This window comes from Brassica napus, chromosome C8 (genome assembly GCF_020379485.1).
Source record: "Brassica napus cultivar Da-Ae chromosome C8, Da-Ae, whole genome shotgun sequence".
NCBI lineage: Eukaryota > Viridiplantae > Streptophyta > Magnoliopsida > Brassicales > Brassicaceae > Brassica > Brassica napus.
This window is the reverse complement of record NC_063451.1, coordinates 42,067,422-42,310,273: the sequence shown is the minus strand read 5'-3', so window position 1 is coordinate 42,310,273 and position 242,852 is coordinate 42,067,422. Positions and strand designations below refer to the sequence as shown.

Sequence of the window (242,852 nt, the reverse complement as noted above, 5' to 3'; positions counted from 1 at the left end):
GATAAGATGAAGTCGTTTTGTGGCCGTCTGTTTTGAAGTTTTTGTATTGCTCTCTTGGTGTTGTAGTATCTTATGTTAGAGATAACTCTTGTTACTTGAATCTTTGTTAAGTTCACGAATCTTTGTTAAGTTCATGTTGTTGAACAAGGAAGACGTGGTTGTAATCATACATATTTATATCAGTTTTTTGAATAGATTATTGTTTTACGTGTTTTTTCGAATGTTTGTCTTGTTTAGAGCATTTCCAAAAGAAACTCTATAACTTCAAATATAGAGTGTTTTGCTCTTTAAAAATGAACTTCAAAACTTCAAATTTAGATTTTTAAAAAATGAAATTTTATATTTGAAGTTTCACTACTCAAAACTCTAAATTTGAAGTTTCATCTTTTTTTTTGCATCTTGGTCCTTATAATTAATTATACATTACATTTATGATTCTTAAGTATTTTCTCATTCATATTTATATTTTTTTAAAAAATTATATATTTCAAATTTATTTTTATAAATTAAGTTTTTACACATAAAAGGTTTTTTTTTTAAAAATTAAAATAAGATTTATAATATTTTAAAAGTAGAATTAGACAACAAGAATATTACAAAAGAAACTTAATAATTTTTTTAAAGAAAAAATATACATGAAGACATAATTATTACACAAATTTAAATATTACAACAACACTAATAGCCTTGTAAATTTTCTCCGGAACTTCTAAAATATTATCCAAACAAATTTTGTATAACCGAAAATGGAGCATTAATAAAATAATTTTATGTAATAATGTGGTATTTTTCTTGTAGCTTAATATTTAATTATGTATTTCTATTTATAATTTTATATTTTAGTGTAAGATTTTATTAATTAATATTATTATAATATTTTTATATATGTGCTAGTTATCTACAAAAGTTTTATGGATTTATATTAATTATGACAAATATAAGGAGCATGGTGTAATTTACAAATAATTTTGAAATTAAATTTGAAGTTTGATTTTGGAGAAAAACACATTGAAACTTCAAATATAGAGTTTGCAAAACTCTATAATAGAGAGTCTTCTTTAAGATGTTCTTAGTTATTGCTTATTATATATTCTGTTGTCAAAGTATTTTTTAACAAATTCCACAAAAAAATCAGGAAGAACACAATCATATATTCCAGTGTGCAATTTATATATCAGTTTTGATGTTGTGTATTTTTTAACTTGAGCTAACATGCATTTTAAATAAATTATCTAAAATATCAAATTTAAATAAAAAACATTGACCAAATTATTATTCGTCAACCATACTAAATTAGATGCTGCATATTTAGTTTATGATGAATCAGTTGTCACATATAATTTATCAAAAATTATCTAAAAATCTAAACTATACACAAAAATACAAAATAATTAAAAACTAAAAAATTCAAAAATAAATTTAAATCCCGAAAACTATATATACTCAAAACTTAAGATATACCTGAAAACCAGAAACAATGTAAAATACTCTAGAGAAAAAAACACTGAAATATCTTTTTTTGTGCACTGAAAAACACTAAAAATATCTTAAATACAAAATATACTGAAACCACAAAATACATCCAAAACCCCAAAAATACACTCAAAAATTAAAAATATACCAGAAAACACAAAAAAAAATGATAGTTCATGATATGTATCAAAATATCTAAAAAATAATTATTACACATAATGTGTGGATTATTCGAGTGTTTGATCGGATAAAATTGACATTTGAATTGTATTGAGCCGATTTCGATTCAGAATTTTGTCTTAGACATTTAACTCGGACCTAAAACTCATACATGAACCAATCCATAAAGACATGCTTTGACAAGATTATATTATGGTGATTTTACAGTATTAGGTCATGCACTCTCAAATTTCTGACTTCTGAGTATATTTTCGTATTTAAAGAGTTTTCATGTTTCTCAAGTTTGAGGTATATGCATAGGTTTTTAGGTATTTGTAGTCTTTCTCAGGTTTTTAATATATTTTGGATTTATGGTATTTACTCCTTCCGTTTAATTTTAATTGTCATTTTTGACTTGCGCACATAGATTAAGAAAATATTTAATTTTGTATATTTATTAAATAAAAACATCCTTACCAGTACACCTAACCATATTTCAACCAATAGAAAAATTAATTAGAATATGAAATCAATTAATTTTGCATTGAAATTATAAAATAACATTTATTTTGAAACAAAAATTTTACTCTACAACAACAACTAAACTGATACGGATAGAGTAGTGTATTTTCGAGTTTTCAGATTTATTTTGTATTTTGAATATTTTAGAATTTTAGTATTATTGGTCGCCCAACATCATTTTGGTCAATGCTGGTTTCAACATTAATTTGATAGTTCAGATAACTTATTTAAAATACATATTAGTTTATGGTAAAAATTAACAGGATATCAAAGTTAAAATATGTAAAATTCCTTCTTCCATGATTAACTGTTGGCACCCGGTACGTAGGCCAAAAAATATAACACAAACAAAAAAGATGAATCGCTTCCGGAAAAAAATTATTAATTATTTCCCAACTGGTTGGACCATAGGTGCGATGCTTTTAGGCTTTTAGTTTCTTAGTTCTAGAAACAATTTTTAAGTTCAAGACACAATGCAAATTGTTGAAGTTGGAATTGACACTTTCTCCATCTTGGTATTATCAATGTGTTGATAAAATACTTCTTTCCCCATATATGCGTGTGAAAAAATACTGTTGGTTTCTCTAATATTATATTTATCAATTTTATTTCATGCTATAATTCAGTCTAAGATAATATTTATACATTGAGATGAAGATATCATCTAATTTAATACAAACATAATCACTATATATGATTAACATATGTTTAGCATTCAGGTTATTTTTCTAAACATAGAAATATTTATTTTGTCTTTTTGACAACAATTTACTTCAATGTTTTTCTTTATTTTATATATATGTGACTAAAACAAAATACCATTAATTAAAGAAAAACAAAATATTTTATAATATTATATTTAAATTACAAATAAATTACAACATGACTTAAAATTTATAAATAAGTAAAAACAAAATATTATATTTTATTTATTTGTAAATATTCATATATACGAGCTTTCAAAATATTAGTGAATACAACTCTAGTCTATCAACAATTTTTCCCATTCCCTCAAAACAACATATCAATAATTTTATAAATGATTTTATAAAATATTTACAAATCTAAGATGAAGAATCAAACTAAACTTAATTAGAAAAGTTAATTAATATTTTAACTTAACTAGAACCAAAATAAATTGTGGTTCAATTTTAAAAATAGATGAAACTCTACATATCTAAAAATTAAATAGGTTTGTTGCTAAAATGACCCAAAATTGTTGGTCAAACACAAGACCAATCATTTTCATCCTATAGTATTCCTAATATATCAAGTTATTTACAAGAATATCACTATTTGAAAAAAATCAAAGAAATGTTACATGAAATGGTCGTCCGTCTTTTGCTTTTGATGATGTTGGTTTTCTCGCGTCCAACGGTCTCTTATCCAGTTATTTTTTAAAGGGTTTTGCATCCTAACAGCTCTTTATCCACTTATTTTATAAAGGAAACTAAGATTGGACACTTTATCTGATACACGAAGTGGCATCTGAATCCGATCCGACAAACCCGAACTGAAATCCGAACCGAAGTAGGAAATTACCCGAACGGGTATTGAATTAGGAAAGTTTGGATATCCGAACCTGAACAGGTAATATCCAAAACCAAATGGATATCTAAAGATAACCAAACATATAGTTACTCATATATTTTTAGTTTATTTCTCTTATTTTATTTAAAATATATATTATGATGCTCTATACATATTTTGAAATCATATAATATACATATAATTACAGAAAAATGATTTGTTACTCACTTAAAATACATGTCGAATTTTTATTTCATACATTAGTAAAAACTACATCCAAAATTTTTAAAACCAAATTAGTGTTTTTTATTTTTAAAATATTATCTCTAAATCTATTAATCATTCAATATATTAAAAAAAAAAACAAGTAACTGAGATTATATTTTTAAATATAAAAAACTTAAGAAATAAAGAATTTAATATTTTTTTAAAAAAATCTAAATATCTGATACCCGACCCGAAATAACCGAACCCGAACTAAAAATATCCAAACCCGACCCGAAGTAGAGAAATACCCGAACGGGTTCTACACTCTTATACTGAAATACCCGAAAATCCAAAATACCCGATCTGAATCCGAACGGATATCCGAACGCCCACCCCTAAGATGAACAATACAGCCTCAAATATAAGAGGACACTATTCAACCCCTTAAAACACTATTCATTTTTTCACTTTATTCCTTCTATTTCTATAAGTCTTATAATTTGTACTTAACACTTTATGTTGTCTTTTTGTACTATAGTTATATTAGTCACATAACTATTATAATTTTTGGTTTTATAAAATTAATTTCTGAACACTAATAATATGTTTATAATTATTCTACACAAATAATTATAATAAATATATAATGTAAACATATTATTTTACACAACAATAACATTAATTTAGAAAATTTTACACAAATTAAGACCCATAATACAAACATAATATTTTACATCAAAAGACATGTTACATAATAAACTGAAAACATTACACAAATTAATATATATTACAATACTAATATTCATGTAAATTTGATCCCGAACCTCCAAAATCACCAAAATATTGTCCATACAAATTTGGAGTAACCTCCAAGATAAAAGATAAAGAATCTCACTTGTCACTGATAAATGCGTTGATTGATCACTTGTTACGAAAATAATCCTATTGATTAGTTTTGTATTTTTATATGTACTTTTGTTATTTGGATTGTATGTGTTATTATTATCTATATTTTATGTTTTTATTTTTATTATAAGTAATTTGGTGTTATTGTTTATTTATGAGAGTATGTTTATTGAGTATCTATTTAAAATATATGTTTATTGCTTCTTTATAAAATTTTAGTGATTATAGTTAATTATTAAAAATATTGAAGGTTAAAGTGTAATAAGTAAAATTTGTTGAGAAAATATTTAAGGATCACCATTGGAGAACCACCCTCTTATCTTTTATTTTGAGAGTCCCTCTTTTAAAATAAAGAGGATTGTTGAAGATGCTCTTACCCTCCTGAAAACCAGCTGACATCACTTCTTGTATGTAACCATCATCCAAATTTCAACCAGCTGACATCACTTTTTGTATGTAACCATCATCCAAATTTCAACCAGCTGACATCACTTTTTGTATGTAACCATCATCCAAATTTCATTGATCACACTGTCATCGTTTCCAGCCTATTCGTTCCCATCAAAATGACGAGGACAATCTTTAATTTTCACGTGTTAACATATCATAAGTATGAAAAGTTTCTTAACCTTTCATATCAAAAATTAAAAATCACATTCTTATATTTTCCGAATTGAAAGTTTCTCGAAGCACAATGAGCAGTAAAAGTTTTAAATCTATAAAATTAAATTAATAAATAAAACTGTGAAATCCCCAAGAATCACCTATGGAGCAACACAATCTTATATCAAAAATGTATTCAATGAAAAACTCTTAAAATTGAATACATTATTATTATTATTATTTTTAAAACCAAGAATCACCTATGGAGCGGTACAATTTTTTGTTTCTGTTTCTGTTTCATATTTAATCTCTTAAGCAGTAAAAGTATAATTAATAAGTGGAAATGAAAAGAAATTTGTAAGACCTTTATAAACATAGATAGAAATAATCTTCTAGGGTGGTCCTGCTTGAACCAGTGGTGAAGGAGTCCTTCCAATTTGTACGTATCTCTGATTCATTAGAGATACATTAAAAATCAAATAATTTAATAAACAATATAAAAGTTAAATCTATAAAATTTAATTAATAAATAAAACTGTGAAATTAAATATTTTTATTTTAAATAAAAATATATTTGAAAGAAAATTTCAAAATAAAAACTATATTAATTAGTTATTATTATTGATTAAACTTTATAGTTTTATTCAGTATTTAAAAATGCGGTCTATGGACCCGTGTAGGTGGTGTGTATGCGATGTACAATAGTTAACCATACCGTTTTCATATTACAAAGTATTTTATACGAAGTTATATAGTTTAAGCGCATAATAACGTTTAGGTGAACATGTTTAAGCATTAATATTTTTTACAAAAACTAAATATTACCATTATTATATAGTTTACTAATGTTATTATTTTATTTATTTATGTATTTATAGCTATTAGTTTAATAGTTTGAAAAATAATGTCATATTTATAAATGTATCTTATCATCATTATATATATTTAAACACGTTTTGCAAAAAAAATTGTTTATGTTAAACTATATTTTACACATAAAAATTATATTTGAAATATATTTTATGTTCAGTTTTAGAAAACTAATGTATATGTATTATTATTTTTATTTATATATATCCATCTAAATTCCATTTACACGTCCGTATTGCGTATACGGCTATTAGCTAGAGGTTTTGTTGCGATGAACAAAATTCTGAAGGAGATAGAGACGTAAAGTCTTTCAAATAATAGTCATGGCAAACATACTAATTATAATACTAAATCGGTCAAAATTCCGAATGCTAAAATCGTGCTGAAAATTCGTAGCAGTTCAGTCTGCTTGTGGTCCTTTAAAAAGGGTACGAGACTGGCAATAAAAAATCATGTTCCCACAACTACAAGAAGCATCTAAAATCAAAACGAGAGAAGATGGCGAACAACGGCAACGCAAACGGCAATGTTTGGCAGTTTAAAGGAAACACTGCAACTAGTGATGCGGCTGCGGTAGCGTTGAGAAAGCTTGTTTTTAAGATGTTCAGAAACTACAACTTGAACAGCGGGAAACCCATCTTGGCCCCAAGTCCTGGCGATCCCTCCGCCTCTCCCAGCTTTCGGACTTGCCCCGTAGCAGAGGAAGCCGTGGCTGCAGCGGCACGCTCGGGCATGGCTAACTCTTATGCACCGAGCCCTGGAATTTTAAAAGCTAGAAGGTTTGAGTTCAATTTAAAAATTTATTTATTGTCACAACAAAATCTTTCAAAATAACTTTATCAACAGTTGGTTAATTAACTTTAACTAACTTGGTTCTCTCAGGGCGGTAGCGGATTATCTTAACGGAGAGCTTCCAGCGAAGCTGAAGGAGGAGGATGTGTATATCACAGGTGGTTGCAACCAGGCAATAGAGATTGTAATAGATTCACTAGCCGGAAATTCACTCGCCAACATTCTGCTTCCAAGGCCGGGTTACCCTCACTACGATGCTCGTGCTCTCTATAGTTGCCTTGAGATTCGCAAATACGATCTCCTTCCCCAAAAAGATTGGGAGATAGACCTAGATGGCCTCGAGGCTGCTGCTGATGAGAATACCGTTGCAATGGTACTTATCAATCCGAACAATCCTTGTGGAAATGTCTACAGCTACGATCATCTCAATAAGGTATGTAATTTTCACATTATTAATAAGCATAGACTTTGTAAAGACGTTATAATCTAATAACCATATTTGCATGGACCAACCTTCAGGTTGCCGAGATGGCTAGGAAACTTGGTATAGTGGTGATATCTGATGAAGTATACAAACATGTTGTATATGGAGATAGGCCTTTTATTCCCATGGGGATCTTTGCATCGATAGCTCCAGTGATCACGCTCGGATCCATATCCAAGGGATGGGTCGTCCCGGGTTGGAGAATTGGTTGGATCGCCATGAATGATCCTAATAGCATTTTGAAATCAACAGGGGTTAGTTAAAAACTTTTTTACCTCAATACTTTTTAATATATTAGAGTTGATCAGACAAAAGTATCTGCTTGAATAGTCTTCTAATATCCCTAATTAGGAAGAAGTTTTTTTAAATCTAAATCCTATTTAATTATATTAGTCATGCACATTAAATAATTAATACGAGAGTCAAATTAAAGTTTTTGGCAATTTGTTCACAACAGGTTATTCAAGCAATAGAGGATTGTTTAGAATTAACTCCACAACCTTCACTTATTCTCCAGGTTTGTGCTCTCACGTTGGCTATCCTATATAAATAAATCCCTTATGTATTAAAAGTGAATCAACGAGAAAAATGACTTTGATATCTTATTTACACTTTATGGCATGCTGACCTACCAGCCCTACAGGTTTCCTTTCTCAACCCATATTTAAAATCATTTTTACTAGACATATTACAAAATTGCCATTGGTATCACTAATATATATTACAATGTTATATAATGTATAGTTTTAAATATTGAAAACATTAACTAACAAATGGAAAGAACTATTAAATTGTGGACCCTCTCGTTGTGTTCCCTCATGTTTCTAATATTAGTATTGTAAACATGTTCTTACAAACGAAAACATTTACTAATACCAGTTGTTCACTTTTACGTAATATAAAGCCACTATACTATTCATATATGTACTATGGTTTTATATATTATTTTCTGTAAGACCATGACTAAGAAAATATATTTTTATCTATACTATTATTTAAAAAATTTACTATTATTTAAGAAGTTATTTTGCTGATGACATCGGGTTTGGTAATTGTTAAACTAAATGTTTCTATTAGTTCAATTTTCAAACTAATAGATATGGGGTAATTGTATAATGTAAAAGTATAGCATTTAGAGATTCTTACTATATATTTATGTTAATCTTTCTAAATAATTGAGTTTGTCTTTGTGAAATTTGATAGGAGGCACTTCCTGATATATTAGAGAAAACACCTAAAGAGTTCTTCGACAAGAAGATTAAAGCAATGAGACACTCGGTAGAGTTTTCGTGTGAGAGGCTCAAGGACATCCCTTGTCTCTTTTGTCCCAAGAAACCTGAATCTTGTTCTTACTTATGGGTAAGATTTTACTTTTATGCTCAGGATTTTACTTATGGGTATTTTTCTTACTTATGGGTATTTTTCATTTCTTAGATTTTACTTTTATGTTCAGGATCAAAATAAAACTGACTGATTTGAACGATTTATTCCACAGGTAAAACTAGATACGTCAATGTTGGTTAATATCAAAAATGACTTTGAGTTTTGCATGAAGCTAGTTAGTGAGGAGAGCGTCCTCTTGATTCCAGGTGCTTATCGATTTAATTAAGTTTTATGTAAATCCCTAGCCTCCAAATATATGATGATAAATTTCGTGTTGTTTATTTATAATTTTTTTTAAAAAATTGTTTTGTAGGAGTGGCTCTAGGGGCTGATAATTGGGTGAGAATATCGATTGGAACCGACGCGTCAGTGCTAGATGAGATATTTGACAGAATAAAAACCTTCTACGATCGCCATGCAATAAGGAAGCTACCCAATTCAATGGGTCTATTGCAAATTTACAATGATCAGGAAATGGAAATTTGTTTTTCTTAATCCCTAAAGTCTCCAGGATTTTCGTTTTGTAACAAAGGACGAATAAATCTAAGTATTTGAACTTCTGTAATATTTCAAGTCATCAATAAAAAGTTGAACTATTGACAAAATGTTAGAACAACTCAAAGATTAAAGAATTGTTAACACATGGATGCACTTTTCTTAAACATGTTACGTAATATACACTTTCAACTTTTGAAGCATTTTTAAATGTGTCAAATTTTCCTGATGGTTCATGCCGGGGAAGAGAAAGATGAATGATTACCTCTGTAGCAATATTGGTCCTCCTTGTATAGAATGGACACTGATCATGGACTGATGTCTTGCTGATCTTATGCTTGATCAGGTTATAAGAGGAAACAGGGTTGGTGAGATATTATTCACAGAGCAAGCTTACTCTGACATGGCAGAATCCTTCAATGCAAAGTTCAGATTGCAGGCTGACATGTTCATTCTGTTGAATCGGTACATTAATACTGATGAAGAGAAAAATTGATAAAATCAACAATATCCTCAGTCTTGATGGCGTTGTTTAAGATAGAGAGAGAAGCAAACAATTGCTGAAGAAGATGAATATTGGTAAGCATGTATTAAGGTAAGGAGGATACCCAAATGACGCTTTTGGGCTTGCGTCTTACAATGTGTGCTTCTACGAGATTATTGCCTTATTTTGTGGGAACATCCAAAGATGAAACCATGTATAAAGGTAAAATACCAATAGCAATGAATGTTTTGCAAGCTTTGCCAGACATTTAGGCCAGTGTATCTCTACCTAAACGAAACGACCAAAATGAATACCAAATTTTAAAGCACAACGGGATAGTTCATGTAATGTTAAATTGTAAAATGATATAGTGATATTAGGCACACAATCCAAAGCACAGTTTACATAATCTGCAGAAGCCGTGCAACTCTGAACATAACCATGAACATCCTCAATTGTTATGAACAATAGCTGAGAAAAGCAACTTATTAATGTCTTCTTTATCTGGCTCCTCTGTTTCTCCCACTATCAGAAACAAGAAGCATCATTTAGGAAAATAATGCTTAAAACAACTGCAAAACGTAACTCAATGTTGCCACGACATCTAATGGCTTTGTTCTGGTTACCTGTTCTTGATCTAACTTGCATTGTCCACTCCTCAATTATCTGTTGAAAATGAAAAGCAAAAAGGATTTATGGTGGAAAAAAAGATGTGCATTTTGGTATCGAATTGGCATATCAAGAAGAAAACGAACACCACCAACCTGGTTAAAATCAGCCAACGCATCGCCATTTGCTGATTCTCCCAAGGCCGCATTTATTTTCTGAATAAGGTTGTAGTTACCAACAAGTGTTGTCTGCGCCTTGTCAATCAAATCCTGTACATAACAAAATAAATAATGATAATAAAAAAAATCAAATACTGCAGAGAAGCCTTCTAGAATCAAAACCTCGGTTTAGCAGTTTCAAAGATATAAAGAGACAACGAAGGAAGAACCTGTTTAGCAGACAAAAGCTCAAGGCATTGGTCTTTGAGGAAAGTCACATCTTCCTGCAGCTTCTTGATTCTCTGAATCAGCTTCATCGGATTCGCCTACATATTAAATTCATAAACTGAATGATAAGATAGATTGAGGTTGAATCCAAAGTATTCGAGATTGCTTACGTTTTCTGGGTAAGTCTGCTGGAACTCCTTGTCGAGCTTGAAATGGACAGCATCGAGATCACGAGAGGCTCTCGCGAATACATTGATAAGATTATCGACGGCTTGGTGGTGGTGATGATGACTCATCTCCTTCCCTCTTTCGCGTTCTCTCTCTTAGGGTTTTTATCTAATTTTCCCGCTTCTTTCACTGAAATAAGTAGTCGACATATATAAACGGCACGGAGTTCTTGTGTAAGCTTTGAGCACAGCATGTCGTGTGTATGAGTGAAAACCGAACCGAACAGAATTTATCAAGCAAAAACCAAATCGATTTTTCTAACAACAAAGCCAAACTATTTATGAACTAAACCACATCGAATCCGAACAAAATATTTATTGGACAATAAAAACTGAATAAACCAAAATATGATTATTATTATTAATTAAACTAGGGGCTGGTTATTGCTTGTAAAATAAAATAAACTATTATTTAGATTCAAAATAAAATAAAATAAAATGCTGGTAAAAAATAAAAATAAAATAAAATAGATATTTTTTTTATTATTGCTTGTAAAAAATCTAAAAACCAGCGGATTGAAATCTTCCTCCCAAATTATCCATAAAGTTTCTAAAGCTTCTTTTTATCAATCAAACTTTTTTTTTAAAAAAATTAATCATTCTAAAATCTTTTTTTTTTGTCACGAAATCATTCTAAAATCTATAAAATCATTATAAGTTTATCTCTTCTCTTTTGTGTTGTTTTTTTTTAATCTAACAATACGTAATTTTTGCAACTTCTTTTTTTATTTTTTTTTTATTTTCTCTAAAAACATTTTCTTTTTTTTAATCATTTATTTAAGTTTGTAACAATTTTATTAAAATTTAAGATTGACAAATTAATCATTGATTTTTGTTTCTTGTTTGTTTGAGATCCATACTATTTTTACAAGCATATACATTTAATTTTTTTAATAGTATTATAATTTTACTTTTAAATAGAATATTTTAAATATTATTCAAAACTTCTACGATTTTAACTACCAATTTGATTTTAATAAAATTTAAATTAACGGCCAAGATTTGAACAGCAAAATTTTTACAGCTATTGTTGTAAAACCAAAGCCTAAAACGAAAATCTTAAGGTGACATACGTCTCTAACTCTATTTATGAACGATCGGATCTTCGGGCGCCGGTGAACAAATTTAGAAGAATTCATCGGTTGAATCTTGACCCACCAGATATCTGGGGTCATAAAAAAATTATCAGACACCATAACAAAACCAAACCGGTCGAACATAACCCAGTTACACTCAAAAAACAAAAAGAACGAAACAAAATGCCTACTACGCCGGTTTATTGCTGGCTAATAAGTAGAAAAGCGGGTTAGGACTAGAGATACCACCATCTTCAGTCTGATCTCGCCGGTATTTCGCTTTAAAAAAACGATGGAGCTAGTCGCAGAGCCGCCACCGACAATTTCTCCAAAGATTGTGGAGGAGATAGACGACGATGATGATGAAGAAAATCTATCTATTTCGTCAGATTCCGACATCGGCGAAGCTCTTGGCTGGCTCGACGGCAAAACGACATCGGTGGATTCTCTCTCCACTCTCGTAGCCTAAGAGCACCCTCAACGCAGTGCTTAGCGTAGGCCCTACAAAAAATCCAAAAAAGCAGTTGCCTAGAGCACCAGAGTTCTAAAAATTTGTATAAGTATACGTTGTATATGTGTACGTAGGTGGGGAGTCCATTATTTTTTGTGGAGAACTCCACTCTTAAGGTTCTTAAAACAAAGTTTTTAGAATCTTAAGGTGGAGTTCTTCACAAAATAATGGATCCTACACATACATACACATATGCAACATATACTCATACACATATGAATTTTTAGAACTCCAATGGATAGAACCTCCATGGAGGTGCTCTTATAGCGCCCAAATAAGCACCAATTTAAGTGGTTTGTTTACACTGTTCGCGGCCCCACTGACACGTGGTGGTCCGCGATTGGTTCGTTTTTTAATTTTTTTTTCTAATCAGACAAAAAAATAAAAAAAAAAAAATAAGCACTCTCAAATGGGTTTCATGCGTTAAAGATGCTCTAATGCTCACGGCGGACAGGGAGCTCGGCCCAGTTCAGGTTCTCTACAGTCTTTTTCAAACAAGGCCCAGAAGCTCTCTAGTCATGTATGTGCTTCTCCCTTAGAGGGGTGGGAAGGTAGAGTTGAAGTCGGGATGTCAAACTCCGTGACTACGGCGATACGCGGAAGTCTCAGAGAAACTGAGATCGGTAGAAGCAGAAACACTGATAAAGCTGATCGGGTAACAGTTGAACAGGCTCTTGATCCAAGGCTCTTGATTCAGGCAGCAGGGATTAGGTGTCCAGTTCCTATCCTCCTATACTACTTCATGTTCTAGTCATGGGCCCTGTTCATTTGCTCACCCAGATGATCTATCTTGGTGAATATGCAAATCGATGTTCGTTTTGTACATTATAATGTTACATCCAGATGGATCACCCAACTGAATTTTTAAAAACTCATCTCAAATTCTCACCCAAATGAAGGTGAATCTTGATGGTGCATCGTGATGTAGATGCATCTAGTTCGGTCCAAAATGATAACTGACAAAAATGACCTTTTAAAATCAAAATATTATTTTCAAACCCTAAATTCTATTTTTTTGCATATACATTTTTATGCTATAACCAAAAAATGCATAGTCTCGCAGAAACTGAAAAACACACTTTCCCGCCAAAACCGCACGATGCGTTTTTCCGCAAAAAACGTAAAACACACATTTCCATAAAAACACATTTTTCGGCCAAACCAGTAAAACCACACTTTTCTACCAAAACCGAAAAAACACATTTTCCGCCAAAACAAAAAAAAAAACATTTTCCCGCCAAACTCCAAAAAATATTTTCCGGCCAAAACCGCAAAAAGCATTTTCTCGCCAAAACCCAAAAAAACAATTTTCTCGCCAAAACTGGAAAAACGCATTTTCCCGCCAAAACCGGAAAAACGCATTTTCCCGCCAAAACTGGAAAAACGCAATTTTCCCGCCAAAACCGGAAAATTGCATTTTCTCGCCAAAACCGGAAAACATAATTTTCCCGGCAAAATCGGAAAACATAATTTTCCCGCCAAAATCGGAAAACACATTTTCCCGCCAAAACTGGAAAACACAATTTTCCCGCCAAAACCAGAAAACAAAATTTTTCCGCCAAAACCGGAAAAACGCATTTTCCCGTCAAAACTGGAAAACACAATTTTTCCGCAAAACCGGAAAACGGAATTTTCCCGCCAAAACCGGAAAAACGTATTTTCCCGCCAAAACTGGAAAACACATTTTCTCGCCAAAATCGGAAAAACGCATTTTCCCGCCAAAATCGAAAAAACGCATTTTCCCGCCAAAACTGGAAAACACAATTTTCCCGCCAAAACCGGAAAAACGCATTTTCCCGTCAAAACTGGAAAACACAATTTTTCCGCAAAATCGGAAAACAGAATTTTCCCGCCAAAACCGGAAAAAACGTATTTTCCCGCCAAAACTGGAAAACACATTTTCTCGCCAAAATCGGAAAAACGCATTTTCCCGCCAAAATCGGAAAAATGTATTTTCCCGTCGACACCGCAAAAATGCTTTTCCCGCCAAAATCGCGAAAAAAACTTTTCTTGCCAACATCGTGAAAAAAAACTTTTCCCGTCAAAAACACTTTTCCCGCCAAAACCACAGAACACGCTTTTTCCGTCCAAACCGCAAAAACGTATTTTTCTGCCAAACCCATAAAAACGTATTTTTTCCGCCAAAACCACAAAAATACACCTTTTCGCCAAAAACACATTTTTCCTCAAAAACCGCAAAAATATTTTTCCTCAAAAACCGCAAAAATATTTTCCGCCAAAACCGTAAAAATGCTATTTTTCTGCCGAAACGTAAAAAATTATATTTTAATAATTTTATTAACAAGTCCACCTGGATATAGATGGAAGTTGAACAATGAAAAGCAAACAAACATAGTTGCATTGAGATAATTTATCTGGATGCATAGACGAAATGAAGAACGAACAACACCTAGATTGAGCATCTGGATAAGACATCTAGATGGACCATCTGGACGCATCTTCCAGATGTACAAACGAACAGGGCCATGGAGTTTATACGTAACCCTCTTAATGCATTATCTGTTGTTTTGGTTCATGGAGATCTCAGTGTTTTCGTTTTATGAGTTATTTTTAGGGCAAATCTCCAAAATAGCACCTTTCTAAGTTTATATCACAAAAATAACACTCAAAAACTAAAATGACCAAAATAGCACCTTTCTAAGTTTATCCTTTGAAAATTTTAATTTTTTTTATTTTTCAAAATTTAAAATCTTATCCCCAAAACCTCATTTCTCAACTCTAAACCCTAAACCCTAAACTCTAAACCCTAAACCCTAAACCATAAACCCTAAACTCTAAACCCTAAACCCTAAACTCTAAACCCTAAACTCTAAACCCTAAACCTTAAACCCTAAAATCTAAACCCTAAACCCTAAACTCTAAACCCTAAACACTAAATCTTAAACCTCACCCTTTAACTCTAAACCCTAAGTTTGTGACTTTTGATAAAACATTAAGTGCTATTTTTGTGACTTTTGACCTTGAGTGCTAGTTTGGGAACAAAAACTTGATTTAGTGCTATTTTTGTCTTTTTCTCTTATTTTTATGTTTTTAAAGTAAACAAAAGTAAGCTGGAAACAATATGGATAAGCCAAATATATATATTGATATTATTATCGTCTTGGCTTATTTTTCAGGGGCACCTTTATATAATCGATGTTTCTCAATCCGTGGATCTGGACCATCCTCTTGCCCTCAATTTTCTACGTGAAGATTGTGACCACGTTTCGGTAAGTGCTGGACTTGTTTAACAATGCCTTTTGGTTTGACTGGAAAATGGTTTCTCATGTGTTAGATTATTTCAACGCAGGACTTTTTCAATAAGAGAGCTATTTGACTTCATAGTTGATCCGACAATTTCAGACCAAGATGTTGATAGAGATATTTGGAAGAGGTAATATACAGGCAGCTTGAAACGTTTTTTTTTTTTTTGTAGTATAAACAAAGCTAAGTTAATGAAGTGTGTCGTATGGGGCAGGTCCATCGCAAAGTTCTAGAGCGAGGAGATATATCCGTAGAGGATGAAATCGCGGATTCAGTATTTATGAAGGTTAGTGAAGTGTATCCAGTCTTTTAGAGTTAATCTTATTGAGTTTGTTATGTTGATCAGTCATACATACAGAAATCTCTGGATGCTGTGAAGAACCCGGAAGCTGATGTGGAGAAGATAACGAGCGGACAGGATTCAGGGGAGATGTTGTATTAAACTATCACGGGGCTTAAGGTTGCTCTTCCTAAATTTGATGAGCAGCAAATCAAGGTGGATGTTAATGACAAAATAAAGGAGGAAGAAGACGAAAGTGAAAGTGGAAGTGATGAAGAATTGGGTCGTGAAGACAAGAAAGCAGCAAGGAAAGAACACAAGAAGAAAAGAGAGAGTCTACGAAGAACAAGACACCCAAATCTGTCAAGAAGAGAGAAGAAAATTTCTAAACCCCATAAGACCCGTTAGTTCTGTTTTTTTCTAGACTGTTTTACTTTTGTTATTTATAAACCCCATAAGAGCATCTCAAAAAAAAAAATTCTATTTTGATGTTTCTAAAACTCTATATTTGAAGTTTAAAGGTGTTCTTCTCCAAAAACAAAACTTCAAATTTAACTTCAAAACTATTTGTATTTTATAATATGGTCCTTATATTTGTCATAACTAATTTGAATTCATAAAACTTTTATAAATAACTAGCACATATGTAAACATATTACAACAATATTAATTAGTAAAATTTAAAATTTAAATATAAAATTTAAATAAAAATAACTTAATTAATATTAAACTTCAAACAAAATACCTATTAGTGCATTTTGAAGTAAAAATGGCTCTCCTCATTTTTACTTTGTAGATTACGAGCTAAAATTTGTTGAAATCAGATAATATTAATACTTGTAAATACATTAGATCAGAACAAGAAAGTAAAAGAGAAACATAAAATATTGCTAAAAGACTAATTTCATTTCGATGATATTAATACTCGTGAATATATTTGATATGAGCAAGAAATAATTGTACGAAAAAAACATCAAAACAACAACAACCATCTTCAGTTACAGAAAAAAAATTGAACAATATTTGAAAATTTTGAAGGTTCTGGATCAAACTTATCTGACTATTAGTGTTGTTGTAATATTTAAATTTGTGTGATATTTATGTCTTTATGTAATTTTTAAAAATCTTTTTTTGTTAAGTTTATTTTGTATATTATTGTTGTCTAAATCTAGTTTAAAATATTTTAATCTTATTTTAAAAATTTATTTAATTTTATGTGTAAAACTTAAATTTTGTTTACAAAATTTAAAATATTTATGAGATATATTTTTTTAAGGATTAAAACAATAAACAAAAAAATATTTATGAATCATAAAGGTGATGTGTGATTGTAAGGACCAAAATGCAAATAAAATTATGAAACTTCAAATTTGAAGTTTTGAGTAGTGAAACTTCAAATATAGAGTTTCACTCCTCAAAACTTCAAAGTTTTGAAATTACTTTTTGGAAAGCAAAAAACTATTGTCTTTTGGAGATGCTCTAAGTCGCACTTTCGAGATGCAAAGTTTTCGGTGAATATAGGCAAGCTACCCGAGGAACATCCACAACAATCTTGTTTCAAATGTTCAAATTCGCGAACGATTCACAGGTAGACAAGCTCCTCGGCAATAATAACCCATGAGATTTGTAAAGTAAACCAACGACAGTCGATATTAGCTCAGAAATCCAAAATAACCAAGTTTTTTTTGGCATATTTTATGCATATACATGGTCTTACTAGTATCATAATTAACAATAACTATATATATGTTTATATAAAAATAACAGAAGAGTATTATTTGTTTTTCTAAATTAACAATTACTATATATATGTTTATATCAACTCGCAAAAACAAGTATCAAATAACAATGTACCAGTGAAGAAATCATGTATCAAACAATATATCCGTTAACAAACTGAGTATCCAACTATGTATTAGTTAATAAACCATGAATCTGCAAACATTAACTATTTTATTTGAAAATGGCTAATAATGAAAATTGACATAACTATATTTGTACTCTCTATCTATGTTACATACACATACTTGTGTTACATAATTTTTTTTTTTTGGTAAAACATTAACAATTTTCTTACCCGCTAACATTAGACATATCTTCTAAAATATTCGTTAATAAACTAATTATGTTTTGCCTCCATGTAAACTCTCAGTCATTTTTGTTACCAAAAAATATTAGGGGTGGACGTTCGGGTATCTATTCGGGTTCAGTTCGGTTCTCGGGTTTTGGATTTTCGAGTTCAAAGATTTCAGCCTCATTCGGGTATTTCTAAATTTTGGTTCAGGTTCAGTTCAGATATTTTCGGGTTCGGATAACCCGTTTAAATTATTTTCTAATTTTTAAAATTTATTATATGCTTAAAATTTCTCAAAATTTATAAACAAAATAATATATTACATATAAATTTGAATAATATATGTCAAAATACCTAAAATTAACATATAGTTAGGTATCGTTTGAATATTTGGATAAGGAATCAACATATATTGTATTTTTGGTGTTTTGAATATATTTTAGTTATTTTAGACATTTACTGTTGACTATTTGTATATATCTTCAAGTATTTTGGAAAGCTTAAAAGTATCTTATATATCTTGGATGTTTTTAATATACATTAAATCTAAAAAAGTAGTATATTTAGGTATATAAATCTATTTCAGATACATTCGGGTATCCGAAATACTTCGGTTCGGATCGGATTTGGTTTCGGTTCTATACATACAAATTTTTGAACCCGTTAGAATATTTAATCAATTTCAGTTCGAGTTTGGTATTACTTTTTCAGATCAAATTTGGTTCGGTATTTCGGATTCGGATTTTTTGCCTAGCCCTAAAAAATACCCATGTTAAGTCTGTTACACAATAAATAAATTGACATTATTAATTTATTTGACTATTCATATAAAATAGTTAATATATTATCTCAATATTAAGAAGATCTTATGGTTAATAACTTTAGTATTGAAAATGAAGTTCAAGAAGACAATACTAGATTTTGCCCAAAAAAAGAATACGTCTGGAAGTGGTAAACATATTGAAAAGTATTTTTGAAAAGTAGTTCTGAAAAGTAGTATTGGAAAACGCGTTGGAGCGAAAAAAACAAAATTCAATTATCCTTAGTTTTGAAAAGTAGTATTTGGTTAAGGTGATAAATTCGTGGTTGACTGGCAGGAAACTTCTACCAAATGATATGCTCACTTTTGGGAGTAATCGGCAAAATATCCTTAGTTTTGGCTCTGAGAAATCTGCGACTAGATTAGGTGTTAATCTACAAAAATATAACTTGTAAAACTTTAGAGATTATATTGAATAGGGCCAAATGAAAACAGAAAGAAAACGAATCTTCTAGCTTCCTTACCAATCACCGGTTTATCAAAGCTGGAACCTCTTCGATAGGTCAACGGTTTTGATGATAGATTCCTTATGGTTGAAAAGGGCATAATTTGTTTTGTTTAATGATAGACTTTTGATTGGTTAGGGCATAATTTTTTATCAATAAATAGAAGTGAATTTACTTAGTTGTCATATTTTCCATGATTTTTTATCTCCTATATATTAAAAGAGAAGCATTACAACATATTTTTGTAACCACTTGTCATCACCACAATCATTTTTAGAATCTTTAGAAAAATATGTTGGTCCATATAAATATATAATAAGTTTTTTATTAAACTAACCATAAATTAATCATAAATATTCTTCATTGTTTCCTTAAATAAAAATCACGGAATTACCTAATGTGACTAAAGTATATATGACAATTAATGATTTTGAATAATAAAGATTTGATAAAAATTAGTCTATTCTCTATCATTTTTTATTATTTTAACTTATTAAAATAAATTAAATAACCACATTAACAATATAATAAAAATTTAGATTTTTCCGTATATGTTATATTTTGAATTTTTAAAAACGAATATAAATGACTAAAGTTGTTAAAAATCTCACATTGAAATTTTTGTGATCCATAGTTTAAAATTTATGTTATAACAAGATACAAATGATTACGAAATTACATAAGCAGGAAGTCTCATTTAATAAATATTATATATATGTATATTAATATTTTTAAAAAAATAAATTACATACCATATAAAATACATAAGTATTTTAATTTCGAATTTGCCTTGAATTTTTTTGATAAACATTTTGAACAATTATTGACAACTTAATATTTAGATTTTAAACTTTGCATTGAATGCTTTTAAAATTATAAATTACTAAAACTATTAAACATCCCACAAAATTTTTATTGTTATCATTGATTTAAAAAATTTGTTATAAAGAAATACAAACGATCAAAAATAATACGAGTATAAAATATTTTTTAACAAGTGTCAATATTAAAAATGTATTATATATCTATGTTAATATCATTTAAACTTAATTTTATACCATATAAAATATAAAAAAGTGTTTGTCTAGATTAATAAAATTTATTTAAGTATTTGTACCAATTTAATTATATACGTAATAGTTACTAAATTTTTAATTATTCAATATATATTTACTAATTCATAATATATAAAAAATATATAATACTTAAAAATAATTTATATATAATATTCATCCCGCGCAAGACGTGGATCTTAACCTAGTTTTATATTATTTGAGAAGTGAATTTGCTTAGTTGTCATATTCTCCATAATTTTAGGATAAATCATTAGTTTAATTAATATTATTATTTTAAATTTTATTTTAATATATGTATTTATCATGGTATTTAAAATAATTAATAATCATTTGTTTAATTAATATTGTTATTTTAAATTTTCTTTTAATATATGTATTTATCATGATATTTAAGATAATTAATAAACATTAACATATTCTACTGATATACATATAATATTATTTTTTAAAATATATATTTAATATATATAATTATCATGATATTTAAACATTTAATTAATAAATAGATATTAACAATTGATCTTAACAATATCTACTGATATTATCATAATTATGAAGGAATTTCATGTTTACCACTTTCATTATTTATCTTTACCACCACAAAATGGACATTTTTAAAAATATCTTCTTCATTAAATGGCAAAAGACTCTTATACTCTTGTTCTTTATATATAATAAATAATTATATAAATGAATAAAAATTAAAAAAATCAAAAAAATATTTTTTTATGTTTTCGAATTATACTTTTTCAAATTAGAATTTTTTTATAAATTAACTTTTTAAATTTATTTTTGAATTTGTTTTTTCAAAATTTATTTTTGAAATCGAAAATTATGTTTGAACCTATTTTTTAATTTTTAAAATATTTTTAAATATTTATTTATATATTTATTAGAATCCTAAATTTCAAAAAAACCTCTAAACCCTAAGTCTAGATTAGTTAACAATAGATGTATAAATGTATTTTACCTTTCATTAAAAGTGAGGGTAAAAATCTATATATATAATTTTATTAAAAGTGTGGATAAAAGTGGTTAGTATAAATGTATTTTACCTTTCCTCATAATTATATTTATCTTATATTAATTTATGATTTTAATGACTAATATTCTTATTGAAAATATTGATCCAAATATAGGTTATGACAATACTAAAGTTAAGATTAAAGGTAAAGTATCATTGAAAATATGTCATAAATATAAATTATATAATTATGTTAAATAAACATTGAAAATATATATATAGAAGCATAAAAACTAAGATTAAAACATTAAATAACACTAAAAATTTAACAAAAAATAAGTATAATATAAGAAAATAGAGAAATAATGTTTTATAATTTATAATTTTGTGTTTTGTCCAACTGTTTTAAAAATCTAGATTATAGAGAATATATAACGTTGATATTTTATGGGTTGTGATTATTTATAATCCTTTATGTGCTACTGAATTTTTTTTCAGTCTACAAATACAATAAGTTTTTAATTTCAAATCTAAATTTCCTATTTATTACTATAGAAAAGATTTTGATCCAAAATATACATTTCATATATAAAACTACGAAACAAAAGAACATAATTTAATATTTTGATTACCAATATGTATATTGAATTTTTATAATTTATAGTATTTAATTTAAGATTGTATCTAATTAAATAATTTTTTATATACAAATAAATATTAGGATTAAAAATTGTTAGGAATATAGTCCGCACAAGGTGCGAACCATCAACTAGTTATATGTAATTATACAATTTTGTTTAATGATAGACTTTTGATTGGTTAGTAAATGACGATAATTATGCTGTCTAGTGATAATAAAAAATTGAGAAATTTCCTAAGATAGCATTTTTTAAGTTTTTACCAAAATAAATTTTATTAAAGGATAAAAATACATTTTTATCCTATAGTTAATTAATCTAAATTTATGGTTTAGAGTTAATGAGTGGGGTTTTGGGGATTGACTTTCAAATTTTTAAAAAATTAAAATTAAAATTAAAATTTCAAAATAAAAAGGAATTATTTTGGTCATTTTCTTTTTTTGAGAGCTATTTTTGTGACAAAAACTTAAAAAGTGTTATTTGAGAAAATTGCCCTAATAAAATTGTATAATTACGTATAATATTGATAAAATTGCCCTAATCCAAAATTGTATAATGAAGTAGCACAACGAAGAGAACCCCCATCCTTTTCTTGATTCCCAGTAATTTCATTTAGATCCCCAATAATAAACCAAGGTTCTGAACGTGCCAAACCAAATCGGGTTAGTCTCTCCCATACTTGTTCTCTTAGCTTTGGCACCGGATCCCCATAAACAAAAGTAAGAAAGACTTGTTTTCCTTTAACCACCGCCTCAATATCTATCATTCTATTGCTAGAATAAAGAATATTCACCTGATACTCATTATAATAAAAAAGAGCTAAACCACCGCTCATCCCATTAGGATCCACAGTAGTCACACTATCATATCCAAAGTGTGATTGAAACCCTTGTACAAACTCGAAATCCTGTTTCGTTTCAGATAAAAATAAAAAATCCGGTTTGTGTTTATGTCATGTCTCCCGAAGATAACTTATGGTCCAATGACTCCCAAGTCTTCTACAATTCCAGCTTAATATTTTCATATATATAGTTAGGGCAATTTTATTAGGGCAATTTATAGCTCTTTGAGCCTTTTTATTAATTTCCACATTTTACACATTAATTTAGTAATTATCTCTATAAAAAAAAATAGAAGCACTTCATCAAAATTATGAAAAGATAAATCGACGTATTTTCAATAAATGAATTGTTATCCTATATAAACTAACGCCAAGCGGCGTTGATCATGATCACCTAATATATAAGTTGGCAATTTCTGAAACAGTTAAAACTTATGAGAAGCACCATCTTCAGCATGCCCTCTCTTTCGCCGCCGTTAACCTCCACAGACGCTTCCATTATTGCCACTAAACCTTATCAGAACAACTCTTATCCTCAGAATCAGCTTAGCAACCCCCGTCCGTGGGCTCTGCAGCGTTTCTCTCCGTCTTCACGCTGGAGACTTTCGCTTCTCCATTCAGTTTCTGATCAAACATTCATGGCGGAAAAGCTCAGTGATGATAGCATACTCTCTGTCAATCCTAAACCCTCCAAGTGTTTTTCCTCTAAGCTTATCGATCTTCTTGAGTTACTCGTTGTCAAGCTCATGCACGATGCTTCTCTCCCTCTGCGCTACCTCTCCGGCAACTTCGCTCCCCTCCGAGACGAAACTCCTCCGGTCAAGGACCTCCCCGTCCATGGCTTTCTTCCCGTGAGAGAGCTCCACCACTCTGATCATTTCTTTCCATGAGTTCACTGTCTGATAGTGTTTTGTTAGTCCCTCCGTTTCATAATATAAGTAGTTTTGGGTAAAAGCACGAAAATTAAGAAAATTATTATGTTTTTAAAAAGTATTTTATAATAAATAGTTTAGATATAATTTAACCAATAAAAAATAAATCTATTTAATTTGATTGGTCACACTGTATTCAATAAATATAAAAGTTATCTAGAAATACGAAAACTACTTACATTTTGAAACAAAAACATTTCCCTAAAACTATTTACAATATGAAACCGAGGGAGTAATTATCAGGAATGCTTGAATGGTATATTTCGTAGAGTTGGTCCAAATCCCAAGTTTGATCCACTCGCTGGATATCACTGGCACGTTCTCTTCTTCCCATGTTTTTTTTTTTCTACATTAAAAGATCACCATGGTATTGTGGCTGTCAACATATAATATATACTTCCCTCTGTTCTTTTCAGGTTTGATGGAGATGGGTAGGTTATGTTTGACCCCCTCATCGCTTATGTTTAGCATTCATTTTTCACCTATCTCTACTTTCACACACCGGAACGGCTTAGAGGGAGGGCTTGGGAGCCAGTTCCGTGTCTCATGTCAGAGGGATCCAATCTCCTTTTTTTTTAAGGGATTCTGAATATAAGTTTGTTTTCAAAGATAAAAATGATAGTTTTTAGGCAAAGTGTTTTTTTAGATATATTGTTTGTGAATAAACCATTTTTCAATAAATGCAAAAACTGAATTAGAACTATAACTTTTGGGATTAAAGAATCCAACTTCTCTCTCTTTGTTTTTGTGATGGTTATGTTTAGCATTCAGTAAGGGTTTTTTTCTGGATATTCGAGTAAAATTTTGGATAATTCTAATGATCTGGAGAAAGTATGGGATCATTTGAATTGTTTTAGATATTTTGGATAAAAATATTCTGATAAATTCAGATATTTTGGAAAGTTTGAAAAATATGAGTAATTCTGTTTTTCTAGTATTTTTAGTAAATTTATAAATTGTATTTATAGATATTTGGTTATTTTGTATTTAAATATATTTAATATTTTGGTAGAAACTTTTGATATAATCTCTATTTAGTTGAGGCCAGCCTGAGATATTTTGGATATAAAATATAAAAAGTCATACAAAGATTTACAAGTTCTTGTCAGGTTTCAATTGTTACAAAAAAAAGTCAAGTTTCAGTTTATTTTATTTTATTAGTTTTAATTTGATTCTTCGGATTTATAATAAAATACTCAGATTTAGAGACAGTAGCGGTGGGAAAATTGTTTTTTACAAGGGTCAAACTAGGTCCGGAGCGTCCGGGTACCCGTTGGCATTCGGATCGAGTTTTTCGGATTTTGATTCTTTTTGATAACAACTCCTAGGTCTCATTCTAGTAAATTGCAAGTACGGGTCATGTTCAGATATAACATCGGGTTCGGGTCGGTTTTGTATCACATCATAGAACCCATAAAGTAACCTTATATCATTCGGATTCGGGTTATATCGGATCGGTTCGGATATACCCGAAATAAAATCTAAAATTTAAAAGCAAAACATAAGAAATATATACTTATTTATATATAATTAAGTATTTAAAGTAGTTATTTAAATTTTAAATACTTATTGTTAGATACCATATAAAAATAAATATGAAATTGAATATTTGAAATATATATTCATGTTTCATATAATTACATTGTATATTAGTTTGGACATTCTGACCGGTTTCTTCGGATATCTTTTCGGATTTTTTGGTTTTTTCGGGTTTTCGGGTTACCCGTTCGGATTCGGTTTTCGGATATGTTTTGTACCACCTTACGAGATCCATTCGGATATTTTTTACATTTCAGACCGGGTACAGATCGGATTTTTTGGTTCGGATTCGGTTTGGATTTCAGATTATGGATTTTATGCACAGGCGTAGGTCAAACTGATGATACAAGTATTTACAAGCGTCAATAAACAAAATTCATCATATGTTTCTATAGGAAATATATGCAAAAAAGATTATTTTCAAAAACTCACATGGATCATCTGACCCCACATAATAATATCCTAGCTCGGCCACTGTATACTGATGGTCCCAAAGTATCTGACGCCCTTGCTCTCACATGCATGAATCTTCTGTTATTTTTTCTGTCAATTCCTTCATTTTTGTATAACTTTGCAGAATGATACATGGGGTACGCATCAAAGATGGGAAAGCAACTTACGTTTCTCGATTCGTTAAGACATCACGTCTCCAGCAGGAAGAGTTTTTCGGAGATGCCAAATTGATGAAGGTCATTACTTTTAGAAATGTGAAAATAAAATATACTTAATAATATATACAATTCGTGTGAAACATATGGTTTAGCATATATAAATGATTTCATATAATACCACATATGTTTAAAATATAAAAGACTATACACATATAATTTTAGAACTATTTCGCAAATAAATCAAATATATAGATTTTTTTAAAACTCAAATATATAGATTTTGATACATAAATACTTAGATAATTAATTTAAATAATATAAGTGCCTTGCATAATATCCACCTTAAACATCTTTAAGCGTCTGAATAATTAACATAAAATTGAAAACGTTCTACCACCGTCTAGTGCTTGCGCGTTGTTTACTGCAACTGCATGGGAACTTGTGACGAAAATCATTTGTGCTCTTTTTTCGCTGTAAATTTTTCAGATTGGGGACCTTAAGGGTTTTTTCGGATTGGTTATGGTCATTATGCAACAACTGAGAATTAAATTGAAAGTATTGGACGACTCTTACGGAAATGGAACTGGTTGGTTATTTCATCCCTGCTACTCTATCCCCAGCTAAGTATATTAAAATTTCACACTACTTTTTCACGTACCAGCTAATACATCGCTCATATAACACCATGGAAAGCTTCTAGCATTGCAGGAGACGGATAAGCCGTGTAAGCCCTCTTCTTAGTTCTGGGAGTTCGGGTTGGTTTTCTCGGTTTTCATGTATCTTTATGAAAATTGGTTCTGTTTTATTTTTGTTATTTTAGTTTTGGGTTTGGTTTGGATAACAAGATTAAAAATTAGCTAATATCCAAGAAAAAAATGAGTCCAACTTGGTTGCAATTCGGTTTTTGGATAATTATGGATAAGTTTCAATAATTTTCCCAATGAATAGGACATCTATCATGTGCTCGCCGGCTAGTCCACCCAAAAGAGACATCTCCAGCTAACACGGAAACTCCCTTGACAAAACACAAAATAGTCTTCCTTAATAATTGGCATTAGAAAATCGAGACATAATCTAGTTAGGACTGACCATATGAAGATGTTAAGAGGACTGACCATATGTTTGGTTTTTTAAAAGTTGAAGCCATTATATTCTCTTTCCATTTTGTAGACGTTATCAAGGTTTTGGAAGATGGAGACCTTCAAACTCTTGGCATGACAGAGTATGACAAGAGATTGACCCACTCCTTCACTGCCCACCCAAAAGTTGACCCTGTTACGGGCAAGTCTTCAATTTTTCCTGAGAAGCATGATATAGTATTTCTGTTGACCCATGATGTGCCCTATCTCTTTACAGGTGAAATGTTTACATTTGGGTGTTCGCCTATGCCACCTTACCTCACAGACAGAGTGATCTCGAAAGATGGCATTATGCATGACCCAGTCCCAATTACTATCTCAAAGCCAATAATGATGCATGATTTTGCTATTACCGAGAATTACGCAATCTTCATGGATCTTCCTATGCACTTCAGGCCAAAGGTACTCATCAATTTTAAAGGTTACACCAACAAGAGAATTTTGCTTCTCATATATATAGTTTGTTGAATTTTGCTTCGCTTATTTATTATACTTCCTATGAGAAAGTCATAAAAGTGTCTGCCTCCCTTATACATTCATTCTCGTGTCTTTGTAAATGATTTCAAGGAAATGGTTAAAGAGAAGAAAATGATATATTCTTTTGATCCCACAAAAAAGGCTCGTTTTGGTGTTCTTCCACGCTATGCCAAGGATGACCTCATGATTAGATGGTTTGAGCTTCCGAACTGCTTTATATTCCACAACGGTGTGTGCTTTGATATATCTGTTTAAATTATAGGAGATATATGTCATTAGGGTCATAATTGTAATTAGTCAATACCTAATCACTTATGTACTCTGTATAAATACCAGTGTTTTTAAAACCGGACCGGCTAGCGAACCGAAATGTTTTTGGGTCATGGGTCATTGTGGTTCGACCGGGTCTGAACCGGGTTTGATCGGGTTTACTTAGATTAAACTAAATTTAATGATATTTTATAAATAATATACATACTTTTTCAAAAAATAAATCATATCAAATAAAATGTTTAAATAGCCATATTGTGTAGAAAAACTTAAAAATAACAATTAAAATCTAAAATCAATATGAAAAGTACATTTAAACTTTATTCGCAGATCTTATCACTCTACATCTTCATCACCTTTTAAAAAAAGTATATACACATTAGGTAAAAGTTATATTTTGACATACAAATTTCCGAAACGAAAATGTTTCAATGATTTAAAGTATTCAAAACAAGTGATCATGAAATATTTTTTTTTAAAGTGAGAAGTAGACAAAAACAATATCTTGACGTGAATATTAAACTTTGTGAATCTTATAATTTATGATTTGTAGAGAAGACAAAAAAAAAGATGACAGACGAAAAATGAAGAAAAATGAATTGTTTCATTAACAAAATTTTAGCTTATATACAAACCGGGGTTTGGCCGGTTCATTGGGTCGCCGGTTCCCGGGTTTTTGACGGTTCGATAGGGATTTTTAACTGGTTCGATTTTAGTTGGGTTTTAGCCTTAACCCAACCCAGATTATTTTCGGTTCATGGTTCAACCCGGTCCGACCGCCGGTTCGATCCGGGTTTAAAAACACTGATAAATACTGTACTTGTACATATTAATAAAGTATTCAGCCTCCATTCATACATGGTATCAGAGACCACGATACCTTGATTTTTTTTTTCCGCCGTTCTTCACACCCTCTTCATCTTCTTCTCTTCATCCTCTGTTTCTCTTAACTCTCTGTTTCACATCATCTCTTTCTCATCAATCATGTCCAACGAATCTCCTGCCTCATCCACTGAGACGATCATTGTCTCCAACACTCGTACGTTTCTCAACGTTAATATGGCTAACGTCACAAAGTTGACATCTACGAACTTCATTATGTGGAAGCGTCAAGTAAATTCTCTCCTTGACGGCTATGGTCTAGCGGGTCATGTCGAAGGATCCATTGAGATCCCACCACCGACTCTTACGGTTGATGGTCAAGTCACTATCAACAATGAGTACTCGCTGTGGAAGCGCCAAGATAACCTTATCTACAGCTCCTTACTTGGAGCCATCACAACACCGGTGCAAGCGCTCCTCTCCACCACCACCACTGCTGCAGATATCTGGAATACTCTCTCTGCAATACCTTTCTTTCACCAGACCAGACATTGCCTTCCCGGTAAATCGTCTAGCTCAATTTCTGCAGCGACCTACAGACCTTCACTGGCAAGCAGTCAAGCAAATTCTTCGCTATCTGGCTGGTACGTCTGCTCACGGGATTCTCATTCGTCCTGATACACCATTGAAGCTCCACGCATACTCTGACGCCGACTGGGCAGGCGATGCTGACGATTATTGCTCCACAAACGCCTATATCGTGTACCTTGGGAGCAATCCAATTTCTTGGAGCTCAAAGAAGCAAACGGGAGTGGCTCGCTCGTCTACGGAAGCCGAATACAGGGCTGTCGCCAATGCCACAGCGGAACTACTCTGGGTATGTTCGCTTTTCACTGAGCTGCGTATACTCTTACCAGAGATGCCAGTGATATACTGTGATAACGTTGGTGCCACCCACCTTGCTGCCAATCTTGTATTTCACTCGAAGATGAAGCATATAGCCCTTGATTTTCACTTTATCCGGCACCATGTGCAATCTGGAGCGCTACGAGTCTCCCATCTCTCGACTAAGGACCAGTTGGCTGATGCTCTCACTAAACCACTTCCTCGACCTTGCTTCCAAGAACTTATGTGCAAGATTGGAATCACTCATGTTACTCCATCTTGAGGGGTGTATAGGAGATATATGTCATTAGAGTCATAACTGTAATTAGTCAATACCTAATCACTTATGTACTCTGTATAAATACTGTACTTGTACATATTAATAAAGTATTCAGCCTCCATTCATACATAAATCATAATTTTATATTCTATGTACCAAATAAACTTCTGTGATACGCTCCCTATATCTCCAGCCAATGCTTGGGAAGAAGAGGATGAAGTCGTTCTCATCACTTGTCGACTTGAGAATCCAAATCTTGACATGGTCAGCGGGAACGTGGAAGAAATACTTGAAAGTTTTAGCAACGAACTGTAAGAATCACTGACCTGTTACATCTCTTCTGCTCCTCCGTAAACTTTATACCCTACTCATCTATTGCTTGTGCAGGTATGAAATGAGATTCAACATGAAAACAGGCTCAGCTTCTCAGAAGAAACTATCCGCATCTTCAAATTATTTTCCCAGGATCAACGAGTGGTACACTGGAAAGTATGATCCCACCCTTGTACTCAAATGTAGAATAATATGCAAGGAAACCTCATCATTCCTCTCTTTTTTTTTTCTTTTTGGGTGCATTTAGGGAAAATAGATATGTATATGGTTATGGAACAGTTCTGGACGGCATCCCAAGGGTTAAAGGAATTATCAAGTTTGATCTGCATGCGGAAGCTGAGACAGGGAAAACAAAGCTGAGAGTAGGAGGCAATATCAAAGGGATATATGAGATGGGACAAGGTACATATGGTTCCGACGCTATATATGTCCCGGGCGCGACAGCCGAAGAAGACGATGGCTACTTGATATTCTATGCTCATGACGAAAACACAGGGTATTACTTATTTCTCTCCATGCTATATCATCTGTTTTATTTTGCATCATTACTATATAATAATATGATGATGGCTGAAAATGGGCAGAAAATCATGTGTGAATGTGATAGACGCAAAAACAATGTCGTCTGAGCCAGTCGCAGTGGTGGAGCTGCCACACCGGGTCCCATATGGTTTTCACGCCTTGTTTGTTACAGAGGTACTTCTAAGATAAATCGGTACATTCTCAGTTTTACAAGCGGTACATATATAACGGTACCAGTGGGTCTTGCTTTCACAGGAACAACTACAGGAACAAACTCTTATTTAAGCCAAAGTGGTGCACACATATAGACTATTCCTGAGATGCCAAAGTCAGGAAAAATCCTGGAAAATATAAAGTTCATCTACCATTTGTTTTAACAGCGGTTGTCGTTTTATTGATCAAGTTATTCCAAGTTATGCAATAAGGCAAATTTTTGTTAACTAAATATAGAACTTATTTAACCAAACAATCGTTTTTACATAAAGTGTAACGTTTTGGGTAGTGCTTTGAAAATTTACATATCCAGTGCTTTGACAATTTTGGATAGTACTTAAAAAATACAAAAGAAAATGGGCTCAGCTTCTCAGAAGAAACTAGGTCTGGGCATAATATCCGTAACCCGAAATCTGAACCGAATCCGAACCGAAAAACCCGATCCATATCCGGTCAGAAATATAAAAAATATCCGAATTGATCTTGTAAGGTGGTACAGAACATATCCGAACCCGAAATGTTATTAACCAAACCCGAACGGATAATCCGAAAATCCGAAAAAACCAAAAAATCCAAAAAAATATCCGAAGAAATCGATCCGAATGTCCAAAATAATATACAATATAATTATATGAAACATGAATATATAATTCAAATATTCAATTTCATATTTATTTTGATATGTTATCTAACAATAAGTATTTAAAATTTAAATAACTACCTTGAATACTTAATTATATATAAATAAATATATATTTCTTATGTTTTACTTTTAAATTTTAGATTTTATTTCGGGTATATCCGAACCGATCTGATATAACCCGAATCCGAATGATATATGATTACTTTATGGGTTCTATGATATGATACAAAACCGACCCGAACCCGATGTGTTATATCTGAACCCGACCCGTACTTGCAAATTTACTATAGGACCTAGGAAGTGTTATAAAAGAGAACCAAAATTCGAAAAACCCGACCCGAACGCCAACGGGTACCCGAACGCCCAGGCCTAGAAGAAACTATCCGAATCTTCAAATTTTGTAGCTACCGGTAACAGATTTCTTTAGCCCGTGATGTCAACTCTCTCTAACGGTAATCTTCTTCAGTCATATCTTCTTCTTCTTCTTCTTCTTCAGCTAGTCAAGAAAGTCACCGACTGATGAAACTACGACGTGTAACTTGTTTTCTTATTTCCTTAAACCGAAGTCAATAACCAGACTTCCCTCACTGGTTTACTCCAATCAACATCATAGCTAGAACCTATTGACTTGAAACCACCAGTTTATGTTGCTCAATACTCAGACAAACTCCACCTTGATCAACATAATCCAGTTCTGCTCTTAGTGAAAGGAAAAAAAAACGATTCCTCTCTGCATCAGTGTACAGAAGCACTTAGTAAGCTAAAAAATGTCTGAGCTTATTAACTAGTAAAACTTTGGTCAAGATATCAGCAGAATTCTTATTCATATGCACCTTTGAAACTTCACCTTCTTCAACTCTTTCTATTACAAAGCTCAATTTCACTGCCATATGCTTCGTTCTCTTATTATGACCATTGTTCTTTGCAAGTGGTAAAGCACTTTGAGAATCACAGAATATCTCAATGCTTTCTTGATCATAATCAGGACTGATCATAACTAAACTCCTTACTCAGACCTCTCAGCTACACTGCCTCTTTTGATGCTTCTGTTAATGATATATACTCAGATTCTGTAATTGAGAGTGCCACAGTTGTCTGTAGACTAGACTTCTAACTCACTACGTATCATCCTGGTAGAAATGTATATCCAGTGATAAAGACTTTCTTCTATCCAAATCAGCACCATAATCAGAATCATAGAAACCATGGATCTTGAATTCATTTCCCTTTTCAAACTTCAAGCTCATCCCTCTACTTCCATTCATATATCTTGTTATCCATTTCACTGCGCCCCAGTGAACCTTGACTGGATCACTCATAAACCTACTGACAAAACTCACTGGATAAGCAAGATCAGGAATGGTTCCTATCATTCCATACATTAAGATTCCCACAACATTACAATAAGGAAACTGACCTCATGTATTCTTCATCAATCCTCAGTTGGTTGTTGTCAGCAGATGAATTAGCTTAAACTGAGTTTCATTGGAATGTTAACAGCCTTGCTTTTATCCATATTATCGGTTTCAACACCGTTTTCATGTAGCTCTCTTGAGAAAAAAATCAGTGTTCCTTGACTTCTATCTATGATAATCCACTACAAAACATTATTTTACATCATTAGATATAATATATACATGGTATTATAATTGATGTTTAAGATATAAAATAATAAAATATAGATAAACATATGTAAATGTGTTTAAAAAAAACATAAACATATGTAAATAGTTTTTATAGTATTTTTTATCTGCAAATAAAATTTCTATGCAAACTACTTATGTTTTTATCTAAAAATTTTATCTACTTTTACGAAAAAATATTTTTAAAATATATACTCTAGCTTTAAAATAATTATATCATTCATTTTAAATAATATCATATATACTATTTACCAATTATTATTTTTAAGTCTAAAATCACTCTAAGAAGAAAATGATGACATAAATTATTAAAAATGTGATATATCTATTGATCAATAAAGTACAAAAATCAAAATTTAAAGAAATTATTATTTCAGAAAATTTTTTTTTTTATTTATTTAAACTAAATGTCAGTGTAATTTAAAAATTCAGAAATTAAATAGAATATCAATTACAAATGATTACTTTATATTTTTTAAATTGAATAAAATTAATTAAATAAAAGTAATATAATAAAATATTTTTAAAAAAGTTATTATTTCTGTGTATGGCACATGAAAACACCTAATTTGCATTAGTTAAAAGTGATATAAAATCTTTTTACATCATTTGGAAGTGGTAATACAAATAATTTACATCGTTTTATAAACTGCTGGTGTAAAAATATTAATATTTGCATTGGTTATCTTAATTGATGTTAAAATATATCAATTTTGATAAGTGATATTAGTATTGGTGTCGATTATAATAATTGATTTCAAATGCTTATATCACTAGTTAATGATGGAGAATTTGCCAAATGTAATTCAAATATTAATTTGAAATGCAAAAGTAGGACATATATTCTATCAAATAAAAAAACTAACCTAAATGGTTAGCAAATTTACCATTTATCCCCTATGACCAAACAAAAACTCATAAAGTTATTTTACGGTTCTATCTTTGTGAAGTCTACTTTTAGAGACGTCTAGATAAGTCTACTTCATAGTTTGATCTATAATTTTTATTTGAAAAAATTGATCATAGTGATATTATTGTAAATAAGAATAAATGTTTAGGGCTAAAAAGTAATTAAAACATGGCTTAAACTAAAAACAAAAAGGACAATCCAGAATATCCTTTGATGATTGTTGTCGTTGTAGCTGTTTATGTGTCAAATTTGGTGTTTATGTGATGCATGTTTGACCCAAAAACGGTGTGTTTGTTAGATTCATATAATAAGGAATCTAAGAATTAGATCCATGAAGCTTAGGAGAAATCTAAATGGAATCAGATGGGAAAAAGAACATCAAAGAGATTTTATTGATTAAAGATTCGTTACAAAGATGATTTGAAATGTAAAGTGAACCTTAGAATCTATAGATCTCTATAAGAAAGTGTTCTAGATCTAAGAATAGAAAAAAGAGGATCATTTGCTAAGGAGAAATGCCTCCTTATTTATACAAGGATGATGCTTAGGGTTCACTAATGAAATGGACCTAATTCATTGTTTCATGGGCTAGTTGAAGGGCAAAGTCCACCCCCAACACCGCCTAAGGAAATCCACCAGGCATAATGGAATGGTGGCCTTAAACAACTGCCACATTCCCTGAACCATCGACAATCTTCTCGTTTGATCTGGCCATGTTCCATTCAGATCAGGTGACCAAGTGGCCACGTGCCCTTAAGGCTACATGCAATGAAAGCCCGCACCAAAAACGGATTTCATTATCCATTGTAACAGAAATCTGGGATCATGAGTCCCTCGGATCATATGATCTTATATGGTTCTGAGCCTAAATAATCTAAGGGACAACAATTTCCTTCGTTTCCTTGCAGTAAGGCATTTACTTTCGGGTTTCTAAGGTATCATCTTATATGGTTCTGAGCCTAAATAATCTAAGGGACAACAATTTCCTTCGTCTCCTTGCAGTAAGGCATTTACTTTCGGGTTTCTAAGCAGTCCATGCCAAAACAACCCAGAAAGATTCTTAAGAAGTGATGTCTTACTCCTCCTATTCAAAACTTGCTAAGAAGGTATGACTTCAGTAGACCAAAGTGCAAATGTTATCTCTCGAGTTCATTCATGAAATCAAAAGATAAAAGGTAAATTATTGAGGATAACTAATCCAGGAAGTCATCATCTGGCTTAAGAGCGGGATTCTGGCTTTCTTCTCTTGTCCATATGATTTCTGACTCCTGGGCCGGTTTTTCTACTACCTCCACGTAAAATGGAAAATTCTATTAAAAAGAGATCATTCCAGATTTTATGATAAGGAAATATCTAGTATAATTCTTGACTAAGAACAACATATTAAATGGAGTTCTAACCCCTAGAATAAGAGATCAATTTGTAACGTCCCGACCGCCCACAGCTAATGGGTTTCCCACGCCTGCTTACTCGTCCCATGAGCTCCATTCTGTGGGATGGATGGTGCGTTAATTTTTCGGAGGCTCGAAAGTCATGTTTATTGACCCAGCAATCATCGAATGATATTTCTCCATGGTTTGGCCTCACTCGCACGATATCGCAAATCACTTTCTGATAGGTCAGTAATCCTTCTACTACACCAGCTCAAGCACACTTAACTCTAGAGTTCTAAACCGATGCGTACCCGAGAAGGTAAGCGTATTTTGGTGACATAGGTAGTCCAATTAATTCTCTTAAGTCTTTCCACGTATACTAAAAATTGGAATGTTACATGACTATTCAAGACCTCAACTACAGAGTTAGGCGGCTAGAACTTGAATTTCTTATCCAAAACGTTGTAATTCTGATTCCCTTGATCAATATTACAGTACTTTTAATCCTTGATCATGCTCTTTGTTGCTTACTACTTGTTTCTGTAAAATCACGAATAACTCTGCACAAAAATACCCTAACAAGATTTATTACCACCATTTTTTACCAGAGATTTCAATGCTTTGACTGGATTGAGATTGGTTCTATTGTGCTTTTACGCCCGAAAACGAGGAGTAGATTTGATTTAAAAAAACGCGGAGTAGATTATGCTCGAGTGTTGTTCAAAAAAAAAATTTATGCTCGAGTTTGCGATATTAACCATTTATATCTTTTTTGGTTCTTTAGTTTTGGATTTAAAAAAATTGTAAAACTCCTTTGTGTTTTTGTTGATAGATAAACTTAACATTTAGAAAGAAAAAAATTCTACATTATGGGCGACAAATAGCAGCATTTATGAACATTTTGGTGAATAAATAGTTTTTAAGGGTGATTAAGTATTCTTTTTTTTTTGTAAAAAGTGATTAAATATTATTTATCTCAATTTCGGACGTATCAATACAACTGGCAGCAGAAAAAACAAGAAGATAACACTTGAAAGCAACTGGCAACAACCGGTCACTATTAGGGGTTTTTCCTTCTCGATTCTGGACGTATCAATACAACTTAGTCAGCACTAGTAGCAACTTGTAGAACAATATCTTTAAATTGCGGGTCACCAACTAGTGGATCTGTATTTTACTGGAAATATATAAATGTAGACACAATAATGTGGTTTGAATAGTTTCAAAGCAATGTTTTTAAACCCGACCCGGACACTGAATCGGACGACTTACTAGGTTGCTGGATCACTGGATCAACCGCGGATAAATCGCAGGTTAATAAATTAATTAATTTTATTATATAATAATATATCAGCTATGTAAATAAAAATATTGAAACTAAAGTTTAATATTTTGTAAATGTTTTTTAAGAAAGTAAAATAATAGTTTGGATATGTATATATTTTTATGTTTAAAAACATTTAGAAAATACTTAACTTTAGTTTCTATATTTTTATTTACATAGCTGATATATTATTATATAATAAAAATAATTTAAACTATTTAAAATTTTCTTTAACAAGGTAAGATGTATGACATCTAAAAAAATCAAGACATAAAATTTATAAATATTCAAATATGTAATGTGAATAATAAATTAAACTTCAAATACAAAATAAACCAAAAGTAAAAGATCATTGTAATAAATTGTTAATAACGGAAATAAACTAACACCAAATCACATCAACTAATTTTGGTTCTCTCTACCATCGTTCATTTCATTTTTTTCAGGTGGCATAGTAAAATCTTCATCAAAATCTAAAAATTACAAATATAAAATTGAAAATAGAAAACCTAACCTTTTTTTTAATCATCACCTAATTTCTTAATTGGAAATTTATAATATAAAACATAATCTAAAAACATAATTAAAAACTAAAAAAAGAAGTTAAAGTTATTTATTGGTTCAACCGGTGGTTCAACCGGTATCGGGTTCCGGGTTTTACTGGGTTTTTATGGGTTTTTGCGGGTTTCTAAATATTGGGTTTTTCACAAAACCCAAATCGGATTTTTTCTGGGTCACCGGATTTACCGGTTCAACCGCGGATCCGGGTCGGGTTTCAAAACACTGGTTTCAAGAGAAATTACCGCAAATACCACATTCATAATACCATTTTTCATGTTTATACTAATCACTTTTACACTCATTTTAATAAAGAATAAAAAATACTTATATCCATAGGATTAACTAATATAGACTTAGGGTTTAGAGTTGAGGGGTGGGGTCGAGTTTTTGGAAAGTGAAATGTATGATTCTAATAAATATATAAATAAATACTTAAAAAAATATATATATATAAATTAAAAAAATAGTTTCAAACATAATTTTCGATTTTCAAAAAAAATATTTTGAAAAAAAAATAAAAAAAAATAAAAAAAAAAATTCGAAAAAAATCAAAAGAAAAAATTATAAAAAAGTTCGAATTTGAAAAGGTATAGTTCGAAATCATAAATTTTCTTAAAAATTTAAATAATAAATTATTATATATATAAATAACAAGGGTATAAGAGAGACCATTTAATGAAGAATGTATTTTTGAAAATATACCTTTATGAGTGATAAAGATGAAAAATGATACGATGAAAGTGGTAAACATAAAATTTCTCCTGGTTTCAGTGTGGTTGTCAATTTTTAGCTTAATAAAATATCATGGCAATTTAAATTTAGTGTTATAGACCTATAGTTATGTTACCATCTAGATTCAAACCCACGTATTTTTATTTTTTTGTAACTTTCCAACCCACATATTTGATGTTGTATAGAACTTTTCACATAGATACGAGTAGTCTCATATTTATTTCTTTATCTTTATAAGTATGAAGTAGTTTTATAAATTTTTCTCAATTTTTACTTATCTAAGTTTATGGTTCAGTGAACATATGATAATGTGCTGTGTTTTTTATAACGAAGAATTGAGTAATATATATATATATATATATATAAAATAAAAATAAGAGATTCGTCAAAAGCAACTTAACGATTATGGTTTTAGCAAAAAAAAAACATAACGATTATGGTGACTTGCAATGATTTATGTTCGACAATTTCTACTTATCCAAGTTTATGGTTTAGTAAACATCTAGCAAATTTTAAAGGGAAAATTTTACGTTTACTAATTTCATGGTACCATTTTTCATCTTTACTACCATTAAAGGGATATTTTCAAAAATACATTTTTTACTAAGTGATAAAAGACTCTTATACACTTGTTATCTATATATATAATAAATTATTATTTAAATAAAAAAAAAATAAATTTTTTTTTAAGTTTTTGTATTATACTTTTTCAAATTCAAACTTTTTATAAAAAAATTTTGATTTTTTTTTTATTTTTTTTATTGTTTTTCAAAATTTCTTTTTGAAAATCGAAAATTATGTTAGAAATTATTTTTTTTAAAAAGTTATAATTTTTAAGTATTTATTTATATATTTATCAGAATCCCTAAATTTTACATTCCGAAAACTCTATCCCACCTCTCAAATCTAAACACTAAATCTAGATTAGTTAATCATAGAGGTATAAGTGTTTTTACCTTTCATCAAAAGTGAGAGTAAAAGTGGTGAGTATAAACATGAAAATAGTATTATGAAAGTGGTATTTATGGCAATTTCTCAATTTTAAAAAGTCTTTTGTCAAAAAAAATAATATCTAATTTCAATCTCAACACAGTATTCTTATCTCTTGTAGGACAATATGTGTCTCTAGTAAGGTCCAAAAAGACACATCAATTTAACAACACAGTATTCGTAATGTATATGCCAAAATCTAATAATTCCTACTTATTTTATATATTACCTTCACATTTCACACATGATGTTTTATATGATTACACAAAATAAACCAATAATTGGATGGAAACTAAACAAAAATAAAAATAAAAATAGTTGATTATCGCAAACTAAGCCGAAAATACGAGAACAAACTTGTACTTTGTAAATCGTGATGTAGCCTAGCTGCCGGCGAGCTTTGGGTTGCTAAGAGCACCATTAACCATGGTTCTTAGCCATGGGTTTTAGCAAAATAATAATTAAAAAATCAGTGGATCTCATTCACTTTTTATGAACTGTATTTTCCTCCTCTTTTGTAAGGACCGAATCTTAGGTGGTTTTTGGACTGTTTGCGGGCTCCACCGACACGTGGCGATCCGCGATTGGTTCCTTTTAATTAATTTTTTTATCAGAAAAAAAAATATATCAAAAACCTAACTTATCTCGGGCAATGAATATGATTGTCTCCATCGTAATCGCTTTTCTCACAGAGAAAGATGAAGATCATGATTTTTTTCTTTAGCTTTCCTTTTCTATTTTTCCTTTCATAACTTGTCGGTGAAAAAAAAACAAAATATTTGGGTTACTTGGGCTATTTGAGAAGGTATTTTAAACAAATTTTAATGGTTGTCAATAGAAATATGACCCAACTTAAACTACCTTATTAAAGTTGAGTTTTTCATATTTTTTTTAGTTAAGCTCACATATATTTATGAATTAACTCAATTTTGTTGTCACACTGTGATCAAATGCACGTTTGCTTTTTAATGACTACTAGGGGAATTATGCTACATCAATGTTTATATTATGTGATGTATTTTTGTCATTATTTTTATTATGATTTTTATACATTATATTATAGTGTAAAAAATATTTAATTACATTACGTAAACAGAAAAAAAAACACCCGCCCGGTCCACGTATAGTGTTTTATTAAAATGATGAGAAGAATAAATTGAAAAAAAAATCAGTTAAAACGAGTGATAAAAAGTCATTCTTAAGAAACAGCATTTTATATTTATTTTTCCTTTATATATATCTCAAAAATCGTCACAGTATTAGTTGTCTAGATACTCAATAACCATCTTCTTCAACATGTTATCTCTTTCACCTCCGTCTAACCCTAGAGGCGCTTCAGTTAGACACACCTCTAGATTACACTACAGACATCTCTTGCTTCCAAAGCGGCCCCATTACTCGTTTACTGCCACCAAACATTATCAGAACAATCCTTACCCTCACAATGATATTAGCAACCACCGTCCGTGGTCTCTGCATCGTTTTTCTCCCTCTTCACGCTGGAGACGCTTACTTCTCAATTCGGTTTCTAATCAAACATTCATAGCGGAGAAGCTCAGCGATGATAGCATACTCCCTGTCAACCCTAAACCCTCCAAGGGTTTCTCCTCTAAGCTTATCGATCTTCTTGAAGCACTCGTAGTCAAGTTCATGCACGATACGTCTCTCCCTCTCAATTACCTCTCCGGAAATTTTGCTCCCCTCCGAGATGAAACTCCTCCCGTCAAAGATCTCCCTGTCCATGGCTTTCTTCCCGTGAGGGAGCTCCACCTCTATCATTTCTTTCCTAGTGTTCAGGGGTTCTTTTTTTTTTGTTGGTAAAATGTTAAATCTGATTGTGTTTTACCAGGAATGCTTGAATGGTGAATTTCTGAGGGTTGGTCCAAATCCCAAGTTTGATCCTGTCGCTGGATACCTCTGGCATGTTCTCTTCTTCCACTTTTTTCTAATTAAACGATTATCATTGTATTGGTGGCCTCTTATAATATACACTTCCCTCTGCTCTTTCCAGGTTTGATGGAGATGGGTACGTTAACCATTTCTTGTTAAATGTTCTAGTCCCCTTATGTGTCTCGTTCACTTTTCATCAATCTCCACTCTCTGTGCTCAAGGCCGGGGGCTAGTTCATTTTTCATGATAAAGTGGCAGCAATTTGTTTTTTGAAGTTTTTGAATAAAATTTGTAAAAGATACAAAATGAAAGTTTTCAGCCGCAATTCTTTTTGGAATAAATAGTACTGTTTATTTATTGTCAAACACATAAATTTTATTTCCATTATAATATGTTGAATAAATCGTGAATAAAAGAATTTTAAATATTTTATTTTAAGAGATTCAAAAACTAAACTATTTTTAATATAACTTTTTAATTTTTAAAAAATTACAAGCTGGTATATTTGTAAAGAAATAACGTTACATATTAAAAAAAAACGACAAAAATCAAAATCATAAAGATATTTTGAAAAACGAAAGGAAAGTTAAAAAACAATTTCGATGAAGTGTGCTTAACCAAACCCACTTCGCTGACCATGATTTCTACGACTCTTGTCTTCCTCTGCTTCTTCTTTCAGAACCCATTACTATTGCATTGTTTGACAATTGTGACAATCTGTCCCAATACTTTAAAAAAAAATTGATTATGAGATCGTCATCTGAATTCTCAGAATCGTTAGAATCATCTTAAAGAACCTAATTTTTATTTTCTAATAAAGAACCAAATTAATTCTCTTTTGCCACGGCCCTGAAAATATTTTCCGCCGACCCAATCTGCTCTTTTATTAATTTTCCTACCATATGTCTAATACTTTTTTTTGTGAAATACCATATGTCTAATATAACATTGCAGAATGATACATGGAGTACGCATTAAAGATGGGAAAGCAACTTATGTTTCACGGTACGTTAAGACATCACGTCTCAAGCAGGAAGAGTTTTTTGGAGCTGCCAAATTGATGAAGGTGAGCTAGTCAATATATACAAAAGTGTTTATCTTCTACAACAGCATGTTGAAATTGGTTCAAGACCCATTCAACATTTTCGAGCCTATAAAATTAAAAAATATTTCAAAATGTTTATTAATTTTTCTTTTAAATTTAAATAATAATTTGTAATCATCGTATTGAAATAAACATATATACATATGGATATGCTTTAGATATAGTGTATCAATGTATTATATATATATTTTACAATTTTCAATATAAATATATAAGTATATGTATATAATCAAAGCTCTTGATTATTAAGATACCGAAGAACACTAAATTGGATCTTCACGTGGCCACATCTCTTGTCCCCTAATGAGTTGCAGTGCATTGGCCAATCATTGTTTTTCTGTTCAAACCACATTTTGTTTTTTGTTTTCTTTTGTCAACAACCAATCATTTTGTTTTCTCTGTAAATTATGCAGATCGGGGACCTTAAGGGAATTTTCGGATTGCTTATGGCCAATATGCAACAGCTGAGAACTAAACTGAAAGTATTGGATGACTCTTACGGAAACGGAACTGGTTGATTACTTCATCCATACTACTTTACCCTTAACTATGTATCTTAAAATCTCACTTTCTTTTTTCCATGTAACAGCTAATACAGCGCTCGTATATCACCATGGACAACTTCTAGCATTACAGGAGACGGATAAACCTTGTATGCCCTCTACTAACTACCTTTTTGTATTCTTTTTTGAGTTTTTCGGGATGGTCCAAAGCGATCGCAAATAATGGAACCAGCAGGTATATGCTTGAAATTTTGACTTAAAAGAAAAGCAAGGTTGAGACTATTAATTAGGGGTTTTTCTATAAATTAATACTCGATAAATTAATAATCTCTATAAATTAATAAATTTCGTCGGTCCCAACTTGGACCGGTTCAAAATTTGATAAAATAATAAGATAATATTTTTTAAAAAAAATTTATGTAAATATATGGTTCCATTAAAATTATAAATTAATAATTTATATGTATACATATTTATATAAGTAAGAACCTATTATTATATGGTTTGTTTTATATTCACAATTAATTGTCTTTATATTTTCTTAACATTTAATATATTTTTGATGAGATTTGTAATATTCTATCTTAAACCACATTTAAGTTCTATGCAATATATATTATATACACCAAATAATATAATAAAATTAATATAAATGTCAATTTTTTTTAAAAAATAATTAATGTCTATACACTAAAATGAAATATTTTTCTCATCTTAGAATATATATATCTTAAAATAAGAAATCTAAATAAGGAAATTTTTGTAAATTAATATCTCTATAAATTAATAAAATGTCAAAGTCCCAAAATTATTAATTTATAGAGGTTCTACTGTATATAAATAATAAGAAGCATGTTTTAATTTGTTCAAAAAAAGAAACACGTTTCAATAAAATTGATATTTGAATAGCGTTTGCTATAGCCTTTTCTAAAGAGTCTGAAACCATCCATACTAGTATTATTTGCAAAGTGATTTTTTGCATTCGAGTTCTCACGTTAAAAGTTAGAATGATTGATATCGTTTATACCAATTTTAAATTAATACCCACGGCTTATGAAAAGCTAAGGCATAAGGTTCTTATTATAATAGAATAGATAAACTATAAATTAATACTTTGATCTCAACTAATATTTCTCTTGAAAGGTTAAAGTTCGTTTTATAATGTTAATAAATTTTAAACTTGTACTTTGATCTCAACTAATATTTCTCTTTTGATATTTACATAGTGATATTTTGTTTGTCAATTGGCGAAGAAAGTAGATTAAGTAATGATCATTATGATTTTGTTTGATATGTTTCGTCTGATATTTCTTTATTTATTTATTTTTCGCTTGCTTTGTTCTTATTTTGGTTTTGTTTTTAGAAGTTTTTGTGGTAATTTTATGCATGTTGCTGGTTTAAAGAGTTAAAAAGTTAAAAGAGACATAAGTTTAATTTCTTACTTGTATTGCATGGAATATTTCATATGTAATTATGTTTTCATAGTTCTATAGATTATATTGGTGTTTAAAAAAATTAAAAAAAAAAGAAGAAGAAGATAAAAGTTGAATAAAATGATCAATATATAAAATCATTTATCATACTGGTCTTTAAATTTATAATGTATATACTAATAAATATTTATAAGATAATTATGCATGTGCGGACTAAATATCTAGTTTGTTAGTTATATATGTTGTTAAATTGTGGTTTTTAATTTACCCCTGAAACAAAGACAAAATTTAACTTTTTGGTAGATTCAAAACTTCTTACCTATTAGGGTGCACTTGAGTTCTTAATTACAGAATCATGAAAACTTTTCTTTTCATTACATATTTGTAAATATGCTTAATACCTCCGATATTTGGTATCGGAGCACTACAAGAAAACACCGGTATTCCGACGACAAATATCGTCGGTATGTCCTCGGAATAACGGTATTCCGAGGACATACCAACGGTCGTCAGAAATTTCTCGTCGGAAAGTAAAATTTCCTGGGAATTTCCTCGGAATATTCCAAGAGAATATCGAGAATCAAAGATTCCGAAGACAATACGAAGAAACATTTCCTAGGACTGTTTGTCGGTATCTCCTCGGATATTTCCAATGGAACGGTCCTCGGAAACATTCCGAGAGAAAAGAGGTATCGGAATATTCCGACAAACTTTGGCCGTCGGAATATTCCGAGAAACCTTTGCCGTCGGAATATTCCGAAGAAGTGTATCCGTCGGGATATTCCAAAGAGATATGCCTTCGGAATATTCCGAGGAACTACGACCGTCGGAATATTCCGAGAAACCATTGCCGTCGGAATATTCCGAGGAAGTATATCCGTCGGAATATCCCGAGGGATACACTTCCTCGGAATATTCCCAAAAATAATTTTTTTTTTAAATTAATTTTTTTTTTAATTGAAATTCGAAAATATAAAATTAAAATTGAAATAGAAAACATATTAGATAATATTCAAAGTTGTACGTACCAAAATAAAACATTCAGAGTTTTTGAAAAAAAAAGAAAGAAACTACGGGAACTGCTCGTTCGGGTACATCCTCTTCATCATCTCCATCATTTGCTCGTTATGCCAGTTATGTAGCTCTCCAACCGCACTGACTCGAATGTTTTCATGTCCACCTACATCTGGCGTCCTTTCTTCATCAAAATACCTAAACTGCTTCAACGAATCTTTCCCACTAACTTCCTCAAGTGGACCATCAAACACCTGCTTGTTCTTCGTAAACGAAGTCTTACTCCTGCGGTATGGATGATCAGGTGGTAGAAATCGTCTGTGACCGTCAAACCAACACGTTTTCCTTCCGTTCTTTAGTTGGAAAGCATCTGTGTCATCTTGACAATATGGACATGATAGCCTTCCATGCGTTATCCATCCAGATAACATACCATATGCTGGAAAATCACTTATTGTCCACATAAGTACTGCCCGCATTTGAAAGTTTTCTTTACATGAAACATCGTATGTTTCAGCACCTTGAGCCCATAGTTGTTGCAACTCATATATTAGTGGCTGAAGAAACACATCAAGTGATCTCTTAGGATGCTCTGGTCCGGGAACAAGAATGGAGAGAAACAAAAACTCTCGTCGCAAGCACAAGTTTGGCGGTAAGTTGTATGGTGTAAGAATGACTGGCCATAGAGAATATTGTCTTCCACTCTTGTCAAACGGGCTGAAACCATCAATACATAATCCAAGGTAGACATTTCTTCCCTCATACGCAAAGTCGGGATATTTTGATTGGAAATGCTTCCAGGCTTTTGCATATGAAGGATGTCTAATCTCACCATTTGTTGAATGCTCTGCATGCCATCTCATTGGTTGCGCTGTGCGTTCAGACTGATACAACCTCTGCAACCTTTCCGTCAAAGGCAAATACCACATCCTTTTAAATGGCACTGGAACTCTTCCACTCGTATCTTTATAACGAGCCTTTCCACAAAATTTGCATGTAACCCGCTCTTCATCCGCCCTCCAATAAATCATGCAGTTATCGCTGTATACATCTATTACCTGATACGATAAACCAAGACCAGCTACCAGTTTCTGAACCTCGTAGTATGAACCAAGGGCTACATTATCCTCAGGTAGAATACCTTTTACAAAATCAGCAATCGCATCCACACAATCTTCAACCAAATTATAATTTGTTTTAATGTCCATCAGTCTTGTTGCAGATGATAAAGCTGAATGACCATCTCTGCAACCTTCGTACAAGGGTTGCTTTCCAGCATCCAACATATCATGAAATCTCATAGCTTCTGCATTGGGTAAATCTTCCCATCTAAAATGATCATTTACCATCTGCTCATTACCTATACCATAATCTACATCCATTCTAATTGGTTCTTCTAACTTAACCGCAGGCTGAGGTTCGCTAGTACTACCATATTCATAATCAGTTTCTCCATGATGATACCAAATTTTGTAACTTCGTGTAAACCCATTCAAATATAGATGAGTCTAAACATCCCACTCTTTAATAATCTTTCTATTTTTACGATTAGAGCAAGGACATCTTAACATACTCGTTTCTGCTTCCGGTTGTCGTTGAACTAACCCCATGAATTCGGTTATACCTCGTTGGTATTCTTCCGTAAGCAATCTCGTGTTTGGATCCAAATGAGGTCGATCGATCCAAGAACGATAATAATTTGAAGAAGACATGCTTTTTTCAATCAAATTCATGTGTAAATATAGTATGTGAGAGGATGAAGAAATGGAGTGAATGAAGAGGTTGGGGTGCGGGTATTTATAGATGAAATGATGCCGACAGTACCGAGGAAATTCCGACGAAATACCGACGGCAGCGACTCTTTCCTCGGAATTTCCTCGGAATTTTTAAAATCCCCAACGGCTCTCTAACGGCTATAATATATCCTCGAATATTCGTCGGTGTTTTCCGAGGAATATGCCTTCCTCGGTATTTCATCGGTATAATTTGGGTTTCCTCGGAATTTCCTCGGAAATTCGTCGGAATATTCCGAGGATCTCATTTTCCGTCAGAATGTCCGTCAGAATTACGATGTTTTCTTGTAGTGGAGATGGGTGATTTACTGATTTTCCTTACAAAGTTTGATATGTGTTTTTCTATAAGAACAGTTGCTCATTCTTTTGTATATAAAAGTATATTTTGTAGATTTGGATAGAACATCTAAAATGTCATTATTATTATTTGTTTGTACAGATGTCATCAAAGTTTTGAAAGATGGGGACCTGCAAACTCTTGGCATGATAGATTACGACAAGAAATTGACCCACTCCTTCACTGCCCATCCAAAAGTTGACCCTGTTACAGGTAAGTCTTCAATTTTTTTGTGAGAGACGAGAGCTACTCTTTCTGTTGACCCATGATGGCCTGTCTCGGTGCAGGTGAAATGTTTACATTTGGCTATTCGCATATGCCACCATATCTCATATACCGAGTGATCTCAAAAGATGGTATTATGCAAGACCCTGTCCCAATTACTATATCTGAGCCAATTATGATGCATGATTTTGCAATTACCGAGAATTACTCTATCTTCATGGATCTTCCTATGCACTTCAGGCCAAAGGTATTCATTCAATTTAAAGATTACACCAACAAGAAATTTTTGCTTCCCTTATAGTTTAGTTGAAATGGTGCGCAAGAGAAGATGATCATTATAAGCAAACAAGGGACACTTGTTTTTTATACTTCCTTTGAGAATCATAAAAATTGGTTATACATTCATTCTTTTCGTTTTTGAAATTTATTCTAAGGAAATGGTGAAAGAGAAGAAAATGCTATACTCATTTGATCCCACAAAAAAGGCTCGTTTTGGTGTTCTTCCACGGTATGCCAAGGATGACCTCATGATTAAGTGGTTTGAGCTTCCCAACTGCTTTATATTCCACAACGGTGTGTGCTTTTCTATGTCTGTTTAAGGGTTCATATGATCATTCTTATATTCTACGTACCAATTAAATTTCTATGAATGATTCCCTATATCTCCAGCCAATGGTTGGGAAGAAGACGAAGAAGTCGTCCTTATCACTTGTCGCCTTGAGAACCCAAATCTTGACATGGTCAGTGGGAATGATGAAGAAGTACTTAGAAGTTTTAGCAACGAACTGTAAGGACACGTGACATGATACATCTCGTAATTCTCTCTCGTAAATCAGCCACACCCTCCTCAACTATTGCTTGCGCAGGTATGAAATGAGATTCAACATGAAAACGGGCTCAGCTTCTCAGAAGAAACTATCTGCATCTTCAGTTGATTTCCCAAGAATCAATGAGTCCTACACTGGAGAGTATGATGTCACCTTTGTGCATGAGTATTAAACATGCAAGAAAACCTCATCTTTCTTTATTTTATTCTTTTGGTGTATTAAGGAAACAGAGATATGTATATGGTATTGGAACATTTCTGGACGGCATTTCAAAGGTTACAGGAATTATCAAGTTTGATCTGCATGCGGAAGCTGAGACAAGCAAAACAATGCTGCAAATAGGAGGCAATATCAAAGGAATATATAAGATGGGACACGGAATATATGGCTCAGACCCAGTATATGTCCCGCGCGAGACAGCAGAAGAAGACGACGGTTACTTGATATTCTTTGTTCATGATGAAAACACAGGGTATAGTAGTTATTTACTTACATGCATGCTTCCTTACCAGTTTTGCATTTGTTTCTTTTTGTGTCTGTGCTGAACGATAATATAATGATGACTGAAAATGGGCAGAAAATCATGTGTGAATGTGATAGACGCAAAAACAATGTCGTCTGAGCCAGTCGCAGTGGTGGAGCTGCCACATAGGGTCCCATATGGCTTCCACGCCTTGTTTGTTACAGAGGTACTACTATACGAAATATATATATTACCCTCTTAACATGCTATGTATATCTAACCTGACCTGATTGTCTTGTCTTCGCAGGAACAACTACAAGAACAAACTCTTATATAAGCCAAATTGGTGCATCTATATATGTAGAATAGAGTTATTATGGAAAGGATACAACGCTAAATATTAAAACCCTAATCACGTGTATGTATGATATATTGCATTGTAATCAAGTCATCTAATGGGATTATTCAGCCTCTATTCCTATATAAAATCAGACCATAAGATCGTGGCTGTAACGGCCCGGTTCCTGGCCCAAAAATTTTCATAAAAGAATGGGCTTCTCTACGGTCCATTTGACAAGAACCTAGGGTTCCCTTCACCCTTTCCGATAAAAAGAGATGCAGCCCCTTCTTTTCTCTCATTCTGAAACTTGAGCGAAGCTCTGTAGAGATTTTAGAGAGACTAGAAAACTTAGCCGTCAAGCTTCTCTTTTCCTTTTCTCTCTTCTTCTCTCACGTCTCTCACGTCTCTCTCTCTCTCTCTCTCTCTCTCTCTCTCTCTCTCTCTCTCTCTCTCTCTCTCTCTCTCTCTCTCTCTCTCTCTCTCTCTCTCTCTCTCTCTCTCTCTCTCTCTCTCTCTCTCTCTCTCTCTCTCTCTCTCTCTCTTTCTCTCCCTATACTTTCTCTCCCCATGGATCTCTTCCTCTCGCCTCGCCGCGAGTCCCCCGAGAGCAATCCGAGCCGCCGGTGGTGGTGGTGGTCGTCGTCCAAGTGGTGGTGGGGTGATCGTTCGAGTGTGGCGATGGTGGTGGCTGTGTAGTATTGTGGAGGTGACCAGATCTCGTCTCTCTCTCTCTCTTGTTTACTTGTTCCAGATCTGTTCAGATCTCATCCCCTTTGTCTCTTGTTCCAGATCCAGATCCAAATCCACATCTAGGCTAAGGTGGAGTGTCTTGAACCCATCTTGTTCTTATGTACTGTATACTCCTTTATGTTGGAGTTAGGTTTGATTAGACCATGTTTGAGAGTTAGGATGATAGAACATGGTTATTACTAGGTTGATAGATGAATGGATCATGATGCATAAGAACCCTCATACTGTTAAATGGGACTTAATGAACTGTCTTGTGTTGTTGTGGTGATGATTGATTGGTAATCGATACTTGTATGTTTGGATGTGTAGTTCCATGAGTGGTTTGTGATTAAAGCTAGGATGCTAGAAAGAAGTGAATGCTAAGATGATAGATGACTACTGGTTGTTATTGATACTGTAAGTGAAACATGAGTGTGATGTGTATTGTGTGTGACACCGATAACGGGTGGCGTCTAGTGAATGAGTTCAAGTACGAGTCTAAGTGTAAAGGAAAGTGAATGAGAATGAGAATGGATAAGTGAAAGTGAATAAGGATGTGAAAGGATAAGTAAATGTATAAGTGAATAACGTTAAGGTTAAGCATGGGTTGGGAAATCATATAGAGTCTAGAGGGAGTACGTGGGGTAGTAGTTCTACGCTAGGCATCCATAGGAGCTGTGGTGGAATCCATAAGAATATGGAGGCACCCATAGGAGCTGTGGTGGAATCCACAAGAATATGGGGTAGAAGTCTAGCGAGAGCTACCCACGGAGAAAAGAGAAAAGATGAGCCAGCCGCGAGAGGCGGGATATAAAAACGTGCATTATAGAGTCCTTAGTTCATGGTCGGGTATCTGGGTGTTAAAGGTGTCATAAGATTGAGTCGGTCTTATATGTCGAGTCGGTTAAGTCTATGGTTTGACGTGTGTGACAATGAGTGAGATCATTGTACTGATTGATCGCTAGGTTGTTAGAAATGTATAGAATTGAATGTGTGGAAATAAATGATGATGATATGAAATGTTAAGATGCATCAACTGATTGTAGTGGCTAGTCAGCCCTAGTTCCCGCATAGAGTAGTATAGAGTGTCATGCGGGCAGACTGGTCTAGAGTCACTTCACTGAGTAACTTGTTGCTCATCCCTCCATTTCCATTTTCCTGTGCGAAGGACTGTAACTAGAAGTATATGGATGTGGGTGTGACGGTATTTCAAAGAAGGTTATGCGTCCGTCGACTCTTGGGACCAGTAACGGAACACGTATGGTTGTTTAAATGAGTAGACATGTGTCTATAACGCCTTTTCGATAACCCCGGTCGGACGCCGGGGGATCGGGCCGTTACAGTGGCCTCCATTTTTTTTCTTTCTAAAAATTTTCTTCTTCTTAACTGTATTAGCTAGTATGACAAGTTCACCTGCCACATCTCACGAAACTAACTGTAGCAAAGAATAACCAAACGTAGCAATGCGTGGCAAATGTTGCTACGATTTGCGATGATACTGCCGTGGGAAAGAGATTTTTTTTTTTAATAATGATATAAGATTGCCACGGTTTATAATCGTGGTAAATTAATAGGTAATCCAAAAAAAAACGTCCCACCAATCTACTTGTTTACAGATAACAGATGGCAGTATAAAAACAAAAAAAAGCCACAAAACATTTTCGTGGCAAATATTGTGGCTAGTCCACCGAAAGATACGTCCCACCAATCAATTCCTGCACAAATGGCAACGAAAAAACACGTAACGATTGTTTTTCGTGGCAATATTCGTGGCTTTTTTTCGAAATTGATTTCCCATCGGTCAGAGACAATACAATAAAAAGGATAACATATTCCTTGCGGAAGTACAAGTTAATATGGAAGGAGACATTGAGTCAACCCATATTTTGGAGAATTTGATGGAAGCACCAATAAAGAGCAGTATGAAGATAGAATGTTTCAATCGTTCGAATCCACAAATCAACTACTATATCATAGATGTGTTGAAGATATTTCTCAATCTCAACTATATTTGGGATCACATGCATGAATAAAATATCACAGTTTATATTTTTGATTGATTAAGACAAATAGTATCAAATAAGACATGTTAAGTTACTACAGATTGGTCTAATCAAAATAGAATAGATTACAAATAATCAAATAAAAATCTTAATATTTTGATTTTATTGAAGGACTCCTACTAGTTCCTACTAGTAAATGATGGTGGATTTTGTGCTCTAAAAAGCAATACATCAATAAATAAATAAACTAAACTCAACAAAAAAAACTAACATAAATACAAATTAGATTGATTCCATCATTCAAAACATTTGATTCGATCATTCGAAACATCCAAATAGTCGTCAGCTAACGCAAATAAACCAAACCAAGTACCGTAATATATATTATACTACCAAGTATCGTAATATATATAATTTATACGAAAGAGACAATTAAGAGTGATTTAAGAAATGTTTAAAGTTGCAGCTTATGTCGCGCCTAGATGTACACATTTAAAAAAATATGGTAATATTTTTTTTTAAATCGCTTAGAAGTTATAATATAATAGTAATAAGATAATATAAATATTAGGAATTATAATATTAAGATAAAATAAATAATAGAATACAATAAGGGCAATTTTCTCAAGTAGTTCATTTTAAGGTTTTGTCACAAAAAATCTTTAAAAAAAGAAAATTACCAAAAGAAATTTCATCAAAGAGGAAAAATATGATTCTACTCATTGCTTTATAGATTTATAAATAATAATAATAAAAAATATGTATAATTTCGAATTATATGTTTTCAATTTGAACTTCTTATAATCTATTTCGTTTTTTCAAATTTCTTTTTCGAATTCAAAAATTATTTTTAAAATTATTTTTCAAAAAGTTATTCTCAAATTTTTAATATTTATTTTCTATTTTTAAAATTTTTAAACCTCACGCCAAAACTCTACCCCTTAACTATAAACTCAAAGTCTAGAAAAGTATATTTATCATTCAATAAAAAATTTTTTGATCATTTTTTTCTTTGAATTTCTTTTTCTGTGAAAATAAATTAAAAATGCTATCGTAGAGAACTCCTCATACAATAATATATATTTAGTTTAATTCATAATTTTGTATATACCAAATTATATACTTAGTATAATGTTTTATTTATAAAATACTTAAATCACTTGAATAATAATTTAGATTTTGATCAAATATTTTATGTGTTAGACATTGAGTCACACCATCTAGTAAGCATCTAATTATTTTTTACACTGCCAAAAATAAAAAAATACTTACAAACTAACACTCCAAATCATAAATTATAAGATCTCATGTTGGGTCGGTTCAAATTAACTATCAAGGACACAAACATATTAGATCTTTGGTTCTCTATAAATTAATATTCGAGAAATTAATAAACACGATAAATTAATTTGTTGGTTTTGAATTAGATCGATTCAAAACCTGACACATCTTAGACACATCCCATGTAAATATAATAAATAATGAGAAAGTTTGGATAAATACATACTTATAGTGTTTATTATCTTAGACACTGAGTCACACCATCTAGTAAGGATAACTATTTCTTTGACACTGCCAAAAAAGTACTTACAATTAAATCTCCAAATGATAAGAAACTAATGATGTAAAAGAATGAAAAAGCCTAGATAACTGAGATTAAAAAGAAGACAGAGCATTTCTTATTTAAGACCATTTCCAATCTATTTTTTTTTTCAAAATATAGGAATTTTAAAATGAATGTTTTGTTTTTTTTGTTTTTGTAACATAAAATAAATATTTGTTGCTCCAATATGTTAATGTATAATAGAAAATGTTATTTTTATTATTATCGAATGCTATTTCTTGCTTCTATATTTAAACTGAAAAAGTATAATTTTTATAATAAAAAATATAACATTTATTTATTATACAAAAATATATTGAAGTAAAAAACCCATTTTTATTTACAAATTTTTCAGTTATCAAGAAAATAGAAGTAAATTAGATATGCTCCAGTAAGATAGTTTTGCCTTCAACATCTCTTGGGTGACGAGATGGAGTTATTATGCTAACTTTTTTTTTTTTTTTTGAAAATAATTATTATGCTAACTTTTAGCGTAAGAAACCGAGTTGAGTGTTAAGTTCACAAAAAAAGAAGGGTTTTCTGTAAAAAAACTCTCGAAGATAGTTTTTTTTGCTTATTAAACCGCAAATTTGAAAATCCACAGGTCAAAGCACGAAGTAACGGTAAATCCGCAATATAATCATCAATCGTGTATATTTTTAACTGAAATAAAAACGAAGTAGTTTTGAGCAATTTATTTTTTACAGAAAAATGCATAATACGAGGATGAAACCCGGGTCACTGGTAAAACTAGATAGGTAAAACCATGATCAACCGAACCAATTATGCTCTCATGTTTCTTTTGTTAACCGTTGAACACAAACTGTCTTATACTACATGTATTCTTCTTCTTCCTCCTTCCTCTGCACATGATTCTTGACACATCCACTAAATCTATCTCAAACATAATTACAGAACAGTGAACATTTTAAGAAACATGAACTAAAATAATTAATCAAACAATACCGCGTTTCACACATTCCCAAAAAGTATCTTCTAAAACTCTTTAGTTAGCATCATTAAACATGAACTAAAATTCGCATGAGCACGTATTACAGAACACTGCCTCTCTCCCAAACACAGATACAGAACAACAATATTGAGAATTCGCAACAGTGCACTCAGATCTTAAGTTTTTCAATATTCAATTTCAAAAACTTATGTAGTGAGAGAGACCATGATGGGCGAGATCTAGAGAGGAGCAAGGAGAGCGAGATCTAGAGAGGAGCAAGGAGAGCGAGGTGGAGCGAAAGAGCGGCACAGAATCAGAAATAACCACAACTCCTCCTTCGTCCTTAGGGCTCATTTGACAGACGAGGACTCCGTTGACCGCGCCATCTTGTGTCGAAGAGAGTACAGAGGAAGGAGGAAGAAGAAGAAGAATACATATAGTATAATAGAGTTTGTGTTCAGCGGTTAACAAAAGAAACATGACAGCATAAATGGTTTGGTTGATCATTGTTTTACCTATCTAGTTTTAGTGACCCAGGTTCGCTTCTCATATTATGCATTTTTTACAGAAAAGTAAATTGTTGCTCAAAACTACGTCGTTTTTATTTCGGTTAAAAATATACACACTCTTATACACCTATACAAAACTGAGGACTATATTGCAAGTTGACCGTCACTTCATGGTTTGACATGTGGGTTTTTAAGTTCGCGGTTTAATACGCAAAAAAAATTGATCTTTGAAGGTTTTTTTACAGAAAACCCAAAAAAAAGACCAAGTTGAGTGTATTAATCCAAACTATACTTTTTTTAATGAATATAACATTATCGTTAACATTATTGGTAAAGTCTTTTTTAAGTCTTTTTTATTACAGGTAGAAGTGTTGGCTGACTCGCAGATACAGAAAACAGATTAATTAACCAATTCTTATTCCTGGCTCAAGAAAATTATGGGTTTCGATTCAGAACTATTTGAATTAAAATAATAATAATTTAGTATCGTTAACCTAAAGAATATTATCTATCTAAAATACTTCTTTATACTCTATTTAGTTATATAATTAATAATTTGTGAAACTATTATGTTATAACCTGAAAAATATAAACTACATTATATTAACAAAAAAATAATTTTTATTGAGTAAAATAAAAAAAAAGTAAAAGAAACTTTCACAGAGTTATTTTTGAATTCACCCCATAGGGTGAGGATCAAATTCGATATTTTTTAAAAAAGAAAACAAAATATTATCAAATTATATTATGTTTTTAAAATAAAAAAAAAGTAAAAAAAAAAATAGTAGTTACAGAAAAAAAAATTAAAAAAAATCTTTTTAACGTCACCAGCAAAACACTAAACCCTAAATCCTAATCCCTAAACCTTAAATCTTAAACTTTAAACCTTTGGGTGAATCCTAAACCTTTGGGTAAACCCTAAATCCTTTGATAAACTCTAAACCCTTGGATAAACCCTAAACCATTGGATAAATCATAAACTCTAAATAAAAACACTAAACCCTATAACTCTATACCCTAAACCCTTGAGTTTTTTAGTGTTTAGTGATTTTGATTTAGAGTTTAAGATTTATCCTAGAGTTTAGGGTTTACCCAAGAGTTTAAGATTTAGGATTTAGAGTTTAGAGATTAGGATTTAGGGTTTAATGTTTTGCTGACGACGTTAAAAATATTTTTTTTGTAATTACTACTATTTTTTATTTATTTCTTTTTACCTTTTAATTTTAAAAAGATAGTATAATACAATATTTTGTTTTCTTTTTTAAAAAATATTGAATATGAAATAACACAATTCTATTGTTTGGTGAATCTAGAGGTTGTGATCATCGCGTAAATAATCATCTAATTTAAAAAAAAAATCACATAATTTTTGCAGAGTTGCAAAAAGGAACAGAGTGATAAGAGGGAGCAGATTGAAAAACAGAGCAATTTAAAAATAGCATAAACATCATCTTTGGAAAAAAACTGAAACATTTTCGTGTATCTTTTTCCTTCATATATGATATAAATATTTACACATATTCTTGTCTTTGTATTCAAACTGCATCTTGCTCAGCAACTGCAAACCTTCTCCTGGTAACAGAGTACTTAAATTTTACTTTCTTTTATCCAACTCATCAGTTTACTCTTTTTTTTTTAGCACCCGTTGACTTTCTTTAAGTCCTCTTATTCTTCAGCCCTTCTGTTGATTGCTTGCATTAAAAGTACACCCTCTACAGCTAGTCAGAATGGTCCATGGAGTAACGTCACATGTGATTAAATCTTAATTGCGGACATAATTCCCGTCATAATCACGATAGTAGAGCTGTCACGTTCACTTTGTTGTGATTATTTATATGGTCGATCGTACAAAGTAATCCCTTTCAAGTAACCCATCGAAACGTTTCTCCTCCCAAAGCCAAACTCCAGATTTTCCGGTCACAAGGAAGATGTCAGGTAACGCCCATCTCTTCTGCTTCTTCTGTTTTATCGATTTTTGTTAACATAATATAATATAAAGTTCTTTACAGGACCAAGTGATGTTTCTCGGAGCTTGTGGCTGGCACAAAATCCGAGCAAGAGATGGGGAGAGCTCTTCTTCCTCTTCTACACTCCTTTCTGGCTCACTCTCTCCTTGGGAGTCATTGTTCCTTACAAGCTTTACGAGGTACGTTTCTGTAAGATTATCAATATATTTTCATATGAAGTCTTGTTTAGCTCCATGCAACTAGCTATTCACAGTTGGAAACAATTAAAATTTTATTTGCCAACAAGCAGACATTCACGGAGTTGGAGTATCTGCTTGCGGCCTTGGTTTCAGCTGTTCCTGCTTTCTTGATACCAATGTTAGTTATTGGAAAGGTTACAACTTCTTCTTCTTTCATTAATCCATTTTCTTTTTATTTTGTCGCCTTACCTTGGACTAGAAGTTACTCTTAATGGAAAAATTTGAAAACATCTAAAGAGGGTATTGTGCATCTACTAAATGCATGTAACCTGTTTTTAACGAAGATCTTTATGTTATTTGGTTGTATAGAAGCTATGATGACTGTGTTACGGTTTGAGAACTCTGTTTCAGTGTGACCAAACATGTTGACTTGTTGTTCTATAGCCATGATCATCTACTTGTGTCTCTAACTGATAGTTAACCGCTATTGTCTTCCTTTCTTCAGGCCGACAGAGGCTTATGCTGGAAGGACCGTTATTGGGTTAAGGCAAACTTTCTTCCTTCTCTCTTTTAATTTTAAGCTATTTGGTTTACCAAATCACATGTAGAGAAACTCTCGCTGCATATTTCTTAGTTATTTTCCTAAACATGATTAATATAATACCAGAAAATCTTACACATAAATATTACATCGAAAACTCTCTTAATATTTACTCATCTATTCAACACTTTCTTTATTATGTTTTTGACATTAATAAAGTTTAGTTTAATATGGTGCCATCTAATCTATTAAAAGGAGAGTACAAAATTGGATTACGATCTCCTAGTTTTACCAATTATTTACAATGACATACCATTGAGATATTTATTGAACTTATATTTAATTATGTTTGTTTTTTCCTAATTTAAATTATAGATTTCTTTAATCGAATCTTAACCGGAATATATTTCCATAAACGTTTGAAAATATGGTTAATGTTAAGAATATTTAGTGTTAATGATGTACAATTTTTTTTACGTATATATAAAAAAAAAAAGCAAACATCTGCGCGGTTTCGCGGGTTAAGGTATAGTTAATTTCTTAATAATTACAGTGGCGAGAGTTTGATATCTCATCCGTTATTGTATCAATTAAGGACTTTATTTCTACCACAGGCAAATCTCTGGATAATTATTTTCAGCTATGTGGGAAACTACTTTTTGACTCACTATTTCTTCCAAGTTCTTGGAGCGTCATATACTTTTCCGGCCTGGAAAATGAATAATGTAAGCAAACACACATCTAACCTCGGCTTTTCTCCATCGTGTGTGTGTGTCTGTGTTTTATTGTTTCCATGAGCTCATGATGGCAGGTTTTTGTGCTGAACAGGTGCCTCACAGCACATTCTTCATGGCACATGTTTGTTTCCTCTTTTACCACGTTGCATCCAACATTACTCTTCGAAGGCTACGACATTCGATTTCTGATTTACCAGATTCTCTGAGATGGTGTTTTGAGGCTGCATGGATACTGGTCTTTTCTTATTTCATTGCATACCTGGAGACTGTTTCTATTGTCAATGTATGTTGTGGTGTTCATTTGTTTGGTACTTTTTCTCAGGGCATATTAGTTCTTTAGTTTTTTGTTTCTAGCTAATCCCGGAAACCATAGAAAGCAACTTACTTCGTGCTTTATGAAGTAGTAGCTTATTGATAAATTATTCTTGTATATATTAGGCTTAAAGGCTATATATGTTTAGCTAGTAAAACCATTCTAGAGTCTTCTTTGGATATTACTTGAGAACAGGTTTCATATGTTTTTGTTTTGTTTCCAAACATATGCAGTTTCCTTACTATGAGTTTGTGGACCGAAATGCCATGTACAGAGTTGGATGTTTGTTCTATGCCTTATACTTCATTGTGAGCTTTCCAATGTTCTTCAGGTAAAGAGACGCCTTAAACAAGACTGATGCCTATTGAAACTGGTCTATAGTGTTACTCTGTCCTAGATTTTTTCATCTCCTTCTCATATGCGTTTTTTCATTGGTAATGGTGGTATTGCAGGATGGATGAGAAATCAAGTGATAAATGGAATTTGTCACGTGTGGCTATTGATGCTTTAGGTGCTTCTATGTTGGTAACGATCATTCTTGATCTATGGCGTCTTTTCTTGGGACCTATAGTTCCCCTACCGGAGGGAAAAAGTTGCCTTCAGTCTGGATTAGTATGGTTTTCCCATTGAAGGTTGAAATATGGCTGTTTCGACCAATTTGGGGACTGAAAGATAAGCCTGCACGAGAGATTCCATTTGCACTTTACGGAATTGGGAAGTAGATGATACGATTATGGGCATGTTTATAACGTTTTTCTTCTTCCAGATGACACCTGCTTTGATACATTTCTTCTGCTTTCTCTCATATGGTTTACTTTGTAAGAATATTTTTATGAACCCTAAGATCTCTAAACATCTAGATTAATTACATAATTGAATTATATGAAACTTCATAGACTTGCTTGCGTTCATTGTGTCTGAAAAATCTTCTTTAATCGAGTGTATCCTAATTGGAAGACGAACACCTAAATCTTTTAATATAATTTTTTTAATTTCTCTAGCTTTGCCTATAGGTTATGTGTTGATTTCAGAATGTCTTTTACATAAATCCAAAGACATATATTTGAAGTTGGAGGAGAACATAATTATTTTCCAAGGTTTACTTAAAATACCAACTGTCCATCAAAATATTGATAAATTAGAATTATTTATTTATTTCTGACTTAATTGATCATCAAATAAAATAAAGAATAATAATCATAATAGTAATAAATAAAAACGTTATAATTTAATTCGTCGTAAAATATGATAAAAAATTATGTGTACTGATGACGAAAATATGACTCAATTCCAGTTAGGACAAAATTCTATATATTTGTTGATATAGTTAATGCAAAATTACCTTACCTAAATCGTTCTTTGTTACAACATTTTCAATTTCAGTTCGTGTTAATATATATCACATGGTTATCTTAATCAAAACTTTTACTAGGTTATTTTACGTTCGAATCCCCTATATATTATTTGTGAAACATTACAGCTTATTTTTGTAGCCACGTGTCATCATTAAGATAATTCTTAAAATTATTAGAAAAATATGTTGGTCCATCTAATTATATAATAAGCTTTTTATTAAACTAATCATAAATTCATTATTAATGTCATTTATTATTTCTTTAAATAAAGATTACGGAATTGCCTAATGTGGCTAAAGTATATATGACAATTAATGATTTTGAATAATAAAAATCTGATAAAAAAATAATGTATCATCTATCAAATTTGTTTAATTTTAAACTATTAAAATAATTTAAAAAAATCACAATAACCATATTATAAAAATTTAGATTTTTCTTTATATGTTATATTTTGAATTTTAAAAAACTACTATAAATTACTAAAACTGTTAAAAGTCTCACATTCAAATTTTGCGATCCATGGTTTAAAATTTTTGTTATGACAAAATACAAATGATTACAAAATCATATAAATAAAAGTTTAATTTAATTAATCATTAAGATTTAAAATATATATGTATATATATCATTCTAAATTAAGCTATAAACCATATTGAATAAATAAATATTTTAATTTCAAAATTTACTTTGAATAATTTTTTTTGATAAAAGTTTTGAACTAACATTGATAAATTTTTTAAAATTATAAATTACTAAAATTATAAATTACTAAAATTATTAATCGCACAATGAAAATTTTGTTATCAGTAATTTAAAGTTTTTGCTATTAAAGATACACATGATCAAAAAAACATATGAATAGAAAGCATCATTTAATAGACATTTATTTTAAAAATATACTATGTATGTTAATATCATTTAAATTTAATTACATATCCTATCAAATTTTTTAAAATATTGTTTGGATTAATAAAATTGATTTATACGTTCGCACCAATTTAATTATATATGTAATAGTTACTGACTTTTAATTATTCAATATATATTTATTATTTTATAATATGTAAAAACATATAATACATAAAATAATTTATATATATAATGTTTTTGCTCATCATATTATGGATATATTATTATGATTTTTTACTCTTATTCCCAATCATATCAGTTTATCACATCAAAAAAAAAGAGGAAAATGACAAGAGTTTCCACGTTTCAATTATTATATTTTTCTTTGGTGCAACCCGTTTCAATTATTATCTTTTTTTTTACTGATTCAATTATTATATTATCTTTGTTTCTCTAAATTTGAACATTGACTGAACGACACATACTATAACCTCCATCCACCGCCAAATTTTGACCACTGACATAAACCGACTCATCAGAAGCCAAAAACAGAGCCACTTGCGCCACGTGGCGAGCGTTAAGCACCACACCCTTGAGAACCCCCTTGGCCGCAAATTCCTCCTCCACCTGCCTCGCCGTTTCCTCGTCATGGCTAGTCAACGGCGTCGCGAGCGCGTACGGTGCGACACCGTTGACTCTAATCCCATACTTCCCCAGCTCTCCACACGCCGTTCTGATCACCCCGAGCAGTCCATGTTTAGACGCCGTGTACCCGTGACGTCTCCCGCCACCAATCTCCGACGAGACACTCGTCGTACACACGATAGACCCACGCGTACCTTTCTCCACCATCACACGCGCCGCGTGTTTGATAAACGCAGCCGCGCCGCGAACGTTAACCGCCATGATGCGGTCGAACCGGTCAAGATCCAAGTCGAGGATGCTTCCCCGCGGGTCCAATATGCCGGCGTTGCTGAAAAGAACGTCGACCTTTCCGTGCTTCTCGACGGTGAACTTGACGGCGTTCTCCACTTGTGTCTCCTCTGTTATGTCGCAACGGTAGAAACTGGCTTTCTCTTTCCCGATCGAAACGGCGACGTTTCGGCCTAGCTCCTCTTGTATATCGACTATGACCACTTTAGCTCCCTGGTCGGTGAATAGCCTAGCCGCTTCGGCTCCGATACCGCTGGCTCCGCCTGTTATAATTACGATCTTGCCATCCAGTCTTCATTTCGTATATAGACAGACTAAGTACATAAATCAATCATGCAAATATGCAAAATTAAATAGTGAGAGATGACGCACTTGCCTTAGTTCCGACATTGCTGAGGGATGGATTCCAAGGGATGTATAATGTGGAGAGGGTATGTATTCGCCAATACGTTGCAGAGTTGAATTTCTTAATTTACTTTTAAAAATGCGAGATTTGCTAAAAATAACTCAGAAAGAAAATTTGAATGCACATACTGTATATACTTTAAATTCTGTCAAATATAAAAATAACATAAAATCATAAGAAAATTACAACTATTTTCTTATAATCAAACAAACAACTTATAAACACTTTTATGTTTATAGTCTTCAAAAGTATTCAAAACAATGAAGTCTTATACTATAACTCATCTTGAGAATTTTTTTTTTTTTTTGAAAAGTATATATTCATATATTTAATACTAAAATTAATTTATAAAATTGAAAAAAAATATTTTGACATTATAAATTGAAATCATGTAAATATAAATAATTCTATTGCGGCTTCTATGTTTTCTCATGGATTTCATAAGACAGGAAATGGTGTTAGAAAGGCTGAAAAATCGATTTTAAACCTTTGCTCATAAATCTTCCATATCATTTGGAGAAAAGCTAGGAAGAAGCAACATTTTATAAAAATACAAAGAGAAAAAATTAGAGATAATGCCATGTAGGAAAAGCCTAAATATTTCATTGGATGTAAGATTGCAAGTGTTGATAAGACGCGCACACACACAAAACACAACTCAATATTTACACATCCCTTTCTTCCTCCCAAAATTTATACACAAAAAAAAGTTATATAACATTTTCTGCATTAAACCAGGGAAGAACTCAACAGCTACAAGTCTATCTAATACTATTTCCATCATATCACAGAGCTGAATCTTCATGTCTTCTTCAGTAGATAACGGCCAGATCCCATCTGCTTTTGTAATCTATCACCTAAGCTAAAAGACTGATTCCAACGCCACTGTCTTGTCTGATGATGAACTAAATTGAAAGTTCTCTAACTAGGAGCCGGAACATGTAGTTTCTGGTTCCCAGGACTGCCAAAGGCAACTCAAGGAGGTCGAGCGAGTAGAGAACATGAACCTTTTTGTGTTTGACGTCTGTGTATCAGTTCTCACTGCACGCACCTTTCTTGAGTTTATCGTTCTCTGTTTCCTTCTGTACTCTTCTCTTTTCAAACTCGACTTGCTTGCAGTTTTCCTCGTGCGACCGTACAAATATTCTAACAAAGTTTTGCAGGGTGGATACAACTGCAGATTACAAGGAATTAGTTTCTCATAGGTCAAGCCAGAGACACAACTCGAAAACCCAAAAGGAGAATATGCATAGAAAACAAGAGATAAGAGGAAAAGAAACTGAATAGGTTGTTGAGTAATTTTACCTTGTTCGAACGGGACACGAGCTGGATCCTCTCCGAAATATAACGCCAAAGCATCGGCACTTCCACCCTAAGAAAATACAACGGATTAATAGCGCCTAAGCTTCTTGAAATGTTGAAAGTAAATGTGGTGCAGAAAAAGCAATAAAAAGAAGGGAGTTCTAACCACAGTTGAATAAAGAGAAGCCAAGGACCTAACTTCTCCTTCGGCTAAACTAAGAAACTCTTTCAAGTTCTGCAGCATAAAACAAGTCACAAGAAGGCTACGCAGATGATAAAAACAATAGCAATCACTAGTTAAAACAAGTATCCTGTTTTATCGTACCATACGAAAGTGTTTTGATACTGGACCATCAGTTTCAGATGTTGTGAATTCTTGTACAACTTTCTCCAACCCTTTCCTAATTGCTTGCATCTCCTCTGCTAGATATTTTAGTTGAATCTGCCATCAAAGAATATTGTCAGAGAGATTACCACTGAAGGCTTGAACGAGTGTTTCTTTCCTTACAAATAAAAGCAAAAACCTACCTTTGTTGCAGCCTCCAAGCTCACCAGGTCTTTTGGAAAATCAAGTAGCTCAGGAAGTTTTTCGGCGAGCACCTGTAAAGAGGAATGCATGTTAAGTGCAAAGAGACTTTTACATTAAAACAAGGGAAACGATTGAAAAAGCTCCTACCTTACAGAGATAGTGCATCAGAGTCATCTTACTGTTGCGGGATCTAGTGTCAGTGAGTTTCAGAAGACTATCCAAGCGAAATCCTATAGCTGAGCCTGTCAAAAAGAGAAGAAGTAGTATATATACAAAAGATACCAATAACTCTGTTAAAATAAGGCAGAGAAAAGGCAATAGATTATATTCTCACCCCTTGCGGTCCCGTGGTTCAAGGCATTGCCCAAGGAAAGTATAGTTTGCATGATTCTTTTTAGTTTAGCGGATCCTCTAACCTGGAAAGTGTAACATGCAACAGAGTCAAGAGTGGAACATGAATCCTGGTGTGGGTCACGAACAAAAATAAATCAACTTGCCTCGTTGGCTGCTTGATGTATTGTATTCAAACCTCTTCTAAGATCAGTAACCTGAAGGAAAAATGCAAAATTTTAGAAACCTGAAAGCATTACACAGATACAAAACTCCAGTTGATGCTCGTACCTGGGAATGGAACTGGATCTTGTACGAGAAAACCCTTAGCTTGGTCTCCACTCGAGGAACTTTCAGCAATTCCAAAAAGAACTATCACAAGAAAAGTCAGAATAGCTGTCAGTACGGAACTGAGAGAAGAACTTGAATTCATCTATAAATATGGATTCAGCAGACCAACCTGCTCACACCGTCCCAAATTTTCCTTATTTCCAGTGTAGCCCTAGGGAAAGCAAGACAGGAGATGTAGTAGCATCAGTGTATTACAAAAGAAGCTGTCGCTGGATGATAATAACTTAATATCAAGAAGCAGAAATAAAGAATAAAAAAATACCTTGAGCAGTTCTGCTTCTTCTTTTGTTGGACAAAACTTGATTAAATTGTCAACTTGATCAACATCTATCACCGACTCATCCAATGCAAGAACAGAACTCTGTGACCCAACATCATTCAGGTAAAAGATAATACGATTTAAAACAGCTTTTGCTCAACAACATGAGAAAATTTGTACTTACCATTAAATCAGGCAAAGGTATTTTAACTTTAGAGAGCATGATCTCACAGTTGTATGCTCGTCTGAGCTCAATCTGCAAAGCTAATAGACCAAGTTAGTTGGAAAAAAATAGAGCGACTGTAAGCTATATTCTAACAGATCTTGGAAAACTAGTAGTGTGAGAAGAGCAGAATGCTCATTGCAACAATTACCAGCTGGACTTTCTGAACTTTAGGCCGGCCACGTCGACCTGACTTCCCACCTTTGGTTTCATTGTCAGAAGTAGGAATCGCTGCTGAGAAGAGTTTCTCAAGCTCAGAGATGTCGAACTCTGGAGCACTAGAATTGGAAAGACACAGTTAGAAGATGCCGAAGCTAATATAATCAAATACTTGTAAACTAAACATTCATACGTAGCAGCTTCATCAGGTGTCTGCTGCGCCTCAGCCCATAAACTTCCTTGCAACGCCCTAGTAAGCTTCAACCAATGATACGGCTTCAAATTGGCCTTTCTCGTTTGACCCTGACCTTTAAGATTCGTCTGTAACATTCCCCGCCCCTTTAAACCCAGTGGTGGTCCAGGGACTGGAGGAACGTTTCCATTGCAGCCACCGTTTTGAGAGCGAGACAGAGCTGAAGGGGCTGGTGGAGGAGGAACGGGAGGGGCTGCAGCTGCTCCGGAAAGAGGTTTAGAACGCAAAGGTGGTGGCGGAGGAGGTGGAGCGTTAGATGTGGTTGCCACTTTCTTTGGAGGTGGCGGCGGTGGTGGCGAAGGAAAAGACGGCTGTGCAGAACGTTGAGGTGGAGGCGGAGGCGGTGGAGGTGGCCCTTGTGTTGCTGTGGAACGCAGAGAGGAGGATGCAGGACGTCGTGGTGGGGGTGGTGGAGGAGGAGGAGGAGACAAAATCTTAAGTGGCTTCAGCAGTGGCAACGTTGGTGGCTTCACAACTGTTTCTCCTGGGGGAGAGCCATTTGAAGGAGAAGCTTTAAGTATCAGCGGATGCAAAGCTGGTTGAAACGTGATGGAAGGTGATGAAGAAGAAGTAGCCTCTTCACCTTTACCTGGACCATGATCGTGTAATATTGAAGTGATCCCAAGACTAGAAGGGGAGCTGTGAAACCTTGAGACTGAAGCAGGAGACGATGCTTGTGTGGGGCAACGATTTAAAACTGGTGATGTCAATCTCGGTGAGATTATCTTCGAGTGAGCTTGTCTTTGCACAGAAACTCGAAGTCCATGCGGTTCATCGACCTTCTTAATGAGTGAGTTCGGATCTGCATAAGATCTATGACAAGAATCTGTGTCTCTCTCTTTCCACACCGGAGAGAATGCATCAGGACTCACAGCAACGTTCTCCGATATCATCAACTTGGTTTTCTCCCTAACCTTCTCAAGCGCCGATTCAATTAGGCTACGCGAGTCAGGGCTTCGAGGGGAACCTGAATCCAAGCTCTCTTGAAGGATGTTTGCTGCTGTTATTTGGTTAAAAACAGTCACAGCAACATCAGAGTTTGGATCCAACCATTCTCCATCACTAAAAATCTCCTGAACCTTAGCAAACGCTTCCATAGGTAAACCATCATTCTCCTCCATATCCGGCAAATCAACAGAGACGTGATTGTTACCAGCTCCTATCTCCGAAAATATAACCTGAACAAACACACAGAATGTTACCACTTGTATAGATACAAACAAAAAAAAAAAAGATAAAATAATCACCTCGGCTCTGAAACCTTTGGGAAACCGATCCGTTGTGTTCCACAGCACATCAACGTCATCACGGTTAAGTAGAAGAGCGTTCGATCTAAGAAACGCAGTATTGAACACAACACGAAACATCATCTCTTCCCTCTCATGATCACTATCTAAAGTAATGCACTCAAGCACCACATCACCGAGAATATGACAATTAATGTCAATCTTCACCACCTCACAATCTGCCTGCAACGGTAGACAAGAAGTTTAAGTTACTATAATGATACCCGGGAGAGAGAGAGAGACTGAATGAACATACAAACAAACAAACCACCTGCTTATAATGCTTAACATCTTTGCTTCTTTTAGGCATGGAGAAAAGGACTTTCGAAGTCCGGTCGGAAGCCATAAACGGATCCTGACCATATATTCTAAATATCGGCCGGCACCCACCCTCACCATCAAAGTCAGGAACCAGCTTAAGATTGATACAGTCCAACGTAACCGCCCGGTCCAGCGGCGGCCACTGCGAGCCAACGCTCCTACTCGAAACATACCGAAGAAACCTCAGCTGCGAAGGGAGCGGATTCAGCGGAGACATCAGCTGCAACAGCTCGCGAGGAGCATACTTATACATCATCTCAAGCGTTTTCTCTTCTCCGCTGAACTGCTTGCGGTAAAGCAAGAGGGAAGCGAGCATAAAGGCCAAAACAGGCCAGCCGCCGCGCTCGCAGTGCGCCAGCAAGATGTTCTGTTGGCTCAACAACAACCAATTCTCGCTTGATTTAAGAAAGTGATGAACTGTCTCCATTGTAAGCAAAGGGCAGCCTTCGTAGTGACGAGGGTAGTCCATGATGGTCGTCATGTCGTGCTCGGAGAGCACACTCTCCATCAGGCTTGTGCTCTCTCCGTCACGGAAATTAAAGACCATGAAGGATGCACCAGGGAACTGTTCTCTCAGCTGGCTCATTATGCGTCCCACGTAGACTCTGTACTCTTCTTCTTCCAGCATATCCGTTGTTAAGCAGCAATCAAAGACTGGGAGGAAAATATAAATACAAACAAGGATCAGCTAACCTTATAGAGACACTAACAGTTTGAACTAATTAAGAGCTAAAAAGGCACAAACTTTCTAAAAACCCAACACTTAAAATGCAGAGAGCGTACCGTAAACCCTCTCGGAGATCTCCACTAACCCTTCAGGAGGCTTTTTGTAGAAGAACTTTCTAAACAAGGCCATTGAGAGAGCTCTTCTTTTAAAGGCTTACCAGAATACAATCCCTAGAAATAATGAGCGGCTTCACCAAATGCGAGCCCACATTGCAGTAAAGGGCGAAACAATAACCCCCAAATCACCAGAAAACAAAGCGAAAAAATGTCAGGAAGAAGAAGAGGAGGAGAGATTATCTGGTTGCTGGGTCTTTAAGGAACAACACGGTGTGTGTGTTTCTTTGTAGTTTGGTGGCTTGTCTTGACATACACACTTTCAATCTCTTCTGTTTTTTTTCGGAATTGGAAACTTAGCTTTCAATCAAAACAGATGTTGATAGCTTTGCACATGCGAAGAAGAGAAAAGAGAGAGAGAGAGAGAGAGAGAGAGCTAGGTTATCATTTGGAGAGAGAGAGAAAGAGAAAACTAGGGTTTTGTTTTCCTGTAATTCGAGAGAGCAAGAAGATGATACAGCTATGTCGAATTTGAGACAGAGATTGAGGATGTCCGATTTAACAAGAAAAAGAAAGATAAGAGAGGAGGACGGACCCAAAGGATCTTTTTAGCTTTTCGAAGGACTATGATACATGTCTTCAATATTCTTTTTTTTGCTTTATTTACTTTCCTAAACATGGAAATATAATTAATTTTTCTTCGTGTTTTGGCAAATCAACTTATTTAAAAATACAGATAATCTTTGAATAAGTACACATTAGATACCATTGTTTTTTTTAAGTAATAAAGAATAATATAACATCCTTTATTGTATACACTCAAGTTAAGATCTAAGAAAAGGCCGTGCTTACACTAACTAACCTATTAACATCCGGAGTGTATATATATATGCCTTAATTGTTCGAGAGCGTTTTATGGATGTTTAGGTGGAAAGGTCTTTAGACTCGGTTAATCCGGAGAACTGGTTGAACATTGAAGAGAGACGAGAACGTACGAAACAAGTAAACACGAGGTTCATGATAACGGAAGGAGCTTTACTGAAACTATGTAAACTCTAATTCTTGTGCCGACTTTTGAGATTATCAAATATATATCATCTTCGAGCTAGTTTTTTCCTATTTATGTCAACTTCTTTCCTTTTTCATCCAAGTTGATTTATCGATCTCTTCTCTATCATGTGAACCAAGTTCAGTTTACTTGACATACCTTGTTGAGGGATGTAATTAATTTCCAAAAATAATCCCCTCCCCCGGTGTATTGTGAGAAACAAAGTAGATCTCAATGAATTGTCAAGAATGGGTGCTAAGAATAAAAATCTTGGATATCTTTCAAACATTGACAGGTTGCCATCTCGGCTTTTCCAAAGGTCCTTATTGGTTTACTGCAAACTATTTATCAGAATTTTTGGTTATTGTTGGTTTGCTCTGAGAAGTGGAATCATCGTCCATAGAAACTTGAGACTCTTCGTCTGCTTGTCTTCCGTGCCATTTCCTTGTAAATAGTAAACCCTTTACAACTCAACAAAATTTGGAGGACACCACATTGCCGAGTTTGTTTACTTTTTGGACTCGTTTTTGGTAATTCATCAAGATTGACAATTTCTCTACCAATGAACTGAGTGGTTTATTGTTGGTGATGGACTATGTCCCTCGACGACGCTCAACGATATGTAACCAAACTCTGCCTAGTTAAGAGAAAAGATGGATGAGGAAAGCCAAATCGGATTAGGAAAAAAAAAAGTTGGTAACTTCAACTATAAATAGAGAGGAACTAGATTTACCATATCATCTAAGCCAGATAGAGACAGAGAAGAGAGAGAAAGTAGATCTGGTCTTGGTTCCGCTGAGCGGCCGGCGTGTCTGCACGCATGCCGTCGTCGGAACCGGGGTCCATCCGTTTAAAAGTTATCCTAGTGCCTATCCTTCGTATCCTCCCCCCCCCCCCAACTTTCGCCTTGTCCGAGCTGTGGCTCCAGCCTAATCCATGCTGCATGGCGGTTTGTTGTTTGGAGTGAAGACGCGGTCGTGGGGAAGGTTTTCTGCAGTGGAGAGGCGGCTCGTTTAGATCAAGGTTTGACTCCGGGAGGGGGAGGCTTTTACAGCTCCGTCGTCGTCGGTATTCTCCGGGAGGTGGAGGCTCCTTTTGCTCCGCCGGTTCAGTTTTCGGGAGGGGGAGGCTTACCTAGCTCCGTCGTCGCCGTCTTGTCTCCGGAGGGTGGAGGCTACCATAGCTCTACGCTGCCGGCTTGGAACCCGTAGGAAGCTTGGGTGTTAGCGGTGAAAGTTCGGTTTGGTTGTTGTTCTTGTTGGCTCGGGTGGACATTAGATAGATCAGATGAGATCTTAGAAGAAGATGAAGCTCTCCGTGGATGATACCGCCGACAAGAGAAGATAGTTGAGGTTGTGGTGACGGGACTTAATCCCAAGAGAAGAGTGGGTGGTCCTGATGAGAGCGTGGTATGTCCGATGACGCTTTCGGTGGAGGACCACCGGAGAGAAAGGCAGTTGATGCGGATTATGAGATCCGGCGAAACGAAGGTACGGTGAGGTGGCTCCGGCGGCGTCTTCGAAGTGGAGACGGTCAGGTCGAGGCGGTTTGCGACGCGTGTCGATCTGAGGGTGTAGATTCTTCCACGTGTTCAGCAGCCAGCCTCCTTGACGCGTGCTTTCCAGCCGACGTCGTTTGGGTTTGTATGGTTTGGGCCGCGGGCCCGTTTAAGCGTTTAGATTGTAGCCGGTAGGCTTTTGGGTTTCTAATCCTTTTGATTATGTATTTGGGCATTGGGCCATGTATTCTGGGTTTGACCCGGTTTTATTATTTAAAAAAAAAAACACTTGGCGGAAAAAAAAATAGAGAGGAACTCACACAAAGAACGATATATTCACAATAACACATAATTTGGCACAAGAATTAGGATTTACCTTATTCTTGCTGAATTCATAGTTTTCTTATAGCTTCATCATATTTTCCTTTGTAGTTAACCTTTGATCTCTCAGTAAACGTGTTTCAAATAATCCACCGTTACATTCGTGTTTTCATCGAACACGCCGAATTGAGATTCAACACCCCACGCCCCCTACAGCCTTCTAATCATAAGAGATGTAAATGGGTTTTGGGATCATGCCACTAACAAATATGAACTTCTTCTTGATTAAAGTCCATCAAATAGTTATGTCTTATGAATCATTGATAGACCCGAAGCAAAGAAAATCATGCAATTCAAATATATCACTAGAAGAAAATTCATAAAAATATGAATTGTTTGTTTCAACAAAAACAAAAAGTTTTATTTGTCATAATTATGATAATTGTGGGATTAATCAAGATTTTAAATATTCAAGATCAAGATCTTAAAGGTCGAAACCCCAATTTTTAATGATTTATTATAAAAAATGTGTGAAGAAAATGTGGAAACAGATTAAACACACAAAAAGGTAAATGACAAAGAGATTTAATGTGATTCACCAAATTGGTTTTATCTACGACAAAAAAAAATACTAATCAGAAATTGAAAATATAATTTATATTACATTATGACTATACACATACAAAATATATAAGAGTATCTAGATTCGAAAACCATAACGCTAAAGCTATATCTAACAACATCTCCAACTAACTAATGCTACCATGTCTTCTTACCAAGTTCAAGACATCTCAACAATTTTTTACTATTATATTACTAAGCAGACCTCATGTAATCTTTGCTGTTTTATATACAAAAATATGTGTCAAGTGTCCCTAAAAGACAACCAACCAAGGGGACATAATGCATTTGTTGATTTTTAACTAGAATGTGCAATCTTTTCATAGAAATTTTTGTTTTGTCGGTTATTATATTTCGGTTTACTTTCTCAAACTATTTTTGTTTGAGTAATAAAATAGTTTTTTGTTGTTAAAAAAACACACACACAAAGCTAACCAACAAATAAAAAGAATCAATAAATGTTTATCTTCTATATCAGAAGAGATGTCAGTGTATTTTAGGATCATGCCAGAAGTATGGATAGGCATCATCCACACCAATAAATCATTCGTCTTATTACTATAAGTGATTCTTTGTATATTTTATTTTTTGTATACTTTGTAACTACGTTTATTTCTCGGGAAAATGGTTCATTCCACTAAGAACTAGTTGTTCCCAGATTTTTCACACACGAACTTTTAAGTCATGTCAAAAACCACATGAACAACAGAAAAATAATTTATTCCCCTATGAACTGGTTGTTCCTGACTATTTCACACACAAACTTTTAAATAATGCCAAAAGCCACATGAACAATTCTTTTTTTTTTGAATTACATACACAAAATATCGATTTTAAACTAATTTCTCCAAAACCGTAAATGGTATTGTTTAAACCTTAACTTGGTTTATGACAGGTGGAGGGTCGATTTCATTTAGGTTGATAAAAACAGAATACTATGTCGTTTTGTTCTTCTTCTTTTTGTCAATTGCTCTTTTTCTTCATAAATCTTTTTACTCTTCATCATCAATTGAGGATAAAAAAATTTATTCTGCATTTTTGAGTTATATGACAGAGTAACTGGTTGGGGTAGATATTTTCGAGTTATATGACATAAAGCGTACATAAAGAGATCATGTGACATTAATTTCTGGATTGAGGAGAATATATAAATCCCTGCAGGACCGGAACCTGAGAGTAACATCCGCTTACAGAACCAATCAAGAGTCCTAGACTGCGCCAATTTTATAGTTCATTGTGACAATACATAGAGATTGGTAAGTTAGTATTTGCTGCTCTTCTTTTTTTATGCATATGCAAAATGTTTTATTCTTCTGCATGATAATAAATTTTATCCACAATTGATGAAGAGTAAAACGATTTTCGAAGAAGAAGAGAAATTGACAACAAAAAAAAGAAAAAAAAAACGATGTAGTATTATGTTTTTATCAACTCAAATTAAAGAGTCTCTCCACCTATCATAATCCATGTTAACTTTTAAATAACACTGTTTACGGTTTTAGGGGAATTACTTTAAAATCGATAGTTTGTGTATGTAATTCAAAAAATAGAGTTGTTCATGTGGTTTTTGGCATGACGTAAAAGTTCGTGTGTAAAATAGCCGGGAACAATTAGTTCATAGGTAAATAAGTCATTTTTCTATTGTTCATGTAGTTTTTGGTATGACTTAAAAGTTCATGTGTGAAAAAGCCACAAATAACTAGTTCGAATAAGCAATTTTCCCTTTATTTCTCCTGAAAATTACTTTTTATTTTGTCAAAAATAAAAAAGCAGAAAACGAGAAACCTTCATAACTTGGCTGACACAAATATGTCGGTAAAATTATTTGCATTTTAAAAATACTTCTCTAACGTTACACCACGGAAGCTTCCCAACGGCTACAGTAACATTTTTACACTTTTCCCTTTAATTAAAGAAAAAAAATAACGGCTAGTTTTCGAATTTCACCACTATAAATCATCACACGAGCCTCTTTCAGAATCAACAAACATCTCCACAACATTCATAACATTAAAATCGACGACTAGTTTTCTATTATTTTTCTCTTTTCCACTAGTAACTATCTTCAAACACTCTGTTCGATTCTGCATAAATGGCTTCTTTTTCATCCCTTGTGGCTATCATCCTCTCATTCATCTTCTTATGCTCTCTCGCCGCTGCAAATGAAGTCACCGTCGGTGGAAAATCCGGCGACTGGAGAATCCCTCCTTCCTCTTCTTACTCATTCACGGAATGGGCTCAAAAAGCTCGCTTCAAAGTCGGCGACTTTATCGGTACCCACCATTTTAATACTTATATATACTCTGTTTTCTACTACCTGCTCTGTTTCTAACTCGATTATTTAAATAAATCTTTTTCTTTCAGTTTTCCGGTATGAAGCTGGTAAAGACTCTGTTTTGCAAGTAACGCAAGAAGCATACAAGAGCTGCAACACCACGAACCCTTTAGCTAACTACACCGACGGAGAGACCAAGGTGAAATTGGACAGGTCCGGTCCATTTTACTTCATTAGTGGAGTCGATGGTCACTGTGAGAAAGGTCAGAAGCTGAGCCTCGTCGTGGTTAGTCCGCGTCACAAAGCTTTTTCTCCGGCTCCTTCTCCTGTTGAGTTCGAAGATGGTCCATCCGTGGCTCCAGCTCCTACTAGTGGCTCAGCTAGGCTTGGTGGTGGGTTTGCTGCCGTGTTAGGTCTTGTTCTTGGTCTATGGGTTTGGTTCTAATTTGGGACCATGTGGGTTAGGTTTGTGCTTTATGGATGAGCTTTTTGTTTCAGAAAAGCTCTTTTAGTTTCTCTTTTTATGATTACATCTTGTTAGCTTTAGAGATCTTTGTTGGTCTTGGTTCCTCACTACTATATTTTATAATTAAATTAAATTTATTGTTTATCAAGACTGATTACTGTTTCAAAACAAAAAAAAAGTTTATCAAGGTTGATAGAAAATGATTTTAAAAATATGAATTGCTACTCTAAACATTGTGTCAAATGCAAGAAGCCACCCAAAACTTCTCTTGCAAAACCAACTCTTACAAAAAGTTAATAGTAACCTTATACAACAGCATTCGTTTTAATATTTCTATCCTTTCACTAACAAAATAGAGTATATTTTTGACTAGATAGTTTTATTAAAACTAAAAGTTACTATAAATATGAAAATATCTTGAATAAAAAAAAATATCTTGTTGGTGATAAAAAATCTCACATTGGAAAGATAAATGAGACATGAGAATATATAACGTATTTAAGCCACTTCACTTAAGGTTAATTGGTTTTAAGTTGAATGTCCAAAAAACTTATTATGGCATCAAAGCAGACCGACACCTTGATCCATTAGTCCGGTTCGAAAAGTAGTATGATCATCCCACAAATCAATAGCCCAAAGAAGACTCAATTTTTTCAAATAGCTAGAAAAAAAATATTACCTCAAAGTGGTATGATGGATTATGAAGAAAGGTGTTGGAGATTACATTGGAAAGATATAGATTGGGTCACTACATTCATTGCCAATTGATTTTAAATTGTATGGCCAAAAAACTTAAAAGGAACGAGTATAACCATGTCACAGCTACATCCTGCAAATCTCATTAATGGTTTGTGCACATCAGAATATGAAAATCTAATAACATTTTCTCATAAACCACAAGAAAACTATACAGAGTCGTTTTTATTACAGGAACCGCTGGAACCAGGTCTGAGTAAAGAGAAGCTCTGAAAACTGAGGAAATAAAATCTGAAATTTCAATAAACACCAGCATCTGCTTTCTATAAGCCACTCAAAACCAAAGTTAATGATATAACCGTTTCAAATCTCCCCCTGGCTCTTTTTAAGGACCATCTAGCTTGATGAGCTCGGCTCGTCCTGGCTCGGTTGTGGTTTGGTTTCTTCTTCTGGTTCAGGCTCTGATGGGTTATTATTAGACTTCTTGAACTGAACCAAGATGATGGTCATATTATCACAGCCTTCACCACTCGCAGTGTCTGGAGCCAAACATCTATCAACAACTTTTTCACATACGGTTGAAAGTTTTGTTTCCTGAAAAGTTACTGCCAATGTCACCGACCCTTATAGTAAAAAACAATAAAAAATAAGAAGGAAACAGGTAAGGCTTACAGATTTTAACTGTTCATGGATAAAATCCACCAGTTGCTGGCTTGACATACAGTCCCTAAAGAAGATGGGATCAAAATCAAAAATTCATAAAGAAACTAACTCATTTATGTACAAAACGAAACATTTGGTTTTTTTTTGTTACCAGATTCCATCACATGCAACAACAAGAAAATCATCATCATCACATAGGTCAAGCTGATGAGATAAAACAAATAACAAATCAAGCTTAAAACACCAAAATCAAGCGCAAAATCCAAAAAAAAAGTCACTTAAGATTCTTACAGTGTTTATATCTGGATCAGCAGTAACCATTTGCTTCTCAGATGGTAAGAATTTATTCTGCTTGAACTCCATGTCACCTGTAAAGGAAGCACAGAAACAATGCTTCAAATCAAGAATACAAGAAGCTCTAATGGAAGTGTTGGGATAAGAAGAAAAGCAAAAGCTTTACCAATGGCTCTAGTCAGATTCAAGCTTCCATTAATACGCCCAGCATGAATAAACCCACCAGCTTTCAGTATCCTCTCTTTTTCAACTTCAAGATCAGGTTTGTGATCTTTAGAAAGATTGCAAGCCTGGCCTTTCCTTGAGATCACACAACGTGAGTCACCAGCATTTGCCACAAACAGCTTCTTATCTTTAATAAGAGCTACGCATGCTGTACACCCGGAAGTAGGTCCGGCGAAATCAGAATGAGGACCCTGTATAAGAAAACAAAAGGAGCACCGTTCTTTAAGGTCCCAATTCAAACAAGGAAACATTAAAAGCTATATTATTACATCCTCAAGAGGCCAATTATCAGGCTGGTTATTGGCGTCACCGCTTCTTGGTGACCATATGAATCCTTCAATCATGCCGCTAAACTTATTCATCTTGTCACCGAGTACAGCTAGCTCTCGCCATCCTCTTTGTCCTTGCATCATGTCATCCATTCTAAAAAAAATATTCACAATGAAACTTTTTTAAGTAGAAACCCTTTTCTTGTTCTGTAAAAAGTGTTTTTAATATTACAAGAACAAACAATACCTAAAGAATGCTCCCTGAAGAGATGTTTCAAAGTCTCCAGCTCCATATGCTTCATTACTGAGAACCTGTTGGTGTAGATACTTGGCACAGAACTTTGCCACAACTTTACCTACACCACTTAGTAAAATTACTAATGAGTTCCATATCAATAAAAAAAAATGTACCAAAAGTATATACACAGACAAGAGCTCTAGTTCATTACCTCCATGGCCATCATACACACCGAAGAAGGATGTTTTATCATCTAGATCAAGAATTGCAGCATGCTAGCAAAATAAAATGAGTTAACAATCAAGAGAGAGGGGATCAGTGAGGGAAACAAAAACCAAAACTCTTAGAAGTTGCATATGATCAAGTTTGACTCACCGCATCTTCCATGGTGGCACGCCAACCTTGCATAGAGGATAAACCATATCTGAGTTTATCATTCTCACCTTCTTCTGATAACTTATCAGTTTTGGGAGAGCTTAGGTATGTCCCCATCTCTTTCTGCCAAGAAGTAAAAGATTGAACCAATCAGAACACTACACAATCCATTTTCCAGAAAGAAGCTAGCTCTGAACCTATGAGAATTCTACACAATCCAGTTTCTGCCTCTTATAGATTCACAGTTGACCAAATCAACTAAGGGCAACTCAGGACAGAGACCAAGACAAAAAAAAGGTTCTGAATTGATTCTTGAACAACTAAGAACTACTCATGATAAAGACATCGTTCCGACCAAAAGAAAAAGACCCAGATGCAGATATTTGACTATTAGATTCAGAGAAGAAAGGTCGCAACTTACATCTCAAGGTAGAAGGAAAAAAGGAAAGCCCTTTTGAGATCCTTGAGGACGGAACTCTGGAGTTAGGAGAAGAAACTAGATGGGTAGCGAGAGAAAGAGGAAAGGGACCAACCCCTTGAGATCAGATGTACAATGAGAAGGGTTTTTTTTTTTTTCAACTTTTTCACCCTTTTTCTTGTTCGTTAACTAAAACTCGAGATGTGTAAATCTTTACAGCTGTTAAAGCTTATCTTCTTCTTCATCATCACAGCTTCCAGAATGTATAATATAGGAAACATCAAAAACAGAGACGATTTATTTAACTAATTGTGGATTTGCTTGATGTGGTATTTGTCAGTCAATCTTACCTTTCATATGAACGGGATAAAAATAAATTGACATACAAAACTGATAAAATTCATGAAGTGCCTTTATACAGAATATTATGACATAATTCTTTATTAAATTTACATTCCCAAGCAAAAATATATTTTTAAATTGTTAATATTATAACTTATTAAATACTAAAAAATAATATTTAGAATTTAAAATAACAAATATATATAAGAAAAACATTTTACCAAATAATATATCATACTACCGAGAGTAAATTCTTTTTAAAACAATAAATTGTTAAATATTGTATCTTAATAAAAATCATTTATTTTTACAGTAAAGGTTAGTTGAACCTCGAATCCGAAATTTAAAAATGTTAATCTCATATGACAAATTTTTAAATCAACATAAAAATATATTTTAATTTTAATCTTAAAATTAATGAGAAATAAGAAATATTATAAACAATAAAATATACATTAAAAGTATTAAAAGTACTGATAATTAAAAATTACAAAAAATTGAATTAAATAATAAATTACCAGCAAAATATCAAATTGTAAAATTATTTTTGTAATGTTCATATACAATGACGGAGTCAGCCATAATATTAATAGGAGTCAATATTTTTATAATTAAATATAAATTTAAAATATATTATATTTAATCTAATTATTGAATAAATTAAATAAATATTATTTTACATATTATAGGCATAAGAAGAAAAGTGTATAGTAAAATATTGGAAGTATTGAATTAGTGAAAAAAAAAAAATCATATGGAAATGTTTTATAATTAAATGATTGTGAAAATGGTACAATAGGCCGAGACGAAAAAAAAAAATTCTTTGAAAATCGTGGGTTCAACTGTAAAAAAAAAACACAAATCATCGGTTCCAATCAGTTTTCAGAAAAAAAAAAATAATGGAGTCATTAAGCTGAATTTACAATATTTCACCAAAATTTTTATTGAAAAATACAAATAACATTTTGTTTTTCAAAAATTCATAGGGATCGGTTCAAAAATTCATAGGTATCCTTGTCTAATCTCAGCCTCCGCCACTGTTCATATATATGATAAATTAATAAATTTAAAATGATATATTAATTTATCGGTTAATTATTTATTAGGTATGGCTGTATGAACAAAATTAGTATTCACATATGAAAAATTAATGAAATATAAAGTATAAAAGTAAAAATATAACAAAAATAGAGATCCACAAAAAAATTTGCGCATTGCTGATATTAAAATAACATTTTTGAGTGAAACACAATTAAAAAAATTCACTACAAATTTTTTTTTGCATCTCCCCTAATTATAAATATGAGAGATATTAATCATGAAAATAAATAAATGTTTTATGGAACAAAAACAATTTTGTAAAGATATTCAACCAACTATGAATATCAGATAAAGTTTATCATTTTTAGGTGTAGAATATCGAGTTTTGATTTAGGTGATGTAGTGCATGAAAACCTTAAATATTATAGAAATATTATCCGCAACAAATTGTTCCAATTGGTGAAGTTAATGTCTACACTATAAAATAATTGACATTCATTACTCATATGAACAAAATTAAGCGAAGTGAAAAAAAATATTCCCTAATTTTTCAATAAAGCATATCCCAGAGATAAATAGCTAATAGACTTGCATATGGTTCTCAAAATCAGTCTTTAAATATGGTTCATTTATGTCGATTCAGTTCCACCAAACTGATTTTCGGGTTCAAAAATCTCTTAGAATAATTCAACCATTGTTATCAAAAATATATAAAACTAAAATAATAAGTATGAAAATAAACATAATTAGTTAATACGAAATAACTATAGAAAAATAAATGATTAAAATTATATTATTTCAATAAACTACATCATTTATATTAAAACAAATATTTATGAATAAAATAAAATAAATTTATTGTTGAATACTTTATGATTATTTTGTAAATATTTTATGAATCCATTTCTAATGTTTAGTAAACATTTTTACAAACAATAGTGACACTTTCCTAAATATTATAAATGTACTTAAATATTTTGAAACAATTGTAAAAGTTATAAGTTTCTTTCTAAACATTTAAACTAGTTTTGAAATCTAAAAACTATAAATACTTAGTACAAACAGACTAAGCATTTATGAATACTAACCCACAATTAGTAAAATATTCATTAAAATGATGCTAAATAATAGTAAAACTAGCTTGTTAATCATAATATAATTTTTAGGTGAAATATAATATATATATATTTATTTATTATTTATAAGTTCTTATTTGTGTTGTTTTTACATTACAGGGCTGTTGATTATAAAAAAATATTGTTTGCATCTGCATGAATATTTTGTATTCCTAAAACAATAATTTAGACAGTTTCTAATAAATATAATTGACAGAAAATGAATATATAAAAATTCTTAAATTTATATACAATTGTTTATATGGTTGCTTGCTTGCTTTCAGTTGAAACTTTCTGTGTATTCACCACTATAATCCACACTCTTTTATCAGGTTCTTGCATGATTTCCGATTTCGACTTGTCCAAGTTTTTGGATTATGGTTTTTTTTTAACGTTTGAGTAATTATGCTATTACAACGATGAGAAATATTACCATAGAAGATTTTACAGCTGACAATTCTACCACCTTATGTGAATACACTTTTTACTGTGCCACTCTGAGCCGTCCTATGAAATTCATGTTCGATAGTACGTCTTACTGAAGATCTCTTGTAACCTGTTTTTCTCCATAATCTGCATAATTTGAATTTTCTTAGGTTTGAACCCGAGACCTATAATCATTAATGAACTCTTAATTAAACCGTTGGACTAAAGTAACTTCCACCAATATATTATGTTTTGGTTCATGTAAATTTAGGTATTTGCACTACGTAACTTTAGAAAGAAATTTAATTAGGTATATGGAAAAGCACTGTGCTTTTTTCCTAAAACCCTAACTTAGCCCTTCAGATAAACCTGGGTCTACACAAGCCATGTATTTTTTTTTTTTCTATTTCTCTTTCATTGGTCTTTCTTCTTCCTCGTTTGATCGTGGAATTATGTGCCTCTTCCCTCGATAAATAATTACTCCATCCATTTTTTAATATAAGTCATTTTAGAATTATGCAAATAAATTAATATATCATTATTTTTTTATATTTTCTAAACAAAAACATCATTAATTATTTACCTAACTACAAATCAACCAATGATAAAATAGAAAATATATTATCATTGGTCATATAACATTAAGTATTAATAAATTTTACATAGAAAACCGAAAACTTCATATAATTTAGAACATAAAAATTTCTTTAAAACGATTTATATAAAAAACGGAAAGAGTATTTCTTTTTTTCCTTTGTCTCGTTTTTCCTCGTTAGTCGTGCACGTTCATAGGATAAATAATTATTTTTTTCAAAGATCTCATTTAATTCACCCTAACTTTTTCAATTGGCATTCAAAGTACTGACATAAAAATTGATACTCCTCCTGTTTCATTTTACTTGTCGTTCTAGACTTCGACATATAGATTAATAAAATATTTAAATTTATCTATTTACTATATAAATACATCATTACCAATACACCTAGCCAGATTTCAACCAATAGAAAAATAGATTAGAATAAAATGTCAATAAATTTTGTATTGGAATCATAAAACGATACTCCCTCCGTTTTTTATTGGAAGTAGTTTTGCTTAAAAGCACAAATATTTAGGAAGTTGTAATTTGAAAAATATATATCATTTAATCAATTAATTCAACCAATTATAAAAAACCTAACATTATTTCATTGGTCACACAATATCCAATAAATGAAAAGATGTATTGAAATATGTAAACTATTTATATTGTGAAACAAGCTATTTTTGCTAGAACTACTTGCATTTGGAAACAGAGGGAGTACTAATTTTGAAACGAAATTTTTGCTCTAAAACGACATCTAATTCAAAACGGAGAAAGTATATATCTGGATATTATTATCACAAGCTAGATTAGCTATGTATCGAGACCCAACTTGTGACCGTTTTTTTTTGTTTATTTTACTTTTCTGCCGATAAAGAGTATTTTTCTAAATTGTTTTCATTTTCCAACTCTGAAAATCGGGAAAATTTGAACAATAAACAAAGTTGCAGTTCGTATACATCATCTTCCTCATCGTATCTTCACCTGCTTTGCTTTTGATTATTCCCTCTATTCCCTCTATGTTGTTGTGGAGTTTTATGTAATTTCACATACCTTTCTTGCATGATTCTGCAAATACTTTTGAAAAACAACCATCTACCTAATTACTACTCTATAAATTTTTTGTATAAATTTAAAATACTTTTATGTATATACATCCAAATGACTTTATAAATTTTTCTTTTTTACGTTTTTTCCTATCCAGCTTCGTCATACATGAAATGAAATTTTTATAAACAAAATTTAAACAAAAGTAGGAATGTCAAACAGGTTGATATGTCCCGTTCCGTCTCGTACCGCAGCGGACACGTCTTCGAGCGGGTCACGGCGGGTCAGGTCCGCGCGAGCTGCGGTCCTCAAAATGGCTGACCAAATCCGTACCGCAAAACATGTAGGCTTTTGCTGATCGACCCGCGGGACATATAATTACAAACAGACATATGGCTCCTCAACGCTTCAAGACATGATTCAAAACGTTTTATCAGTTTCATGATGCATCAGTAAGTGAGTTTAGTCGAGGATTGAATTGGATAAGGCAATACCCTTGTTAGTTGAAGATTTTAGTTGGATCAAAACACTTGTTTATTTACTTTTGTTAGACTCCAAACATTTTTAAAATAAACAATACTTTAGTTGTTAAATCCAAATATTATAACATAAGTTCATAACAAATGCTTTAGTTTTTTGAATCCAAAATTTAATAAAACCAACACCAAATCAAATATGTGAATCCCAAAAATAGATTAAAAAAAACACTAATCACAATTCTTGTTCTTCATCTTTATCACCAACAAGAGACAAAAGATGGAAATCTCTTTTCTTCACCATCAACTTCATCTTCTGCAAATAAGAATAATAGAAGTCAGTTAAAGATATATTGAAACCTAAAACTCCAAAATATATGATAATGTGAACAAATACATATAGGCAAAACTATGAAGAACTCATGGCGGAAACTAGATCTTCTTCTTCGGTGGAAAGTGAGTTTTCAAACTTCTTATGATGATTTGAAGAAGCTCCATCGGTGCAGATTGAAGGCGCTTGGAAGACCGGAGCTACATAACGTCGAATCACTCTCTCTCTCTCTCTCTCTCTCTCTCTCTCTCTCTCTCTCTCTCTCTCTCTCTCTCTCTCTCTCTCTCAGTGTTTTAGGTGAAAGCAGAAATAGGGACTTAGGGTTTCGGGTCTTCAAAATCCCGCAGGTTAAGCCCATCCCGCTTTCGACCCGTCCCATTTTCGATCTGTCCCACTTTGAACCCGTTCCGCACGGCCCGCCATTTTGCGGGCTTACCAAATGGAGGTCTAATTCCGCCTCGCAGCAAGCCTTTACGGGCCAGACCCGCGGTCCAGATCCTTAATTGCCATCCCTAAACAAAAGTCAAGACAAAATATAAAATAAGAAAATTTATTTATTTATAAAACTTTGTTTATTACAATGGGTTGATTTTTGAAATATCGGTTTCGGTTTTAACTTTTTTTTTATCAAAAAGTTTTGCGATTTTGTAAGATAGTAAAAAAGATTTTATGTTTATTAATTTGCAACAAAAATTATAATTTATAAATAAATATTTTTAATAAATATTTTAAACGGTGCGCATCGGTAAATTTGCACGCAGTGCTGACTATCTAATTCAAAAATCGTAACTTGCAACAAAAAAGATTTTATGTTTATTAACTTGCAACAAAAATTATAATTTATAAATAAATATTTTAAATAGTGCGCCAGCGGTAAATTTGCACGCTGTGCTGACTATCTAATTCAAAAATCATTTAGTACCTATTTAGGTATCCAATTCGCTTTTAACGTTTTTACTAGTAATTTAGTATCAAGTCAAAATAAAAGGAAAAATATATTATAAAAGATTTGTCAGCTTATGATGTCACTATTCACATCCGATGGCAGCAGATTTTGTAAGAGACGTAGAGACGTAGAGAAGCCAGATTTTAATATATTACTACTAAAAAGAGTACAAGAAAATTGGCTGTCACATCATATGCTATTTGTAATCCAGCATATTTAATGGATAAGGAATTGCCACCTGTTTAGAACTATTCATTTGAGTTCAACACATATCGAGATCCAGACAATTAGGATAATGATTTTTTTTTTGAACACATACAATTAGGATAAGGATCTGCAAGGGAATTGAGGATAAACAGAGACTCCGTGATAAATATATTAAATATGTGCCTAAATGTCCTCAGAAATGAACGGGGACCGATCTTGATTGCGTACCAATCAACTTTAGTTTCATTCTTATATTTTGGATTACCATTTAAAAAAAAATGAATCTTATTCTTGATTCTTCAAATTTAAAAAAGAAAATGCGAAAAAAATATCGAGGATATCCATTTTTTGTCGGCAAGATGTCAATTTATGAAAGCTGCATCTATTCTTAAATTTTGTTATGTGGCTAGAAAAAAAAATTATATGATAACAAATATAATGATGAACTGATTAGAGACAAGATGTACTTGTATTCTGGAACGATTTTTCATTCTAGTATAATTTTGAAATAATATAACTTGGATTACTTTCAATAATGTATATCACAATAGTTCAACAGCACATATCGAGATCCAGACATTTTAATAGATTAAAATTATTTCACCAATTTAAATTTCAAATTTTTTTGAAACCAAAACGAAAAAAGTAGGAATATATTTTTAACTTTTTATTGTGTTGGGAACTTGGGATTAGTATACTATAAACTGCTCTCGACAATCACCAGCTCTCAGTTTCGCCACACTAACGCTGGTCGAAAGCGGAAGAGGATAAACTCTTCTCCTGTAACCAAAAAAATGGCTTCTTCGTCTTCTTATTACACACCATTCTCTGCACTCTTCGCCGTTTCCAAACCCAATCCATCTCTAAACCCCGCGGCTTTCCTCGTCCCTTCCTTGAAATTCTCCACCGCCATATCGAATTTCGCGAATCTGAGTAATGGGTTCTCTCTAAAATCTCCGGTTAATCATGGGTTTCTCTTCAAGTCCCGAACTTTCAATGTTCAAGCTCGAGCTGCTGCTGAGAAGACCGTTCACGAATTCACCGTAAAGGTTTGGTCTTTATCCTTCTAACCAAATTAAGAACAGAAAAGATACGGTTTTAATTCATTTAGGGAATCTTCTAATTATGATGAAGCTTTAAGTAAACGAAATTGGTTTAGTGAGAGGTATCCTATGTTAAGTTTGTAATTTGAAACATAATGAGATTCTTCATGTTTGTGGAGACAGGACATTGATGGTAATGATGTTTCTTTGAACAAGTATAAGGGGAAAGTTATGTTGATCGTCAATGTCGCTTCAAGATGGTAAGCACCTTCTTCTTTTTTAATGTGATGTGTGATCTAGGAGTCACTTATACTAATGTTGAGGTATGGTTACTGGAACACACAGTGGTTTGACATCATCAAATTACTCAGAGCTTTCACATCTGTATGAGAAATACAAGAGCCAAGGTGAGCTTTACTTGATCATTTAAAAAAAGAGATTATATTGTTGCATTTCGTCCTCAATGCATTATTTTGTAGATCTACATACCAATCTTTCTTGGATCGATGATAATTTTAACTCATCCGTTCTTTAAGCATTTGAGGGGTAATAGTAAGACATCAAAAAACCTTTATTGTTGTTCTGATTACAGGATTTGAGATTCTAGCTTTCCCCTGCAATCAGTTCGGTGGCCAAGAGCCCGGTTCAAACCCTGAGATCAAACAGTTTGCTTGCACCCGGTTTAAAGCAGAGTTCCCTATATTTGATAAGGTATTATTCCGAAGCCTTTATTATTCTTTTCGGTTGTGCGTATTGCCGAGTAGAATAAGTTTGAACTCCACAGGTCGATGTGAATGGACCGAGCACAGCACCAATCTACCAGTTCTTGAAATCAAACGCAGGAGGATTCTTGGGTGATCTCATTAAATGGAACTTTGAGAAGTTCTTGATTGATAAAAAGGGAAAGGTCGTTGAAAGGTACCCTCCCACCACATCCCCTTTCCAAATCGAGGTACGGTTAACCCAACTGCTTCCGGTTCAGTTCATCTCGGTCTGATTCCCGGTTCACAGCCAAACTTTTTTTTTTTTTTTCTGCTGTTTTGCAGAAGGACATCAAGAAGTTGCTTGCTGCTTAATAACCTCTGCTCATGAGAGACCACACAGACTGATTGTAAAATATTCAGTACTTGAAACTCGGTTTTGCTGGTTATGGTTTGTATACATTGTAACGAGATATATTTTATTACAATACTAAGTATGACAATAAGTTTTCAAAGTTGATATATTTATAGGACAGTAAGCATAATACACATAACAAAAACTGTAGGAAGATAACTACATATGATGTGACTAAATGCTGAATTATTCCTTATATACTATTTGTGAAACGTTACAATTTTTAAATGATACTATGTGGCATTATCAAAATGATTCGTAAATGATGTGTCCATCTAAATGTATACTATATTTTTCATTAAACTTATCACAAAATTAATTATTAATATATAAAAGCTATTTTTTTTTTCATAAATAAAAGCTACAAATTTATAGAATCTGATTAAATCATACTCCCTCCGTTCGTTTATAATTTGACAAAACGTCTCTGCATGTTAATTAAGAAATCTGATGCAATACCTATTTTAACTTCTTTTCATTTGTTTAATGCAAAATATGGCTTCATGACTTCAGTCAAAAGATGCTGATCTCAACTTTTGTAGTTCGTGATTATTTAATAAAATAACAATTTCACATGCAAAAGATATATAAATGCTCAATTAACTATTTTAGTCATTTTTTGTGATGTTTTAGTTGAACAAGAAGTATCACACGAACAAATACGGCTTTTATGAACGGACAAAGAAGTTCTCAATGTTATTCTTCTAAAAAATTAAAGATGGAGCCAAAACTTAAAAAAAAATTAAATTATGGAGCCAAACATAAAACTGATTGTGCTTATATACTGACAGAAAACAAACGATTTAATCACATTCACTGATGAATTCTAATTTTGATTTGAATCTTCCATTTATACCCAATGAAAAAGTTTTTTTGTTTGATCTTAATCAAACCCCGACAAATGAGGAAATAGTTGTACTCAATGATGAAGATGGTGATCTTGCACTCGTTCTTCATTTTGTCTTAAGTTATAAAGATTGAAAGAAGAAAAACCTGATTTTTGAATGCATAATGTGTTGTCCGATTATTCAATGTTTGGGAAACAAATACATATATATACATAGTGGGATCGGCCCGGCTGAAAGTTAATAATAAAAACTGTTTCATATAAATTTATATTAATTTTATAAAGCATTTAAAAATTATGGTAGATTGAAAACTATATTTAAAAAAAAAACAATAATAAATAGAATTCTGAGATCACATTGTTAGGGCATCATTAGTGGTAAAATAGCAAGTAGACTACCTCACTAATATTTTTTTTATTATTTTTGTACATAATTTAGTTATTAATAATTTTAAAAATTAAAATACAAAAACATGTAAAATGATACCGCATGTATTTACCGATTCTTTAGAAATGTATGAAAACTCTTCCCACAGATACCACTCTTGCTTCTTTTTTTTATCCTTTCTCTTTCTTCTTTTTCAGCTTTTAATATTTTTAAATTTGTTAGAGACAGGTGAATTTCAACCCGTGCGAATGCCCTTATTTTTAATAAATATTTTTGGTTTGGAATTAAAAAAACAATATCTTTCATTATTCTATTTTTTCAGAGAATACAAAATTAGCAAAAAACAATTCAGAATAATATGATAATATATATATATATATATATATATATCTTCTTATTATTCTTAGTTCAATTTGACATAATAAAAGAAAATATTAACTTTAAATAGATAATAGGTGAAATTTCATGTTTACCACATTCATGGTACCATTATTGATCTTTACCATTACTAAATGAGCATTTAAAAAAATATATTTTCAATAAGTGACAAAAGACTCTTATATCCTTGTTCTTGATATATATATAACAAATAATTATTTAAATAAAAACATATTTTTTTTATGTTTTCGAATTATAATTTTTTTAAATTCAAACTTTTTTATAATTATTTTTTTTGGAATTGTTTTGGTTTATTTTATTTTATTTTTTAATTCTACAGATATAAGATATATTTGGTTATTTATAAAATTTGATTCAATTCTCGTTCAGATATTTTGTTTTTTTTGGTTCAGTTTGGACAACAAAGTGGGGAACCAGCTAATATCAAAAACAAAATCGGGTCTCTTTCGGTTACGGGCGTTTCAGATTATTTTGGTTAATTTGAGTAAATTTTATTGATAAATTGTTTTTTGCCCGGAAAAAAAAAGTGATTTAAGTTTTTTGGATAAATTATCAGGTAATTTATATAATTTTAAATAATTTAGAGAAATAGTATTCATATAATTCATTTTGGATAGTTTAGTTTATAAATAATAAGTTTATGATATTTGTTACTGTAAAACTAAGTTTATTTAATATTTTAGATTTGTAAATTATATTTCAAATTGAGATACTTATTGATTTTGGTTCGGTTCTCGTTTGTTTTTGATATTTTAGTTTTAGAAAATATAGAATACATGATATATAGAAATATACCTGATTTATGAAATTTGATTTAGTTTCGATTTTGTTTTTTATTTGGTAAGGTTCGATTCTTCAGTTACGGGTAAACACATGGCTAATTTCATGTGTGCAGAGCTTTGTAGTACTGGTTAACGATACATCGATTTTAATTTTTGATCTCAAACCTCTCGTCATTCTATTTATTTATAAATTAAAATTGGGATACAATTATTGACCATATATTAACTTAGAAAAATAAATTGGCGGATGAATCAAATATTTGCTAGTTGACTATAGTAAGAATATTATTATTGTATAGACCCAAATCAAAGTTTAGAGTCATAAATAATAGAGCCTAAAGAGACCGACAAATAATTTAAGTGGTAAAGTAGTTTACGATGACGTGGATTTTTTTTGTTATCTATCTATATATAATTGATTACGGCGGCTGGTTCAGAAATGAACTTTGTGGGTTACCGGACTTGAAAAATTAGAGCTGTATAAGGCCCAAAATTTATAAGTTTGAAGTTCAAATAATGTTGTGACAGACACGTGTCACCTCTGCACCAAACGACTTTCCACGTGACAAAACAGGAGAGATACCAACATATTTATATATATATATATAGATATATCTCGTAACATACCACAAAAGTCATTCGAGTATCACTTTGAAATCTTAATCAATACTATTAAATTAGGATCACCACCCATTGATATACGTTGTGTCCAACTATTTTTACCGCTGAACTTACTTTTAAAAATATTTATTTAGTTATATAACAATAACTATTTTGTAGTTTGTACGTTTGGTTCATATTCGAGTAACTTCCATTACAAACTCCTAAATAATCGGGACTCACTTTTTTGTAAGCTAAAACTGCTGAGTGACTTTAATTCCCTAAGTTACTGATTCTATATATGTAATAGTTTTCTAGAGTCTACGCTCTTTTATGATACAACTAATTCTATATCATTTCACAAAAAAAAACCTACCAAATAAAAAAACATTTCAATTGCAATAACAAAATGACTTCAGAACAACATCGTCCCATCTTAAACCTAATACGATGTTATCTAAAGAAGAAAAAATATTTTTATTTTTATTTTTAGCCTTTTATTACAAATAAAATTAACTGTAATAAATTATACAAATAAAAAAATATCCTTAGAATTTTATTGAGCTTAAATCAGATATTAAATTTTTTTTGTGATTACAAATTTTTGCAGATTATTTCAAGGAACATGCAAAAATATTCATCAACTAATAAATTATTTAAACAAACATATTAACTCATCTATTATATTAAATTAGGAATATGACCTATTAATATATATGTTTAGTCCTGCTATTTTGAAACAATTATTAAAACCTTTTAGTAATCATTTAAGAAAAATATTTTACAGAAATATATTATAAAAATACAAATATGATTAAAACAAAAATAGAAAAACACTACAAGAAAACGTATTTTTTACGAGGGCGGTATTCGTTGTAAATTCGTCGTAATAGGGGCTTTACGACGAATTAACATCGATACACGTTTCGTTGTTAAACGCTCGTCGTAACGGAGGTTTCGTCGTAAAGTCCTAGTTACGTTTACGAGGAAGTCATTTCCTCGTAAAGCGGAAGGAAACTATTCGTCGTAATGCCCTCGCAAATGACGATGTAAATACCTCGTAATAGTTCGTTGTAAAAGCCACGTAAGGCTTCCACGTAAAGTCGATGTAAACTTTACGAGGACTTTACAACGACTCCATGTAAATTCTTCGTAAACGTTACGAGGACTTAACGTGAAATTTTACAACGAATTTACATCTCCATATTTAAAATATAAATTAATTATAATAATTATATAAATTTTATAAAACAATAATTTTAAAATTTAAAATATTTGAAATAAAATTAAATATGAAACCAAATAATATTTTTAAAAAAACTATAAATTCATTAATTAAATAGAATTTAAATTTTTTATACAAAACAAAAGAAATTAAAAAGGGAAACTAAAGGCTAACATCATCGTCATCGAAGTAGTTGGCTGAGGGGTTCGGGTCTGTAGACGTTCCTGCTTCGGGATCCGGCTGGCTCATCCCGAGAGCTGCTCGTCTCTCCGCCAAAGCTCTCTGCAAAGTTGGATTTCCCACCGCCATCACATCCAGCAAACCCTCGAGAGAGTCCAAACGCTGCTGCTGGGTATCCATGCGAGCCTGCATCCGGTCGTTGTCCTGGTCCCGTCTCGAATAGTATGACGAAGTCGCCCTTGCAACTTCGTTAACGGAACCTATTCCGACCGTCCTTCCCTTCTTTCTAGGAGCCACCTATATGTATATATATAAAAACATATTTAGAGTTAATAATAAAATAAAGAAAAAAAATTAAAATTATTAAATTTTACCTCCTCGAAGATCCGGTCGACCTCTTCGGTTGACAACTTGACGGGTAATCCATCTGCAGACTGTTGGGTAAGTTGCGTCTCTTGCTCTTCAACCCGAGACGCCACAGTGTTGAAGAGTTTCTCGGATGCAGGATCCACTAAAACCCCATCTGGTGAGGCGTGAGTCATCTTGAATAAGTCCGAGAGAGATGGCAAAACTCTCGTCTTCTCCAACTAATAAACAACAATAATAAATAAATTAAATATAAATAATAAATACAAGTTTAAAATAATGAAAATTATAAATTTAAATAAAACTTACAGCTTCGAGACGAATTCCGGCATGGGGTTTTTGGCCGGTTCTATGAACCATGGGCAAATGGCCATCTTTATCCCTCGTTCTTCGGGAAGCGGAGCAGGAGTTGGCTTTGCGGATGGAGCTGGGTTCGTTCCAATAGGTGATGAGGCCATCTCATGCTTCCTTTGTGACCCCGCTCGGCTTCCCCTCATAGCCGTAAATCTCCCACTTGTCCTTCCAATCGGAGACGGTGTTGCAAAGACGAGTTTTCGCCTTTGCAATAAATTCGCTCTTCACCCTCTCGGTGATTCCTACGGACCAGTTCCACCTTTGCTGAAAAAACAAACATTTTAAAAGATTAGAAAAAAAATAATAATTATTTAATTAACAATATAAATATTAATAATATGTAAATATAATTACAGCAAAACATTTAAACCACGTCGTCTTGACGTGATCGGGAGTCATGGTCCAGTTGGGATAAGGGCCGTCATAATATCCCTTCATCGTCTCTGAAACGCTCCGGCTAACACGGTTGTTAGCCCCAAACCTGCAAATATAACAAATTTGTTAAAAAAATTGATCAAAGATTTTAAATTTAAAATTAATAATTTTATGTACTTACCAATAAGTACCCGTGGGTCTATCGGGGTCCAGAACGTGTAAACCCTCTCATCCGGGCTGGGCAAGCAAATCCTAGACGGTGTATCTTGCGAATGGTGCATGAGCTGGCACCCGCAAATCGGGATGAACTGCAGCCGGTGGGGCAGGCTGATCCGGGGCGACAGGTGGAGCTGGTGGGGGAGGCATCTGAGATGGAAGAGGAGGAGGGGTCGAAGAAACTCTCCGAGATGTGTGAGAGTCCGGAACTGTCCCGGAAGAAAACGATGGACCGCTAGAGGAAGATCCATCGCCAAACAAATCCGCATACGTAGGTGCAGGAGCTGCTGGTCTCGGTCTAGGAGACATCTAGAAAATTTAAAAAAATTAAATTAATATATATCCTAAACGAATTGTTTAAAATAATTTTCTAAACTAATCATCTAAACTAATTCCGTTAACTAATCACCTAAACTAATTCCCTAAACTAATCACCTAAACTAACCACCTAAACTATAAAAAAAAAAAAAAAAAGATAGAGAGAGAAAGTTACCTTAGAGGGGGAGAGGAGTTAGGGAGGAAGATACGAGCAGTGCTCGTCTGAAAGACTTCTCCCATATATATAAAAACGGTTTCCTCGTAACTTCGTCGTAATGTTACGAGGAAGTTACCAGACCCGTGTTTTCGTTTACGACGAAGTTACCAGGCCCGTGTTTTGGTTTACGACGAAGTTACCAGGCCCGTGTTTTTTCATTTACGACAAAGTTACCAGGTCCGTGTTTTTTCATTTACGACGAAGTTACTAGGAAATAGTATTTTATGTTACGACGAATTTACATGGAAATAATATTTTATGTTACGACGAAGTTACCAGGCCCGTGTTTTTATTTACAACAAATTTACGAGGAAAGTATGAAACCTCGAAAATCAAATCCCTAAACCCCAAAGTTATCATCTTTACCATTATCACTCATTCATACTTTCATCCTCTTTATCCAACTAAAACCCTTAACTTCAACAAAATAAATTTTTTTACCTTAAGAAATAGATATTATACAAGACAACTTATAGTACATACATTAAGTATCTCACTTAAGTAATAAAAAACAACATTGGGTACAATATTTTGTAAAGATAAAAACAACATTTGTTACATATATTACATCATTCTGAATCGTTTGAGTTCTCATCAACATCTGAACAGTCATCGTCGTCACTACAATCGAACTCGTCTTCACGTGCTTCATCTGTCGCATCTTCGGGAAGATCTTCATATTGATGGTTATTTGGGTCGATCAGAAGATTTTCATCAAGGTGTTGATCAGGAACCTCAACTTCATTAATAGCATCTTCTTCTTGCAATGGTAGTTCTTCTCGAGCAACAATTCGTCCACGAGGTGTAATTTTGATAGTAGCCAACCAATTAATCCCAGAACTTCGAAGGCGAGGGTATGGAAGAAAGCTAACTTGTTCAGCCTGGGAAGCTAGGATGAAAGGCTTGAATTTGTTGTATCTTCTCCCAGAGTTGACATCCACAACACCAAATTTGTTAAATCGAACATCTTGATTCTCAACGGGATCGAGCCATTCACATTTGAAGAGGACACATTTTAGCTTCAATAACCCTGGAAATTCCACTTCAATAATCTCCTGCAAGATCCCGTAAAATTATGTTTCGCTTTTCACACATATTCCGTAGTTACTTGTTGCCTGATGTCTTCCATACTCGTATGTGTGAAAGGTATCCCACATACGAGTATTCTCTGAAGAATGCTTCAATTGTTGTATGTTGCGAATATAACCCAATTAATAACATCTTATAAACATATGTAATATATTATAAATTAATATTTACCTGCAAGTGCTTCATGTACATTTGTTGGAAGGAGCTCAGCAAAAGCGAATGGAAGTAGTCGTTGCATAAACACATGACAATCATGACTCTTCATTCCGGAAAACTTTTGACCACGTTCAACACATCTTGACAGATTTGAAACATAACCATCAGGGAACTTAACTTCTGATGAGACCCAATCAAACAAAGTTGTTTTCGCTGCTGATGACAACCGGAAGATGAGAACAGGAACACTGCCATTGCTCTTGATATGTAACTCACTTCTCCAGCAGATAGAAGGTAAGTCCATCCTTGACTTTTTGTTATCTTCTGTCTTTCCTGGGACGTTCAATATTGTATTCATGATGTTGTCAAAAAAGTTTTTCTCTATGTGCATCACATCCAAGTTGTGGCGTAAAAGAAGATCCTTCCTGTAAGGCAGCTCCCAAAATATACTCTTCTTATGCCAATTGTGAGAGACTCCATACCCATCAGGCATGTTTCCCTGAATATGCCAGTTTCCTCCACGCGGCACCATTTCCAGAGCTCCATAATAATCAATTTCTGCTAGGATCTGTTGTCCGGTGAGATATGGTGGAGGACTATCTCTGACAACTTTTTTGTATCTAAACAATGTCTTATTTCTTCGGTACGGATGGGAGATGGGAAGAAATCGACGATGACAATCAAACCAACAACTCTTTCTACCATTCTTCAGTTGAAAAGCATCTGTCGATCCACGACAAATTGGACAAGATAATCTTCCATAAGTTGTCCACCCAGACAATATCCCATAAGCAGGAAAGTCACTAATCGTCCAACTCCGTATCTCGTAGATATTGCATCCATCAGCCATTTTTTATAGTTGTGTTTTTCAGTTTTTCTTTTTTCTTAGATTTGTTGGTGTGTTTTTAGCATTGAGAAATGACATATATATAGAAGATTTTCGAGTTTGGTAGGTAAAGGTTTAACAAGTATTTTACAACGCAATGTATTACTACGGATTTACAACTTTTTTACAAGGATTTTACATCCACTTTACAAGGAATTTAGTTAGGTATAAAGCACACTTAATACACGTTTCGGCCAAGTATAACGGTAACCCGATTCGTTGTAAAATATTTGTTAAATTACAACGCCATTACGAGGAAATATAAGGAAATAGGATTCCTCGTAAAGTCCTTGTAACATTACAACGTCTTTACGAGGAAAGATAAGGAAACAAGATTCGTCGTAAAGTCCTTGTCACATTACAAAGCGTTTACGTGGAATTTAATTTTCCACGTAAAAGCGTTGTAACTTTACAACGACTTTACGACGAAACAATTTCGTTGTAATATTACATCCGCTTTACGACGAAACTGCTTTTCGTCGTAACGTCGACGTAATCTACTTGTAAATTTACGAGGAATTATGTTCGTCGTAAAACTTCGTTGTAAAGCCAGTGTTTTCTTGTAGTGAAATTAGTTTCTAAAAAAAATGTAAAACAGAAAATATATCCGCTCTTTGAAGAGCGGGTCAGAATCTAGTTATTGATTAAAAATCATGTTATAATTATAAGGGTAGGAAATGTCATCTTTTGTCATAAGTTGCATTGATTTCTGTAAACGTCAATTATATTGACACAAGATGTATCTTCTATCATTTTTGTTTAAATTTATACTATTAAAATACATTAAATAATCACACAAACCATATAAAAGAAATATAAATTTTTGTATATGTTATTTTTGAATTTTTAAAACGACTATACATTAACAAAACTGTTAAAAATCCTATATTGAAAGTTTTGTGATCAACAGTTAAAATTTTATATAACAAGATATAATGGAATGTAAACCATATGAGTAGAAAGTCTCATTTAATAGATATTTAGACTAACATATATATGAATTTTTAATATCATTTAAACTAAACTATATACCATATAGAATAAAAAAATATTTTAATTTTAAAATTTACATTGAAATATATTGAGAATTTAATATTTTAATTTCAAAATTTGCAATAAATTTTTAAAAATGATTATAAATTGCAAAAACAATGAAAGTTTCGTAATGGAAATTTTGTCATCAATGATTTTAAATTTTTGTTGTAAAATATAAAACGATTTGAGTACGAAGCTTCATTCATTAAATATCCGTATTAAAAGTATATTATATATATATATATTAATATCATTTATCATATAAAATAGATAGAAGTGATTATTTGGATTTACTTACCATAAAATGATTGAAAATAAATAACAATAACTATTTTGATTTCTATGTTAGCACCAATTTAATTATATAATTAATAGTTACAGACTTATAATTATTCAATATATATTAATTATTTTACTATATCATAATACATAAAAAAACACAAATAAATCATAATACGTAAAAATATTTGTAAGGCGTGAGTTTTAACCTTGTTATTCACTATAGCATGTGTTTTTTTTTTGAAACACATGGTGTTAATACCACTTATCCCTCATTACAACTATCTTTATTTATCCTTTTTTCTTCTTCTTTGTCCCATGGCCATTTTCTTTATTTCCATATTTTCCTTCTTCTATCTCCTATACAAAATTTTAAACTTGTTTTTTTCAAATTTGTTTAATGTCACCGCCATATTTATTCTCAAGATGATATTTATTCTCAAGTACAAAATGATTACATGATCTTTAAAAATTGTAACAAAATATCAGCGTGTATATATATATATATTCATTTAAAAATGGGCTGGCATGTCATAGGTATGTCCAATTAGACAGTTTTTTTTAGGGGTGGGCAAAAAACCGAAACCGAACCGAACCAAACCAAACCAAATCAACCGAAGTTAAACCGATCCAAACCAAACCGTGCTCTTTACATAATCCAATTGGTTCATGTTTTACTCAACCCGAATGGTTTGGTTTGGGTTTATATATATATATATGTTAACATATTGTAAATTTTAGTTAAAGTTTCGATTTCTATTTTTTCTTCCATATATTTTTAAAAAAGTCCAAATATGATTCAAATAATTCTAATACCTAATTATTGTACTGAAAACAAAACCTAAAAACTATAAACATCTAAATCGTAGCCATCTCGTTTTGTTCATCTTCTCCAATTTTCATTATCTAAATTATGTAACAAAGTTATTATAGGATCAATAAAAAGAAAAAGATAGATGCAAATAGTCTTTTAGTTAATAGGTTTTGGAATGCTTACAAGATCTTTGTTATGCTAATTAGATTACAAATAGTCTGCTCTTTGCTTATTATGTATTTCTTTGACGTGGTTAAGAGTTTTGTCATCGAGCTTTAAATTGTTTTTTGTTTCATAGATTTTAAAGAACCAAACTAAATCTAAACCAAACCGAACTAAACCGAACCAAACTAAACCCAAATCAAACCCAAACCAAAGCTAATTTGGTTTTAATCGGGTTGAGTTTTATAAAACCCAAATTAACCAAACCAAACCGAATCCAAACCGAACCCGAAACTAAACCGATATGTCCACCCCTAGTTTTTTTGGACATGAACAGTTTTTTGAACCATTATCTATTATGAACCGACCAGTAATACCCAAAATAAAAATAGCTTGTATGGACAAGTCCAATTAGAAGTTGGACGGACTATTTGACAGCTGCATGCGACCAACCACTTACACTCAAACCAAATTATAGACCACTTATATGTACTTAGAAATCTAATTAAGATTCCGAAAACAAATTCGGAGACCCTATATCAATGTCCAAGTACACATCTCCTTGTGAATATCATTCAAGGATTTTTCAGCCTAAATACATTCAAAAATTAGTTTAGACCAAGAACAAGTATCGTACATAACCCAAAAATTTCATAAACTCAATTTATTCATATATTATTAAGTTTTACATGTATTCGAAAGATATATATAGGTCTAGATGGGAACTCAGCGCTCAAAATATTTCTATATATACTAAACATCTACTTGCAGTTGCAAAAAGGCACAACTATACATGCATCAGTTTAACCTAAGATCCTCCAATCTGAATGGACACCTATTGGTTACATGCAAAACAAGTAGATTGTGAGCAACTAATTTTCTTAGTTAGTTGGGTTTCCAATACCGCATCTTCAGTTGTCCGCAAACCCAATATTCATCACACAAAACATCATCAACATATTGTTTGATACTAATACATACTCATGTATACTATTTGCAGATATTTTACTTCTATCACTTCCACCTCGAAATCTTTTCTTTCAAGGCACCCAAACAGATCATAGCCACAAATAATAAATTGACGATGGTCCAGACATATCCGGCTGCCCCTAAATAATCAGCACACCATGAGCATCGTCATATGTCGTACAATCCTAGGCTGCAATCTAGGATCAATCACGTACTCTCCGTACTTCCATATCTATGAGTTGTCAAAATGACATAATAACACTTTACACACAACCACGTAATACAAAATAGTAGTATTATACAATATCAAATTATAATACGTACTCATCAAATTATAATCATTTAATATACTAACTAGATTTTGATCCGCACTTCGCACGGATTTTTTTTATTATAAATCAGATTTGAAATGAATTAGTATTTTAGAATTGTTATACACTATTATGTTACAAAATCGTAATATATTAAAAAATAAATTTAAAACTATATAATTTATGAGTTACTTTATTTAAATTTTTTTTACGTACATTCTTATGTAACTCTTTTCAGGCCTAACATATCATCTAACCCGAAAACTCGAACCAAAATCGACATGATAATATGGGTCTGGTTCGAATTCTGGTCCACGGCAAAGTACATATTATATATTTTTTGGACCTGCGGATCTCGGTTTATGTTTTAGTCCTACCCGAGATCTAATATGGTACCTAAACTATCTAAAATGTTTTGTGTATATTAGGGTATTTCAAATATGTTTTCGGTATTACCAATATTTTTTTAAGTTTTGTGTTTGGTTTTCAATATAATTTAAGATTTTGAGTAAAATTTCAAATTTTTAAAAACTATATTTTCGGTATTTGGATAGAATTTTAGGTATTTTTTGGTTCCTCGGTCAGAATTCAAGTAAAAATTTGGTGTTTTTTGGTATTTGAATATTTTCGGATACTTGTTTGGATTTTCAAATATTTTTTGAATTTTCAGGTACTTTGAATTTTTTTGATCTTAAATACCCGAAATAATATTAAAATTATTTAAGAAGGTTAGACCGTTATATAAATTATTTCTGATGGTTATAATGGTTTGGTATACAAACTTAGAATGGTATACTTTGTTGTGATAGTTTTGTAATTGGTTACATTTAAGATGTGCATATTGTGTATGAGAGATTTTTAGACAGGAAAACATATATATTTCTCAAAAAATTAGTATTTTGTAATTTGGTTTTGATGGGCATCGGGTTGGTTGAAACTTAAGAATAGAGTATGTGTTAGTTTGATAATTTTACAATTTGTGGATTAATAGATGCGTCAATTGGCACAAGTAAGATTGTGTGGTATGAACTAAAAAGCCAACGACTATTCTTATAATGACGAAGTTATCTTGCAACATCTTATTCACGAAAAATGAGATGATATGATGATCGCATGAATCAAATGACATATTATTTATATGAGAATATAGAATGGAACTAGGTATTAAAAAGACAAAAAGGAAAAAAATAAACAATAATATATACATGAATCGAGAAATTAAGGACCAGCCTAATAAGAACTAGGTTAACATGCTTAATTTCACTTAACCACGCGTTAACACATAGACTAATTGCTTTTTCGATATTACGCATACCTTAAACCATAATGAATTTATGGTTAAAGTTTAAAGATCTCACACCGCATGCAATCAGATCGAACCAAAATCAATACACAAGAACAAGCGCCATCATTTCGATGGTATCTTCTTACCTTAGTTTGGAGATAATCAAGAGAGAGAGAGAGAGAGAGAAAGAGCTTGTGTATGTGAGAGAGAGAGACTGAGACAAAGAGAACAAGGACAGGCCAAAGAGATCAGCACCGGAATCTGACAGAAAGAGCAGTGAGCACGCAAGAGATCGCAAATACAACATATGCAAATTACTTTTGTGTGCTCACTCTCTTCTGTCAGTTTCTGTGTGTTTCTTTTGCCCCAGCTCATTCACTCACAATTCATCCAACTCTAGAGATCTACAAGATAAAACGAAGAATAAGAGTCATTGGGTCAGTGAAAAGATAAGAGATTAATGGTTAGATCTAAGTTTTAACTAAAGAAGGCAAAGAACCACAAAGAGAAAGAATACAAATCTGTACAAAGGGAAGAAATTCAGACACCCTTTGGAAGATCAAGTCTAGGGTTTTTTTGTCTAAATCGAGAACAAACATAACCAAAAAAGGAAAAAACGAAAAGAAAAGAAGAAAGAAACAAAGATCTGTTGAGAAGATAAGAGGAGCCTTATCTCTCTATCATTCAAAGAGTCTTATCTTTCTTTATGGCTTTTGTCGCTTTCTTTATCTCTCTTACATGCAAAGGGAACAGATGTCTGGCGAGGCATTGAATTGAACAGAACATTTTAATTTATAGAGTTTCATCTTATGAGGTAAAATGGTAACCCACAAGACTCCAAAGATATAGAACTTTGAGAGGGAGTATATATAAAGATCGTGAACAAGTGTGCCTTCTTTTCCTTCTTTTAAACATTTTTTTTCACTTTTGCAAACAAATTAATACTATGTTTATTGTAACATTTTTGTTATCAAGAAGGTAGTTATTGTTAATTTACATTTAATTTACCAACGCCTTTAAAATGATTATTATTAGTTGGTTTCGTCACTTTCCTTTGTTGGCGGAATACCAACACCAACAAACCCTAAACAAATTGCAAAACTATTGGAGAAAATGCATACAATGCATCTAAAATGAGTATTTAAATTCATGAACGAATCTAGATAAGCAAGTATTCGTAACCAGTTGAAATTGTCGTTAACTTCAGATCAAACCTAGATTCGTTCCCACTTGAAGGAGAGGGGTCAGCTGACCCCCATGATTTTTATTTTTTTGTTTATAGGTGAATTTGTTAGTGTAAAATGAAAAAAATGGTTGATTCATATAGAATTTACCCCTCTTGTTTAAAGATGAAATCTAATTCTTGCACATCTCTTAACATTATTAGATAGGTATAATAATATTGATTTCGGTTAGAATAATTCCTAGCTCCGCCACTACGTACCACCCAACCATGGTTAAAATCTTTGATATAATAAATCTCTTTTAGTACCAAACTATAATGTTTAAATTTGTGTCCCTTCTCTAGAATGTCTAAAGATACTGAACATCGAATCTTACCTCTATACATCAACATTCAGTCACATTTAAAAAATTCGTGATCGCATATTAAAGTATTCGGTCGGCTCAGTCTAAATCAAAATGATTTGGAATATAAAATAAGTTATCTAGATAAAGGGATGGGTAAAGAATATATTCACTGGAATTTGTCTCGAATACACCCAAAGAAATAATAAAAACAAAGATTAAAGTAGAGAAGCTTTATCGAAAGAGAAAAAATAAGAGAACTTTGTTGGCTTTTTATTGGAGGTTTCATTTTAGACTGACGTGGTTTCACACTAAACCAGATAGAGGCATGAACCATTCGACCGTCGATTTGAAACATTAATTGTCTGCCGTCGGATCCGTCACTTTTGGAAGAGACCGTTCCTTGTTTTCTACATAGTTCTAGTGGCCATGATTAATTAAGAGTTTGATTGTTCTGTTCTTGTCTGTGCTGACGTATGAATATATTTGAGTATAGTATTATGCTTTTATAAAGTTCACCATAAACCACTGGATGTTTTCAGTATATTTCATTTATCAATTCTGAATGGTAATTACAAAGACAATATAAAAGTTGCGTTAAAATTTTTTTACTGGTTTAAAATAAAGAATATGAATGCAAATGCATAACTATACAAAAATAAATGATGATAATTTTATAAGCTATTAAGTGATATATAAAATCAAAAATGTCTGTGTTAACTATACAAAAATGATAATTTTATGAGCAATTAGAAAAACTAACCATGAAACTTCAACATTGCCCTTCAAATGCGTTGTGCAAGTTCCCCAATTGAAACGTACCAATGATGGGAATCCAAACACAGAATAGTGATAATCCATAACATATTAACCTTAGCCACAATACTTGCTACACTAACAACAGTATACGTACATACTATCAGTTTTCTTTGAGAAGACAAACTTTAACGAACCAAACCTCTCAGACAGTTTTATTCAGTACTTCTCAGGATCTACCACGGTATCCAGATAAACCTGCAAATGCAATTTAGAGTTCTTAGTCTCACAAATATACATATCTCTCTTAGGATGATAGTTCTGTTTCCATTGAAAGGGTAATCAAAGACCTCAGTTAGAAGAACTCCCATGTCTATAACCTGTTTGATGAGCCCCATTGCGGAGTTATATGAAATCTCATTTAAATTGATCTTGTTTCTGTAGACAAACAAAACCAAAGCTATATGATATAAGAACCGTATGTTAGCTTCAAAACATTATATACGAACTTTGCAAGCATTTTAGCTGAGAGTTCCATGGAACCAATGACGTCAACAGCCCCATCCAACGACTTGTCAAGCTTTAAGATTTTTTAAAGTTTTTGTGTTTTCTCTTCCTTTAGAGTCTTTGAATCTGCAACCATATCAGCAAAAGAGCTTTGAGTTTATATAAAATTGTGAAATATTCCATCGAAAGTGTCATGCTTTACATACAAGCTCTCACAAAGGAATAAGATTGACATGCAAAATAGAGGGAGGCGAGAGAAGAGAGGTATGAAAAGGGGCAGGACAAGCATCCATACTACACCATTGGTCCTGTAACTTGTCAACAAAACTGAATCAGGTTTTCTTCTGGCCCATCAGAGAATTACTCTTGATTAGAGATGTTTCTTGCAGCGCATTGCAAGTACTCCAAGTTTAATTAAGGAGTCAGACCATAGACCTTTAATAATCTATTTGTATCATTTTCAACATAGAAAAGATATAGGCATTTTCAGATCAATATAGCACATGCCAGAGATTAGTGAATTTGTTAAAGATTATTGGCTTGGTGGTACATGAGAATAAATTCTTTCAAAGATCTGCAGAACCCGCCAAAAACTTATGTCGTGAACACAAACGAACATTAATCTTCACAACAAAAACATTATTCATTCGTCCCATAAAACTTTGGAAGAGGCTCTCTTTGCCCTCTCTCTCCTGATCTTGACATTATAGAAACTCTTACCAACAAAAAACTTAAATAACTTATGTTAAAGAAGTAGAGTTTAATGGGTTACAAAGAGGAGACCACCATGACACTGCCTTTCTCACACCATTTTAAAGTAAAATTTTAGCTTCGATATTGCGTCTTCGCACCACTCATAACTCGCCATCTCATCCAAGGTACACGTGTTGCATTACCATTTGTTATCTAAACGCAAGCGTGCGTGTCAACATAAACTAAAAAAAAAACTTAACTAACCGGAATCAGCAAAGCTAACACATCTCTAGTGTCTCCGGCGAGATCTCAATTTTGATCCTTCACGGTGGCGTCGACGTCCGGGCAACAACAAGCTCTCTCGAGAAGAAAGCCTTCGCCACCATCTTCATCATCTCCTCCTTCCTCTGTTTCGCCTCTACGTGCGAGGAAAGCTATCCCCGAACTCCCCTTTTATCAGCAGACCTGGTTCATCGCTCTTCTCTTTGCGATGGCTATGGGATTCTTCTCCCTCGCTCTGTTCCTCTTCCTCAGCGTCGATTCCGATTCCGGCTACACGTCTGCTTCCGCCGCCGCCGCTTCGGGTAAAGAAGGCGTCGAGGTGTGTGTATCGATTTAGGGTTTCTTGTTGCATTTGATTCGAATTCGGTAACTCGTTGTGACGTGTGATGTATTATAGATTACGTATGGAAGTGCGATGAAGCTGATGCACGAGAAGACTAAGTGTCGACTGCATTCTCACGATGTGCCGTATGGATCCGGCAGTGGTCAGCAGTCAGTCACTGGCTTTCCAGGCGTCGTTGATTCCAACAGCTACTGGGTACTTTATTGCTCCTTTTGTACAAGAAGATCATTTTTGTTTTAAGTCTTAGAACAAAACATCAACTACCATGTCTTATCCTTATAGATAGGTTTATTAAATTTGAAGCTATGAGTGTATTAGAGCAACTTAAAATTGAAGTCTTTGGATCACGGCCCGAATGAAACATTGGCGTTAGTCCTCCAAAATGTTTTTGAAGAAAACTACATAAACATAGGCTTCCAAAAAAATCGTTAATAAATCGTCTATGGCCCCCTAAATGTCAGGGTGTCTTTTGTATGTTAGAACAGAACATTAACTTGCATTTGATCTGAAGCAATGGTTTTTAATGAGTTATGATGGAGTAATGGAGCTGATGCATTTATCTTGTGATGGATTATTCTTTTTGATAGATTGTTAAACCTGTGCCTGGGACAACAGCCAAGCAAGGTGATGCCGTCATGAGTGGAGCTACCATTAGATTGCAGCACATGAAGACCCGGAAATGGCTCCACAGTCACTTGCATGCATCCCCTATATCTGGCAACTTAGAGGTTAGTATTCTTTCTATTTAAAAAGTTTTGTATGCCCTCTGATCCGCTAAGCTTGGATTAAAGATCTATCTTACGGTTTTAAACAGTAGTATGAGGATATTATTATAGTGGGTCTATGTAAAATGTGAAGTACTGTGCCGGTTTCAGTTGGTAGTTGCATTCTTCTTCTTGCTAACCCAATTTTCTTGGTGCAGGTTAGCTGTTTTGGAGATGATTCAAATTCCGATACTGGGGATCACTGGAAGTAATAATCTCCGTTAAAAGCCATTTGATACTCATCTAAATATTTAGTGTGTTTGCATACGCATAGAAGCTCACACCTTACGATCTGTTCATAGGCTTATAATCGAAGGGAGCGGGAAGACATGGAAACAAGACCAAAGAGTCCGACTTCAACACATAGACACTAGTGGCTACCTCCATAGCCATGACAAAAAGTACCAGCGTATAGCCGGTGGTCAGCAAGAGGTAAATTACACGCTTTTGTCAAAGTCTTCAAATATTATTGCCAATGTCTTGAAAGTTGAAACTCATGCATGAGATTTTTTTTTTTATTCTTTTTTTTTGGGACACAGGTGTGTGGAATCAGGGAAAAGCGGGCAGATAATGTTTGGTTGGCAGCAGAAGGAGTCTACCTTCCCGTTAACGAAAGTAGCAGCAAGTAAAGTGAAGAGTTGTGTTAACTTATCTCTGGGGAGTCTTTGAATCTCATCTTTTACTTTCTAAACTCATAAACAAGAAAATACATATATTTTGCTGATCTTCGATTGTCGGTCTAACTCTAGAAAAGACTTGTAATGCTCTACACTTATGCCCACATTTTCATATAAATTTTTTAAAGTATCCTATATACAACTAAAATTGTTGTATAAAATTAGAATGCCCTAAGCGATCGGTTCATTTGCATATACCCCAGACCGGACTGGTCGATTGATGATGCTTTTAGTCGTACGAATGAATATACATATATTGTTATTGTAGGTGATTTACATTTTCCTTATATAAGAGTTTAATTATTGTGTGTTTTGTAATTGGAAACCATTTATGTTCATAGCTCGTCCTTGGTTGTTTCATCAAATCCTTCAATGTATGGGATGACCCAATGCCTCCTCCCATATGTTCTCCTGATATGATTCTTCTTCCTTGTACTGTGTTTTTTATCTTAAAAATTACTATGCCATCGATGATTTTCCAACATCATAGTAACTTTCTCCATGGTTTAACCATACATAATAGTTACCTTTGTATCCGATTTGGTAAAGATGGTGAGATACAATTTTCACATCATGTTGGTTTTGGTTTTAACATCTTCCACAAAGACATAACATGATTTTTGCTCTTAGAAAGAATTTTGATTAGTAGCAACATTTATATCTTCCATAAACTCTCTGAAACAAAATTATGGATATGATCAATGTGTCGATGAATCCACTCTCTTGACTAAAATTAATAAAACATTGAACTCTCAAATTTATTCCACTCTTACGTGCAATATTCTTCAATAAAACCACTTAAAATATGTGAATGCTCGTTTGCTTTTTATAGAGAATAAATAGCCTCATTTTTACCACATTTTACCAAGAATTTTGCTATAATCCTACCAATTTTTTGTTTTTTGCTATAATTTTTTACACGAAATATTGTGTCAAATTCCGAATATGTTTCTCCTTTTCCACACTTCATATGACGGATAGGATCTCTCCTTCGGTGAATAGCCACAAAACTTGCCATGAAATATATTTCTGGCTCTTTTTTTACAAAAAAATAATATATTTCTGGCTCTTTTTTATGGTGGCAAAATCATGACTCATAATGCACTATTTGCTACATGTTTATTTTGTCACAAATTTGTCATCGTAGAAGTTTCGTGGTTAAACTGTGGCTATTTGTTGTCATGTTTTAGTTCATAACAATTTCGTGATTATTTTACCATTGATTACCACATTTTTAGTTTCTAGCTTTTTCGTGGCTTTTCAAATTTATCACAAAATTTCATGGTTATAACCGACTTTTCTAATGTAGTTAAGAGTTTTCGCGACTCTGATTTTCGAAGTAAGTTCAACTAAGTTCATAACAACCTTAGTGTATATATGTCCATGTCTATACCTCTCTTCCTAGGAAATGTCGTGTCCATATTTCATAGTGTTATCTTATTATTTTCTTTTTCTTTTTGGTGTAAAATGTTAAGTGATATACAATTTTCTTATTTTCTTTTTTGACAAACATTACAAAACTACATTGTGATAAAGAAACTCATCAGTTTCTTATGTTTGGCGAATACATTTTTCTTTGGTGTAAATGCTAATTGTCGTATACATTTAAATTATAATATTTATAAATATGCACGTCTCCTTCGAAATATTCCATCTTAATTCACAAGTACATATCACTCTCACCATCCCTTAAACCACAAATTGTAAAGAAAATGTGCATATGCGCTGAGAAATTATATCTGATCTAATATACAATGTAAGGAAAATTTCAATCTATAGCTCTCATACCAACCTTGGATTGGAAACTTGTTTGGAAAAAGAATCTCTTCTGAATATTTCCAACAAGGTTTTGAACTACTGCAAAATAACCAAGTTTGCTTTGGTCTAGTGGTATAGGAACTCCAACTGAAGTGCCCGCCCCTGGGTTCGAGCCTTGGCCACTGCGGAAATTTACATGTGGGCTGCAGCACCCGAGACCGAAGACCGTTACACGGTGAACCACGTGGTGACGCCCTGACAGCGTCCATGCTCACTTCGGTCTCTAGTCTGGGTGGGGCCAGGATACTCGGTTAGCAAAAAAAAAAAAAACTACCACAAAATAAACAAAATGTAACTAATTGCGAGTCTGTGACTTGTGACATACGTCGCGTGGCTTCCTTCTTGTTTCTATGAAATTGTGAATGCGAATGCGACGACGGCCCTTTGTATTTTCCTCTTGCTCCACAACCACGAGTTTGTCGGTGCATCTAAACTCCAAACCAACAACAATAAATAAATAAATGAATTCAAAAACCTAGAAAAAGAAATAAAACCTATTTCAAAACTACACATATTAGATCTAGAAATCGGTGGTCTCAGACTCTCAATTAATGGCTTAATAGTGCCAGCCAATACTAGTATAGTACCCTTAAATTCATTAACCTAACAAAAAAATTACAACCATTAAACATTTACGTGAATGACATGTTTATGGTATTTGTATATATATAAAAAAGCAAACAACGTACGAAAATGGTTGTCGGTTATTCACAAATCCCACGAGTGTGCAACGAAGATTGGTATAAGAAAGTCATTATATTTTAAAGACACTACTAGATGCACGATCCACGAGTGGACCAATGCATGCTTAATAGAAAATAATTGTAAGATATCAGTTTTTATTTTGTTCAAAAAAATGTAGAGAAAATATAAAAACTTATTGATGCATGTGAGGATCCCGATCACACTCTACTAATACCACTGATTTTCCTCGTAATTACACTCGATGCCACTGTCACTGACCTAATCTTAGATAGAAAGTTAACTACCATGACACTAGACCTAATCCAAGCATGCTCAGGAAGCAAATTTATCGTAATCAGAAGCACAACTTTTCTTGTTGAACTCAAAATCGTAGAATATTTATATTTGTGATTAAAATACTCTTATTTAATATGTGTTTCAATAAGACAATCTCTATGTGAATAATCTTCAATAGTGAAAAGCATATTTCTAAAAGCTCCTAGTATACTATGTAGCGGTAAATGACCTGACGAAGATAAAGCTATGTCTTAGGTTTTACTAGAAAATCTAGAGCAATTTTATTGGAAAATGATTAATGATGATATAATTTAAGAAAAAAACAACTTACATGTCTTTTACAAAGTTTAGAAAGTTAAGCTCTTTGTAAAATGCTGTGAATTAGTAACAAAGTCTTGTGGAAAATTAGCTCTCTTCACAATCCTCTTCATGTTGCTCTGTAAACTCTGTTGCACTAACTGCTGCACCGCCCTCCTCTCATCACTCATCCTAATCTCACGATTCCTCTCTCTGCTCAACGAAGATGAAGAAGAAGAACATGTTATCCCATAGATCGGAGCCGACACTTGCTTCCCTTTGTCGACCGCTCTCAAGGACTCTAGTATCCTCGAAGCTCGCCTTTGCACCAATGGGCTTCCCACAAGCGTCAGCTCAAGCAACGAAGATTCAATACCCGCTTCGATCATAGCCCTCCGGTCTCCATACCCCTTGTGAGCCATCAACATGAGAATGTAAACCGCTTTCTCTTGACACTTCTCCGAATCGTTCCAGTTCAACACGTCGACCAGTATAGGAAACGCTTCAACCGCTTCTCCGACCGCTTTTCTTCCTTCCGACACTGATACCACGTTGGTCAAGACCGAGAGGATCCTCTCGCTGACTTCCATGTCTCCCAACGCGTTCAAGAGGAAAGGGACGAGGTCGGTTTCGAGGATGAACGAGACGTTTTGGTGGTGGATCGAGAGGTTGTAAAGAGCGCGAAGAGCGTCTTCTCTAGCTTGCGAGCTACTAGTTTTCAGGGCTCTCGCTAGGAAGATGATCGCTCCAGAGGAACCGATGATCGGTTTGTTCGAATCTAACGCGCTTAAACCAAGAAAGTTCGCGACGATGGCCTCGGAGATTGCTTGGTTAGGAGGAGGCTTTGACGATTCGATAAGCTTTAGCATTTTGTGAACGGCTCCTCCTCTAACAATGGCTTCTTTGTTCCTGAAAAAAAACAAAAAATTAAATTATCATTTTTTTTATTCGGTCCATTAGGCTTGCAAAAATAAATAAGGCATCAAAAGGAAGCTCGTTAGTTGTGGACTGTCGGACCGTTACAAATGGTTTTAATTAAACATGCAGTTGGAGACTTACGCATCATTGCCGATTGCGAGATTGAGAAGAGCATAGAGAGAAGCAATCAGATCATCTTCGTTTTGCGAATCGTCGATCATGCTAACGAGCGGAGGGATCGCACCGAGCATGGCGAGCGTCACTCTCGCCTCCGCGTCATCCTTCGCTAACAGCCTAACCTCACTAGCTGCCATTACTTTCTTCTCTCTCTCCGTCTCTTCCGCTTGTAAATCCTTAGCCACGCGTTTCAGAATCTCCAGCGTTTCCTCTTTCTTCGTCTCCATCTTCGTTAAGTTTAGCAGATCGCATAGCTTCTCTGATTTCGTAGCTAAATCATCCCCTCCGATCGTCGTTTTATCTTCGTCTTGTTGGAGTTCTCGCTGATGACGTGAGCTACCGCCGCAGCTGATGGCGTCCAGGATCAATCTGCGGAATGTCGATCTGGAGAAGGAGTTCAAGGAGGTGGAGGAAGAAGAAGCGGAGGGAATGCGGTGAAGGATGAGAGGATCTACATTGTTCCGGTGACACTTGGCCATTTTCGCCGATCAGCTCTATGCAGCTTGATGAAGGAGAGAGAGAGAGAGAGAGAGAGAGAGATACAAAAGAATTGTTCTGTTTTTATTTGGAAGCGAAACCAGAGGAGAAAGTAAATAAGCTTTATAGATTTTTTTTTTTTATTAATTACTTGTCCTAAGCTCGCGTGAGCATTTTTTTGTTTTGTTTGTTTGTTACGTAAATTTCATATAATTAAAATTTAGGGCTACCTCCAAAAAATGCCAAACCCAATTACACAACACATGAGAAGGAAAAAAAACCTGTCACATGCTCTTGTGTTATGAGATCAGCATGAAAAATGTTTTACAAGGAGTAACGAAGTTAACGGCAAAAGAAGCAAAGACTGTAGGAAGAAAAAACACTGAACTGAACCAACAAGGATGAAAACGCTGACCAGTCTTTTTTGGTCGGCCAAAACACAAATTAGTTGACTACAGTCAGTCTCAAACATCACTTCTCTACACACCTTTTTCCAGCAAACACTTGATGGATCACAAAAGAACTTCAAACTCTCGCTGTGATGGGGCCAAGCTCTTTACTGCACCTTTTATACCCAAGAGTCGAGTTCCATCATCAGCATCATCACATCAAATCCAAGTCCACTTTACGTGCTTATTCTCATGTCAGATATTCATCAACTTGGCATACAACGGCGGAGGAAAAAGGGTGCACGCATACATACATCCTGGCGGACCTAGATGAATTATTTAACAGGTGTCAAACATAAAGGTCGTTGTCAAAAACATAAGTGAACTGCTTCAAATTTAGTAAATCTAAAAATATGAGGAGAAAAATAAAATTTATGGGCCTTTGATTGCAAGTAGGTCGGTCCACTCATGCCTAGGGCTGGGAAACTTAGGTACATGGTCTATGTCTCTTTAGTTTATTGACATTTTGTAAAGCGTAAAGTAACTTTAACCTTTAGACCATATGAATTAGTTGTTGAACCAGATAAAAAGATGGTAGACTAAATTGAAAGTTGAAAATTCAATTGTTTAACAGGCTAAGCCAGATGTATCAGATTGTTTCCCCATTAAAAGACACGACTGACATTTCAAAGTCACTAACTAATTAGTAAGCTAAACTATCATTAATGAGAGTGTTATGCGCTCAATTAATCACCAGACAATAGAATTACTAAGAGAACTCTAAAAAATAAACAAAGATTTCAATGTCGGAGGCTATTAAACAGAAGGGATCCGATTCAATTCTAGCGATATGAGAACGTGTTTAATTTAATTTATTAAATCGTTTCTCCGATTTGATTTTGTTAGCTTTCTCAAGTTCATCTCATAAAAATTAGATTAGTAAGAACATTTCTTTTGAAAATATAAAAGAAAATGTTCTCAAGATTAAATTAAAAATAAAGTGAAAACCGGTTTTAGGAGAAAGTTATGAAAACCCAACAAACACTTGTCTTTTTTTTTTTTTTTTTTTGTCAACAACACTTGTCAATTATAGATTAAAAATTATTTCAATACGTAGTTGTAAAAACAGTTTCTGTTAGAATATCAATTTCTTTTGTAATGAAAAGCTCTTCGGAGTTCTCGCCAACGAACTCTCCATGAGCTCCTAGTTTTAAATCAAAATGCTTATGGACAAAGAAGTAGGTGTGTTGCTTCTGTCGGCAGGAGATAAAACTTTTAAACATCTTCCATCCGCACGTGTCAGAAAACAGAGCTGAATCTACAGAACATAGAACAAAGAGTTACAAAAACGCTTGTTTATAGTATAATCAAGCTGCCATTTCCTCGATAGGAGCATTGTTCTCGAGCTTCTTGATGACCAATTTGTTGCTTGTCTGGTCAACATCGAGAAGGATAGTGTCCTCCTCTGCAAAATCTCCTTTCAAAACTTCAACAGCGATCTCATTCTCCACCATCTGTTGGATCACTCTCTTAACAGGCCTTGCCCCATAGTTGGGATCAAACCCAAGCTGAGAAAGAAGATCCACTGCTTCTTTTGTGTACTGAAGCTTTATTTTCTTTTGTTCCATCCTGTTCTTCACTCGTTCCAGCTACACCACATGGTTACAATACATCAAATACCAAACCAAATTGGGGTGTAAACAAGTTAATAATTATAAATTACCTGCAACTCAACGATTTTGGAGATTTCTTTTGAATCTAGCGGCTGGAAGACAATGTACTCATCGATTCTGTTCATGAACTCTGGCCTGAAAGTTTGTCTTGCCAAGTCCACAACCTGCCGCTTCATCAACTCATACACTGCTTCTTTGCCGTCTTCACTGTTGCCGAGAGTCTCGAGTATGTGGTGGGATCCTATATTAGATGTCATAATCACAACACAGTTTGTGAAACTCACTCTCCTCCCTTGAGAATCAGTTATCCTTCCATCGTCAAGAAGCTGCAATAGGATATTGAATACATCAGGATGGGCTTTCTCGATCTCATCGAACAAAACCACTGAGTAGGGTCTCCTGCGAACAGCTTCAGTCAACTGCCCACCTTCTTCATAACCGACATAGCCAGGTGGTGCACCAACGAGCCGCGAGACCGAGAATTTCTCCATGTACTCGCTCATGTCGATCCTCACTATCGCGTTTTCAGTGTTGAAAAGGTATCCGGCCAGAGCTTTGGCGAGCTCGGTTTTACCAACACCTGTTGGACCCATGAACATGAAACTGGCTATTGGACGGTTAGGATCAGAGAGACCGGCCCTTGAACGCCGGATAGCATCTGATACTGATTTTACAGCCATGTCTTGACCAACAACTCTCTTGTGGAGCACTTGTTCCAACATCACCAGCTTCTCTCTCTCTGACTGCTGAAGATTCGACAGTGGAATACCGGTCCACTTGCTTACTACCTCTGCTATGTCAAGATCGGTTACCTCTTCCCGGAGTAATGACTGTCCAGACTCTCTGAACTTGGTGAGATTTTTCTCAGCTTCTTCTAATTGGCGTTGAAGGGACATAAGTGTTCCATACTTGAGCTCAGCAGCGCGTTGTAGATCATATTCACGTTCAGCAGATTCGATTTCCAGGTTCACACGATCGATCTATAAAAACATAAAACAAATTTAGAAGGACATTAAGCAACCACTAAAAGTACTATACAAAGATTTGTACCTCTTCTTTAAATGAACGTATTCTAGTCATGAGAGACTTTTCTTGCTCCCATTGGTCACTGAGTTCTTTCTGTTTTTCTTTGAGAGCGGTCAAATCATTCTCAATCTTATGTAGCCGTTCTTTTGAGGCTTTGTCAGTATCGTTTTTCAAAGAAAGCTTCTCCATCTCCAGTTTGATCACAGCTCTGTCTATTTCATCGAGTTCAGTTGGTTTAGAAGTGATCTCCATCTTCAGCTTTGCAGCAGCTTCGTCAACAAGATCAATAGCTGAAACAAAAACAAACAGCCTTCCATCTTAATAAGAAACCAATGCCGCTCTCAGAGTGATTTTAAACAAGGTGCAAGTTGTTCATACCTTTGTCTGGCAGGAAGCGTTCAGTGATGTAGCGGTCTGACAGAACCGCTGCTGAAACAAGGGAACCGTCTGATATTTTAACACCATGGTGTAACTCGTACCGCTCTCTTAACCCACGAAGAATCGAAATGGTGTCTTCAACAGATGGTTGGCCACATAACACTTGTTGAAACCTACGTTCCAGAGCTGGATCTTTCTCGATGTATTTGCGGTATTCGGTCAGTGTAGTAGCACCGATGCATCTCAGTTCACCTCTTCCAAGCATTGGTTTCAAGAGGTTGCTCGCATCCATTGCTCCACCGGTAGCTCCTACACAAGCGAAACAATATCAACCCCAGCACATTTCTAGGTCTTTCCAAGCTTAAAATGTCAATGCGATTATCTTTTGATAGGTAAAAGCATATTAATATGCACACTTATTGTTATAGTTGGTGGTTAAAAATAAAAGGTACCTGCACCGACAACAGTGTGAATTTCATCAATGAACAAGATTGTCTGTCCATTGGAAGCAGTGACTTCCTTCAGTACTGCTTTCAACCGTTCCTCAAAATCTCCTCGAAACTTGGCACCAGCAAGCAGTGAACCCATGTCAAGAGATATTAACTACACGACAAACCAACCAAGCCAAGAACATGTTATAATCATCATCTCCCCCTTAGAGAGGAGAAAAGGTAAAACAAACTGACAGACTAATTACAAAAAAGAGAAATTGGGGCAAACCTTCCTATTCATGAGAGGTTCAGGGACATCCCCTCGTACAATCCGCTGCGCCAACCTGAGGAAGAAGTTAAAAAAATCCCTCACTAAAAGTCGTCAGAAGATAGAGTAAAATCATTAGTGCAAAAGGCTTCTTACCCTTCAGCGATTGCAGTTTTGCCAACACCAGGCTCACCGATGATAACAGGATTGTTTTTCGTCCTCCTGCACAATATCTGGATGCACCGCCGAATCTCATCATCCCTTCCAATGACAGGATCGAGTTTTCCTCGTCTGGCCATCTCAGTTAAATCATTCCCATACTTTTCAAGTGCATCATACTTTCCTTCAGGATCTACATACATGTGCAGGGTAACAAAAACGTTCAATGATGATGATGATACTATCTTTTTGTCACAGGCCTGACAAGTGTTAACTTACTTTGATCAGTAACTCGTTGACTACCGCGGACGTCTTTAATAACTTCCTTCAAGGCCTCCTCTTTAAGTTTCAGGTTCTTGAAAAACTCTTGCCCAAACCTTTTATCCGAATAAAACGCCAGCAGAAGGTGTTCAACAGACACGTAATCATCTTGAAACTCCTTCTTATACCTCTCCGCGTTTTGCAACACAGTACTAAGAGACGACCCTAGCACCTGTCCACTGGTATCACCAGTAACCTTAACCGTCACGAACGAAACAAAACAAAACTAAGTTAAAAAAATCACGAAGCCTTAGTGAGAAAGAAAGCATGAAAGGCTAACAAACAAACAAACAAACACCTTAGGCTGTGTAGATATGAAAAGGTCAGTAGCCTGGAGAACGGAGCTATTGTCGATCCCAGCCTTTGCGAATATCCTCCTGGCGAGACCGTCTTTTTGCTCCAAGAGAGCTTTCATCAAATGCTCAGACTCCACGATCTGCTGCTTAGAGACGCGAGCCGCGTCGAAGGCGTTGAGAATCCCTTCCCAAGCCATCTCCGTATACGAGTTCTGATTAGTCTACACACATAAACACACAGGACAAAATCATTCGAAAAGATTCAAACTTTCTCACAGAAAATCAAATCGACGGAAACACGAAACCTGAGCTGCGGTGGCGGAGAAGCGGCGCGGAGAAAGGAATTGGAAAGGAAGAGGTAGCAGTTGTCGGCCATGAGCGATCGAATTTGCGGCGTTTACGGGAGCTCCGATTGAGAAATTAGGCAGGAGAAGAGAGGAGGTGGGAGAGGAACGCGATGTGAAGTGGTGAGCAGAGGCGGCGGAGATAGCGCGATGACGGAGGAGGAGAGAGGGTGTGGAGAAAGCGTGATACGCCCTGATGGCTGCCGAAGCGGACTTGGATAGTCTCCTGGACGCCATGAGAGATTGTTGAAGAAGCAAGCTAAGGGGCGACGAACGTGTAGAAGGGGTTTTATCAAAAGGCGACGGAGATTTTCGCTGGGAGAAGATTATATGAGTTTTGATTTTTTTTTTTTTTTTTTTTTTTTTGTTCTTTTGGGGGATGCTTGGAGAAGAGGCAAAGAAGAAGTGTGTAGAAGTATTCTTTCCATCTCGAACCTTCCTATTTCACCACTTCGCAATACACCTTGGTGTTTTTTTCCAACTTGTTTTATATGTTCAATTTAATTTGATACCTTCCAAATCATTTTCTTGGTCAACATTTTCATTGATATTAATAAGAGTACAACAAGTGAAGACTAATTTGGTCATGAAATTACCCAAGGTTGGCTATTTATACGAGCCTTTTTGGCCAAATTGTCTACATGAGGCAGTAGTAGTCTTCTAGGAGCATAATGGAAAGTATACATCTGATTTTTGGATAATAACGGGCATTGTATCTCCAGCATTGCTTTGAGTTTCTTCCTGGGAGGTAAATTGCCCAATGCTATTGACCAAAAGCTAGTTATGGATCACATACTCTACATTCTCAAATCGTTTTATTTGCTGAACCGCCATTTAGATCTGTAAACTAAGTTAGTCCACATCAATAGGTCTATATCCATTTGTTCATTTATTGTTTATGGATAGAAAGTGTTCATGTCTATTAAGGACTATGTTTATTAATGACCAAATCCAGTAACACTCATGTTTACATGCCATGAAATCCATAACGGACCATATAACAAATTTTTATAATATGTTACCACTTATTCACATATGGCTCAAATAATTATTAATTACTTAATTCATCGCATCTTACGTCATATTATAAAGTAGAACACTACAATGTACAAACCATATGGATGATTTTTATAATATGTTACCACTTATTCACATATGTCTCAAATGATTATTAATTACTTACTTCAATTTATAAACTTACAATTACAAATACAAATACAAATACAAGTTCATAAAATTAAAATTTACCCATAAATCCATAAATACAACAATACATAAGTTCAAAAGACCACATAAATAGCATAAGTTCGTACATAATTTCATAACTTATTTTGCAGGAAATTTTGTTTTGTGGTTTCATGAGAAAATAAGTTTTTGCGGGAAATTTTGTTTTACCGTTTTGACAGAAAAATTTGTTTTGTAATTTTTGCAGGAAAACTTGATATTTGAATTTTAGCGGAAAACTCAATTTTTCGATTTTGACGGAAAACTCAATTTTGCTTTTTTAGCGGGAAAACTTGATTTTACGGTTTTGGCGGAAAAAATTGATATTGAAATTTTAGCAGAAAAGCTCGATTTTGCGGTTTTAGCAAAAAAACTCAAATTTTAGAAACCCTAGCTTTTTGTGATCATTGGACCGACCGCGTCCACATAGTCTACATCCACTAATGCACATTGTCCATTGGTCTTGTGATTCTTATCCATTTATAATCCGTATAAACAAATGAGTGTCACCAAAATAGACTCATTTGTATTTGGACATGGGCAACCAATGGTTAGCCCACCCATGTTAAGGCTATACCGCCATTAACAAGGCTTGTGCTTCAGCTTGCAAAGCATCTCTCCCTATAGAAGGAATCGATGTGCTACCTTGGACGGTAAGGGTGCCTTCTTCCATCATGTTGTTGTCTTTTACCTTGCAATTTTTGTTTCAACAATAAAATTCATAAAACTCCATTTTCAAAAGAATATTTGTTGATCAATTTAGATTATAAGTATTATATAATATTTGTTGATCAATTTATAAAGTACACATGGCTGTTTCTTATGAAAACCAAATCACACGTGGCTCAGGTCATTCTTGATTTTCAAGTGTTACTCGAAAACGATTCAAAATAACCATTTTCAAAACAAAAACGTAAGCGAGTTTGTGAGTCCGCGTTCTTACCTTGCCATCAAAAGCATTATTCATCACACTATACCACCAAACACACACACACCTCTAAACATAATAGTGTCATAGAACACCATATAGTGTGAACATATCTTACACTAGTTCAACACACATGAATTCCATCCACTTATTGGAGCTATTCATTCGTTGATGTGATGTATCTCATCGACTATTTGACATATCTTTTCCTTGCAAATTCATCTACCATTCAATTACATCCAGATGACACAAGCTACAACAAGTTGCACACTTTCTGATGTCTTTGCTATCCTTGAATTTGGCCATACAACAGTAACAAGTCTAGTCCTCGTTTTACGCCATGTATGTTATTAGATCACTCTCTTACTAAAGTGAATTCATTTGTCTTGATATTCCAAAAGAATAGGGAAACATGCGTTGAAAAAATATGTGCACATATATAAACTATTTTAATGCATATTTAATTATAATATTACAAACTACGAGAATATAAAATATACGATTATACAACCGACAATTCTACATAACTACACTATTAATCGTTTTTTTCACTATGTTAAAATCTTTTGTAATACTTATTTCTATGATATGCATAATTTGTATTTTTTTGGAATTTGAACCTTAGATTTCATGGTGTAAAGTCATTAATGAATCATTAGTCTAACTATTGAAATAACATAGCTTCAAGAAGCACATATTGTATATTCAGTTAATCTTTTAATTTAAGATCTTGGTTTTATGGGTTTTAACTTAATTTCTTCGTTTTATGGTTATTGGGCCTCTACTTATCTTATATTAAAAACCTAAAAGAGTAAAAACCGAAACATAAATAGAACAACAGTTATCGGTAAGAATCCGCCTTGTCTGATTATCAGGTTTTGGGAGATTACTTCTCCTCTGAAACAGATCCCAACATATCTAAGGTCCGTCTCCTTCCCTCTCTCTCTCACTCACTCTCTTTCTCTTCACACCGCTTTTCTGGAAAACATTAAATCTTTTTGCGAACTTCTCAATCTCCTTCCCCTTTTCTCTCAGCTTCTTTCTTTTTGTACAATTTGAGCTTGAAAAATGTTGGAAAGTTTCGATCTTTCCATGAATTGCAAGAACGGATCGTTACCATTAGTTCAATTACTTACATTCAGAAACTCAAAAATTGATACTTTTTTCTGGGTTTCTCTTTTGGGTTAGGGTTTGCTTAAGCTTTGTCTCGATCTTCGTAGATTTGGAAATCGAAGTTTACTCTGATGTTTTGCATCCATTAGAAACCCTAATTCTGAAAAAGTTTTATACACTCTTGAGATTTTTGTGTGCAGAACAAAAAAAAATGAGTAGCTTAGTGGAGAGGCTTCGTTTAAGATCAGACAGGAAACCAGTTTACAACCTAGATGAGTCTGATGATGAGGACTATGCTCCCAAAAAAGACAGGACCTTTGAGCAAGTTGAGGCTATTGTCAGAACCGACGCGGTTTGTTTGTCTCTCCTCCTACTTACTTAATTAATTCAGCTTTCTTAGTTTCTGTCTGTTTTAATTCTTTAGTTGTTTTCTCTGGATGCACAGAAAGAAAATGCATGCCAAGCTTGTGGCGAAAGTGCAAATCTTGTGAGCTGCAACACCTGCACTTACGCTTACCATGCTAAATGCCTTATTCCGCCTCTTAAGGATGCTTCTGTTGAGAATTGGAGATGCCCTGAATGCGTAAGATATTGAATTTGTTCGTTATTGTGTTTATGATGGAACTCACTGAGAATGTTTTTTTTTTTAATTAAAATATGTTTGCAGGTTAGTCCTCTTAGTGAGATGGATAAGATATTGGACTGTGAGATGCGTCCTACCATATCCGATGAACAAGACTCCTCCGATGCGGCACCAAAGCAAGTTTCTGTGAAACAGTATCTCGTCAAGTGGAAGGGATTATCATACCTTCACTGCTCTTGGTACTGTCTCTTTCTTTCTTTCTTTGTATTGTTTTAAATGTCTTTTTTTGTAAAATAATATCTCTTTTACTAAATCACAGGGTGCCTGAGAAGGAGTTTGTCAAGGCTTATAAGACCAATCACCGTCTAAAAACCAGGGTGAACAACTTTCACCGTCAGAAGCTGGAATCATCCAACAACAACGAAGATGATTTCGTCGCCATTCGTCCTGAGTGGACCACCGTTGATCGGATTCTCGCCTACAGGTTTTAACAGATGGAAAATATAAAGTTTAGACGTTTTTCATCTACTGAGTTTCCTGAATCATGATTAATGATATGTTACAGAGAAGAAGATGGCGAGGAGCAATATCTCGTAAAGTATAAAGAGCTTTCTTATGATGAGTGTTATTGGGAATCGGAATCAGACATCTCGACGTTCCAGAATGAGATCCAAAGGTTCAAGGATATCAATTCCAGGACTCGCAGAGGTAGTAAAGATGTCGACCATAGAAGAAATCCCAAAGACTTTCAACAGTTTGATCATAGTCCTGAGTTCCTCAAAGGTATTTTTGGATCGCCTTTCATATGCGTTACCTGTAAGGATATTGTACAATGTCTTAACTGCTTTCTTGCTGTTGAAGGTTTGTTGCATCCCTATCAGCTTGAGGGGCTCAATTTTTTGCGCTTCTCGTGGTCAAAGCAGACACATGTTATCCTTGCTGATGAAATGGGGCTAGGCAAAACAATTCAAAGCATTGCCCTTTTAGCTTCGCTTTTCGAGGAGAACCTCATCCCGCATTTGGTGATCGCTCCACTCTCGACTCTGAGGAACTGGGAGAGAGAGTTCGCCACATGGGCCCCGCAGATGAATGTGGTATGTATGCATCATTTGTGCCTCTTGTGGTATGTATTTTTTTTGTTTGCTGCTGGAATGATCTTCTCTGTCAGGTTATGTATTTCGGCACTTCGCAAGCTCGAGCCGTTATTAGAGAACACGAGTTTTACTTTCCCAAAGGCCAGCAAAAGATGAAGAAGAAGAAATCTGGACAAAGCAGTAGTGAAAACAAGCAAAAAAGAATAAAGTTTGATGTCCTCCTCACATCGTATGAGATGATCAACCTAGACACAGCAGTTCTTAAACCAATTAAGTGGGAATGCATGGTAAGTCTTGTTCCCTAATGAGACATTATTTCTCTTTCAGTCATCTCTCTTTTCTCTTTCATGGTTAGATTGTCGATGAAGTATGAATTATCTTGGTCAGATTGTTGATGAAGGCCATCGACTGAAGAATAAGGATTCAAAGCTGTTCTCTTCGTTGACGCAGTATTCAAGTAACCATCGTATCCTTCTGACAGGAACACCACTTCAGGTTGGTCATTGGCTTGGTTCCCCTTTAATTCATGTGGCCAAAATATCAACGTGGCTAATGATTATGTGGTGCCTTTTCAGAACAACTTGGATGAACTTTTCATGCTCATGCATTTTCTTGACGCGGGGAAGGTAGCCTAAGGATAAGCAGAGAGATAAATTAGTTTGATGTACTTAGAATTTTATGTATTTGATTGCGCTTTTATACTTGCAGTTTGGCAGTTTAGAGGAGTTCCAGGAGGAGTTCAAAGATATTAATCAAGAGGAGCAGATTTCAAGACTCCACAGAATGTTGGCTCCACATTTGCTCAGAAGTACATACCAAAACAATCTTTTCGAATCATTGACAAAGTAACAGCTTTATGATGTTGTATTGTATTTTGTAGGGGTCAAGAAAGACGTAATGAAAGACATGCCCCCTAAGAAGGAGCTCATTTTGCGTGTTGATTTAAGCAGCGAGCAAAAAGAATATTACAAGGCTATTTTGTCTCGTAACTATCAAGTATTGACCAAAAAAGGGGGCGCTCAAGTAAGTGTTTCAGATCCATATACCTCATAGTTGGAGTAGGAACCAACTTGTACTGTAATTTGTCTGGTGATTGTGCATATGTTTAACTCTGTTTACAGATTTCTCTTAATAACATAATGATGGAACTGCGAAAAGTTTGCTGCCATCCTTACATGCTGGAAGGTGTTGAACCTGTAATTCACGACGCAAATGAAGCTTTCAAGTAACGTTTCATTTCCCTAAATGGACTACAAAATTTGAGCCGGATTCTATGGTGTTGAAGTCTTGTGCTAACTTTTGCATTAACGTCTTCTTAATTGTTATCATAGGAAACTTGTGGAATCTTGTGGAAAGCTGCAACTGTTAGACAAAATGATGGTCAAGCTGAAAGAGCAAGGACACCGAGTTCTCATATACACACAGTTCCAGCACATGCTTGACTTGCTTGAAGACTATTGTTCCTATAAGGTACTTTCTGTTTCAGTAGATTATCATTCTTGTTTTTTTCTCTATAATACCGTTTGGCAACTATAGAATCAGCTCATTTTTTATTTTATTTTTCAAATTAGCTTCGTCGGCAATATAGCTTCTTTATCCGCTCGAAGATTAGTTTTGTATTTCTTGGGTTATTATTGTTACCGTTGCTATTACTGACTCGCTTTTATCACATGTATTTAGAATGCAATTAACGAAAAACTTTCGTATCACATTTATTTGAAAGTTTGTTTTCTTGTCTTTTTCAGGAATGGAGTTATGAGCGAATCGATGGAAAGGTTGGAGGAGCTGAGCGGCAAATACGCATAGATCGGTTTAATGCCGTAAACTCTAGCAGATTCTGTTTTTTGCTCTCCACAAGAGCTGGTGGCTTAGGAATTAATCTTGCAACTGCCGATACAGTAATCATATATGACAGGTTTGAATCTCATCGTTCTAGTATCATTTCCTGCTTCCCATAGTTATAGTGTCAAGCAGTTAGAGGAGCTTATTTGGGTCAATTTCATGATAAATTGGATTTACAATGCTCATTTTCAAATGACTCGGTTTTCTCAAAAAAAAAAAAAAACGTTGTCTGAACATATAAGTTTCTAAGGCAGCGGAAGAAAATTTTATTTGCAAACAATGTGAGTGAAGTAGACATCAGCCTCTGTGTGGATGACAGTTTATGTCATGGTTAACAGCTGCTCACATTATTCTGCTTCTGTAGTGACTGGAACCCTCATGCTGATCTACAGGCTATGGCTAGAGCACATCGACTTGGCCAAAGAAATAAGGTTTTAACTTTTATCCTTAGCGGTGCGAACTTGCACTTTCAGCATTTCTCTTGTTTTGCTAAGTTACCCTTATATTTTGTCTTTAGGTGATGATTTACAGACTCATAAACCGAGGCACCATTGAAGAAAGGATGATGCAGTTGACCAAAAAGAAGATGGTTCTAGAGCATCTTGTTGTTGGGAAACTGAAAACACAGAACATCAATCAGGTATAGTTCTCTTGCTTGAAGATGCACCTTTACAAAATTTCTCAGCAGAGTGGTGTTAGATGGTAGAAACATCAAGGAGAACACCACTTGTTTGCGTGAAAATAAAAACCACTCTGTCTTTGTTTGATTGTTTTTCACCAAGTCTTATTTGTTTTATATTCCTCTCTGCAATTTAGGAAGAGTTAGATGACATCATCAGGTATGGTTCAAAGGAGCTTTTTGCTAGCGAAGATGACGAAGCAGGGAAGTCCGGAAAAATTCATTACGATGATGCGGCTATAGACAAGTAATGTACTCTTTACTCGCCTTCCTCTTGTCCTGTTTTCAAATTTCTGCGATCTTTATTTTTCTTCATTTTCTGTTCTGCAGGCTGCTTGATCGTGATATCGTAGATGCAGAGGAGGTCGCAGTGGATGATGAAGAGGAGAATGGATTCTTAAAGGCTTTTAAGGTTTGTTTCCTCTTCTTCTTCTATTAGCATAACTTGACCATTTAATACTGGTTTTGATATTCCATTGGAGTTTTATATAATTGTGTTCCTATATTACATGGTATTCAGCTCCTGAGTGGCTTATCTAAATCTCTCTGTTGTGCGCACTCTTGTCAAACTGTTACATGTTAAGTTTTGAAGATCTTGGTGATGCTGAGTTGGTTTAAAAGTTTATGCTTGCTCTGATGTTGTTTGAGCCAGTTTGTTATGTTTCTTTGAATTCTGAATTATATGTGATTGAATGAATGATTTGCGTGGTCTTTAGACTTAGCTGGAACATAATGCTGTGTCCTGCATTGCTTCATGTTACCTCTTTTGTTTTGCTTAATTGTTGGTTATTGTAAATTTTTGTCGTATGGCACATTTTGATGTAAAATGAAGGCATGTGATATAGTGGATCATATTATAAATAGGCTATAGACATTGTTGAATCAAATGGCAATGTGGTTGCGGTTCTTATGGTTCGGTTTCGAGATTATTTAACACTTGAAATGCATAAACATTGTTTTACAATATCTCTATTTAGTGCTACTTATATTTATAAAGATTTTATTTTCTACCTGTTTAGGTGGCGAATTTTGAGTATATAGATGAAAATGAGGCGGCAGCATTGGAGGCACAGAGAGTTGCTGCGGAAAACAAATCTTCAGCAGGCGAAAGGGCAAGTTATTGGGAGGAGTTGTTAAAAGACAAATTTGAGGTGCAGCAGGCTGAGGAGCTTAATGCTCTTGGAAAGAGGAAAAGAAGTCGCAAACAGGTCTGTGTCTTCTTGTTCTCCCTTATCCAAATGTAACAACATTGTTCTAATTCTTCTATTGATTATTTCCTCTAGTTGGTATCTGTGGAAGAAGATGATCTTGCTGGTTTGGAAGATGTGAGCTCTGATGGAGATGAAAGTTACGAAGCCGATTCAACAGATGGTGAAGCACCTGGACAAGGAATTCAGACGGGAAGAAGGCCATACCGAAGAAAGGGCAGAGGTATTACCAGTTTCTTAAAATTGAAGTGAAGTTAAAACTAGTGATATGCTTTTTTTTTGCGTTTTAGATAACTCGGAGCCAACTCCTTTGATGGAAGGCGAAGGGAGGTCTTTTAGAGTACTCGGTTTCAACCAGAGTCAAAGGGCCATTTTTGTACAGACGTTGATGAGGTATATCTTCTTTACGATAAATGGCCTTTAGACACAAGAAACTCGACTGTTTGTTTGCATCAGTATATCCTCAGTCTTGTGTTGTACATTGGCAAAAACATATGCAGGTTTGGAGTTGGAAATTACGACTGGAAGGAGTTTGTTCCTCGCTTGAAGCAGAAGACCTATGACGAAATAAAAGAGTATTGACTATTGACTCAGTTCTTTAATGCTCTTCTCTTCAGACGCATCACTGTTGTTGACAATTGATGATTTGTTTCTCAGATACGGAGTACTCTTCTTGAAGCACATTGCTGAAGATATTGACGAAAACTCTTCAACCTTTTCAGGTGACTATAATTGATTTTTTTGAACTGCTTGTCAAATGTGATTGTTGAATCAAATGGCAATATAATTGCAAATGGGCTTTGTCTATAGATGGTGTGCCCAAGGAAGGACTTAGAATTGAAGATGTTCTAGTCAGAATTGCTGTTCTTATGCTTGTACAGGAGAAGGTGAGTCTATAATCCTATTAAATTTGCTTCTCTATTTTATTTCTGAATTGTCTTCTGAGTCTATAATGTAGCACTATATATGTATATGTTCCTTCAAGGCTATAGTTTGACCTGTACCAATGTAGTTAATACAGTATTTTTTGGTGATTTCATCTGACAGATGAAACTTGTAGAAGATCATCCAGGGAAACCTGTTTTCCCCAACCGCATTCTTGAAAGATTCCCAGGACTGAGAAGTGGAAAAGTGTGGAAGGAGGAACATGACAAAATAATGATTCGTGCTGTTTTAAAGTATGAATCCTTCACTACTATATGGTTTTATTCTCTCGTCATATTTACCTTCTTTTTTCCTTGAAATCTTTTTAGGCATGGGTACGGACGCTGGCAAGCTATTGTTGATGACAAAGGGTTGGGGATCCAAGAGCTTATCTGCAAAGAACTGAATTTCCCTCACATAAGTTTGTCTGCTGCGGAGCAAGCTGGCTTGCAAGGGCAAAACGGTAGCGGAAGCTCCAATCTGGGAGCACAGAATCATGGAGGTGGTGTTACGGGGAACAGTAATGCTTCTCCTGCTGATGCGGGCCAAGTAAACTCCATGTTCTACTACCGAGACATGCAGAGAAGACTTGTCGAGTTTGTGAAAAAGCGAGTTCTGCTTCTGGAGAAGGCGTTGAACTACGAATATGCAGAGGACTATTATGTATGTTGCAGTGTCCGTATTTGTTAGCATGTCTTGTGCTTGCCGTTGTTCAGTTATATTGAATCTCTGGTTGCGCAGGGGCTTGGCGGCTCATCGTCTGTGCCTAGTGAAGAACCAGAAGCTGAACCAAAGGTCACTGACACAGTGGGGGCCAGCTTTATCGAGGTCGATGATGAAATGCTTCAGGCACTTCCCAAGACTGAGCCCATCAGTAAGTCCATCACAAGTTGCCTTTAGGTTAGGAGTTGTTGGTTCTAATGTGAGCTAATCTGAATGAATCTCGCTGCAGCTTCAGAAGAAATTATGGTTGCTGCTGCTGACAACAACCAAGAGCGGGTTGAGATAGCCCAACTTTATAACAAGGTAAGCTTTGTTTTTATCTTTTTGGTGGCAGGCTCTAATGTCTAGAATCATTTCAACACTAATCTCTATCTGCTCTTATCCAGATGTGCAAAGATTTAGATGAGAACGCTCGTGAATCTGTCCAAGCATATGTGAACAACCAACCGTCTAATGGCAAACTGGGTGAGTGCTTCCGTTCCATAGAATCTAACATTAGCAGAATCCTTTCGGCTCCATCTGATCAACTCAAGTCTAATGAAGACACCAAGCCGAACCTAAACAATGTTGAGATGGACTCGGTCGAAGAGACAAAACCCTTGAGAGCAAGCGTCGATCTGAATGTGTTGGAGGGAGAGGAGAACACTGGAGAAGCTAGTGGAAGTGTTGATGTGAAGATGGAAGAAGCCAAATGAGAAGAGAAGCCTCGTCCGTGATTAGCACAACAACTAGTATATCTTTAAGATTCAAGACCAACGGGGTCATGGAGTAGGAACACAGTTATATTATTTTCTCAAGTTAATGTTGTTATAGACTCGTGTTATTTCCTTATGTAAGACTCCGATCCTACCTCTACTTTCTCTTAAGCCTTTGACACAAGAATTTATAAATCACCTACATTGGTCATAACTCTCATTTTACTTAGCCGATCCGTTTTAAGATTCAGATAGTTGTCAAATATATTTGGGAATCAACTTCTCTTGATAATTTTATAAATTTTATTTTCATAAATATAAACTACTTATGTTAAAAATATTATTCGATGACATAACAACTTAAAATTAGTAAACTATATTATACATGTCTAAAAATTAACATATCTTAGACTTTGTATATACAATAATATATTATCTAAAATGAATAAGCATAAAAGATATTGGTAAAAGAAAATCCACCTTTGAAGAGCGGATCAGAATTTAGCATAAATTAAATACAAAATAATTTTAAATATATTTTCTCATGAATATATTAATTTGTTTAATAACTAGATTCAAATACAATAAGATAAATATATAATAAGAAGTGACAAATACATCTGACGGTTTTAAACAATCGATTAATTTATAACATGTAAATTATAAAATTAATATATTTGAAATAGTTATATAAACATTTAGGTATATGATTAACGTTAAAAATATATATTACTAGTGATCGGAAAAATCTCACTAGTAAAAATGATCTATGTATATAAAACAGAAAATAAACACTCGTGGGATTGCACGGGTCAAAATCTAGTACTTTTTGAAACAGAAATAGCTATACGAACTTTTTTTTAGCTATACGAAATTTGTTTTATCATAAATAGTGTTCTTGTAGAAAAATACCAAAATATTTTGTTATTTCAAATTTGTTAACGTTCACAGAAACGACCCGAAATAAATGCAAACGTAGTACCACCAGTGCCAGTGGTCACTGCACAAATAAAAATAAAAATATCTTTACCGTATTTAAAACAAATACCAGATTCAGTGAATTAACAGAAACGGATGGGTAAAGTAAAGTGGAAGAACATCTATCGACACAAGACAATAGAAATAGAGACACGCTTTCACTTTCTCAAGAAACAGTTAAAGAGAAGAAGATGAAACGACAAAGAAACCTTTAAAAGTTCTCTCATCTTTAAATCCCGGATCTACCCTTCTCCGGCTCCTGATCGGTGATGTATTGATGCGGGAGAGATGTTGTGCTGGAGCGGTTCGGTTAGGCGGAAGCAGAAACCCGGTCATTTTCCGGTTTACCTGAATGTCTATGATCTAACTCCTATGAATGCTTATGGCTACTGGCTCGGACTTGGTGTCTTTCATTCTGGTGTTGAAGGTGAGTTATGTTCTGTTTTTTTTCTTATTATTGATTTTGTTTATAGTTATCTCAGTTTCTAGGTTTGACTTTTCCTGTTAGATTCTACTTGTTTGGTTAGTGATGTGAACTTATGGTTGATTGATTGTTTTTTTTAAACTAAATTATTTTGTATTTGATAAATATTTTGTATGTTTCATAAAATAACTTGTAAAAATATTTACATTAAAACATCAAACGTAATTTGATCAATAATATAATCAAATATTATCCATTTGATTGATTGATTGTAATGGACTCGTTTTGGATTTGATTTGATGTATATGTAGTTCATGGAGTTGAATATGCATTTGGAGCACATGAATATCCAAGCACAGGCATCTTTGAAGTGGAGCCAAAGAAGTGTCCTGGTTTCACCTTCAGGAAATCGATTCTCGTCGGTAAAACAGACAAGTGTGCGAGAGATGTCAGAGTCTATATGGAGAAACTAGCTGAAGAGTATCGAGGGAACAAGTACAATCTCATCTCAAGAAACTGCAACCATTTTTGTAATGAAGTTTGTGTTAAACTTACTCAGAAACCAATCCCTAGATGGGTAAACCGACTTGCTCGCTTAGGTATAGTGATTATTGTATGTTGTTTTGGGTACAAAGAAACATCATCAAGCAAAGTATAATGTAACTAACGGTATTGTGTAGGGGTTCTCTGTAACTGCGTGTTACCACCACGCCTAAACGAGTCAAAAGTGAGACGAGTAGTAAAAGAAGAGCTTTCAGAAGGAGAGAAGAAGAAGAAGAAAATGATGAACACATCACGGTCAGGTCCTTTACTTTCTACCTCTTCATCTTCTTCGACATCTGATAATAATCATCGTTCACACATTCGAGCAAAATCAACTGGTAATCATTCTTCTTCGGGTTCTAAGAAAAGTCAAAGACAAGCTCAAGACAAGAAGTCACCAAGCGTAAGCGTCAAGACTTGATTCCCATCATCATTATTTGAATTTTTTTTATTATTCTTGTTAATGAAAAGAACAAAGGAAAAGAGGAAAATGCTAAGCAAAGTATCAATCATACATGGGCAAGCTCGTCCTTTGTTCCAAAGTTATTGTTAATTCACCTTACTTGAAAACTCCTTTAGGTGCTTTTTCTTTCGTATCCGAATAGATGATTATAATGATAATGAAATGCGTAAAGAATGTTGATTAAAATCTTGCAAGTGAATTTTTCAATTTTTTTAGTTTTTCTGAATCACAAAGCATATATATGTATGCGCAACATAATTTAATTTAAGAACTACCAAAAAAAAAGATTCACCGCCACAATAAATCCGCAAGACCATGAGGTGAGATACTGATGACACTAAAAACACATTACATAACTGTGGCTCAAGCGAATTCACGTAAGACTACGGATGGTGTGAGGAGATGGAGTGGTGTAAAGGCTTGCCATTAACCCTTGAAGAACCATCCATGATTGTGACATTGTTCCTGATCGTATAAGCATATCGAAACATTGATGAAGCTTGGAAAAAGAAACACATCGTAGACCTATCACTCAAATCTTTACAGCTTGAGTAAAAACCCGAAAAACAAAATTTGTAAGTCCACGGTGAAAAAGGTTGTAGCATATGCATGATTGACTTCACAGAGGACCAAACAATCACCACACTAGAAATGCTAAAGTCAAGTTAATGACGGGAAGATAAGGTTTTCATGAGATTTTGAGTTGTTAAACTTTTAAAAGCAATTATAAAAGACAAGAAAGCAAGTACCAATGACTAAATAAGCAAAATCTAAACTATACTAAAAGCTAAATATAAAGCCCTCTGAAGCATGCCACGTCGGATGAAAAAATCGTCCAGTAGTAATGCAGCAAATAGCCACGTCATCGGCGTGTTAAGTTGGTTTGGGCTTCGTGTTTTATTAGGGCTTCTTCTCTTACTTTTAGCCAACCCTTCTCTGACGCTAAAGCCTCCTCCTCCGATGAATCTCCTGTAACGCCTTCTTACTCCATTGATTTGCCCCTTAAATCCGTTCATTTACTAGCTTCATCCCACTCCTCCCACTCTATAGCATGTAACCGACCTCACCATCTTCATATGTAACCGGCCGCCATTACCAGGAAAGCTATCAAAGAGATGAAAATCTTCAGAAAAGTACACCTAGCTTCTCGGCCCAATGACGAGCTCCAACAACAAGGTCTCCACTTCCTTTTTTTTCCAGTTGTTAATATCTCTTTTCTGACTATATTCTTACATGTTTCCAGAAGAACACACAAGCGAATGATTTTGAAGATATCAGTGAGATTATTAAAGCACTAAACATCTCGACGGATGACTTTGCTATTAGAACGACCAGATTCTGGAAAATCAACTTTGCTCCTGGTTCTAGCAGATAAAAGTTTAAAGGTTAGTTAACCCATGAAGTTATTTAATATGCTCTAATATTCACATGAATCGTATGTTTGATATCTTTTTTTAATTTAATGGTCACATGTGTATTAAAAGGTTTTATTTTTCAGATAAAATTAGCCTTTTGATTTTTACATAAAACGTTTGTGAGAAGTGAGAATCTTCTATATAAAGTTTAGTTGCAGATTATAGGATCTTAGTTACTCCGAAAAGCCACACAGAGGATCTTAGCAAACCTTAGTTCTCTGCAGTACTGAACACTTTTTCCGACTCCCTGATGCCCCCCCCCCTCTTGCCATACGCTTCAATAATGCCACTTCTTTTGAAAAGTTGACGGAATCCACAAAGCCGAAACCAACTGAACTTTTCCGGGTTTCGTCCGTCGGACCAACTACGTGCTTAGGCGAACACCAACAGACAGCTACCTGGTATGTTTTTATGATTTTAGGAGTTAGTTGGTTTCTGTTATATCACATACTTACAGATTTCCACTTAACAATTTTTTAGACATACTTGGTGAGGTAAGTGCAGTCAGGAGCACAATCAACGACCGTTCACAGGGGTCTCAACATGTAATGCGCTTACTCTACGTCTAGAGAGGTACTTAGGATTGTTTAATCTCGAGTGGTTATAGTCTATATTCATACGTATGCCTACTGTTGTCTCAACATCATTGCATTTTTTTCAGGGATGTAACCCTCTGTGTCAGTATATTTGACTCCTTAGCTATTTCCTTTCATAAATAATTTTAAAGCTACAGAAGTGAGCCAAAAATTGTCCTTGCCACCAGCATTAATCCAAAGATAGTTGGAGGTTGTAAATTTTACTATGTGTAGTTTATTCATTTTAATATAGCTTTGGAGTAATGCATTGCATATAATTTGTTTTTGACCGGATATAACTTCACATAAATTTGATGTATTCTTTGTAGGCCGGCTATTTCTGAGCTTAACATCTGGAACACATATTTACTTTGACACTGAGACAGCTCTAGGAAAAGAGAAGTTTGACAAGTAAGTACCACTCATTTTAAACACCATTTCGTCCACTTAGATTGTATTGGCATCTGATTTCCTCTTTCTTTGACTGTCTTCTCCCACTTAATAACCCCTACCAGACTGAGCTGATGGCACAGAGCAGACGGCAGCGTCGTCAAAGGTAGCTCATGTCCAGAAAATTGAGCCACTCACCATCTCTGAGCTTAATGAATATGTGATCGCTGCCCAGCCTCAGGCATATTCACTTATGTAAATTGAAAACCTCTGGAAATTACACTACTCATTATACATGTTCTTTGACGTTCCACAGATAGTTGAGTTTCTCTGCGTTCCAGCTCAAGCTAACCGAGGTTAATTAACAAGACATTCTCTCAATGATTGTTCTCTATATTACATGATTAAAAGGTGTTAATGTGTTTTGATCATCTCTTTGTTCCACAGTCTAAAGGACCTTAAAGCGTTCGCAGAAGCAATAGATGTGGTTAGAGACAAAGGTGTTGCTATGGCTGTGGCTGTGGCGTCCGCCGAAGACATTGATGCGGCGAACGTGCACGTCCAAACTTTTTCAGAGGTGAAGAAAGCTCTCTAAGCTGATAAGTTTTACTGTAATAAGATTGAGAATCTCTATTAGATTTGTTTCTCTGCTGCGAGGGAGTGTATTGGCAAAGCTAATATATTAAACGTGCGTAAAAAACTTTGTAGAATATGAGAGCGTAAAAAACTTGGTAGAATTGCACTCAGAAATTTCACCGTTGGAATTTTGCTAGAAAGCTTACCAAAAAACTATTTGATGTAATAACTCTGTAATACTAAATAAATTTTCAAAATAATTCTGGGCGAAACTTTTCTAAATCTACATTTAAATCTAAATAACTTAACCTAATAATTTTACCAAAAGTTAACAACTTGCATCAATATCAATACATATTTTAATTTTAAAACAAACATACTTAAATAGTTACATATTCAGATATCTTTAATTAGTATATATATCTTTAACTTACGGCATATTTATTAATTTAGATTTTTTTTTGTAATTTAAAATCTTTTTCCTTTAATGTGTCCTATATATATTAATTTTTAATATCAATTTTCAAGTGAATAATTATTCTTAAACAGTACCTTTCTTAGGGTTTGCGGGCTTAAAGAAATGCTTGAAAATATAGTATTAAATATTTTTTTTACCAGCCAAAAATTTATTATTAATTAGTATCAGTTAAAATATTATATAGATTTTATCCAAAAATGACACAAACGTTAATTTTTATTCAATTTTGATTAATTTTAAAAAAAGAGTTTCATTCAAAAATGACACAAACGTTATACACACAGATCATCAAAAACAAAATAAATAATCAATAAGTGTATGCCAATTAAACGTTAAACAATTTCCGCGCGTAGCGCGGACATCGAATCTAGTAAGATTAAGGAGGAAATAGGGAAAACAATAAACATTCTATAGAAAAAAACAAAGATTCTTTAGGTTTCGCAGTTCACAAGAAGAAGATGTCAAACTTTTGTGGGAGCAAAAATAAAATAAAATTCTGAGCTTGGCAGGTCTATCTTGGGAGGCTCCCAACTCGAGATAGACTGCTGAACTATAACTTGTCAGTTCCGAAAAATTGTGTGCTGTGTAATGCTGGAATGGAGAGTCATGCTAAAAAAAATTGATTGTATCTTCTCCAGGACCATATCGCAAAGAGAATCTTGCTTAATCCTCCACTCATCATCCTTGCTGAAAGTGTTGATTGGTTTCCGACAATGTCGGCTTCTTATGCATTGCTTATATCTATTGCCAAGCTTATATTACAAGTGTCTGTCTCCTTGATTTGGCAAGAACGTTACAATCTGATCTTCAGATAAGCATAATCTACAACTTCTCTCAAAGCAGTTATCGATCAAACTATGGGAAATTGTCTCCCCTGGGAAAATTCCAACGCTCATCTCCTTTATTGTTATTTTGGTCGTTTTGTGCACTCCTTGTAACACTCTCTTCTACGTTTGCAATGAATTCTCAACGAGATAAGAAAGCTTAGTTTTTCGAACATTCCAAGACTAACCAAGAACTTTGTGTTATTGAGCTTTTGATACATCAGCTGGTATCAAAGCGGACACTTTAACTTCTTAAAGTAAATTGTGTTTAGTTAGAAGATGACTTTGATGAAATGTAAAAAATAGATACATTAAAAAAATTAAACAAATTCGTGAAATTGCATTAAGAAATAAAGGTAGAGGGAAAAATATCATCTTTTGATTATAGAAAATTTGAGAGTGATGAAGATGATATAATTACATTAGTCAAAATTTGGTATAGATATTATTTAATTTAAACGACTTAGACTAATTTAGATTGATTTAGACCAATCTAAACCAATTTAAAACGATTTATACAGTTTAACTCAGATTTAAGAAAAATTATGGTTAAAACAAACCTATATTTTCATTTAGATGAGTAGATATGTACAAAAGGTTATGCTGGTGTAGAAAATTGATTTCCTATGTATGTGATTCTTTCACGTTTAAAGTTTGTTTTAAGGAACTTGGCTTTTACTATTTATTGTATGAGAAAATATCAGCAAGTAACAATGTTATTTTAAAAAATGTAAGATGGGAGGGAGTGTGTGAATATTACAAATGTTAATATGTGCGGAAGTTTGGTGCGAAATCTGATATAGTACTTAATGATATGGACACTGATACCAACTTTAAGTGGTGGAGCATGAAGAGTTAAAAAATCTTGCGTGGTAGTTGCTAGAACCTAGAGGTTATAAAAGGGACACTCTTTATACGAAGATGAGTATCCCCCTTCTCTTGTTTTACTGAATATATCAATGGCTCAAGGAATTTCGAGTGAAATAGCTGGAGAATCTAAGACCATCTCCAACAGTGGGTTTAGGCTGAGGCTCTAAAGCAAAATAAGGAAAAAAATAAATCAAAAATGGTACCTAATTGAGAGGATGTAGAATCAGTAAAAACCCCATATGTGTCTTTTTATTATTGGCTTATTCCTTTTTGCCTTCTCTCTTCCGTTACGTCGATATTTTTTCTTTTGGTCTGAAAAATCTCTTGATCGATGTTGGTAGATTCCGTGGTGTGGGAAGGGAGGCATCTTGTAGATGGAACCGGGGCTGCTATCAAGGAGAACGCCATGAAAATCGCCATGTCGGAGATTTTCCTGTTGAGGAAGATCAATCACCCCAACATCATTCGCTTCATCGACATGAACGAGTTTCGTCTTCTTTTGCTCTGTCTTTACATGATTGAGATGTTGGTAGAGTACGCTGGTCGTGTTTGTCGTTGAACCTAATGGAAACTCCGGTGAAGCTCCGGCGGTGGAATCGCCGAGTGATATCTTCCAACGGTGTGTGACAGAGGATTCTTCTGGTAATGAACCATAATTTACTCTAATATAGTTATTGAATCTTTATTCCGTGAAGCCGTTGATATGTGTATTGGTTTAAGGTGGTTGGGAGAAGACCTGGAAAGCAGGAGCAACCCCATGGGACTTGCTGGACCAACTCCGATCAGTAAACATCTCGCTGAGACGGGTTCATTGCCTAAAGGCAGAGCTCTTGTTCCTGGTTTTGGAACATATGTTCTTGGACAAGGACACAGCTTTCTTAAATATCTTATGTTGTGTGCTTGCCAGCAATGAAACATTGCAGGTTTATGATGTGGTGGCAGTGGCCTGCCCTGATCGTTATGTGGTTGGATTATCAAAAACTGTGATTGAAAAATCATCAAAGGTGTCAACAGTTCATCTTTGCCCAATGCAAAGTACTTCTCTCTAATCCTGATCTCTGTTTCTGGTTCTATACACAACATATAGGCTTTTGCTTATGTATATCTCCATAATATGATGACCATTCTCGCAGTTTCTTTTGTGCATTTGAAGCTAGCGTGAGACCTCCATGGGCACCAGGGGCGGACCCAGAAAAATATATCGTACGTGGCACAAATAAAATTTCTGATGAAAAAAAATTAAACTAATAGTTGTAATATGTTTTAGAATTTGATTATGGAACAATACCCGTTTTGAGCTCAAGCACAAAAAGTATGGATTTAGGAATCATAACCTATGTATTATTTGATTTTTTTTAAAAACTTTTTTTGTTAGTCTACTGCTAATATTGTTCAAATATGGTTGTCATTCAAAAATTCAAATATTTTTAATTATTATTTTGATTTTTAGCTCATTATTTTTTAACTCTAATTTTAAATTTGTTTGTGGTTTTCTGTTCTACAAAAAAATAAAAAGCAATTGAATAAAACTAGTTTTAATAAAATTACAGATGCATAACATACAAATTATAATCAGTCATAAAGAAAAACTAAATACACAACGTTACCTAAAAAATAAAAAGGGAAATAATATAATTTCAAAAAGAATAAATGTTGAAAATAAAAATAAAAATAAAAATAAAATGAAAAAGGAAGGTGCAGAGAACATTAAGAACATTACCATACAAATTATTAGTAAGTATACACATATACACACAAAATTTAATATATTTATATATATACACACGTAACTCAACAAATAAATCAATAAAAACAGTAACAATTGATTTCAACATTGCATGGGGCACAATCTATAGGAAACTCAACAAATAAATTAATAAAACATCAACTAATTATAAACTTTCTAACATAGTATGGGGCACGTGCCCCACACACCTTGGTTGTAGATCCGCCCCTGATGGGCACAAAGAATAGAAAAGCTTCTGAAACCAAGTGGAGAGCTTATAACATTGATGTTTCCTGTAAGCATTACAATGGTATCTCCATTCTCTGATACATTTCTGATGAAACCTGAAAAATATTGATGTCTTTTGGCAGATGGATGAGCGTTCTGGAGGTCCTCCTTACAAATGACAAAATACCAGTGATATCTCTCTCTGGAATCGATGATGTTGGTGGGAAAAAGGAAGACATCTGCCGTCAGATCGTGGAGGTTTTCGGGAAGTGGGGCATGTTCCAGGCAGTTGATCATGGTGTTGATACAAATTTTATGGCTGATATGACTCGCCTTGCGCGAGACTTCTTTGCCTTAACTACTGAAGAGAAGCTCCGGTTCGACATGTCCGGTGGTAAGGGCGGCTTCGGCGTCTCTAGTCACCTCCTGGTAACGCCACCCCAGTTCGAAACAGAAGTCTGTTTTTCTAATCGTGTTATTTATATAGGCATTTTCATATGTAGGGAGAGGCTATGAAGGACTGGAGGGAGATAGTGCTGTATTCCACGTACCCTGTGACTACTCACGGTGGCCAGATAAGCCGGAGGGATGGTTGAAAGTGACGGAGGATTATAGCGAGAGGCTGATGGGTTTGGCTTATAAAGTCCTTGAGGTTTTGTCTGAAGCTATGGGACTTGAGAAAGCTGCACTAAAAAATGCATGCGTTGATATGGAGCAGAAAATCGTTGTTAATTATTTCCCAAAACGCCCTAAACCTGACCTAGCACTCGGAATGCGTCACATTGACCACGGAATCATCACTTCGCTACTCCAAGACCAAGTCAGTTGTTTACAAGCTACAAGGGACAACGGCAAGACATGTGTTACGGTTCCGTTAGTTCCAGGAGCGCTTGTCATCAATCTGGGTGGCATTGGTCACGTTAGTACTTTCTCATTCTTTCTCACATTCCGTTTCGTTGCATTTTTCTTCATTTTTTCTTACTTTATAAATTTGATTTGGTCAAATATGATTTTCTCTTGAAGTATCTGAGCAACAGGAGGTTCATGACTTCCGACCATCAGGCGGTGGTGGACTCAAAATCGAGCAAACTGTTCATAAACACATTCCTCTTTCCGGCTCCTCATGCCACCGTGTATCCACTAAAAGTAAGAGACGGAGAGAAGGCAATCATCGAAGAACCAATGAGTTTTGAAGAGATAATAACTATGAGAAAGCTGAAAGATCTCTAGCTGGATCGCCTCAAGAAGAGCATGGCCTCAACAAAAACCCCACTATGAGAGTATGTTTTGATATTTTTACAATGTTATAATGTGTTAATATTGATAATTTATTATTAAACCACTGCAATATCTTATAATCAATCAGTTATAAATATTCTGTATCACTAATTTTTAACCATTATATCAATCGTAAAAATCAATTGCCGATGCTAGAAACCGCAAACTCTAGTAACCGCTGCATTTCAATCTGCCATGCTTCAAATAAACAAAATTAGATTATTATTTTTGTGCACAATAAACAAAATTGAATAAAACATCACAATTTTATAAATATATGTTTGTTTTAAAATTTTAAAACATGACATATAAAGAAAAAAATCTATGTCTTTTATAAGTTAATAAAAATTGAATAATGATTTTTTAAACTGTTCAAAGTAATATAAAATAAGAAATGAAAGTGATGAAAAGTAAAATGATAAATATTGTATAAATATATATTTTTTTTTTTGTAATGGTCATTTTCTTAATTTAAGGCTTTTTTTTTTTTGTTACTGGCCCTAATTTCTCTATAAAATGGCATTTTTGAAATTCTCATTTATGTATTCATAAGTTTGGAATAGAACTGAAGATTTTGTTTGTTTAGTGCAGTGTTCAAAAATGCGGCTTACGTGGCCGTCTATACGGTCGGTATAGTCCGTTTAGGCTCCGTTTAGACGTCCGCGTATACGGCTAGGTGCTAGGCGCTAGATCACCGCACATAGAGCGTATAGCGTATTTTAGAACACTGGTTTAGTGTCTCTCACAAACTAACATGCTAAGCTGCTACTAAAGCAGAAATCATTTTTTGAAACACAATTTATTCAGAATCAGCAGTCCAATTACAACCGAACTAAAAATCCTCGCCGACCAAGTCGTCCATGAATCGTTTAACCCCGACAAAAGAAGATCCTCCGTCCATCAAAGCCTTCCTAGCCGCCTCAGCTGTCTCCTTCACTCTCCCCCTCACCGTATTCTCACCGTCCATCAGAGATCGTATCGCTTCCGAAATCTCCTCAGCTTTCACTATCTCTTTCTTGGTCGAGACGTAATCCAAACGCAGCTCCACGGCTAAACCTAACTCCGTCACCATCGTGAAAGCGTTTAGCTGCTGCTCAGCGTACAACGGCCACGTGACGATCGGCACGCCGAACCACAAGCTCTCCAGCACAGAGTTCCAGCCACAGTGAGAGACGAACCCTCCGACGGCCTTGTGAGACAGCACCTCCACCTGCGGGGCCCACCTGCACACCAGTCCCGTACTCGCCGTCCGATCCGTAAACCCGTCTGGGAAGAGATCGCACGGACCACCATCCTCGGTACGGATAGACCAAAGAAACCTGTGGCCAGAGACCTCCGAGGCTCGAGCTATCTCCTCAATCTGCGGTGCCCCAAGGACTCCGTAGCTCCCGAAGCAGAGGTACACCACTGACGACTCCGGCTGGTCCTCGAGCCATCTCATGATCCGGCGCTGATCCGACGGGTCAAGATCGGGGGACGGACGATCTTCCATGCTAAGAACCGGTCCGACCGGGTAAACCGGAGGAAAATCGTCAGGGCAACAACAAGAGAAGTGATCAAATGCCTTCTGCTCGAGACACGTGAACGAATTTACCAGAATACCCTTGGCTTCAGGGATTTTCTCGGCAATCTCGACCCAAGCCTCGTATGACTCTCTCACAAACTGGCCCGCCGGCAGAACCTTCGACGGCACTGAGCTAGCGTAACCTGGAATGTGATGATCTTCAGAGCTGCTCAGATCGAGCATGGTGCCCATTCTGCGATGTCTCTGGGGGAGATACTTCAACATACCAAGGAAACCAGCGTTACACGTCAAGAAAATGTAAGAAGGAATGTTAAACTCGTTTCCCACTTGGATCAATGGGACGCTAAAGAAATCAAGAACCAAACCGGCGACCCGAACCGGATCGGTTCCGTCGCGAGAGGAGACGAGAGTGGAGAGAGCGTCTCTGACGAGAGGAACTGTCGCCCTGGTGAACTCTAGAACGTAAGCCTCGGTGGCTTTCAAGAAGAGGTCAAATGGGGGAGGGTTCTTGACTTCAGGTAAGGCGTGAAAACGGATCTGTGGCTCCGAAGCGATGAGTGATTTCGCAAAGAGGTCAGCATGGGGAGTGTAAGGTAACGTCCAGTGGAGGATGGTGATGGTGTGAATGCGATGGTCGCGTTTGATGAGAGATTTAGCAAACTCAATAGTGACAAGAAGATGACCAGGGGTTGGGTAAGGAACGAAAATGATTTCTTGCTTCACCATCTCTTTCTTCCGTCTCTGTGGTTAATGTTTTTTGTTTTCTTTTTACATTGATTTAGAATCAGATATATATATATATATATATAAAAGCAATGTATTTAACCATATGGAATATTTTTTCCAAAATAAAGAAAATCGGTCATGTTTCTCTAGTTCAAAAATAATAGTATCCCATAAACATTATCTCCGCAAAGTGAATTTGACACATGTACTCTTTACCATCCCATAAACATATTTGCAAAGTAATTTGACACATGTCTTCTTTACAATTTCATATACAATATTTGCAAAGTGATTTTGGCACTTGTCTTCTTTACAGTACCATCTTATATATTAAAACAGAAGTCACAACTTTGATTCATGTGTGATTTTTTTTTAAAAATAGATCCAATGGACCTATTCCTAGAAAGTCATGTCACATTTAATCTCTAATCTTATCATTATTATGCCTAACTAATCGAAACTATATGACAACAATACACCTAAAATTCTGGTTTGGATAACCAGCATAAATTATCTTCAAATATATAGAATTATAACGTGCAACTTATTGAATGTACTTAACCACTGAATAAACAGAAGTCAAACCTAACATTATAAAATTCTAGCTTCGGTTTGTTCTAAACATTTTATTATAAAATTATAGCACCGGTTTAGTCCAAACATTTTATGTGAAAATCCCGACCACAAGTTTGATTCAAATTACCTTTTATCTTATGTGATCAAATAAAAAAAAATATCTTATCTATTAAAATAGAAATGATGATTTTTTTCATGTGTGATACTTTATTTAGATCATCATTTAAAAACTTTATTAAATGTGTTTCCTTAATACTAATATAATATAAAATTTATAATTACTTAAATCATAATATCTTTTAAATTAAAATAAAAATATCTATATTTAAAAATTCTAACAAATCTTTTGAAAAAGATTATAACAAAATCTTAACTGTCAAAATTCTACATAAATATTTTCATTAATTTCGTAATTAGTAATGAAATGTTATTATAAATTAATATATATATACTGTTATCTTTTATAAAATGAAAAAAATAAAATCATGTCCTATTTTATCTATTTATAACAACATCTACCATTTTAAAAGAAAACCATTATATTGAACTAAAAATATGATAAAATTATTTTAAATTGATAAGTTAATATATTTTATTTTCATAAATATAAAATATTTTATGCTAAAATATAATATGTTGGTAGAACAGTTTAACATCAGTAAATTATATAATACATGTATAAAAATTAACTTATCTTAAAATTGTATATATACAGTAATTAATTATCTAAAATAAATAAACATAAAAAAAATTGCTTCCTTTGAATTACGGACCAGGACCATAATAAATGAATTACAAAATAATTTTGAATATATTTTTTTTGTGCATAAAAAATTTGGTTTTATAATTAAACACAAAATCAATATGACAAATATATAATAAAAAGCAATATATATATATCTATATATATATATATATGTGATGATTCAAAATAATTAATTTACAACAAAAAAATTAAAATTATTGTATTTTAAAAAATGTATACATATTCAAATATATAAATAACCTTAAAAATATATACTAATATATAAACTAATATATATATATATATATATATATATATAAATACCCGCACGGCTGTGCGGATCCAGATCTAGTAGATATTATTTGCAAAGTGATGTTGACATATGTTTTCTTTACAATCTCATAGACATTATTTGCAAAGTAATTTTGACACATGTCTTCTTTACAATTTCATAGACATTATTTGCAAAGTGATTTTGACAAATGTACTTTTTACAATCAATTTGACTAAATAAATGTGACATGTCTTACTAGAAATAATGACATAGTTTATGCCTTAATGTGACATGTATAATTACATTTAATATTTATATTTTTGGTAAACTTTTTAAAATATGGTAGTAAATTATACAACGTCATTAAAGTAAATCTATTTAAATATGAAATAAAATAATATAATAATATTTTGAAAATTTTGAAATATTATTTATTTCTGTTTTTATAACTATAAAATTTTAATCATAGTATTATTAGCTTTTTAGTATATCTACAAATTAAAAAAAAAACTATTTAGTTGCACTGTTTGATAATTATATAACTTTTATATGAATATTTTTTATTAATTATATACAAGGTTATTTAATATATTTTATCAAAAAGATAAAAAAATATATCGAAAATTATAATTTTAAATATATACATATCTATTTTTAAATATAATTTAAAATAAACAAAATTGTTTATTTTATCTTAATTATATGTTTAATTAAAGAGATAATTGGCTGTATATACCTTTTATGAGCCAATATTAAGTAAATGTCCTAAGAGCCATAAAACTCCAATTCACTGTAGAATTTTGGCAGTATTGTTCCCATAATACCCTTCTGTCTACGATTTCATTAGATTTGGCATATGTTTCTATTCATCTCTAGGTGTGCCAGCACACTGATTCTAAACCATATTTTTATGCCTTTAATATATTACTTTTTCATTGCAGTAAAACATCACAATCATCTTCTTCCTCTTTCTTAACTCTTCATCAACAATTTTTTTCCTACTCCTTTCTCCTTTGCGTATTGATATTTTTCACAAAGGATCAATTTTTATTGTTTAATCAATTTATATATATATATATATACTCTTCGGTCGACTAACGATTCTCCTTCTATTTTTCATATGTAATTTGAGATTCAAAAAAGAAAAAGAGAAAAGCGATGATGTTTATGGAGGCTATGGAGCACAAACTGGTAAAAAGGATTTGTGTTGAAAAAGAAAGAGACAGATTTGGAAGATTAAATCGTAATATCCACCTTCGTATTTTACTTTTATGAAATTGATAAGTTTTAATGTAGCAACTAATATATTGTGTTATATATAAAATATACTATAACGGTTAACATTGTAGTTATCGGATGCATAATATTTTAGATGATATATAACACCATAGCTTAGCAAAAACAAATATGTGATGTTTGCCGGTGTTAGATAAATGGTCTGTATTTTTCTTTCAAAGCATCTTCTTTTTATCTTTTTGTACTTCATCGCATTTTGGTGGAACTTAAGGTCGTTTAATTAACAACATGTGAAAGAGCTCAAGCGCAACATTCTCTTTAGCAACTCGCTTGTTCAAAAGATGCGCGAACAATCTAACAAATGATTAAGAACATATGCTTCTTGATGCAATAGTAAGTCCGCTGGAGTTGTAAAACCAAAGTATAACACTATGATTTAGCGGTAAAACATTTTGTTAGCTGACACTAATCTGTATTGTTTATCGGTATTAGAAATATCATCTGTATATTTTAACCAAACTTTTATCAGTTAATGGTAACTTAATTTGTAGCATGTAACAAACCAAGTATCATCTAACAAAAACTCTTCATATATAAGATAAACATTGGTCAGTCACTCACATTTAACAAAACCATTAACCTTTAAGCCAAAAGATAGATAATATATCAATTATATTATCTATCTTTTTGGTTTAACAAGTAACATAATTTTTTATGTTAATCTGATTGTTGTTCCAACATAATGTAAATATTGTTCGCTTGGACAAGTTCAAAAATTTAACACATACTCCATGTACTCAATAGAATCTCATGAGGGCTAACAGTAAGCCGGCAATACCATATAATAACCTCTAACAATGCATTTTACGTCTAACATCGGTTGTAGCGCCTAACACCATGCTAAGCGACCATAAAAGAATGTATACATCGGTTGTAGCACCTAACACCATGCTAAGCGACCATTAACAATGTAACTACATATGATTTAACAACAGAACCTAACATCTAACAAATCTTGTCATCAGATAACTAATATAATTTAGGCTAACATAAAAGTCAAACCAAATGACTAAGATAATTCATCTAACATCAGGTGATAAAAAACTGAGACGAAGACGGCGCTGTAGGAGAGGAAGATCGGTAGCGGACTCTCACCGTTCAACTCATGCAGGACACCCACGAGATATGGCCATTTTATTCGGATGCAGCGACTCGTGTGACCTCTGATTAGAGCTACAATTATGATTTGGAATTTGAAAAAGCTTCAATTGTGAAGGAAGGTTAGACACAATTATTAAAGGAGAACTGAAATTTAGATACCTAACAACAAGGAGCTTAGGAGATTTTCATGCGACAGAGGAGGTAGGAGAACTGGGCACGAGCAGTTGCAGCAGAATCGATCACCGCCATAGGTCATCGTCGTCTAGATATTTATCATTAAAGGTATAGGAAGAAATCAAAGATCGTGACGATGGCTCTATGAAATTGTTCTCTCTACAAAAAGTGGTAATTCTCCAACCAATGGATTGTTCACCTGCTACAAAATTCTAATAAAAAATGAAATAATTCTCTCACCATATGTATACATAGAGTACGATCGTACAGTCATTATTTCATCTGACACAATATCATGTATGCTCCCATTTAGAGTCATAGATTAGTAGGGGTCAAATGGAGATTAAGAAAGTTCAACAGTGTCGTGGGCATTTAGTTAATTTTGAGTTATTGTATGCATATAGAGCCTAATTTCTCTTAATTAAATCAAAATTTATATTAAATTATTGATAATAAAATCTAAAACAATAATAAATTTTTATTTTTAAATATAATTTAAATTTAGAGAAATTGCACCTAATAGCTAAGGAAAAAAACAAAACTCACTATCTAACTAAAATCCCACATTCTCTCCTCTTTTCTCTTCCTATCTCTCTCTCATCCCTCTCAAAAATCTAATTTCTTTTTTTTTTTGGTTATTCCCTAAATAAGCCCTTAAAATTAAAGGTTTTATTACTGTACATGAGGCAAAAAAACACCAAGTTTCATATAATATTATTGGGGATTTGGTGGTTGTTGGCGTGGTTTGGTATAAAACTAAATTCACTCTTCAAAACTTCAAGCAGGGAAAGTTTTCCTTATCCTCTGATTAATGTCCTCTGATTAATGTATGGGGTTCTAGTCTGTTTCTTTGATAATTCACCTGGGTTGTCTTAATGGACTAACATGTTCCGATTCAGTTGGGTTTTGTCTTAATGGACTATCATGTTCCATAAAACTAAGCTTTTACAAAAAATCTTTCGTAAAAGCTCATTCAAACAATTTTGGAGACAAAGTGAGAAGTACGAAACCATCAGGGACAAGGGATGAGAAATGAGCATCGCCCTATCACCTCTTCTCTATCCTCAGCATCCCCCTCTCACCTCTCCTCTCTCTCAACATCGCTCGCTCTCTCTCCTCTTGTCTCTTCAGCATCGCATGTTGACCTCTCTCTCTATATATTATATCCTAGTCAGCATCGCCTGTTGCTCCTCTCCCGAAAACATCGCCCGTTGGCTCTCTGAGCATCGCCCAATGCCTCTTTACTCCATCATCACCCACATAACTATCTTTCCTAGTCAGCAACGACCATTTCTTACTCTCTCGTTCAGCATCGCTCATTGCCTCCTTCTCTCTCTTTGGCATCGCTCCTATCTGCACCTATCTCCCCCTAACTCCTCAGCATCACTCACTTCTCCATTTTTCATGTTCTCGCTTGAATCTTCTCTGAAACATTTTTCGTTTCGTCGTGTAATCGGAGGCTCGACACAAACCGCAACGAACATTTCAAATAATTTTTAAGTATTTACACAAAGTAAACACCTCAAGTTTCAGTAAGGAACAAGAGACTTTTCTTATCAATCTGTGAATATTCAGTATGGTTCAATCATACAGCACACTCATGGATGATCAATCAACTATCTAACTACAGGAGGATTTCGAGGATGTGAGCTTAATTCATATTCCTCGGAGTAGGAATGGTCGGGCGGACTCATTAGCAAAAGAAGCAAGAACCAGAAGCTATTTCTTCTCCCATATAGATCAGACAAAGACAAACGGGGATGCTCCTAGGAGAATTGACTCATCTGCTCAACACTTGATCTAGATTAATTATGCGGCGACAAAAAAAAACTAGACTCACCTTGAGATAAGGCTTGAAACCAGCTACGGAAAGGCTGGAACTGATCCTAAACAAGGCTTACACGAACTGCGAGATCAAACAACCACGAGGATCTGGACTGATCTTCACACTCCTTTCGGCCAATTGAACCTGAACAGAACAGATGGAACAAGATGATCAATCAGTTATTCAGCTCAGTCCAACAAGAAATCATTTCAGCTTAGAGGTTCAAAGGAAAGTAGGAAACTGATCTGAACCCTAACCTAAACACAATTGAACAAGCTTAAGAAAAAACTGATCCGGACAAGGTTTAGCACAAACAGATCCAGTTGGATAACAAATCAGTCAATCGGTTCTATTCAAAAAGGATCCGACCACAACTAAGTACAAACTGATGTGAACAAGAGACTAAACAGCTTACTAGATCAACTCAAAGGAGGATTGGTGAACTCGGCTGATACAAAGCTTATCTCACAACTGGCCTTAGTAGCACAACAAAAGGCTAAGGTAGGATCAAGTTCAAATCACAGAACAAGCTGCCAGTGTTTATCCGGATGGCTTACCTTCAGCTCTTACACACGACCAAGCTGATATAAGTTGGTAAGGATTAATTCCCCAAGCCTGATTCTCTTCTAATCTTTCTCTCCTTTCTCTCTGATTCTTCTGTTTGATTTCTTATGTTTCTCTCTGATTTTCTTTGCCTTGCAGGAGCCAGGCTGAAGGGAAGCTGATAGGGTTTATTTGATTAATCTTTTTTGTGCTTTATGGATGATTGAAATTTGTGCAAGCTTTCATGACCCTTTGCGAGAGAGTAAACAAATAACTAAGATGGATGATTATACTAGAAAAACATGGAGTAGATTGGCCGTTGTTACAACTTTCACCAGTGAACAAGTTGAAAATTTGTTTTTGTATAACCAATGAGTTAAAGTTGGGAGAGACCTTCATGTTGGAGTTTGTTCGAGAATACGGAAATGGCACAACTTGTTAAATGGACGCCAGAGAGTGCGTTCAAGCCGTATCTGAAAGTTTTGAGGATCATGAAGTGATCTGTCTTGTCGGGTTGTGAAGCCTTGTTTCTTGGTTTTGAGTGGGGATGGTATCGTTAGCCAGGCCATAGGCGGTAGCGATAGATCCGGGTTGAGAAGACGCATCGGTGTCTTCGGGTTCTACAAGTGGATTGTATTGTATGGCGTGCCGAAGGCAACATCGATTTATCTAGATCATTGTTATCTGCTACTTGGGAAGTCTCTTGCACTTGTTTGTCGTATGCTATGGTGTTGCTATTTTTAGTTTATTGAGTCCTAGTGTGTGGTCTCGTTCCCTTGTTAAAGTTATGTTCGAAAGGTGCCCTGGTGTGGGTTTTAGCTGCCTATTCCTTGGGCTCTTGTCTCTGAAGATTTTTTATCCGCCGGCTTATGTATTAAACAGTAGACTAAGACCTAATGAATTTCAATTTGGGAAAAAAAAAAGATCGGAAAAAGTAGACTAAGTACTGAAGCTTTGATATCATATTAAGTTATAGAAATCGATTATTCATATTAATGGTAATACTCAGTTTATAGACACACATGATGGATCTCTTTATAAGAGTAAAAAATTTCTAAAAAAATATACACAACTACACAAGTAATTTATAGGAAAGCCATAACAACAATTAGATAATTTGACCTAATCTTTGGTATATTGGGATTCCTTATTTTAGCCATGGTGGGATTTCGAGAAACTATTGCCAAGAGTCATTTTACTTCCTCCAAGCATAGACAACCAAAGAAAACCAACTCTTATGTCCAAAGCTCCTTTCATCTTCCTCCTTACAAGTCGACCACTCCATTACAGAAGAAGACCAGTGACCATACGAAGACGCCCTAAACGACAGCATTCGAGAGTTCTCCTTCCCCAAGACGACGCAGTCCCGCTCACGCTTCTTCATCATCAACACATCGTTCCCTTCCACTTCTTGATTCTCAAACCGAAGCAAGAACACGGCAGGGACTTTAGCCAGATTAGCTTTATCCTTGTCAACAAACATCCAGTTGTATACATCCCATGATATCTGTATTGTCACATCATCGATCACGACCTTAGCGTTTCCTCTGAATTTCCACCGAAGCTGCTCAATCTTCAAAACCTTTTTATTGTCTACGCTAAACCGGAGAGTAGCATCATCATGAACCTTAACATCTATACCGATCTCTCTTACTTTTCCTTTAATCTTGATTTTCGTATGGTACACTCTGTTTCCAAACAGATTCTCACCTCTCGACACCAAGATTTGTCTCTCGGGCCTCTGTTTCAGAGAATCTCCGACCAGAAGACCGACCTTGCCGGAGACAAGGACGGCTACGTAAAATCCGGACACCGGGTCGGGTCCTGAACCAAATCTTGCATGAGTCAGGTCCCACGTGACTCGAATATCAGGCTTTCTAGATATCTTCTTGGATCCATGTTTTCTCCAGAAGGTCAGAGGCTTGATCTCTAGTCTGAAAGTGAATGGAGCAGAGCGGCTGTAGCAATCGGGAGAGTGGAGATAGCAATTTGCGGAGCTGCAGTGGTAGAAATGGAGGTGGAGAGAGCGGCGTAGGAAGGACTGAGACCATGAGAGGAAGAAAACGCCGACGTTAGTGTGGTAGTTGCAAGTGGTGGTTGGGTTTGGGAGGTCGCCGGTAAAATACGATGTAGCTGATGGTGATGGAAGAGAAGACGATGTATCTTCGTTGGTAGCGGCGGTGGAAGGGTGGAAACAGGCAGCCAAGGGGGAGGAGCCGCGGCGACTATGAGTAGAGGATCTCATTTTCTTTGTGTTGTCTTCTCTGTTTCCTTAGAATCTTACTATGCGTGTGTACACATGCATACAAACATATATAGGAATTTTCATGTGTTAACGTTTAATTTATTTATCATTAACTCATAAACAGGTTGATTGATTGTTGTGCCTGAGTGTCTGAAAGTGAGTTGTCATGTTGATATTCAAAAGAGTGGGTCAAGTCAAAAAACCTGAAAGCAACTTTGTGGATAATAGACCGAAAAAGACACAATGATATTCTAAACCGGTTTTCACACTGAGACTATATGTGCATGCATTATCTCCTAGATGGAAGCCATTACAATTTAGTTTTTTCTTTAAACCTGAAATATCCCGAATCTATAAAAAGGACCGGACTCATTCCTAAGGAGATGTACAACGCACAGATGAACCGCTTTGTGAATATTCAAATGAGGCCAACTGCATAGTCTCATATTTACATGGCCACAAGGTCAAATGTAGCATGGTGTTTTGGAATCCGAGTTGTTTATATGTTATGGTGCAAGCCGAAAGCTATCAAAAATTTAAAATGATAAAAACGAGAACAAAACTTAGGTTCTTCCCTAACGTCAACTTTTAACTCTTATTACCAATCAAAACGCCACGTAGATTAATAAAAAAATATATTATTTTTTTAAAAAAAAATCTAAAATAATTGAAAAAAAATAATGACGCTCATTTTAATGATGCTAACACCATTAACTAAACCCTAAATCTTAAATTATAAACCCTAAACTTTAAATCTAAACCCTAAAGCCTAAATTCTAAATCCAAACTCTAAACCCTAAACCCAAACCCTATATCTTAAACTCAAATCATAAACCCTAAACCCAAACCGTAAACTATAAACCCAAACCCTACACCTTAAACTCAAACCCTAGATCCTAAACCCAAATCTAGACTCTAAACCCAAATCTTAAACCCTAAAGAAACAACATCAACATTAACCCAAACCTTTAGGATATTAGGATTTGGGTTCAGGGTTTACGATTTGAGTTTAGGGCGTAGGGATTAGGTTTGGATATATGGTTTGAGTTTAGAGTCTATGATTTGGGTTTAAGATATAAGGTTTGGGTTTAGGATTTACGGTTTGGGTTTAGGGTTTAGGATTTGGGTTTAGGGTTTACGGTTTGGGTTTAGGATTTAGGATTTGGGTTTACGGTTTAGTTAGTGGCGTTATCATCATTAAAATTGGCTTTATTATTTTTTTTTCAATTATTTCAGATTGTTTTAAATAAAATTAATTTATTTTATTATTAATCTAAGTGATATTTTGATTGGTAATAAAAGGAGAAGTGAATTTAAAGGTTCACGTTCTAAAAACAAATATAATATCATCAGAGCTATAGACATACTTAAATGTTATGGTATTCAAAATGAGTTATCCGCAGAGAAATACACAAAACATACTATAAATAAAACTAAAAGATTTGAAACTCGTAAGGAGGACTAGACGATCGACATTTCGATTCAGTGCCAGTTATCGATTGGGTTAGCTTTAGTATGGTTCGGTTAAAATCCCTGATTAAGGGGATTAGGCCCGGGAACAAATTATATTCTAAAGAACAATGGGTTTAGAATGAAATATACTAATACAAGTTCGATGGTAACAACTATCAAGTAGAGCAATGTTGATAAATTTGTGGGTTGATATAAATTAAACCCACCTAGACTCGTATAAATCACTGAATCAAATACGTTAAGATATTAAAAACTAAAAAAGGTTCAATCCTTGATAAGTTCAATGATTATATGTCCATTTATTGGTTTGATTTGATATGTATTGAACTTTTTGATACTGGTTGCTTTCTGGGTTCCAGCTAGCAAAAGAAAAAGTTTGAGAATGTCAAACTGTACATTAATATATGGAAATCATACACCAATTCATTGCGAGATTGGTGCTTTACCCACTACTCTTTGTTTATGCCACATTTTTCCAGACATGTGTGTCTGAGTTTTTCTGTATCCAATCATTCAGAGAATTACTATAAAATTCAATCTTCTCCGAATTGTTGATTGGCCAGATATTTACTTTTACATAAGGGAGCTTTTTCCGTTGTCAAAACAACAATTCCATCAGATTCAGATCCAAATTATCCAGATTTTCTTTTATTTTTGTTACAGTTTTTAATATTCTTAATATATTATATATAAAGTAGTAAGGGTGCTTCAAGAACAAGATCAAAGGATCTCTGAATCATATTTTAGGCATTAGAATCTAAGTCGTTCATCAGAACCGTTTTAGTTCAAATTTCCTTATTTATTCGGTTATTCTGTGGATCTCATCCGCATCTTATTTTTATCTAATCTATTAATTTAGGTTCATATTTTTTATCTGCCATACAAAAGTCTACGTTAGACCATTAATTAAAAACTTAATTAAATATCCTAAATTTTCTCATATATGATATTTTCTAACAAAAACAAATAAACAATATGCATCTAAACAATAACATTCCTAAGAAAATCTAAATATTTCCATAATGCTATTTTTATTGTTTATCATATTTAATCTAGACTTAATTTTATATATATTTTAGTATTAATTTTAAAATTAAATAGTACATCACAATTCTTTTTGAAATTATCATATTAAATTTTTATTATTAAACACAAGAAATAATAATTTATTGGTTGTAAGATTTTATGTTTGTTTTTGGTAGTAAAAATAAAAACATTAAACTGAAATATAATATATTAAATAAATTAAAATATTAACTCATTTAGTTTGGTCACATAAAAACATTTTTAGGATAAAAAAATTTAAAAAAAAATTAATAAAATTTGTGACAATTCATGTAAAACTATGTTTAAAATTAAACTGTTAATATGATGTAGCATTTTAAAATAAATAAACAAAGTAAACGATTAATATAAGATTTGTACAATTTCATCAAAAAAAGAAATTCAACAAATATAAAAAAATTCAAAATAAAATTATATACTTAAAAATGATATTAAATATATTTCTTGATAATTTATTTAATAGTTTAAATATTATTTTTAAAATAAACATATATCCGCACATACGGCGGATTCAAATCTGGTTAAGGTTATTATATACTTTATTCCTTTAATTTTACAAACGCTTTAAGGATAGTGGCATAGTTTTTAATACTTATAGTTTGGTCTATGTGGCTTCTTGTCAGATGAACATAGAGTAACTCAGTCTTCTCGGTCGTGTTCTTCTTTTATAATCGACTTGTTTCTTTTTTTCTCCAAATTAACCTAATCTTAAGTCGCCTTTAAGTCAATTGGGCTGAGCTCTGTTTACTCGATGGACCTTGTCCGAGGTGTGTAAACCATCTCCAACACCAAGATTCCACATATATATATCCACGTATTACACAATATTCTATTTCTCAGTTTTGTGATAACACCATATCTAATTGCTTGACACCAAAGGAATCACTCAAGACCAATGGACGAATGATGTGTCACTCTTCCATAACCGATCCATAACCGTCACTAACACTCCATTCCTCATGTGTAACACTTTCTCTGCTTCATGATACATCAAGTACGAACAAACTCCTTTTTCCAGAGCTTGCATCACCATTGCCTACTATATTCCTCGCATATAGATTGGATTAACACAGTCCGAGATTGTTCCGCCACGATGTACATTTGGAGTGTCTCATCTTTTGTACTTTTTATGTTTTTGTTTGTTGAGGAGCTCATGTTTTTAGTCAGGTTTAAGATGTGATTAGTGTTTCACTCTTACGTTTGCATTTGTATTTCATCATACATATTGGGTGATGAAATATTCAACACCTATATTCTTCTAATGAATTACCCAAAAAGTCGTGTTACGAATTCTAGAGTGCCATTTGAGTCTTGTTCATAACAAAATCGGATTAAATCGAAGCATCGAACATGTCTAAATGATACCAGCGATATGCAAATTTTGGACCCTGGAAAACTGGGTTACGTTTGAAACAAATGGGCCGCAAAGGCCCAATCTAAAACTGCAACCCTAAAACCGTGACCCCTTTATAAGGAAGATTTCTTTATCAGAATTTGAGTTTAACTTCGTTTCGGCTCCGTCCCAGGAACAAGATCGCAGGGCTTCAAGATGGTACGTTTTCTATCCTCTCATTCGATCTTAAACTCTACATTCACGTACTCTGGATCGTACTTAGTTTAAAAATGCTAACGAAGGTTCGTGACATTTGTATCTTTATTGTATGAAACAGCCGTCGCACAAGTCATTCATGATAAAGAAAAAGCTGGCGAAGAAGATGAGGCAGAACAGGCCCATTCCACACTGGATTCGTCTTCGCACTGACAATACCATCAGGTTCGTCATTTTCTGTTTCGTGTATTCTATGGTTGATCGATTTAGTGAAATCTTATGTGGTTTTTGTGTTTTGATTTCAGGTACAACGCAAAGCGTAGGCACTGGCGCAGAACCAAACTTGGATTCTAAGAGGTTACGTTTTGCGTATTGTGGAAGCTCGGTTATTTCCAAGACTTGAGTTTTGTTTTAGTGTTTTGTCTCAATTTCGATTGTGACTATTATCTTGTTAACGTTTGTGTTAGACAATCTTTAATCAGTTTTGTTTTGAAAATATCCTTCCAAGAGTACTTATTGTCGGATTGAGTTAGTTCAAAGATTGTGGAAATGAGTTGTATCCAGATTTTTGCTCTCCACCGTTTACTAAGTTTAGTTAATCTGAGGTCGATACTTGTGCTGATACAAGTTTGGGTTTTATGCTAGTTAGGTGTATACCCTCTTCTAAACCTGCTAATTAGGTAATGTGTTAGTTAGGCTTGAGAAGATACTTATATGACTCTATCTACCTACTTAGACAAAACATAATCAATCATATAAGCTTCTTCATAAGTTAATACGCTTGGTTATTATCTTGTTGTTTCTTTCCAAGGCTTTACCCTCAATAAGTAGAACCAAGTATAGCTATATTTGGTTTGTTGATTCTACTTGGATTAGCTTCGTTCGAGTTGTGGTTGATACAAATAAGCCTAGTGTGTATGCAATCTTTTCTTCCTTTTTGGTAATTACGTAATTTTATTTTCATTGAAAATTTATAAGATATTTGAAGTATCATGTTACCTTAGATTCATTGACAGTTAAGGAGATGTTGTATTTATCTTCATATCAGTATGCATAACATGATCAAATATGGCCTCTAGAATGCAGAATCGGTCATATGCGCATATTTTAAACCGTTTTATCGGTTCACACTAGGTTCAGTCATTCTCCTTTTGAGTCTATCAACGAACATTTTGGAAATGGATCTAGACTTTGTAGTTTTCTGGTCAAAGACTTCGATTGTATTAAAAACTGAAAAGCGTTATGGTTATGGAGCTTATTGGAAGAAGAATTTATTTCGAATTAAATGGTTTTTGAGATTATTAATAGTTTAATAGATTTAACAAATCTTTTCTCTCTTTTATCAAATATTTTACATTGATTTCAAGTTTTTCTTATCCAATAGTTTATACTAAGTGTTTTTCATCTGCCGGTTTAATAATTTTACAAAACTTTATATATATATATATATATTATCAATCCAAAAATCATTAGAATAAATATTTTCATGCTTTTAAACTAACTAAATATTAAAAATAAAATTTATATACGATAATTTTTTTTAAAATAATATATATTTTATTATGTAAAATAAACTTGAAAACATTCACATATACATAAAACTATATACATGGATTTATATTTATATTTAAAATATTATGATGTATACTATTTTTGGATAACATAATATAAAACCTTTTTAGATAATGATGATTATCATGTTTAATTTATGGGTAATTATATATCAAAATGTTTTTAAAAAAGATCACAATAAATGATTTTGATAGTCTTTTTTTTTTTTTTTTTTTTTTTGTCATCAACAATACACACTCATACTGACTCTGTAAACCAAACCGGGTAATCTTCATCCATGTGAACGACGAAAGACGATTGCTTTCTAGCACTGCGTGCTAGACTATCCGCCTTTGAATTGTGCGTTCGTGGTACATAGATAAGCTCTGATCGGGTGAAACTCTCTTTCAGGATCTTGATATCATCCAAATAATTTGCAAAAGCTGACCATTCTTCTGGTTCCGAAACCATCTTCACCAATTGAGAACAATATGTTGCAAACGTGACCTGAAATTGACGTAAATTCCTCATACATTCCATTGCCCATAGTAGCGCTTCCATCTCCGCATGAAGAGGCGAAAGACTAGCCCGAACATTCCTCGCCCCCAACAATCCATTAAAACCTTCCAAAGTACTAAGCCAACCTTGCCCTGAAAAAGTAACCCCCTCTTTCCACGAGCCATCTGTGAAACACCATATTCCTGGGATCGACGGCAATATCATATCTATTATTGGTGGTGGCATCCTCTGGTCATTCACAACTTGTGCCTTAGCCCACAATGTCGATTCTGTTTCCGCCAATTTAAGCGTATCCATAGGGTCCATATCCAAATTGCTGAAAACTTTATTATTCCTAGCTTTCCAGATGTACCATAGTATCCATACAAACTGGTGATCCTCCATCTGTGGTAAAACTCTCGAGAATAGATGATCCATGTTTGTGAAGAGAGAACTTGTTGATGATTTTGATAGTCTAAAATAATTTAAGTTGATGATTCATTAATCAAAATCATAAAAACATGACAAATAAATAAAATACCTAAAATCATGGAGACCAAGGCAAATAAGCGATTTTACTTCTATATGACCATGGTTTGAATTTATAGAAAGGTTTGCTACCGTAGTGAAAAAAAATTCGATTAATTATTGGACATAAAGAAATTACCATTTAGCTAGAAGTTTATATTTATTGTTTAGTCTATATAGTAACATCTCACATATTTTATTTCCTTACATGTCTTTTTTTTTAACATTGGGTAACACATTACATCATCATATAATCTCTAATTATATTAGATATGATAATCAACTACCCCTGCAACACATGCAATATTGATCAACAGCTCCACGAATAAGGATTCCACGATGAAGCTGATGTTAGGAGTTTTCAAGGCTCCTAAGACAAATGTTGTAGTATAAATGATTGTCGAACCAGTTCTGAGAGATATGAAAGCACCGAGAATGCAAGTAATCACTTAATCTAAGTGCAACCAATGGTTTTTAAAAGGTTTTTTTTTTAACTAAAACTAACTAAAAGGAATAACTAAATGATATTTTCTTAACTATGGGAAAAGAGAACTCATGGATATATGGATTAGACCTCGGGTGATCAAGTTTCGAACTAAGGATGGCAAACGATCAATCAAACTATCAACCTTAAGCTTAGACACAATCCTAAACAAACTCTATGTCTAGATGAATGTTCATTTACTAACACAATCCAAGCATCAAATGTCTTTGGTTGAATAATATGAAAGTAATCATAACTAGCAAGTCCAATGGCTATCTTAGCACCTCTAACAACAAATGTCTTTGGCAAAGTATGCTAAAAGCTAGGAAGAGTTGTCTCGGGCATTTCCTCGAACACCTTTCGGGTGAGAAATGCCTAAGGATCAACAACTGAGTGGCCAACTCAGAAAATGCATTAGGTTCACTCTGCTAGCAAGGAAATATGAATGATCTACACTAAAACATCCTAGCTCTAACCTAATCACCCTTAATCTCCCTAACCCATGAATTCAAAGGGGGATTACTCACTAATCTCCATGATTCCTCTTAAACCCATGTTGGATTTCAGATTAATCATGTAGAGAAACACAAAGGAAATAGATATAAGAACACAAAATTTCAATAACAAAACTGATCAATTGATTCAAGAGATGACTTTCCAAAGGTTTTTTGGTGGTTTTTCTTAAGAACAAAGATGATCTGCCTCCTGGTGGCTTACAGAGTATTAAAACATAGGTTTAGAAAATAAAAACGTGCATCATGAAATTACCAAAAGGCCCTTGAGAAATCATAAGTTCGAGCAGAAATAAGAGGCGGAGCGACCTCCGCTCGTCGCTCCGAGTAGTCGCTCCATGCTTCGGGAGCGACCTCGCTGTGTCGCTGCGAGAGGTCGCTCCGGACTCGTTCTCGCGTTTCCGAGTGATGAAAACGCGAGCGACCTCCGCTCGTCGCTCCGAGTAGTCGCTCCATGCTTCGGGAGCGACCTCGCTGTGTCGCTGCGAGAGGTCGCTCCGGACTCGTTCTCGCGTTTCCGAGTGATGAAAACGCGAGCGACCTCCGCTCGTCGCTCCGAGTAGTCGCTCCATGCTTCGGGAGCGACCTCGCTGTGTCGCTGCGAGAGGTTGCTCCGGACTCGTTCTCGCATCTCCGGGTGATCAAAACACGAGCGACTCTTCCCTGTCGCTCTGGTAAGGTCGCTCTGATAGGGAGATCAGAGCGACTTGACGGTGTCGCTCCGGACTGGTCGCTCCGGTAAGGTGCTCGCCCAATGATCACTTTAAACACTTCTTTTGGACTCCAATTGCACCCAAATGTCTCCAAGAACTCCATGTGGTACTCCAATACCTGATAAGGACTCATGTATGCAAAATGCAACCTAAACATGGCTAAATCCTAATCTATATGATCAAAATGCACATGGGTGAATGGATAAAACATTAGAAATATGCAAGATATCAACTCCCCCAAACTTGTTCTTTACTTGTCCACAAGTGAACTTTCTAGAACTAATAGGGAGAGAGGTATGAAGGTGGGAGCTCATAGCCAAAAGAAACACAACTAGCAAACACGATTAGCACACTCTCTTATTACACTCTAGCTTCTCTAGGCCTATCTCAACTCCTTTTGTCCCTACACTCGTCATCAAGCATCCACACATTCAAATCAACCAACTCTCACATTCATTAAGCACAAAACATCTAGTGAATTCTTGCAAATGGTCAGTCGGTCCAAGTCATTTGGGTAAGGAAAGGCTTTTATTCAAGTGATTCAAAAGGTTCGAAACATAAAATCTTTACGGTGGTACTCTCGAAACAAGTAGCCTTGACATTGCACATAATATATCTAAGAAAGGGACCAACTCATGCATACAATGCTCAATCTCCATTGTTCTACCCTTTTCCCAAACATACAATTACACAATTTTTCCCAAATGTCAAGCCCAACTCACATCTCTCACCAAAAGATCTCAAGAACACCTTGCACGACAAAACTCTTTTCTTTGAAATCTCATAAGGATTTTTCTCAACTTCAAAACAAAACTTAGCTCTAAACAGTTTTGCTAGCCCCCTTTCTTTTTTTTTTTCTTTTTTTCTTTTTTTCTTTCTCTTTTTTTTTTTTTTTTTCGGGGGCCAAGACTTTTCATAAACTGAGCTAGAAGTTTCTCTACTTATCCCATAAAGACTAGCCAATTAAGCACAAGAGTTCACTCTTTTCCTTCCATTTTCTCAAACTCCCAAATCAAACTTTACAACACTCACCCCCATCTATGGCTAGACAATGATGTGCCTAATCTAGCAAGAATGAAGATCAAGCATTGTCGTTCCCGATACTCTCAACATTATGCACATGTAAGACTTTCCTAAGAAGGCCTCACTCATCAAACAATGAAAGCTTAAAAGGAGGGAAAGGTTTTTGGGAGTGGTCTACCACTAGAGTTTGTCAAAAAAGATTGGCATAAAAGATGTGACAACTCAAGTGTGTATAGCCATGACTCAGTACACAAGGGACCCTAAGCAAGAAGCATTAAGTTCGTTTAGTTCAAATAGGGTTGTAGTTGGCTTCAAAGAGTAGGTTTCAGCAATCAACAAGTTTCAAGAAGAGTTTTCAAGGCACGAAACATACAAGTCTTTTCGAGAGGTGCATAGCTTTTCAGGTGAAACGTAGTGTTCTTTATAAGGCATTTAAAATCATTGCTCCCAGTGCAAGTGAATGCAACCTATATGCCCTAGACTCTCCTAGAAATGCAAAATGATGCAAACTAAATGAATTTGTTTTTTTTTTTTTTTTATATGCAAATAGGTATGCAATGCATGACTCATGAAACAACATCAAAGCAAACATGATCAAATGCTTGGTACCTCCCCCAAACTTGAGTTACACAGTCTCTGTGTTGTCAAGTAAAGAGAGAGATACCGAAATGAAAACTAATATGCAAAAAGGGAATGGTATATACAAGGGAGAGAAAGAAGTACCTCCTATGGATAGTAGGTGGGGGCTGATGCCCCAGCATCGTCGTCGTCAGGTGGGAAGGTGGTATAGTAACCACCGGATGCTGAACCGGAGCCTCCATACCATGGCTGGCTCTCAACCTCGTCAATCTCGTCCTCACTATCAGAAGAAGCGAGGGATGGGGACTTGTTACCGGAAATGGAAGGTTGAGTGGGTGGGTTCCTCCGCTTACGCTGAAGCTGCGCAGCAGTGAGGGGGAAGCCAAGAGCATCAGGCGGAGGTGGAGGCTGGGGGTTCGAGGTGTTCGCGAAAGCGAAGTCTGCTGAGCTACATCCAGCTATCCCCCCCCCTGGTTAAGACATCAGCTACTTTCTTCATGAATTTGGCTGAGGTCTTTGCCTGCTTCTTTACCGTCTTGCTTAGCGCCTTGCACTTATCCTTCAGCTTTTCTATCGTTCTGTCCTGAGCCTTGTTCCACCTCTGAAGGCGACTAATGTGGTCATGAGCATCACGAAGAGCTCCAGGGGGAAGAACTCCGTCATGTGGCTTGAAGTAGTAGCGCGGAGGTCCATAGATATGCTCAGAAGGGTCTGCAACAGGCGAGTCATGTCGCGTAGGAACACTTCTTCTCCTTGATGGAGCAGCATTAACTGGATCGAGAGGCCCGTGTTCTCCAAGAAAGTACTCCTGGGGTATGTTGAAGCTAATAGCTCCAGGTATCTCTAAACTCGTCAGGTTCCGGTTTGGAAGAACCACTTCGACTGGCTTGCCCTGCAAATAGTAGTGGTAGACGTAGTCCTTCCCATACATCCCACTAAAATAGGTAGCAATCCTCAAGTAGGTGCCATCAATGAACTTCGGTCCCACTGCGTCCTTTCCCAAGGGAACATTCAGAAATTGGAGCAGTGGTGTGATCATTCCACCTATCCCCATCTTTGGGCGCGAGTCAGTGGTGGACCACGCCCAGTCTCTGTAGTGCTGGAGACGACCCACAAAGAAACTGACCATCCCGAAGGTAGCATAGATGTCGGTGCTGGGAAGGGGTAAAACTCCAGGTTGGGCGTAGGGACGGATAGCCGGACAGAGCAGTCGCATGTCTTCCTCAGTAACCGTACCAGCTTGCTTCCGTGGGTAGAATGCATGGACTAGCATCCTGTGGAGGTAACGTACGGACGGGTGTCGGATGTGTGAATTCTTGTCAGCCCCGGTAGTGTGTTTGTTTCCAGTGATCAACTTCCAAAGCTCCGTGGGAAGGTTCTCACACTTGGGTAGGGAGTGGTCTTCTAGGTCTTGGAACCCCATGACTCTCCCAATGTCCTTGAAGTTCATGTTGTATTCTCGTCCATTGACCTTGAAACTGATTTTCCCCCATCCTTGCCTCACATGCGCGGTGTCGTGGTAAGTGACCGCAAGAGAAGGTAAGAACTGACAAGTGACATCCTTGTAGAAAGGATATGCCATGGTGAGGAGTTTTGGCATCTTCAAATGTCCTAGCATCTTTTCAATGTCAGAGTCAAGACCCAACTCCTTCAGCAGATCAAGGTCGGCGAACCTGGTTGGAGTCCAAGTGACCTCATTCTTTAAGTGATCATACAGCTCCTCTACAGATGGAGTTTTCGCCCTATCTCGATCAACCGCAACCCCTTTGCCTTTGGACATCTTGGCTTTCTTCGTAGGTGCCTGCTCATCAGCACTCTCAGTTTCACTTTCCTCATGGATGGGAACTGCTACACTTTTTCCTGCCCTCTTCTCCTGTTCTTTCGATTTCCTTGCAGCCAAAGTCTGCTATCGAACAGTCTTCTGCGTCCCTGAGCCAGTTGGCTCGCAGGGCAAAGTTTTTCCTCTTAGTGCAAACTCTTGTCTTTCAGCTTCTTGCCTCTCAGCTTCCAACTTTCCCTTTGTCTTCTTAACCATTTTCACCTGAAAAATTAAAAACTTGCTTTGGATGAAAAGAAATGGTGAATGGGTGGTGAGGAATAGGCTACAGGGGCGAAAGCTTGGATTTAGAAACAAGAACTAGTCGATTTGGGTGAGAATTGAGAAAGTTTTGGGATTTTTGGTGTGGGTGAGTTTGAGAGAGTTTGAGAGTTTGTGAGAGGAGGGGAGAGTGATAGAGATGGATTCGCGGGGGCTGGGGGTAGGTTTAGGGTCGTCCGGTTCGGTCTAGGGTGGTTAGGGTCGGTTTACTTGAAGTAATTAGAGTCAGAAAACTTACCTGGACCGGTTCGGGAGCGACGTGAGGGTGTCGCTGCGAGAGGTCGCTTCCGATTCCTTCTCTCGCGTCGTGATTCGACCAAAACGCGAGCGACTCTGGAGTGTCGCTCTCGAAACCTCGCTCTGGAGCTGGAGCGACTTCGAGGTGTCGCTCTAGGACGTCGCTCCGAGCCAGTTTTTGAGGTGACGACGAAAACGCGAGCGACTTCGAGGTGTCGCTCCCGTAACGTCGCTCCCAGTTGGAGCGACTTCATTTGCTCGCTCTGAGAGGTTGCTCCGAGAGCGTTTTTGGAGCACAAAACGTCTTTAAGCCGAGCGACCTCGAGGTGTCGCCCCCGTAACGTCGCTCCCAGCTGGAGCGACTTTGAAGTGTCGCTGTGAGAGGTCGCTCCCACGCACGATTTTTGCTCGAACCTGCATCGATCAAGCACCTGCACACGACTTCTCTCTCCTTTTTTTTTTTTTTTATAAGATGAAAATGAAAATATCAATGCAATATATACAAGGATACGCATGGGACTTCCTCCCAAGTGAGCTTGTTTTAAGTCTCTAGCTTGACTTTGCCTCTTTTTGGATTAGGCCGGGGTAGGGTCAGACAGTGGAGTTGAAACCCCATCTTCCTCTGGTGCAGTAGCCATGTAGAGCTTAACCCTTTGCCCATTGACTGTGAAGTCTCTTCCATCAGTACTCCACATGACTATTGCTCCATATGGCCTAACCTCTTTGACTTTGAAAGGACCTGACCACCTTGACTTAAGCTTTCCTGGAAATAGCTTCAGCCTAGAGTTGTAGAGAAGAACTTGATCTCCTTCTTTAAACTCTCTCTTCAGGATATTCTTTTCATGGAAAGCTTTAGTCTTCTCCTTGTAGATCCTTGAGTTCTCAAAAGCATCCATTCTTATCTCATCAAGCTCATGTAGCTGAAAAATCCTTTTCTCCTTGGCACTCTTGATGTCAAAGTTCAGCAACTTTATTGCCCATAGTGCCTTGTACTCAAGCTCCACTGGCAGATGGCAAGCTTTCCCATACACTAGGTTGAAAGGTGTGGTGCCCAGTGGTGTCTTGTACGCTGTCCTATAAGTCCAAAGTGCATTATCGAGCTTATTGGACCAATCCTTCCTTGTGATCCCCACAATCTTCTCCAAGATAGACTTGATCTCCCTGTTAGAAATCTCAACTTGGCCACTTGTTTGGGGGTGATAAAGGGTTGCCACCTTGTGCTTCACACCATTCTTCTTTAGAAGTCCCTCAAGCAGTTTGTTAATGAAGTGGGAACCTCCATCACTGATCACAACTCTTGGGACTCCAAACCTTGGAAAGATGTTGCTCTTGAACATCTTGGTTACAACTCTAGCATCATTGGTGGGGCTTGCAATAGCTTCCACCCATTTGGAGACATAATCGACAGCCACAAGGATGTATTTGTTTCCAAAAGATGATGGAAATGGTCCCATGAAGTCAATACCCCACACATCAAACACTTCAACTTCAAGGATTGGATTCTGAGGCATCTCATTCCTCTTTGTGATGTTTCCTCTTCTTTGGCAAGAATCACACTTTGAGACAAAGTCTTGTGTATCCTTGAACATATGTGGCCACCAGAATCCAGCTTGTAATACTTTCGCAACTGTCTTGAAGGTGGCAAAGTGGCCTCCATAAGATGATCCATGACACTGTGTAAGGATCCCATCAATCTCCTCATTTGCAACCACTCTTCTATAAAGCTGATCATTGCAGAGAATGTAGAGATAGGGTTCATCCCAGTAGTATCTCTTCACGTCCTTGTAGAACTTCTTCTTGGCATAGCCCACAAGATTCAAAGGTTCTCTTCCTATGGCTAGGTATTTCACCAAATCAGCATACCAAGGTTCCTTCTCTTCTGTTGCTTTGACATCTTCCAGCTTCCTACCAGTCTCACAAACTGCTATCACTGCTTCAATAGCCATGATCTGCTCCTCAGGAAGTCCTTCGTCAAATAGGAATACCAGACTCTACCCTCAACCTGGACAAATGATCAGCTACACCATTCTCAACTCCGGGCTTGTCTTTAATCTCCATATCAAACTCTTGAAGCAAAAGGATCCACCTCAAAAGCCTGGGTTTTGCATCCTTCTTGGCCAAAAGGTGTCTCAAGGCAGCATGATCTGTGTAGACAATGACTTTAGACCCAACCAAGTAGCTCTTGAACTTCTCAAAGGCAAAAACAATTGCCAGCATCTCCTTCTCTGTTGTGGCATACCGTATCTGAGCATCATTGAGGGTTTGGCTGGCATAGTAGATCACATGGGTTTTGCCATCTTTCTTCTGCCCCAAAACAGCTCCCACAGCATAGTCACTAGCGTCACACATGATCTTAAAAGGGAGATCCCAATCAGGTGGCTGGACAATTGGAGCACTAATGAGTTCACCTTTCAGCTTCTTGAAAGCTTGTAGACATTCCACATCAAAACTGAAGGTGGCTTCCTTGCACAGCAGCCTGGTCAAAGGTCTAGTGATCATGGAGAAGTCCTTGATGAACCTCCTGTAGAACCCAGCATGACCAAGAAAACTCTGGATGTCTTTCACTGTCTTTGGTGGGGGCAAACCAACCATAACATCGATCTTGGCTTTATCCACTTCAATCCCCTTCTCTGAAATCTTGTGTCCCAGCACAATCCCTTCCTTGACCATGAAGTGACACTTCTCCCAATTCAGCACAAGGTTGGTGTCTTCACATCTCTGTAGGACCCTGCACAAGTTTGACAAACAAACAGAAAACGAAGATCCGTAGACAGAGAAATCATCCATAAATATCTCCACAACATCCTCAATCAGATCAGAGAAAATTGACATCATACACCTTTGAAAGGTGGCTGGAGCATTACATAGACCAAATGGCATCCTTCGATATGCAAAGGTACCATAGGGACATGTGAATGTCGTTTTCTCTTGATCATTGGGGTGTATGGGGATTTGAAAAATCCTGAGTACCCATCAAGAAAGCAGTAGAATGGGTGATTTGCAAGTCTCTCAAGCATCTGATCAATAAATGGTAATGGGAAATGACCATTTCTAGATGCGGAGTTTAGTTTTTGGTAATGAATGTACATTCTATGACATGTGATGGTTCTTGTTGGTATCAATTCATCCTTGTCATTTTTAATCACAGTGATACCACCTTTCTTTGGTACAACATGCACAGGTGATACCCATTTAGAATCTGAGATAGGGTAAATAACACCAGCATCTAAGAGTTTAAGAATCTCTTTCTTTACAACATCCTTCAGGTTAGGGTTTGACCTTCTTTGATGCTCGATAGAAGTCATTGATTCATCCTCAAGATGTATCCTATGCATGCACAAAGAGGGTGATATTCCCTTGATGTCATCCAGTGAGTAACCTATTGCCTTTCTAAATCTTTTAAGCGTTTTCAAAAGTTCAGATAGCTCAGGATCAGTAAGTTCACTACTCATAATTGTTGAGATGAGTTGAGGCATTTGAGGTAAAGACACAAAGGAATTGAGAACATAAAGAGAGAGCAAAGAGTTAAGAGAAGGAATGAGCTGACAAGGATGGTACGGACGGATAGGCCGTACCATTGGCCGTACAAAGGTAAAAGCGGCCAAGTAACTCTCCGGGTAACTTACATGGACCGACTTGAAGTTACACTTGACCAAAGCCTTATCCGAACGTTGGAGAGGATAAGGGAGGCGCGGCTTGACAGCTAGGACAGGCTGGCAAGAGCTGGAAAAGAAGAGCATCTAGTCTTGGATCAAGAAGATGCTTCAAACGTGTGGAGACTATCATTGGCCGATTCAAACTAAAGCACCAGCTCATCTTTGACTCTACATGCTTTCTTATCCTTATGATTTCGAAACCCTAATGTGTATGGACCTATATAAGCTGTAAGCTCATGATTAATAAGATCAGACAGTTCTAAACAAATCAATCTCTATATACTTTTCACAATGATTCTCCATTAGTCTCTTAATCTCTCAAATCTACTCTAATCTCTTCTCTATTCCTATCTAAACTCAGATTATCTTTTACTTTACTCAAATCTCACATGGTATCAGAGCCAGGTTGATTTCAATCTGAGTTCTTGGCGTTTTTCTCTTGAAGATTCAAACTTGAAACTTTGAGAGATCAAGTGAGAGTGGTGTGAGTGTTCTTGGAAGAAGCTGCATCCCGGGAGCTACATCTTCATTCCGGAAGTCTTATCTAGCTTTTTGAGGGTTCTTTGAAGAGTAAAGACAAGGCACGGAAGGGTTTGAGCTGGTGTTGTAGTTCTAAGTCTCAAGATCAAGTCTTTTACAAGTTATTGAAGTGAAACTGTTGAAGATGGAGAGTGGTTCCAAGATGAAGGTTGCGGTGACTTTCAAGGGCAGTAACTACCTAGTATGGTCTAGGATGGTGAAGACTGCTGTGGGAAGTAAGGGTTTATGGAAGCACATCACATCTGGTGAGGCTCCAAAGCTCATTACTCAAGGAGGAGACAAGGAGAGTGTCTCGGAAGCTGAAGCTGAGAAGTGGCAACAAGAGGACATGATGGTGATGTCTGCTCTTCATAGCTCGTTGGAGCCAGCCATTCTAGATGCTTACAGCTATTGTGAGACAGCCAAGGAGCTGTGGGAAACATTGAAGAAGGTGTATGGAAACACCTCTAACCTCAGCCGGGTCTTTGAAGTGAAGAAAGCTTTGAATGATCTAACTCAGGAGGACATGGAGTTCACTAAGCATTTGGGGAGGTTCCGGACACTCTGGTCAGAGCTGGAGATGCTGAGGCCGAGCACAACTGATCCAGAGCTGCTAAATGAAAGGAGAGAGCAAGATAAGGTCTTTGGGTTGTTGCTTACATTGAATCCAAGCTACAGTGGGTTGATTCAGCATATGTTGAGGGCTGAGAAGCTTCCTGACCTGGAGGATGCGTGTGCTCAGATACAAAAGGAGCAAGGCTCCATTGGCTTGTTTGGTGGTAAAGGAGACTTGTCTCTAGCCAATGCTGCGCGAACTGATCATGAGGAGATACCACAAGCCAACAAAGCAGCACACGGCAAGTATGAGGATAGGAAGTTCAATGGCAATTGTGATCACTGCAAGAAGCATGGACACAAGAAGAGCCAGTGCTGGATACTACATCCTCATCTGAAGCCAGCGAAGTTCATGAAGGAAAAGGAGGCAAGAGCTCATGCTTCTGATGGAACAAGTGGAGCCGGATCATCTAGCCGTGGAGCTGAAGGAGAGGGGCGTGAGGGTGATGGCAAGGCACTGGTGACATACTCAGGAGCTCCTAACATCCGTGGCAATGATCAAGACTTCATCAGGAGATCCGAGATGGATGCTCTCATAAAAATGCTCAAGGAGAATGGTAACACTCATGGGTACTCCTTTGGTGCATCCATGATAGCTAAGATTATAGAAACATCTCCTTGTGTTGCTGATATTGCTAGGATGGATAGAGTTAAAAGCAATGAAAATGCTAGACATGAGTACACCTTTGCTAGAAATGCTAGGATGAATCATGAACTAAATGCATTTAGATCACCTTTGAACCTGTGTCATAATGCTAGCAGTATAACTAAGCCATTAATTGTTGATTCTGGTGCATCCCATCACATGATTAGTGATACAAATCTGATTAAGGATATAGAACCAACTAGTGGACATGTTATGATTGCAAATGGGGACAAGATCCCTATTAGAGGAATTGGAAATTTGAAGTTGTTTGATAAGAACACTAGAGCTTTCTACATGCCTGAATTTACATCTAACTTGCTATCTGTTAAGAAATGCACAACTGATTTGAATTGCAATGTTATATTTAGTCCTAATGATGTAAAGTTTCAGGATATTGAGAGCAGCCACTTGATTGGAAAAGGAATCACTAAAGGAGAGTTGTATTTGCTTGAAGAACTTGATCCTGTTTCCAATTACAATTGCTCGTTTACTACTGCTTCTAGTTTAAATAAAAATGCTTTGTGGCATGCTAGATTAGGACATCCTCATGGTAGGGCTTTAAACTTGATGTTACCAGGTGTTTTATTTGAGAATAAGGATTGTGAAGCTTGCATTTTAGGCAAGCATTGTAAAAATGTGTTTCCAAACTCTACTAGTGTTTATGATAAGTGCTTTGATCTTATTCATTCTGATGTGTGGACTGCCCCTTGCATATCTAGAGACAATCATAAATACTTTGTCACATTCATTGATGAAAAATCCAAATACACCTGGTTAACTTTAATCCCATCAAAAGATAGAGTGATAGATGCATTTAAGAACTTTCAAGCTTATGTGACTAACCATTATAATGCCAAGATTAAAATTTTTAGATCAGATAATGGAGGTGAGTACACAAGCTATGCGTTCAAGAGTCATCTAGAGCATCATGGGATCTTGCATCAAACAAGCTGTCCCTATACTCCACAACAGAATGGGGTAGCTGAGAGGAAGAACCGACACTTGATGGAGGTTGCTAGGTCAATGATGTTCCAAGCAAATGTTCCAAAGAGGTTTTGGAGTGATGCTGTGGCTACTGCTTGTTACTTGATCAACAGGATTCCCACAAAGGTGTTGAAGGATCAAGCACCATTTGAAGTTCTAAACAAGCACAAGCCATCAGTGGATCACTTGAGAGTATTTGGATGCTTATGCTTTGTGTTGGTACCAGGAGAGTTAAGAAACAAGCTAGATGCAAGGAGCACTAAGGCTATGTTCATTGGCTATTCAACAACACAAAAGGGATACAAGTGCTATGATTCAGATACTAGAAGAGTCCTAATCTCTAGAGATGTGAAGTTCATAGAAGCTAGAGGATACTATGAAGAAAGGAATCAAGAGGAGCTAAAGGATCTAACATCAGATAAGGCAGGCGCCTTAAGACTGATTTTGGAAGGTCTAGGTATCAAGATGAACCAGGATCCAAATGTGGGGAGTAGGAACCAACATGAGAGTTCTCCGGCCCCTGTTGAAGCTAATCAGTCACCTCACCTTGATCGTGAGGGGGGCAGGGAATCTGAAACTCAAGAAGATGGTCAGGATGGAGCCGGCTTGAGTGAAGAAGAAGAAGAGAGTGTTTCAGGCTCTCACAATCAAGGTGATCAAAGCCAAGGAGAAGTAGAAGCTCAGGCGGAAGCACCAGAACCGAGTGTCCAAGAGGAGCAGGTTCAGAACCAACCAGTATTGAGAAGAAGCACAAGGCTGAGAAAGGATCCTTCCTCTTGGGTAAACACGCGAGTGTACTACAATGCCCAAGCTGTGGAGCATCCTTCTCAGGCTGTGTGTTCATTTGCTCAATACCCTGAAGAACATTGTGCTTTTATGGTAAACTTGGATGAGAACTACATACCAAGAAACTATGAAGAGGCAATGATGGATAAAGAATGGAAGGAATCAGTTGGAGCTGAGGCAGGAGCTATGATCAAGAATGATACATGGTATGAGAGTGAGTTACCAAAAGGGAAGAAGGCTGTGACTAGTAGATGGATCTTCACAATCAAGTATAAGGCTGATGGAACAGTTGAGAGGAAGAAGTCAAGACTGGTTGCAAGGGGTTTCACTCAAACCTATGGAGAAGATTACATTGAAACCTTTGCACCAGTAGCTAAACTACACACAATCCGGATTGTATTAAGCTTGGCTGTGAACCTTGGATGGGGCTTATGGCAAATGGATGTGAAGAATGCATTTCTACAAGGAGAACTTGAGGATGAAGTGTATATGCATCCTCCTCCAGGCTTGGAACACTTAGTGAAGAGAGGAAATGTGTTGAGACTAAAGAAAGCTATCTATGGGTTGAAGCAATCACCAAGAGCTTGGTACAACAAGCTTAGCACTACCCTTAATGGCCGAGGATTCAAGAAGTCTGAACTAGATCACACTCTCTTCACACTCACTACTCCCTCAGGTATGATTGCACTCCTTGTGTATGTTGATGATATCATTATCACAGGAAGTGATAAGGAAGGTATCATAGCAACCAAGGAGTTCCTTAAATCCATGTTTGAGATTAAAGACTTGGGAGAAATGAAATACTTTCTTGGAATTGAGATATGTAGATCCAAGGAAGGTTTATTCATGTCCCAAAGGAAGTATACACTTGATCTTTTGAAAGGTGCAGGTGCTTATGGAGGCAAGACAGCAAGGATGCCTATGGAGGATGGCTACAAAGTCCCACGAAAGGGGGAGATTGAAGACAGCAAACCTTATCAGGATCCTAAACTCTATAGAAAACTAGTTGGTAAATTGATTTACCTTACCATAACTAGACCTGATATTTGTTTTGCTGTGAATCAGGTGAGTCAACACATGCAAGTGCCTAAGGAGCATCACTGGCGCATGGTGGAGAGAATCCTGATGTATCTCAATGGCTCACCTGATCAAGGAGTATGGATGGGTTGCAATGGGAGCACTGAAGTGGTTGGATACTGTGATGCGGATTGGGCCGGTGATAGAGCAGACAGGAGATCAACCACAGGCTATTGCACATTCATTGGAGGCAACTTGGTTACATGGAAGAGTAAGAAGCAGAAGGTGGTCTCTTGCTCAAGCGCAGAAGCTGAGTATAGAGCTATGCTGAAGCTTACCAACGAGCTGGTGTGGATCAAAGGCATCTTGAAGCATTTGGAGATTGATCAAGCCACGCCAATGACAATGCATTGTGATAACCAAGCAGCTATCCACATTGCCTCCAACTCGGTGTTCCACGAGAGAACCAAGCACATTGAAGTTGATTGCCACAAGGTGAGGCAGATGATCATCCTAGGAGTCATCTTGCCATGCTACACAAGGAGTGAAGATCAGTTGGCTGATGTGTTCACCAAGGCTGCAAGACAGAAGACAATGGAGTCCATTCACATCAGGTTGGGCCTCATTGATCTTGGGAAGAGAAGGAGCTGATCCCCTTTGGCTGTGAGGTCTTTACTCTTTTTCCCTCATCAAGGTTTTGTCCCAATGGGTTTTCCTTGGTGAGGTTTTTAATGAGGAAGATCTCATGGCTGTCCAAGCTTAGACTTTCACAAAGCTAAGCTTGAGGGGGAGTGTTGAGATGAGTTGAGTCATTTGAGGTAAAGACACAAAGGAATTGAGAACATAAAGAGAGAGCAAAGAGTTAAGAGGAGGAATGAGCTGACAAGGATGGTACGGACGGATAGGCCGTACCATTGGCCGTACAAAGGTAAAAGCGGCCAAGTAACTCTCCGGGTAACTTACATGGACCGACTTGAAGTTACACTTGACCAAAGCCTTATCCGAACGTTGGAGAGGATAAGGGAGGCGCGGCTTGACAGCTAGGACAGGCTGGCAAGAGCTGGAAAGGAAGAGCATCTAGTCTTGGATCAAGAAGATGCTTCAAACGTGTGGAGACTATCATTGGCCGATTCAAACTAAAGCACCAGCTCATCTTTGACTCTACATGCTTTCTTATCCTTATGATTTCGAAACCCTAATGTGTATGGACCTATATAAGCTGTAAGCTCATGATTAATAAGATCAGACAGTTCTAAACAAATCAATCTCTATATACTTTTCACAATGATTCTCCATTAGTCTCTTAATCTCTCAAATCTACTCTAATCTCTTCTCTATTCCTATCTAAACTCAGATTATCTTTTACTTTACTCAAATCTCACAATAATGACAGGATAAGTTTTATTAGGACCAAGGAATGCATACCTTACACCATGGGATAGAGGTTTAAGCTCCACTTTAGGTGCCTTAAGCTCACTCCAGTCATTCTGCTGGGTGTCATCTTGCTGAGTGGCTGAGACTTCTTGGTGAACCATCTGTGGAAACTCCTCGTACTGATCCTTACTGACAATTGCACCCAAATGTCTCCAAGAACTCCATGTGGTACTCCAATACCTGATAAGGACTCATGTATGCAAAATGCAACCTAAACATGACTAAATCCTAATCTATATGATCAAAATGCACATGGGTGAATGGATAAAACATTAGAAATATGCAAGATATCAGAAGCTCTCCCCGAAACACTTGGATTGACGGATGGTTCGTACGACATCTTCGATGGACGGGCTCTCTTCACAGAACAGACGACCACAACGAACAGCTCTGCCTACGGTACTCTGGAACTTCCAATAAGCTTAGCATCGAACATGAGAGGTCCAACGGTGCTGTTTGTAGAACAACATGAGAGGTCCAATGTGACAAAAATGTAATTACTCTAGTAAGATATAAGATTTTAATTAAAAGCTCTGAAAAGCCTTGGGAAGATGAGACATCAGCACCTATTACACAGTTATAACTTAAAAATGTTTCTCCTAGGGGATTAGAGCTGACATTGTTTTTTTTTTTTTTGTAACATGGCTTAGATGACATTGTTTTGTTTTATTTCTTTTAACTTTAGCTTTACATGTCTGTAATATAATAAAAAAAGATCTGTACGATTATGTTTTAAGAAAAAATAAGATTTTTACTAACGAGAATTGTACTTTTTATTGTTTCCAGATGTCGATACATATCTTTATTAAGATTTTTACAGGCAAGACCTTAACTCTTGAGGTCGAAAGCTCGGACACCACTTGCAAAGTCAAAGAAAAGATACAAGATAAGGAAGGAATCCCTACATACCAGCAGATGCTTGTCTTTGAGGAAGAGATGGTTGAGGATTGCAGTCCCTTGGCTATTTACAATATCCAAAAAAATTCAACCCTCCACATGATTCTCAGGTTTACAGGTATGAGAATCTTCGTAAATATTTTTGAAGGCAATGCCATAATGCTTGAGGTCAAAAGCTCAGACACCATTGACAACGTCAAGACAAAGATACGAGATAAGGAAGGTATCCCCAACTACCAGCAGATGCTTATTTTTGCCGGGAATAGCCTTGAGAATGACCGTACGTTGGCTAGTTACAATATCCAGAAAGAGTCATCTCTCCACTTGATTCTCAGATGTAGAATGCGAATCTTCGTAAATATGTTTGACAAGACCAGAATAACCCTTAAGGTCAAAAGCTCAGACACCATTGGCAACCTCAAGGCAAAGATACAAGATAAGGAAGGAATTCCTATCGAAAAGCAGAGATTGGTCTTTGCCGGACGTATTACGAATGATGACTATACCTTGGCTGATTACTATATCGGAAGGGAGAATACTCTTCACATGGTTCTCATGTTGGGAGGAATTATGAAAATCTTTGTTAAGACTTCTACAGGCAAAACCATAGCCCTTGAGGTCGAAAGCTTAGACACAATTGACATGGTCAAGGCCAAGATCCAAGATAGAGAGGGAATCCCTCCGCACCAGCAGATGCTGTTTTTTGCCGGTAAACAGCTCGAGGATGGCCGTTTGGTGGATAACAGGATCTGGAACGAATCAGTCCTACACGTCCAGTGTGTAAGTGGTGGAATGCAAATATTTGTGAAAACACTCTATGATAAAGTCCTTACCTTAGAAGTTAAGAGCTCAGACACCGTTTACAGTGTAAAGACAAAGATTCAAGACATGGAAGGAATCGCACCAGACCACCAGATACTCATATTTGCTTGTAGACAACTGGAGGATGGTTACAGGCTTGCAGATTATAACATCCAAAAGGAGTCAACACTTCACCTTGCGCGTATTTTTCACATAAAATAGACTTTAATCTATTCGTTTTTTTTCTTTGTTTTTAACTTTTTATATTGGATTTTTTCTTTCTTACGGGCACGAATTCTAATTTGTTTTTTACTGATCTGATGATCACCTAATTAAGAATGATTAAAACACAAAATAGAAAAACCGAGATACCCCTTGGTAAGGAATCAGCCTCGTGATATGAGGGAGCCTAAAACTCCGGCGATAAGGGCGATTGGATTGCCAAGCATGGCGGAGGTGACAAACAACACGGCCATTCCTTGACTCTGCGTTTACTGTTAGGACTCAAACTATATCAACTCTTAATATCTATTCTATTAAAACAACAACCAGTTGATAAAATGCTATGTCCAATTTATAATTTCAACAATACATATTTTTTAATATAACTGCAACTAAATATATATATTTTTCATGTAATCTATTCTATTAAAACAATAACATGAACAGTTGATAAAAAAAGTTATGTCCAACTTATAATTTCAACAATACATACATTTTTAATATAACTGCGACTAAATATATATATTTTTTATGTAACCACCACTTAGATTGCCTAATAATCGGCAACCACTTTTTGTAACTGCATCCATATATCTAAAAAAAAATTATGTAACCACCACTGCTTTTATTGTTCAAAACATAATGTTAATTATAGGGTTAATTTTGTATTTATAAAAGCTAAGGTATATTGGGACAAAAGCAATGGATTTAAAGGTTTAAGGGGAAGAATCCTTTTTCAATATGGTTCAATTGGCCATTTTTTCAAATTTAAACTCATTTTAAGTTTAAATCATTAGAGATGCCCTTAGCTTTAATTTATATCAAGTTTCCATAATTTCTTCTTTTTTTTATTCCCGCAGCCTGAAGAATCTTTTTTCATAATTCTAGATTCTACAGTTTAGGTGTTATTGGTTTATATATTTTGATTGATTTAGAAATCCATATAGTATTTATAAATCCAAGTAAAATACACAAATCCAAGTAAAATACACAAATCCGGAGGTTTTCCCTCGGATTTGAGTCTTTGTATTTTTAACTAAAAAATCCAAACAAATCCATTCAAATCCATTTTAAAATCAAATATATTAGTAAATCCGTACGATTGAATAACACTTGATTTGATATAGAATTTATGAATTATTAAGCCAATAACACATGATTTTAATACAGATTTTAAAATCATAGAACCAATAACACTAGATTTAGTTCGGATTTTCAAATCCATTAAAATACAACAACCAATAACCCCTGCTTAAATGGTTTTATTATTTTTGTTTCCAATGTGTTTCTCCTTACAAAAATACAACACTTTTGTGTGTGTGTATTTTTGTTATGTAAAACTGGAATCCCTCCCCCCCCCCTCCCTAAAAATACCTCACAATGGGTTTGAAATTTCTCTTCCTGGTGAACTCGTTGTTAGGTTGACCTTTTATCAATACGGCTAAATTGGCCGGTAAAAATAAAGAAAGGTCATTTATTATCTTTGGTTTGACCTATATATCAACCGAAAAGTAGATTTTATTATTCTTTGTCGGCTAAGTGTTGTGTTTGGTGCTTATTTCTCTTGTATTATGATTCTAATGCTTAAAACATTCTTCATAAATAGGATGATAAAAGGATGACGTTCTTTCTTTTCTTCCAGTTTTTGGGTTGCTTACATAATATGTGAAAAACAATCAGTAAAAAGATCAACCAACCCACTGAGGAATATATAATAAAGAACGAGTCAATATCACAAAAGCATCATTAAAAGTTTGACAAAAGTACCAATTTAGCATCGTTCAAATTCACTTGGTTTGACATTAACAAAGATACAAAATTTCAAAATCATTTAAAATAAACCACTCATACATGTATATATAGATCGGACCCCTTCGTTGCTGGAGTTCCATAAACGCTTTATTCATTCATTTTCGTATACTCCTTACTGTTATAATAGTTCAATATTTCCCTAATTAGCAACTTATTTTCTTATTCAGCTAATTAAGGAATGTGGAGAATTATTATGATCTTTTATCTTCTAGCTCTGGTTGGAAGGGGAAACTCTGGGAGAACGCCGATATGGAGGAAGGATTTAAGACGACTACACGGTTTGCAAAACCAGCTTCAGCGAGGTCTGGTTCCTCCCTCACAACCCTCTCTATGCCATAATAGAGTAAACACTCTTTCTCATCAAGATGCTTACTCTTCCCAATCTTATGTTCTTTGTCCCTGATCATGCTTATTTCAACAATGATAACCCTTTTTTTCGTTCTCTATGCCAAAAATATTTCATAGTTGTATCCGTTGGCATATTGATATATATATATAAAACTTTTTGTTTGTTTGGTTGGCCACTTTGAATATTATATATCATTCTCTAGGAGATTTGATTCCTTGAAAGGATGAGATCTTTTTCCTAATTTCGGCAGCTGCATATGTGTGTATTGCTGTACTTAACAATGATACTTGTTGGCGACGAAAACAAAGAAGAAGAAAATAGTGTGGAAAATAGACGCGAAAAACAATTCAACAAGACAGTGGACGACTTAGATGACATTAGTCAAAGTAAATCATGATATTAATTTGGAATTTTAATGACTTCAATACCAAATCATACAAGAAAATGGCGTCTGCGTTTTATATTTATATAAAAAGTAGGTGTTTTTGTCAAAGAAAGAAGAAAATGTTCTAATTTTTTTCATTGATTGTAATAGCCTATATGTATGATAGAAATGCCCTAGATACTTTTTTTGACGTCGCCCGAGATATTTATCTCAACTTAAAGTATATTAATATATAACATAAATAGTAAATAATAGTTGTATGTTTTCCCGTATGTTGAAGTATATATGCAATTTTTGAATGTTCAACTTGTGATGTAGATACAAAAGAAATTTTGTATCGTGAATGCATTTAGTGTACGTATATATAAGTCGTAATTAGTGTATTATCTTGGATTTCATCCCAAACGTAGTGAGAATTCACCTTTGTATACACTGTCCATTCATGGAATATCTGATTAACTGCAATATGTAAAGAAACTTTATATTCACAATGTAACTATGTAGGATTTTTCAGAAACACCAAAAGCCAACAAGTAGATGCTGACCCCCAGTCCATCTTAGTCATACATGCAGTAGAATAACCTAACATGACAACATAAAAAAAAACATGACAACATAACATGTGAGAGTTTGAGAGATATAGGACACAATGTCAACTCCAAATCACAAAAAATCGCGAATTATAAGTTGGAGTCTGCATTTGACATTGCATTTAACATAACTCGGAGATCCTTCAAGATACCAAACCATTCGAGTATAGCTGAATTCCAATGCTTTTACGTTAATGTTGCACAATTTGAGCCAGGATATGCACATCTTAGGAAAACAATGATCATGCATATATGTAAGGTAAACTGATCCTTTAAAAAAGTATCCTATAACCTTCGATATCATTAACAAAATCTCCCTCACTATAGCTAACTTATTATTCTTTTTTCATTGGTGTGTGTGTAGCTAACTACTCGCTTAGTTCCCAGCAACAACACCCACAACAATGTCAAGAAACATTTTCTCTCAAACAAATATATACCCTGAGGTGATTGAACTACTTAAATTCGAAGAAAATATTTCAACATACCTAAGCCTTTCAAATGGAAGCATTTACTAAGATATCATTTAAACTTTTAAATAGCTTTAGGATCATTTAAATAAGAATGTATATGCAGTGCCCCAGTTGTTAATGTAAAAAATGAATAGTCTAAATTCTTATAGAATATAAAAATACCCTCTCAAAGTTTCAGTAAGCACAAAAATCCAGTAACAAGGTGCTTGACGTAATACATATGACGGATTCTTGAGTTTATAGTTTTTTCTAACCATTTGATGCACATCCTGAAGACAACTTCATATAAACTTTTTGTTGTAGATAAGTAGATCACCATGACATAAATGCATTATCAACATCCATCTAGTGAATTTTCCATTGTTTTACAGCTACAACTTTGAGAAATGTTCACACAATCGTCATTTTCACAACTGTAGTAAACGTTTTTTCATAACTGACACTTTCTTCTTTGTTTATTTTCATATGCAACTGATCTTAGTTTATACTCCCTCTATTTTTTTATATAAGTCGTTTTAGAAAAACTTTTATGTTTTAGAAAAACTTTTATGTTCCAAATTATATGATTTTTTCGGTTTTTTTATGTAAAATTTATTAACACTTAATGTTATATGACCAATAATAATATACCTTCTATTTTATTATTGGTTGATTTGTGGTTAGGTAAATAATTAATGATGTTTTTGTTTAGAAAATATAAAAAATTAATGATTTCTTAATGTATGTGCAAAATTCTAAAACGACTTATATTAAAAAAACGGAGGGAGTATTGTTCAACCTGAACACCATTCGATTTATTTATGATTGTAAAAATTCGGTGACACTAAATTGGCTTCTTACCGGTGGAAGATCCATAATGAATCAAGTCTCATTCTTTTCAAGAGCATCGTCTTCACATGACATCGTATTTTTCCATTTTATCTTTAATTGCTCAGATTAAAAGTCACATAAATGCGATTGTGACTACTTCTAGAAAAGCGTTATGAACATGTAACTGGAGATAGAATAGAAGACCATACCTTGAGTCGATGATGATGTATTAGGTTGAGCCAGAGAGTAGTGAAGGCTGTATAAAAACCCGAGTTGTATATAACATATAATCATTTGGTCGGGTTGATTTGATTTTCATACAGTGAACCTTTCCCAAATTTGTATTTTACACAACTGACATGTACTCTCAATAATCCTATCATATGTAAACTTCCTTGATTTTCTCAATTTGACCACGCTTCGTACTACTTAGAAGAAATATTTCCAAAATGTGTATAAAATCTTCATCATATATACTAGAGTGTTGTCACAACGAGTCAAAGGAGTTGCATGTAAATGACTTACACGAAGGATGAGCATGTGCCATGTGGTCAAGGGAATATTTAGAAATTTTTAATAAACAAGAGTGGGATATGAAAATAAGATGAGACTAAGAGACTTATGGATCAGTAATAAATAAGCGGCAAAAATTATCATATGTGAATAAGAAATGTGAAGTTTGAGGACTCGCCTTAACAGACCGAAGTCCCAAAATCCGCTTTTATACTTCCACTCCATTCAGGAGGGAGATTAGTGCCCTATACAATATATATAAACAAGAAGGGAGATAAGCAATTTCTTTGCCTTAGGCCCCTCCTCGGTTATATGCGCCCTCTTGGTTCTCTATATACAATAACTTGGCAGGTAACTAATGTGACACAGCACATACGAAGATTAGCTCATCTCTCCGTGAAACCTATCTTTAACATCAGTGCTTCGATTAAACTTGATTCCACTATGTGGTAGGCTTTGCTCAGGTCTATTTTGATAGTCATAAATTATTCCTTACATATTGGGTTAGTGCTGAGAGCATGAAACTTTTCTTGCCTTTGTATAATATAAACCTTCGTATAATATTATATGTGACTAAACATCTTGCCACAAAGGCAGATTGTGTCTTCGAGATTAAGCTCAGGGTAACTCTTTTGAATCTCTTGCATAGTAGTTGCTCAGGCCCGGTCACTGCGACCCGTTTTATGAGGAGGCATTCCTTCTATCAAAGTTACGCAAATATAATCGAGATATTTACTCCAGAAGACACAATTCAAGTTTTCAATTACCTAAAAAGACACTTTGAGCTCTGTGAACACTTCTTCTTAGTGAATTGTCTTATCTATCCCTCAACTATGTGAACTCTCTCTTTTCTTTGAATCATTAACTAGATGGAACCTTTTAACTATAACCACTTTAATATTTTTAAAACAATAAAGCTAATTTTTTTTTTCTTTATTAAAAACATCTTTACCTATTCTCTTCCTAAATTCCTAGATCTTGTAACATCTCAGAAAACAAATCATAATCCTCTTTCTCTCTGTCTCAGATTTCTCGATCCAGAAATTGTAGTGTCCGTAATCACGCCGCTTTGCTTCGGTTTCAATCTCCGACATGGAAGGTTTGTTTCTCGTTTCACAAGCAATAACATAATTATCGTTTGTCCTAGCGGCTTAAAAACAAAACTCACTGTTTCTTGATGAATCTTTGTTTCATTGCAGAGAACAGAGAAGACGATGTCTCCCCGAGAGACTTTTCGCAACAGATCGGTTCTCCTGTCGCCGTTGAATATTACTCAAGACCTAACAAAATTGCTTTCATCCGCCATCGTCTTTGTGGTTCTCCAGAATTTGTGGACAAGATACTTGTGGTCAAGAGAATTGTGGTTAAGAAAATTGTGTTATAGAAGAGAGCATTGTGGATAAGATAGTTATGGACAAGATACTTGTGGTCAAGAGAATTGTGTTAATGATTTTTCCTTTTTTCAGATCCTGCAGAGGACGCCGTAGACCACCGTCTTCCCATGAGGCTCTTCGCAACTGATAGATTCTCGAGGCTCAGTCCCGTGGAAATGATGGCGGTGGCGGTGGAGGGCGTGGTGGAAGAAGCGGTGGATACCACAGTGGAGGCGGTGGTGGTTGTGGAGGCGATGGTGGAAGACGTGGGTATGGATACAATGGTGGTGGTTGGTGGAGGTGGCTGCCGAATCTTCATCCACAAAACCTTGAACATGAGACCTCATCCATAAGATCTTCATCCACAAAACCTTGAACATGAGACCTCATCCATAAGATCTTCATCCACAAAACCTTGAACATAAGACATCACAAACCTCATTCACACAATCTCATCCATGGAACTCTGTTAAAAAACCTTTAGTTACAATTTTTTGGTCCATTTGAAATTAGTTATTGTCTTTTTGATGGTAAATTTACTATATATGAAAGAAAAGTTTGATCATCTTTTTATGAAAATGATGAACTTATAATCCACTAAAACCATCCACAAGACTTCGTCCACGAAATCTAGTCTACAAAACTCTTGTAAGATTAAAAATCTCGTCCACAAAGCTTCGTCCACACGTTCACATATCTTCCATCCACGACTGCACCATCCAACATAAAACCCATTAGCTATATCCAATATACCTTTACATTTATTACAACTGAACCGTAATATAGTTACAAAGAAAGAAACAAGACTTCTAAAAAGTTAACACTCTCTTTACAACAACCAAGGGTAGTTCTGGGCAATAAAAGACAGCTGACGGGATAAAGTGGAAGGAATGTGTGCCAAACTCACATTGTGTCTTCCGCCGAGAAACAAACACACAATGTGTCTCTTTGTGTAACTGTCTCAATATAATCTTGTAACTCATATTGCATAAGATAATATGTCTAGATTTGATCATCTCTCTAGGCTTATCCTTTTTAGAGATAAGAAAAATATATATTCATTTTGTTTAGTCGGAGATCAAAGCTTCTAAGTGGTAAAAAAATTTCTCACTAATTTTATAAGTCTTGGTGCATTTCACGCTTGAATCTTTGGTACAACCTACTCGTCATACCATCCGGTCCATGTGTTTCATCCTGGTTGATGTCGAATAAAGCTTTTGAATCTCATGTTCTGATGATTTTGCTAAAAGTATCCATTCGACTATACTTTTTTGATTATAGAAAATAGTTTTTTTCTCTAAAAGTTAAAATCAATTGTCTTCTCCAATCTTCCGACTAGTCAATACACATGTTCATCATCCTGGACAAAATCAATTTTGGTTTTCAATTCCTCAATGAATATAACAAAATTCCTTGGTGTGTTATTTTATCAACTGCCAATATTACTTTGATAAGTATAAGCTAACTTTTTGATGAAAATTCTCAAATAGAGTTTCATCAAAAAATATCCTCCCCAAGATAATTTTACCCTAATGTTGTTACAGCCCGTCATAAAAACATAATTTTGAAAATTTGAAAAAATAATTTGATATGTGGTCAAGTGGTGATTAACTTGATGGTGAAGCCCAATACAGTGAAGCCATTTGGGTTCGAGTCCGGGCCACTAGAAAATTAAAAATTTGGCAACGCTAAAGATAGAAGACCGACACGTGGGCCGAAAATGTAGGCTGGTAACACGTGAGCCGAAAACGTAAACTGCTAACACGTGGTTAGCATGCATCCAGTTCAGTAGGGGCCAAGATACTGCTGTATAATTAAAAAAAAAAAAATCTAAAAATGATATATTGGATTAGATTTGGTGTGACTTTTTTTTGTCACTGAAGATTTGGTGTGACTAAATTCCGATTCTATGCCATTTTTTGTAGATTATTTCTCTTTTTCTTGGTCAAATTGTAGATTATTTCTTTTTAAAAAGATTTTAACATCTGGCAACGTTTGAAGTTCAAATAAATTAAAAAACCGCCACTACACTTCTCGTGTCCCTCTAAATTCGCCCAATATACACTCTCCACATGTATATATATCTCTTCGTCAAGACTTAGATTCTCGCAACACAACACTTCTTCTCTCTCTCTCTCTTCCTATCCAATCCTCGAGATGGCGTCCAACGGCGAAGGAGCATGCATGCAATGCAAGAAGATTCCTCCTACCGAGGAATCTCTCACGTGCCGCACCTGCGGAACTCCATGGCACGTGCTCTGCCTTTCATCCCCTCCTGACTCCCTTGCTTCCACTCTACAGTGGGAGTGCCCTGATTGCTCCGGAGATTTCGATCCTGTCCCCCAACCCGGTGAAGGATCAGATCTCGTGGCGGCCATTCGCGCGATCGAGTCCGACGTGACTCTGACGGACGAGGAGAAGGCTAAGAAGAGGCAGCAGCTTCTGAGCGGTAAAGCCGTCGTGGAGGATGATGATGAGGAAGAAGAAGAGAAGAAGAAGAGCTCCTCTATGGGTCTTGATGCTGATATCTTGGCCGCTCTTGGTGATAACTTGAAATGCCCTTTCTGTCTTCAGTTGCTTGAAAGGCCCGTGACGGTATGATCTTGCTCTGATGTCAGAATATATATTTGTCTCTTGTGCATGTTAATGTAGTGTTAGACTTGTGAATGATCTCTCTCTCTCTCTCTCTCTCTCGATGCTGATATTAGAAGATTGATTTTCCCTCTTATGCATGTTAAATTTTTGGAATACCTAGAATCTAATTTAGGGTTTGTTTTTACTGCAAACAAACAAATTTCATTGATAAATATTTGAGAATACAAAGTCAATTTAATTTAGGGGTCTCCCCTTAAATGCTGAAACTTTATTTGATAGGATTGTTGTCACTTGATTATATCATAGATTCTGTGTTTATTACTAGATTGATTTGCCTCTTATGCTGCCATTTCAACTATTTCTTGTTAATAATTGTTTGTGTACACTTATGTTGAAGATTGGTACATTGATTTGCCTCTTGTGCTTGATAATTTAGTGAAAGAATCTACTGTTAGCCTGGTGAATATGTTTGAGTCTCGAATTTATTTTAGTGTTTGAAACATATTTAATTATACGTTTGCAAGGTCATTAGTGATAAACTAGGTCAATAAGTGAGTGTTCACATAAATTTAAATATTATGAAATTTCTATTTCAACCACTACACTGTTAATAATTGTTTGTTGATGGTAAATCTATACTTGTTTCTTTTATTTTGTCACTATAAAGTTCTCTTCATTCAATATACCATTAAGTATTTGCTCGTGTATGTGTAATTATTTTTTCAGACGCCATGCGGACACAATTTCTGTTTGAAATGCTTCGTGAAGTGGACTGGTCAAGGGAAGCGAGAGTGCATAAAATGCCGCTTTGTAATTCCTAACGATGTGGCAGCGAATCCTCGTATCAACTCTTCCCTTGTTACTGCTATCCGTCTGGCCAAAGTTTCGAGAATTTCTGCTGCCGCTGCTGCTGCGAGTACTTCAAACGTTTACCATTATGTCAGCAATGAAAACCGACCAGATCAAGCATTTACGACTGAGCGCGCCATTTTATCCGGCATAGCAAATGCTGCAAGTGGCAAGATATATGTTACAGTACCAGGTGATCATTTCGGTCCTATTCCGGCCGAAAATGACCCTGTCAGAAACCAAGGTGTCTTAGTTGGTGAATCCTGGAAGAATAGGTTGGCTTGTAAGCAGTGGCGTGCTCACATCCCCCATGTTGCTGGGATTGCTGGACAATCGAAACATGGAGCTCAGTCCGTGGCACTCTCTGGTGGTTATGATGACGACGAGGATCATGGAGAATGGTTCCTCTACACAGGAAGGTATCCATTACTCTTTGGTTTTGGTACATTTGATTAGTCGTCCTAGTTTATTGGTAGCTGACTTGCTTCATTGTCTCGGTTATGTCTTGAATATGTGGGAATGTGTCACAGTGGAGGAAGAGACCTCAGCGGCAACAAAAGGACTAACAGACAACAGTCTTTTGATCAGAAATTTACAAATGGAAATGAAGCTTTAAGACTTAGTTGCAGAATGGGTTATCCTGTTCGCGTTGTCAGGTTAGCTGTTATTAGAGTATTATTCCATTACCTCAACACTTTTCTCACACACTCATTTTTTTCACTTGATAAACTCTTGACTAGAACTTTTTTAATTTTCATAACCAGGACTTACAAAGAAATAATTGCTGCATATGCCCCTGAGGAAGGAGTGAGATATGATGGTGTTTACAGGGTTGAGAAGTGCTGGCGTAAAGTTGGAGTGCAGGTATGCATACAGCTTAACAACCACCTGTTCCGTCTGAGGTTTTTATTATTTTTCCTGATCTATTCTTCTGTTTTGCATAGGGAGAATTTAAGGTCTGTCGCTACCTTTTCGTTAGATGTGATAACGCGCCAGCTCCATGGACCAGGTTTGATATACTTCTTGGAAGCGCCTTCTTTTATCTTTTTTTTTTGTTTGGGACTAACGCTATGTGTTAAACTGCAGTGACGAACATGGAGATCGTCCAAGACCTTTGCCTGACGTTCCAGAACTTGAGGAAGCAATAGACCTGTTTGAGAGAATTGAAACTCCATCATGGGATTTTGATGTAAGTTCAATTTTAGCATTCGGAGTGTGTGATTACTGATCAGATATCAATTTTTTTTACCTTATTTGTAATCTCTTCCATGTACCTGTGGATACACTTACTTGATCAGGAAGCTGAAGGTTGTTGGAAATGGATGAAGCCTCCTCCTGCTAGCAAACAGCCTGTTCATGTTTTGGATCCTGAGGAGAGGAAGTTAATGAAGAAAGCCATGAAGGTGGCTCGCGCAAGTACCTTGAGAGAACAACTTCTAAAAGGTTCAAATCTCCAACTCTCTGCTTCTTCTGATGCTAACTAATTATTAATTTCTGTTGTCGTTTGTGTATCTAAAACCGTTGTTGGGTGTCTGTTGTTGATACAGGATTTAATTGCCAAATATGTCTGCAAGTGATGAACTTTCCGGTGACAACGCCTTGTGCACATAACTTCTGCAAGGGGTGTTTAGAAGGTAAATTTGTTGGGAAGACTCGGATGATGGAAAGGAGCAGAGGTGGACGCACTCTTCGTGCAATGAAAAACATAATGAAATGCCCTTGTTGCCCCTCTGACATTTCTGACTTTCTCCAGAACGTTCAGGTAAACATCATCATCTTTTCTTCTTGCATTGGCCTTAAAACATACGCTATATTTACCACTATGAGCATACAAATTGAGAAATAGTTCGTCTGGTGAAATTTGCCATAACGTTATTGTGCGCAAACAGGTCAACAGAGAAGTTATGGATGTGATAGAGAAGCTGAAGAAACAGGAAGAAGGTGAAGCCTCAAGTGTAGATGAGAAGGAAGTAAACGCTGAGACAAAGTCTGAAGAAAACTCGGAGATCACGGACGCTGAAGATGTTGAACAACCGAGGAAAAGGGCTAAACTGGACTCTGAAGCAGTTGTTTCTGCGACTTAAAGACATCGAGGAAAACTCCATCTATCTATCTTTATTTATTTTTGTTTGTTTCTATCGAATCATCATAGACTATTTTTAAAAGCCAAGAAAAACCCTATTATCTAATTGGCTGTTACATTTGTAGAGCTTGCCTTTGATCGGTAAGTAAGCTCTTTATTAAACCTTTGATTGTTTTAACATATTATACATTTCGACTGTGTTTCTAAAATTCATTACTACTTTGGTTGGCACTTTTAGATAGCTGTTTCATAATAAACACTATATTAAGTACATTTCTTTTCCTTGTCAAATAATAAATATCAAAGATTATGAGCATCATTTTATCCAACTTTTATTTAAAAGAGGCAAAGAAAACCTTACAAAAAATTCTGAGACTATGATAAAATATGTCTATTTAGCTAAATTTAAAAATAAGAGCAAGTAAAAGTCTCCCGCTGTGCTTCGTTTATAGGCAAATCTATTTATTAGTTTACAACACATTGTAAGATGATGCGTTTTCACTGTGCTTCGTTTTTATACATTGGTTTACGACACCTTGTGGTGTTAAAAAAAAAAAGGTTTACAACACTTTGTTAGATAATACATTTGCCACTATACTATACTTCCTGCCAAGTAAGCCACTATCAAATTTTTATCACCTGCTGATGTGCTTTGACCCAGAAAATATGAGCAAACATTAGTTTTATCGATCGGTATTGGTGTGAATTTATTTGAGATAGTGATCCAATCGCCAATTTTATTGCTTTTCATGTCGAAATAAACAGAGAATTAAAGTACTATTGTGGCTTAGACTTTGTACATCTACTCTCTGTATAAGCCTTGATGTTTGTTCACAATATTTTTACTGTGCATATGTACTTCATGCTTCTTGCCATTTGCTTAGCATTTTAGCCTTTAACGTTTTATGCAAAAATATGCACATTTCATATGGTAGCTTTCTGCATAGATTTTGACACATAGTCTTAATGCAGGAGTTTAGTATTTTTCACGGCATGCACATGCTTACGCGGACCTATATTACTGCTATTGTCGTATACCTTTTACATCGTTTTTTGTGGATGTCTCACTTATTTGCACGGAGGTGTGAGCATTCAACTCTAGAATTTGTCTGTGTGCATTTGGTTATCACCTAAATATTTAGCCACGCTGGCGCTTTTTGCCTGATATATCCATTGTGTTTGGGTAACGATTAGTTGAGTCATTGAATACCTCGAATTCTTATGCTCTCATTTGTCTGGCTAAGGTAAGTCTGGTTAATAAAGCCTTACAATGCCTAATTCTGCTCTTTTTACGTTGTTGGAGATATCCACGTGGAGTTTCCATTTCCTCCTTGGTTGTTATATGAGTGGATGTTAACCTCTTGCTCCACACGACAATTGGATGAGCTTAGAAGTAGAGGCGTAGTTTCATGGATGATACGACTAGAGCTAGAGTTAGCATTTAAAGATAATTATATAATATAGTTATAGTTAAAATAAAATTATTTTTAGGTAAAATTTGTAGTTTTTAAAATAACACATTATAAGTATTAATAATAAAATATACTTAAAATATTCTATTTTGAGAGAAAATGAAAGAAACCATTGGAATAAAATATAATCTAATTTTGAGGAGAAAAATGATGAAACCATCGAAAATGTTTTTTTGGGTATAACATCAAAGATGTTCTTAAATGGTTTGACACGTCTACGATGTAAATAAATACATATGTAAGATAATTTCAAACTACAGAATATGGAAAATCTATTTTAAACAAACTATGTTAACTTTTATTAATCCCTTATATACTAAAACACAAGTCACCTAACTGATCAAAATCTGACACATTGCATTGGCATTTGATTTATAAAAAGGAATATAAAACAAAACATTTCAACTCCTAAAAACTTGCAGATTATCTTTCACACGTTCAAAGTGAAGTGTGAGAATTTCAAACCGTTTAGTTAATCGAATGACTCTGTATAATTAACTCCCCAACCCACAATCACTTTGATCTGGATTTCTCTCATTTAAAACCACCATCTTTTTCAGTTTAACTCTTTCAAACAATTTCTGTGTGTTTTCATAAACTCTACACAATCAGTTTTTTTTCCATCTATGTGGTGTTAGACATTTTTAACCAAAATATGTGTTAGAAAAAAAGAAGACATTTTTAACCAAAAAAATTGTTAATACATATTTGGATTAATGAATTCTTTACCCGTACGTAGTACGGGCTCAAACACTAGTTACTTCTATACCATAAAGATGTCAAATAAACATGAATTACAGAACCGTATTCAAAAAAACATCGTACTCATATTTTTATAAAATTAAAAATTATGATAAAACTACAAAAATATTTAAAAAATCCAAATGCAAAACAAAAAAAAATTATCTTAATTGTATATAATTTTATAATTTATCTAATAATAATTTATGTGATATTTTAACTATTACATCTATTTTCAATATTATATTTGTCATAAATTATATTCAAAAGTAGATTGTAATAAATTAATATACATTTATGTAAAATGTTATCCATTAAAACATTTTATGACAAGAAATTCATGGCTAAAAAAGAAAAAAAACAAGAAATTCATATTCAGTTTTTTTTTTTAAATAATGTTTTGAGAAATTGCGTAAAATACTTTTAAGTTGTCTATCACTTTTAAAAAATATCATAACATTTGGTTTATGGTGAATAATTATTGTTTATGTTTTAGTATTTACAGGGTGTGATTGTGTTTATAAACTTTTATAAGTGTTTATAAATTATTTTAAATATTTATATATGATTTAGAAGAGTTAATTTAATCTTTTATCAAAATTTTAAAATACTTATGAAATTGATTATTTTTTCAAAGTAAATTTGAAAATGATACTCCCTCTGTTTCGATTTAATTGTCGTTGTAGGGAAAAAAATTCGTTTCAAAATAAATGTCGTTTTAGAATTTCAATGCAAATTCTTTTAATAAATTCTTTACTTTATTTTTTTATTAGTTGAAAAATAGTTAGGTGTATAGGTAATTGTGTTTTTGTTTTGGAAATATATAAGATCATATGTTTTCTTAATCCTTGTAGATAAATCTAGAACGACAATTAAAATGAAACGGATGTAGTATTAAACTAAGTTTGGAAAAATTAAATTTTCTCTTTTTCCAAGAAGTTAATTTGCTACTTTCATGAATTATTGTTAATCTGTATGAAACGAAAAACAAAGAAAATACATATGAAACGTAAAGTATAATCTAAATTTTAATCATACGGTTTATAATTAGTCATATATTAATTTCAAAAGCCAAATATATAATAAAAAAAATCAAGATATCACTATTGTATCTCCAAAAAAAAAATATTCTACTTTGTTGTTGTCCCCCACTAAAAATATACGTTTCGTTCAACAGGAGACCAACTTTCTTTAATAATCATATAAAAAGTAAAAACAAATTGTTTATAAAAAGCAAAAAATAAATTACAAAAAAAAAAAAGACAACAAGAGAGTGGAACAGCATTTTGCCATCGAAGACACGGTACAAGCCCAATCGTCTATAAAACAACTCCCTCTCTTCATCTTCCTCCACCATCTCCTCTTTTACAAGTACGCCCTTCACCTTATAATCTCTCTCATTTTCCTCCCAACATTTTCCTTTTCTCGCTAAAAACTCCATCTCCTTTCCTCCGTTCTCGAATCCAAATCCGCCATGGGAGTTGCCGTTCTTCAGCCTCGTGATTGTCTAACCGATCCTCTCTCCATCAGAAACATCCTTCACCCTCCTCCACAACGGCCTAACAAACCGACGCCCAATCGCCGTCGCCGGAGTCCGCCGCGTCGTCAACCGGAGACCTCTCCTCCGCCAAAGGGATCGAAGAAGAAGAAGAAGAATCTCAACCACAACCACGTTAGAATTCCGAAGCGAGGAGAAGAGAAGGTACCAGATCTGAGATCTGCTCGTCAGATCGTATCAGATCCGGTGATGATCCCATCGCAGAGCCGGAGATCGACCCCAGCTTTGTTTTACGCTGGTCCAGTCACATCGACATCTCCGCCGCCGAGCGAAGTTCCCTTACCGGCGTTCTTCGCGAAGAGAAGCGTCTCCTCGTTCGAACCAGCCGACGCAACCACAGATCTGATCAGAATCTTGCGGTTAGACACCGCATGATTCGAGCGATCTCAGATCTCCGATCAATAAGAAAAATTATCTCTTCGCTAAATTCGAATCATTCTCTTATTTTTTCAAGGGGAATGATCGAAATATCTTCTTAACAGGTCTTTTAGTTTCGATGTCTCGTTAGTATGTGTATTGATAAGCTTTCCGTCTTCGAGTAAGCTATGATTTCGTAGGGTTCTTAATAATATAGATGATCTGATTAGTTTTGTTTAATTATGTTTTAAAGTAGAGATGTCTTTTTCTTACGGTAAAATGGTATCCATAATCCATGTAATAATCTTCTCTTAAGTATTTCCTCATCTTTGTAATTTTCTTATCTTAATATTGAAGAAGCTCTTTCTATTAAAAAAATTGTAATGAAATGAGATGTTTGTGGGTGATTCGAAAAACGGAGGTTGAATCTGATGTTTATAAAGGTGATTATTAGTTTCTTGCAAAACAAAATGAGAGATTGTATTAGAAATTCTACAAACTATGTAATGAAAACTTTGTGACTTAATGAGTTAAGTTCAGTTGGAGCTCCTAAACTTGTTCGATCCGACAAGTTGAGGATCCGTATGCGTTTTCTAGCCGTTTGTTTTGGACCTATCACAAGTCACAACGATTGTTTCTCTTGGTTTCTGTTTGACAGGCACATCAAATGATAAAAATAATTTGTACATTGAACGAAATTGATATAGATTTAGGACCTATCTTTCTTAGATTGTATTCTTATGTAATGAAAATATCAATAATGTGCTCACGATTTACAAAAGTATATCTGTTGACTTGTTGGTTCAGAACTTCCATCATAATATCATATTGATCCTTCCTCTCATGAAAAAGAGCACACAATGGTTTGCGAATCAGGTGAAACCCATGGTTCAGTGTGATAAATTGATCACGCTGCTTGTTTGCAATGAGTTCAGTGAGGCTACTGAAGCATGAAAAAGGTCTACAAAATTTTCTGAGTCAGGAGAAAAGACTGTATGCACAAAAGCAAGGACAACACTTTGGTTGAAGGAACAACACGCTGGAAACAGAACAATGTCGGTTCTATGATACATCATAGACAGATAACAAACTAAGTCCCACATTGGAGAATTATACAATGAGTGTCTAATATATAAAAAGATGTCTAACTATAATTAGTACGAAGCTTTTTGGGATGGAAACCAAAAGTAAATCCATGCGGGCCAGCCTGTTAGACACAAAGTGAACAATATCGTATTAATCAGATAATATAGAGTTGGACATGGGGTTTAACAATCCCAACAGAACACACCAGATAAGCCATTGATCATGGTTTGGAGTAATGGAAGCTGCTTCTTGTCCAATGAACTCACATCCTCTTATTATATAAAGATTTGCTTTGTATTGTTTAAAATCATTCATCATTTTTAATAAAAATCTTTATATTTAATTTGTTGATCATTTGTTCTTCATCAAACATCTTATTTTCTAAGTCGTTGGAGTGTGTTATATCTTCGGGCTTAGAAGCGAGTATATCAAGAGTTTCCACAGCCCTTGTGTGGCCATTAAATCCATTTCCCTTGGTCGATTGTGCTTTCTAGCTCATTCCGTGCAAGGTTTATTCAATCCAGTGACATCTGAATGTGTTTCTTGGACAAGATCGCATCACATGGATATAAGGAAATATTAGTTGACTCATCACCCACTATGCATCTTTCTAATCCTTGTGTATTCACGTCTTAAATTTTGGATGACTATTACATATTCATTGATATAAGTGTTGAACATCTTGTAAATCATGTTCAGACACATAATTACGAAGTTAAAGTCTATCACCCTTTTAAGGAGCTTGTCATACATTGATGACATCAAATATCGAAGAAGAGTGTCAGGAGAAATCATCAACAAGCACAACATAAATGACATGCAAGTGTGAAGATTATGCTGATATATTTACCAAGATGTTTATGTTTATTATTTTGAGAAGTTATTATTTTTGAAAAGTTAATTCAAAAATATCAGCTGATGTTTTCATGAGGGGAGTTAATGCACTATATATGCTCTCTTTTTCCCTGAACCATATTTTTTCCGTTAACCTTTTTTAGTAAAGTTTCTAACGAGGCTTCATGTTACACATTTTAAAAATATTTTTTGTATAATAGACATCCAAGAAGAATTGTTATAAATAACTAGATATAGATGACAATTATAGGTTATCTTATAAAATATTTTAAACATACTTATATCTAAATATTTACTTGCTAGGTGTTTTGTATTCACATACATGTATAATTATCATTTTGTATTTATTAATACATAAGTATTAATTAATTCAAAGATCAGCATAATAAGTTACTGTTTATGTTGAAAAAAAAATTGAATATCAAATTATTTAAATATGACAATTTTTTAATCAAAATACTTGTAATTATAATGCATTTTTTAAAAAAAATAGACACACAAACATAATATAATTTTTTTGGAAAATCTCTTTATACACTATATTCAATATGTTTTTTATTCATTAGTTATCAAGATATTCAATTTCATCCTTGTTTTTTTTGGAAAAATGATTAAATTTTTTGTAACATGTGACATTAAATTTCATTAATATTCATCAGAAAAACATCGACAACATGAACTTACCTACATCTCATCTTAAATAATAATAAAAATTATGGTGGCAAAACAAAATTTAAATTTAAGTTAAATTAAATTATAGAGATTATTTAAAATAATGAGTTAATTAAAAGTAATTAAAATATGACAAATAAGTAAAACTATATACAAGAACTCTACAAATTAATAATTTTGGTACTATGATATTTTATTAATTTATAGAGTTACTAATTTACAAAAAACAAAATTTATATATTTTTCTATTTTAAATATATACATTTTTAAAAAATAAGAAAAATATTTTATTTTATGTATATACATGAATTAAATTTTTGAAATTAGATATTCATATTCTTTTTACTATATTATTTAGTGTATATAAAATGTTTCATAGAGTTTAAATGTGGTTTATGTATAATTTTACTAAATCTCATCATAATATATTAAATTTTATGAAAAATATAAAGATATTTTTTTTGTGCATATAAAAAAAATATAATGGTTTGTTTGTACATGTATAATATATATATATAAATTAATAATTTATAATTTTAAAGGGATCCTATATTTACTTATGATTTTTAAAAAGTTATTAAATTATTATCTTATCTATTTGTGTCATATTGTCAACCGGCCTAAATTGAGACCAGATAAACTTATTAATTTATCATGTATTAATTTATAGAGTTTCTAATGTACTAACTAAAATTATTGACAACATGACAAATAAACAAAATTACTTAAAATTATAGAGAACATGACAAATAAGCAAAATCACTTATCAAATAATAATAGTATTTTTCTAGTTCTGATTTATATGATATTGCAATTAGGAGAAATATTACATAGACAATTCAAAAATTGACAATACTACATGTTTTATAATGATCTATTTTTAACTGCATCATTTGAGCAGCCCTATGAAAATCTATGTCTGAACGAGTTCACTTGCACCATGTTAAAGATCTATTGTACGGCAGGTTCACTTGCACCATGTTAAAGATCTCTTGTACGTTTTTTCTCTGTAATTTGCATATTTTTTTAATAAACCGTTTTCTTCCTAAATTGAAACCCATAAATTGAAACTTAGATTAGAAACATTAATGAATCATCAGTCAAACCATTGAATCGAGAGAACTTTCACATCAAATAATAATAGTATAAAGTCCTTAAATGTTATAGTACTATATATATATATATATATATGGTTATCTATGAAATAATATATCATAATTTATGAATTTTCATTCAAACCACTGAACTAATGAAATTTTCATATAAAATAATAATAGTATAGATTCCTTAAATATTATAGTATTACCATATATATATGGTTATCTATGGAATAACATATCACAATTTATCTTTGTTCACAACAAATATTATCATAAGTTTAGATTTCGTTTTACTAGATTCCATTGTCCAAATCCCTGGAAACCCCCATTTTTTGTATCATCAGTATAAACTCATTACACAAAAGTCTTAGGTAGGTCACATAGAAATTCGAAAAAGCAAATTTGCTTTTATCACTGTCTCCACCTTCTCTCCCTGCTTTGAGACTGCGACTCCACTTCTCTCTCTCACTCTCTCTCTCACTCTCTCTCATCTCTCAAGATCACTTCACAGTGGTACTGAATGACTCTTCTCCTCTTCTATTGCTTCTTAACCTCTCTTTCTCTTGCTCATGGAGCTTCAACCATTCACATTTCTCCTACTCAGCCTCCCACAGGTTTGTCTTTCTGTCTTAGGTTGCTTTTCTTTATTTTCTTTCTGTTTCTCTAGAAAGCCTTCTCTTTTCCTGTGTAAGTAAAAAGAGGATTCTTTCCATGAAAATGTCACTCTCCACTTTGCTCCAAAAATCTAAATTTAACTGAACCCTTCAAAGATTCTCAACTGATTCATTATGGGTCTAATCTAAAATCTGAGAAAATCATCAAAACTTGGGTAAATAACTTGGAACTTTTATTTGCAGCATCCTATGTAATTAGGTTTGGTCAAAAAAAGTTTCAGCCTAAACTACTATATTTTTTTTTTTTGTCTTAATTTCAGTATGATTTGTCTCTTTCAGATTCTGAGAAAACAATTTGGGAAAATTCTACAAGGAAATTTATAGTGGCAGAAACGCCATTATATGGACCACCTACTTACAATAACCCTCAAGTGATTGGAGATGTTTCAGTGGCTTTAGCTGCTCAAAGAACATTCAGAAAAGATCCTCTCAATGGTTTCCAGATATATACTGGAGGATGGAATATCAGCAGCCGACATTACTGGGCCGTAAGAATATATTTCTACTTCATTATGCATCTTGACTTATATGTTGATGTGAATTTAGATTTTGTCTTGATGTTTTTGAAATTGTAGTCTGTGGGCTATACAGCTGTTCCTCTCTTTGCTGTTGCTACTGTTTGGTTTCTTGGGTTTGGCATCTGCTTATTGGTTATATGCATGTGTCACATATGCCATAGAAGCCAATCTATTGGATACTCAAGAGTTGCTTACATTCTCTCCCTCATCTTCCTCCTCTTCTTCACTCTTATGGCAATGTGAGTAGTAAGAGAAGGGATCACAACTCTGCTCCATTCACGTTCACAATGAGCTTATCTGCTTTTGTGTCTTAATTGCAGAATTGGATGTGTAATGCTATACTCGGGTCAGATAAGGTACAATAAAAGCACGACAGAGACATTAGCTTATGTGATGAGCCAAGCAGATAGCACGGTTTCACAGCTTAAAGCTATATCAGATTACCTTACGTCAGCAGAGCAGATTAGAGTTCTTCAGGTGTCTTTACCGGCAAATGTTCAAACTGAAATCGATCAGATTGGAGCAAAACTGACTTCTTCAATAGCTACCATCACTGACAAAGCCACTAGTAGCTCCAATGACATAAGAAATTTCCTCAATTCCGTGTAACAACTAACAACAACAGCTCCCAAAAATCCTAAAATTTCCTTGAGAACAATGTGAACAAACAATCATCTTTTTTTTTTTTGTTATATTGCAGGAGGGTGGCACTTATAGTCGTTTCAATTGTCATGCTTATTTTGACATTTCTTGGTCTCGGTAAGGTCACTATTCCGAATCTTTTTTTTTGTATGACATCATCTTTCACTACATGTTTTTCAGCTGTCTGATTATCTTATGTTTCAGCTTCTTCAATCTTTGGGATGCAAGTCATCGTTTACACGTGAGTAAATGTGCTTTCTGCCACTTTCATGAATTAAAACTATCTGAATAACCAACGAGGAATTGACCTAGTGGCTAAAACTCTTGGATCACCTAGTAAGAGTCTAACGGGTCATGGGTTCGATTCCCGTTGGGAGGGATCTACTCTTCAAAGGTCCTCAGTTCGAGTGACCATTGGAACGAAACTAATATTACATGTGGTTTCGACCCGAACCTGGTAATTAAAAATAAAATAACTATCTGAATCATCCTTCCTCTTATTACAGCCTTGTGATCCTTGGATGGATTTTGGTGGCTGGTACTTTCATCTTGAGCGGAACTTTCCTTCTGCTACACAAGTATGTCTACTCTTCATTAACTACTTTCTTTTTTTTTCTTTTTTGTTAATTCAAAACCTTAAATGTTCTTTTTGTTTGAGCATCAGCGCAACCGCAGACACATGTGTGGCAATGAGCGAATGGGTAGAGAGACCCGCGAGCAACACGGCTCTAGACGAGATCTTGCCTTGCACAGACAACGCCACAGCTCAGGAAACTCTGATGCGCAGCAAAGAGGTGACGGGACAGCTCGTGGAGCTAATCAACACAGTCGTTTCTAACGTCTCCAACATCAACTTCTCTCCAGTCTTTCCCCAAATGTACTACAACCAATCCGGACCCTTGCTTCCTCTGCTCTGCAATCCCTTCAACCACGACCTCACCGATCGCCCTTGCTCCCCTGGCGAGCTCGATTTGAACAACGCTACTCAGGCGTGGAGCAGCTTCGTGTGCCAAGTAAACACGAACGGGACTTGCGTAACAACGGGGAGGCTAACGCCTGCGCTGTACGGTCAGATGGCGTCGTGCGTGAACATCAGCACGGGGCTGATCAACGACGCGCCGTTCTTGGTTCAGCTTCAGGACTGTTCGTACGCGAAGCAGACGTTTAGAGACATAACCAATAACAACTGTCCAGGGCTCAGACGCTATGGTTATTGGGTCTACGTGGGTCTGGCCATGTTATCGACGGCTGTGATGCTCTCGCTTGTGTTCTGGATCATCTACAGCAGAGAGAGACAGCACCGGAAGGAAGCTTTGCCAGAATATTCAGACAGTAAGGAGATCGTTAGAGTTAACTTCTGATGTATTTGGACGTTAACGTTGTGAGAGAAATGCAAAATTATTAGATAATCAGTTCAATGGAGGATGATGTTGTTGTTGTGCTTTTTCTTATTACATGTAAACACCAAACCTTTTGTTTTTCTTTTTTCTTTTTAAGGTTGTTTGCATTTGTTAAATGCTAGAAATATGCATGTAACAATCATTCAGTTTCAACATTCCGACTTAGCAGCAGCAGCAGCAGATGCATAGCTGACACTGCTGTCTCGCATAGTCTGGCACTGGCTTGACTGCTCGTACTTGAGGAAATTGATCTTAATCTTGCTTGAGCTATGTTTTATCATCTGTAAAGTAAACAACAAACAATAAGTGCCTAATTCACCACTAGATTCAAACATTATCATTCATTAATTGAACCATAGGAAAGAAAGTGGGGTTACATGGAGAAAAATACTAATAGGGTGGCGGCCACAAATGGTGTTGTCAAACTCCAAAAGATACTTGTTGAAAGCATCTGGATCACCGGTCTCTATTATATCCATACCCATCTTGTCTAGTGCCTCGATGGATTTGTGTATTGGACCGTGATTGTTGTCATAATGCATGTAATTAAACCTATAAAACACACACATACACACAAATCATTAGAGGCATTTTAACAAAGAAACGACAAACACAGTAAAAGGAGAGAGAATAGATAAGAGAGACAAAACCTGGAGCCCCAGTGACAGAAGTCAGAGGAGACAGAGAAAAAGTTGTTGGGATCATCCACATACTTTGATAGCAGCTCGCCGTACATGGCTTCGTTCTCTGCACTTACTGCTCCAACCAAGATTGGTACAACTTTCACATCGTGCCTGATCCCAAAAAAAAAAAACATTATTTTTTTACAAGTTTGCTCAGAAAAACCCCAAAAAACCTTTACAATACAATCAATCACAGTTTTGATTACCCTTGAAAAACTTTAGACAAAAAAGGCAAGTGCATTTCCATGCTATGCTCAGCTTCGTCGACTCGGAGATCCATCATTCCAAATTTCCCCATAGCTCTTATCTCCTTAATCACTGGTTGTGGTGAAATTTAAGTAAAGAAACACAACACGGTTTCCTCAAGTTTTAGCAATCAGAAGCGGCTACTTACTCTCCACATCAACAGGTAGATCTCCTATGGGAGTTTTGTAAACTTTTGCAGTCGAAAGTGCGCATTTTGGTGTGTAGTAATGGTGAGATGGACCTAAAATAAATATCCGGGTACTGAAAACAAAAAAGACACAACCATACTGAACCCATGATGATAAAAGATGTAATGAAAAGAACAAAAAAACTGAGATTGGTTTACATGTTGGTGGGATCAATGTTTGCAAAGGCATAAGCAGCTGCACGACCGGAGTAGGCGTAACCTGCGTGTCTGAATTCCATTGGAAAGTTGAAGATCACTTTTTGTTTGAGAGGAAGAGAGACAAAAGCAAAAAGCTATCTTACGGGGCAATGACGCCTCGGACATGAGGTGATTTGGTTAAACCAGTTGCTGTTAGCCATTCTCCAAGATCCGATGACAACTTTGTAGCTTCATTTTAAAAGAAACACAAAGCATATTCAAGTAGATTGAGAGACAGAGACACAAGAACAAGCGGACAATTCGAGAGAGAGATTAAAAGTCAAAACTCTTGACTTTTAGACAGTGAAACTAAAAAGCAGAGATAAACAACTGGTTTCTCTGTCCTAAAAAGTAAGAAAGCGAGAAAAGATGAGAACTCACGATTATCGGTATACCAAGACCCTGCGTGCGATGCTTGCCTCACTTTCTCCATTTTTTTTAGCAAAGTAATTGAAGGATTGTGATCGCTGACAGAAAAACTTAAATCTTACAGTATGATTTTTCTTATAATTGCTAGAGAGAGAGAGGAATCGAGAAGATTGTCCCTTTGTGCTTTTTTTTTTTTTTACTGTCGCGTCGGTCGCTCTGGGAAGAAACTCTAGAGCAGAAACGTTTGTGCCGTTTTTATTGCTGCCTCGCAAATGTCGTGCTGTTCATTTCCAGATGGGTTGGCTGATCCGACCAATACCAGCCGGAAACAAGCCGAATATTTTTTTTCCAACATTCTTCTATTCTCTTCTAAAACATATTTAACGGTTCTTTTAGTGATCAAAGCTCTTAGGAAGATAACTTACATATTTCGAATATAGAAGAAACAAATTCATAATAATGAATGGTAGGATGATTTGATGCTTTTTTTCTTGAATTGCAATATTTTCAACTAAATTTGTTCTATATGATATCTATCATGTATTTATATCAATTTTATATATTAGTTCGAAAATGTGTTGATGCATATTCTCTCATTTTAAAAAGTGTATGATGCTATGAATTTTGAGTGCTGCAAACCGAAATAATTCACTATCTTTACATAAGAATGCAATAGTCACATATACACGAACTAATCAAAACAATCAATAAAAATTTACAAATCTATGATATGATTACAAACCACCAAAATGAAAATAGAAAATATTGATTTCAAAAAATTCCAAAAATATTCTGCACAAAACAATTCCAAAAAGTATTCTGCACAAAAAAAAATCATCAGTGCCAAGACTATAAAAAAAATATTGCTTCCAAAAAACTGAGAAACCAAACCAAAAATAGAAGAAAATTTGCATACAACTCCAACTCCCCCAGTAAATACAATACCTGCAATGACGATACAACAGATCATCAAGAGATCACAACTTATGGGGATTCTTTGGCAACCTATCAACTTTTCAGGTATAGGTTGACTACATGATTATACTATATAAGCAATCTGACTACATGATTATATTATATCACTCATCTCAAGGCACACATGGTTGCGGTTTAAGAATCTAATACTTGTTACAGAAATTTACAGCCTAACAAGCAAGATTTCACATATTTTTGCGTTAAAAAGTAGCCATATTACGGGTTAAGGGGAAGTAAAAATGAGGTTTTTACCAGCTGATATGCTCTGTTCATGTATATGATTGACAGTTTAGTCACTGAGGCCCTGTAAACACATTCTCTAAAATATCATGCAGCTTCGGTGACCGTCTCCGGAACAAAGGTTCTAGCCGGAAAGATGGGACACCGATCTGCCATCTTTTGGCATCATACATCTCGTTCCATGCCTGTACTATCTCATCGATCTTGAACCCCATACCTGCACTTGTTGTTTGTTTGTGATATACTACACTGTGCCATATTTAGATATCTCTACAATTTAGTATATAAACTTAATTACCTTCAAGTGCATTTTCGTTTGAGCAATGGTTCTTTACCATGACAGCTATATCGGTTGCAGAAGCTCCAGCTAATTCAAATTTCTCCACAGCAACCTCCAAGCATTCATCCCAAGTTGGTAAACCAAGCTTATACTCCACAATAGACCGTTCATACAGTAATGAACCCCACAAAAGATTAATCTGGGAAGTCATATTAGCTGTTTGCTCTGCGTTATCTTCATCAGACGCTTCACTAAACACCCCATCTAATCCCAGCTTCTGCAGCAGCGTTTTATGTTTATCCGAATCAGAGATTCCATTCAGACGGCGTTCTTCCATCTCTTCCCAAATCTGCATACCCTTTTCCATACTCTCCTCAGCTTTGTTATAGAGTTTCAGCACTTCCTGAGAAGCCTGGCTTTCGATATCTATCTTGTTTCTAAGCGCGTGGTACCAACAAAGCTTAGCCTGCTCAAACTGCTGTTGCCCGAGCGCAAGAAGAGCCTCGTAGAAATCAGATTTAACTTTAACAGCTTCTTCGTATTTTTCCGCAGCTTTGTTGTACTCGTTCGTCGCCCATTCGAATCCAGCCTCGACCTTCTCTAGTATAGTTTCTCTCGAGCCATCCTCCGGAAAATAGATCTGCCTTCTCGCCTTGGACATATGAACGTTCCCCCAGTTGAACATTGCTAGCGCAGCCATTTCTTGGAACTTATGAGCAGCTATATCAAAAAGCTCTTGCGCGTCTTCTCCAGTTACTATATCTTCCATTGCTTCCGTATACAGCTTCATCCCAAGGTTGTGAATGTCCAAGTAAGAATCGGAATCAAACCCAACGTGGTTCTTGAACAGCTGCGCAAACTGGAATATCCAATGCTCGATGCAAGCTGACGGTTTCTCAGACTCCACATAATCTCCTCCCACGCTTCCATTATCAGCAACACTACTTGACCCCTTGGCGAACTTATCGTTCGATTCGCCGTCGTATACAGGTTCTTGATTGGGGCTGACTTCAGTGACATACAATCTAAAGGAGCCAAGTTTCTCCCTCGTCGAAGCAGCCACTCTCAGCTCGTCCGTCGTGGTGATGGTAACCAAATCACCCTCAGAGTCTCTATATTTGATAAGGAAGCCCTTCAGAGAAGGAAACCTATCTCTGATTATATCTCTCACAAGCCTGACGCTGGAATCCAACGGCAGCTGCGCCCACCTTATATCGTCTCCGTGGACCAACTTCACCGTCCTGGTCACAGTCGCGTCGATCTGGGAAGCAATGACGACCTCTTTGTCCATCACATGACTCACTTTCTTCTCCTCAACCACAACCTTATCCTCAAGATTCTTATCTCCTCTCTTCCCGCTATCAGCTTCCTCTCCATCTTCAACATCTGCACTCTCAACAACGACTCCGCCTTCGTTACTCTTCTTCTCATCAGCATTACTATTACTATTCTTTTTATTATTCTTCTTCTTCTTCATCTTCCTCAACCTCTCCTTAACAATCTTCCTTAACCGCGCGGCGCCAACGGGCTGCACATCGACAAAACTCGTCTCCATCTCAGCCACATCAACCCCTCTACCAACCAACACCTTCCTCACCCTCTCGAAGATCTCCTTAGCCGAAACATTCTCAGCCTCCATGTTCAGAACGATCCTCGAATCCCTAAACGCGAAATCCATCTTATTCAGAGCCTCGTAGCACCGAGCGCGTTTCAACAGGGCTTTGCTGTACCTAGGAGAAGCCTCGAGGGCGAGATTGCACTCGTTGATCGCGTTCGGGTACTCTCCCAGCCCCATATGCATGTAGCAAGAAGCCATGCCCGTTCTCAGGTAAGCCACCTCTCCGTGATCTTTAGGCAAAAGCTTGACGGCTTTTTCGTACCTTAGCATGGCGCCTTCGTTGTCGCGTTTCTGGAAGAGCTTGTTTCCTTCTTCTTTGAGCTCTAACGCTCGGTTTATGAAGATCGCCATGTCTTCGTCGAAGGTGGCTGCCGCCTTGGAGGCAGAACGATCGAAGCTTTTGGCTGACTTGTTACCTCCTCCGCTGACGGAAGAATCCGTCGGAGGATCGGGGTTCTTCTTCTTCCCAGTCGGTTTCCCCATCGGAATCGGATGTTACAAAATGTGGATAGGTGAGAATGCAGAGAGAGGTACGATTGAATATGCCTTTGGATGGGATGGAGTGTTCTCTAATCCACGAATAAAATAGAACAAAAGTGTTGGTGTATAACAAACTATTTACGGACTATTTTTATTCAGAAAATGTCAACTTATAATACGGACAGAACCGTTACTTAATATTTCATTGGCGTGGCATGAAAAGGACACATACCGAAACTAATATTATAATAATTATTCAAATATGAAACTCGGATATCCTAGAAATTTTATTGATTTGACCTTTTCCATCAAAAATATAACCACAACGATCGGGTATGGAAATGTTTAAAAACGTGAATTCTGCCGCACAATATTCTATTGAAGCAATTCAATAATTCCAAAGTACTTAAGACGACGATGCATCTTACTCATTTAACCAGTTCTAAATTCTAATATATGCTTGGGATTTGCGATAAGCATGATCATTGCAAAATGAAAGATCACCTCAAAAACAAGTGTGTCTCTTCATCCTTGTTTGAAACCACAAATGTTGAAGGGATCTGGCCATGTTTCCAAGCATATAAGGCTTTTAAACTTATTAGTGTTGATCCTGTAGATAATTTATCATATGATAAGTGATGCCAAGCTTATTTCCAATGTAAAATATTTTAGAATGTTGTCAATGCCAATGGAAAAGTTGTGAATAAAGGGAACTAGAGACTTGGAATTGTTCAAAAATTCTATAAAGCATGTTTATGATTGAGTTCATTTATAGAGGGTGGTTTTCTTTCTTTTTTGTGCGATAGACGGTGGTCTCAAATCAGGTTTTACCACCTTATCAAGTGTGTTTCAATTATTCTTGGCATGCTTATCTTGGTCACCCCATTCAAAGGTTGCCAGCTTTCTCTTACAAAATACTAATTTGGATCACAAAAGTGGTGAAGCTTGCAAACTTGGAAAGCATTGCAAGATTGTCTTTCAAAAATCAGATACTAATATCCCATAACTGTTTTTGATCTTGTTTATTTTTCTGTCTGAACAGCTCACTGAACCTCTAGAGAACAATTCATTTACTTTGTTTCCTTTATTGATGATGAAAAATCAAAATACCCATGGTTGTCTCTTTTTCTTTTGTTTTTTTGTAACACCACTTATATTAAAAGCTCAAAGAGCATGAGAGTTTACAACTGAATCAAAAGATCCCGGAAACATACTCGACGGTAGAAAGAAGCTAGAAAACAATACAAAACAACTAAAGATAGAACCATCGAAGGGCGAGTCATGCTCAGCGAAATGAAGAAACCCAAAAGGAAGCTTCACTTTTGATCCCATGGCTATTGTTCGAAAGAACAATTGGTAGTCGAAAACGACGTTGATACACCTATAGGAAGAAGTTGGAATGTTGATTGGCAAGAACTTTAGGTGAGAAGCTCTAGAACCGTAGGAACCATTGAAAGTTTGAAGTCCTATCTGACTTGATATGGCGATGGGTCTACGTGCAACAACTCCGGTTTGAAGATCGCATAGTTGACTCTGTGAAGAACCGTCGATGCTTGAGACGGCGTAATGTGATGGAGGCGCAGCAGTGATGTAGTTAGTAAATCTGGCGAGTCCACACTCTTGCACAATAGTTCCAGCGACGAGGAGATCGGGAAGGCCACAAATCCGACTTTGTGAAGAACCGTCGATGCTTGAGACGGCATAGTGTGATAGAAACGCAACGGTGAGAAAGACGTAAACAAATCTGGCGAAACAACACTCTTGCACAATAGATCCGGCGGTCACTAGGAGACAGAGATTTAACCGAAGTAGCTTAGCTCCATAGAAACCTTGGTGAGATGGGGCTGCCTTGATGTTGGGTGTATAGTAGAGGCGATGCCGAGATGAAATGATGCTCTTGACCATTATCCATAAGGGGACGCAGACTGAGATCCAACTGAGCAAAATAACTCCAATATTACCGTATCGGAATAGAAAGCTCTCGTTGAGACCTGAGCTAAACCGCAAGTCCATTACAACACAATGAAAGTTCAAATCAAGAGATATGTCGGGTTTACGCACAGAAACGCGGCGAGTAGTGACTAACACGAGAGGGAATGGAGGAGAGGCGGAGGGTGAGAGACGAGGTAGGGGAGGTAGGCGCAAAGGGAGAGTCAATACCGTGGTGTTAAAACCGCTATGTGAACGGCGTCTCCAGATTATGGTAAGCTTCATAACTTCAACCACGGCGACTACTAGGAGATGAGGCGTGAGAGGTTGTGGTAAAGTGGATGTGTAAGGGTCGGAGGAGGAGCGGAACAGATCCCCGACGGGACGAGGTTCAGATCCGGAGTTTCCAAGTCGGACAGGGGAAGCTTGGCGGCGAGAGACAGTGGACGGTGAACGGATTGAGAACTCTATCGATGAGGACAGACACCTCGAGAGGCTGAACGTGTCGGGAGACAATCTTTGGAGGTTGAAGCAAGGCGTCCGTGACATAAACGGTCGAGAAGAAACGGGACTATCCATGGACAGATCCGGTTTCAACGAGTTGCAGAGTGAAAGGCTGAAGGAAGGTAGACAGTGGCGAAGTCGGCAAGTGATCAGCGGAAGAACAAGCTCTGCAACAGAGGCTTCTTCGACGGATCTCTCTCGTCGACGAGTTAACACCAACAAGACCCGAAGAGAAACTGTAGACGGAACCAAAAACAGAGGAGCTTGACGACGTTGAGAAGAGGGGGCGGAGGAGGCGACGCCGACGGCCTCTCACACCGTCGACGTCAGAGATTGGACGAGATGCGGCCGTCTCGATTACTGCGCTTGGGAGTGTTTAGCTAGGGCGAACGTAGTTTTGAGTTTACCCATGGTTGTCTCTTCTTCCTTAAAAATCGTGTGTTCGAGGCGTTTTCCAAGTTCCAAAGCTATGTTATGTAGCTACTTAATATGGTGTCCATATGAAGATACTGAGAAGTGGTAATGGATAAGACTTTCGAAGTGACAATCCGAAACGATGAAACAAAAAAAAAGTAAGAAAAAAGCAAGTATGTTTTCATATAAAGGTTCCAAGTAAATTACTCCATCACTCGAACTATAGTTCAAAGCTCGGGACTGAGTCCAAATGATTCTATACTATTTTTGGTCAGTTGTAACTTATAATCTTCTTTTCTTTTTTCTTCACAGCTACAAATTCCTGAGTATATGCCCTAAGTAATGGCTGATTTTAATCTGATTCTAAACAACAAATATAACAACTCCCCGAATCGCCACGAATACACCAGAGGTTAAGTTGGAATAAACTGTTAAGGGCCCTTAAGATCAAGCCACAGAGCACACCTTGTCTGCAAAAGTCAACAGAGATACTCAGATTATACCATATAATGCATTTAGTCACATTTGGTAAATTATGTTGAAGATTTTACCTTGTCTAATGCTGCTACAGCAAAGGCGATTGTCGTCTATATAAGTTGCCTGAACACCAATCATCCAAGATCCTATAGAGGTATCATCAAATGCATATGTCTTCAACGATCCACTGCATATAACAGCAGAGAAGAGAAACATGTGTGATGCTTGAGAAATGGACATGGAACAAATGCCAACGACATTACTCTTTCTAGTAAGTTTGTGAGCCCAACCTGTTAATGTTAATGTACTGAGCCAAATTCTTGGATAGTATTATAAGCGAACCAGCTGCATGACGAAAGTATCTAAAGATAACGAAGGATAAGTATGACTTTAGTACATCATAATAACTGCATAATGTTAAAGAAGTAAATAATATTTTTAAATCACTTACGATTTCTCGTCCCCAAACTTCCACCATTCTGGCTCGTACCATTGCCCTCCCCTGAACAGAAATCAAAAAAGGTTTCAGTGCAAAGATAAGTGAGTTTAGTAAAGTTGTGTGTGATACGAACTCTTGAGCAACAACTTCCCCAGACTTCATGCACCCAATGTAAGACGCATCTTGACCACGCCTACTTTCAAGGAGGCCAATCAATCCCTCTTTTATCATTTACAAAAAAAAAAAGAGAATTGGTGATTCAGAATAGGATCAAACATATCTTAAACACGATATGAAACAAAAGAGGAAGTATCTACCAAGATCTAGGTCAATATTGTCGTCGACTTTGATGTAGAACTCTGCATCCCAGTTCTGAACAGCAGCACTGAAGAAGAACTTCACTTTCTTGGGTAGCTCTTCTTGTGCCTCCTCGTGATTCTCCTGATAAGCCCAGTATTGGCAGAAAAATATAGAAGCCACATCAGTGACCCAAAAAAAAAAACCTAACATAATTGAATCAAGCATTCAACCAAAGAAAAAGAGCAAAAGCTTTTGATATGGGTTTACTTACAAGAATGAGAAAATCTTTTCTTGCTCGATCTTCCTCATCAATCTTTCGATCTAGGCTATCACCACGGTTTGGACTGCAATTCTTAAAACATCAACATCAGTATTAACAGTCCATGAAGAGACAAATAAGCACAAAAATGATTAAAAAAAAAAAAAAGACAAAAAGATAATAGGTAAATGGGGAAAAACCTTCGACCAATCACAAAACGTATGACAACTCCTCTTTCCTCAAGTTTCTTCAAAGCATCACCTGTAGACCAAAAAAAACATCAATGATCATAAACCAAATGGTTTCTCCAATCAATCAATCAATCAAAGCATGATGATGATCTATATATACCTTGTGGCATCCAAGACCCTCGAAATGAATTTCTCCTCAAATGGCTTCCAAAGCCTGTATAGACTCCAATCACAGCAAGCAGACTCTTCCCTGAAGAGGGCAGACTTTTCAGATAGCCTTGACTCTTTGCCAGAGTCAACTCCATTTCAGTTTCAACAATCTTCCTCTCAAGATCTCTAAACAAACCAATTTACAAACTCACACACACAATTTGCATCTGGCTCAAAACAAAATCTAACTTACTTGCATCCGAGAACCATGAGCTTATCATCCACCGTAAGAACCTTCGGCTTCTACATTCCCCAGGAGAGATATAAAAGTTTTTTTATCAATTTCCAGAAAGAGAGACAAAAGCTTCTTTTCATGAGTGTGCACGAACAAACCTGATCATAATTCTTCTTAAGCATATTATTGAGTATCACTCTGTTCTCTGAATCTTGCCATAACCTAAAAAACAATTCGAAAAAAAAACAAACAAGGATCTAGAATCTGAGAGTGTTCGATCGCGATATCAAATGTAGAGAATCGAATAGGAATCTAGAATCAAATCGGATCAACGAGAAAATGGGGGGCGTACCGGCCAGCGACGTAGAGCCAAGCAACGCAAGAGAAGAAAGCCATGATAACGGAGGGCTTGGAGGTGTTCTGATATTTGGAGGATCTTCCCCGTCGTTCTGATTTACAAGACGAAACCGTCGTCGTGGGTAAGGTCTCCATCTCAATCCACAAATCAGAGGAATGAGAGAGAGAGAGAGAGAGAGGGTACAAGGATCAGAGAGTTAAGGCGTTCTGAATGAATGTATATTCGGGGCTCGCTCGTAGCCCCTCTCTATCTCATAGGTGAAACTTAATAAAGTTTCTGCCAGAAAATTTTAATTTCCAGTAATGAGAGACACCTTCTCTAGAGGTTAGAGGGTTTGGTATCGGAATTTTTTTTATATTTTTGTTTCAGTTATTAGAGGCGTGGGCATTTAAATCGAGACCCGAAACAGACCCATTTAGGATCAATGACTAGGGTGGTGAAAAACAAAGGATCAATGTTAGGTATAAGATAAAAAAATAAATTTACAATGTTAGAAATAAAGATTTTATTACAAACCTGACAAGGACAAAGGAACTTTGAGATCGAAAAAAAGCCGTGTCTTTTCCGGAATAGCTGGCTTCTAAAAAAACTCATCAAAACTTATAAAATACTTTCTCTGTTCCTAAATGTAAGATATTTTAAAAAAAAATTATGTTCCAATATATAAAATATTTTTATTTTTCTAGGTAACATTTTACTTTATTAAAAACTGTGTAGCCAATTATATTTGATAATTTATTTTGTAATTGGTTTAAATAACATTAATTTATAGTTTTAATGATATTTTCTAGACAAAAAAAATGATTTTCTTAATATGTCTGTTTTTACTTAAACATTTTATATTTAGGAAAGGATGGAGTATTATTTATAAATTTTAAATGTATATTTGGTTTTATTATAAAGCTTATAAAATATTATTTATAAATTTTAAATGGAAAAACTCTAGTCCAATTATAAAAATATAAAATTTTAAAGATCTTAATTCTTTTTGCTGTAAAACCCTAAATCCAAATTTTATAAGTTGTGGTTTGTTATCTCACACTTTGAGAAAAAAAAAGATGGTGAGTTGATTTGTTTCTTTTCTTTCACGAAATTTTTTCCTTCTTTGATCCTTATTTTGCTTTGAATATAAAAAAGGTCAGGGACGTTTGGTTTTGACCTTTGGTTTGTTCAGATAGTCTCTCTCTTTCATATCTTCATTTGATCATGCAAGAAATACAAATATGATTACAACCACAAAGATGAAGACTCTGACAGATATATAGGATTATGATGCGGTGATGATGTTTAATGATGAGCATGAACCTCTCCAATTATTAGTTCGTTCTGTTCTTATGCTTCTTACATTGCATTACATTTTCGTTTTTTTCTTATGTTCTTAATACAAATCTATCATTACAATGAGTGTGTCTCTCAATAGAACGTGATAACCTTTCTCCGCTCATTTTGTGATACAATTGAGCTGACTGAGAAACTCTTTAACGGCTAGCCCCAGCGCTTGGCAACAAACTCGAGAGCGAAGGCACACCTTGCCTCCTCATTTCCTCTTGTGCTTGCTTCATCTCCTCTGGATCTGTTTATGACACATGTAAAGTTATACAAGCAAAGCTCGAAAGATGAATGTATTGGCTCATGAAACCATAGAGTGTCTTGCATACAAGTCGAGGGTTATAGAAAGCGTACCTATGTTTTCCATCAGTTTGGGCATTAGGAACACAACCACGACCATGAATCCCACCATGAGACCCATCGGACTTTTCACAATTGACAAAATGGAGAAAGGCTCTCGAATCTGTAATAAAGATTAAATTAGAAAGAGAAACAAAAAAAAAAATGAATATTTTTGAAATATCCAACAATGAAAAGAGAATCAATCACCTCGTAGTATTGCTCTTCCCTCAAAGGCTCTAAAACCAGCTCAGTAAGACTCCTCCTGGTTTCGGTTAGTGTTGCATGAACTTTGCCATGGTGCCGTGCACTAACATCGACTCGTACCTAATTATCATTGGTTTATCCATCGTCGTATGAGAACAGCGGTTCTTTTAAGACATTGCAACAACATACACAGAGAACAAGAAACTTGCCGGAGAAAAGAAGTAGCCCATTGCAGATACTTCGACCAAATGAGTCCCAGCAGGCACTTTGTGACTTTACAAACCAGTTAGTCAAGGATAATATCAAAGGCTAATATTTGATTGTAATATATCTATCTACCCAAAAAGAGAAATTTTTATAACACAAGGATGTTGAATAAAGGATACAAAGTGAAATATCCATCAGGCCTGAGAAACGTAACACACTGTCCACCATTGAGTATAACTTTGACATTTGACAACTTTGATAAGTGACCAATCACGTTGCCTACGAAAAAAAACTTGTAGATCAGTTCCAGGGAGTTTAATGTAATCAGGCTGGCTAGTCATGAAGCAGTACAAAATCATCATTCAGTACAGAAGATTGTGCAACTGAAACCTACTTGGTGGAATCTTCACTCTACCAGTGATTGTGTAAGTATCCTCAGACCTGCACAAAGACCAACTTAAAAGAAAACTTGAGTTTCGGATTTACGCTAATTTCTCGGATTCGCGAAGTCAAAGTCAATCAATTGCATCGAGTAGACGATCACTAAAACTCTGAAAAGGCTAAATGGATGGGGAAAAAAGCAAGAGAGCGATCCATTATTACCCAGAAGAGTATGGGAGAGTGGAAGAAAAGAAGATCAAGCTAAACTGCAAAACGAGGAAAGCGAGAGCGGGGCTAGATCTGATGATTGGCGCCATCGTCGGCCGACGGTAAGCTCCGAAACGGACGAGTCTAATTTCGATTCCGGTTGTTAATGAATGAATACGCGAAACTAAAACCTTCCTATAGGCTGAGAAGGTCTGAGAGCTTATTTGTTTTTTGTCTTTGCGTCTTCGCCAACCGGTAATTAAAAAAAATGAATTTTACCATCAATTCAATATTATTTTTCATAAATACTGTAAATTTGTGATAGAAAAGACTAAACTAAATAACTAATTCTCATTTATCATTTATAAATATTTAAGAATAATCTATAAAATATTTATAAAAATTTATACATCCAACCATACCCTATAAAATATTAAACCATAAACAATAGTTACTACATTCTCGATTTTAAATGTTAGAATTTTTCAACAGTCTGAAATTTTCAAGATTTATCTTAACAAGCTGATCACAAAATTATTGATATTTATTTTTTTTATATCAGTTTCTTTTTTAGATTCAAAATCACTTGCACAAACACATTTTCTGTCTTTTTGGACTGATGTGAGATTATTGATATTATTCATGTTCTTTTCAAAATCTCGATTTGTATGACGATTTTCGGTATCGTAGAAGTTGTCTACTTTGATACCTAATGAAATACTTAGAACACTGAGAATTCAAATAATACATTTACTAAAAATTATTTGAACAAATTTAACAGTCTTGTTTAATCAGATTAACGTGATTACACACTGGCCAAATTTTAACTACCCAAATTTCTTAATGCTACAGAAGTTGCTTCGATAACTTTATCTAGAGCCGTGCCTACGGTTTATTGAAAAAGGCACTCGACTCAGGCCCTCCATTAATATGATTTTCTTTAGGGCTTCAAAATTTAAAATAATTTCTAATCTATTGGTTTACATTTATTTAAATAAAAAACATTTCTACAAAAATTGACTAATTCAACTTCTGAATTCATGTATTTTTTCCTATATGACATCGTAATAAACTTATTCTTTTACGGTGTTAAACTTGTGTATTTAGTGAAAAAGATACATCATATTAGAAAATTGTTTTCATTACAGTTGTAAATAAGTTTATTTTTAAAATTTGCCTCAGACCCCTAAAATTCTTCTCACGGCACTGATTCTATCCCGTGATTCTCTTATTCGAGTGTGCTGATTTCTCTTCTAAAACAGCTAACCTAATCTCATTTCCGTCTCTTTTTCTTTATAGTCAAACATTTCCAAATCTCGAATATCTTCTTTCTATATTCTTTGCAGCCACGTCATCATTTTACGATGACAATCTTCTCGCTTCATTGTGCTCAGTATTCTTAAGCTTACAATGTCTAGTCTATGTATGCTGGCAATTTATTGTGAGATTTTAATGAAATTTGCTTGGCAACGGATATTGTGAATAGGTTTGGTTTTGCTGGTAACTCTCCCATTGAGAAATTCACCACCAAGTCTAAAAGTCTGGTTGGTTCAAATAGTATGGATCAGTGGATAGGCCGTATGGTGTTTGACGTGGAACTGTTTATCGATTTTGGATATAAATATTGGCTGCCTCCGGAAATCTCCATGTGTCAAACACTAGTTGAATTGAAAATAGGAACTGGGTGTGCTTGATACGTTTCTTTACCTATGCGTAAGACTCTTGCTCTTGACTCAGCTTGTTGACTGACCGTGGTCAGCTTCAGATACTAATTTCTGCTTGCCCTGAGCTTTGAGGCATTAGCCGAAGTCAAGTCTGCAAAGATATTAGACACTTACACCACATATGATTTACCATCTGGGGTAGGTGCCATAGACTATTCATTAGTTAATTTGGAAAACTTAATTGAGGCTCAAATGAAGCTTTATATTAAATGAGTATGAAATGGAGCGAACAAGTGCGTGGAATAATGTGCGGAAGCTTGTTGGTGGCATATTTCAGTACAAAATATGTGAATCAGACATCCCTTGAGATTTTCAGACCAATATTGCAGCTGGCTTTATGTTTGGTGTTTTTTTTCCAGGTGCTTTCTCTATGCTGTGTTTACTGTCAGACCATGCTGGTCTTCAACAATCTCACATTCTTAGCAATTGAGAATGACATGGGTCACAACACAGATCTTATACCCGTAATGTCCTAAGATTAAGATTTTTTTTAATAGCATATGATATTAAGGTGTATCACGACAATGTTCTAAGATTAAGTATCCTAAGAACGGCAAAAAATTATCAAACACAGTGTCGTTCTCAAAGCCATATCTTATACCCGACTTGGGTTTAAGATCCATGACCCGAAATGTGAGAGAATCAGCGAAAAAGAAGAAGCATATGACCACCCTTGCAACTGTTAATTCCACTGGCATAACAGCTTATACAATAGTTTTCTTTCACAAACATATTCGTGCATCTGTATCCTTCTTCTATTTTTTTTCTTATTCATCTTCTACATAGATCTCCCCCAATGGTTCTAGCAGCCGAAAACCCCTCGGAAAATCTCAGACAAAAATAAATATATATGGAAAACTAAACATCGATGATGTTGATTGATTGATTGATTTACCTCTCAAAAAACAAAGTCAAGAAGAGGCCATTCTTTTGTCGTAGTCTTCCTGTGAAAGAAAAGATGTACTTTTTTTAGGTGTGGTGGCTAAACCAAGGCCTGACCGAACCGTTCACATGTCCGTTTGAGTGACCCCCTGAACCATTAGGAAGAATCTGAGATGGCAAACCGATTGGCGTAGGAGGAAGCTGGGGTGGTGTAGTCGGGTAAAGTGTGTGACCGTGAGAGAGACCATGTGGCAATGGCAAACCATTTCCTTTACGTTGTTGAAGAGCATGGATCTGCCTTAGCCCTTCCTCATGGATCCGAGCTATTGTATCAAGTTCCTTCATCGATAGAGAGTCTAAATTGGCACCGTACAGAGGCGCATGTCTTGAAATCTCATCTCGAAGCGAGGATTCGAGTGTGTGAATGTATTGCTGTTGAAAGAGAAGTTTAATGAGGCTCTAAACGAAGAAACACAGATTTAAAAAATATGTTTGCGTCTCTGCAAAACCTGGCAAGCTTGGAGTTTGGATTCCATTCCATCAATGTAAGCTTCACACCGAGAAATCTGATCTTCTTTCTCTCGTTTCTCTTCTTGCGTTTGCCCCAATGTCTGTGTCAGTCGCCTGATTTCATCCTCAAGTGACTTGCGGAGTTCTTCACGAGTTGCATTCTCTGTGGCATACCGTTTCAGCTCTTCTTCAAATCTTTTCCGGGCTGCCTCTGTTACCTTTAGCTTCTCCGTTAGAGCAGTTTTCTCTTTCCCTACCTTCTGTTTTTTTTTTATTCACAAAGAAAATGGCATCTTGTTAAGTGAACAATGCAATCTGGAGTCTTGGACAAATATAATATAGTAAAAGAGATATAATCAAACAAGGCTCATCCGTACCTTAAGTTCATCATGCTTTCGGGTTTTAAGCAAAGAAAGTTGCGTCTCTGCCTCGTGAAGGCGATTCAGAAGGCTCTTCTTATCAGACGAGAGCTTAGCTATCTCATCTTCACGTTCTGATCGAACCCACTCCAGTTGACTTTCCACATCTCGAAACTGTTCTACCAGATCCTTCTTTTCCCGAGCAAACCGGTCTGTCTCAGCTTTCATTTCAGACTGCCATATAATACAGTGACAATAAGCTGTATAATCACACTCTTGCGGCACAAAAAATATGAAGTAATCACATACCTTAAGACGGGTGTTTGCAGCCTCAGATTCACTTAATTTTTGTGTGATGGCAGATTTCTCTTTTGCCAGATTTTGAATCTCTGTCTTCTTTTCTTCCTTCAACCTGACAAGCTCTTCCTTGTTTGCGCGCAGTTGGTGCCACAGAGCCGCCCTGTCGATATTTGCATGTTCCACAACCTTTTTCAGCATGGCTAAAACGGGTCTCGCAACCTCTTGTTCCTGAAAAATAAGAATAGCAAGAACCTCCAACTCCAGGTCTAACTCATTGCTGCCACTCGCATGGCTGGTGAATCTATCTACAAGTCTCGTCAACATTTGAACTCTAAAGGGCTGATCAGGAAACCATTTGAATAATATCGTGTATAGCATTTTAACAAATCCCGTCACTTGAGGATCTCCAGAATGAGCTAATGTCTCCGCAAGATTAAGGATTCCCCTGAACTCAATCCCTTCAGCGGCTTGTTCATCACTAGCTTCTCCCTCCAATACAGGATCCCCACTTGTCGCATTCAGATTCGGGCCCTGAACACGTCGTTTTTCAAGAACCATAGCAACAGACTGAGCAACAATGGCTCCACGAGCAACAGCTCTTTCGAATGTTTGAGATGCCTCCACGGCTAGGCACGATATGGACAACATTTCCAGCAGAATGTAGACATCACAGAATTGTCTATTTGAATAGAATTCATGCTCATCCATCAAATCCGCCGTTTCGGAGGTAGTTTCATTTTCACCAATCAGAAAAGGCCCGCAGGGTAGTGTCACAAAATTGCCACCTAGACTGTCGTCACAGTTGATGTCCTTAAGTATCATTTCGGCAATTTCAGCCCAACTGTGTACAGTTTTACTCAAGTATTCAAGGACGCAAACAGACACATCAGCACCCAGAACTTTAAGCCGCTCACGGACGGACCTTACCTGCATAAGGAAAATTTAGTTTAGAAACATAAAATTGCAACAGAGTACAAGAACTGAGACACAGAAGGCTTACGGCTTCAGGTAGGTGTTGGCACTGGGAGGCAGTTTTAAATATGAAATGAATGGCCGCCACAAGACTTTCCCCATTTGAGTCAGTCAGAAACTCAAATGACTGAAGTAGAATGTGCTCCCACACTTCACTGTCACAATCTAACTGGCTAAGAGCATTGTATACCTGTGCCACAGAAAAACATCAGTTCTTTCAAAAAGCATTGTATAATCTTTAGTTTATAAAATGAACTGACACCTTTTCAGGTATTCTATGACCCAAACTCACAAGAAAAGAATTGAACAGAGGAAGGAAAGGCTAAGAGATAACTTACTGGTTCACGCAATGCTGGTTCAGCTTCAGGCGTTTGAAGCCGTTCAATAAGTGCATACGCAGCTAATGGGTGCTCCGAATGCTCAACCAGCTTAGGAACCAAACTAACTAAATCAGGTTGCAAATCTTTGGGCGCTCTGTTTAAAACAAGAGCAATCTTTTGAGCTGAGTGAGGTCGTCGTCTAGGCTCAGGGCAACCTTGTGGAACAGCCGAATCAAGGGTTTTCAGTGAGTTAACAATTAGCCCCAATAGCTCCTCCGATTGTTCTGGCCACTTTGTCTGAAGACCAAAATTTTACCCATGGTCAGAAAAACAAAGTTGCAAAAATAAAAGCTAAATAGGTTTCAACAGTGTGATAACCCCCACCTTTGACTGGCCTGGAGCATCAGAAGACTGTCTGGCATATGTTTCAGGGGGAGAAACAGGCTCTATTGTAAGGGCTTTCTCAAGCATATCAATCCCATTCATCCCAGAGCCTTCCACAGCTGAGGTACTGAGGGTAGTAGCATCTGCATCAGATTTAAATCTCTCATCAACAAGATATTGTAAAGGTTCTGCTGCTCCATTTTCCCTTGTTGACTCCAATGAAGGTGACGCCACGCAGCCATCTGTCTTTGCGTCCATTAAAGAAGGCTCAGAATGAGAGCCTTCCTCCTCAGAAGGTTGGCAACACTCGACCATGATATCTAGAAGTAAATCAATAATTGCTTGCTGTAGAACTTTAACACCCATCAGCAAATTCATCAGGCTGGGTGAAGATTCATCACTCTTTGTTAGCTTGCTTCTATCATTACAAGATATTTTCGTGGGAAGAAGTAACCGCTTTACTTTAGTAGGGTCGTCAAGATAAACACGCAATCCAGTAAGGAATCCAGCAATTGCACCCGCATCCATTAGCAGCTTCTCTCGAAGAGTAACCTGGGGCTGTGAAGGATTCTCACCAAACGTGAGATGGAATCCAGCTTGGGAAAGAAAATCTTGGAAGGTATCTTCCTCGTCTCCACTTATGCCCTCACTCTCCTCAGAATCAATAATTTCATCAGGATCAGTGGTTAAGGCATCTTGGTCATCATCTGAAGCCAAGACCTGGCAAAAGAATGGGCAAAACATAAAATGCACAATGTAAGATTAAAAGGTCTCCAAGTCTGCATTAAAGAAGGAAGAAGTACATGCTGCAGAAGATAAATATACAACATGAGGCACAAACTAACCTCTAAGTCTGAAAACTCAAACCACGGGCAACAATCCAATACTTCACACACAAAAACAACAGTGTCACGCACAAGAAACCCTGCATCAGCTTCCAACATGTCAGACACCTTCATAAACTGTAGGACGGAGTTATTCCATGTCTTGGTACATATCGATGACTCCTTCCATACACTTTTGGCCGGATTCTTTTGGTTCAGAATACCCATCTTGTACTTAACCCAGAAGTTATTGTCCACATCTGTACCCGCAGATTGATCACTCTCTAAATATATGCATATGGTGTCAAAGGACTCATATACACCTGCATTATACAAGGCATAGATGAAGCAAATGAAGTCTCATAAACATCAATAATCAAACATAGGAGATGATGTGAAAAAAAAACACTTACCAATCCGGAGTTCACATCCACCAGCCTGAAAGAACTTGCTAAAAATCTTTCGTGTTTCCATTATTTCCTTGAATGCCAGGAAATTCTCCACTTTCCACGTAAACGAACTTCTTTTCACGCTGCTATCAATCTGTGAAGCTGAATTAGCTGATTCTGCCTCCACATAGTCTTTCGTAACAGATGTCTCTTTCAAGATAAGAACCTCAGCGGAGAAAACAACGGTATCCTGAACAAGAAATCCAGAGTCTTGATCAAACAAACTAGTAAGCGTTACAAACTCACGCCAACCCCAATCTTTTGCAGCTTTCGAGTAGCGATTCTGAGATTCCTTTGTTACCGACTTCTCCTCCAATCTCTGGTTCACAACTGATAGTCTGTGGCTAACAAAACAGCTCCAATCACTAGAACTTCTTGAGTCTGTCACTTCAAGAAATACCGACAGATGACATGGTGGCTGGGACTGCCCTGAGGCCATTAAGAGTAAGACAATCAGTTCAGACATTGAACTCAGCAAATGTAGCAACCAGACAGCTCAAAACGAAGAAAAAAACATAGATTTTTTAAAGCCGGGGCTAATGAATCCATGTCTACTCTACAAAAACAAATATAGCATAAAATGTCGTGAATCTAGTCCACATACATACCTCGGGGATAAACAATAAGTCGACAATCCCGGTTCCCAATTTGAAACCTTCTACTTTTAATGCAAAGACCTGTTATCTTCCTCTTCTTGAGAAGATCCTTTAACCTTGTGAAATTTTCAATTTTCCAAGTGAATCTTCCCATATGCGCATCTGATTTCCTAGATCCATTCCCATTATTTCTTCCCAGGACCAACCCTCCATTCTTAGTAAAGCTACTGAACTCTTTGATAACATGAAACGAGGTACTAAACACAGCCGTGTCATCGAGCAAAAAACCTGATTCCGGGTTCACAAAGTCGGACATCTTCATGTAATCGTTCCAGCCCAAGCTCGTGTTATCACCGTTCTTATTATCAGCAGCAAACCTCCCATACGAATCTCTATGCATGTGAGCGCACCCAGGCTTCTGATTCAAAGCTGACATCCTAAACAAACACCAACAGCTCCTATCCGAAGCCATGGTCTTATCGGTCTCTTTACTCTCCAAACACATTGATATGTATTCCTGCGAGTTAACCACGCTCTGGTACACACTAATCCTCAAGTTACACTCCCCAGCTGGGAACACAGGGCTCATAATCTTCTGCGTCTTGATCATTTCCTTAAACAAGCTAAAATTATTTACTTTCCAAGTGAACTTCCCACTCAACACATCCGGCAATGGTCCAGGCTCCTTGAACAACGATCCCGAATCGCTGTTACTATCGCGGCTAAAGCTGACAGACTCATTGAGAATCAAGATATCAGCAGTAATAAGCAAGGAATCATTATTAAACAAAAATCCCATCTTCGGATCCAACACACTCGAGTTAAGCGTGAAATCGCACCACCCGTGTGATTTCTTCTTACTAGAGAACCTATGCCAAGAATCCTTATGTATCGTGAGGGACTCATCCACATGGTTGACGATCGAGAGACGGTAGCTAGCGAAGCAGTCCCAGCGAGACGACGACGTGCCGCGAGGGTCCATGATCTGGAGATAGATGCTGATGTAGCCAGGAAGCGCCTGAGAGTCGCCTCTAGGGTAAACGAGGAGACGGCAATCGTAGCCTCCCACATCGAAGTACTTGCTCCACAGTGCCTTGGCTTTGACACGTGTGAAGTTCTCCACCGTCCATCGGCACACGGCGGTGTATTCCCCTCGCCGATCGATGGCCACGATCTCCTGCGCGCCTCCGCTCCCGTCTCGAGACGATCCGACCTGGTGGTCTTCGGCTGGGGAAATCGATGACGAGCAGAGAGGCTTCTCCGATGAAGAGGAGGATGGGGGATGAGATAGGTCGATGGCTGATGAAGACGATGAGACTGCATCCGATGAGCTCTGCTTCTTCATTTCTATGGCGGTTTTTTTCTTCTTCTTCTCCTTCTCCTTCTCTCACAGCTCTCTCTGTTTTATTTTTTTTTATCTAGGTTGTTCAATTTTTTTTTTGTTGGTGCTAGGGAGAAAGGGCAAAGAGAAGATTTATCGTGCGCTTTAAATGGTAACATGCGCGTCCTCGACTTCTCCTTCCTCCATGCCTTTTGTTTCATTTTTCTTTAAACCGATTTTATTATTGCTGTCATAATTGCTTTTGTTTCATTTTGTTTTTCCTTTTATGGTATAATAATTTTTTGTTTGTTACATTTCGCTCACACGTAGAATGTTTGGTTTTATGTAAGTGCACATTTTCTATAAATAAAAATATTATGATTGATTAAAAAAAAGGAATTTTGCTAGTTGTAAAATGATACTTCCTCTGTTCTGAAAATGTAAAATATTTAGAATAATTTTTATGTTCCAATATATAAGATGTTCTCAGGTAACTTTAAGTTTATCAAAAACTGTGTAGACAATCAAATTTAATAGTTCTATTTTGTAATTGGTTGAGTAGTTTTTAGTTTATAATTTTGATGATACTTTCTAGGTAAAAAATAATTTTCTTAATAAATGTGTACTACTCAAAACATCTTATATTTCATAACAGAAAAAGTATGATTTAAATATTCTTAGTGAATATACAAATATTATATGAATATCTCTATTATTAAAACAGAAACATTCGTATGAACCTAACTATTTGTTTAGTAGTACTTTAAGTTAAGGGTTTATTTGTGAAATAATAAAAAAAATAGTTTTGCAGAGAAAGATAGTAAGAGAAAAGAGAAGAAAGAGTATAATTTTGGTTGGTTAATGAATTATGGCTTTTTTGTTAGTTATCTTACTTAATTTCTTTAAAATTAAATACAATTTCTCCTTTTTTTTTTCTTTTTTTGACATCAGATACACTTTCTCTTATAAGTTTATACACACCCTAATAATTATTATATTAATTATAAGTTTATACACACCCTAATAATTATTATATTAATTATTATATATAACCTCTTTACACTTTTGATTGCTATAGAAAATATCATAAACTAATATCATTTTCAATATACACTGATTTTCAAATGCTTCATAAACTAATATATATATATATATATATATATATATATATATTTAAAATAGTTTTTAAGGTAACTTTTCGCCTGTAGGGCGGATCATCCCCTAGTAGAAAATATAAGTCTACGGTTAATTTTCTCTATAAAAACGTTATTTCATATTCTCCACATGGTTGAAAAATTGTAATATATGTCTTGTGGACATTATAACTTTGTAACTAGATTTTGATCCGCACTTAAAAGTACGGGTTATTTTTGTTGACCGTTTGATAAAATTTGAATGAATTTATAATTTTTTATTAGAAATAAGTAATTTAAAAGTTTGAGTTTCAAACAGTATTTTCATAGTGTTTTTATATCTAATCTAGACTTGTGGTCGAACCAATAGATCCAGTGATATGTATATAGTATAAAACAAAACATGGTAAAAATACGGTAAAAATCCAAAAATACCCTATTAACCCGAGTCCGATACTGGTTGATCCGATAAACCCCTAAAAATCTGATAACACATTTTTAAAAACATTTTATTAAATTACTCAGATAATTTTTGATGTTACATAAAATTGAATAAGCTTGTGATACCTTAGACTTTGATGAATTTTTTATGTCATTCAAAAAATGAAAAAATAGTAATAAAAAGAAAAACAAAATTAATGGATATGAAAATATTAGTTTTTATTACTCACCTATTATAAGTTTATATTTTATTTATTTTAGATTTTAAAAAATAATTTTATGATAGTTTTAAGATATTTTTTAACGCTCAAAATTTGAAGTTAGCTATTTTGTGAAATATTAAGTTGGTTAGCATATAGTGATCAAATTCGGTATAACTTATGGGTAACACATCTTTTGTACACACTAGAATGATAATATATTTGATACTATTTATTAATTTATTCTAGTGTAATTTTTTCAATTTCTTTTGTTAAGTGATTTTTTTAAAAGATGTAACTAAATTAGTTAGAAGAGAATGGAAAGTTAATAAAATGTATTTCAGGAGTGAAATGTGTCTTAGAGTGTAATAGAAAAGATAGAAATGTGACTTCAAGCGTAAATGTTTCTTATAAATGTTAGTTCAAAATCTTATATTAATTTGGTAAAGCAGAAATGTGGGTTGACAAGATTGAAGCAGAAAGGTTCTTATTTGTCAGTATACACTTATGTTTATAAGTTTCTATATCATGTACAAATCAGTTCGTATTTTTTTTAGTATAAGCATATATATGTTATAGTATGGCTTCTAATGTTACGCATCGCAGTTAACAGTAACAAAAATCTCTACATATATCATATATCTATACGTTTTTATAACTGTTAGAACCGCACCGTAGTTGAACCACTTGTCCTGCACCGCTCAATCCGCAATTAGTCAATTACCATTCGGAGCCTATATCTGTCTTATTATAGCAGAACTATTTATTTGGACCTAACTATGTATTTTGTGGTATTTTAAATTAAATACACTTTCTCTTATAAGTGTATATCCACCCCCAATTAATTATTATATATGCTCTCCCTGAACTTTTGACTGCTTTAGAAAATATGAATCTATGGTTAATGTGCCCTTTATAAACTTTAATTCATACTCTCCACATGGTTGAAAAATATTATATCTTGTGGACCTTATAACTTTGTAACATTAACTGTAGGTTTATAAAATGTTAGTTCAAAATCTTATATTAATTTCGTAAAACAGAAATGTGGGTTGACAAGATTGAAATAGAAAGATTCTTATTTGTTAGTATACACTTATGTTTATAAGTTTATGTATCATATACAAATCAGTTCGTATTTTTTTGTATAAACTTATGTTATAGTATATTCAAGTTAGTTCAAAGTTTATATAACAAACATAACCATGTTTTATATTGATATTCATGTTTTATATTGATATAATTATTCTGAAATTCATATACAATGTTGTAAGTCTTTTTGTACTCGAGTATACTTGCAACAAATATAAGCTTATGTTCATAGTATATCCGAGTCTACTTACAGTTTCAATGTTGGTAGAATTTTTTTGAAAGTCTGATTAGTATTTGTTAGGATAAACTAACCTTTAAAAGTGTATATATCGTATACAAGTTTATACCCATTCATATTTTATCACTCACATAATACATGAATATTATGCGTTTCTAATATAGTCAAAAACTCAAAATAGTAATTCAAATAAATCTTATTAGCAAAACGTGTACAAGTAAAAGTAATAGGTAAACATGGATAGCAAATAATCAGAAAATTAACCTGCAGAAAGATCTATACTAAAAGAGTACTTCATGATCACTTTTAAATAAGATCACACCAGAATACAAATTCAGTTATAGTATATTCAGAAATACTCTTAAAAATAGTTTTTCCTTAGTATCTTTAATAGTTTATAAACTTAACATATTCAAAAAAATTAAACTACAACATTAATTTTGCCTCACTTAACATTCAAATCAAAACGGAAACAAAATAAGTTACAGCATGTTTCTTCTTCCTTTATTATCTTAAATATATATGGTTAAATGAATTCATAGATTAGCACGTTCGTTGATCACTTTTAAATAAGATCACACCAGAATACAAATTCAGTTATAGTATAATTCAGAAATAATCTTAAAAATAGTTTTTCCTTAGTATCTTTAATAGTTTATAAACTTAACATATTCAAAAAATTTAAACTACAAGATTAATTTTGCCTCACTTAACATTCAAATCAAAACAGAAACAAAATAAGTTGCAGTATGTTTCTTCTTCCTTTATTATCTTAAGGAGGTGTTATTGGTTTATATATTTTGATTGACTTAGAAATCCATATACTATTTATAAATCCAAGTAAAATATACAAATTCGGAGGTTTTTCCTCGGATTTGAGTCTTTGTATTTTTAATTAAAAAATTCAAACAAATCCATTCAAATCCATTATAAAATCAAATATATTAGTAAATCCGTACGATTGAATAACACTTGATTTGATATAGAATTTATGAATCATTAAACCAATAACACATGATTTTAATACATATTTTAAAATCATAGAACCAATAACACTAGATTTAGTTCGGATTTTTAAATCCATTAAAATACAACAACCAATAACCCCTAATAAACATATTTGGTTAAATGAATTCATAGATTAGTTGTTCGGTGTTAAAAAAATCATAGATATACACCAAATAATTAGGAGTAAAACTCGACTACAAAAATAAATATGCTCTTCAATGTATTATGCGATTTATAGTAAATTTTAATTAAATATTTTTCTTATATATTTATACAATTTTTTTTTAAAAAAATATTTTTATTTACTCTCTTACAACTGTAAATGTTAGCTGTTTTGATTTTGAGAGGCTTGAAGTGATACAAAAAGGTTTACATCTTTTTTATGATTGTTATAAAAAATAAAAAAAATTGCTACCACATTAGCTGGTGGTAGATGCAAAATCAATCAAGTTATAAACTCACTCGGTTTCATAATAAGCGTCATTCTAACATATTTTTGTCTTGTTACATAAAAAGTATCACTTTACAATTCTAACTAGATCTTGACATGCGCGCCCGCGCGGATGTTTTTAACTTTTATATTGTTTTAATTTTTTTTAATGTATATTTACACCTTCGCAATATTTAATATAATTTTATAGTTTATATGCATCAATTTTATTATTTGTTTTATATTATCATTTGTTTTAGTTGTTTATATGTATATAATGGTTTCGAAATGAAATAAGATATCTAAATCTATTAATTGTTGAGTTATTATTTATTTGTTTTGTTTATATATTATTTCTTTATTATAATAACTCATTATTTATGTCGAATATACTTTTTGGTTCTTAATAATAAATGAGAGAATTTCATGTTTACTATTTTCATGGTACCATTATTCATCTTTACCACTAGTAAATGGACATTTTCAAAAATACATTTTTTCATTAAGTGGCAAAAGACTATTATACATTTGTTCTCTATATACATAATATATAATTATTTTCTGAAAAAATTATGTTTTCGAATTATACATTTTCAAATTTGATTTTTTTAAAAAAAAATCTTTTTGAAAATAAAAAAAATATGTTTTAAACTATTTTTTATTTTTTTATATATTTTTAGTATTTATTTATATGTTTATTAGAATCTTAAATTTCACATTTCAAAAACTCCACCCCTGAGCTCTAAACCTTAGGGGTATAAATGTCTTTAACCCTTCATTAAAAGTAAGAGTAAAAATGGTTAGTGTAAACATAAAAAATGATACTATAAATGTTGTATTTATTGCAATTTCCCATAAAAATAGATAGGTATTTGATGAAATGTTATATTTTAAACTATATTCAATTGTGATTTGAATGCATATAAAACAGAATCTACGTTTATTGATTAATTTAATATACATTCTATTATTGCTAAAAGAATAAAAAGAGTATATTTGTTATTTAGGTAAGTCAAACGGGATTTTAAAGGAATGTGTGTCAATTAATCGGAATTGAATCTTGAGGTAACATTACATTCGCTTTCGGGGCAACGAACAGACGTGATTTGCAAGGTTTGATAACAGAATATGAAGCTATCCTTTTAGTTATGGCGATTGCTTTAAAATAGGAAAGGTTTTTTAAATGATACATGTAATATGGTATGAATTTATTAGTTTAGATTTGGTGGACAGAAAATATCTTTTTATAATCAATTTTAGCATTTTCAATATATTTTGGATATAAAAAAAAAGAGTTATGGTTAAAAATGGTTGTAAATACTATGAAGAAAAACCGAGAAACAAACAACTGTAACAAAAATAGAAACCAAAACATGCAATCGGTTTAGTTATATCTATGCAAACTAAACTTAGATACTGTATAATTGCCTCCTTGAATAATTATGATATATAATTATATAATGGACGTTTTACGAAGTTTTTTTTTTTTTTTTTTGCTAAATATGTTAATATCATTAGAGATAAAAGAGTTCACTACAATGTAGCTAATCTATACAATCACAATCCTGGCAAAAAAAGAATGTAAAAAACAGGATAGTGATAAAAGACATAAGAGTTGGGGTTCGACGAAGCCCATATCAAACTTTGACTAGCGCTGAAGCTTAGATGAGCCAAAAAGTCATGAGGTCTCTGAATTTCTGCCGTTTCCTCAGTGCAGAGATGGAATTTATAACCTGTCTATTGATGTCTTTGAAGAGAGCCAGTGCAGGTACCAAATTCTGATTGTGTAACATGTTGTTTCTTTGCTGCCAAATGGAGTAAGTAAGCGCTTGAATGACAAGCATCTTCAAAACAGATGGTGCTCTTGGGACAGACGCACAGGTCCAGTGCATAAGGTCTGACCATGAATTGAAATTTGGCACATGGCAATGTAGACGGCGCCGGACTTCAGACCAGATTACTAAAGCGTATGAACAAGACAACAGTAAGTGGTCACGTGTTTCTTCATGGGCAGAGCAGATGCAGCAGTGTTGAGCAACCTGCATACCCCAAGAATACAGTCTAGAGCGAGTAGGAAGTCTGTTCATATTTGTGATCCACATGTGGAATGCATGCTTAGGTGTTGATCCACTAAACCATATGAATTTAGCATACGCTTGGATACTACCACGAGGTCTTAATACCTCCCACGTTTTGGAAGAGGAATAAGTGTCGCTTAGCACGCCGTTAATGGACTAGCTGAACGAATCCGGTCCAGTCTCCTGAGAAGGAAATGACATGGCTGATAAGTACGTGTGGAGGTTTACTTCTTGATCCGATCTTGGGTGAGGAAGTCGCCATCCGCTGGAGTTACATGCATCTGCAACAGACGCATCAATTCTTATCCTAAGCCTTCTAGTCCCATCAGTACCAAAAACATCAACAAGAGGGCCATATGCAGTCCAACTGTCAAACAAAAAGCTTGTTGAAATACCATTTTTTACATTACTGAATAGGAATTTTGAGGCCAAGTCTCTTAGTCTAAGCAAACACCGCCAGTTCCAAGATTGTGAAACAGATTCCTGTTGAGACCAGAACTGATACGAAGATTGACAGTTATATCTCTTATGCCAAGCCACCCAAAGCGAGTCACTGCCTGAGAAGAGGAGCCAGACCAGACGCAGGAGCAGAGTGGTGTTCCAGCGTTTGTAACTTCTGAGTCCTAGTCCCCCCTCTTCCTTTGGTAAACACACAGTTCTCCAAGAAACCTTGGCATTGGAACGTCTATCGGTGCATCCAGACCAGAGAAACTTAGAGCAGAGAGATTCAATCCGGGAGATACACCCTTTTGGAAGAGCAAAAGTGGAGATCCAGAAATTAACTAGACCTGTTATTACTGTTTTTAGCAGCAGCGCACGTCCGGCAAAAGAGAGAGATTTAGTGGCCCATGAGTTGAATCTCGCATTGAGCTTGTCTAGCAGTGGAGAGTATTCTGATATCTTCAGTTTCCGGTGCATTAGAGGAAGACCTAGGTAACGTATAGGTAATGAGCCATTTGAGAAACCGTAGGCTGAAAGCGCATTGGTTTCTTCAGCATTCAAACCCACATGGAACAATTGGGTCTTATCTCTATTCATATGAAGGCCAGACCATCCAGCAAAATCATCAAGAGTCTCGTTAATACCATGAAGGGAAGAGGATCCACCATCAAAAAAGATCATGACATCATCTGCGAACATAAGATGCGATATTCCCAAATCCTCGGTATGAGGGTGGTATCTGATGTAGCCAGAGTTATATCGGGAGCGCAAGAGACCCGAAAAAACTTCCATTGCAAGCACGAACAGATAGGGAGACAGTGGATCTCCTTGCCGCAGACCTTGAGTACTTCTAAAGTATCCTCCCGTGTGTCCGTTAACCGATATAGAGAAGGATGCAGTGCTTATACATGTGAAAATCCAATTGACAAACTTGTCAGGGATGTCGATGGCTCTGAGTGCTGCAATGACAAAATCCCATCTGATGCTATCAAATGCCTTTCTCAAATCAACCTTCAACATACCACTAGGGTCAACTTCATTCTTGTTGTAACCGTGAATGATCTCTGTCGCAAGAAGGACATTTTCAGATAGAAGACGCCCCGGAAGGAAAGCTGACTGAGAGTGGCCAATTGCAATAGATAGAATTCCTTTTAGCCTGTCTGATAAAAGCTTAGAAATCACCTTGTAAATCGTGTTCAAGCAAGATATAGGGCGAAAATCTGTGGTCTTGGAAGCATTCGGGATCTTTGGGATGAGAACAAGATTTGTTGCATTTAATTGTTTTAGCAACTGTCCGGTGCTGAAGAACTCCGCTACTGCTGCTGTTACTTCACCTCCGAGCACTGACCAAGTATAGGTGAAAAACTCTGAAGTATAACCATCTGGGCCACTTGCTTTGTTGCGGGGCAAGGAGAAGAAGGCCGCCCGGATATCTTCGTTGGTGAATGGAGCAACCAAGGAGTCCTGCTGAGCTATTGAGCAAGTGAACTCAAGTAGACCAGAGATATCCTCTTGAATAAACAGGGGTGGATCCACAGGCTTTCCCAAGAGTTCTGAGAAGTACTCCACACAATGGTTTTGAATTTCGCTCTGAGACTCAAACCGATTTCCACTCGCATCTTCCAGATAATGAATGTGATTAGAAGCTTGCCTTGCATTAGCCATTCGCTGGAAATAGGGGGTGTTACGGTCACCAACTTGGAGCCAGGTGACTCTGGATCTTTGAAAGAAAAATGTTTCCTCAGCAGCAGATAGAGTGAGCCATTTCTCTTGGAGCGCAAGCTCCCTTTCAGCATTCACGATGGAGGGGTTGCTCAAAGTGAGCACTTGCGCTGCAGCCAGAGCCTCCGAGGCTTCCTTGACCCTCATCTCGATGTCAGAGTAATTTGTTTTACTGAAGTCCCTTATATTGCGCTTAAGTGTCTTGAGCTTCCTTGCAACACGAAACATAAAAGATCCAGAGACTTGAAAAGAGAACCAGTGACTTGCGACTAGAGGAAGGAAACCATCGTTTTGCAGCAAATAATTGTAGAAACGGAAAGGCTTCTTTTGCCTTGGATCACCAGATTGCGTAGATAGAGACATTGAAGCATGATCAGAAAAAACCGGTGCACCAAAAAACGCTAAAGACAAAGGGTAACGCAGGAGCCAGTCCTCATTCACTAAAGCCCTGTCCAGCTTTTTAGCTATAGGTTCAGACTTCCGCTTATTCCACCAAGTGCTAGAAGATCCTCTGAAAGAAAGGTCTGCGAGTCCCGATTGGATCAGGGAGTCAGCAAACAGACGTGTAGGAAGATCAACATTCAGACTGGACGCAGCCGAGTTTTCTTCAGGGCGCAGGACTTGATTAAAACCACCAAGAACAGCCCAAGGCTTCCCTAACAGACGCTGATCAGCCGAGAGAGAAGTTAAGTCATTCCAAAGGTGTCTCCTTACAGATTCATCCGTGGAGGCATAGACAAAAGAGATAACCAGAGGGGAGGAAGAGTCAGGAAACTGAACCTCACACGCTATCATCTGCAAGGACTTGTAGAAAACATCCACTTTGACGCTAGGCTGCCACATAATCCAGATTTTTCCTAATTCCGAGAAGGAGTAGTTATTATCAAACAGCCAGCCAGGTAACAACTTGTTCAAGAACTTCTGTTGCTTCCTCGGCTGAACATGAGTTTCTATCAAACTCCCAAATAGGTGATTATTCTTCCTAGACCAGTATTTAAATCCGCTACGATGCGATGCTTTATTAAAACCTCGCACGTTCCAACAAAAAATTTCTGTACACATTAAAAAAGGATTAGTTGATTTTGGGACCTCTGTCCCGACCATTTCTGGCCCTGTGCCTTGTTTTGACTGGGATGTATTGTCCTTCCTCAACATCAGACTCGGAAGATTGAATATCCGAGGAGTCAGACTCTGCCTCTGATACCGATAGAGGATCATGGGCCTTGCTAGATTCAGCTTGACCAGTGTGCATAGCAGTCTTAGCACTGTGGTTGGGAATAGAGTCTTTCGCAGCTGAGGGAGCAGCATTAAAAATTCCCTTTCCTTTGTCGGGGCCTGGAGCATGATCCTGCTTCCCGGGAGTGGTTGTGTGTTTAGGAGGTTCACCATTACGGGAATGGTTTGGTCGGTTTGAAGGAGAACGAGGACGTCTCGGTCTGTTTCTTTTCTTGTTCCCTTGTCCTCCTGATCGAGTACAAGCTTCAGTAGAATGAGTAGTTGATTTGCAGTTAACACACGTGATTGGAGCAGAGGGGCACCGCTTGATGCTGTGTCCAATTTCCTTGCAGTGAGAGCAATCTGGAGGCATCCACGGGCTTGAGACCAATACCCTGCTGATATCTCCAGAGTCAAACTGAACATTTACTGCCTCTGGAAGAGGCTGCCTTGGATCGATGATAGTCCAGACTTTGGCAACTTCCAAGTTTGATTTGTTAGCTGTTGTCGGGTGAAGATACTTTGGGTCCTCTACAAGTCCAGCGATTCTTTCAAGACCATCTTCGTTGAAGAACTGAAGAGGGACATTGTGCAGCTCAAGCCAGATAGGAGCAGATGATAAAGCCGGTTTTTCAGGAAGGTTTCCGGGTTCCCAGTTAGCCACGAACATGGTTTGGCCATCTATTTGCCAGAGCCGTTCTTTGATGACCCGATTCCTCGTGGATACGTTTGGGATGCGGAATAGGAAGGCATTGCCTTCAAGCTTAGACACAGTAATGTCTCTGAATTGCTTGCTCCAGATCCCATTTACGATGTTGTGAATTAACTTTTGTGCTGGCGGGTCTGAGTAGAATTGACCGATAACAAAAGCCTCCCAAGATTTCTTGTTCTTTTCAATCAAAGAGTTTGGGATTTTAATACACATTTCACCAGAGGGCAAAGCAAAAGGGTTACCCTTTTTCTCTAGTTTTTTCCCGTAGCCTTTGAATAAACCAACCCATTTATCAGTAGGATTGCTCGCAGGTGGGGGTGGTGTTAGATTCTCTGCAGCCAAGTCCATTGAAGTCGTGGCTGGAGCATTTTGTTCTGGGCTTGCTACAGTAGCAGCATGCACAGAGGGGGAAGCCGGTGTGTCCTTGAGGTTACCGTCTTCAGTTATCAGAGGTAGAGACGGAGCCAAAGCTTTATCCGATACGGAAAGCTCGATTGCGTCTGTGGTGGATTTCTCTGTAGCCCTAGTCTCAAGAGGGGGATCTGAGACAAGAAGGTCAACCGAGCTCACTACCATAGCGGCTGCGAGGTCAAGCTTCTTGGAGGTCGAGCTAGGTGGAGATTTTGCGGAGGCGTCCGAAGGGGCTCCGGAAGATCGAGATGAGGAGGACGAAGTAGGAGAAGCAGAGGCTCCTCTACTTGAGAGGCCTAGCTTGGGTTTCTTCTTCTTGGCCATGATGAACGGGAGGGCGGACGGAGGGATTTGTGCCGGATTCCGCCGCCGCGCGAGCCTCCGGAGATGTGCAGCAAAGGAGCTCACTTTCGTCGGTGAAAATATCGCACTTTTTGTCTAGGAGAGAGAAAAAAACTAAAGTTGTCTCGATTATGATCCCTCGAAACTGTACAGGTTGAACTTTTTATAGTGACTGGGCTCACCCCGAGGGGCCACCTCGCCAGAAACCGTATCCCACGTTCAGTACTGGCCGTAGCCCACCTGACGCAGGGGTTTTTTAGCTAACCCAGTTCCACCCCGCTACCCCCGAGTATCGAACTGGCGACCTCGGGTAGTCGTGTGTGAGAAACATTCAGTACTGCCGCTAGGCCACCTGATGTTCTCAACTGAATTTTCTAAATGTTGAATTTGATTCTGTTGACATCTTTTTTTTTTGTCAACATATTTCATTTTATTATTAAGCAAACCAAGATATTACATAACTTTGGTTTTTAGTTCTTGCTTCTTTAGCTAGTGCATCTACAACATTTAAAAAAGATCGGGACATAAAGTGAAAACTGAAATTACAAGCTCTTGATATGTTGTAGATATCTCGTATCATAGAGACAGCCTCCGTGACACGCTTACTGATGATGGTTTTTTCAGCATAAAACTGATTTAACTCATCTATTAATTGCTTACAGTCACTAATAAAAGCGACATTCTCATACCGTAAGCTTTTGATTTGTTGGACTGCCATTAACATTGCCATTGCCTCTGCTTCTATAGATGTATTTGTTGGCACAATAGAAGAGGAACCTCTTATCTTTTGGATGCCTTCTTTACTGTGTAAGGACCATCCTATTCCTGCTAGCTCTTGATTACTCTTCCAAGAAGCATCAACAAGGCAATATAAATTTGTTAATGGCGGGAGTACCTCATGAATATTTTCCATTTGATTCCTTTGTGCTCCAGTACTTTGTTTTTGAGAGCTTTCGATGTCTATTGCTTTATTCCAACACTGATTCTCTCTTATTGCTGCATGAATAACTCTGAGAATGTGATCTCTCTTGTGATGGAACAAGATGTTATTTCTCATTTTCCAGATGTTCCACCCAGCAAAGAAATTCAGAGCTTCTCTTTTATCCTGCTTAGCACCAATCAGCAGATAATTAATATTCTCAATCAGATTATCTGAGGTGCTAGCAGACACATAAAAACTAGTAGGAATCATCTCCCAAATTTCTTTAGCGACTCTGCATTCAAACAACATATGGTTGAGTGTTTCAGTACTCTCCCCACATGTTTGACATGTATTATCTATTACAATTCCTCTCTTCCTCATATTATCCATCACAGCAAGGCTGTTATGTGCTACCCTCCACCAGAACGTTTTTAACCTCAGAGGAATCTTTAGCTTCCATATATTTGAGCAACATTTTCTTACTTCCTCCGGGATTGTTACTTGATCTATCTGGGAATCTTGATCTTCCATTTGGCATTGTAAATGATAGCCCGTCTTCACACTATAATTTCCATCTTTAGTGTATGACCAGACAAGAGTATCAGGATTACCTGTTTTGCTTGGATGAATACTTAAAGCATAGTTGGCATCAGCTTGATTAAGAAGATCTGTGACTAGCTGGATATTCCACTCATGCTCGCTTCCTATGAGTAGGTCATTGACTCTGAGGTCAGGGTGGCTAATTGAACCAGGTCCAGAGGCTGGAGATGATGGCTTCGTTTTGATCCAGTTATCCTCCCATACTCTGATGTTTTTCCCATTCCCTACAATCCATTTACTTCCTGTTTTTAACAATTTTTGAGCTTGAATAATACTACGCCATCCATAACTTGATGTAGTGTAACTCTCAGCTTGCAAGAAACTTGAATGACGGTAGTATTTTGCCTTAAAGACTCTAGCCAGAAGGGATTGTGGATATTTCATCAGTCGCCAACCCTGTTTAGCTAGCAAAGCTATATTAAAATTCTCCATATTTCTTATTCCTAATCCTCCATCCCTTTTAGATTTAGTAATTTTATTCCATCCTATCCAGGGTATCTTATGCTTGTCCTTGACAGATGCCCACCAAAAGTTCCTCATATAAGAAGTAATTTCCTTTAGTAAACCTTTTGGCAATAAAAAGCAGGACATTGCATAAGTAGGGAGAGCTGTAACAACTGCTTTTAACAGAACCTCTTTCCCAGCTTGGGACAGAAATTTATTGTACCAACTATCTAATTTGTTCTTTATCCTCTGCTTCAAGTATTCAAAAGTATTTAATTGAATTTTTGGTAGATATGATTTGACTTTTTAGACAATACTAAACCGAGAGTTAAATAATTATGAGTCATCTATATTCGGTTTACACTATTATTTCGGTGGTTAACTAATTTTGTAAAGTGGCGGTATTAAAAGGTAATAGCATTGAATCGTTTATTAGTGGTAGTATATTTCAAACGGCCGTGTTTTACGCAGTGGCATGAGATTGTAATTTTTTAGGAAAAGTCAGAGCTAAGTACTATTTGTACTTCTGTTTTAATAGATTAGATGCAAACTATACTTACTTTCAGTTGAAAATTAATTGCAAACTGCATTAATTTTATAAATTATTTTATTTATCTCAAAACTATTGGTCAGCGAGGTGTAATTAATACTCCCTCCGTTTTTTAATATAAGTCGTTTTAGAATTGTCCACATAGATTAAAAAATCATTATTTTTTATATTTTTTAAACAAAACATCATTAATTATTTACCTAGCCATAAATCAACCAATAATAAAATAGAAGATATATTATCATTGGTCATATAACATCAAGTGTTAATAAATTTTACATAGAAAACCGAAAACGTCATATAATATGAAACATAAAAAATCTATAATATAATGAGGCAGTTGTCTCTTTCCTGAGGCGACACGTCAGCATTTTGGTGGGTCTCACTTTTAAAAAATGTGAGAAAAAGTGTCAAGTATGTGGCTCGAACCCGAGTTATTGAGATATAAACACCAACATTTATACCACTAAACTAAAGGATACTTTGTACATTAATGGCCGAAACTAATATATATCTATGAAGATCAGAAACCTTTGCTTCTTCGATTTTTTTTGTGGGCTGGGCCTACAAGTGTATTATGAGTTTCATTTTTAAATGAGGTTCATTACGTTATATGAGAAAACAACAATTATAGTTTTTTCATATTGTAAACTGTCTTCGTTTAACATGAGTTAGGGTTCTTTTCATCATTGTCTTAGACAAGTCTGAGTTACAGAGTTGCGCTGTGTATCTGTTCGTAATCTATTTTTTCACCGGTGAACTCTTCATCTCCCCATCTTAAATCGCTTGATCTTAAATGTTCCTGATTTGTAACATTTCTGTAAACCCTATATATATATATGATTCTCATCTTTGATGAACCCAATCTGTATCTCCACAAAACTCATTGATTCCTCTTAGCTTTAACGATCTTATAGAAAATGTCTCTCTGCCTTTCCAGTTCCTCAAACCGGCGTTTCCGGCATCTGTCAATCAACCTTTGAGTCTCTCCGTGTTGGTCGTAGTAGTCAGAGCATAACCTCTAACCTCCTCGCTTATGGGATTCCCTGAGCTTCAAGAAAGACAGTGAGTTTATGGGAATCACAGTTCTCTTCTTTGATGAAAATGTAAGTTAATCTTTGATTTATTACACTTATTTAATATAATTGTTTTTAATTGAATTCCTAATTCTTTGTTAAATAATATTATTTACAGATTCCGTGATTTTTGGGTTTATTCCCGCCGGACGTGCTAATCATTACATGTTTGAAAGCCGGTTCCATTGTGAAAGTCGATCGTTTTGAGGTTGCTAGGTGCTCAAGCATGTACAAAATAATTGATTATTCATTCCTCATTCGTTTCATCTCACCAACTATTATTGATAAAGTCATCACGGGTGCTCCTGAGATCAATCTCCAAGCATAATTAGACTGTTTGACAATTTCCAAGTGATTGCGAACACAAACTTAGAACTTCCATGTATATTATCATATTGCATCTGGGTTTATAATATGTTTCGTTATCATAACTGATATTTAAACTCGCAGATGTGGTTGGGCAAATCTGTTCTGTCCAAGGCTATGACCGTAGCAAAGAAACAACTCGAGTTGTTATCCATCTCCTCATTGATCCGTAAGAAACAACCAACACGCAATTTCCTTTATATTATTATCTATATTGTGCTAACATCAATAATCAAAAATATTTCCTACCCAAATTTCGTGGTCGTTTATTTATCTCCCTTACTTATCAAACTAATTTTACACAAACCTTTATTTTACAGCTTATAACAAACCACAACAACCCAAACAATCAAAACACCAAAAACTAGAATTCCAAAAAAGACGAATCATTAATGATCACCTTTCTTTTTTGTCTAATCTTAGAAATAATCTTTAAAACAAATATACCAAACCAATCACCTCAACTAAAACTCAACGACACATACATCGAGTCAGCTAAACAAATACAAACTACACGGCCAGCTATTTAACAATTTACAAACTTACTTTCGCAACGACACATACATCGAGTCAGCTAAACAAATACAAACTACACGGCCAGCTATTTAACAATTTACAAACTTACTTTCGCAACGAAGAAGACGACAACCAAGATCAGTGAAATTACCTAAACAAAAAAAGCAGAGTAAGTTATGAACTCTAATAAATACAACTTACAATGATTTTTGTTTACATATTACCAATCAAATAAAAGATAAACAAACACATCCACAACAGGAGATACAAGAGACAATCCCGACAGACACAAAGGCGGCAACAACAGCTCCACCTGCTCACTCTTCTTGTCTTATAAAAATAGCTTACATGCCCAATGTCAACAGGCCAATGCTATTGTCTTCTTATGAGAAATACATAAATTCGTTTAAAACTCATTAAAGCCCAAATACTCAGAAGTGTCACTCATTTTATAGTTATTTGTACAAGTCTTCATGTATTTGTTTTAAAGGTCCGGTAAGAGCAACAAGTTTAAAAATAAAATAAAAACATATAACAAACATAATAAGGACAATAAAAATTATTACTTTAATACACACAACTTACACAACTAAACTGGAGAAAAAATATCCAGAAACAAAAGGTACTCTCAACAACTTTAATATAATTTATGTACTCTCAACAGTACAAGAAACAAATTAAAAAGACAAACAAACAATAAGTCTCAGTGACACAGCAATACTAACACAGTTTAGTCCTTCATAAGTGGAGAACAATGCATACACAGTTCATCATCACAACTCTAACCCTATAACAATAAAAAAAAAAACTTGAAAAATAACTCAAAACGCAAAATTCACAATTACAATAACCCTAGCAAATATTGAGATGAAACAAGAACTCTATCTACAACCCCGCGCAAGCGCGGAGGCAGTGACCCTAGTTCTCTAAAATGACGTATATTAAAAAACGGAAGGAGTAATAATTTACATATATTTTAGTCACTTTCTTAATATTAATATGTTTGAAAAATATCAAAATGACATTTATTTAGATTGAAACTCAAATTTTTTCGAATATTATATCAAATATACCTCTATTGATTTCGCACTTATACAATTTACTTCAAACTTCAAAGCATCATAAATGAAAAAAAAAAGATTAATTACATGATAACGGCCAATGGGAACGTAAAATCTATAGAAATGAACTCAATCGTCACTAACCAAGAACGGTTACAAGTATGAAAAGACCTTTTCGGCTAAGTATAACGAGCAATTAAAGAGAATTTATTTGGAAACTTCTCAAACACGCTTTACTAATAATCCCTATCGCTCCTCTCCCTATATAAACAGGTCTATTTCACGACTAAACTCCACACCTACAACAGTCATGGAAGAATCACACAGTTCAGACTTGATTTCTAAAAGACAGCGTCTCGATTCTTACATAGCCGGAGATATCACAAACCCTAAAGGCGAGGGTTCTTCTAAGCTCGTCCAGTTTGCTGACAATGTCGTCTACAGATTGTACTTCAAAGGCTTGGTGAGTGACGAGGTGGTGGCGGCTGAGAGTGGAGAAAGGACCGTGACGGCTGGATTCGGAGTTGCGATTTGCGACGTGGCGGATAACTTGTTGTATGAGATGAAGGAGTCACTGAGTGACGGCGGCGAGGTTAAGCGCAGAGGAGTGGAGATTAGGGCATTGATTCATGGCTTAAGTGAAGCCTTCAACATGGGGATCAGACATGTCAGGATTCATTGCGATGATTATCCCATTTTTCAATTTGTAAGTGTTTATATATTCTTTTGTTATAGTTTTGATTAGTTTATTCTTATTCGGCATGTTACAACTAGTCTCTAGAACATTACAAGACATTATTAGAAGAGTTTTGTGATTGGTCTCGTGTTCGGTTTGACGCAAATGAATCTGATTTTTCAATGTAGATAAATGGTGGAGACAAGCCTAAACAGAACGAAATGCGTCAGCTAGTGAACGAAGTTTGTCGCTTGAAAGAAAAAATGGACTCTTGTGAACCTCTTATGGTTGCACGGAACGATGTGAAGTTCGCTTTCAAGCTGGCTAGAGAGGCAATAGTTTCTCAAAGCAGCAGCAGCTTGGATATGAAGGCAGCACAGGGAGAAACATGTGCCATCTGTCTCGAAGAAACCGATGCTGGGAGGATGTTCTCGACTGAACAATGCCATCACCGCCATTGCTTTTCTTGTGTGAAACAGTATGTGGAAGTGAAGCTGCTTAGCGGAATCGTGCCCACGTGCCTTGGTGAAGGATGCAAGTTAGAGCTCACTCTTGAAAGCTGCAGCAAGATTTTGACGCCTAGGGTGACTGAGATGTGGAAACGGAAGATGAAAGAGGATTCGATCCCCGCTGCTGAGAGAATCTACTGCCCGTATCCAAACTGTGCAATGTTGATGTCCAAATCTGATCTTTCGAGCGATGCTGACCAATCGAAAGGTCAAGAATGTGTCAAATGCCGTGGACACTTTTGTATTGATTGCAATGTACCATCGCATACCGATATGTCGTGTGATGAGTACAAGAAACTGCACCCTGACCCTTTAGTTGATGAGCTAAAGTCTCTGGCAAACGACAATAAGTGGCGTCAATGTGTCAAGTGTAGGCACATGATTGAACTTTCTCATGGTTGCAACCACATGACTTGCAGGTATATATATATACATATATATATTCATATTAAGTGCCATTTTTAAAACTTGAATTTTGTTTCCCAAAAAATGTAGTTTTTCTTTTTCAATTTCAGTGAATTTTTTAACAGATTTTACTTTCATGTATAAAAAATTGTATTATATAATGGCATTGTACTTTGTGTAGATGTGGATATGAGTTCTGCTACAAATGTGGGGTAGAATGGAAGAAGAACCAAAATTCGTGCCCCTCGGGTTGTCTACTTACTGGCCATGGTGATTATGATGATGAAGATGATGATGATGGTGACTCTGAACATTCTTGTGAAGAGGATATGTGTGAATGCTATTATGATGATGATGGTGTTCGTTGGCGCGACTGGTTAGACTTTGTGGATCATCAACCTCCTATGTAAGTAAGTTTTTACTCTTTTTTTTAAGTCCTTTGTTTCGCCAATGCACTAAATTTGGGTTTTTTTGCAGCTATGACATGTCGCCGCTTCCTCCGGGTGCGGTGCATGAGTATGAAGCTTTTGACATTGAAGAAGGCAATGATGATGAATATGACGATTACGACAACTACGGTGGCCTAACGGAATCTGACCATGACGGAGGGTTTAATGAGGACGTCTACAGGGAATATTATTCTCTCTAATCTATCCTTTTTTTTATCAAAAGAAAGATTAGAGTTGTTTTGGAGAATACTTTTCCATATTTTCTTTGTCTCTTCCTTCGTTATGTTTAAATTAAAAATTAATTTAAGACAGTGTTTAAGTAACATTCTGCAAAAAAAAAAAAGCTTTGCGCTTTGGGTTGTTAATTTCTTTTCTTTTTTCCATTGAATGTTTTTTTTTGAAATTTTCATTGAAAGTAAGATGTATCTTTTGTTCGGAAATTTGCTAGGGGTTGTTCATCGTTTGGATTGGGCCTAGCGAATTGTGATGCGAAGATGAATAAATAAGATCGGAAGACGTTTAACACTCCCGATCCAGTTGTTGGCTAAACAAGCTATGTTATTGTTCGAAGATCCAGTTGTTGGCTAAACAAGATACATTATTGTTCGAACAGAGCAATGTAATCAGATTTAAATTGATGAAAATAAATGTTTATATATTAGCAACGGGAAGGTTACAGAGAATACGAGTTACAATCTAACCGAAAGTAACTAAGGATGATAACATAAACCTGGCCGAAGATTAGGTTTAAACCTCGAGGTCGAAGTGTTTTGGTGTGTGTGTGAACAGTGCCGGCCTTGGGCAGAAGCATAGGCTTCCGGTCCGGTTCATAATAAGTAAAAGTTCGGCCGTGTTTGCCAAAAAGCTTTGGTAGCAGAGTTAGTAAACCGTAATATTGGGGATGACTGGTAAGTGACGTGACTTTTATTTTTTGGTTTTAGAATAACAGCCGTAGATTTTATCGACGTAGCTGTAGATTAATTATTTCCAGAGCACTAAATAGCTTTAGTAAATTTGATTTTCAAAGCTATTTTGTTTCCTATTTTAGTTTTTATGGCTGTAACTTTAAATTTTTTCTTAAAGCATGATTGATAAACTAAAGTGGATGTAGAAAAAAAAAATTTTGGAAAGGACTCACAGCACTTAGCAATCACCGCCATTATACTCTCTGTTCAAAAATGCGGCCGCCTAGCCGTCTAGGCCGCCGCCTAGGCTTTGTTTAGAGGTTGACCGCGGTGAATATGCCCAAATCGGTATATCTATACGTTGATCCGCGTTGATCCGCGTAAGACCGTCTAATTCCCGCGTTGACCGCCTAATTCCCGCATAATTTCCGCCTAGACCGCCTAAGTTTTTTTTTCTTTTCTTTTTTTTCGTCCGTGTAAAGTTGAAACATGGTTGATTATTTTTACTCATTATTGACAGATTTTGTGTAATTATTCATTACTAAATAATTACAATTAACTATCAACCTCAAAACAAACACATAATTACTTCATTTAGAATTTTTTTTGTACCAAAAACACAATAATCTAGATGTTCGACAAATCAAAAAGAGACTGTTTAAAATTATATATAAAAAATTATATAATTATGTCTAAGAACATGTGTCATCATGTTTAAAAATAGCTAAATATATTAAATTGTATTTAAAACTAGGCTCCGCGTAATCTCCAGTACTCCCTGATTTTTTGGTAACTCCCTAAACCCGGGGTTACCGTCCGACTAGCGCCTAGCGTAGTTCCGAACATGGATTATACTTAGGAGTGGGCACTTTACCCGATATCCGAAGCCGCACCCGAACCCGATCCGAAAAACCTGAACCGAAATACCGAGTTACCAAAATATTCGAACGGGTATTGAATTAAGAGAGATTGTATCCGAACCCGAATGGATATCCGAAGATAGCCGGACATATGTATAATTAACCTTATATTTCTAGTTTACATCTCTCATTTTATATAAAATATTTATATTGATAATACACATATTTTAAGTTCATATGATATACATACAATTACAGAGAAAATGATTTGCTACTTACTTAAAATGCATGTCAAGCTTTTTATTTTAAGAATTAACAAAAAATTACATCCAAAATTTAATAACAATAACCAAATTAATGTCTTTTTAGTTTCAAAATGTTATGTCCAAATCTATTAACCATTCAATCTATTAAAAATAAAAAAACTAGTTAAGTGAAAGTTATATTTTAAATATAAAAAATTTGAGAAATGATTTTTTTTTCAAAATTTAAATATCCGAACTCGATCCGAAATAACTGAATTCGAACTAAAAATACCCGTATCCGACCCGAAATACAGAAATACCTGAACGAGTTCTACACCTCTATACCAAAATACCCAAAAATCTGAAATACCCGATCCAACCCGAACCCGAACCCGAACCCGAACGGCTGCCCCTAATTATACTTATCAAAGTTGAGACATTCAGACTCATTTAGATAATAATTTGTTTGTGTGTGTTTTATTTTAATTAACAGGTCCATAATTATAATTTGCATTTGCAAGCCCACATTTTCTACGGACTGGTACTGTGTGAACGTCTCTATCTTTTCCGTTTTATACTTGTTTCTCTCCATCTGTTCCAAGAAAAAATTCGAGTGTAATTCCCGTCGTGATCCCAGGAATTTCGGAACAGTTTTCTGAGTTCCAAGATTTCCGGGATTCTGGGCGAATATGTCATTGACTCTTTCACGATGCGATCGCATCCCCTCGCATTCGTACTTCGATTCTACTCGAGCTCCGGAGACCATCTTAGCCGAAGTCGCGTGCTTCTTTCCCGACCTCTAATCTCAATGCTTAGTGCTCAAGGCTTTGGATTGAATCTACTATGTCCTCACAGATCATATCGAGATTAGGACCCAACAGTCTTGAACGTCATTGAACTTTGATCTCCTTTTTTTTTCGAACAACGAACTTTGATGTCCACACTTTAATATTCAGTCGATGAAATGAAAGTCAATACTTCTGCTTCTAGGAAATAAAGTCAAAAAGAAAAATATATTTTCTGTTTTTAGCTACATTTTAAAAAGCTAGACATAATTCTCCAATTCGAAAAATAACCTGTCAATCAGGCAAATACGAACATTTTTACCTTCCGACAAGCACACAGCTCCCGACAGTACCTATAAAAAAGAAATCGCATATCTCTCTCGACATCAACAGCTCTGTTATATCCACGTCATCACGAACTCCGAGTCTAGTCTTAAATTCACCTCTTTCTCTCTCTTCAGACACCACCACCTTTGTCTACTCCCTTCGTCGAATCTCACACCGCCAAATTTCTTCTTCTTCCTCTTCTTTCAGAAATCTAAAGATCCCGTGAACCAAATAATCAAATCTCCAAACAATCCGACACCGTTTTCGATATCATCTTCCTCCGTAGATCTAGCGAAGAAAATCTCCCAACGGTAATTTCCGGAAATAGCTTTACAAAATAAAACTCGATACAGAGAAAAAAACAATTTCATTTATTCAAATATTTTTTCCCGTTAAAATTCAAAAAAAAAAAAAAAGTTATGCAGATTTTGGGGGAGATGGCGCCGAGTATTCGAAAAGCGATCGGAGCGGTTAAGGACCAGACGAGCATCGGGATCGCGAAAGTATCGAGCAACACGGCTCCAGACCTCGAAGTAGCCATCGTGAAAGCCACTAGCCACGACGACGATCCCGCCAGCGAGAAGCACATCCGCCAGATCCTAAACCTGACTTCCCTCTCCCGCGGCTACGTCCTCCCCTGCGTCGCCTCCGTTTCGCGGCGTTTGGGGAAAACGCGCGACTGGATCGTCGCTCTCAAGGCCCTGACGCTGGTCCACCGCCTCCTCGTCGAAGGAGTCCCTCTTTTCCAGGAAGAGATTCTCCTCCACTCCACGAGACGACGACGAGGAGTCACCACCAGGATGCTCAACATGTCCCATTTCCGCGACGAGGCGCATTCGAGCTCGTGGGACCATTCGGCTTTCGTTAGGACTTATGCTTGTTATTTGGATCAGATGCTCGAGTTAGCTTTGTTCGAGAGGAAGAGTGGAAGTAGTGAACATTTGAGAACTAGATAGAGTTGTGTTTTATTGAAACATAAACTAAGATAGCTCAATGAGCTTTATTGAAATATAAAGAACAGAAAGGGAAAGACTTTGGGTTGTCTGCAAGAGATTCAAGAGTTGTATTGATGATTCATTAAGATGAGAAGAGAGGCTGCTAGAAAGCTCAGCCAAAATTACAACTTCAGAATTGTTAACAACATATATATATGAGTCTATAACCCTAGTCTAAAAGCTTCTAATGGATCATAAGGTTGGGCTTTTCTTTGGGCTTCAATAGTAGCAATCATAGCAATGGTAGAGGAAGAGACGACTTTCGATCTCCTCCTCAGAGATCTTATGATTACGAGAACGGTGTGTCTAGGAGAACTCGGTCTTACGGAGATGTGACTGAGATGAGAAGAAGAGACGAGAAGAAAGTTGCTACACCGTTACCTGAAATGCCCCCGGAGAGGATTTTCGGGAAGATGGGACATCTACAGAGGCTGCTGGACCGGTTCTTGAACTTGAGACCAACCGGTTTAGCTAAGAACAGCAGGATGGTGTTGATCGTGTTGTACCCCATTGTGAGGGAGAGTTTTAGGCTCTATGCTGATATCTGCGAGGTGTTAGCTGTGTTGCTCGATAAGTTTTTCGATATGGAGTATACGGATTGCGTCAAGGCCTTTGATGCTTACGCTAGTGCGGCTAAACAGATTGACGAGCTTATCGCGTTTTATGATTGGTGTAAGGAAACGGGCGTGGGGAGATCTTCAGAGTATCCGGAAGTTCAGAGGATTACAAGTAAGTTGTTGGAGACGTTGGAAGAGTTTGTGAGAGATAGGGCGAAGAGAGGGAAGAGTCCTGAGAGGAAAGAGATCGAAGCTCCTCCTCCTCAGCCGGTAGCTCAAGAAGAGGAGCTTGAGCCTGATATGAATGAGATCAAAGCGCTTCCTCCTCCTGAGAGTTACACTCCTCCTCCTCCTCCTGAGCCTGAGCAGGTGAAACCGCAATACACGGATGATTTAGTTAACCTAAAGGAAGATGATGTCACCGCCCACCGGTGATGACCAAGGAAACAAGTTTGCGCTTGCTCTATTCGCCAGTCCACCGGGAAGTCAATGGGAAGCTTTCCCTTCGGATGGAGTGACTTCAGCTTGGCAGAATCCTGCGGCTGAGCCAGGGAAAGCGGATTGGGAACTGGCGTTGGTTGAGACAGCTAGCAACTTAGAGAAACAGACAGCCGCTTTGGGCGGTGGGTTTGATTCGTTGCTGCTCAACGGAATGTACGATCAAGGAGTGGTTAGACAACACGTGAGCACTTCTCAGTTAACCGGTGGAAGCGCGAGCAGCGTGGCTTTACCTTTACCGGGTAAAACCAACACTCGAGTACTGGCCTTACCTGCACCAGATGGGACCGTGGAGAAAGTGAACCAAGACCCGTTCGCGGCTTCGCTAACCATTCCACCTCCTTCTTACGTGCAAATGGCTGAGATGAAGAAGAAGCAGTATCTGTTGAGTCAAGAGCAGCAGCTTTGGCAGCAATACCAGCGTGAAGGGATGAGAGGTCAAGCTAGTTTGGCGAAGATGAACATGGGACCGGTTCCTAATGGAATGCCACCTGTTCACGGAATGGGATCGCCGCCAACGGGATATTACTACAACAATCATTACTGATGATTCATTCTTTTTTGTTATTTTGATCTCTCACAGAGCATGATTACGGTAAAAACTGTTCTTAAATTTTTTTTTCTTTTTTCTTTTTTGTTTTCTGATTTAAAAAAAAAATTAAAAATGAACCAGTCGCGAACCGCCACGTGTCTGTGGGGTCCGCAAACAGTACAGCAAACCCCTGTGAAACGTTTTTTATTTGGCGACATTGAAGCACGGTTTTTGCAACAAGGTGGTGGAGCCCACGCGTAAGAACCCTCATCCCACCACCGATAATCATGATCTCTGTGTCATATATGTGTAGATGACTTGTCTTTCACCTTCGATCTTTTGTGTTTTTTTATAGTTGTATTGTACAATGTATTAATAAGCTTGATTCCATCTTGTATTAACACATTTTGATATCGTATTTGATGTTTTTCACTTGTCAAAGAACATTTTTGTTGGTTTGAGAGGAGTTACAGTTTGACTTGCAAAACACTAGGACTTGTTCATGTCTTGGGTTGTGTGTTGTCCTAACTCTTTTGAAGTCTGAGGCCATTGGTTCAAATTTTTGTAATTGTTAGGTGAAATAGATTTGTTGCTTTCTTATGAATTACGAGATGCATATGGAAGTCTCTGTTAGACCAAAAAGTAGGTGACCCAATGAGGTTATTATATATTGACAGCTAGGATGTGACCCTTTTGTATCAACGATCAGTCGTTTAAATTATGGGTTAAGCTAAGCTGGAGTCTCTTCATGCCCAACTCACGTCAGGGTGTCTCATTTTTATATAACCAGGTCACTTTTCTGGATAAATGAATATCACCGCCCGACAATCATGTGGTACGTACTATATAATAATGTTTGACTAATTTGGGGAAGGATTGGGCTCTTTCAGTTGTCCATCTTGTTTATGAACATCAGAATTTGATGGAAATAAAAAATTTTGTCTTGTAAACTAAATTTTTATTTACAATCAAAATGCCAAAAGCCAGAAAATATAATGCCAAAATAACATCATTCTATGCAGAGTCGGGCCTCATATGTTTGGGCCCAAAAGCTAGAAACTTTTTTGCTCTATTGTTTTATAAAAACGTGAACGCTTCCAACACTGCCTATGATGAAGTAGTGATTGTGGCTGCAAATAGAGTAGCAACCGAGATCGCTGTTAGTGTCACTAAAGATGGACCAGTTCAACCCTATGTAGTTCGTGGAGGTACAAGTGAATATGTAAGTTCCTGCGGTGTTCTGATATAGTTCATGATGTACTACAAAACGGGTGTCAAGACGTTGAGTTGTGAAGATGCTTACAAGGAAGTTTCCTTACATGGATTGCGTGTGTAAGTGGAGCTTGGAAAAAGAAGAAAAATATCTTGTTGAAGACAAATGACGTTTTCCATTAAACTAAGTAGTTTTACTTGGAGAATAAATGTTACTTAGAAAAAATAAAAAGTTTCTTTATATGTAAATAGAAGTTCATTAAAGTGAATTGAATGAACTTGGAAAGAAAATTAAATGTTTATTATATAAGAGACATGCCTTATGAAAAGACTAGCACCCAGAGACCTAGAAAATAAAGAGAGAGAGAGGTTGTATTTATTGATTGTATTGTTTGGTGTCGTAGTACATTCTGAAGCAGTTCGTGATGGAATCCGATGTGGACTTAGTTTGGTGACGTTGGTGTTGACGTAGTGTATGACGGAATGTTCCGTTGTAC

At 35.3% G+C, this 242,852-nt stretch overlaps 30 protein-coding genes, 4 long non-coding RNA genes and 4 pseudogenes across 49 annotated transcripts; 20 read left to right on the top strand and 18 right to left on the bottom strand.

Annotated features, from left to right (window-relative positions):
- Window positions 1–6,306: 6,306 nt before the first annotated feature.
- Window positions 6,307–9,534, top strand: LOC106390999 (probable aminotransferase TAT3). Its single transcript, XM_013831567.3, has 7 exons — window positions 6,307–7,049; window positions 7,153–7,495; window positions 7,582–7,800; window positions 8,004–8,063; window positions 8,750–8,905; window positions 9,042–9,135; window positions 9,243–9,534. Exons 1-7 carry the CDS (start codon window positions 6,769–6,771, stop codon window positions 9,422–9,424), a joined length of 1,335 nt encoding a protein of 444 aa, XP_013687021.1. The 5' UTR covers window positions 6,307–6,768; the 3' UTR covers window positions 9,425–9,534.
- A 577-nt stretch (window positions 9,535–10,111) lies between these two features.
- Window positions 10,112–11,272, bottom strand: LOC106394782. Its single transcript, XM_013835340.3, has 5 exons — window positions 11,074–11,272; window positions 10,906–11,001; window positions 10,673–10,786; window positions 10,535–10,574; window positions 10,112–10,433 (listed from the first exon to the last, which is right to left on the bottom strand). The coding sequence occupies exons 1-5, from the start codon at window positions 11,197–11,199 to the stop codon at window positions 10,360–10,362; spliced, it is 450 nt and encodes a 149-aa protein (XP_013690794.1). The 5' UTR covers window positions 11,200–11,272; the 3' UTR covers window positions 10,112–10,359.
- Window positions 11,273–15,758: 4,486 nt separating this feature from the next.
- LOC106394807 lies at window positions 15,759–16,829 on the top strand (annotated as a pseudogene).
- Window positions 16,830–25,921: 9,092 nt separating this feature from the next.
- LOC111208894 lies at window positions 25,922–26,996 on the bottom strand. Its single transcript, XR_002660816.2, has 2 exons — window positions 26,861–26,996; window positions 25,922–26,673 (listed from the first exon to the last, which is right to left on the bottom strand). It is a non-coding gene; the product is annotated as an uncharacterized LOC111208894 (long non-coding RNA).
- LOC106396759 (carotenoid 9,10(9',10')-cleavage dioxygenase 1-like) lies at window positions 26,668–31,467 on the top strand. Of its 2 annotated transcripts, XM_048765011.1 has the most exons (9): window positions 26,668–26,926; window positions 27,373–27,483; window positions 27,559–27,743; window positions 27,909–28,047; window positions 30,269–30,386; window positions 30,463–30,564; window positions 30,656–30,904; window positions 30,993–31,104; window positions 31,186–31,467. In XM_048765011.1, exons 2-9 carry the CDS (start codon window positions 27,417–27,419, stop codon window positions 31,213–31,215), a joined length of 1,002 nt encoding a protein of 333 aa, XP_048620968.1. In that variant the 5' UTR covers window positions 26,668–26,926; window positions 27,373–27,416; the 3' UTR covers window positions 31,216–31,467. The 2 variants fall into 2 exon arrangements, with proteins under 2 accessions (XP_048620968.1, XP_048620967.1); XM_048765010.1 differs by lacking the exon at window positions 26,668–26,926 and having other exon boundaries at window positions 27,256–27,483.
- A 9,017-nt stretch (window positions 31,468–40,484) lies between these two features.
- Window positions 40,485–49,384, top strand: LOC106396758 (carotenoid 9,10(9',10')-cleavage dioxygenase 1). The gene is made up of 14 exons (XM_013837238.3): window positions 40,485–41,074; window positions 41,169–41,239; window positions 41,331–41,345; window positions 42,164–42,275; window positions 42,728–42,827; window positions 42,904–42,966; window positions 47,497–47,607; window positions 47,682–47,866; window positions 48,054–48,192; window positions 48,289–48,406; window positions 48,486–48,587; window positions 48,670–48,918; window positions 49,024–49,135; window positions 49,217–49,384. Exons 1-14 carry the CDS (start codon window positions 40,616–40,618, stop codon window positions 49,244–49,246), a joined length of 1,866 nt encoding a protein of 621 aa, XP_013692692.2. The 5' UTR covers window positions 40,485–40,615; the 3' UTR covers window positions 49,247–49,384.
- A 7,052-nt stretch (window positions 49,385–56,436) lies between these two features.
- LOC106395079 (cycloeucalenol cycloisomerase-like) lies at window positions 56,437–59,674 on the top strand. Its single transcript, XM_013835607.3, has 8 exons — window positions 56,437–56,980; window positions 57,055–57,191; window positions 57,302–57,385; window positions 57,697–57,738; window positions 58,347–58,457; window positions 58,561–58,752; window positions 59,016–59,113; window positions 59,235–59,674. The coding sequence occupies exons 1-8, from the start codon at window positions 56,974–56,976 to the stop codon at window positions 59,410–59,412; spliced, it is 849 nt and encodes a 282-aa protein (XP_013691061.1). The 5' UTR covers window positions 56,437–56,973; the 3' UTR covers window positions 59,413–59,674.
- A 1,713-nt stretch (window positions 59,675–61,387) lies between these two features.
- On the bottom strand, window positions 61,388–62,764 carry LOC106396456 (short-chain dehydrogenase reductase 3c). The gene is made up of 2 exons (XM_013836851.3): window positions 62,299–62,764; window positions 61,388–62,214 (listed from the first exon to the last, which is right to left on the bottom strand). Exons 1-2 carry the CDS (start codon window positions 62,310–62,312, stop codon window positions 61,443–61,445), a joined length of 786 nt encoding a protein of 261 aa, XP_013692305.1. The 5' UTR covers window positions 62,313–62,764; the 3' UTR covers window positions 61,388–61,442.
- Window positions 62,765–62,909: 145 nt separating this feature from the next.
- Window positions 62,910–68,759, bottom strand: LOC106396455 (formin-like protein 18). Of its 3 annotated transcripts, XM_048765008.1 has the most exons (18): window positions 68,125–68,757; window positions 67,292–67,995; window positions 66,982–67,203; window positions 66,324–66,912; window positions 65,675–66,218; window positions 65,474–65,600; window positions 65,284–65,355; window positions 65,103–65,201; window positions 64,950–64,991; window positions 64,781–64,861; window positions 64,657–64,707; window positions 64,494–64,575; window positions 64,307–64,401; window positions 64,159–64,230; window positions 63,956–64,072; window positions 63,797–63,865; window positions 63,634–63,700; window positions 62,910–63,502 (listed from the first exon to the last, which is right to left on the bottom strand). In XM_048765008.1, exons 1-18 carry the CDS (start codon window positions 68,195–68,197, stop codon window positions 63,360–63,362), a joined length of 3,249 nt encoding a protein of 1,082 aa, XP_048620965.1. In that variant the 5' UTR covers window positions 68,198–68,757; the 3' UTR covers window positions 62,910–63,359. The 3 variants fall into 3 exon arrangements, 2 of the variants coding, with proteins under 2 accessions (XP_048620965.1, XP_022563871.2); XM_022708150.2 differs by having other exon boundaries at window positions 65,675–66,912; window positions 68,125–68,756; XR_007327193.1 differs by lacking the exons at window positions 62,910–63,502; window positions 63,634–63,700; window positions 63,797–63,865; ... (3 more) ...; window positions 64,494–64,575; window positions 64,657–64,707 and having other exon boundaries at window positions 64,821–64,861; window positions 65,284–65,363; window positions 65,675–66,912; window positions 68,125–68,759.
- Window positions 68,760–73,578: 4,819 nt separating this feature from the next.
- On the top strand, window positions 73,579–74,498 carry LOC106386082 (early nodulin-like protein 1). Its single transcript, XM_013825975.3, has 2 exons — window positions 73,579–73,882; window positions 73,974–74,498. Exons 1-2 carry the CDS (start codon window positions 73,702–73,704, stop codon window positions 74,327–74,329), a joined length of 537 nt encoding a protein of 178 aa, XP_013681429.2. The 5' UTR covers window positions 73,579–73,701; the 3' UTR covers window positions 74,330–74,498.
- Window positions 74,499–75,214: 716 nt separating this feature from the next.
- On the bottom strand, window positions 75,215–77,889 carry LOC106389767 (probable protein phosphatase 2C 21). Of its 2 annotated transcripts, none has more exons than XM_013830110.3 (10): window positions 77,532–77,889; window positions 77,111–77,233; window positions 76,947–77,010; window positions 76,745–76,853; window positions 76,498–76,651; window positions 76,170–76,419; window positions 76,001–76,077; window positions 75,861–75,913; window positions 75,719–75,773; window positions 75,215–75,640 (listed from the first exon to the last, which is right to left on the bottom strand). In XM_013830110.3, exons 2-10 carry the CDS (start codon window positions 77,225–77,227, stop codon window positions 75,443–75,445), a joined length of 1,077 nt encoding a protein of 358 aa, XP_013685564.1. In that variant the 5' UTR covers window positions 77,228–77,233; window positions 77,532–77,889; the 3' UTR covers window positions 75,215–75,442. The 2 variants fall into 2 exon arrangements, with proteins under 2 accessions (XP_013685564.1, XP_048620966.1); XM_048765009.1 differs by lacking the exon at window positions 77,532–77,889 and adding an exon at window positions 77,308–77,407.
- A 6,789-nt stretch (window positions 77,890–84,678) lies between these two features.
- LOC106389768 lies at window positions 84,679–86,299 on the top strand (annotated as a pseudogene).
- An 11,228-nt stretch (window positions 86,300–97,527) lies between these two features.
- LOC106389769 lies at window positions 97,528–101,504 on the bottom strand. The gene is made up of 2 exons (XR_001278112.3): window positions 99,599–101,504; window positions 97,528–98,088 (listed from the first exon to the last, which is right to left on the bottom strand). It is a non-coding gene; the product is annotated as an uncharacterized LOC106389769 (long non-coding RNA).
- A 72-nt stretch (window positions 101,505–101,576) lies between these two features.
- On the bottom strand, window positions 101,577–102,954 carry LOC111208886. Its single transcript, XR_007327192.1, has 3 exons — window positions 102,245–102,954; window positions 102,086–102,173; window positions 101,577–101,993 (listed from the first exon to the last, which is right to left on the bottom strand). It is a non-coding gene; the product is annotated as an uncharacterized LOC111208886 (long non-coding RNA).
- Window positions 102,955–103,185: 231 nt separating this feature from the next.
- On the top strand, window positions 103,186–105,136 carry LOC106389770 (stromal cell-derived factor 2-like protein). Its single transcript, XM_013830113.3, has 6 exons — window positions 103,186–103,536; window positions 103,615–103,755; window positions 104,148–104,288; window positions 104,483–104,532; window positions 104,627–104,756; window positions 104,864–105,136. The coding sequence occupies exons 1-6, from the start codon at window positions 103,426–103,428 to the stop codon at window positions 104,951–104,953; spliced, it is 663 nt and encodes a 220-aa protein (XP_013685567.1). The 5' UTR covers window positions 103,186–103,425; the 3' UTR covers window positions 104,954–105,136.
- A 2,003-nt stretch (window positions 105,137–107,139) lies between these two features.
- LOC106389771 (U-box domain-containing protein 7-like) lies at window positions 107,140–109,780 on the bottom strand. 2 transcript variants are annotated; one of them, XM_048765006.1, is made up of 3 exons: window positions 109,157–109,780; window positions 108,132–109,006; window positions 107,140–107,247 (listed from the first exon to the last, which is right to left on the bottom strand). In XM_048765006.1, exons 1-2 carry the CDS (start codon window positions 109,669–109,671, stop codon window positions 108,148–108,150), a joined length of 1,374 nt encoding a protein of 457 aa, XP_048620963.1. In that variant the 5' UTR covers window positions 109,672–109,780; the 3' UTR covers window positions 107,140–107,247; window positions 108,132–108,147. The 2 variants fall into 2 exon arrangements, with proteins under 2 accessions (XP_048620963.1, XP_048620962.1); XM_048765005.1 differs by lacking the exon at window positions 107,140–107,247 and having other exon boundaries at window positions 108,057–109,006.
- A 1,541-nt stretch (window positions 109,781–111,321) lies between these two features.
- Window positions 111,322–115,325, bottom strand: LOC106389772 (chaperone protein ClpB4, mitochondrial). Its single transcript, XM_013830114.3, has 10 exons — window positions 114,916–115,325; window positions 114,613–114,831; window positions 114,273–114,510; window positions 113,991–114,186; window positions 113,856–113,910; window positions 113,588–113,738; window positions 113,136–113,444; window positions 112,782–113,047; window positions 111,782–112,711; window positions 111,322–111,707 (listed from the first exon to the last, which is right to left on the bottom strand). Exons 1-10 carry the CDS (start codon window positions 115,189–115,191, stop codon window positions 111,426–111,428), a joined length of 2,922 nt encoding a protein of 973 aa, XP_013685568.2. The 5' UTR covers window positions 115,192–115,325; the 3' UTR covers window positions 111,322–111,425.
- A 2,582-nt stretch (window positions 115,326–117,907) lies between these two features.
- Window positions 117,908–126,181, top strand: LOC106389773 (CHD3-type chromatin-remodeling factor PICKLE). Of its 3 annotated transcripts, none has more exons than XM_013830115.3 (30): window positions 117,908–118,029; window positions 118,420–118,571; window positions 118,665–118,802; window positions 118,887–119,041; window positions 119,122–119,286; window positions 119,368–119,585; window positions 119,664–119,896; window positions 119,971–120,183; window positions 120,284–120,391; window positions 120,472–120,522; window positions 120,605–120,704; window positions 120,777–120,919; window positions 121,018–121,121; window positions 121,228–121,366; window positions 121,642–121,811; window positions 122,103–122,169; window positions 122,256–122,378; window positions 122,555–122,664; window positions 122,748–122,829; window positions 123,437–123,625; window positions 123,701–123,848; window positions 123,916–124,018; window positions 124,126–124,200; window positions 124,283–124,347; window positions 124,436–124,512; window positions 124,673–124,803; window positions 124,879–125,212; window positions 125,291–125,423; window positions 125,502–125,575; window positions 125,659–126,181. In XM_013830115.3, exons 2-30 carry the CDS (start codon window positions 118,431–118,433, stop codon window positions 125,965–125,967), a joined length of 4,098 nt encoding a protein of 1,365 aa, XP_013685569.1. In that variant the 5' UTR covers window positions 117,908–118,029; window positions 118,420–118,430; the 3' UTR covers window positions 125,968–126,181. The 3 variants fall into 3 exon arrangements, with proteins under 3 accessions (XP_013685569.1, XP_022563232.1, XP_048620960.1); XM_048765003.1 differs by lacking the exon at window positions 117,908–118,029 and having other exon boundaries at window positions 125,659–125,737; window positions 125,816–126,181; XM_022707511.2 differs by lacking the exon at window positions 117,908–118,029 and having other exon boundaries at window positions 118,314–118,571.
- Window positions 126,182–126,936: 755 nt separating this feature from the next.
- Window positions 126,937–128,501, top strand: LOC106386084 (deSI-like protein At4g17486). Its single transcript, XM_013825979.3, has 3 exons — window positions 126,937–127,372; window positions 127,681–127,968; window positions 128,050–128,501. Exons 1-3 carry the CDS (start codon window positions 127,234–127,236, stop codon window positions 128,331–128,333), a joined length of 711 nt encoding a protein of 236 aa, XP_013681433.1. The 5' UTR covers window positions 126,937–127,233; the 3' UTR covers window positions 128,334–128,501.
- A 644-nt stretch (window positions 128,502–129,145) lies between these two features.
- LOC106386085 lies at window positions 129,146–131,716 on the top strand. 6 transcript variants are annotated; one of them, XR_007327191.1, is made up of 7 exons: window positions 129,146–129,551; window positions 129,619–129,760; window positions 130,015–130,191; window positions 130,271–130,363; window positions 130,452–130,776; window positions 130,881–131,111; window positions 131,203–131,716. It is a non-coding gene; the product is annotated as an uncharacterized LOC106386085 (long non-coding RNA). The 6 variants fall into 6 exon arrangements; XR_007327189.1 differs by having other exon boundaries at window positions 129,943–130,191; XR_007327190.1 differs by having other exon boundaries at window positions 129,938–130,191.
- A 1,153-nt stretch (window positions 131,717–132,869) lies between these two features.
- On the top strand, window positions 132,870–136,894 carry LOC106389774 (annotated as a pseudogene).
- Window positions 136,895–137,244: 350 nt separating this feature from the next.
- Window positions 137,245–139,363, bottom strand: LOC106386086 (UDP-glycosyltransferase 71C3-like). The gene has a single exon (XM_013825980.3). The coding sequence runs from the start codon at window positions 138,984–138,986 to the stop codon at window positions 137,568–137,570; it is 1,419 nt and encodes a 472-aa protein (XP_013681434.1). The 5' UTR covers window positions 138,987–139,363; the 3' UTR covers window positions 137,245–137,567.
- Window positions 139,364–146,543: 7,180 nt separating this feature from the next.
- On the bottom strand, window positions 146,544–148,176 carry LOC106386088. The gene has a single exon (XM_013825981.3). The coding sequence runs from the start codon at window positions 147,763–147,765 to the stop codon at window positions 146,716–146,718; it is 1,050 nt and encodes a 349-aa protein (XP_013681435.2). The 5' UTR covers window positions 147,766–148,176; the 3' UTR covers window positions 146,544–146,715.
- A 3,566-nt stretch (window positions 148,177–151,742) lies between these two features.
- LOC106386089 (60S ribosomal protein L39-1) lies at window positions 151,743–152,417 on the top strand. Its single transcript, XM_013825982.3, has 3 exons — window positions 151,743–151,855; window positions 151,974–152,077; window positions 152,158–152,417. Exons 1-3 carry the CDS (start codon window positions 151,853–151,855, stop codon window positions 152,204–152,206), a joined length of 156 nt encoding a protein of 51 aa, XP_013681436.1. The 5' UTR covers window positions 151,743–151,852; the 3' UTR covers window positions 152,207–152,417.
- Window positions 152,418–169,338: 16,921 nt separating this feature from the next.
- LOC106413389 (polyubiquitin-like) lies at window positions 169,339–172,670 on the top strand. The gene has a single exon (XM_048765002.1). It carries the CDS (start codon window positions 170,519–170,521, stop codon window positions 171,650–171,652), a length of 1,134 nt encoding a protein of 377 aa, XP_048620959.1. The 5' UTR covers window positions 169,339–170,518; the 3' UTR covers window positions 171,653–172,670.
- A 906-nt stretch (window positions 172,671–173,576) lies between these two features.
- LOC111208475 lies at window positions 173,577–176,823 on the bottom strand. Its single transcript, XM_048765001.1, has one exon. The coding sequence runs from the start codon at window positions 173,869–173,871 to the stop codon at window positions 173,656–173,658; it is 216 nt and encodes a 71-aa protein (XP_048620958.1). The 5' UTR covers window positions 173,872–176,823; the 3' UTR covers window positions 173,577–173,655.
- Window positions 176,824–179,973: 3,150 nt separating this feature from the next.
- On the top strand, window positions 179,974–183,702 carry LOC106368575 (E3 ubiquitin-protein ligase ORTHRUS 2-like; the record flags this gene model as incomplete). Its single annotated transcript, XM_048767002.1, has 9 exons — window positions 179,974–180,552; window positions 181,279–181,820; window positions 181,932–182,057; window positions 182,166–182,265; window positions 182,346–182,410; window positions 182,488–182,590; window positions 182,700–182,844; window positions 182,949–183,163; window positions 183,291–183,702. Coding segments are annotated over 9 exons (2,070 nt in total), but the record flags the coding sequence as incomplete, so codon positions are not given.
- A 3,164-nt stretch (window positions 183,703–186,866) lies between these two features.
- LOC106411682 (serine/arginine repetitive matrix protein 1) lies at window positions 186,867–187,852 on the top strand. The gene has a single exon (XM_013852489.3). It carries the CDS (start codon window positions 187,172–187,174, stop codon window positions 187,628–187,630), a length of 459 nt encoding a protein of 152 aa, XP_013707943.1. The 5' UTR covers window positions 186,867–187,171; the 3' UTR covers window positions 187,631–187,852.
- A 3,835-nt stretch (window positions 187,853–191,687) lies between these two features.
- On the top strand, window positions 191,688–194,675 carry LOC106416294. The gene is made up of 8 exons (XM_013857151.3): window positions 191,688–191,939; window positions 192,279–192,487; window positions 192,575–192,756; window positions 192,838–193,122; window positions 193,218–193,276; window positions 193,364–193,400; window positions 193,666–193,737; window positions 193,824–194,675. Exons 1-8 carry the CDS (start codon window positions 191,846–191,848, stop codon window positions 194,518–194,520), a joined length of 1,635 nt encoding a protein of 544 aa, XP_013712605.1. The 5' UTR covers window positions 191,688–191,845; the 3' UTR covers window positions 194,521–194,675.
- Window positions 194,542–196,481, bottom strand: LOC106416295 (protein MEMO1). The gene is made up of 8 exons (XM_013857152.3): window positions 196,255–196,481; window positions 195,978–196,062; window positions 195,835–195,903; window positions 195,637–195,749; window positions 195,449–195,560; window positions 195,210–195,353; window positions 194,937–195,111; window positions 194,542–194,840 (listed from the first exon to the last, which is right to left on the bottom strand). The coding sequence occupies exons 1-8, from the start codon at window positions 196,304–196,306 to the stop codon at window positions 194,709–194,711; spliced, it is 882 nt and encodes a 293-aa protein (XP_013712606.1). The 5' UTR covers window positions 196,307–196,481; the 3' UTR covers window positions 194,542–194,708.
- A 367-nt stretch (window positions 196,482–196,848) lies between these two features.
- LOC106414155 (protein PHOX1) lies at window positions 196,849–200,808 on the bottom strand. The gene is made up of 3 exons (XM_013854862.3): window positions 197,756–200,808; window positions 197,470–197,674; window positions 196,849–197,187 (listed from the first exon to the last, which is right to left on the bottom strand). The coding sequence occupies exons 1-2, from the start codon at window positions 199,836–199,838 to the stop codon at window positions 197,511–197,513; spliced, it is 2,247 nt and encodes a 748-aa protein (XP_013710316.1). The 5' UTR covers window positions 199,839–200,808; the 3' UTR covers window positions 196,849–197,187; window positions 197,470–197,510.
- Window positions 200,809–201,073: 265 nt separating this feature from the next.
- On the bottom strand, window positions 201,074–202,705 carry LOC111209131. Its single transcript, XM_022708953.2, has 2 exons — window positions 201,897–202,705; window positions 201,074–201,771 (listed from the first exon to the last, which is right to left on the bottom strand). The coding sequence occupies exons 1-2, from the start codon at window positions 202,341–202,343 to the stop codon at window positions 201,649–201,651; spliced, it is 570 nt and encodes a 189-aa protein (XP_022564674.1). The 5' UTR covers window positions 202,344–202,705; the 3' UTR covers window positions 201,074–201,648.
- Window positions 202,706–202,848: 143 nt separating this feature from the next.
- On the bottom strand, window positions 202,849–205,384 carry LOC106411912 (hydroxyproline O-galactosyltransferase HPGT3). The gene is made up of 12 exons (XM_013852771.3): window positions 205,086–205,384; window positions 204,892–204,955; window positions 204,752–204,801; window positions 204,509–204,684; window positions 204,358–204,418; window positions 204,170–204,242; window positions 203,916–204,039; window positions 203,732–203,819; window positions 203,611–203,661; window positions 203,450–203,521; window positions 203,234–203,346; window positions 202,849–203,152 (listed from the first exon to the last, which is right to left on the bottom strand). The coding sequence occupies exons 1-12, from the start codon at window positions 205,223–205,225 to the stop codon at window positions 203,130–203,132; spliced, it is 1,035 nt and encodes a 344-aa protein (XP_013708225.1). The 5' UTR covers window positions 205,226–205,384; the 3' UTR covers window positions 202,849–203,129.
- Window positions 205,385–206,372: 988 nt separating this feature from the next.
- On the bottom strand, window positions 206,373–208,002 carry LOC106411871 (ER membrane protein complex subunit 7 homolog). The gene is made up of 7 exons (XM_013852717.3): window positions 207,777–208,002; window positions 207,568–207,614; window positions 207,353–207,452; window positions 207,176–207,239; window positions 206,970–207,086; window positions 206,775–206,883; window positions 206,373–206,664 (listed from the first exon to the last, which is right to left on the bottom strand). Exons 1-7 carry the CDS (start codon window positions 207,869–207,871, stop codon window positions 206,570–206,572), a joined length of 627 nt encoding a protein of 208 aa, XP_013708171.1. The 5' UTR covers window positions 207,872–208,002; the 3' UTR covers window positions 206,373–206,569.
- A 2,147-nt stretch (window positions 208,003–210,149) lies between these two features.
- LOC106415037 lies at window positions 210,150–216,548 on the bottom strand. 3 transcript variants are annotated; one of them, XR_007327187.1, is made up of 11 exons: window positions 215,094–216,546; window positions 214,450–214,914; window positions 214,058–214,359; window positions 213,213–213,932; window positions 212,847–213,125; window positions 212,537–212,698; window positions 211,546–212,463; window positions 211,255–211,470; window positions 210,877–211,137; window positions 210,381–210,799; window positions 210,150–210,287 (listed from the first exon to the last, which is right to left on the bottom strand). XR_007327187.1 is itself a non-coding variant. In XM_048765000.1 (10 exons), exons 1-10 carry the CDS (start codon window positions 216,424–216,426, stop codon window positions 210,455–210,457), a joined length of 4,998 nt encoding a protein of 1,665 aa, XP_048620957.1. In that variant the 5' UTR covers window positions 216,427–216,548; the 3' UTR covers window positions 210,150–210,454. The 3 variants fall into 3 exon arrangements, 2 of the variants coding, with proteins under 2 accessions (XP_048620957.1, XP_048620956.1); XM_048765000.1 differs by having other exon boundaries at window positions 210,150–210,799; window positions 210,877–211,134; window positions 215,094–216,548; XM_048764999.1 differs by having other exon boundaries at window positions 210,150–210,799.
- Window positions 216,549–233,146: 16,598 nt separating this feature from the next.
- Window positions 233,147–237,242, top strand: LOC106413391 (E3 ubiquitin-protein ligase RSL1-like). Its single transcript, XM_022707574.2, has 4 exons — window positions 233,147–234,106; window positions 234,265–235,004; window positions 235,172–235,396; window positions 235,468–237,242. Exons 1-4 carry the CDS (start codon window positions 233,711–233,713, stop codon window positions 235,637–235,639), a joined length of 1,533 nt encoding a protein of 510 aa, XP_022563295.2. The 5' UTR covers window positions 233,147–233,710; the 3' UTR covers window positions 235,640–237,242.
- Window positions 237,243–238,259: 1,017 nt separating this feature from the next.
- Window positions 238,260–239,612, top strand: LOC106367145 (putative clathrin assembly protein At2g25430). 2 transcript variants are annotated; one of them, XM_048764997.1, is made up of 2 exons: window positions 238,260–238,872; window positions 238,979–239,612. In XM_048764997.1, exon 2 carries the CDS (start codon window positions 238,981–238,983, stop codon window positions 239,515–239,517), a length of 537 nt encoding a protein of 178 aa, XP_048620954.1. In that variant the 5' UTR covers window positions 238,260–238,872; window positions 238,979–238,980; the 3' UTR covers window positions 239,518–239,612. The 2 variants fall into 2 exon arrangements, with proteins under 2 accessions (XP_048620954.1, XP_048620955.1); XM_048764998.1 differs by having other exon boundaries at window positions 238,268–238,872; window positions 238,987–239,612.
- A 31-nt stretch (window positions 239,613–239,643) lies between these two features.
- On the top strand, window positions 239,644–241,584 carry LOC106412402 (annotated as a pseudogene).
- Window positions 241,585–242,852: the final 1,268 nt, after the last annotated feature.

Excerpts from the sequence above, each read along its gene's own strand:
- LOC106390999 (XM_013831567.3), top strand. The coding sequence starts at position 6,769 with ATGGCGAACAACGGCAACGCAAACGGCAATGTTTGGCAGTTTAAAGGA. Across the intron at positions 7,801-8,003 it reads GCATTTTGAAATCAACAGGG|GTTATTCAAGCAATAGAGGA; the intron begins GTTAGTTAAAAA and ends TGTTCACAACAG. Across the intron at positions 9,136-9,242 it reads GAGCGTCCTCTTGATTCCAG|GAGTGGCTCTAGGGGCTGAT; the intron begins GTGCTTATCGAT and ends ATTGTTTTGTAG.
- LOC106394782 (XM_013835340.3), bottom strand. The coding sequence starts at position 11,199 with ATGAGTCATCATCACCACCACCAAGCCGTCGATAATCTTATCAATGTA. Across the intron at positions 10,787-10,905 it reads AGCTTTTGTCTGCTAAACAG|GATTTGATTGACAAGGCGCA; the intron begins GTTCTTCCTTCG and ends TGTTATGTACAG. Across the intron at positions 10,434-10,534 it reads GCAAGTTAGATCAAGAACAG|TGGGAGAAACAGAGGAGCCA; the intron begins GTAACCAGAACA and ends TGTTTCTGATAG.
- LOC106396759 (XM_048765010.1), top strand. The coding sequence starts at position 27,321 with ATGTTTGGTTTTTTAAAAGTTGAAGCCATTATATTCTCTTTCCATTTT. Across the intron at positions 27,744-27,908 it reads CTATGCACTTCAGGCCAAAG|GAAATGGTTAAAGAGAAGAA; the intron begins GTACTCATCAAT and ends AATGATTTCAAG. Across the intron at positions 28,048-30,268 it reads CTGCTTTATATTCCACAACG|CCAATGCTTGGGAAGAAGAG; the intron begins GTGTGTGCTTTG and ends CTATATCTCCAG.
- LOC106396758 (XM_013837238.3), top strand. The coding sequence starts at position 40,616 with ATGTTATCTCTTTCACCTCCGTCTAACCCTAGAGGCGCTTCAGTTAGA. Across the intron at positions 47,608-47,681 it reads AAAAGTTGACCCTGTTACAG|GTGAAATGTTTACATTTGGC; the intron begins GTAAGTCTTCAA and ends GTCTCGGTGCAG. Across the intron at positions 48,407-48,485 it reads AGAAGTTTTAGCAACGAACT|GTATGAAATGAGATTCAACA; the intron begins GTAAGGACACGT and ends TTGCTTGCGCAG.
- LOC106395079 (XM_013835607.3), top strand. Across the intron at positions 57,386-57,696 it reads CAATGTTAGTTATTGGAAAG|GCCGACAGAGGCTTATGCTG; the intron begins GTTACAACTTCT and ends TCCTTTCTTCAG. Across the intron at positions 58,458-58,560 it reads CGGCCTGGAAAATGAATAAT|GTGCCTCACAGCACATTCTT; the intron begins GTAAGCAAACAC and ends TGTGCTGAACAG.
- LOC106396455 (XM_022708150.2), bottom strand. The coding sequence starts at position 68,197 with ATGGCCTTGTTTAGAAAGTTCTTCTACAAAAAGCCTCCTGAAGGGTTA. Across the intron at positions 67,204-67,291 it reads ATGTTAAGCATTATAAGCAG|GCAGATTGTGAGGTGGTGAA; the intron begins GTGGTTTGTTTG and ends CTACCGTTGCAG. Across the intron at positions 64,576-64,656 it reads TACATCAAGCAGCCAACGAG|GTTAGAGGATCCGCTAAACT; the intron begins GCAAGTTGATTT and ends TACACTTTCCAG.
- LOC106386082 (XM_013825975.3), top strand. The coding sequence starts at position 73,702 with ATGGCTTCTTTTTCATCCCTTGTGGCTATCATCCTCTCATTCATCTTC. Across the intron at positions 73,883-73,973 it reads CAAAGTCGGCGACTTTATCG|TTTTCCGGTATGAAGCTGGT; the intron begins GTACCCACCATT and ends TTTTTCTTTCAG.
- LOC106389767 (XM_013830110.3), bottom strand. The coding sequence starts at position 77,227 with ATGGGGACATACCTAAGCTCTCCCAAAACTGATAAGTTATCAGAAGAA. Across the intron at positions 76,652-76,744 it reads CTTCAGGGAGCATTCTTTAG|AATGGATGACATGATGCAAG; the intron begins GTATTGTTTGTT and ends TATTTTTTTTAG. Across the intron at positions 75,641-75,718 it reads TCCATGAACAGTTAAAATCT|GAAACAAAACTTTCAACCGT; the intron begins GTAAGCCTTACC and ends GTAACTTTTCAG.
- LOC106389770 (XM_013830113.3), top strand. The coding sequence starts at position 103,426 with ATGGCTATGGGATTCTTCTCCCTCGCTCTGTTCCTCTTCCTCAGCGTC. Across the intron at positions 103,537-103,614 it reads CGGGTAAAGAAGGCGTCGAG|ATTACGTATGGAAGTGCGAT; the intron begins GTGTGTGTATCG and ends GATGTATTATAG. Across the intron at positions 104,533-104,626 it reads GATACTGGGGATCACTGGAA|GCTTATAATCGAAGGGAGCG; the intron begins GTAATAATCTCC and ends ATCTGTTCATAG.
- LOC106389771 (XM_048765006.1), bottom strand. The coding sequence starts at position 109,671 with ATGGCCAAGTGTCACCGGAACAATGTAGATCCTCTCATCCTTCACCGC. Across the intron at positions 109,007-109,156 it reads CTCGCAATCGGCAATGATGC|GAACAAAGAAGCCATTGTTA; the intron begins GTAAGTCTCCAA and ends GTTTTTTTTCAG.
- LOC106389772 (XM_013830114.3), bottom strand. The coding sequence starts at position 115,191 with ATGGCGTCCAGGAGACTATCCAAGTCCGCTTCGGCAGCCATCAGGGCG. Across the intron at positions 114,832-114,915 it reads TCTCCGCCACCGCAGCTCAG|ACTAATCAGAACTCGTATAC; the intron begins GTTTCGTGTTTC and ends TTATGTGTGTAG. Across the intron at positions 111,708-111,781 it reads CCAAAATCGTTGAGTTGCAG|CTGGAACGAGTGAAGAACAG; the intron begins GTAATTTATAAT and ends CATGTGGTGTAG.
- LOC106389773 (XM_013830115.3), top strand. The coding sequence starts at position 118,431 with ATGAGTAGCTTAGTGGAGAGGCTTCGTTTAAGATCAGACAGGAAACCA. Across the intron at positions 122,830-123,436 it reads GATTCTTAAAGGCTTTTAAG|GTGGCGAATTTTGAGTATAT; the intron begins GTTTGTTTCCTC and ends CTACCTGTTTAG. Across the intron at positions 125,213-125,290 it reads AATATGCAGAGGACTATTAT|GGGCTTGGCGGCTCATCGTC; the intron begins GTATGTTGCAGT and ends CTGGTTGCGCAG.
- LOC106386084 (XM_013825979.3), top strand. The coding sequence starts at position 127,234 with ATGTTGTGCTGGAGCGGTTCGGTTAGGCGGAAGCAGAAACCCGGTCAT. Across the intron at positions 127,373-127,680 it reads CTTTCATTCTGGTGTTGAAG|TTCATGGAGTTGAATATGCA; the intron begins GTGAGTTATGTT and ends ATGTATATGTAG. Across the intron at positions 127,969-128,049 it reads AAACCGACTTGCTCGCTTAG|GGGTTCTCTGTAACTGCGTG; the intron begins GTATAGTGATTA and ends GGTATTGTGTAG.
- LOC106386086 (XM_013825980.3), bottom strand. The coding sequence starts at position 138,986 with ATGGTGAAGCAAGAAATCATTTTCGTTCCTTACCCAACCCCTGGTCAT.
- LOC106386088 (XM_013825981.3), bottom strand. The coding sequence starts at position 147,765 with ATGAGATCCTCTACTCATAGTCGCCGCGGCTCCTCCCCCTTGGCTGCC.
- LOC106386089 (XM_013825982.3), top strand. Across the intron at positions 152,078-152,157 it reads CGCACTGACAATACCATCAG|GTACAACGCAAAGCGTAGGC; the intron begins GTTCGTCATTTT and ends TTTTGATTTCAG.
- LOC106413389 (XM_048765002.1), top strand. The coding sequence starts at position 170,519 with ATGTCGATACATATCTTTATTAAGATTTTTACAGGCAAGACCTTAACT.
- LOC111208475 (XM_048765001.1), bottom strand. The coding sequence starts at position 173,871 with ATGATCAGGGACAAAGAACATAAGATTGGGAAGAGTAAGCATCTTGAT.
- LOC106411682 (XM_013852489.3), top strand. The coding sequence starts at position 187,172 with ATGGGAGTTGCCGTTCTTCAGCCTCGTGATTGTCTAACCGATCCTCTC.
- LOC106416294 (XM_013857151.3), top strand. The coding sequence starts at position 191,846 with ATGACTCTTCTCCTCTTCTATTGCTTCTTAACCTCTCTTTCTCTTGCT. Across the intron at positions 191,940-192,278 it reads TCCTACTCAGCCTCCCACAG|ATTCTGAGAAAACAATTTGG; the intron begins GTTTGTCTTTCT and ends TGTCTCTTTCAG. Across the intron at positions 192,488-192,574 it reads GCAGCCGACATTACTGGGCC|TCTGTGGGCTATACAGCTGT; the intron begins GTAAGAATATAT and ends TTGAAATTGTAG.
- LOC106416295 (XM_013857152.3), bottom strand. The coding sequence starts at position 196,306 with ATGGAGAAAGTGAGGCAAGCATCGCACGCAGGGTCTTGGTATACCGAT. Across the intron at positions 195,561-195,636 it reads TCTACCTGTTGATGTGGAGA|TGATTAAGGAGATAAGAGCT; the intron begins GTAAGTAGCCGC and ends CACCACAACCAG. Across the intron at positions 194,841-194,936 it reads CTATTAGTATTTTTCTCCAT|ATGATAAAACATAGCTCAAG; the intron begins GTAACCCCACTT and ends TTTACTTTACAG.
- LOC106414155 (XM_013854862.3), bottom strand. The coding sequence starts at position 199,838 with ATGGGGAAACCGACTGGGAAGAAGAAGAACCCCGATCCTCCGACGGAT. Across the intron at positions 197,675-197,755 it reads AAACGAAAATGCACTTGAAG|GTATGGGGTTCAAGATCGAT; the intron begins GTAATTAAGTTT and ends CAACAAGTGCAG.
- LOC111209131 (XM_022708953.2), bottom strand. The coding sequence starts at position 202,343 with ATGGATAGTCCCGTTTCTTCTCGACCGTTTATGTCACGGACGCCTTGC. Across the intron at positions 201,772-201,896 it reads TCACTACTCGCCGCGTTTCT|TTGGATCTCAGTCTGCGTCC; the intron begins GTGCGTAAACCC and ends TATTTTGCTCAG.
- LOC106411912 (XM_013852771.3), bottom strand. The coding sequence starts at position 205,225 with ATGGAGACCTTACCCACGACGACGGTTTCGTCTTGTAAATCAGAACGA. Across the intron at positions 204,243-204,357 it reads CGTTTTGTGATTGGTCGAAG|TCCAAACCGTGGTGATAGCC; the intron begins GTTTTTCCCCAT and ends TAAGAATTGCAG. Across the intron at positions 203,662-203,731 it reads GGGGAAGTTGTTGCTCAAGA|GGGAGGGCAATGGTACGAGC; the intron begins GTTCGTATCACA and ends ATTTCTGTTCAG.
- LOC106411871 (XM_013852717.3), bottom strand. The coding sequence starts at position 207,871 with ATGGCGCCAATCATCAGATCTAGCCCCGCTCTCGCTTTCCTCGTTTTG. Across the intron at positions 207,240-207,352 it reads CCTGATGGATATTTCACTTT|TCACAAAGTGCCTGCTGGGA; the intron begins GTATCCTTTATT and ends TGGTTTGTAAAG. Across the intron at positions 206,884-206,969 it reads GGGAAGAGCAATACTACGAG|ATTCGAGAGCCTTTCTCCAT; the intron begins GTGATTGATTCT and ends TCTTTATTACAG.
- LOC106415037 (XM_048764999.1), bottom strand. The coding sequence starts at position 216,426 with ATGAAGAAGCAGAGCTCATCGGATGCAGTCTCATCGTCTTCATCAGCC. Across the intron at positions 212,699-212,846 it reads AACCAGCATTGCGTGAACCA|GTATACAATGCTCTTAGCCA; the intron begins GTAAGTTATCTC and ends TCTGTGGCACAG. Across the intron at positions 210,800-210,876 it reads CCAAACTCCAAGCTTGCCAG|CAATACATTCACACACTCGA; the intron begins GTTTTGCAGAGA and ends CTCTTTCAACAG.
- LOC106413391 (XM_022707574.2), top strand. The coding sequence starts at position 233,711 with ATGGAAGAATCACACAGTTCAGACTTGATTTCTAAAAGACAGCGTCTC. Across the intron at positions 235,005-235,171 it reads TGCAACCACATGACTTGCAG|ATGTGGATATGAGTTCTGCT; the intron begins GTATATATATAT and ends TACTTTGTGTAG. Across the intron at positions 235,397-235,467 it reads GTGGATCATCAACCTCCTAT|CTATGACATGTCGCCGCTTC; the intron begins GTAAGTAAGTTT and ends GTTTTTTTGCAG.
- LOC106367145 (XM_048764997.1), top strand. The coding sequence starts at position 238,981 with ATGCAGATTTTGGGGGAGATGGCGCCGAGTATTCGAAAAGCGATCGGA.